The sequence below is a fragment of the Meriones unguiculatus genome, chromosome 3 (assembly GCF_030254825.1).
Source record: "Meriones unguiculatus strain TT.TT164.6M chromosome 3, Bangor_MerUng_6.1, whole genome shotgun sequence".
Taxonomy (NCBI): Eukaryota; Metazoa; Chordata; class Mammalia; order Rodentia; family Muridae; genus Meriones; species Meriones unguiculatus.
In genome coordinates this window covers 7,332,153-7,597,208 of record NC_083351.1, presented here as the reverse complement: position 1 = coordinate 7,597,208, position 265,056 = coordinate 7,332,153, and the positions used below count along the sequence as shown (strand labels likewise).

General features: G+C 48.2%; 5 protein-coding genes and 1 pseudogene across 8 annotated transcripts; 4 read left to right on the top strand and 2 right to left on the bottom strand.

Moving 5' to 3' along the window:
* Positions 1–107,566: 107,566 nt before the first annotated feature.
* Positions 107,567–118,936, bottom strand: Ubiad1 (UbiA prenyltransferase domain containing 1). Of its 2 annotated transcripts, XM_060379086.1 has the most exons (3): positions 118,075–118,936; positions 116,517–116,621; positions 107,567–109,586 (listed from the first exon to the last, which is right to left on the bottom strand). In XM_060379086.1, the coding sequence occupies exons 1-3, from the start codon at positions 118,601–118,603 to the stop codon at positions 109,099–109,101; spliced, it is 1,122 nt and encodes a 373-aa protein (XP_060235069.1). In that variant the 5' UTR covers positions 118,604–118,936; the 3' UTR covers positions 107,567–109,098. The 2 variants fall into 2 exon arrangements, with proteins under 2 accessions (XP_060235069.1, XP_021491885.1); XM_021636210.2 differs by lacking the exon at positions 116,517–116,621 and having other exon boundaries at positions 118,075–118,934.
* Positions 118,937–123,710: 4,774 nt separating this feature from the next.
* Positions 123,711–127,854, top strand: LOC132652711 (serine/threonine-protein kinase mTOR-like; annotated as a pseudogene).
* Positions 127,853–233,693, top strand: Mtor (mechanistic target of rapamycin kinase). Its single transcript, XM_060379085.1, has 56 exons — positions 127,853–127,955; positions 128,591–128,823; positions 129,368–129,568; positions 130,697–130,831; positions 133,233–133,508; positions 133,591–133,699; positions 137,664–137,850; positions 138,713–138,841; positions 139,458–139,702; positions 140,312–140,527; positions 141,099–141,304; positions 143,450–143,572; positions 144,242–144,331; positions 144,593–144,685; positions 145,132–145,266; positions 145,488–145,617; positions 146,896–147,146; positions 156,096–156,182; positions 158,452–158,619; positions 159,265–159,377; positions 159,589–159,751; positions 161,195–161,287; positions 161,968–162,114; positions 164,609–164,751; positions 166,823–166,985; positions 167,107–167,252; positions 187,534–187,609; positions 190,281–190,420; positions 197,010–197,110; positions 200,276–200,391; positions 201,445–201,522; positions 201,719–201,826; positions 204,197–204,322; positions 204,393–204,524; positions 209,601–209,716; positions 210,468–210,585; positions 212,230–212,478; positions 213,068–213,168; positions 213,672–213,768; positions 214,139–214,237; positions 214,326–214,448; positions 214,592–214,774; positions 215,790–215,924; positions 216,133–216,307; positions 218,606–218,741; positions 219,436–219,583; positions 221,049–221,171; positions 222,283–222,365; positions 224,109–224,181; positions 224,563–224,637; positions 224,921–225,056; positions 225,748–225,813; positions 227,352–227,432; positions 227,670–227,750; positions 231,122–231,227; positions 232,820–233,693. Exons 2-56 carry the CDS (start codon positions 128,686–128,688, stop codon positions 232,833–232,835), a joined length of 7,284 nt encoding a protein of 2,427 aa, XP_060235068.1. The 5' UTR covers positions 127,853–127,955; positions 128,591–128,685; the 3' UTR covers positions 232,836–233,693.
* On the bottom strand, positions 171,063–176,777 carry Angptl7 (angiopoietin like 7). Of its 3 annotated transcripts, none has more exons than XM_060379083.1 (6): positions 176,191–176,777; positions 174,063–174,163; positions 173,341–173,535; positions 172,526–172,724; positions 172,139–172,337; positions 171,063–171,646 (listed from the first exon to the last, which is right to left on the bottom strand). In XM_060379083.1, the coding sequence occupies exons 1-5, from the start codon at positions 176,537–176,539 to the stop codon at positions 172,168–172,170; spliced, it is 1,014 nt and encodes a 337-aa protein (XP_060235066.1). In that variant the 5' UTR covers positions 176,540–176,777; the 3' UTR covers positions 171,063–171,646; positions 172,139–172,167. The 3 variants fall into 3 exon arrangements, with proteins under 3 accessions (XP_060235066.1, XP_060235067.1, XP_021491892.1); XM_060379084.1 differs by having other exon boundaries at positions 172,144–172,337; XM_021636217.2 differs by having other exon boundaries at positions 171,063–172,337.
* A 926-nt stretch (positions 233,694–234,619) lies between the features above and the next one.
* Exosc10 (exosome component 10) lies at positions 234,620–257,908 on the top strand. The gene is made up of 25 exons (XM_021636189.2): positions 234,620–234,772; positions 236,338–236,474; positions 237,570–237,693; positions 238,667–238,771; positions 239,040–239,205; positions 239,380–239,494; positions 240,593–240,668; positions 240,868–240,978; positions 241,892–242,035; positions 242,573–242,763; positions 243,842–243,998; positions 246,077–246,225; positions 246,362–246,412; positions 247,406–247,517; positions 249,876–249,926; positions 250,067–250,145; positions 250,239–250,345; positions 250,639–250,734; positions 250,979–251,053; positions 253,312–253,399; positions 254,224–254,300; positions 255,408–255,579; positions 256,165–256,226; positions 257,172–257,248; positions 257,791–257,908. The coding sequence occupies exons 1-25, from the start codon at positions 234,671–234,673 to the stop codon at positions 257,819–257,821; spliced, it is 2,655 nt and encodes an 884-aa protein (XP_021491864.1). The 5' UTR covers positions 234,620–234,670; the 3' UTR covers positions 257,822–257,908.
* Positions 257,909–261,475: 3,567 nt separating this feature from the next.
* On the top strand, positions 261,476–264,608 carry Srm (spermidine synthase). The gene is made up of 8 exons (XM_021636170.2): positions 261,476–261,705; positions 261,994–262,114; positions 262,436–262,528; positions 263,210–263,363; positions 263,696–263,779; positions 263,857–264,002; positions 264,089–264,211; positions 264,289–264,608. The coding sequence occupies exons 1-8, from the start codon at positions 261,539–261,541 to the stop codon at positions 264,307–264,309; spliced, it is 909 nt and encodes a 302-aa protein (XP_021491845.1). The 5' UTR covers positions 261,476–261,538; the 3' UTR covers positions 264,310–264,608.
* Positions 264,609–265,056: the final 448 nt, after the last annotated feature.

Sequence of the window (265,056 nt, the reverse complement as noted above, 5' to 3'; positions counted from 1 at the left end):
TGGAATGGACAGTGAGAGGGGTCGCTATAAAGAAGGCAGGAGTGGGGCACAGGCTTTCCTTTCCTGTGCACAGTACAGCTGGCCAGGAAAAGGGAAGGGGCTCTCCCAGCCTGTCCCAACCTCTAAACTCAACTTAGGGACCAGGTTCCAGGAAAGCTATGCACGTTCAGGCAAGCATCCCTGGAGATCTTGTGGACTAGGAGATGCCCACAAGCACCCGTGTAAGGGAAGCCATCTCTCCAGGATCCCATTAGCCCGCCAATGACAACCCTTCTCTTCTGACTACAGACATGAAGAGGGCAGGGTTCCCCTCAGATCCCCTTGCAGAATCCTGTGGAGTCAAACTCTTTGTGTGTGCACGCACCTCAGGAAGCCTGCGCCTCTAATCAGCATCATCAGCTAATCAATGCCCTCATTTTTTGCCTCTAAATGGCCAGGGAAGATGGTCATTAAATACTCTTGTAGTAATTCAACAAATCACCGCCTTTTACAGCGTCTGAGGGAGGCAACTCAAGGCGCACCCCCAGCCGCTCATTTCTCACAGATGCTTCTAGCTGCCTAACAGATCACCACAGCGGCCGGGAGGGGCTCAGGCGCTCCGCACAGCAGTGCAAGAAGCCGGGCAGCAGACCTCGTGCCAGGAGGGTTTCCTGGGAAAGCACGCTGAAGGAAGGAGGCACTGGGGCGGGGGGAGCTGGGGAAGGCCCAGCTCAGGACTGATGAATTAAACATTCACTGAGCTTTCTAAGCAGCTGCTACCAGAGAGGAGGATGTTTAATTAATAAAATACACTTGCAGGGGTGGGGGGAGCTGCTTCCACACAGGGAGCCCTTGGGCTCTCAGAGCAAGAAAACCAGTCAAGACAGGCAGGGGCCCCTCCCACAAGGTCTGGGTGATATGGATGCTCACACCTGACCCCAAGAAGAGGGGGTTACAGGGAGGCACTTTCTTGGCCTCAAAGCTCAGGCTAAGGCCGTCTTCCTCAAGGAGGTTCTGAACGTGTAGCGGAAGCTGGGAGGCTATAGCTGGTGTTGTCTCCAGCTCTGGTCACTGTGCAACCTTGGTGAAGTCGTTCCTGGACCTTGGGTTCCTCGTGTATGGTTTCACACTGGGTTCTAGGGAGCTATTGTCCTTCTTCGAGGTGTCTTCAGTGCAAGCATTTGAGATTCTGAGTCCCGACCCCAGCTCGGGCGGAGCAGCTTCACTTTGCTTTCATCTGCAGACATGCCATGCTTCAAGTAGATGTCCTTTGAAGAAAGAGCGCTGAGGATTTTTCTGAAAAATTGAAAACTTATGGCTTAGATGTTCTCTCCTATCTCTTCAGGAGCCTGGACCTCAAAGTCGAGCCATCCCAATTGGCCGGTTAGCCAACATCAAGCAGGAGCAGCAGCTGGCCTACGCCATCTGCCAGGGCTCTGCAAAGAAAGCTGAGAAAGCTCTAACTGACCTCCAGGAGCTTCCGATCTGGTATGGTAGATAAATAGCACATGTACCATTACCTCTATCATCCACAGCAGACATCACTAATCAATCACAGCCCTCTCCCCTCTGAAGATCATACTCTCTCACAGTCCAGTGCTACAAATGATCAGTTGTTTCTAAGATGCTCCTCCCTTGTCAAATCTATGTCCACTCTAAGAAACAGAAGTTTCCCAAGGTGCTATGGGCAGCCTCAGCAGAAGGGAGAATCTCATGACGTGAAAAAAAAAAGTCAACAGAATAGAGAGAAAGAAAGCAGGCAGAGGCTAGGTGGCTTTTGAGAGGCAGCATCAAGAGATCTTATTTTGTTTTGTCTTTGATGATGTTGGTTTTTGTTTGTTTGTGGGTCTTTGTTTTTATTTTGTTTTGTTTTGTTTTTGAATCTGGCGCAGCAGAAGAAATTAGAGGAGCCACAGGGTGATCGATTTTAGGATGCTCCTTCCACTAGGGCCACTTCAGATGGCATTTTCTTCTCTTGGGGCAGGGGGAGTTGAGACTGAGATTGAGCCTGCCATGCAGAGTGTTCTCAGCCATAGTCAAACACTGAAGAAGGCTTCGGCTCTGCATCATGCCGCTTCCCTCTCTAGCCAGTCCTGTCCTGTCATTTTAAAGATTCTCCTCCTGCCTCTCCTGTGCTTCCATAGCAGCTGATCCACTGGTCTTTAGCCCTGTCCTGTCTCCTTCTCTCAACCATCAATCTTCCCCCACCTGTATTCTGCCTCCTCCATCCAGGCAGCTCATCCATGCTGACCCATATGTGAGGGGTCTACAAAGAAATGGCTGAGGGGTTTCCTGCACAGGCCATACCTAGGGTAGACAGTGAGACCCCAGGGAGAGATAAGAGTGACTCAAAGGCCTGGCAGTGGTGGCACACACCTTTATTCCCAACACTGGGCATTCTGAGGCAGGTGGATCTTTGATTTCGAGGCCAGCCTGGTCTACATAGTGAGTTCCAGGATAGTCAAGGCTACACAGAAAAACCATGTCTCTAAAAGAAAAAAAAAAAGAAAGAAAGAAAAGAGAAGGAAAGGAAGAAATGAAATAAAGAAAAAAGAAGGAAAGGAAGGAAAGAAAGAAGGAAGAAAAAGAAAGTCACTCAAAAGACTCAAAGCCGGAGAAGAGAATAAACAATTTCCCCGGCAGCAAATTCTGATGTTGTAACATATGGACATGCTGTGGGATGAAGCCACTCCCTTTCCAGACACCAGCCGACAGCACTGGCCATTCTCAGCACCAGCTCCTGCCCCAGGCTGGCCACAGATCCCAAGAGGCTACCACTGGATGACCACCAGGGGTTCACATGTCACTCATGATGACCCACAACTTAGATAAGAGAAGTGTCCGGCCATCTACATAAGAGTGTTTGCTTTGTTAGTTTTGAAGCTAAAAAGGCATTTGTGTTTCACGAAGGGTGAGCTTATGGGTGTGCGTCTGCTAGGCTCACAGTCAGCTGTCACCATCTAGAATGTTCTCTGTCAATGGTTGAGAAAACACAGCTAGCACCATGGGACCCCACGGAGGCTTGGGAGGCGTGGGAGGGCTGGGAGGGACTTCTCAGAATGCCATTCACAATACAGTCACTGTGAGAAGCAGCTCACCGAGATGTGGGTACAATAGAGTCCATGTTGGCAGACGTGAAAGGAGAAGGAAGCGGATACCACAGCGCAATGGCAGGAAAAGGATCCACAGGCGCTGACTGCAGTTCTCTCCTTGGTGCTCATCCCTATTCTTAATCCTCGTCTCTGAGATTTATCCCTTAATCCACAAGGAGCCCGTAGGGGCCCAGGACAGAATCCTGTAAATCCTTATGTCCCATGAGGAGGCAGCCAGCCAATTCTCCGGCCTGCCTGGCATGGAGCTGGGTGGCGGGGTGGATGGAGGAAGGTGGGGGGCACAGTTCAGGAATCAGGGTTAGGTGGCCCTGAGCTTCAAGAGTGTCTCCAGAGACAGTCCAAGCGGGGGAAGGAAAGACTCCCCCAGGCCCATCTTCCTGTCTCTCACACTGTACTGGCCTTCTCAGGCATGAAGGCTCTGTCTGAGAGAACAAGCAACCCCCTGCGTTCCTGGCCCAGACAGGAATAAACGAGCGTCTGCTGCTTCCAATGGGCATCTCAGCGGCTCCCCCTTCATGAGTTATTTATTTCACTCCACTGGGAAATTCCTCCTGACAATTATTGCTTTGGATATGTCTCCCTGGCCTCAGTGGGTTAGCAGGTAGCCTGGCCTTCACACCTGTGGGTCACACACAGCCTGGCCCCTCAGGGACAGGGCAGATGGGAGGTGATAGCGGGCAAGCTGTATGTTCCTTGCTGCTGCCCAACAGACGCTGCCGCCTCATTCCTGGAGGCAGGCTCTGAGAAGAGGGACTTGCCCAGGAACCCCCTGCCCAGTGCCTTCAGGCGCTCACATCCAGTCTGGTTCTTGGCTTCAGTCCCAGGTGTCTCTGATGGATGACCCTGTCTAATTCTCCCAGGGCACTGATGGTAGATACAAGCCTAGGAGAGGACAGAGGATGTGCCCTCGTGGCACTGTCCCCTGAACAGGAAGATTCCATAATTATGACAGTCCTCCTGGCTAGGTGGGTGTACTGCTAGCCAGGCCACACAGAGAGGCCATCCCCACAGAGGTCTGAGGTTGGCAGCATCTAGGTTGGACAGTAGCCGGCATTCCCCAAAGAGGGCATCAGCTGGTGGTAGGCTTTCTTCTTCTGTGGTGCCGCAGATAAGGTCCCTATGCACCATATTTTGCACTTAGGACAGGGCCCTGGCAGGCTGATATACTGAAGTTACAGCCCAGGGCGCTCCATCCCGGCCCAGCATTCACATCCCTCGTTACCTGTGCAGGGGTGAGTCGGTCCTTCAGCAAATCTTTGTGAGCTCCTGCACAGTTGCTGGGCACCGCAAATAAAGTGGCACAGACAGGACGGCCGCACTCAAGTTTACTAGAGAGGATGAAAAGTCCTTGCCTCAGCCCTAAGGGCCCTGCTTTGCTTCTTGTAGCCCAGCACATCCAATTCATTCATTCATTCATTCATTCATTCATTCATTCATTCAGCAAGTTGTTTTGTTTTGTTTTGAGTAACCACTATGTGTGGGCTTGATTTCAGACAATGGAGTCAGATCAATGAACAAAACAGACAAAGTCCCTATCCTGGTGGAGGCTCATTCTCCAAGCCAACGGGAAGCGATTAGCAATTAAAGCCACCTCTCTTAACAGGCAGTGTGCGCCGGGGGAAATGAAGCAAGCGTGGGCAAGAGGGGTGTGCTGGTGGCTTTGTCAACTTGTCACAAACTAGACGAACCTGGGGGGAGTGTCCATGTAGGGTTGACTGCAGGGGGATTGCTTTGATCGAGTTAACTTCCTTGGGGAGACCCAATGCACGGTGAGTCTGTTTCCTAGGCAGGGGTCCTGAACTGTGCGAGAGCGGAGGAGTCAAGCTGAGTACATACAAGCGAGCATGTATTCTATCTGCTCCTGACTGCGTGTGTGTCATGTGACTAGCTGTATGAAGTTCCTGCCTTGACTTCCTTACAACAATAGGCTGTGACCTGGAATTGTATTATAGCTCCTTCCTCCCCTACGTTGCTTTTTGCCCAGGTGTCCAATCACAGCAACAGAAATGAAACTAGGACAAATGGCAACAGGGTTTTAGGAAGGTGGCCAAGGACATCACTGCTGAGTGAAGTCCCTGGGGAAGAAAAGTGAGGAAGGATTTGTTTAAGAAATGGCCAGGGGACCATGGTGCTAGAGCGGGTGAGACACTCTCCTCAAGCCTGTGGGGGGCTTAGTGGTGGTCCCCAAAAGGCATCCCTACGTCCTAACCTTGGAGTTAGTGATTCACTGTATTTGGGAAAGGGACTTTGAAGATGTGGTTAACTTGAGGATGCTGAGACACAGAAAGCATTGCTGGGTAACCTGGGTAGACCCCAAGATCAAAGCCAAGTGTCCTTCTAAGAGAGAGGTGGGAGAAGAGTGTCAAGGCGGGCAAGAGAAGGCAGATAGAGACAGGAGACTCCCCACGAAAATACACGGAGAGATACACCCATCAGCCAAGGAATGTAGCAGCCCCAGCTGGATGCTGCAGGAAGGACTGTCCCCTTCACAGAGTGTGACTCCAGGGAGATAGCTTAGCCGATAGCAGGGTTTGCTCTGTAAGTATGATGACTGTGTTCAAGTCCTCAGCACCCACATCAAGAACAGGACACGGCTGCACATGTCTGTCACCAAGAAGAGGGAGGAGAGGTGGACAGAGCCTCCAAGAGCCAGGCAATGTGGCGGAAAGTATAAAATTCTCGTTCAGTGAGAGACCTTGTCTCAAGGCAATTAGGCAAAGGGTGACGGGATGCCCTGTTTACTCACATGTATGCAACACACAGGCATACAGACAGGGACACACACACACACATACACACACACACACACACACAGGCATACAGGCAGGCACACACACACACACACACACACACACACACACCACAGGCACACACAGGCATACAGACAAGCACATACACACACAGGCATAACAGACAGGCACACACACACACACACACACACACACACACACACACCACAGGCACACACAGGCATACAGACAAGCACATACACACACAGGCATAACAGACAGGCACACACACACACACACACACACACACACACACACGCATGCGCGCGCGCGCGCGCGCTTAGGCACAGATGTGGTCCTGAATTCAGACCTCTGGCTCCCAGAATTGGGAAGAATTACTTCCACTGTTTAGGCTGAGTTGTCACGGCAGCCATCTTAGGGAACTCCGTAGATGCCATGTATGTGCTCACTGCCATCCACGTTCACCTTGAGATGGATGGGAGGCAGCTAGAGTGCTGGGCAGGGGCACAGAGGATGGTCATGGGCTGGTCTGTGCCTTTAAGGCCCCAGGGGCCACCACACTGAGTACAGCAAGGGGTGGGTTGGAGGCAAGAGAAGGGCAGGACCTTCCCCTATGCTCAGACACTGGGCAGGAAAGTGTTGATGGTGAACTTTAGCTGGGGACTAGCACAGGGGTGACAAAAGGACCCCAAGCCCAGGGCTGGCTCCCCAGACCTCACTGCCTGGGACAAAATGCAGAGAAGGGACTCCACAGGCCAGGCTGCGAGTCTGTACAGAAGGAAGAATGCTAATCTGAATCATAATGACCATGACTGCCTGCACCTTGCTAACTGCTTCCACGTGATCTTTGTTTTTGTCCCTGTAAGAACTACAGGGAAAGGTCTGTGCTGATATGTCCATTCTGCAGATGAGGAAAACTGTGGCTTGCTTTTAATCACAGAGCCAGCAAGGAGAGAGCTGATGTCGGAAGCAACAGCATGTGGAGCCAAGCCCGAGACTCTCTTGTTCTGAAAGGTGAGGATGAAGGAAAGAGCTCTGCCAGGGTCGCTCAGACAGACGGAAGGAAGAGCTGGAATTTGAAGCCAGGACCTTCGTGGTTCACAGAGCACAGATCCGTGTATGCCTGAAGCCTGAAGCACCTTTCAGACGCGGGTAGAGATCCCGCTTTTGGGACACCAGCACGAAGGCACATGGACTCAGTAGGAAAAGCAGAGCAGGCCAGGCTCAGAGTTCGCCTTCAGACCAGCCCTACCCAGCTAACCAATCCCCAGCACCCCAAAAGGCTGACCCAAACCACTTCTTCCTCCACCAGGCCCTAGCAGCAAGCCAACGAGGAGCCAGTGCTATTGTACCAGGGCCACAGGGGCATCGGCCTAGAAAAGGAGCCAGGACTCAGATGAAGATCTAGTTCGAGCAGGGGCCACCCGGGCCCCGATGACTCCTCCAGGTCTTGCTTGAGATTAACCTCATCAGCAAAGTGAGCCACGTGCCGACAACTCGGTTTTAATTGTTTCTGAATCTGCAGTCTAATCATTATGCCGTTCTAAATAGGAAGTGATGGCAAGAGCATCGAGTCGGTTTCAGTGGCTGCAGGAATGAGGGATTACATGTTCTGAGCAGCTGCCTGGGGACCCCGACCCCCACCGTCTCGCCGGGTATTTTGTCTCTTCTTGTAGCTGTTCCTAATAACTACATCAGGCCAGAGAGTGGAATGGGAACCTGACACCTTCCATAAAACAACTGTGGAGAGCAGGCCCTGGGGAGGCCCAGCTGACGGGCAGGAAAGAAATGAAACATGGCGTGGCAGCCGGCAGCGGGGCCAGCCTGCTGTGTGTGGGACACGCGTTTGCCGAGCTGGCCTTGTGATGCCATGAGGCTGGAGAGAGACAGCAGAGGAGGCAGGAACGACACGGCAAGGTAGGAAGATATATGGAGAAAACAGGTGCCAGCCCTACCCCTCCATCCAGCCCACATTCGCGAGCACACACGCATGGCACACGCCTGTGCAAACACATGCCCGCACTCGCCTCGACTAAGCTCGCCTCCACTGTAACTGGCCACCCAATTTATGTCAGTGGCGGGCCTGGGGCATCATCTGGGAAAGCTTCAACCGTTTTGAGAATCTGATGGAAACTGTTCTCTCTCCGTGGAAAATGCGTATGCACCAGCTTTGGGGGTTTGCGTCCCAGGGTGCCTCTGCAGGTCCCTAGATAAGCTTTGGTTGGGTCCAGGATGCACAGCTAAAAGCATAGCTAGATGATGCTTCTCTGGGCGTTTTTGACTCCATGTTCTACAGGTGGGAAGAGGTCTGGAGCTACTCCAAGGGAGGGGGTGCAGAGTGATGTGGGCAGGGGGCATGCTGAGGGTGGAGATCCCGGGGGGGGGGGGGTGCTGTGTAAAAGAAGTCCATGAAATGCACTGTGTGGGAAAATCCACATTTCTACACGACCATACCTTGCTTTAGATCAGCGCCTTCTCATAGATACATATAATTAAACTAATAAATTCAATATTACAAGTAAATATGTAACTCCTTTCCCCAATGGCCTAGCAAAACACACATTCAAGTTCTCTTTAGGGAAGTGGAAAGTCCCTTTGCATTCCAGGCTGCATTCATCAGTTTAGTCTGTGGCCTGGAGGCTCCGTCGCTTTGGGCCTGTGGTAAAATGGAGACATCATGGTGGCCACCTGTGGTAGAGGAGGCTGCCCCCCTCATGGTGGCCAGGAAGGGGCTCTGAGGAGAAGGTAGCTGTTTACAGGCCCCGGCCTCAGGGACCTATTCTCTCTAACTCAGCCCCACCTCGTGAGAGATTGGTTGATCGATGAGGCCAGAGCCTCCAGGAGTCAGTCATCTCTAATGATTGGACCCAGTAGCGGGGAAACAAGCCTTCAGCTCATGAGCGTTTTACAGGATGTATTAGCTACTGTGCCATTGCTCAGACAAAATATCTGACCAAAGCAGCTTGAGGAGGGAAGGGTTTACTTGGGTCCACAGCTGGAGGGGAAAGTCCAGCATGGCAGGAAGTCATAGCAGGTGGTCACATTGATCCACAGTCAGGAAGCAGAGCGAGATGGTGGGGAGGATGCTGGTGCTCAGCTCTCGCCCTCCTGCTCCCCCCCCGCTTTTTTTTTTTTTTTTAACTAAATCCAGGATTCCAGCTAGTAGAATGCTGCCAATCATAGGAAGGTGGTTTTGATTTTTTTCCTGGGTGATTCTAGGTCCCATCAAATTTACTAACATCACAGTGAGACACTTCATATCCTAATACTAATACCTTCACCTCCCTCGGGTGCCCTGACATCCTCTTTCTAGTGTCAGCACTGAAATTACAAGAGGCTGGTACTATTCAGTCTGGACCACAAAGGAGGGGACAGGGTTGTTCCTTCATTAAACCAATGGTCTTGAACACTGTGTACCAGGGACTCTGGATCAAACTGGGGGAGTATAAAAGTCTCCACCTGGGGGCTGGAGAGCTGGCTCAGAGGTTAAGAGCACTGGCCGCTCTTCCAGAGGACCTGACTTTAATTTCCAGCAACCACATGGTGGCTCACAACCATCTATAATGAGATCTGGCGCCCTCTTCTGGCGTGCAGGTGTACATGTTCAAAACATTGTACACAAATAAATCTTGAAAAAGTCTGCACCCTTGGGAGCTGACACCCCAGTGGGACTGTGTACCCATTGCACCCCAGCTGTCAAGAGAACATCCAATAGTGGGATACCTTATTCCCCACTCTGCTCTTTGGACTGCACCTTCAAGCAGAACAGAAACAAATAAAATACATAGTGTTGGGAGAGAAACAGAATACCAAAGAGGGATAAGAGACACAGGGGTAGAGAAGCTGACATTTTGGGATGACAAGGATGGCTGAGTAAAGATCTGAGAAGGACTGGAAAGATGTCTCAGAAGCTAAGAGTTCTTGCTGCTCTTCCATCCAGAGGACCCAGGTTCAGTTTGCAGCACCCACCTCAGGCCTCTGCACAGGTACCTGCACACATGTGTGCACACACATAACAGACACAAATAAAAATAAAATAAACCTTTTAAAAATAAAGAAATGAATAGAAGCAGAATTGAGCTACAGATACGCCACATTTAATATTAAAATCCATGAATATGGGTTGGACAGGAGACAAGGAGCTGGGAAGGGGACTGTCCTTCTGCACGAGAAGCCAAAAGAGCAGAGCCCCATCTCCTACTGAGTTCTTGAACTCAAATATGTCACAGCTTTCCATAAATATGACCAAATGCCTGGGGTAGATCACATGACAAGAGGAAAGGGTATTTGTGTGTATGTTGTTTGTTTGTTTGTTTGTTTGTTTTGGCCTTTGGCTCCAGGAGGTTTAGTCCACAGTAGGTTGGCTCTGTTGCTTTGAGACCTGTGGCAAAATAGAACATTATGGTGGAAGAATGTGGTGGATCAAAGATGCTCACCTAGTGACAGCTTGCAAGCAAAAGAAAGGAAGAGGCCTGGACACTATTATCCCCTTTAAGGGCGCTTCCCCAATGATCTACCTTCCTCTCACTAGTCCTCAACTCCTACAGCCTCCATTGCCTCCCAGTGGTCTCAGAAGCAGAAGACCAAGCTTTCAACACTTAGAATTAAAATCCAAACCATGAATTTGTGTTTTCCAGACTCTCTTGCAGCTAGGGTTTTAGGGTAAAAACTGATCCTGCTGATCTAGTTACTTTTTAATGATGGACACAAATCCCTTGTGACCCAGTGACAACCTATAAGTCACTCCAAAAAGGCCACCCTGGCAGACTCAACAGCCAAGAGGACCACACCTGTCTGCCAAAGGCAAACAACACAGTTGAAAAGACATTTTCTAGCCAGGGAGGTCTTACAGTGTAGGGAAATCCGGAAATACAGAAGAGCTAGAGAAGAGACAGATGACAGGAGGCAGCAAAGCCTAATGACTCACAAACCTGTGCTGTACATAAACCTGGTCTTTAACCTTCCTTCCCTTGGTCAAGAAAGTTATCAACCGCTCTGGGCCTTCATATTCTCATTTATTTAGGAATAACAGAACCTGATTCCCATCCTGTACAGCTGGGATGAAATAATGAAGATAAAGCGATTAGAGCGAAGCCCAGTGCATGGTGACACCTAACAACAGAGACATCACCAGCACATCAGAGGGGACATTCATGGGCTCCATTGTCAAATGGGAGTCCTTGGGGACAGTGTACACCACCCTCACAGCCTCTATGTGAGGCAAGTAGAGTCACTCCTATTGTGAAAGATGCTCTGGGGGGGTGAGCTTGGTCAGTTGTGGGTGCTGGAGAGGAACCCAGATGCCCTGATCCCATGTTTGTCTCTTAGTGGGGTGCACAAGGGTCTTGATGAACCTTTTGTTGGAGAAGGACTTCTCAGGCAGCTGAGGACCTGAGACCCTGTCTCTCCCCAACCCAACTACAAAGGGAGCCCTGACTACACCGCTTCCTGGCCTTACAGGTCCCCAGCATGGAGCCAGGACACACCCCATCACTGGGTGAGCAGAAAGGGTATTTCACTTCTCGGAGCCTCTGCCCAGGCTCCTTCCACAGCACTGTGAGCCCTGCAGCCTGGGACAGGGGACTGTCTCCTCCTGAGAGAGGAGCCAGAGGACAGCGACACCCCATCCGCCAGCCCCAGTAAACAAATTACCTGTGACTGCCACATGGAGTCAGAATAACTGCCAGTAGACTGAAGACTGCCAGACAGAACCACAGGTGCTCAGCAGGCAGAGGAGGTGCCACACTTGGCCTGCTGGAGTTTGGGGAGACAGAAGCAAATTCATTCTGCAGCTGCAGCTTAGTCCTAAGCTTACCTGGGACCTGTCCTTTTAGAGGATCTCCCGGTGGAGAAAGAAAGGATCTTTTGCCTATATGCGTCAGTCAGTCATTGACAGAAGGCTGGGCTCTACAGAAGGGTGTGGGAGTAGGGGTGACCTTGAGCCTGCAATTCTGAAGCCATGGAAGGAGGGAGAAGGGAGAGGAGGAAAAAGAGGGAAGAAGAGAGGGGGAGGGAAAAGGGGGAGAAGAAAAAAAGAAAAAAAGGAGGAGGAAAGAGAAAGGGGAGGAGGGAGAAAGAGAAGGAGGAGGACGTGGAAGGAGAGAGGAAGGTACAGCTGTCAGCTGTAGCAGCTCATGAGCCCAACACTGTGTTCTAGGGGAGGTGGCCTGGAAGGGCAGTGTGGTACCCAGAACACCCCATGTGACCTTGAAAAAGCCCCTCTTTTCTCTGGCTCTGGGATGCCCACCTGGAAGCCTGGGTGTAGGGACTGTGGCGGGTAGGAAGAGTCTCTAAATAGATGGGGTTCTCACTTCTAGGATCTGTGGCTGGGTGCCGAGTACAGGAAAGGCATTTTTGCAGGTGCGTGGGTATGAGCTAAGTGTCTTGAAACAGGAGGTCACCAAATCTAATAATATGAGTTATTATGGACCAGGGCCTTTCTTAACTATGGGGTACAGGGAAGGGGGTGGGGGAAACTTGCTGGCTTTGAAGACAAAGGGGAACAAGGAATGCAGGCAGCGTTAGAAGCTGGAAAGAGCAAGGAATCCTGTTCTGCCCTACAGTCCAGAAAAAGCGCCTAGCTCAGCCAAACACCTCACCGTCAGCGCGGTGAAATTCACTCTGAGTGTCATACCCCCGAGCAGATTCGCATCACATTAAATGAGCATCTGGGGCCTGTCTTCTTCAGCTTAATTGCCAGCTTGACACAACCCAGAGTCATCTGAGAGGAAAACCTCACCGAGGAATTGCCTGGATCAGACTGGCCTGTGGGCATGTCTGTAGAGGGCTATCTAAATTGTTAGTTGATGTAGGAGGGCCCAGCCACGGTGGACGGACGGCACCATCCCTAGGCAGCTGGTCCTGGGCTGTAGAAGAAAGTCACCTAAACATGAGCCTGCTGAGAGCAAGCCAGCCAGCATTCTGCCTCCATGGTTTTGACTCCAGGTTCCTGCCTTGAGTTCCTGCCCTAACGTCCCTCAATGACGGAGTGTAGCCTGGAGCTGTTAGCTGAAATAAACCCTTTCCTCCCCGGGCTGCTTTTTGGTAATAGTGTTTTGATCACATGAACAGAAAGGACTGTAGGACAGGACAATTTATTCCTCCAGCCACAGGAAATGACCCCTGGCTGCTCCAAGATGTTCAGCACTGTCTGGAAACAGCTGGTGAGCCTTAACTGGTGCCAGAAGGCACAGTAACCAAGGTCTATATTGTCCCATACGAGTTTTCTCAGTGATGGAAAGGTTTGGTTCCTGTGTCTGCTGGTTGGGTGTGGCTGTGGAGCCCTTGAGAGGGCTGCCTAGAGGGAACTGTTTATTTTCCTTTGATTTTGATTTAAACTGAACTGTCCACACGTGGCCAATGGCTCCTGTGTGAGCAGAAAACTCCTCTAGACAGCACTGTGTTGGGCTCAAAGCCAGAGTCTAGGAGAGAAACTGAGCCAGCCGAGGGGGCCAGGGTCCTTGTCCTCTGCTGGGTCCAGAGCCTGCTTTCCTTGGCTCTCAACATCGCTCTGCTAATTCCATGGTGGCCTCTTGGTGGCCTCACACCCTGAGGTACCTGAAGAAGCCCCACTCCCCGATTCTGTGTACACTTGAGCACTTTGCCACTCTCAAGAGCCAAGATGTGGGTCTCAGCTGTAGGAGGCTGTGCAGCTCAAAGGCTCAGGCAATGACACGCTGGACCGCTGCACTCTGCCTGTCTCGGGACAGGGAGACAAAGATAGGAAGATATTGCTCTGTCAGCCAGGCTCAACTGTACAGCACACACCTGCTTTGTAGTACTAGGTATTAAACCTAGGACCAAAAACACTGGAGGAAAATTCTGCACCACTGAGGTACATTCCCAGCGTGTGGTGTGTGTGTGTGTGTATGTGTGTGTGTCTGTCTGTCTGTCTGTCTGTCTGTCTCTGTGTGTCTGTGTGTCTGTTTGTGTGTGTGTGTATAAAGGTGAGTACCCATGCAAGCTAATGATACTGGCATGCTTTTCTTGACCCTTCTCAGGATCTTTCCCTGAACCTGGAGCCTAACCATTCTGGCTAGCCGGATGGGCCCGCAAGCCCTGGGAACCCACTGTCTCCACTTCACCAACACTGACCCTACAGACACACATTACCATGCCCAGGTTGTTATGTGAATGCTGCAGGTTCGAACTCAGGTTCTCAGGTTCAGGTGCTTGCACAGGACGTCATCGCTGAGTCATCACTCCTTTTACTTCTCTAGTTTAGACAGGGTCTCCCCAGGTTGCCTGAGCTGGACCTGGATTCTGCAGCACTTACAGACCTTACACTTCAGCCTCCCAGCTGATGGGTGATGCAGCTCTGCACCATCACTCCTAGCCCCTTGGTGTCTCGGGATAAAGGAATGTCCCGAGTTACACAGAATCTGTCTCTGCTGCGACATCTGGGCTGGAAAGGGTCAGCGGTATAGCTCAGTGAGTAAAGGCACTGCTGCCTAGCCTGACAACCTGAGTTCAGTCCTTGGAACCTCCCTGATGGCAGGAGAGAACTAATTCTTCTAAGTTTTCCACACTTAGGCATGCACACACATAACACACATATGTATGCATATAAATTGTGTAATTTAAATATAAAAACCCAAGGGCCTAAAAACATTGCTTTCTCATGGCCTGGCCTGGCCTGGCAGAGACCCACTGTTTCTGCAGCCCCCACCTACACACACACACACACACACACACACACACACACACATTCAACAACACTGGGCCCCAGGCCTTCCCCCTCTTTTGCTGCCCGGCTTTGCCCTGCCCCACCCCTACCCCAGCCAGGCTCATCAATGGGAAGCAGAAAGCCACACCAGGTGTAGCTCTGGAAAGACAAAATGAGGTACAAAGGGGAGTGCGTGCACAAACAGGCCCCTCTCCAGAAGAGAGGAATTACGAGAATTACAATTGATTTTCCACCATTAATGAAGCATGAGCCCGTGTGATTGCATCTTGAAGAGATTTATAATTATTCATCGAATCTTGGAAGATAATTAAACTTCATTAAACGCAGACATGACAAGCCTTCAGAGCAAGCTGAGACCTCTGCTCGGGGTTCAAGACAGGAGCAGGAGATGGGAGCTGAGCGTTGTCAGGTGGGAGGTGGGGGTTGGAAGAGGCTGTGGGAGCTGGGCAGGAGCTGCTTCCTGAGAGAACAGCCTCTCCCGGGCCTGGCCATCTCGGTCTTTACATGCTGCACCCTCCTCTCTCCTCAACAGCCTCTTCCCTGCTTTCCTCTCTTCTTCTAAGCAAAGGGTCAGAGGGCCAGGCCTGCTCAGAAGCCTGGGAGTGAGAACTCTTCTAGATGTGGGGACACCAGAGCAGAGGGAGAGATGGAGAACCCCACAGACTCCCGGACGCTTGCACACGGGGTGTGAGGGAGGCCACCTGCTGAGGGGCCGCACCACAGGGCTGTGGAGTGGCCTGCTCCTCCCCTGCTCCGAGAGCACACGCAGAAGCCACGCAATGGGCAAGCGTGAAGCTGCAGGCGGTGACTTCCTCCGTGGAGGGGAGAGGGGGCGGGATAAGATGTGAAGTCTCCCCTCAGCAACACAGTCCATGGCTTTTCATGCTAAACTGCAGAACAAGCACACCCTGAGACACAACACGCACATAAAAATGTTTAGCTGTGTAGAGCTGTGACCCGCTCTGTATGATGGACAGCCGGGCTCTGATCTAAGCATGTTAGGCACAAAGATAACACATTTCCTTTTGGATGTGCACATGTATGTCCCATACATTCTTGTGTGGGGTTGTGGGTGTATAGGTGTGTGAGTTTACTGGTCTGTCTGGTTGTAATAAACACACTTTACCTCTCTCTATTGGTCTGAAAGAGTTAGCCCCAGCTCCGAGATGTCTGGACACCACCTTCCTAGGCAGGCAGTCTCCTCTATAACCCACCATTCAGCCATTCTGAGTCACTGTTCCCATCCTCGGGGTCCTCTTCCCAGCCCTCCTGCATCCCTCCACCCTTCCTGGCCCCGAGGCCAGGCTCACACCTGCCCTCCGGAGTGAGGTCGCAAGCTCTTCCTGCCACATGCACAGCCCCTTGCTGGGTGCCTCACTGCTCCCTTGCCAAGGTGACAGAAGGAGAATATTAATGAGGTTGCCCTCACCATGCCCCCTCACAGGGCTGCTTCTGGCGGGGAGGAGTCTGGTTCAGAACAGGCTGTGAAGTAGGTAACTCCACAAAGGCAAAGCTGGAGGTCACTGCTGGGCCAGGTGGTGATGGGGAGGTAAAGAATGGATGGAGGGGTGGGACGGTCGGGACACTGTCCCTTATCACAGAGGTTAACGTGGATCCCTGAGCCCCGTGGCCTGCTTTCCCGTTGTTCCTCAGTCCCGCTGTTGTGTGACACAGGGGAGGTCACTTTGTTCCCACTTGCTCTCTAGTGAGCTGAAACCCTGCTTTGGTCACAGTGCCTATGCAAACAGCCAAGCCACATCAAGTTCCTGACGTGGCATCAGAGCTCAGGGAATGACACGATTATATATCTGTGTGATTTGAATTCTTTCCAAAAACACCTCTCACCCATTTTCTGAGGATCCTTATTTTCTGATGAGCTGTCAAAGGTGGAGACCTGTCACATGGCACCAGATTGATACCACCAAGGAAGGCTTTGTCTTATGGCTAAGGGAGCTAAGGATAAATAATAAGGAGTCACAAGACTGACTTGTAGAGAGCCTCTCCTAACACAAGGCACCCTAAGCTGATGGGTGACCTACTTTAAAAGAATTTTTAATGCATGGCCATGTCATAGGGAAGTAAAGAAAACCTTTAGAAGTCTGATAGGTCAAGTAAATAAAACTAGGTCCAGAGAAAGCAATGAGCTGGCCCTTGAAGCCAGTATTCCCTAGAGACAACTGGTCAACCCACTAGTCGCTTCTTAGAGAAGCTGGAGAGAAAGGCTGAGCCTGTGTGAAAATCTCCCAATTATGCTCTGGGAAGAGCCTGTCTGGGATCTGGTGGAAAGAGCAGAAAACAGAGAGGAGACATGTCTTGCCCTCCATGCCAATGGACACCATGCCCTCTCCCTCCTATGGGCTTGGGGCCAGAATTCATTTTTCATGTATTTTCTGAAAAGCTATAAGCAGCACATTGGCCCACATTGGTACAGTACCTGGCAGAAACAGATGCAGTCTCTAGAGATACATCCTCCTAGCTGGGTCCACAGAGGCTTCCTGTAAATAAAGGCAGTAGCAGTTCGCTGCAATGCTTCAGGAAAAAAGGTATTGGGTGGGCAGGGAAGGCAGGGAGGGCAGGGAGGGCAGGGAGGGCAGGGAGAGCAGGGTGTGAGGAACCATGGCACAATGCATACATGTCAGAGAAATACACAGTTTCCTGTTCAGGTCCACCTGTCTCCACCTTTAATATTTACTTTTATAGGCAGGTGGATGTGTGTGTGTGTTGTGTGTGTACACACATGTTTGAGGGTGCCCTAGAAGTAAAGAAAAGGGTGTCAGATCCCCTGGAGCTAGAGCGATAGATGCTAGGACCTAACTTGGTCCTCCTCAGGAACAGCAGCTTCTCGCAGCCACTGAGCTATCTTTCCAGCCCCGTGTACAGCATTTTGATGTTTAAAAACTTCTTAGGGATGTAGCTCAGTTGGCAGCCTGCTTGCCTGGCATGCATAAAGCACCAGGTTCAATTCTCAGCACCAGCACTGTGTAAGTGGGGTATGGTGGTACACAGCTGTAATTCCTGGAGGTGGAGGCAGGAGGATCAGAAGTCCAAGATCATCCTCAGCTACATAGAAACTTTAGGGCCAAACTTTAGGGCTAATTTAAAAAATAATTCATACAGGAAGGTAAGTTATAAAACATGGATATATAATTTTTTTTAAGTTGAGGCCAGTCATGGTGGTACACACTCATAATTTCAGCACGTAGGGAGTTGAGGCAGGAGGAACATAGATTTGAGGATAACCTGAGCTCTGAAAAAAAAAATAGTCAAAGCACACAGGGCACAAACTCTGAGCAAGAGTTAGCACAAATAGCCAAGTACAGAACTGACCTGACAAACACTGAATTTCCATATGAGAGAGAAGACATGCACATAAAATTTTTGTGTGTAAAAACTAGTATCAAAAGTATGACAGGGCCAGCAAGGTGGATCAGTGAATAAAAGTATTTGCTGTGCAAGTCTGATGACCTGAGTTCAATTCTGTGAGCTCGTGCTAGGAGAATGTTGTGTATATAAATGTTGTTTTGGTCCCAGGGTGTGGGGTGTGGGACTGATTCAGATGGTCCACAGCAGCAGACTATCTACTTCGTGTGGGCTCTGAGAGAAGCTCTTTGCCAGCTGTAGATAAGTTAAATCTGAGGACTCTGGAGAGAGAATAAATGCCAGAGCCCAGAGAGCATAGGGGGAGAAAGAACAAGACTGCTCCTGCTTCCCCCTTGCTGCTCCTGGTTGCTGTTGTGAAACAAGAAGTTGGAGATCTACTGAAACGAGGACTGGACTGGCTCCAGGGAACCCAACGACCCTGACCAACAGGAAGCAGCTAAGAAATAACTGAGCCCCGCCCCCACTAACCCTTTCTCTCTCCTACCTGGTGATGGGGTGTTGGAAGGGATTGGGGTGGAGTAGGGAGAAAAAGATATAATAAATGTAAATAAAAGAGTTTTTAAAAACTAACACCATGCATGGTCCTTGGTTGGAGTATCAGTCTCAAAAAAGACCCCTGGGCCCAGATTTCTTGGTTCTGTCGCTCTCCTTTGGAGATCCTGTCCCCTTTAGGTCTTTCTATCTCCTCCTTCTTTTATAAGATTCCCTGCACTATGTCCAAAGTTGGGCTATGAGTCTCAGCATCTGCTTTGATACTCTGCTGGTTAGAGTCTTTCAGAGGTCCTCTGTGGTAGCTTCCAAGGAATGGAGATAACCTAGAACCCCTGCACAGATGTAGCCCATGGCAGCTTAGTCTTCATGTGGGTTCCCTAGTAAGGAGAACAGGGGCTGTCTCTGACATGAACTCAATGGCCAGCTCTTTGATCACCTCCACTTCCTGAAGGGGAGGCAGCCTTCCCAAGCCCCAGAGGAAGACTCTGCAGCCAGTCTTAATGAGACCTAATGGGCTAGGGTCAGATGGAAGGGGAAGAGGACCTCCCCTATTAGTGGACTGGGGGAGGGGCATGAGAGGAGAAGAGGGAGGGAGAGAGCTACAGCAGGAATCCAAAGTGAATAAATTGTAATAATAATATTATAATAATAATAGTAATAATAAACTAACGCCAACAGGAGAGAACTGACTCCCAAAAGTTGTCTTCTGTCACCCACATGTGCACAGTGGTCACAAGTGCACCTGTTACTCTCTCACACACACAAATAATAAAAGCAGTAATAATGATGAATAATAACAGCAATAATGAATTTTAAGAGGCGCAGTGATATAGTTCAGTAGGTAAAGGTGCTTGCTATGAAGACTGACAGTCCTAATTAGATCCCCAGGACCCATGTGGTGGAAGGAACCATCTCACTGGCTGAAATGGTGATTTGAAAAAGAATCGAGGACCTGAAAATGAGCCATGTTATAACCAAAATTCCAAGTATAATATTAACTAGTTAGTATTAGCCAGGAAGCGAGATACAACTGAAAAGAGAACTAGAAAAGGGCTGAACCCCACACTTCCCTGAGAGAGAGAGAGAGAGAGAGAGAGAGAGAGAGAGAGAGAGAGAGAGAGAACGCACAAAAGGGAGACTGGAGATAAACATAAAAGTCTAGCAGGAGATGTTTGGACAGCAGAGACTCAAGTTCAAGGACAGAAAAGTTGAGAGTTTTCCAGAACAGTTGAAAAACCTCCAACTCTCAATGAATCCCAAACAGGATAAAGAAAGAGATTTCTATCTAAACACACCTTGGTCTCACCACAGCCTATCCCAGACAGAGTGGAGATCTTAAAAGCAACGGGAGATAAAAGGCTGCCGAGAGCTGTCGAGTCGACAGACGGAGAGGTTCTCACTACAAGGCTCTGGAGCTGGGACGGGGGCGTAGCACCTTCAAAACGCCAGCGGAAGACAACTGTCATTGGAGCATTCGAAAGCTTCGGAAACAGTCTTCCAAGAATGAGGGCAGAATAAAGACGTTTTCTGACAAGCAGAAACGGCCAGAGTTTGCAGCCAAGTACCTCGTTCAGTCCTGAAAAGCAAACCTCAAGAGGAACGGTTGGCACGAGCTGAGGCAGGGTGACTAGGCGGCAGATGCAGGCACACATGACTGCATACATGCACTGGAGTTGGAAGTGGGGAGAGGGTGAGTGTGTATTCAAGGTCCTGGAATTGTACTGGGGAGGGTGCAGAAATTGTAGGTAACAATTATAATCTAAATATGCATGTCAACTTTTCTATGGTAATTATAGGAGTTTAGAAATAGCGTTATTGTAACTTCTACGTTCGTAGGGGAAAATAGAATACTGTAGGGGGTGAGCTTCAGTTAGCAATGGGAAGGAGAAAAGGGGGGACGGGAAATCGAGGACCAGACAGCAAGGGCTTCAAGGTCAACACAGCACACTTTCGAGATCAAGACTAAATTCCAGATCTCCTGACCCCAAAATCCAGTGCCTTTTCCCTCAAAACAGCACATTCGCCCTCCATCACAAGAAAATCAGAAAGATGTTGAATCCCCCAACTATCATTGAAGCTCATTGTCTTTGATTGCTTTATCTTGCTGGGATAAACATCACGACCCAAAGCAAACTGGGGTGGGAAGAGTTTGTTTGGTTTCCACCGTCCTGAGCACAGCTGGAAGGAAGTCGGAGCAGGTGCTCAAGGCAGGACCCTGGAGGCAGGAACTGAAGCAGAGCCCACGGAGGGTGCTGCTCACTGGCTCATACCATCACTGGCGCTCAGCCAAGGTTTTTATTTAGTCTAGGCCCACCAGCTTAGGGATAGTACCACCCAGGGTGGGCCAGCCTCTCTTACATCAATTAGCAATTAAGGAAATGGCCACAGGCCAACCTGATTGAGACAGTTCTGCAGCTGAGGTTCCCTCTTCCCTTGTGACTAGATTTGTGTCAAGTTAACGGTTGTGATAGAAAGTATATTGACATGTCTATAACAAAAGCATTTTGAAAACAGAAAGATGGATAGGAGTTCTTGCTATGTAAGCACGAGGAGCTGAGTTCAAATCCCCAGCACCCACATAAAAAGCCAGGTATGGCCACATGCTGTCTGTAACATTAGGGAGCAGAGACAGGAAGATGACTGGCCTCCATATCCCATGCCTGTACACACACATGGACAGAGATGATACACATAAACACACACCGGACACTGAGAGCAATAATTGTCTTTCTGAAGAACCACTAATTCCTGCACAGCCAGCTACAGTATGGGCACCCGTGTGTGGTAAGCTACTGGATGCTCACAGCAAAACCGTAAGGTAGATGAGAGCAGCTCACCTTTTTCACAGACTTGGTACCCAAGGCAAAAGAACAAGAAACACAGCATCCCTAAGTCACACAGGCAAGAAGAAATGCAAGGGACTGAACCCAGGCAGCCTGGCACTGGCCACTCTGCTCCACTGCCTCACAGGCTCGTGGGAGGAGGCAGTGCCCTGGAAGGATGCTACTTAGAGCTGGAGTCTGGAACAATACATGCAGGAGCTATAAAAGCTGGCATGAGGCGCTTGATAGAGGTCTGAACCCGGAGTCAGGATCAGGTGATATTATCGCTTCTGCATTTCTGGGTCTTGAATTGTGATCATCAAATTATGGTTATATCAGAGGGTGTCCTCAGAGGACAGGCGCTGACATCTTTCCAGCGGAAGTACCAGGACGTTGGTACCTTTCAAGTGTTTCAGCGGAAAAGAGCTCTTGCCAAGCAGGACTCCTCATTGAAGACAAGTGGGTGCTTATTGTATCAATCACAGAACTCGCACACTCTCACAGTGGCTGTGAGACACACCCAGGGAGGTGGATGGAGCCTGGATGGTCTGAAGCGACCATGGCTTGTGGAACTCAGCTGGACTCCGTGGCCCTCTCTGCCCTCGCAGCTGTGAGCCTCCTCAGGGACGTAAGAAGGGTGCAAGGAGGAACTGCAGTCATGGGGCTGTGTGCCTCAAGTGTGGCATTGCTGTCCTGTTGGCCAAAGCAAGCCCACAAAAGGCCAGGCTGGGAGTTGAAGTGGGCCAGGAAAGCAGAGGTCACTGATGCCACCAAAACGTGCTGCAATTGGATGACTTGTGGGTGTGCATGTATGTCCACAGACGCGTCCACTGTTTTCAGTCTGATGTGTTGTTGTTGTTGTTGTTCTAACTTTTAAAGACTTACTCATCTTACTGTACGTATACGAGTGTTTTGCCTGCGTGTATGTGTACCACATGTGTGCCTGGTAGCCACGGAGGTCAGAAGAGAGTGTCAGATCCCCTGGGACTGGACTTATGGATGGTTGTGAGCCACCGTGTGGGTGCTGGGAACTGAACCCGGGTCTTCTGCAGGAGCAGTGAGTGCTCCTAACTGCTGAGCCATCTCTCCAGCCCCCATTTTTATTACATGTATTTATTTATATGAGGGGCACATGTGTGTGTGTGTGTGTGTGTGTGTGTGTGTGTGTGTGTTAGAGTACAACTTTCAGGAGTTGGTTTTCTCCTTCCATCATGTGGGTGCTGGAGGGGAAACGCAGGTCATCAGGACTGGGGCCATCACCTTTACCCACTGAGCCATCTCCTGACCCCTAGCCTTTCTTTTTTTAACATAGGTTCTGGGGAATCCGTGTTCGCATAATCTCCCCCCACCCCGCACCTGTACAGTTGCATTATGATTTTAGTTTTTTCAATGTTCTGAAAGCTTCCAGAATAAAAACTTAGAGACATGAAGCAGTAGTAAGAAAGTAAGAAACCACCATGGAACTGTCAGAATGGCCGAATTCTAGACACTCGCACCAGCGTCACTGGCAAGAGTGAAGATGGCAGACGCTCTGCCCGCTGCAGAGGGATGCTCCAGGGCAGCACAGAGGTGCAGCCAGGCACCCCAGAAGCCAGCCTCCTTCCAAACTAAACACGCTCCGAGAGCAGAGTCACTAGACAAATTGAGAATGTGTGACTGCGCAGGCGTGTGCAGCAAGCCTTGCTCACTATCGTCAAAGCTTAGCGGTAACCAAGACATCCCGCAGGTGAGCGATGGACAAACTGTGGGACACACAGACAGTGGAACGGAGGTCAACGCCAACAACAGAGGAGCTCTCGGCGGGGCTGGGGAGACGGCCCCTCCGTTTTTTGCTGCAAAAGCCTGAGGAGCTGCGTTCAGCCCACCACCCACGCCAAAGCCAGCACGGTGGTGAGGCCTGTAACCACGGGGGACCAGGGACAGGTGGAGCTCTGCAGTGCGCTGGTCAGCCAGTCTCCCTGAAGCGCGCACACACGCACGTGCATACAGGTACACAGAAACATATACACACAGAGAAATCATTGTATTGCTTCTTAATATTTTGATATATGTATATATTATATGCGTGTAGATATGTTTGTATGTGCACCATATGCACACAGGGGCTGCCGCTCACAGCGTGCACGCCACGGAGGGAAACCCTGTGGTAAACCGTGCGATTCGTGTTCACCTGTGGCGACACGTGTGGCATTAGAGGGAAGGGTTTGAGGATGGGGCAGGCTCTCTGTGCACTCAGAGGCGAGGAGACAGGAGGCCTCTGTGGCCGCCTCCTAACTTATCTATGGATCTAAGGCAAGTCCTTAAAAACGACAATTAAAAGGGGCAAAAGTCAAAAGGAAGCCAATCTAATCATGTCAATCCTTCGCTTAAAAATGTGTCCTCATAGCTGGGCATAGCGGCACATACCTTTAATCCCAGCACTCGGGGAGGCAGAGGCAGGTGGATCTCTGTGAGTTTGAGGCCAGCCTGATCTACAAAGTGAGTCCAGGCTGCACAGAGAAACACTGTCTAAAAAAAAAAAAAAAAAAAGGTGCTTCCATGAGATCATTCCCTGCAGCTACTCAGTGACAGCCCCAAATCAGGCCGCCTATCACCTGAGCAAGAACGAGCTCCCTGTGAACTATGACAAGGAGTAACAAACGCAGATGAAAGAGAATGCCTGTCTGCACAGAACAGCGTGAGCAAATCCTGTTGATGATGATCAGGGAAGAAAGGGAAATCAGGACCAGGGCCAGAGAAGGCTCAGCATGCAAAGGCACTGACCTCCAAGTCTGATGGCCTGAGCTCAAATCCCAGAGAAACACAGAAGAAGAGAAAAGCTGACTCCTGCAATTTGTCCTCTGACCTCCTATATGGGTGTGCGTGTGAGCATGCACGCATGCACGCACATACACATTGGGGAAAGAAAAAGAAGGGAAAGTCAAAAGTGTGTTTATGGTGTGATATAATCATGATGCTCAGAAGCAGAGAGAAATAAACCCACTCCTTTACCTCGGTGGTGTTTAACGGGAAGGGCCCAGGAACTGTATGGACTGCTACAATAATGGTCTGTGTAGAAGATGGGTGATGGTTTTCTGGGTATGTGGGGGGAGAAAAAAATCAACTGTATCTTTCAGATACGTGCTCTGTAAGATATATCTCAAAGACCACAAACACACATACACCTAAACTCTTTAAACGTGGCTGGTTTCTTGGTGACTCTCAAACAAAATCTGAATCTCTTTACCACTCAGTTTCATTTAGTTGCATTTAAATGAGCACGTTTCTTCTCTCCCCATCATGCCAGAAGCAGCAAACAAGATGACTCTCCGTCTCCCGCCCAGGGCAGATGCTTGGTTGTGGGGACCTCGTGGGACTGGCCCCTGAGGGCACCCGGCCACCAGATGGGTGGCATCCTCGATCCCTGAATACCAGGTGCCAGGCCACTTCAGTGAGTTGACCTTGTCCATCCTGCAGGTGCCCCTCCCCCACCTCCATCCCGGCTGCCGCATGGACCCACCCCTCACCGTTACACACTTTACAGCCATTGTCAAACATAATGATTCTTACCCTGGAGAGAAATTGGGTTCCATTTTATATTTTACTGCCTCAAAAAGGACATTTTTTAACTTCCCACAGTCCGCAGCCAGCAGGAACAGGACGATAAATCTCAGAAAAGGTTTCCACCAAGATAGATGGTCCAGCCAGGAAACCACACTGTTCCAAGCAGGAATCAAAAGAGAACAAACAAGCAGTCAGTCCCACTCACCTGCGCCCCCCCCACCGGTGACCTGTCCTCAACTCCGTCCATGCACCAGCCAGGAACACGGGTGAAGGAGGGGCTGTGGCTTCAGGTCCTGAGAAACCCGCCTCTCGCCCAGCGTTTACACCCTCATTTAAACACCAAGAATGTTTACCATAGAATGTTTGCCTAAGCACGGCGTTGGTCCTTGGGTTCGATCTCCAGTGCCATATAAACTGTGAATGCTGTGGTCCAGACACGTAAACCCAGAGCTTGGACATTGGAGGCAGGAGGATTAGTTCAAGGTCAGGCTGGCAAGATGACTCAGTGAGTAACCTGAGTTTGAACCCTGCAATGCATGCAAATGTGTAAGGAGAGTGCTCACTCCAGAAAACGGTTCTCTGATCGCAACATGTGCACCTTGGCACACACACGCCCCCAACACACACACTGTGCACACACAAACACAATATTTTTTTTTTAATTTATGAGAAAAAAAAGCTCCTTAGCTACAAATTGATTTTGAGTTCAGCCTGGACTCAGAATAAAAAGGTGTAATTCCCCTGAGGAACACAGATGGTTTCTCGAGCACACATGCCTCCTGCTTGGTTGCACGTAATTTTGGACAGCCCTGATTTGCTCCACTGTGTGGATGGAAAGACAGAGGCTGGCTGGAAATGTCAGCTGGTGACCAGGAGTCTTTCTAAAATCCAGTGAATACTCCTGACCATGATTCTTCTCAGTGTCCCAGGGCCTATTCAAAGAGACCTGGGAGCCTGGGGTCCGATGTCAGCAAAAGGGCCATTGCCACTGCAAGGCCACCGGTGATGCTCTGCATCCTGGTGCTCCCGTCACCTGATTCTCTCACTCCCTGGTGCTCCCACCTCCTGATGCTCCCACCCGACGGAAGAACAGTTGCCAAGAGCTCTTTTTTCCATTTTGTCATATGACTTGGACAAACACTAGCATCCTTGGAGAACCCAGAGCCTGACACAAGGTCGCCTAGAGAAGACAGTAACAAATACCTTTATCTACTGAGCTATCTCAAAAGGCCCCAAAAAGAGATAGACAGAAGCAAGACCAGATCTCAATGCTTCTGATGCCAGGCCAGGATATCTGATGTTTACCCAGCAAACACACACACACACACACACACACACACACACACTGCTTTCCAAACATTAGCTATCATTCTTTTTTTTAAGATAATTTTTCTTGGACGAGTGTTGGCCTACAAGTGAGTGTGAAGGCCAGAAGAGGGCAGCAGATTCCCCTGGAACTGGAGTTAAAGAAGGTTGTAAAATGCCTTGTGGGTGCTGGGAACTGAACCTAGGTCCTCTGCAAGTGCAGCAAGCCCTCTTAACCACTGACCCATCACCCCTCCAGCCCTTTCTTCTTTCCTTCCTCTCTTTCTTCCTTCCTTCCTTCCTTCTTTCCTTCCTTTCTTTTTTCTTACCTATTTCGTTGTTGCTACTGGGTCTTTTTGAGGGTCTAACTATGTAACTCAAGTTGGCTTCAAACTTATGATCCTCCTGCCTCTGGCTCCAAGGGCTAATGTTGCTGGAGTAGACCACTGTGTGTCCATCAGCTATTATTCCCTCCTAATGCAGTTGATGGCGTGGGGTTTTACTGGCAGTTATGTAATAGCAAGGCCATGAAACTGTAAAACTTAGCACTCATGAAAGAAACTCATCCCAAGCCCCATGTGCTGCATAATTTCCATATATATGAAATACTCAGGACAGGAAAATCCAAGGAGACAGGAAATACATTAGCAGTTGCCTGGAGCTGGTGTTGTGAGGAATGGGAATGACTCCTACAGGGGAAGAAAACATCCCAAACCCATGCTGGCGAAGGCTGCTTGGTGCTGAGTCCACTAAAAACCACTGGACCATGCGCTTGAACTGGCTGACTTTATGGTATGTAAATGGAATCCAGTAAAGTGTTTTTAAAATAAAATCATCAGTCTTTCTCAGCCTGTGTGCCACCATGAGCTGCTCATGTCATTGTTATGAATGAAAATATTCCAGCCCAAAGCCTAGCACAGGAATCCCTCCTTTGAGCACATTCGTTATGGTTAGTTATAAAGTGTCCTCCTCAAAGGGCTCAGGTGTTAAGGCCTCCATCCACAGCTGATGGTGCCGCTGGATCTGGAGTGAACCGGCCTCATCCTCCCATGGGGTCGCTGGGGGCATGCCTTTGAAGGATATCTTCTTCTGGCTCCTTTCTCTCACTCTCTCTCTCTTGCTTGCTCCCTCTCTCCTTCCCTCCTTCCTGTCACAAGCTGAGAGGTGAGCAGACTTCCCAGGATTTTCCCTTATTACATTGAAATAACCCTCTGTGAGCTGGGAGGCCTGCTGGCACCAACCTGCAATCCCACAGAAAAGGGGTTGTAAGTTCAAGGCCTGTTGAAGACCAAATCCAGCAAGTTAGCGAGACCCTGTCTCAAAATAAAACATAATTAAGAAGAGTGACAATAAGAAACAAATAAGATAGCTGGCTGTGGTGGCTACAGTTGACAGCCATTCCACTTAAAAATTTCTTTAAACGTTTGTTTGTTTGTTTATTGTGTATGTGTATGCAAACCACAGCGTGTCTGTAGAGGTCAGAGGACAACTTGTGGGAGTTAATTCTCTCCTTCTACTGTGACGATCCAGGGACCAAACTCAGGTCTTTAATCCCAGCACTTGGGAGGCAGAAGCAGGCAGATCTCTGTGAGTTCAAGGTCAGCCTGGTCTACAGAGTGAGTTCCAGGACAGCCAAGGCTAGATAGTGAGACCCTATCTCAAAAACAAAAAAAAAAAAAAAAAAACACAAAAAAAAAAAACAAAAACAAAAAGAAAGAAAGATAAAGAAGTGCATTACTTTTATTCTTACTGCAACCAATTTCCAGGATTATACAGTGTTTGATAGGAGAGGGTGCAAGGCAGACAGAACTTTTATAACCCAGCAAACCACACAGCCCAGGGCAGGACCTCAGCAGATCCATCCTTAGCCTGTCTCACCTAGACTCCAGACTCCCTGGGGCTCTCAGCGTGTTCTGAGGTCTGATTCTGGCGTCTCCAGAGGCCACACTGTCGTGGCATGATACCTTAACCCCTAATGCCCTAAGTATGTCCCCATCCAGCAAGTAGGCAGTGAGAGGAACAGGGATATAGGACACACACCTGTGAGCTCCAGTGAGGCAGGATAGTAAGAGAGTAGAAAACAGCTCAGAGTTCCTGAGCAACAGACGGGGCCCCGGACGGCTGTCTCTGCTGATGCTCCCACCCCCAGTACGTGCCCAGGTGCAGCCAAGGCCTTTGTGTGGGTGGCAAGCAGGAAATAGAACTTGTGGGTGCCTCGGGCACTGGGCTGTGTCCTTGGGAAGTTGGGAACAAAAACTCATCACTGTGACAACCAAGTCCTTCCGATGGGGAGACTCTGTTCAGCTACCTCACCATGCTGCTGCCAGCCAGAGGCCCAGGGCCCAGGGCTGTAGGGAGAACAGAAGCAAGTCAAGGCCCTGAGAGCCAGCTTGCTGTGTAAAGGCCCTTGCCCCTTCATGATGTGAGGTTGCTCCCTGCATGTTACGATATAAAAATTACTCCCTGAATCAGGCGTGGTTCAAGGAAGTTTATTGTGGGAAGGGTGGGGAAGAGCAGGAAAGAAGATACAGACTGAGAGAGACAGCATGGGAGAGCAAAAGTGGGGAGGGAGACAGACGGGCAGAGGGACAGGCAGAGAAGACAAGAGAAAAATGTTATGCGTGAAGGCAAGTCAACTGGCCTGCCTTCAGGGGCCTTTAGGGTCCTATGTCACCACCTGTGTCCTATGTCATCACCTTTGACAGGTGCTTACCAGGTGATGGGGATATAAGCCACCTGTCACACCTGCTCTTTCGCTCTGTATATCACTTCCTCAGCTTCTCTCTCTCTCTCTCTCTCTCTGTCTCCCTGGGGTCCCCCCTTCTTACCTCCCTTCTCTCTCCCCTCCCCCTTCCACAATAACTCTCATACCATACATGTTGCACGGCGCCATAGCTTTATATATGTCAACACTGCAGCAGAGAGGACCTCCCTGTCGGGCAGGAAAACACATGAAAAGTAAGCATGGCCCTATGGTGGGTAGTCCAGCTGGTCACAGAGACGCTGCCAGGAACCTCTAGCCCACCCCAAAGCCCCGGAAGTCTCGCTGATGGACTAGAGGGCTAACCAGAAGGATTAATGAGCAGGGGAAGGGCTGTCGGCCTCCCACAAGGCCATGGCTGTCCAGCAGAGAACTGAGCTGGAGTGGGGCATGGCTGTCAGGGAGCCAGCATGTGGCTCCTGCTCCTTCCTGTGGCCAGATTCGAGGGAGATCCTCAAAGGTGCTTTAGGGTGAGCAGGGACTGGAGATAAAACAGGGCTAGGAGCCAGGCGTGGTGGCGCACGCCTGTAATTCCAGCACTCTTGGAGGCGGAGGCAGGTGGGTCTCTGTGAGTTGGAGGCCAGCCTGTTGTACAAAGTGAGTCTAGGACAGCCAAGGCTACACAGAGAAACCCTGCCTTGGAAAAAAACAGACAGGGCTAAAAATGTAAAATGGATCCGAAAGGCTTTGTGGCTCTACGCATGCACTTGCCCCTCGGGGCCTCCAGGATCTCTCGGTAAAGATCAGTTCTCTTCTCCTGCCTCCCTGGGTTCCAAAAATAGAAAAAGCAGCAAGACGCCACGGGTACCTCAGAGTGGCCAGCCCCACAGTCCTGCCCGCCTCTCCCTTTGCGGCCTCCTGGCCCTCTTCTACCCCTGTGCTTGCAGGCAGATAGCAGTAAGCCAACATCCCAGTGCCGGCTTCTAGCCTCTCAAACACACTTCTCCCTCCCCAGAACCCTCCTCTGCACACCCACCAATCGCCCTCACTCCCCATACAGCCAAAATTCCCCTCAAACTGCACGCTTTCCGTGCTTCTTTGATCCCCCAGCTGAGATGTCCATCCTTCCCAAGATTCCTTAGGCCTCTGATTTTTCAGATGGTTTTATGACATGACCACCTGCTTACCCTGGAGTCTTGCGGAAGAAGACTCCATTTCTCACCTCTTTCTTTGTCCCTGGAACCTGGCAGAGCATCTAGAACATGGAGAACACGGAGCCCTTGATGCATGTTGGTTCAGGGAATAGATGGTTTGGGGTGGATGGATACTTTTGGTGGTCTGGGGGAGGCGGGTGGATGGGTGGACGGGTGGATGGATGAACAGTTTGGGGTGGCTGGGTAGTGGGGTAGATGGATGGGTGGGTGTGTAAATGGATAGATGGATAGATGAATCAGTGAATAAATGGATGGATAGGTAGCAGGGTAGGTAGATGGATGAGTGGGTTGTTGAGTGGATGGATGGATGGAAGGATGGATGGATGGATGGATGGACGGATACATGTTCATAGTCTGGAAAGTTTTAGAAGATTGTGTTTTCTTAATGTATTAATTGTTATGCTAATTGCTTGGTGCACTGTATAGGAATAACTGTTTCTGCAGGTATCAGAACCCTGCAGCCCAAACACAGGAGGGTTTCTGACATGCACAAAAGTCCAGACGTGGACAGTATTAGGCTGGGAAGAGCTTTCCATCAAGCTGTTGGGGCTCTAGGTCTTCCTTTTCTCCTCCACCATCAAGGCCTCTTCACTCCGGAGGCTGATGAAGCTCTGTCTGTCACAACTACGTTCTAGGCAGCAGGAAGAAGGGAGGGCGAGAGTCCTCCTAGATATTTAGTATGTCGCTTCCTTACCTTCTAGATAGAAACACCCGTCTCTGGGAACTTTGCCTGGTGTAAATTCCCTTGAGAGCATTGGTGAACAGAGAACAGGGGATCTCTGAGTTTGGACCTCTGGGGGCATGTCCTGCTGCTGGAGAGGCCTGGCCTCAGCCATCTCTGAGCCTTCTCTTTGCCCAAATGGCCCAGCCTGCCAGTCTTTGTGGCTCAGGCGCATTGTTGCTACATCAAAGTTTCACTGAGTGCCTGTGATAGCCTCACCCTTTGTCAGCCAAATGACCTCCCCACGCCTTTGATATGAGCCTCAGTCCCTGTTCCTATATAGTGGGGCAAATCGTGACCTCCAGCGTGTGACTTGTGGAGCAGGACATGACGCACATGTGTACATAAAAGGTCAAGACCACATGAGAAGCAGGTCAAGGGTTCAATGCTGGAGTTGAATCCCAGCCAAGCCGATGTGCCCCTCTGCCGCCTGGACGTGGCTTTAAGTTGGGCTACTGTTCACATCCACTCTGCAGTAAATGGGGGTGGGGTGAGGAATCCTGGGGTCCCCGCAGCACAGAGGGGAACTGCTGCCAAAACTTGTTTTCGCCAAGATATCCACCAGCCCGCTGAGGCTCCTCCCTAAGCTATTCAGTGTTGGTCTGGTGGAGCCCACTCCCCACTTCCTATCTTTGGTTCAGGGTCTCCAACCCTGTCACCATCAGCTGGTCTAGAGAGAAGCAGACTGCAGAAGGAGGTTGCCCATTGCCATGGAAACCAAGGCCAGAGCCGAGCACCCTGCAGCTCCTGGGCACATAGCAGATGTGCTACTTCTGAGTCTCAAGTCCCTCCACATCTTCCTACTCAGTGCATGCACACACACACACACACACACACACACACACACACACACACGCACACATGCACACACCAACACCCAGCCGGCTGACCTAGAGGATTAGCAGCCGACACACTGGGCTGCCCTCAGAGACCAAGATTCTCCAGCCAGTTGAAGACTAGCTCTCTGGGCAGAGAAGCCAGTCCCTGTGGTCAAGAACAACAAAGAAAATGTTGCTCTTGGGAGTCTAAGACAGCGGCCAAGGATAATCCTTAGCTGTCACGCTCATAAAGCAGCCCACCTCAACCCCTGCATGACCTGCACATAAACCATACACCAGCAGAAACGCTGGCCCTTTAAGAGAAAAGTGAGTCTCCCAGCTCCCAACCAGGTGAGCAGTCAGTGGGTACAGTAGGATATTCATAGGTCTCTCCATGTCACCAAAATTACACGTCCGTTACAAATGGGAAGCGATGACTTCCCCAAAGGAGCAATCTGGCCTCCATCACCTTCACCGCTGATCCAATGTAGGTCACCAAAAATAGACAAACGGGACATTACATGCCCCGTTGGGTAATGCTGTAATAAGGACATGACATCTCCTATTTAGTATTCACAGCCCAAAGCGTTTGAACTGAACCGAAACAGAAGGAAACAATCAGACCCATTCAGGTCGCGGGCATTTTACAAGACATCAGATATGGAACCTTCAAAATGCCAATTACAAGAAGGATGGGAAACCTATTACAGCAGACCAAAGGGACAGACAAATGCCATGTGTGTCCGCAGGGCTACTCAGATCAACAGGATGCTGCACTTCAGGATGCTCATCCAGGACCAGGCTCTGGTCCTCTGAGAACACTGGGCACTTCCCTTCCTGCAGAGGCTGGCGAGAAGGACAAGGGGAAAAGGTTGAGGTTGCCCCCAACCTCCCCAGGCCCCAGTTTGGCTGACTGGTTACCACTGGGAACTGCAGTCACTGCGAGATGCGACAAGCAGAGCTGCATGGCTAAGCCATGCGAGGCAGAGTGTCTTTATTGCACAGAGCATGCAGATGCTGCTGCCAAAGGGCTAATGAGACCGGGGAGATGGGGAGTGGGCAGGAGCTGGGAGGGAGAGTCCAGGAAATGATGGTGCGGCACTTGGAGCCCCTCACCAGCACGTGGATATTGACAGTACCAAGTGCCACCCCCTAAAGCACAAATGGCCATCGTCCCCACTGCTCCCATCATCTGACATTCCAAAGTCCACCAGGACTTTCTATCCTGGCCCCAGAGTTCAGTCACCTCCATATTCTTCTCGCCCCACGCCAGCCAGGAGACCCAGGAGAAATAAACTGGAGAAGAAATTGAAAATTTAATCAAAAGTAGCAACAACAAGCCGTGTGTGGCGGTCAGGAAGCAATTGAGTTGCAGGAGCACAGTGAAGATCGCTGTGTCAGCTGAGGCCCCTGAGATCCTAGGGGAGCAGGAGAGTGCAGAGGCAGAGGGGAGAAAAGGGTGGGAAGGCCAAGGAGAAGGAGGCTGGCTTCCCCCAGTCACCAGAGGTGAGGACAGGGTATGACAGAGAGGCCCCAGACACTCTCCCAGGGCACCCAGAACTCTAGCCTGGACTCTGGAATTTCTTCTGAAATGTAAATCAAGAGTCCCTCAGTCTGGGGACCTCAGAGGAGGCCTGTGAGAAGAGCGCAGACCCGGAAAGGGTTGGGCCTCTTGCACAGCCTCTGCTCTACATGAGTTCTCCAGCAGATGATGTTATGCCCATTTCGCAGGTGAGAAGACTGAGCTGAGAGAGGTCGAGTTACCTGCCTGAAATCACACACGGTCAAAGATCACTGACTCCCAGCCTGGGCTGACATGGGTATCTATTGGGATATACCGTTCCAGTTGGGTCCCTTAAAGCTCTTGGTATGAAGGCGGGGCCAGGGACACTGGAGACAGACACTCCTGACTGCAACAGAGGGAATGAGCAAGGGAGACCAGGGGAGACAAGCAAGCACAGAGCTGCAGGTAGAGAGAGGCGTGGGGTGGGGACCATGCCTGGAACTTTCCATGGCATCTCCCATCAGCCCTGTGAGCTCTCTGCAGGGACAGCACCTTCTCAGAGGACAACATCCCGTGACTGGCCAGTGGAGGGCTGGAGAGGCGGCTCAGCGCCTCAGAACACTGCTCATTCTTCCAGAGAACCCACACTGGATTCCCAGAAACCACACACAGCAGCTCATAATATCTCTAACTCCAGTTATCAGGTATCGGATGCTCTTAAGCACAAGGCACGCACATGCTGAACAGACACACATGCAGGCACAACACCCATCCACATACGCATGAAAAATAAAATATTTGTAAAAGATGACCTACCAGTAAAATGGACAGTGCGCGGCCTCACCCTGGGTGGGATCCTCGGACCACCAGGACTCCTGCGTTACTCCAGCACTGTCTTTTGGTCACAATAGGCTTGAGTGGATACCTAATTCTACTCCTGTCTGTGTAAATGGAGACAATTGATTGACAGCTCTGAGCCTCAGTTTCCCTTTGTTTAAGAAGATGGTGAAGATGTCCTTTTCATCCAGTTAATTTTGTCAGAGCAGCAAGTAACAGAGGGTGTAACCTGAGGGGAAACAACCCCTTCACAGAGGGAGATAATGTAGGAGGGGAGGAGCAGCCTGTCCCTCCATGAGCTGTGCAGTCACCACAGTATCTGCCAAGGCCACCCTTTGCTCTGTTGGAATTCATTGCCTCAGACAGCAAGCTCCCCCAGCTGGAAACAGATTGTGCTTCTTGGTCTCTTCCTCTCAAACTTTACATTGAGCTGGGCATGGCGGTGCACAGCCTTTGATCTCAGCACTCAAGGAAGCATCACTGTACATCGCTCTTGAGTTTGAGGCCAGCCTGGTCTACAGAGTGAGTTCCAGGACAGCCAAGGCTTCACAGAGAAATTCTGTCTTGAAAAACAAACAAACAAAAACCCACACTGAGAACACAACACAGCCATTCTTTTCATTATTTTTTGTGGGGAGGGGGCGAGGATGCATGTGTCATGGTGCGAGTGGAGGCTGGCGAACTTGAAGGAGGCAGCTCTCTCCTTCCATCATACGGGCCCTTGATCGGAGCCATGTTGTCAGCCTTGGTGGCAAGCTCCCTTACACACTGAGCTACCTCTCTGACAGGCACTTGCTTTCTCAGCTTCCTGGTCACCGGGTGTCAGCGGCTCTGCTCCACTAGACGCTTCCCACCAGGATGGGTTGAAACCTCCAAAACTGTGGGCAGAATAAACCCTCCCTCCAAAAATGAGTGGGTGGGGAGGAGGAAGAGGGGAGGAAAACAGAAAGGAGGAGGGGAAAGAAACGGATAAAGGGAAGGAGGAGGAAGAGAGAAAGAGGAGGAGAAAGGGAAAGGAGAGGGGAGGAGGAAGGGAAGGAAAGAAGAAAGGAAGTTGCAGTCCTCGGTGGGTTGAATTAGTGCTTCTTGGTACCTGCTTCTGTCTCAAGGCTAAGTTCATTGACTCCCTTGACTCCCTCCAACGCCCTCTTGACCTTCCAGCGGAGCTTCTAGGGGCCCATGCTCACTCATCATGCACCAAGGCCCCCAGTCATCATGCCCTTAGGTTGCGGCTGCTGAATTCTTTATTTACAGTGAAAGGTGGGCAAAGAAGTTATTGGCTGTATGTGCCTGTGGCCCCAACACTGGGGATACTGAAACAGGAGGGTTTCTAGTTTGAAATGAGTCTGGACAAGATAGTAAGATGCTGTCTCAGAAATAAAAAGTGGAGACTGCTAAATAGATGGTTCCGTGGTCAGAAAGACGTGTTGCTCTCACAGACGACCTGGGCTTGGTTTCCAGCGCCTGCAGAACGGCTCACAACCATCCATAATTCCAGTTCCTGGTGACATGCTCTCTGAACTCAGCAGGTACCAGACACACATAGTGCACATAAATACATATATACATACTATACATATATAAATACATACATACATACATACATACATAATCATACACATATACATACATACACACATACATGCATGTATGCGTATATAAATACATACATGCAGACACAACTCCCATACTCGTAAAATAAAATAAAGGCAGGGAGTTGAGGACCTAGAGGATACCAAGAGCCACTCCCTCATGGCCTGTCTGCCCACAGTAAGATGAAAGCTATCTCACTTTGTCCTGCCAGCTGATCAAGTCAACTATTCTAGTGATGTGGTGACTCGTTTCTGACCATCTGGCTTTCTGGTACAAAGAAATGGCCAGATGGCAGGCATAGGTTAAAGTTTAATGAGAGATTCACTCTATGTCCTGGTGACAGTGTCTCTGTCTGGCAACCAGAAGACACCTTAATGTGTGTCTAAGGTGTTAAGAAAGATAGTTCCAGTAGCCAGCAAAATGGCTCAGCAGAAAGTCAGTGGCTGCACAAGCCAGGAGTCCCGAGTCCAAGCCTGGAACCTGTGGAAAGGTGTAAAGAGAGAACACACTCCACACAAAGGTGTCCTAAGACCTCCACACGCACAGCGGGGCGTGCGCCCCACATACACTTCCTGTGAGCATACACACACAAGGAGGAGGAGGAAGATAGAGCCACTAAGACTGCCCGTCAGCTGCTCTTCCCTTCACTCCCAGCCTCCTCGCCAGTCCATCGTGCCTCCTGGAGACCCCGCACAGGGTAACAGTCATTAATTTGTGTGTGGGTGTGTCCTCAGCCCTCCGCGCTCATGAAGTGTCTTCCTGAAGCCGTCTCTATCAGACTGAACCTGGCTGCACAGCTCCCAAGCCCCTCGTGAAAGCTGTTTTTCAAACACTGCGTAATTTTCCACTCCAGATGGCAGGGCCTTGTTCCAGAGCCCTGGGGATCTGTGTTGCCACTCTCTGATTGGGGCTCGCCATAAATTCACAGTGTCTTTTCCCACCACAGATCCATCTGTCACCCAAATCTGCCGGGTCACATGATCCTCGCTGCTGGACTGCTTGTCCTCAGCCTGGGGCTACCTCAGAGATGCCAGTCCTCCATGTCGCTGGGCAAAGTGGTGTGGAGTGAGTAGCTTTTGTGGAGTGTGTGGTATCTGTGCTGGTGGGAGCCCCGGAGGCTCATATGATGTGTGTGAGAGCTGGAGCCACTCAGGAGAAACACCTCTGGGCACATCTGTGAGGGCATTTCCAGAGAAGTTTAGCTGAGGCAGGAAGACCCGCGCCAAACGTTGGCAGCCCCGTCCTGTGGGCTGGGGTTCTAAATAAAAAGCGAAGGGAGAAAGTGAACTGAGCAGCAACATTCAGTCCTCGCTGTTTCCTGACTTCATACGATGTGTCCAGTGGCTTCACATTCCTGCCAGCCTTTCCCCACCGTGGTGCACGTATCATCCCCTGGAACCGTGAGCCAAAAATAATCCCTTCCTTCCTTGTTCCTTCCTTCCCTCCCTCCCTCTTTCCTTCCCATCCTTCCTCCCTCACTCCCTCTTTCTTTCCTTCCGTGTTCCCTTCCTCCCTGCATCGTTTTTTCCTCCTTCTCTCCCTTCCCTCCCTTCCTTTCTCCTTCCCTCCCTTCCTTTCTTCCTCCCTCCCTTTCTCCCTCCCTCCCTTCCTTTCTTCCTCCCTCCCTTTCTCCCTCCTTCCCTTCCTTTCTCCCTCCTTCCCTTCCTTTCTCCCTCCCTCCCTCCCTTCCTTTCTCCCTCCCTCCCTCCCTTCCTTTATCCCTCCCTCCCTCCCTCCCTTCCTTTCTTCTCCCGTTGCTTCTGCAAGGCATTTTGTCACAGCAATGAATGACTAATACATCACACATTGCCAAACGCTGCAGCTGAGAACCAGCCTCACATTCCATTGTGACACAGGATGGCAAAGCCAGCATGCGCACAAGACAGATCCATGCATGTAAACTAACATGGCATCTTCTCCTGCCACAGTTTTCCGGTCCCTTGTGAACTGCTTCGGATCATCATAACAGAAACGGAGGAGGCAGACATGGGTCTCCCTGTGCTGACAGCCCAGCTGAGGTGCTGTGCGCACTGCAGCCGCCGCTACTGTCCCCGCCCCTGGATCCACGGACATGCACTCACATCTTCTAGAACACACCTGGGGATCTTTGCAGGAACCAAACCGGGGAACTGAAAACTCAAGGGCTGCCGTCCACACATCTAGAGACTTCGATGGTGATGCTCATTTCTGCCCCCCCCCCCCGGATATGACATTGTTTGGTGTTGTGTGACAGACTTTTTCCCAGGGACACTTAACATACATGTTTATCCAGCCCAGAAAGGGAACCCACAGCAGACAAATACCAAAAGCCAACTTGCCGAACCGATAGTTCACTGGGGCTGCTAATAGGAGTACGGCCAAGGGGTCACCTACAGAAACAGGGATGACTCAGCAGCTACACCACTAAAGAGTCCACCCCAGCACGGGTGACAGCTCACAAAAGCCACATCCCTGGGGCTCTCTACAGAGCCAACAGGCAGCCCCAAGTCTGAGAACACCGCCCCCCCTCAGATCTGCTGGTCAGTCTCCTGCCCCAGTCACTGTCTACTGCATCTATAAAGCTTTTTGGGGGGAGTGGGAATCTTTCCAGTTTCTGATTTCCCAGACATGTGACCTTTTCTTTACCTCCAGAGCCTCACGAGCCTTCCCTTTCCTTCTGGAGGAAATGTTTCCGTTCAGAGGAAACTGCCATACAACAGTTGGTTTGCTGTTTTGCTTTGCGCTGGGTCCGGCTGAGACGCCATATCCCAGCCTTCCACTCTGCACCAGGGAATAAAGTGGGTTCACGAACTCTGTGGAGACACACATGCTCGAAGCTTGGACAGCATTCTGCTTCTCTCCAGGCTCCCATCCGCCACTCTTCCAACTGGAAGCCATGATGATGCACAGATTGTGGCCGGCACTTTCTTGGACCCTGCACCCAACATTCTCAGGGAAGCCTAGTTATTCTTCCTTTAATGGGGTACAGTGACCCCAGCAAGTGGCAGTGGGTCTCTTTAGAAATAAACACCTGGGAGGCCCGTGCTGCCATAGTTACAGGGTTGCAGTGACTTAAGCCTCCCTTTAGAAGAGTGGTGTCTGGCTCTTCACTCAAGCTCCGGAAAGCCGTGGCCTTTCCCTGGTGCCGTGTCTGTCTTCAGCTCTGGTTGTCCATCGGATCCCTCTGGCTATGTAAATTACATAGCACTGCTGTTGCCCGCTCCCCCATCTTGCCCTGGGAACACCAGGTAACCATTTACGGAGCCCTCTGCAGACTTTCCATCTGCCACTCTGACCTTATTCAGAGCAGTAATTTTCCTCACCTTGCTCATGATTTTAAGTTCAAGTTCCACCAAGTGGTGGCGTTATCTTTGGCTCCCCTCTTCCCTGTTGCTATCGGAGAGGCAACTTTTCTTTAATCACAGCATCTCTTATTGCCAGCCTCAGCTTCTAGAGGTCAGCCACCATGGAACTTCTGGACCACGCTGTCAAACCTCTCACCAGCACATGAGAAATGCAGTGTCCCCCGGCCTTCCCTGGAGTTCAGCTAGCAGCTGGAGGTTCTGACATTTCTTGTTCACTGAGGATGAGCCCTGCCTGGCTTTTTCCAAGCTTTCAAACATCATCTTAGCAGCAGGTGACCATCCTTTCTGGCATCCTTGCCAGGACGTGGAGTCCTGCATCCTGGGAAGATGCTTGCTTGTGGTGGAACTCTCCTGCCCCAACTTCACGCTGCATTGCCTTCGACCTTAGGACCTTTGTGATCTAGCCCCATGTGCACTCTTCAGATCCCTGCATGCCACCACAGCCTCCTTGGCAGACCATCTGTTTTGTGAGCCTTTCCTGGGGAGGTGTCTGCTCCCCCACAGGCTGGACACCACTGATAGAGCCAAGTAAACAATTGCTCCAAAGTTCATCTTGGAGAACCAATGAGTTTATTGTGCTTGCTTACAGAGCATGAACAATGGTTTCACACAGGAGCGTGGGTGACTGCAAGGCAGTCTCGTCACCAAGAGGTCTCACCTGAGCATGGATGAACCTTCCACAGTCTATATACTAGTCTAAGATCTTGAGGCTATGTGCCATTTGGGGGAAATCACCTTTAGCTGGAAGCAGTGGCTGGAACCTCGGCTGAGAAGCTCGTGTATCCCCCAGTGTGTCCTATGAGGGAATGTCAACAGTCCTGGTTTGAGGGTCCCTCGAGCATTGTCATGGCTACTCCAATGAAGACGGTAATGATTCTCATACTTGTGGGACAACATTCTCCAGTATCATCCTTTACTTCCCATCATATCTTGGCCCCAGTCAAGGCAGATGTCCATCCTAAGGTAGGCTCTTTCTGTTTGCCAGACCCCAGGCCTCTGTCTGTACCAACAACCAAAAGTGCCACCTTTAACCAGGAATGGGCCAAGTCTGCAGAGCCAGATGGCTGATGAGGGTGTAGGGATTTGAGATTGTCCCCGCCTGTGCGCCAGTTGTCAGCCTCCTCATCTCTCCCACAGCTCTGACCCATGATGACAGCAGGCTTGCTGGAGGTGAGAGGCCAGACAAACCTTCTAACTAAGCTCTGGGCTGGTCTTCAGCATCTCCTGTCCTGGAGTCACAAGAGCTGACAGTCTCTTACCACACACCATCCAGGAAGCCCTGTGGGTTGGGGGGTGTCTCCACCCCAGCCTCTCATGATCCTCCTCCCACATGCTTGTGGCCCCCGGGCCGTAGCTCTGTGACCTTGTAGTATTATAATGATTCTTCCACATCTGTCAAATGCTTGCCAGTGTCAGCCACTGCATCTGCTCTCATAACCTCTTAATCCCAGTTTATCCTGGCTGTAGTTTTAACCCATACATTGATGCCTTGTGATAGGCTCTCCATCTCTTCCCTACCACCAGGGATAGGCTTCTGGTTAAAAACAAAAACATAAACAAAAAAAATCAGCAGGTCATATGCCACCAAAACTAAAAACTAAAAATAAATAAATAAAAACTCTAATTTCAAATGTTTCTCCCAATCTCTTCCAGTCCTTTCTTCCATCAGAGCTCAGAAGCTGGGGCCTCTGGGAAAGGAGAGCAGAATTAGACAGAGGAGACGTTGGCTTTGCCTCAGTATAGAGGCTCCAGTTGGAAATGCAGGAAGGTCTGGGGCTCAGCTGACCACCTGGGACTCTCTCAAATAAAAGATTCTTGCTTCTCTAAAGAGCTGTGAAAATTAAGTGTGGGGGGAGGGGACAGGCCACACCTATGGTCAAGATTCTCCAGGGCTGATTAACTATTTAGAACTGTGCTTGTCAATCTAGAACACTGCTAGCCAGAGTTACTTTAGCCTTCTTTTACTGTGTATCTCTTTCTGTCTGTCTGTCTGTCTGTCTGTCTGTCTGTCTCTCTCTCTCTCTCTCTCTCTCTGTGTGTGTGTGTGTGTGCGCGCACACACATATATTGAGACCACAGCATATATTGAGAGACCAAAAAATTAAAAATCAGCAGTTATTATTAACGTTTAAGGCCTGAACTAGCTGGGTGAGGTCTAGTAATGCCTTGAGGGGAAGAACCCGCCTTACTGCATTCTTTCCCCACTCACTAGAGATACAGTTGCTAGGAAACTGGCCCATCCCCCTAAGGAGGCACACCAGATCATTAATGGATTGGGGACCTTCCTATAGCCAATCATTTCAAAACAGCATTTTGACCAATAGATGCTTGCCAGGTAGGAATCACCCCTGCCTTGGGCATGCTGGGAGGGACCAGACTCTTTAAATCACCCAACTAACCTGAGCACGGTGCTCTCGGCTCTCACTGCTGTGGCGGTGGGGGGTGTGGGCCCAAGCTGCAGCTTGTAACTTGTAATTTGTAATAAAAGGATCCTCATGTGGTTTGCAACGGACTTGGTGGTGGTCTTTTGGGGTATCTCGATTCGGGCACAACGGGTGGAGATCAGAGAACATGTAAGAGTTGGTTCTCCCCCTCCACCACGAATCCAAGGAATGGACTCAGGTCATCAGGCTTGGTAGCAAGTGCCTTTATCTGCTGAACCATCTCACCAGCCCAACTTAGCCTTCTCCATAGCCATTCACCATCCACCTCTTTATTCCATCTAATGCCCGTCCTTATGACCCATATAGAAACTCTTTTGGGATGGGTAAACAGGCTCCTGGCTTCCACAACCTGTAGGTTAACTAGGTGACTTCCCAATGACCAGATATGGCTCTGCTTTTATGTTAAGTATATGGTTTTGTTGTTGTTGTTTGAGGTTTTTGTTTTGCTCATTTTGGGGAGGTGTTTTTGTTTTTGTTTGTTTTGTTTTTTGACTGTGTGTACACCTGCGCATCACTGAGTGCCTGGTGCCTATGGAGGCTGGAAGAGAACGCGGAGTGTCCTAGAACTGGAGTTACAGATGGTTGTGAGCCACCAAGCGGATACTGAGAACTAAACCCAAGTCCTCCAGGAGAGTAGCCACTGCCGCCAAGCACGGCACAGGCTGCTGTTGTTTTTTTAAATAACTTGAGTTACAACACTTTTTACCAATGTATTTTTTAGTACCCTGATTTATGACTTTCTCTGTATAGTTACTGTAGAAATCTCACGCGCCCGTTGCAGCCACACTGCAAGGCAGTAGTCAGGACTGCCTGACTCTGTTTCTGGCTGTGATCGTTCATACTTGGCTCCAGAAGATTAATACCTTTGAGGCGGGAACTGTTTTTGCAGTACACGGGTACTAAGAAGAAATTGAACTCAAAGAGTAAATCATATGTCCCAAACCACACAGCTTTGTTTGACTGAGCAGGCTTTCCTTCAACTCAGGTCTCTCATTCCACGCCTCGGGCACTGGTGGCCATTGTTCAGCAGAAAACAGGAAGAAAGCAAGGCCAGGGATTCACAGCATGTGTGCTTCCTAAATGAAGGCAAAGCTTGGCATTCATCCCTCCCAACCACTTTCCGTTGAGAGATTTCAGCGTGGTCCCAGCTCTGATTGCAAGGGAGGCTGGGAAATGTAGTCTGGCTATTTGCAGCCATGGAAGGGAAGTGTGGTCCAGTTTGGGTGGCATGAGAGACAGTGATAGCCCAAAGCTATCTACTTCTTTATTGTTTGTTCTTGGGCTGGGAATGGAGGGATGGCCGTGGGTGCAGTGTGGAAATTCATGCAGATGAAAATAGACATTTTTGGAATAATCTACAGTGGCCTCGAACACATTAGCTAGCGAAGGAGGAACTCAAACTACTGATGCTTTTGTCTCTGCCTCCCAAGTGTTAGAATGACAGGCATGTACCACAGGCCCAGCCTTGGCAGCAGAAGGGTTAGCGCTGGGGGATTGGATATCAGTCCTACCCCCCCAAAAATGGCACCCCAGAAGGAAATCAGGTCTACATGCCAGATATACAGGTGCACGTTCTTATCCAGTAGAGATGAGAATCAAGACCAGAGACAGGGACAGGTCCCTGCACAAGCTAGCCTCTAACAATCACTGACCAGTCCAGGAAAGGTGTCTGTGAGTCCTTGTTACATCAGCCTGCCTGCTTCCAGGGGTTTCCAGAGACTTTGTCTCACCTGACTCTACATCCAGGTAAGAACAGGGACACTGAAAGGCCCTTAGGGTCTGGAGTTGAGATGAGGATGGCTGCTCCCATAACAGTAAGCAAACATGACGTAGCAGGCTAGAGACAATTCTCTAGGGGTTTGCTTTTTGGTTTTGGTGTTTGTCAGTTTGTTTGTTTGTAGTCCAGGATAGCTTCAAACTCTCTCTGTAGCCAAGGAGAACCTTGAACTCCATATTCTCCTGCCTCTACCTCCCAATGCTGGAATTACAGGCATGTACCACTGGGCCTTGCGGTTCTCTTCATTTAATAAACATTTCCCAACCTTATTTCAAAAATCTCACAATTGCAAAAATAATGTTATTTTAAGAGAACCCAGATGTAAGTTTAATGCCCACCTGAAGGGTGAGAACCCTGGCCTCTTTCCAAGCTTGGGCTCCAGGATACAGAGACAGGTAACAGGGGAACATCTCGCTGCATGAGCCTGGCTCAGGAATCACGCAAAGGGATGAGTGGGGAGCACCTGCCAGAGGATCGCGGTTCAGGCGCAACTTCCCTGTCGCCTTCCAACTATCCCAGAACTCGCCCACCCACACCACAAGACATCATCAGAGCCTTGCAAGCTTCGGGCCTTCTATTGGTCAGGAGGTTCTGTCCTGCCCATGCTTCCTACAGAGAAATAACCAAGGGCTCTGAGTGGAAACTTCCAATCACCCTGAAGCCGGAGTCTGCTGGCCAATCTGTTCTCAGATTATCGGTTCTTCAGCCATGCCAGGGGTGGGATAGGCTGCTTGCCCTCCCCAGCTCTGCTGCTCAGCCCTGATGACAGCAGCTGAAGACAAGCTAAGGCAGGCTGATTACTAACATCCTTCAGATCTTGCTTTCTAACAAAACACAGGGAATTTATCCAGGACGTTTTGGGGCGGGGGAGTTCAGTGAAGTGGAAATTTCTGGTTCCTTTGAAGACTCGGTTTTGTCATGTGATGTTTTGCTGCAACCTGGGCACGTGATGTTTGGCTGGAGGCTGGCTTGTGAAAGGGCATGCAATGTTTTACTGTGACCTCTCAAACGTGAGGGGCACGACTTTGGCCAGCTGAGAACATCCGTGGGTGGACTCTGAGGAGAGGAGATATACAGAGGCCACACACGGTGAGACATCGCTTTTTGGATCAACATCACCACACTGATCTTCATGCGTCCACACTTGACTTCAAAGGCAGAAACGTTCCAAGAACTTCTCAGGGCAATCCAACTGGGTCCTGCGGCTTCCGCTGACTTCATGCTGCTGCTTGGTGTTGGCCTTTGGACTGGACTGCTGGCATCCTGACGACTGAGCTCGGTAATCCCCTAAAGACCCATCGACCCTAACCAGCAGGAAGTAGATAAAAGAGGTCTACAGCCCTTTCCCTACCAATCTCCTACCTAAGGTTGGGGTGTTGGAAAAGAGGTAAAGGTGTTTAAGAACCCTAAACAAAGTAGGTTTAGTGAGAACCGAAGCCTACCATTGAGGAAGCTTGTATGTAAGATAGTGCCTACTACTCGAGATGGCAAGGGGAGTTCAAGGCAGTTAGTTACACCTGAGCTCTGACACTAATAGCTGTGCCATCTGGGCCAAGGAACTTCCGGCCTCAGTTCTTCTATCATTAAATGGTAGCAGAAATAAGACAGCGAACCCAAAGATTCAATGAGGACCAAACGGGATCGTTCACAGACATGCTGGGCACTGCACTTGGCCTAGCTAGACTGTACAGGCTATCAATGGGAGCCGCTGATACAGTGGACAGTGGCAGGGCTCTCAGGGCTCCAGCCCAGGCCCTCCTTCCTGACCTGTCTGGTCGCTGATATGTTTCTATAATAAACAGAAAAGACTTGTCCTTCCCCGCTGAGCTACCTGACCGAACTTCTCATCACCTGGCCTGGCCTCAAATCACAGTAAACCTCATAAGCCACCTGGGACAGGTTCCTACCCCCTCGTAGGCGACTGCTACCTCATGCTGCACCCCACTTCTTCACTCCATTCCTTTTTCTAGCCTTTCTTCTTGCCCCAGAGACAGGTTCCTACACCATCCCCCACCCCAACCAGTACTCACGATTCTGCTTCCTTTGCTGGATCCCAGACATTCTAGACCAAGGCTCTCCCTGCCCCCAGCATTGCTGTTTTATCCTTCAGTGACATAGGCTGTCTGCCCAGCTTTTTTTTTTTTTTTTTAAGACAGGGTTTCTCTGTGTAGCCCTGTAGCAAAATCAAAAGAAATCTACATTTTAAAGCTGTAATGAAAGAAATCGTTCCAAAGAGCAGAAGTGACTGAACCAAAGGCACACAGCAAATTGACAGTGAGACATCACTGCCCCAAAGCTCCACTGCCTAGGACATACTCCGAGGACAGAGCCAGCAAGGATAAAGGGTGCTTGCTCCCGAGTGTGATGGCTTAAGTTGGATCCCTGAAATCCACACAGTGGAAGAGGGAATTATCTTCTGACCTCCACACATGCATGTGAAAACACACATAATTAAAAAAAAATATATATATATATATATATATATATATATATATATATCTTTGCTTTTATGGAGAATAAAGGACTTACAAGCGGCAGTGATTAATGACTGCTAAGAAAGATTAAGGTATGATGAGACTGACAGAAAAGCTGTTTGTATTCTGAATGTCTGATACGTGAACAAGTCAACTGGTGGATCCATTATGTCGCTGGAGCAAAGGATGGAAGGGAACTGTACTAGTTACTTTTCTTTTGCTGAGACAAAATACCACAACCAAGCCAACTTATAGAAGGCTTATTTGGGCTTACCTTCCTAGGGTTAGAACCGTGAGGGAAGTGTGGAGGCAGCATGGCGGCTGCGGCAGAAGCTGATGGCTCACATCTTGAAGCACAAAGCAGAGAGAGTGCCCTAGGAACGGGGCTTCACCCAGTGACATGCTCACTCCAGCAGGACCATACCTCTCAACCTTCCCCGAACAGTGTCACTCATTGAGGACCAAGTGCTCTCAAACATCTGAGCCCACGGGAGACATTCTCATTGAAACCACCCCAAGAAGCGTGATCACACTTACCTGTTGTGAGGCTGGACACCTGAGGTCAGACCACCTGGGTTCACCTCACAGATGTAGCCCCGCTGTCAGCTTGGGCAAGGCAGGCTCTCTGTGTCACCCTCACCCTTGAGTTAGTGTAGCATGGCGATAGTGTCTCAACTCGTACTTCTCAGTCAGTTCCTGCTGCATGACAAAAGAGCCCACCACACCATTGGCTTATCATCCTGCAGTCACTTCCTTTTTATGGGGTCACAGGTCAGCTGATCTTCTATTGCACCTGGCCACGGTAAGCCTGTGTTGGTTCCAGGCAACAAAACATATGTAGGCCAGCTCTCATGTGTTACTTCATTCTCCGTGGCCAGTGATTTCCATGATATGTCTGTTTCTTAGACAACCACAAGAGCACAGGACACAGGCCAGACACACTGAGCACATACAACCTCACAGACATCATACCTGCTGTCAGCTCCCTTCTGCCCGCTCGGCAGGCAAACCTGGTATTGACTGGGTACTGTGTGAGTTGCTCAAGCTGCCATCCCAGAAAAGCAGCCTGGGACCACAGAAACATACTTTATTTCTTCCTTTATAAGAAAAAAAGGTTTTGTTTTTTAGTTTGGTTTGGCTTTTTGGTTTTTGTTTTTCTTTTTTTTTTTTTTTCTTTCTTTTTTTTTTTTTCCAAGACAGGGTTTCTTTGTGTAGCCTTGGCCATCCTGGACTCACTTTGTAGACCAGGCTGGCCTCAAACTCACAGAGATTCTCCTGCCTCTGCCTCCCTGAGTGCTGGGATTAAGGGTGAGCACCACCGCACCCAGCAACAAAAAGATTTTTAATCTGTGTGTGTGTGTGTGTGTGTGTGTGTTTCATATGTGTGCAGGTGCCCATGAAGTCCAGAAGAGGGCATCAGATCCCTCAGAGCTGAAGTCACAAGTGGTTGTGAGCCACTGACATGGCTGGTGAAAACTGAACTTGGGTCCTCTAAAAAAGCAGCAACTGTTCCTAACTGATAATCCATCTCTCCAGCCCTGAGATTCATTCTTTCAGAGCTTTATGGCTTGGAAGGTTATGATCATGGTATATCCAGGGCTGGTCCCTGCCCAGGTCTTTCTCCATGGCTTGTAGGAGAGCCTCTTTCTTCCTGTGTCCTCCGATGGTCTCTTCTCTCTGTGTCTATGTCCTGGTAGCTCTCCTCTTCTTACAAGCATGCCAGTTCACTGGATGAGGGCCAGGCATTAACTGTCCTCTAAAGGTCCATGCAATAAAGGCTTGGACCTCAGAGCGGCCCTACATGAAGGTGGTGAGACCTTCCTTAAAAAGTGGGGAGTGGTAGGAGAACTTTAGGTTATACTTGCATTAGATATTTTGCTCCTAGCTCTGGCCAAATTTCTGACAAAAGTAACTTAAGGGAGGAAGGACTTGTCTTGGCTCACAGTTGGAGGGGATACAGTCCATATAGAGGGGAAAGCATGGTGGCAGGCAGCGCTGGTGATGGCAGAACCATGATGCAGGGACTCCTTGCCTCCTCATACCTTGGCGGAACAGGAAGTAGAGAGTGAGGCCAATCTGTCTCCAGGCTTGCCCTCAGGGCCCCACTTCCTCCACCTAGTCTCCCCCTTCTAAACTTTTATTTTTGTTGTTGGTGGTGATTGGTTGGCTTTCTTTGGGGAGGGACTTGGGAGTAGGTTTGGCTGAGCTGGGTGTTTGTTCCCCAGATAGGACATGAATGGTTTCTGCTTCTCTTTATACCCTATAGACACCCGGAGCTTTGCCTCCCCCAGGCCCAAGCACTACGGAGCCAATCCACCATGACTGTCTCCATGACATGTCTTCAAAATTGTGAGCCAGAATACTCAAACTGAGCTAGCTATCCCGTTATCCATTGCCATAACACAAAGCTGACTAACAAGCACTGGGCAATAATGACCTCATTCAACTGTAATTACTGCCCCCAAAGGTTGTCTCCAGATATAGCCACATTGAACATCAGAGCATCTGCATATGGGGTCTGGGGCACCGACCTTTCTGTCTGGAATAGATGGGAAAACATACTCCCCCTACTTGAGATCTCTCCCAAATGACATGGCAGAGGGTGCTGAGACACATTTCTAGCCCACAGAGAGAAGAAGGGGCAGGGGTCATTGAACCTGCCAGGTTATTAAAAGAGATCAGCATATTCATCATGTAAAGTGATTAAAATAGTGTTTGGATTAAGCAACTTCTCACCAAGTATGGTTCCTCGTTGTGGGATTTTCATTGGACATCTGTGTGATGGCATCACAGGTCCTGATACATGCCGCACTTACCATGGGGGCGTATTGCATACACTGAGTCCTGTTGCACCACAACTAAGCTGCTTTATAAGTAGACAGGTGACTGAAAGATATTTGGAAATCGAAGCCTCCAAATGCAATGTAGCCTCCTGGATTGAATCTTTAAACAGAAAAAAAGGAGATATTGTGCTAGCATGAGGACTGGAGTTCAGATCCCAGCATCTACATAAAAGCCAGGCATGGCAGCAGCCGTCTAAAACTTCAGTACTGGTGAAAGGATGGAGAGAGATGGAACATGGAGCTCACTGGCTAGACAGCCTCGCTAACCAATGAGCTCTAGTTCAGTGGGAGACCCTGTCCCAAGAAAGGAAAGTGAAGCCGGGAGCGGTGGTGTGTGCCTTTAACCACACCACTGGGAAGGCAGAGGTAGCTGGATCTCTGTGAATTCCAGGACAGCCAGAGCTACATAGTAAGACTCAGTCTCAGAGAGAAAGACAGAAAGAAAGAAAGAAAGAAAGAAAGAAAGAAAGAAAGAAAGAAAGAAAGAAAGAAAGAAAGGAGAGAGGGAGGAAGGGAGGGAGGGAGGGAGGGAGGGAAGGAGGGAGGGAGGAAGGAAGGAAGGAAGGAAGGAAGGAAGGAAGGAAGGAAGGGAGAGATAGATAGATAGATAGATAGATAGATAGATAGATAGATAGATAGATAATGTAGAGTAACTGAGGAAAACCCCTAACCTTGACTTCTGGCTTCCGCAGCATATTCACACACACACACACACACACACACACACACACACACACACACACAAAGAGAGAGAGAGAGATGGAGGGAAAGAGATAGGAGAGAGAGGTAGAGGGAGACATAGGAAGCTGAAATCTGGGTGACATGTGTATGTTTAGTTAGGAGTTCAGTACCAGTGCCCGTGTCTTGGTTTGAACAAACATGTTCTGGTTATATGAGGCATTGCCAAGAAAGGAGTCTGGTTATATGAGGCATTGCCAAGAAAGGAGTCTGGTTATATGAGGCATTGCCATGAAAGGAGTCTAGTTATATGAGGCATTGCCATGAAAGGAGTCTAGTTATATGAGGCATTGCCAAGAAAGGAGTCTGGTTATATGAGGCATTGCCAAGAAAGGAGTCTAGTTATATGAGGCATTGCCATGAAAGGAGTCTGGATGGAGCTTGAAGTCTACACTGTCTTTGTAACTTTACTGAGAATCTGTAAAACCAAAACAAACAAAAGAAAATCAATACCCCATCCCCATTGCTCCCTCTGCCTATCACAGAGAGGATGGATTCCTGGAGTCTGCCCCTTTGCCTTCAGTTTCCTCTAGAGGTTCCTGGGCTGCCTCTGAGGATCACATTTCCGGCCCAAAGGAGTACACAGCTGATACAGTTAAATGAGAGATTGGACTGAAGTGAAAACTACAAAATCCCTGGATTTTGGTCTGCTTCTATACCACGTGATGCCTGGCACTGCCCAAGGGCTCCCCTCCCACGTGGTTACGAGCACTTGAGATGTGCCTGATCCAGGTTGAGATATGCTTCGAGGGTAAGAACAGTACAAAGACCTGAATGTGAAAATATCTCATTGATCGTTTCCCACTCTGGTCACACACTGGAGCCTTACCGCCTTCAATCCATCAGATCAAGTATATTGTTGGAATTAATTTTGCCTGCTTTGGGTTTTTGTCCCCCTTTCCTTTTTTAACTAGAGCTGCTAGAATGCCCTTAATTGTATGTGCAGCTTACATCTCACAGCTGTTCACAGTGCTGGCCCTGAGGGAAGGCGGGTTGTAATGGCCCATGCATCCTCCTTCCATGGAGCCTAAGGAGTAGGATTGAACAGAGCCCATGATTAAAGTAGGGAAAGAAGTTCAGGCAGCCAATGTTTCAATGAGGTCCAAATCTGCGACATCGGAGGCAAGTGAAGACAACAGAAAGGGGGGATTCACCCAAGCTGCTTCATGACAACCTAACCTTTTTACATGCCAAGGAGGCCAGGCCAGCTAAATGAGTGCAGAAGCCAATCACAAAGCTTCCTAAAAAGACCATAGGATCCTACGCCCACCACTGGCATCCTGGGGTAGACGCTGCCCTGCTGGGGTCTCCCTTTACTGGGACACAGTCTCAACCTAGATCCACCCCAGAACAGCAGGCGCCAGGCACTGGGGTTGTCCATCAGGACCGTGTTCTTCTGTCTGGGGATCCACAGATGGAAAGCCATAATGACTCTAGAATCGCTCCCTCCACAGGGCTCCCAATGGTGTGTGTGTGTGTGTGTGTGTGTGTGTGTGTGTAATTCCAGCAGCCAGAGGAAGGAAGGTCACACAAGTTTGAGGTTAGCCTGGTCTACAAAGCAAGTTCGAAGCCAGACAAGGCTCCCTAGCAAGAACGACCTCATCACAAAAGACAACAACCAGGAATGAGGAGAGAGCTCAGCAGGAAGAGCATTTGTTGCATAAAGAGGTCTGTAGTTCAGACCCCAGAACCCACAGAAATGCCATATGTATGTGTGATTCCAGCCCTGTAGAGTGGAGACTGGGCATCCTTGGAGCAAGCTGGCTATCAGATCTGCCTCAAAGAACAAAGTGAAAGAGTCGTCAAGGAAGATTCCCTCGTCACACACAAATACACAGGGGCTACACTTACAGGAGCATACACACACACAGTAAAAGACAAAAACTGAGATGGCTCGGTGGGTAATGGTCTTGCCAAGTAAGCCTGACAACCTGAGTTCAATCTCTGAAACTCATAAAACAGTGGAGAGAGAGAATCAACCCTACAAAGTTGTCCTCTGAGTTCCACGTGGATGCTGTGGTTCATGTACCCACATAGCGTGTACACACACACACACACACACACACACACACACACACGGGGGGGAGAGGTTGGGCTCAGGGTGGAAGCTGAGAAAACTCACTTCAGAGACAGAAACTTAAATGCAAGCTTTATTTTCTGTGCACTCAGGGAGGTGGTCATTTGGGATCTGAACCGCGTCCTGGAGCGGAGATTGTAGGACATTTTTAAAGGATAGGAACAGGAGTGGGGTGGGATGTTGTACTGACCAATCATATTTTGACATAAGGGGTTGGGCAAGGAAGTAAACGTGGGTGACTGACCTTTCCAAGTCACCTGGTTTCAGGACCCTCGACTCAGCTCTCTGAAGTCATGTCCTCTCTTGGACCTTGGCCTGGAATGGGGGAACAAAGGAGTGGGCAAGCTTGAAGCCAAGACAGACAACGCATTTACAACCTCTGTGCCTTAGCTTAGATAGTGGGTAATGGCAACTTCCCTCTTCACATCCTCTACTGGTTAACAGACAAACACAAAAACAACCTGAAGAAGCAGGATGGGAGTTGAGTTCCGGGGCTTGGGGATATGAACTCAGTTTTGATCCTGCTAGCAAGATGGAACTTGTTCCTGAAATGGCTAGACCCACAGAGAGAGAGAGACAGAGATACAGAGAGACAGAGAGAGACTAAGACAGAAAGCAAAAGATAGAGGAGAAAAAAAGCCAAGAAAGAAAGAAAAATTAATAAAAGACAACAAAAATAAATTAATAAAATAGATTCTCCTTTCCCATTCAAAGTCTCAAGGAGAGACTGGTCCCAGGGAAGAACTTTGATTGGTGCCTCTTGGGTCAGGTGACCATTGCTGGACCAATCACTCTGCTGTTTGAGTCACCTAGTTACAGGAAGGCGTTTGGAAAACAGCGAGTCTCCACAGGGAAAGAAGCAGTATCAGGGAGAAGCAGGAAGCCACGACAAGGCTGTGGACGCTCCTGCACCCTCCTAGGAACCCTCAACCCCAGCTCCAGCTTGGGGTGCGCGCCACATATCTGCACTTTGAGAGGCCATCTGGCAGCAGCAAGGTGGAATCCCAGAGGGGAGTCCTGTGAGCTTTCTAGAAGTCCTTCTCTTGTCCCTACCTCACCTCAGACAGCAGGAGGGCACTCTCCTGGCACCACTCTATAGCCGCCAGCCTGCCCCTGCCCCCAAGTGGAAACCCACCACTCGGTTTCCCCTGGGGTGTGTGTCCTAAGCTTCTGTACACGCTGGGCTCGGGCAGGTGCCGTGTCCTCGGAAGGCCACCTGTGGGGGAGGAAGGGTTCAGGGAACTAGGATGTGTGAGGGGGTGTTCTCTCCATCCCTCTGGGGCTTGTATGTGGCACAGAGCAGACACCTCCCCCAGACTCTGCAAATCAAGAAGTGAGGAGGATTGTCCGGGGGCCACCCTCGGCCAAGGGAGAAGGGAGCTGGCGGACACACGCTTGTACTTTCTGTCTGGAGATATGCCCAGAAGGTCATGTCACAGCAAGTTCCTTTAGAATCAGCTCCTGCTGCCACAGCAGCAGCATTTCAGTGACAGCTATTACGGCCTGTCCTCCTCTTGCCTGTCCCTCCCCACTCCTAGTCTTCCTGCTGACAACACCTGCCCTTAAGCCCTTTCCATCCAGGCCGCAGAACTGAGCGTGTCAGAGATGAAAGAACACGGCCACCCTCACTAGCCGGAAGAGTTTGTCTAGACTTTCATAGACCTTGACTCAGACCAACTGGGGATCCCTGGCCTCCCTGCAGAAAAAGGGATTGATGGTACCGTGAAGCTGAGTTGGAAATTATATTAAAGGTATTTTCACATAAGCTTGAGCATGAAGCTTAAGAGAAAGAGTTCTCTAGAAAGAAAGGCACGCCTGAGTGGGGGTTATGTTCTTCCAACGGGAGAGTACAGGAAAGCAAGACACACCCAGTTTTGGGTACCGACTCCCCAAGGGAGAACACATATTAATTGACTATTTTGGTGGTTCTTGGGTTATATCTTTAAAAAAAAAAAAAAAAAAAGTTGCTAAGAAGCTGCATTCTTCTGCTCTCTCTTTTGATATGAGTGACAAAAGTGGCGGCTCTGGAGATGCTGTGGGTGGAGCTGCCATCTGATAAAGTCAAACCAGGAGCCAGAGGATTGCACCAGGGGGCCCATAAGTGTCCTTTCCGCCTAAGCCCCCAGGGAAACCCAACACAGAGCAATTTCCCTCTCCTCACTAATTGCTTTTGCAGCCTGGCTTTCCCTCCCACTGCCCACCTCCCTCTCTTCTCCTTTCTCCGCCTCCCAAGGACAAGGACACAGAGATACAGCCCCCTTGGGCCTAGCTTGTCTCTCTCAAAAACTAGTTTCTGAAACGTAATCCCAGAGGTGACAGTTGGCTTGGGCTGGCACTACCCCCAGGGGAGCCATGGCTCCAGGCAGCTGCCAAGGACCTTGGAACTCAGTCCTGGCCTAACAGGCTCCAAGACTGGAGAGTGGCACGCACACCCAACCGCACCCTCTCCTTCCACCCGCCTTATCTTGACCACCTCTTTGCTACATTTTCACTCCTTTCTCCCCGTTTCCTAGGTTCGGTGGCAAACTTGGTTATCTGGAGACCAAAGAGCCACCGTCCAGACACCTTGGGCACCTGGCTCCATTCTAAGCGGGAACCATAAAAAGCCAGTGTGGGACCTTCACCTGTCTCTCCTTGCTGTGAAAACGGCAGAGGCCTCATCTCCAAGTTTTACCTTGCAACCTGGGTCTGGCTTTGAAGGGGCTGGCTCTACTGGGCAGAGCGTATCCCCTCTAGACCCCATGCCATGACTTGGGTAAGCCCTGTCCTCCTGCTCTGTTAGTCTTCTGGTACTTGTTCTTCTCATCTGTCCTCCCTCTCATGTCTCTCACCCCTGTGTAGATCAGGAAGTCGGGTCCCAGGCTGGTTCTGTGGAAGCCCAGATTCCCCTCCCGTCCTGTTGCACGAGGCCACATGCTGGCTGACTGTAGTGGTTTCTGCACGGCCTGCAGGACCCAGGAGATCCCAGGCCCAGGGGAGCCGAATGGCCCTCAGGCTCTCCATCAGCTCCCCCACCCTGTGGCCTGCCCACCTCCTGAGGTGAAGATAGGGTCATCAGTTGTTCAGGTTGGAGGAATTGAGAAAGCCAAAGCCTTGCTTGGTCTTGCTTGGTCTTGCTCTGTGTAGCCCTGGCTGTCCGGGAACTGGCTCTGTAGAGCAGGCTGGGTTAAAGGTATACACCAGCATCTCCCGGGGACAGACTTCTTTAATGTCTGTTGCAGGGTAGAGGGCACGTGTGCCACGGAGCACATCTGGAGGGGAGAGGACAACTCTGGGGTCGATTCTCTTCTTCCACCTACCTGTACGTCCCAGTGGTTGAACTCAGATCTCCAGGTTTACACATTTCATCCACTGAGCCACATCACCTGGCCCGAAGGGGCGCTTTCTAGAAACCCCCATTTAAAGTCCCATGTCCCAACAGGAGGCATCCCTCACCAAGCACTCCCTGTGTGCCCAGCTTGAACAAAATGCTTTAATAAAAACAGAAGAAATCAGGGGGCGGGGGTGCTGCACGTCTTTAATCCCAGCATTGGGAAGGCAGAGGCAGGTGGATCTCTGTGAGTTCGAGGCCAGCCTGGTCTATAGAGCGAGTCCCAGGACAGTCAGCGCTACACAAAGAAACCCTGTCTCAAAAAACCAAACAATGAGGAAAAAAAAGAAATGCAGAGCCAGCTCGGATTGCCGAGCAGCCAGCAGCCGGAGGGCTCTGGTGAAAACAGCCCACATAAGGGCCACTGGGAGAGTAATGTCACCTGGTCACAGCTGACACACTGATCAGAGCAGGCGCTGTGTGGCAGCCGCGCCCTCTCCCCCGCCTGGTCCCCTCAAGCTGACGCCCAGGGAGGCGCCCTCAGCTCTCTCAGCTCTCAAAACACTCTTCACGCTCCAGTCCTGGGGCTTCCCGGCCCGGCCCTCCTCACCTCCACAGGCTCTCAGACTCCCATGATATCCACAGCAGTGAGCGGCAGCCGCGACAGCCAGGTGCCATGGACACCTTACAGCACCTTCCCCAAGTCTCATCCCAGACTGAAAGCCCCGCTACCATCCAGCCCCTGTGGTAAACTGGCTCCTCCCCAGTCCTCGGTGCTCAGCTGAGGTGCTGCCTCCTCCAGGAAGCCTTCCAGGCCTCCCTTCTCGTCAAAGCTAACCCTGATAAAGTTATCGAGATCTTTTGGTGTTCCAGCACCACGTAAATCACCTTGTTTCAAGCATCACCAGGGTTTTCTCATGTGTGTGCATAGACTCATGCAGGTACACAGCTGTGTTGGAGGGTACAGGTGCACATTGTTGGGGGGTTATAGATGTTTGTGCATTTGGAGGCCACAGGTGGCCATTAGGTACCTTCCTCAAACACACACACACACACAGACACAGACCCCACACACAAACCACACACACACCTCCCAAAGCCTTATTTTAAGACAAGTCTCTCACTGAGCCTGGGGTTTAGATTCAGCGAGGCTGGCTGGCCAGCGAGCTCCAGGGAGCCTCCTGTCTGTCAGGTACAAGCCACCATGCCTGGATTTCCACACTCCTGCTGCGGATCAGAACTGAGGTCCTCATGCTATTAGGGCGGAACCTTTACTGACCACACCCTCTATCTCCCTAGCCTGCGCTGCGGTTTTCTGGGAGTGAGGTCTAAGTTGGCAAGCAGGAACTGAATTTTGTTCCTTTCTGGGTTCTCTGTGCACAGCCCGTGGCTCACCTAGAATTTGGAGAGCTTGGCAGGTGTTTGTACGTTGGGGACTGGGCTGTGGGTGAGCTGCAGACAAAGGAATGAAAGTGAGATTCCAGGCTTTGGGAGGTGTGTGTGTGTATGTGTCTGTATGTGGGGTGTGGGGGGGGTCTGTGTCTGTGTGGGGTGGGGGGGGCGTGTGTGTGTGTGTGTGTGTGTGTGTGTGTGTGTGTGTGGTTTGTGGGGGGGTCTGTGTCTGTGTGGGGCATGTGTGTGTGTCTGTATGTGGTTTGTGTGTGATGTCTGTGTGGGGGCCCTGTGTGTGTTTGTGTGTGTGTGTGTGTGTGTGTGTGCATGAGGGGTGTGTGTGAGCTCCTGCGTACCTCTGCCCTTCAGTCCTTTCCGCCACACTGCCCAGGTACAAACTCCCACCCCATCTGTTTGCAGTTTCCTGACAAGCCTGATGTCCTGTCCAGTGGCCAAATCATGCCCACAGCATGTGTTCTGGTGTGGAGTTCGTACAGTCCACACTCTGTGCTTGGAGGTAATTGAGCCTGATCATGGCAACGGACCAAGTCATTTCAAAGTCGGGTGGAAGCAGAAGAAAGAGGCTGGGCTTGGGGGGCCCCTGCCCTCCCCACAAATCTTAAATGAAGATGTTAGAAGACAGCTGATGCTTGCAGCCCACTCACAGACGCCAGAGCAGCCACACCACCCTCAAACGGGGCCAGGAGATCAGCAACTGGCAAAGCTGCCCAGCCGCTCTGCTTGCCAGGGGTTGCCGGGACAGGAAGAATAGGAGGGCTGAGGAGGGGAGGCCAGGCCACCACAGTCCTCCAGCTCAGAGCACCCACGACTCCTGCCCTTTCTTGACCCCCCCCCCTTGTAGGGAAAAGCACCATCCCCTCCGAGGGCATTCCCTGCCCCAGGCTACAGACTCTGCCCCCACTTCTAACACCATTTCATATTTCACCAGGTGTCCTGCCTCAGCCGCTCACAAGTCCTTTGCTGCAGGGCCTGAGTCTCACTCACCTGTGTGCTCAGTATCTGGCAATCAGCGTGCCATGGGTCATTTGACCTATGCGTGGGTGCGGTGAGATTTGGCCAGGAGGCAGCTACTGTTGTGAAACACCAGCACTGTAAGTGCCCATCTGAGCTCTTCCCGCACATTCATCCAGCATCCCTTAGCTACGCAATCATTGCTAAGTTTATGACAAAAAGAAGAGGAGGAGGAAGAAGAGGAAGAAGTAGAGAAGCATGGTGGCCCATACGTGTAATTCCAGCATTCAGATAATCAAGGCAGGAAGGCTACTGAGGCTTATGGCCAACCTGGGCTACATGAGACCCTGTCTCAAAAGAAGGAGCTGGGGAGATGATGGCTCAGTAGGTAAGAGTGCTTGCACAAGGACCTGAGTTCAAGTCCCCCAGCACCCACATAAAAAGCCAGGTGTGGCCACATGTGCCAGTAACCCCAGACTACAGAGTAGAGGCATGAGGACCCCAGGAGCTTCCTGGCCAGCCAGCTTAGAGAAAATGACATGTTTCAACTTCAGTAAAAGGCCCTGTCTCAATGTCATAAGGTGGGGAACAGTGGAGGAACACTGGTGGTGTCCAGCTCTGGCCTCCTCATGTGTGTGCCCATGCAAATGCACTGACCACAAAGAAGGAAAAAATAGAGGGGGGAGGACAAAGCGGAAGAAGAGGAAGAGGGCAGAGTGTCCAGTGTCCCTGCATTCTGAACTCCTAACTACCCTGGCTTGCAGTCTCCAGAAGGTATGCCACCCTCAGAGCCTTGGTTTATTCATCTTTAAAATGGAAATGAGGCTAGAGAGACACTTTAGCAGTTGGGAGCATTTGCTGCTCAACCATGAAGGCAAGAATTTGTGTCCAGCCCTCATGGAACAAGATAGGTGTCTTGGGTACACCTATAATGCTGGTTTCAAGCAGGGTAGAAACAGGAGGATCGCTGGGCTTGCTGGTTTCCAGCCTCGCCAAGAAGACACAAATTTCATGTTTAGGGAGAGACCCTGCCTCAAAGGACTGTGGGGAGAGTAGGAGAGGTCATCCAGTGCCCTCTTCTGGCCTCCACACAAGCACAGAGGCATGCATACTCTCTCTCTCTCTCTCTCTCTCTCTCTCTCTCTCTCTCTCTCTCTCTCACACACACACACACACACACACACACGTGGATGGCAGCTCCATCTTGCATGTTACCCCTGTGAGCATACAGAGACCCCCTGACTTGTTCCCCATCTGCATCTAAAGAGGCTTGAACCTGCTCAACTTTCAAAATCAGATGACATCAGCCTCATCCAGGGTTGTATGACCCTTGTGGTTCTCTCTGCCTTGGGAACCTGTGTATCCATGGGTCTGCTTCTCTGGCTCAGCCTTTCCCCAGGGGTTCTCTCCAATTATTCCCCAAGTGTCCACCCTTCTTCAGGATGAAGACTGTATCTCTCAAATGCTGCTCCCAGAAATGAAAATCTCAGGGCCAGGCATGTGATAGCTCCCTACAAGTACTTTCCAGGGAGGCCCTGAAGATCCCACCCCCAACAGAACCACAGGCCAATGCTCTTGATTGCCTGCCATGAGATAGTAAAACTCTATTGTTGAAGACATCACACACTTTGGTTGCAGGACATAAATTGGTCTGGGGTGTTGGAGAGATGGCTCAGAGGCTTTCGGAGATGACATGGGTTCAGTTCCCAACACCCACATCACGGGGTTCACAACCAGCTCCAGGGGATACGACCCTCTTTGCTGGACTCTATAGGAATGGCATACACACTGCACATACCCATACAGACAGACAGACATATTATTAAAAATATAAACCTGGAACTAACCGGGAAACTTTCTCCCTGCCATCTAGCAGGCCAGTTGGGGAGAAAAGGCATCAGTGGTTTTACCCAGCACTGGTCCCCAAATACTACAATACCAACCTGCCAGGCAAGATACAGCCCCTAGTGCAATAGTGGCATGGCATGGTGCAAGCAACCACTTTTTGCTTGGATTTGAGGCCTGCCTGCTCTGCAGGAACTTGTGCCTGGTACTGTAAACCTGGTCAAAATCCCATGACTGGAAGGTCATAGGCCCTAGGGGAGAACCTATGACTGCTGTTTTGCTAAATGATCATGCTGTTAAACTGTCCTCCAAATATAGAGAAACAATAGATGATCTCAGCCTTGATCAGATAGAGCTTCTTCCTGCAGTGGGCAGAAGTCAAGGCAGAGACTCCTGCCTGGTCCAAGTTCTGAAAATCCAATGTCAAGCACTCCATCCTAAAAGAGACAGCTGTATCACATCCATTCCCACCTCAAAGCACAGGGAGCACTATTTAAGGGGAGAAAGAATGTCAGGCCGGGTGTGGGGAGGTGTGCTGCGAAATCCTGTCTTCTGGACATGGCAGGGCTATTGCGCTCATGAACTCCTGGTGGGTGTGGTTACCTGCCTAAGACCTGTATGAGAGGAAGCCTGTCAGAATTCCAGCATGGAAGGGGGCGGGCCTCAACAGGCCCGCCCTGAGCTGAGTAGTTCTGGACAACTGATGGCTTCTGGGGAGGAAAATCAGGTTTCTGCAGGTGTGTGACCTCTGGTAGATTCCCACGCTGTAGCGGAAGTCCCGCATCCATGTAGATACAGGCAGCTCTTCAATGAGTTAGGTTTTAAAAAGAGAAGAGTAACAAGGGGGTGTGTTGGGTTAGTATGAGGAGTGGGAGTAGATATACGACATTGTCAAAGGTAAAATTTAAAATACCGTCTAAAACTTTTAAAGATTATGTCATCGGTTTGCTTTGTGACACAGGTTGGCCCAGGGCTGAGATTACAGGCCTTGGGCCACCATCTTGGGCTCTGCTTTGTTTTCCTTTTGCCCCTGGAGGTCATTCCTCCCCCCACCCCAGCTCCCTGGGACTTGTGCGGCAGGGATCTAATGGCCTGGCCATGCAAGTATGCTGGGCAGTCACCAACAGCCACTGAGCTCTCTCAGGACAGTGGCAGGTCTCTTTGGGAGGCTTCAGGACTGCCTTTGCTGGACTCCCTTTAGCTCAGTGGGCCTTAGGTATGGAAGGAAGCAGCCCAGCCTCTCGGTGGGCGGCAGGAGATACCGCCTGCCACAGAAGACACCCCAGTGCACAGCAGCTGTGGGAGCGCCAGGCTTGGCCCTGAGGCAGCAGCGGGTCGGCATGAGAGCCCGATCTCACCCCATATCTTTGAAGATTGCTGTCCTGGGGGTTGCAGAGACAGTCGCAGTGGTCTGGACACTATGGGCTATGCTTCTTGGAAGAAGCATTGTGGCCAGTGAGAAGGACTAGCTAGGAGTAAAGCTTAGAAAATGTAATGTTTGGGGCTGGAGAGGTGGCTCAGTGGGTAAGAGCGCTAGCTGCTCTTCCAGAGGATCTGAGTTCTTTCCCAGCCCCCACACTGGGCAGTTCATAGCTGCCTGCAACTCCACTTCCAAGGAGATTGAAGTCCTCTTCTGAAACCCATGGCCATGTACACATGTGACACACAACCACTCAGACACACTCAGAAGCGCATGAATAAAGTTAATAAAAAATTCGTTTTTGCGACAGTCTCTTTACATAGCCCTGGCTGTCTCCTCAAGATCACTATGTAGACCAGGCTGGCCTCAACTTCACAAACTGCCTCTGTGTCCTGAGTGCTGAGCTGAGAGACCTGTCCTACCACACGTGGCTAAAAAAACAAATCTTTTAAAAAGAAAAGGAAATGCTGGGTTTAGCCAGATGTGGTAGCACTCACCTGTAGTCCCAACACTGAGGCTGAGACAGAGGGACTTTGGGTTCTAGGCCAGCCAGACCATAAAGAGTTCAAAGGCCACAAGAGACCCTTTCTAAATAAATAAATGAAAAAAGAAAACACAGACTCTCATTGTACATGAGAGGAGGAAATGGAGAAGTAAGGAAAACACTAATGAGGGATGGGGGGGTCAGGGGTCAGAGGTCAGAAGCTGCCTGCATGCCTGGATACCCCACAAACTGGAGCCTAAATTGCCTGCCGCTGGGCAGGAGTGGAGGAGGAGGGAGCCCAAAGGAGGCCAGGCCAGCCCGCCCCAGAGAATGGCCTCTCATGCCAAGAAGAAGCAGCCAGTCCAGAGGGATGGATGGCCTTGCTAATTGGCCATTTTGTTTTTTTATGTATTTTCATTAGCGAGATAAAATAACAACTAATCATGTAACTGTCTCTTCTTGGAAAATAGATGCTCCTTAGGTACCTTTGCCTTCCAGCTAAGTAGGCCGAAGCTGCTGGCAGGCTGTGTGGTTTCTACAGTACAACAGGGTAGGGGCTAAAGTCACACTATTGCCTGAATTCATAACCCAGTCAGCTTGATCCTCAGCATAGACATTTGCATCAGGATTTGAACTCAGTACCAGCCTGGTAGGGAGAAAGAGCAGCCCTTCTTAGGGGCCCCACAAGACCCCCAAAGACACTTCTAGAAGAACCATGATGTTCCTGCTTAGCCAGAGACAGGGCCTCCCACATTTGTCTCCTCATCCAGCAGACCCCTTGTGCTCCTTCCCTCTTGATACAAGTGCTTCAGAAATCGGGTAACTGGAGGGAAGCTGGGTCTCCATGGTGACCCATCCATCCACTCAGCAGCCCATCACAAAGAGGGGGCAGGGCCGAGGAGATTTGGTTGGTGGGGAAGTGGGGTAAGGGAACCTGGTTACCCAGGCAACTCCCTGATGTCCTAGCCAAGGGCTCAGGATCCCACACACGGGGACTGGATGTTGTCATGGAGATCTCCTGGCAGTTTTGCCAAGGAGGAGGCCCTCCCAGGTCCCCTCCAGGCCCTCAGGGTCTGGGACAGGAGGTCAGAGCTCAAGAGCTTCTCAGAATAATCTGCAGAAAAGAGTAAGCAGCTTGCTGGAATAGAAAGTTCCAGAAAACAGTGTCCTCCCCAGCCTCCCCCTCCACTTGCTCTTAAGCCCTTGCTCTTAACCTGCCTAGAGAAACCTGCTGGCTCCTAAGTGTCGTGTCCTCCCCACCCTCACAACAGTGCCCTGTGCTTCTGTCTCTCCAGCTCTTGGCCCTCTTTTCTCAGTGATGCTGAGGAGTTCAGGAAGAGAGCTTACCCATAGGTCGCCATGACGACCAACCAAGCCTTTGGTCTCCATGGAGACAAGCCCTCAAAGTTCTTCTTATTTATTGGGAATTTCAAAGGATTTCGCACACTTCCTTGGCCAGCCTGGCCATTTGAGAACTAACGATAGAACCATTGCTTAGTCTCCAGAAGCAGCTGAATGAAGGTCGAGGGGTGCTGAGGACAGCTAAAATGTATCTCGTGGGCAGCCAAGAGGCGCTGCTCAGAGTGCAGAGCAAGAGCTTGCCCAGCTCTCCCCTGGTTTGCCAGATGCCTGGGGAGGCTCTCAAAAGCCGCTTTGCAGTCTCCATCTTCAGGGTGATTCTAACTGCAGCTTCAGGAGGCCACAGAGCAAATGAGGCACAATCTGGCTCTCATTGAAGAACTCACGGGAGTCTACGGAGTGCCCCAAACTAAAAAAATGGAAGACGAGGAGCTTGGAGCCAAGAGAAAGTAAGATAACAGCAGCCAGAACTCTGGGAAAAGACTCGAATCCAACTCTGAGCTTCCTGGTAGCTGTGGCAAAGAAGGAAACAAGCTGTAAAGTCTAAGAAGAAAGCTGATGCTTTGGGAAGGCGTGTTGGGTATTAGAAGATTCAGGTGAGCTGTGTTCTTTGGCTGTGAACTTGGAGTCCTCCCTGCTGGCCCTGGCACACTCCCTTCAGTTTATTCTGCTTGTCGACCCTGACATGTTGGTGTTCCCTTTCTCGAATAAAATGAGCTATTTAGCCCATGTTATGTGATAATGTGTGATTTATTCCCAGGCTAGTATATGGCACACGCTCAATAAGATCCTTCAGAGAAAAGAGACCTGGGTGCAATCTGCCTTGCCCAGAAACTTAGCACCATTTATTAATAAAATCATGCCCATCGGGATATTTTGAGTTGTATATAACAATAGCCTTGACTTAAAATGGCCTTGCCAAATAGATCATTCCATAGAACAACAGAACCTGGGGAGGGCAGTCGCTGGCTGGGGAATGCTGAGTTTTGCCCATCTCACCACGAATCCAGGTGCTACCCACCTATGAGCTAGTTAGCCAACCTTAGTGTGCCTGGTTCTGCACCCTCAGGGTGGCTGCCAGGGTTCCGGCCATCACCACATGCAGCAGTGTGTCAGTTAGGGACATGGGTTAATCCCAGCACTCAGGAAGGCAGAAGCAGATGGATTTCCATGAGTTCTTGGCCAGCAGGGTCTACATCATGAGACCCTGTCTCACTGCTGCAGAAGCCCTGAGCCTATTTTTCTGGCCTTGTCTAGGTCACCTGGTCCCTGTAGGCTGCATCCAGAGTGAAATGAGTATGGGGACAGACCAACCATGTTTACACTGAGTCACGTGGAGTGGGGACTTTGGGGTCAAACTGAGACCAGGGAGGAAGTGGGTGATCCAGAAGGTCCCTAAGAAGCAGAGGGGATGATTTCTGTCCTGCCAAACTAGGGAAGTGCCCCTGGAAGGCACTGATGAGGAGCCAGCCTGACCGAAGATCAAAGCTAATCAGTGGGGGCGGGGGGGGGAGGTTCAAGCAGGGCTGAGTCACTGGCTGAGGAGCTGCCCCTGGGCTGTGGACATACAGGCATGGCAACTCAGGGAACCTGGGCAGTCCTTCGCCGGGGGGAGAGCTCTGTGCAGCCAGCTGGCCATTCGAAGCAAAGGATCAAGGGTCAGGGAGATAAGCACACAGCTGTGATCAAGGAGGCCAGGGGCATCTGGCCACAGTGACCACTGTAGAAGTGACTCAGCACATTGAGGCAAAGATTGGTCTGCCATGGGTCAAAAGGTGCTGGGCTTGGGGTGCAAAGAAGACAGTGGCATGGTGGGGTGCTCTGAGCAGAGTCCAGGCCCATGAGGTAGACTTGGGGGTGAGAGCTCTTCTCACAGGTCTCAAAGGGGTCCATTTTCACAGTGGGAGCCTGCAGCCAGCGTGTCTCTGATTCCCTGAACACGGAAGGGTAGGGTAGGGTGGAGGGTAGGGTCCAGGGAAGGAATGTGAGACTCTTAGGACATGGGGGGTTAGGGGTGCACCCCTGAAGCAGGTGTTGTATGTCTGATATCCCGGGGAACTCTATTTGGAGGCTCATAGAGCTCTCCAGGCTCTCTGTGCGGTGTCTGTCTCTCCAGGTCATCCCAGAATCAAACGGTGAAGATTGGAGGCTGCAGATTCGGGGAACATGAGGAGCAGGTAGACCTTTGCCCCAGACCCAGACCCAGACCCAGACCCAGCCTCAGCACACCGCCTGCCCAAGCGACCACTCAGTAAACAGGAGCTGGATACATGAAAGGAAGCCTCCTCACGCGCTGCTGTCTCCCGCTCAGAGGAAGAGGGGTGGAGCTCCTCTCAACCTCAAGTGGCCAGCCAGGAGCCCCCCAGCCTACCGTACAGAGTTTGGGGGGTCACTGTGTTTCTGGGGCAGGAGCAGGATTTAGGAGGTGTATCTGTAAGCCAGGCAGGGCTCAGAAGGTGGGGTGCATCTCAGGAACTGTGTGTCCCTGTGAAAACCACCTCAGCTGTTACATCAAAGTTGCCAATGAATTCATAGCAATCCATGCCGGGCCTCACCTCCCAAAGACTCCTATAGACATAACCTCACGTGTTTGTCACAGCTACCCACGGCTGGGTGTCACTGTGCTGCCTTCATCACCTCCGATGAAGGAAAAGACACAGAGGAGTGAATTCACCTGCCTGCTATCAAATGGTTCCAGTAGTTCATATCCCCTGAGCTCAGGGCCCTGTCGCCAGCTTGGGGAACTCCAGGTGACCTCTGTCTCAGCGGAGCCCCTGACTTCCCGTGGTCTATAGACCCCTGCACCTTGAGCTCGTAGAGTGAAAACTAGGTCTTCTTTGTCCCTTCCAGGGCCCGATGCGTCGTCCAGGTGGTCACACTCTTGCCACCCTCCTTCATGACACATGGCTGGTGGTGGTATTTCCCTGCCTACCTCAAGTTAGGCATGACGAAGCAGCGTTGGCCAGAGTGATGGAAGTGACGCATGACAGCAACGCACAAAAGCAGGGGAGGCTTCCCAGGCTGAGGGCGACACAGGCCTGGGATAAGTCATCCCAAGATGAATAAGCCAAGGGGCAGCGGGGCTGGGGGTGGAGCTTCCATAGAGAATCCTGGGTTCCAGCCGCATGGGGAAGGAAGAGAGGAAACAGAAAGGAAGGGAAGGGAATGAAGAAGAGAGATAACGTGGGAAGGGAAGGGAGAAAAAGGAAGAGAAGGGAGGGGCTGGGGGAGAGAATTTAGGGCCCGTTTGTTACTGCCCATTACCTCACTGGGTCTAGCACATATTAGTAGGTGCTCAATAAACGTTATGGAATGAAAAAAAAAGGGCTGGTGAGATGCCACAGCTAAAGGTACTTGCCACCAAGCCTGAAAATCTAGGTTCTAGATCAGAAGAGACCCACGTGGTGGAAGGAAAGAAATGATTCCTGTGAGCTCACATGTGCCCTGTGACACACACACACACACACACACGTATGCACACGCTCATGTTTGTACATGCACACACATGCTCAATAAAAAAAGAAAAAATAGAAGGGACTGGAGAGATGGTTCAGCAGTTACGAGCACTGGCTGCTCTTCCAGAGGACCCAGGTTCAATCCCCAGCCCCACATGGCAGCTCACAGCTGTCTGCAACTCCAGTTCCAAGGGGATCTGGTGCCCTCTTCTGGTGTTTGTAGGCACTGCACACACATGCTGTACAGAGACTCATACAGGTAAAAACACTAGTGTATCTAATAATAAGATTAAGAATAGATTTAGATAGTTTTATTTAATTTTATTTTTATATTTATTTATTACAATTTATTCACTTTGTATCTCCACTGCAGCCTCCTCCCTTGTCTTCTCCCAGTCCCATCCACCCTCCCCCTCTACTATGGGACCCAGGGGGGCCTGCAGAGACCCATACTCCAACTAAGAACCATGCATGGAGAGGACATAGACCCCTGTTCAAAGGAAGCCCACTGGATGCTCAGTTTCCAAGTGGGTTCCCTAGTAAGGGAAACAGAGACAGTAAGGGGCTGTCTCTGACATGAACTCTGTGGCTAGCTCTCTGACCACCTCCCCCTGGGGGGTGAAGCCTTGCCAAGCCACAGAGGAAGATGATGCAGCCAGCCTTGATGAGACCAGATAAGCCAGGGTCAGATAGAACGGGAGGAGGTCCTCCCCTATCAGGGGATTAGATTTAGATATTTTTAAGGAGAGGGAGCTGGGTGGAATTGCACACACCTGTAATCCCAGCACTGTGGGAGGCAGAGACAGGCAGATCTTTGTGAGTTCAAGGCCAGCCTGGTCTACAAAAAGAGTCCAGGACAGTTGAGGTTACACAGAGAAACCCTGTCTTTAAAAAAGGGGGTGGGGGCTGGAGAGATGGCTAAGAGGTTAAGAGCACTGGCTGTTCTTCCAACGGTCCTGAGTTCAATTCTCAGCAACCACATGGTGACTCACAATCATCTATTATGAGATCTGGTGCCCTCTTCCGGCCTGCTGGCTCACACGCAGGCAGAATACTGTATAAATAATAAATCTTAAAGGGGAAAAAAAAGGAGGAGAAGGAGAGGGGAAAGGGGCAGCTGACACAAACAAGACCTATGCACCCCCTGAGCTGTATTCCTGAGAGGTGAGAAGTGGGACTGACAGTTCCTGACCTGGAAAACCTCCAGGAGCCGAAGAGGGAATGCAGTCCTGAAGCAGGGGACACCCTTCCCTGTGCTGCTCTCTCCCACTCTCGGAGATGAGGAGGGTAACCTGGGTACTCCCCAGCCATGGACAGAGTAGCCCACAGCCCAGAAGGAGAAAGGCTACTTCCCCCTCTGATGGGAGACTGTTTTCAGCCAAATGAATAATTCATTGTAAATGACTTTGAGATGAGTCGAGGCTCCATGTTGCCACCTGATTATGTGTACCATAAAAAGCAATGACAGTAATTTATCTCCTCTCCCTCACAGGGCGGGCTGGGCAGGGGAGGAGAGGCTCAGTGCCTGGTGTGGGGTCATGAATCATTCCTCTTAGCAGTTAGGCTGCAAGCTGCTGACGCCTTTACTGATTTGACATTAAATAATTCCAGCCTTGGTCTGGAACAGAAAGGGGAATCTGACTTGTCTTCCCTAGAGGGAGATCTTGGCGGGGGTGCCAGAGAAGCAGGGCCAGTGGCCATAGTTGGGGGCGGTGCGGGGCTGCGTGGTTTGACCTCATTAGTTCAGCCACGAGTTGTCTTTCTTTTTTCTAAGATCTTCGGAATGAGCCACAGCCCGCCCTGCAAGTGACAGCCTCGACCTCACAAAGGCTACGTGGGCTGCACAGGCGTCAAGGACACGCTGTCCAGGATGTCCTCATCCCTCTACCTGCAGGCAGCTAGGAAGCAGGAGCTCCCCTGCCCACAACCCAAAGGCACGGGAAGCTGGTCTTCACATTGGGAGCATCACAGACCTTCACCCCACAAATGAACTTCAGATTTTTCTTTCTATTGTTTAATTTTTGTTATTCCCTGTGTTTGGGTGTTTTGCCTCCATGACTGTCTGTGCACCATGTGTGTGCCCACTGAGTACAGAAGAGAACATTGGATGCCCAAGAACTGGAGTTATAGACAGTTGTGAGCTGCCATGTGGGTGCTGGGAACTGAACCTGGTTCTCTGGAAGAGCAGCCAGTGCTCTTACCCACTGAGCCATCTCTCCAGCCCCAATACTGAATTTTTGAGACAAGGTAAAAGTTTGGTAAAATCAATGGAATCACTTAGTGGAGCTTTGGGAACATTTTTTTAATTAAAATTTTTTATTTTGAGATAATAGGTTTGTGTACGATTGTACCCTTCACTCAGTGACTACCTCCTCAGTGATGATATTTCCCAAAACTGTGTTCAATATCCTGAAGGGTAATTGACCCACAATGCACCCGTCTTTTGGGTTTCCGTCTCCTAATCTGTCTGTGTGTGCATTTTTATCTCGGGTGTGGCTCCTCCACATACACACAGATTGAGTCCCGTGTTTTATTTTAGCTCCCCCCCTCCTTTCAGGGGACTAAGGAGAAGAGATGCACTGTTCTGGCAGGTGCTCACACTGGTCCCCGGCCTGGCCGGCAGCAGGCATTCCGCCCCCTCATTGGAAACAATGCCCTAGCAGCAACAGGACAGACCCAGACTTTCCTCAGGACCAGCTCTGCAGCTGGGGGCCAGCTGACCAGCCTCAGCGAGAGTCTGCAGGAAACGTGTTCACTTTTCTTGACTTAAAGGTAAACGGACCCGGGTGTGGCAAAGCACACCTGTGTTCCGGGGACTTGTGAGGACCAGGCAGGAGGATGGAGAGTTTGAGCCTGGGCTATGGGGTGAGTTCAAGGCCAGATTGGCTTATAAAGAGACACCTTGTGTCAAAAAAACAATACTTAAAGAAATAAGATGAAATGGTGGGAGTTGCTCAGTGTTGGAGCTAGAGGAGGTGAGAGGTCTGAAAGCAGAAGGCGTTGTAGTTTGCTAAACGAAGAGGAAAGCGCATAGAATCTCTGCCTTCAAGCTTAGGCCTCCACTGCCAAGAGGTAGGTCTGCTTCCCCCATCCCCAGAAAAGAAACTTTTATTTTCCTGATTCAGTTGTTGTCTCCAGGCTTACTGCCTCCGTCTCCAAACCTAGGCCTAGTCCTAGAAGTTTGTAGCCTCCATACCATCTAACCTAGGCCTAGAATGTTTTCAGCCTGAGACCTACTGCTGAATAAGCTCACGCTCTCTTGATCTTACTGAGCTCTGGGCTGGCTGGTTCAACTCAGCTGTTCTGGCTCAAACTCTTCTCCAACCTGACTTATTCAACCTGGCTTCCCTCTCAGCCTCTGAATGGTTCTACTTGGCCTCAAACTAACTCAAGTGATCGTTTCTAATCTTCTGGCTCCTTCACATTCTCTGGCTCATTCTGCCTTCATCTGAGTTCTCTCCCTCTGAGTTCTCTCTCTTACTGTCCCAGTGAAACTTCTCCTCCCCCACCGCCCCTTAATTGGATTTGTCCCTTTCCTCTCTCTCCTCGAGAGTGTTGGGTGTATCCTATTCCGTCGAGTCTTTCTTGATTCATCACTATTTCTACTACTCAATTAGATATCACTTTCAAACATGGGTGCTTCCTTCCACAAACTAACTTTACCTTCATTGTTTTGGATTAAAGGCTTATACCACCATGCCTGGATCTAAGTTTTTCTTTACTGAAACTTCTCTATACCAGGCTGGCCTTGAACTCAAATCTGCTTGCCTCTGTCTCCTGGATTAGAGGTGTGTTTGTATTACAGCCAGATCACAGACCTAGAAGATTTTTGGATGTGATCTCTTGCCAGAACATCCACGTTCTGAATTAACATTCCTATGCACACCCCTCCCTCCACACAACACTTAAAGACCTTCAAGCAGTTTTCACGACACAAGACCAAGGACAAGGGTGACCCCAGGCTCTCTGTCCCTTGAAGCCTGTGTGTGTGAAGGGGTTACATGGAGAGAAAGTTAAGGCTCCTGAATCAGAGCGCTGTGTTCCATATCTGAAGCCTCCAGGGGCCGCTGGAGCTGAGTTAAATAGACCTGCTGTTATCTCCATTCGAGAAATCCATAGTGTTTCTCTCTGTCCATCCTCCAGTTTCCAGTACAGACAACCCCAGCCGCACAGCCGGGTGTGTGGACCGAGCACTAGTTGGCAAGTGCACACGTGGACGCCTGCGAGTACAGGTGCGAGCACTCCAGGGCCGTGCTCTCTTAATTCCGTGCAGGGCGTAATCCTCTGGGAGGCCGGACCATGAATGTCAAGGCCGCCCTGGGAGTGTGGGCTCCTGCAGTGCCCATCCCTCACCTGCATCAGGCAGAGGGGTGAGCAACAGCTGGCACGCAGGCTCGTTGATTATTTATGAAGCTTTCGTTATTTCACGTATAAATAATCAATGACTGCAAAGCGTGGCCAGCGCTGCCGTGGAATATTCATGAGCAACATTTGTGGGGATTTCGGCAGCTGCCACGGCTTGCACGCGCACGAGAGCTCGCACCACAAATAAAAAAAAAATGTGATGATGAAGACTTCATCTGTCAAGCTCTGGCCTTGTCTCCAGGAGAACGGCAGCTGGTCGGTTCTGGCACTTGGGGTCTGTGCCTGCTGCTGGCTGGAGCCCCCACACCGGGACAGAGAAAAGGAAGCTATGAGTCCTGGCCCCTCTATAAGGAAGCCCTGCCCAAGACAGACGATCCACTGTTACCCCAAGTTTCACCAGCCCTGATGCCAAAGATGAATGGTCCTTCCAGTGCTTCTGAGACAAGCGTGCCAATCATCAAAGAGGGCGCTTGGTGAGTAGGGACACCCCAGAATCCTGAGCAAGGTGGAAAACCGTTCCAGTGGGCAGGAGGACTGACCACTGGCTCCCCATTGGAGGAGGGGGCCTGAGCCCACAGGATGAAAGATCCTCCAAAGTCTGTTGCAGACTTTGCACCCTTCCTCCCCTCCAGCCTGAGCAGCCTGCGGCTGCTGCTCCTTTTCTTAAAATGTCCCTCTTTCTTGCTGTTGCCTGCTCGCCTTGCAGTCTCTGTAGACACCGCCTCCCCTGGTGCTTTCTTCCACTCCCTGAGCGGGGATAAACCATTCCTTTCGGCTTTAGAGACCTAGACAGTCCACTTCTGTCCTGTTCCATTCCATCCTGTCGTAAGGATCGTCTTGCCCAGTCTCCCTCCCACACCTACACTAAGCTGTGAGCTGTGACAGCGGCAGCTTCGCGCTGAACCCAGTTCTACTCAAACTGTGCCACTTTCTGGCTGTGTGCCCCCTTGGGCAAGTTTTTAGCCTCTCTGTGCCTGCATTGCCTCTTCTAGAAAGTTGCAATAACTGACTTTGCACTAATAAGCTTAGTGCAGTGAATGTGCATGGCCAGACGCCTGGCTGCACGCCTACTTGGAAATGGACAGTCCCCTGTACCTCAAAGGGGGCAGCCTCCTGCCCCCAAAGCTTGAAAACAAACAAAAGACATCTAAACACTCATTTGGCAGCAACCTCATTTCCAAACGGACCTTCAAGGCTCTTCTATTTGCCACATCTGTCAGCCTCGTCATTAGGAGTCTGCTGGAGGTAATCATAAATACTGAAATTTCTAAAATCTGGAAAACGAAAACAACAACAAACAACATCTGAAATGCATCGGCCTGAAGTTTTCTCTCAAGAACTGGGGGGCTGACAGCAGCCACTGATTCTTACCATGGAACATCTGTCCATAGAAAGCACCTAGCCCTCAAGAGGTGGAGGCAGGAGGATGGAGAGTTGGCAGTCAGCCTGAGCTACATAATGAGACCTTGACTCAGAAGTGGCAGGAAGTTGAGAATGTGGCTCCACTGACACAGTGCTTGCCTAGCATGGACATGGCCCTGAGTTCAAGCCCCAGCACCACACACAACAGCCCTGGGATCCCAGCATTCAGGAGGTGGATGCAGGAGGATTAAAAACTCAAGGTCATTCTCAGCTACAAAGGTATAAGAACCACCTGAGGTAGGTGGGATATTTGAAGAAGAAAGAGGACACAGAGGAGGGAGAGGAGGAAGAATGGGGAGGAGGAAGTGGAAAGAGGAGGAGAGGAAGGAAGAAAAGAACAGAGGAAGAAAGAAAAAAGAAAATTAAATGCCTGGTACCTCAGACAAAGCCAACTTTATTCAGCCCCATGCCTGACACACAGCAGTGCTCCCTAAATACTGGAGCCCATACTGATGGCATGAGTGGTGACCCTGCTTTCCTGACTGCCCCTCCTCAGAGAGCTCTGAGCCACACACCCAACTTGCCTACTTCCCTGAGGTTACCCCTTGCTGTTGATTGGAGAGCAGAGTTGAAGACTCCCAGCCTCCTCTAGGCTCTCTTAGGGGAAGGGGACACAGGCTACCAGGCTCCTCCCTGCTCCTGGTCAAGGCGCCTGGGCCCCAAGGGCAGACCTGCTCTTCCAGAAGAGCAGGAAGTTGATATCACACCCTCCCTATCCCCCCTCCAGCCCTCCCTACCTCAGAACGGTCTGGAAAGAAGGATCCAGGCCATACAATGAATCCAGGTATCACCTCTGCAGCCCAAGTGTGGATTAGCCAGGGCTACTCACCTACACATAGGGAACTCACACACACAGTAGACATTGGGTCCGCTCCACCAGCATCACAACCCAGGGATGGGGCTCCTAAGGTGGGGAAGCCCTGCTGGACACATCCCCACTCCCTTAGGCTGGAGTCAGAACCAGAGAACAGAGAGACCAGGAATCCACATTGGTAAACGTGACCACAGGCCAGATGACAGGGTGGGGAGGGCTGGAGAAACCTGGGCAGGCAGTCTAGTCCTTGAGGAAGCAGAAAGCTGATTTTACAGATGAAGAAACTGAGGCAAGCAAGCAGGAGCTGGGACCTGCTCCCAACAGGGTCCGCTGGGATTATAACACTGGCCCTAAGTGGCTCCACTCTGTCCCCTCTCCTGATCCTGGTTCCCTGCCCTCATTCTTCACTGTCCGATCCCTGCTCATTATTCCCAGGTTCCTTTGCCCCTGAATGCCACCACACACATCTCCCCTACCTTAGTGGGGGTTGGGGATGCTGGAGATCTGACCTGCTGGACCTTGGACTGAAGCCGAGGAGATGACTCCCCTTCGGTAGCCATTTCCATCCCAGCTCATTACACACGTGGAGCCCTTGTCTGCTGCAGTGTGACCCTTGCCTGGCAGCTAGAACAAATCCAACCAGAGAGTCAAACAGCCCCACATGCTCTGCTCACCTGCAAGATGGCAAGGCCTCAGCCACACAAAAGTCAGGCTCCAAACAGCACCTCTGAGGCTACATTGATCACCATTTGTAGGCCAGAGGCACAGCCAGCCTATAAAGCAAGCAGAAAGAGAGTTGCCACAGGTTCAAGGACAGGAGTTCAAGTTCAGAGATCAGCTTGTGGCTGTTCCCGCTACCCAGGAGAGGGACCCCAGGACCACTTGCTCCTGCAGCTGAGTCAACAAATGTTTCCTCTTATAAAACCAACCCCACGCAGGCTCTCCAGAAATCTCAGGCTGTGTCTGAGCTCAGCAGGAAGGAGCTCTGTGATTGATTAGGGATGTCTGCCAAGGCTGCAGTCTGGGAGGTGGTGGTACATATGCCATGTGTTCACCTGTTCTGCATTCATCACGCCTCTGGTGCTGGATTTGTTACTTTCTTTTGTTTATTTGTTTGAAACAGGGTCTCACTATGTAGCCTGGGTTGCCCTCAAACTCACCGCGATCTTCTGGTCATAGGCCTGTACCACCATACTCGGTGTGGCTTTGGGGGAAAGACTTCATGACGTATAGAGTTAGACTTACTGACTCCCCCCCGCTCCGTGTGTGTGTCTGTCTGTCTGTCTGTCTGTCTGTCTGTCATTGCCTCTCTTTCTCTGTGATTCAGAAAAGAAGACCTTTTTCAAAGCCGCTCATAGCACAGTGGTCAGCCATGTTCCTCTCCTCCATGCCATATGGCCCGCACGCCTCCGGCAAGCACCAACCCTGCTGAAGCTTCATGGCCACATTTACAAAGCGGAAATGAAGCCACCAGGTTGGTACAAGGGCTCAGACTTTAAACCCCTCTCCATCCATGGCAGTAAAGAATGTTTTTAATTAAAAAAAAAAAAAAAAAAAAATTCCGAGCTGCCTGCCCTGGATCAGAAATGCATAGCATGCAGGAAGGCGCCTCTGGCAAGCTGCTCAGCAGGTTCTGGGCAGGTAGGCCAGACAGGAAGGCCAAGTCATTGGGATCGCTAGAACCAAATGACCTCCTACGGCCGGTGAGCGGCACTGCTGAAATCCGGCAGAGCGCCAGGTTTCCTCCGGCAACAGATGCAATTCTAATCACAAGCTACTGCTTCCCCTCAACGAGCACCCTGACAACTCCCCCCCCCTCCACCCAGCCATACCTCTCCTTCATGGTCCTCACTGACCAAGCACAGCCCTGCCTTGGGTGGGGCCTTTGCACCTTCTGTTCCCACTGCCTTAAATACTGTCTGATGCCCCTGTAGCGCCGTCTGTTACTTCTGAAGGTCTCTTGGATTTGTTACTGGATCAGAGAAGCCTAATCCAGCAACTTACACAAATCAGCCCACTGGGGCTGGAAAAAGGTTCAGTGGCTAAGGGCACTTGCTGAGGGCGGGGCTCAGTTCCCAACACACGCATAGTCATAACCATCCATAACTCCGATTCCAAAGGATCCTACTCCCTCTTCTAACCATGATGGGCACCAGGCACACACATTGCTCCCATACGTACATTTGAACAAAACACTCATATACAAAAAAAATAAAAACAGCCTTCCCCCAAACCACTCCGTCTGTCTGTCTGTCTGCTGAGACAAGAGTCTCATGGATCTCAGGCACCTCGCATGGTTTTTGTGGTGATAGGGATCAAACCAAGGGCTGTGTGCATTCTAGGCAAATGCTCTACCAACTGAGCCAAATCCCAGGGCCCCTCCACTTTTGACTATCTTTCATTCAGCATTAGGCACTCATCCTGTCCCTCTCCTTAGACAGAATACAGGTCCCCCGAGGACAGGAATCCTGTCTGTTTTATGATTGCCCTGTCTGCATCCAGTGCCTGGAACAGCTGAGCACAGGGCAGGCCTCCATGTCTGTGTGCTGAGTGAGGACCAGGCATTCAGGTTTATGCTGGTGACACTGAGGTTGGAACAGCCGAGGCGCTGCCCAGCAGTAGCAGCTGTGCTTTGGGAGGTCCTCAGTGAAAGCCCCGCAGAGCCCCATGGGAACAGATGGAGACCAGCAGGTGGGCTGACCTCGATCACAGCAGGGGGCTGGAATGTCATGCTTCATGTGCCCAAGCCCCTTTGGAAATGCCTGTGCTTTCCCGGACCCTCCAAAAAGCAAAGGCCTCTGTGTTGGACCATTTAGACAGTTCCCTTATCTCCACTGGCCAGAATCCATCCAGATTTTAAGTTTTATTTTCTGTGTCCTGTGTCCATGCCAGGAAAGGGTGTCAGATCCCCTGGAACAGGAATTACTGGCAATTGTGCACGGGGTGCTGGTATCCTCGGCAAGAGCAGTGCTCCTAACTGGTGAGCCATCTCTCCGGTCCCCGACTCACCAGATTTTATAAACAGGGAACACTTGCTTCCTGTATGCCTCACTATCCTGCCTTGCACAGAGCTACATGAGCCACATCGAGAGCTGATACAACTGAGATGTTTCGCTGAACCTGGAGAGAGTAAATCTCTGGGCTCCGTGCCCTGAGAACCCGAGCACCCTTGCACTCCATCAGCACCCTGCCCTCTGTCCCTTCCCAGGTCCTTGCCCTGCCACAGTGATTTATGAGCCCCGTCAACGTGCAGCCTGAGCCACAGAGACAGCCAGAAGTGACAGGATTGTGAGCAGCTGTCCATCAAGCCAGGGGCGGGCTGGTCAGAAACTCAAGGAAGGAGGGTGAGCCATCCAGACCCTCCAAGAAACAGACAATGCGACAGAGACACTTGGCACACTCAGTTAGAGGGCCACTGGCCCGCAGCAGGACAGGGGAGATGGGCGATGAAGACACGTGAATTGTAGCCTAATAAAGACAGAGCCAGCAGGAGCAGGAGACATGAAGGGTTAGACAAGTCGAAAGCAGCCCTGGGGTTGCCGAGTCTCTTTATTCCGAAGACAAAAGAGCCTCAGATAACAGGCCGACAGACTGGGTTGGTGGGACTTACTCCTCGGGCAGCTGTGCTGGCGCACCTGGTTGAAATCACCTCCCACGTAGTGCCCATGGCCACCCTGCCTGCCGGGCGCCCAGGAGCTCAGAGTCTGTCCCTGAGGCCCCCAGATACCCATCCTCGTTGGCTTTCTTGTTTTAGTACTTGAGGCTTTTCACGTCTTACTCATTTCCTGAACACCACCCATGAGGCCCTCTGCTCGTTATCCTATTTGTCTTCCCACATGTGGCTTTTTGTGGCCCTTGGTGACATCCGTCTTTATTAGCCTCCACCTGGATGCAGCTTCCCTTCCACAAGGTCCCACCTTTTAGCTGGTGACTGACCTCCACCTCTGATGTACCCATCCCCTGGCCAGAAGGTCCCTAAGCCATGCAGATCACGCTTTGCAGTGGGTGAGGGAGCCCCACATTACTCTCAATTGTGGGAAGTTGGCACACACACACAAATATGACAGACAGACACACAGACACATGGCAGATAGACACACAGCCAAACACAGACACACACACAGTGATAGACAGACACACAGATACAACAGATAGACAGAAACACACACACACACACACACACGACAGACAGACAGACAGACACTGCAATAGACATACATGCTGTGAACAGGTCAGATGGTCTAACAGAATCTCTCTTAAAGAGACCTACATCTCTCTAATAGACCCCAGGAATCAGAATCTCTTTGTAGCCCCCAAACCCAGCCTTTCCCGGCAAAGCTGCCGTTCCCCAGGCTCCAGAAACTCAAGGCCAGGTAAGGTGCCCCTAGGAATGTCCAGTGCCCCAGAGGACAGAGGTCTCCAGATGTTACCCTCCCCAGCTGGCAGCATGGGAAGGGGCAGCTTTCCCCCTGCTCTCCAGCCAGCAGAGGGTAAGATTTATTCCGGGGATACCACGTCAGCTGGAAACCTGCTCCTTCTCCTCCTGCTGGCCAGCCCATCTGTTTCCAGGCCCCTGTGACTACTTTGTTTCCTTCTTTTTTGTAAGGCCCCTTGATTTATGACACTAGGTCTGAACATCTCTTCTCATTTAACTTACTTTGAAACCCATTCAAGTTGTTTCAATAATAAATCAGTCTCAATAAAAAGCAAAGTTTCCACCTGCTTTCCTTGGACCTAGAAAGTGGCCTCTGTGGGAATGGTGTGGGCAGAGAGGGTGGTGCGCCCCCTAGGGGCTGGAGTGCAGATGGCAGTGCCCACCCTGAAACACAGGCAGAGTATCTTTCTCTAGCATACACACCACGTGCACACAACATACACCATCTAGTCACACTGATATACCCCACACACAACACAGTGCACTCCACATGTGGGTCACATAGCACAAACGCACCACATGTTTACCACATGCATTGTATGGATGTTACATACGCCCTATATAAGCACACTGTACGTGGGCCACAAATGCATCATATATACACATATATGTGTTCCCGGTCACACTCAAACAAGGTTGGTGTCACTGAACGAGGTCAGCAGCATGAATCAGCTCCCCCCTAGCCATACCTGCTAAGGACACCTCAGGGCTTTCCTGACTACGTCAGTGGTGACGGGGGGGGGGGGGGGGGGGGAGGGGGGAGGGGTGTTTGTCCTTGCTGGCTGGAATACTCCAGCTCACTCTGCTAAAGGGCAGGGTCGTGAAGATCTTTTTCTGCCCTCTCAATCCCGGATCTCTTCTCTCTTGGTTCCTTCTCTGCTTATTCAGGTGACCCTCTCATCTTCATGATTGTTGAGGTTTGTGTGTGTGTGTGTGAAGCCAGAGATCAAGGTTGGGTGTCTTCATCTATGGTTCCCCCTGGTTCTTTGAGACAGCATCTTTCACTGGCCCTGAAGCTCACCGATTCCCTGCTGTGGTGGGTTGAACGATACATGCCCCTCCATAGTCTCAGGCATTTGAAGACTCAGTCCCCAGTTTGGTGCTGTCTGTTGAGGCTTAGGATTGGTCTTTTGGAAGGAAGTGTGTCACTGGAGGAGGGCTTCGGGTTTTGAAAAGCTGCAGGCCACCCTCGGATCACTCTCTGCTTCCTGTTTGCACTTTGAGACGTGAGTCCCTCTTCTCCATCTCCCACACCTGCCTGCTGCCACGTTTCCCCAGCCATGTTGATGATGATCGCCTATCCCCCTAGAACAGCAGTTCTCGACCCATGGGTCAAGACCCCTTTGGAAAACCCTATCTCCAAAAAAATTTACATAACAATTCATAGCAGTAGCAAAATTACAGTTGTGAAGTATCGACAAAAAAAAAAAAAAAAAAATTAAGGCCCGGGATCACCACACATGAGGAACCGTATTAAAGGGTTGCAGCAGTAGGATGGCCAAGAACCGCTGCCCTAGAACCATATGTCCCCATTAAACCCTTCCTTCTAGGAGCTGCCTTGGTCATGGTGCTTTATCACAGCAATAGAAGGGTAACTCATGCAACTAGGATGCCAAGAGAGCAAGTTCTGGAGACCCCCCTCTGCCCCTGCCTCCTCAGCACCAGGTACCTACCCACTGTCCCTGGGTGCCAGGGATCCAGGATCAGGTCCTCTTTGCCTCAGGGCAGGCACTGCACACACAGAGCTATCTCTTCTCATCCTGAACTAGACTCAGTGAGTGCTGACTCCTGCTTCCACGGGAGATCACAGCGTCAAACTCCATGGCCCGCCTCAGACCCAGCTCCACCAGCCCTACACCCACACAGGCCCTGCTGCTTAGAAGCACCTATTCAGTATACCCCAAGCAGATGTGAGGCCCACCTAGCTCTGGGAGGACAGGTAGGAACCACCCAGACCCATACACAGTTCTGTCAGGCTCCGCTCTGTGACCTTAGGCAAGTGGCTTGACATCTCTGACATCCATGTCCCCTCATGTGATTCAGCTCAGACCGAAGGAGGGAAACCACTCAGGAAGGGGTTACCGACTCCTGCACGCAGACATTTCCTGGGAGAGGGGAAGGGAGCAACGGTTGCAACTCAGAGGTACCAACTGGGGCCAGGACTGGGAACCAATAGTGCTGCCTGAAGTCTTCTTGGGGTACACTGTGCTCTCCTAGCAGAAAAAGATGTCAGACAGGAGGACTTAGGGGATGTGACTTTTCACAAGTCCCCACACCACCCCCAGTGAGCAAGTGTGATTTTTCTCTGGCACCATGCACAAGCTGCTTTGGCAGCCGGGAACCACGGCCCAGTTGGGGACCTGCTAATGAGATCTTCCATTAGCTCAGGCCTGATTAAGTGGCCTGCAAACTTCCAGCCTGACTCCAAGCCCTCAGAGGCTGACCCTGAGAACAAGAGGTCAGAAGGACACAGAATGGGAACCTGTCTTCATTTCAGGCGCAGAGTGGCTGTGCTAGAACCTGAGTGACCAGGGAGGGCTTACTGCCCAGGGCTGGGTGCTTGGGCCTGGAGATCAGAACTGAGGAAAAAACAGGGCTGAGCAGGATCAGAGAGAGCTAAGTGAGAGACAAGGGCTAGAAGGAACCACAGGTGGACCAAGGGGATGGGGTGGGGACAAAAAAACAGCTGCAAGCTGGGCTATCCCAGACAGGCCTTGATGGGCCACCGTGCCCAAGTGCGCAGCCCAGAACCTGCCGCCTCTGCTGCAGAGGCTGGTGGCAGAGTCCTCCTTCTCCTCCTCCTCCTCCTTCTCTTCGTCCTCCTCCTACTACTCTTTTTCCTCCTCCTCTTCCTCCTCCTCTTCTTCCTCCTCTGGCAACTCCTCAGAGCTGCTCTCTGCTGGGAACAGAAGGTGTTCCGAGAGGTGACAGGGTGTTGTGTTCCCCTAAAAATAACAGTGACAGGTTCTTTGCTTGTCAAGAAAGAACAGCCCAACTCTCTGATGGTTCTGTTGGCGCCTCTAGGCCAGTGTTTCCTCAACCTGTGAATCACGACCCCTTTCTGATCAAGCGACCCTTTCACAGAGGCCTCCTAAGACCATCAGAAAACACAGATATTTACAGTACAGTTCGTAACAGTGGCAAAATTACAGCTATGAAGTAACAACAAAAATCCTTTTACAGTTGAGGATCACCACACCACAACACAAGGAACTGTCTTTAAGCATCTCAGAATTATGAAGGTTGAGAACCACTGCCCCAGGCCCTTTGCCCTCTGGAACCAGGGCTAGTCTGGGTGTCAGTGGGCCTTTACTTCCCCAACCATGGATATCCCCCAGCAGGCCTGCTTACCCTCTGTATTTGCCTTCCCTTCTCCTTTCCCTCTCCTCCGTATTTGCCTTCATTTCTGAGCCTAACATCCGCTCTAGAGGCAAAGCAAGAGTGTGGGCAAAGGCCTCCTTCCCCAGTCTTGGAACCCAGGTTTTGTTCCCCTTGGCTGTGGCCTCCGTGGGAGGGACACCCTCCTGCCCTCTCTACCTGGTTTGACAGCCCGCTCAGCAGGGACAGACAGGGGCAGACAGCCCCACATGCTGGAAGTCACAGGATCAGGTAAGGACCCATTTACAAGCCAGGTCTAATGGAAAGTGGCGTGCCCGCCTTCCAGAAAATAAGGCACTGTTCCCCAGCCATGCCCGCCTCGGCCTGTGACAGGGCAGCCTTCTGCCTCCCTTGCCACTGGCCTTCCCACCTCCTGGCAGGTGCTATTGAGGTTATTAATAGGAAGCTAATTCTGGGGCAGCCGGCTGAGGATGCGCATCCATCTCCCAGGGAGTGGCTGTCACCCCAGGGCTCTGTGCAGTGCCCGCAGCTCTGGCCAGGAGCCTCCACCTTATCCTGTTTCTCCCCACCTCCTAAGATTGACATATCCCTAGCTGCCCACCAGGGACATTCCCAGGAGAGTCTCTCAACAAGGCAAAAGAGGCGCTCCTTTTCTTTTATTCATTCAACAAACATGTATTGAGCATCTACTATGAGGTACATGGCATTTCGGGTCACAGAAGTGGACAGACACCGTGCCGACCTCTTCCTGTCTTCCAAATACAAAATAAGTCAATGAATGTAATTTTGAGTGATCATCTCAGCTAGAGCTCAAAATATCACTGGGATTTAATAAACACAGTCAGACTTTTTTTTTTTTTTCCCAAAGGAAGGAGGAGGGAGAGGGAAGATGAGGAGGACTTTGGAGGAGAGTGGAGGAAGGGCTCCACATAGACAGGGCCACTATGAGTCTGTAGCAGGTTGAGGAGAGAGGGTGAGGCTCTCCACGCACCTTTTCTTCCGATAGAGTAGCCCCTATTATTTCCATCTTGCGTTAGTGTGGTCCTGTACCCAATCATTTGGGGCCCCAGGGCTCTGTACTAATTTTGCTTATCCGTCCCTGCTCGAAAAGCGTGCTCTCAGCATGTAAGTGAAGTACCAGATCACCGACCAGTCACCAATGAACCAAATAACTGATACACCCAGGAAGTATGTGCCAGGTAGCCGGCGTGTGTACGGTCCCCTCTGGCACTCCCGGAGTCCGGCTGGAAATACCCAGTCTCCAACCCCTTGCCACCCACAAGGATTTGTGGCTGAGAGTGAGTGTGTGGGGAGGGCGGGGCCTGGGAGGTCTGCGGCCAGGTAAGTGGCAACGCTGGGACTGGCCAGGACGGAGCACAGAGGATGTGCTGGCCTCCCTCTGGCCCCTCCAACTTCTTGTACAGAGTTAATAAAACTGCAGCAAGGATGACCTGGAGGACATGATTTACTTGGGCTGGGGAAAAGCTTTCAATAAGGTCCCTCCATAAAAGGCCATTAAGGGAGTGGAATCACCAGAGGCGAAGGGGCAAGTGTTATGGATTCCAGAGTGGTTTAAGCAGAGGAATTAAAGAGGCATTCAGAGCCCAGTGACGCTATTAATAACCCCTCGGGGGTGGGGGGGGAGGCATGCAAGCCATCTCCTCCCGACCGGCCTCACAAGCCCCAACTCCTCAGCGGGAGTGAGCACTCTAGAGTTCACCACACCTGCACGCTGGACACGTGGTGGGAAGGATGGTAAGGCTGGGCCCCTCATGACACACTTCCTTCGTGCTGAAAGAGGAATCTCCGTGGAAGAGGGAAGGAAAGGTGGGAGCCTTGGTGAGCATGTGGCCATCGTCCAGCTTCAAGCCTTGCTGCCAGAAAGTACATGCAGCTGGAGGAGCATGAAACCCACCTTACTCCAGAGCGGCTAGGGGAGGAGAGTCCCCAAGGAAGGGGAGGCCATTGGCCCTGGTCTCCTACTCTTTGGGACTCTAATGGAGACAGGCTACAAGAAGCATGGTCTTCACCAACTCCTGGGCTTGGTCTCAGGCCCCACCCACTCTTTCACCCCTATTAAGCCACATCCCAGAAGCCCCTTTCAGCTGAACCCCTCTATTCCCTTCCCTATGTAATGAGACAAGACGGCACTTCCAGCAGGCTCCAGTCAAGGCCAAAGCCTGCCTCCAAAGCCGAGCTTCCAGCCAGTTTCTGCTTTGAGGCTTCCCACCTGGCCCACAGGCGGGACACAGAGAACCTTGACCTCTGTGTGAGGGGTTAGCTTCTGAGCAGAGTCACCTGGTGATGTTCTCACAGGGTCACCTAGCTCGACCCTCTGCAGGGCTCCTTTTTCACAATGCAGCTCTCCTACCCAAATTAGCATTCCTTTTAAATGTTTCCACACTCTTCAAAGTTCCTTAAATGTGCACATTAGCTGGCAAGATGGCTTGCCTTAGCTCTTTCCCTGGCCTCACATTCATCTCCACACAACCCCATTATGTTTAATGCGGTCATCCTCTCCGCTTAGCCTCATAAACTCAAAGCGGCTGCAGAAGAGTCCTGTGGGCCCTGGGGCTTGAAGCTGCAGACGCCAGGGTCCCCTGGAGGGCCACAGGTAGGGAGTGACCTGAGCTATGGGGCCAGTGGTCCCTTCCCAGTTAGTCCACTGAGTGCCTGCCGCCATTTAGGCTAAAGCCAGTAACTTTCCTAGTTTAAAGGTGAGCAGTGGCCAGTAGCCTCCTGTAACCATGCTCATACGAGGATGTGAACCCAGGTACCCAGCCCTAAGCCTGGGCCACCACTGGGACCTCCGGGAGTGGTCTGCAGAAAGTGGGTGAGGGACAGGAGTCTCATGATGGGGGCAGCCACCAAGGGCAATGGGAGGCAAGAGTGGACTTTTAGTTATTTATTGCAATTATGTATAACGTTTTTTGAGGCAGACTCTCATTATGTAGCCCCTGCTCGAAACTCACTGTGTAGACCAAATTAGTGTCAAACTCATAGAGACCTGCCTGCCTATGCCAGCTGAGTGCTGGGGTTAAAGCTGTGTGCCACCACACCTGGCTTTGAGGATAACACGTTTGATTCTCATTGCAACCCCTGTGGGTTAGATATTATAGGTAGCTGATACACAGAGAGGGCAAGTCATTCGCCCAATCTCTCTCTCTCTCTCTCTCTCTCTCTCTCTCTCTCTCTCTCTCTCTCTCTCTCTCCATACTGGGGATTGAACCTGGGTTGTATGCTTTCTAGACAAGTTCTCTACCACTGAACTTCATTCTGAACTCTTTAAGAAAAAAAAAAACTGTGCCGGGCACAGTAGCACACACCTGTAATCCCAGCACTCAGGGAGGCAGAGGCAAGTGGATCTCTGTGAATTCAAGGCCAGCCTGGTCTACAAAGCGAGTCCAGGACAGCCAAGGCTACACAGAGAAACCCTGTTTCGAAAAACAAGATAAAAAAAATTGTGTGTGTGTGTGTGCATGGTGTATATGCATGTGTGTGGGTGTGGTTGGCCACAGGGATGCCTTGTAGTACCAGAGATCGATGTCCAGGTGTTTTCCCCAACTGCTTCATCATTGTCATCTTCTTGCTTTTAACCTTGATGTTTTGACCGAATTGGTTAGTCAGTGAGACCTCTCTTCCTCTTCTCTCCTCCCCAACCTCCCCATCCATTCTCCCCCACCTCTCACTCCCCCTCAATTCTCCCCCTCCCTCCATCTGCTCCTCCCCCAAGTGATGGGATTAAAGGTACACATGGCCACACCTGGCTCTTACTTGAGTGCAGAATGGCAAACTAAGGTCCTTCTGTGGGAGCACTTTACCCGTGACATATCTCCCTGGGCCTATTTGATTTTATTAATTCTTATTTTTACTAGAAAGGGGACTTGGCTAAGTTGTTGGGGCTGCCCCAAACTCACTTTGTAGCCCACCTAGGTCTTACATTTCTATCCTTGTGCCTGAGCCTCCTTGAGCTGGGATTACAGGTCTACACCAGAGCTGCAGGCAGCCCTCTCAACCCTCCTTTCCCCTTGGTGGCCCCACAGGGGCCCATTTTTAACTCTTCCACGCAGCCTTCTGGTTATAAGCAGCTTGTAATTCCTTATCCTAAGTCCAGGGGAGCTTTCAGAATCCCTACCCCCTTTCATGTGGCTCCAACAGAGATGTCAAAGAAGGGGTCCTCCACCCCTAGCCCTGTCTGCACCCCAGCCAGCCAAGCACCATTTGGTCACAGCCCATGGGGTAACAGTTACCGCTGTGTATGTGGCCAGAATCCTTTGAGCTTTTCTACCGGAATGGAGACTCCCACCCGTCCTGTAGGGACAGCTGTTCTGAATTGACCAATGTCTAATTGGTGAGTGAGGACAGTGTCCAAGAGCTTCAGGCTCTGTGCTCCTGTCGTTGGGAAGGCATCAATGACACAGGGAACCCAGAACACTGCCTCAGTCCCCCCCCCCCCCACTGTCTGAAGACCTCTTTCAGACAGAACTGTAAAAGTCCAGCCCAGCACAGAGCCCTCTATCCTTCCAAATCCTGGCACTGTCCCTGCCTCTGCCTCTGCCTCTGCCCCTGCCTCTGCCTCTGCCTCTGCCCCTGCCCCTGCCCCTGCCCCTGCCCCTGCCCCTGCCCCTGCCCCTGCCCCTGCCCCTGCCCCTGCCCCTGCCCCTGCCCCTGCCTGAGTGGCAATGACACAATGTGCCTGAGTAGAACCCCCTTTCTTCTCGGCTTTGCTGGCTAGGAGGGAGGCAGAGTTGTGTGGGGCTGGCAGGAGGCAGGTAGCTTGGGGTTGTAGGTCAGAAGCCTCCTTGCTACCTCGCTGGGAGACAGTAGTCTTGGGACCTCCCTGATGTGATTTACCAGACAATGACAACCTTTAATGTCTGCTTGGCTATAATCTCCTTTATCTTAATACAATCTTTCCTATTGAACTCTCCAGAGCCCCAACCTCTATTCCCAACATCTATAGAAGGATTTTTTTTTATATTATTATTACGATGTGATACTGTGATTACTGTCGAAGTCTCAGTCTTTGTGGAGGGGAAATTAATAAGTTTCTCTTAAGTACTCAGCACCCGCCTGCATACCAATGAAACTGCCTGGCTCCCCCACGGCGGGAGTCAATTACCAACCTGGCCTCTTGCCCACTAAGACCTGGTAGTCCCCACATCTGGGGAAGCTGGTCATTAGCACCCTGCTCTGGTCCCAGCACGGCAGTCAAATGGAGGACATCTCACAAAGGGCCGAGGGTCTGCCTTGCTCTGCTCCGGGTTGGGCCCCAGGGCAGGGATAACAGATGTTGAATCTCAGAAGCAAAAGAGACCTCGGTCTTCAGCTCAGTCAAGCCTCTGAATAATAGGCGGAGGGATGGAAGCCAAGCGAGACTGGACCTGCCACCATTAAGCAGACAGCCAGTGTCAAGACTGAAGCCATTGTCCCCAGGGTGACATCAGGTTCTCTAACTCACTCCCTCTCCAGGATGTGTTTGCCCTCTTGCCTGGCTGCAATCCTTCTTGCTGCATCATTTGTCTTTGTCCTGTCCTAATTGGACTAAAGCACTGACAGGCAGAACCCTTTATCCCCACAGGGAGAGGAAGTGAAAACACAGCCCCTCCCAAGCAAGCCTGTTCCCCACCTGGCACCACCATGCTCAGCTCCCTAGAACATGCCACCAGCTGGCAGCCTGCTGGTGCAAGGTGGCAATGAGCAAACAAAACCAAAAACCATTCCTTCAAGCACCACCCTTTTCTCCAAGGCTACTGCAAGATGCCCAGACTCAAGGGTGCCAGGCAGCGATGGGGAGGTCGGAAGAGCTCTGGTGAACACCTGCATGGAAGGGAGGAGCAGACGCCAGAGTTCCTCTGTGCCAACGGAGTGATCCATATTATTCTTTCAAAGTAAATTAAACCCATTTGTCATTGTAATTAGCAGCACTGCCCAGCAGGGCTGTCGCCTGGCTATCAATACACTGGCACATGTTCCTCCCAGAGCCTGGGTGACCTTCCCACAGATGGCCAGTGCAAGAAGGTTTGGGGCTGGTTGCCAGGCTCTACCGGGAGGGACAGAAGAAGGGGCCTGGGTACGTTGGGCAGGGGAAAGGTCACACCTTCTTCATATGTCTCCTTCTGGCCCTAAAGCCTCTTTGGATTACCTAAATGGTCATGTGCCACGAGCACGTGAGTACCGTAAGGCAGGGACTTAGTTTACCTGGTTCACTGCAGTAGTCCCAAGACTGCAGCAGCCGAAATATCTAAGACAGTGCTGGGCTCATAGTCGGGGCTGAGAGGTATTTATTGCATGGGTGGATGGACGGTGGGATGGGTGGATGGTTGGAGGGTGTGTATTAGGACTGGGTGGCTTCTGGCAGGTGGATCAGGAAAAGTGTCAATCCGGGTTGGCATTACCTTGTCCCAGGGCAGGAGACTAGCAAGCAGTATTGGGTATATTTCAGCTTCCTCTGTGTCTCTCAGCTGAAAGCCATTGAACAGTGCCTAATCTGTGTTCATGTGACCCCCACCTCCCCCACCATGAATGAAAGGGAGAGAACTGGGGGCAAATGGGCCTCAAAGCTAGGCAGGCAGACAGCCAGACCTCAATGGCAGCATTTGATCCCTAGATGTTGCCCTAGATTCCCCTGCCTTGTAAATCAGTAACGTCCCTCTTCCACCTGTGCTCGTTGTTTGACTCCAGCTGCTGCAAAGTCCTGTTCATCACACACACACACACACACACACACACACACACACACACACACGCACGCACAGGCTCCTGCAGTGAGCCAGTCCCTCCAGACCCCTTCCCCGCAGGAGGGTGGGGAGGTTGCAAGCAGAAGGCATCCAGTCTTCCACGAAGCCAGGCCTTCCACTAGTCCACTGGAATCTCTGAGCCCTGCTCTCCTTCTACCACAGCCTGGCACACATAAGCACCTTGCTAGAGCCCAGCGATGGGGAACTAAATCCTCATGCACATAAAAGTTCTCCTGGGACACTACGCTTCCCAGACTGCAGAGCTCACCTCTGACTCACTTGCCAGCAGTCTCTCGCTAGCTGCCCTCCAGGTCTTCAGGGACAGAGAAGAGAGAGGAGAGGAAATTAAAGAGTCTTTGATTTGCAGGGGAGGTTGTGGTGCTGGGGAGCATCACTGGGTTCTGAGGCATAGTCCAAATCACCAGCCAGCTCCCTAACAGCCTTTCTGCTGTTCTTTGTAATTACTCTGTCTGAGCCTTCGGGGCAGCCCCAGGAGATCATGCAAAAGGGTGATAAGGGGGCAGGAGTCCTGAGGCTGCAGAGCAACACAGATGGGAACCCTCAAACCAGCCCCTAGTCATCAGGGGTAGTCCTTTGAAGGGCAAATCTTGTCTCCATCGCCTTCCTCTCTGCTCTTTCTGCTTCCTGGCCACCACAAGATCAATGGCTTCGCTCCACCACAAACTCCTGACCATGACATTCTGCCTCCCAAAGAAGCAGGAGGGTCCCATGCCTGGTACCCAGCCCTGGCTGTGCAATCTAGCTAAGCCAGCTACCAGCCTGGGACACCAGGACAAGCCAGAACCCACAGCTAGTCAGGCCAATCTTTAACAGCTAAGTGCCTGCTACTTAGCACTGGGGGTGGTAGGCAGGAATGAGTCTCCTCAGAGAATAAACATTTGTCTCCTCAGCTTGAGACATCACAGAGGCCCCAACACACCCAAAGTGTGGACATCTTCCTGATGAACCACTCATATTCTGAGTCCCAGACCCCACCCCCAGACAGTCTCCCGTTATTCCTGAGACCCAAGGTTGACTATTTTAGAAGGTGTCCTAGCAAAGTTAAGTCAAAAGGGGGCTAGAAGGTAGATTTGGGAGTACATGTCCATAATTCCAGCACAAGAGAGGCTGAGGCGAGGGGATCACAAGTTCAAGACCAGCCTGGGCAATTTAGCAAGCTCTTGTTGAAAATGAAATGGGGAAAAAGAACTGGGGATGTGTCTCAGTCAGAGAGCCCTTGCCTAGTGTGTGTGAGGACCTGCCATAAAAACAGCCCCTTAAAACGGGCAACCAGGTCCTTCTCATATTCTAGCTCTGTCACCTTAGACTTCCTCTCCCAACCCCCACTCCAAACTAAATGTTTTTTGTTTTGTTTTGCAGTTGTAAGATTCAACCAAGAAAAAAATTCCCCAGTGGCTAGGATACATTTTAATGAGGATATACATGAAATACTTGTTCAAGATAGGGGCTGTGACAGTTAGCTCTGATTGTCTACAAAGAGCAAGCTACAATCAGCTGGGAAGAGTCTCAGTGAGGGATTGTCTGCGTTGGCCTGTGGGTGTGTCTGTGGGGGACCGTCTTGATTGCCTTGACTGATGTGGGAGGACCCAGCACTGAAAGTGGGCGGCACCATTCCCTGGTTTGGGACTGTGGCCTGCATAAGAGTAGAGAAAGCCATCGGAGCACCAATCACACATGCGTTCATTTTCTCTCCGCTACTGATTGTAGCTGTGACGTGACCAGCTGTCTCGCGCTCCTGTTGCAGTGATTTCCCACAGTGATGGACTATAATCTGGAATTATGAACTAAGATAAACCCTTCCGCCCACCCCAGGTTGCTTTTGGCCAGGGTGTTTTTTAAATCACAGCTACAGAAATGAAACCAGGACAAGCACTGACAGAACTCAGGAGGTAGCCCAGTATGTCCTGGAAGGAGCCTTTTGGGCCTCACATTTACACAGGCAAGCTGGGCTTTAAGGCTCTGCTCTGTCTGGGCTCTTCCTGGTCTTCTCACAGAAACATCCGGAAAGCTGATTCTTGCTTCCCCTGTAGCTAAGGTGAACAAAAAAAGAGCCCATGAAGTCAGCCTGGTGCTTGCAGGTGCTCCAGAAGTGGGCAGAGCTGTGTGTCCCTGGAGAGCTCAGGAGGAACCCCCTGAATCCCTCACTGTGGTCTCTGGAAGTACAGAAGTTCAGAATGGGGGCTGCTGAGAAATCCTATACAGAAGCTCCCTCCATTTCCCTAATTTTCCAAGGCAACGTCTTTTGCAGAGACATCTGTCATCCAGCCTAAATCTACTTCCGAGGACTTGAGCCGACACTGATGTAGAACTAATGAAAGGTTTATGAGTTCCCTGGCTCCAGGTAACATTGTAACTCCCTTTCAAGCCGCATCGTTCTGGCGGCATCCGCAGAGCTGCCGTGGGTCTTTGAAGCAGAGAGAGAACCTCAAAGGTGGATCATTTTAACACCTTCCCTTGGAGGAGGGGAGAAGCTGGTTTGAGCTGCCTCCTCGCCTCCTCCTCCTCCCATCATGCCCCTGGTGTGAACGGGGAGGCAGGCTGATGGGAGTCCTCAGGCGGCAGACACTTCCAGAAGAAAAGACCACATCAAAGAGTCTGGACACAAGAGTGGCGTTGGCTACACAATACATGGAGGTCCTTAAAGCCACTGAACTGTCCCCTTAACAATGGGCACGGGAGAGAGTTTATCTTGAGGATCTATTAACACAATCTTTACATCTTTCACCATTAGCTGTGCTCATCGCAGTCCCTGGAGACTCCAGTTTTTTAATTCACTCAGGACAAAGCTACACGGTGACCCGGAGCCTCTGCAGGTGTCTAACCCCTCTCTTGCTTGCTCTGCACCCCAATCCCTATTTGGTGATGGTGGTTCTTTCTTTTTTGTTGGTGTTTTGAAACAGGGCCTCACTGAATAGCCCCAGCTGGGGTGCCTCCCAGAATGAGCGAGAGTGAACAAGGCGGAATGGCCAAGTTATGCCATGATCCATTCTCTGAAGTCACTGTGAAGTCTTGGCAGTCGCCTGCCACTGCTCCCAGCTCTGCCTGTATTCCTGACAATCAGCCTCAGGGCTGGACTGCCTGAGTCCCTCGAGGGCCTACCTGCAGCCACTAGAACTGTCCCCAGAACCCTTTTTCAGAACCCCAACTAGAGCAGCTTCAGTGTGGGACAAGACCCTCACTGCCCACTTCATCTCCTGCACCCCAGCCTCTCTTCACTGCTCCCATTCTTTGCCACAGCTTCTTCCAGACATGACGTCACTAGCGAGGAGAATGTGGGGCAGCCGGAAACAGAGCCCCCTTTATGGAGAACCTGCTGTGTGTGAGGTTAGCCCCAGCAACGGGAAGTTACTAAGCCCTTCCAAAGCCTCCTTCTGAAGTAGGCGCTCTCGCCCATTTTACAGGTAAGAAAACTGATACGCAGAGAGGATAAGCAGTTTGCTGATGCCACACAGCGAGTGGCGGAGTTAAGGGACCCTTAAGGCAAGGCTTCTCCATTGCAGCTGTGAGGTGAGCCTCAGCCCACTCCCACGAGGAAGCCACGATTCAGCTGGTGAGGCTTAGGGGGTAAAGGTGTTTGCTGCCAAGCCCAAAAACCCAGTCCAAACAGGGGACCAGCCCGATAGAGACAGAGTGTTGGCGCCTGCAAGTTGTCTGCGGGCCCAGAAACAGGTGACCTGGCACGCGTGCGACCACCGCAGACACGCAATTAAACATGAGAAAAATATATTGAATGTGATAGTAACGATTTCAAAAGGTCCAAGTGTGGGAGTGACGTGTTACGGCTCAAAAGTTAAGGTATACAGGTGGGGAGAGAAGAGGGTGGGTGGAGCCAGGGGGACCTCACCCTGCCCTATACGGCGTCTACCCTACACCGTCCATGCCTCTCGTTTCTACGTTTTGCCCCTTTCTAAACACACTGCCTCCTCTCCCCCCACCCCCCCGTGCCTTGACCGTGCTGCGGTCCCAGTGCCTCAAGGCTGGGATGGGAGGCTCCGCTCTTGCCGCCAGCACTGCAGCGGCTCTGTCCAGCTGTCTAATAGAGAGATCCGAGAGACGCATTGGAGAGAGACTGCAGAGCGCAGGAGCCCTGTAGATTCTAATCCTTTTTGTCTTTAATCTTTTTCTCCTCGGCTGGCTCTCAGGTTTCACAGGCTCTGCAGAGTTCCAGGAGATAAAGCCTGGCAGCCACCCCTCCCTCTGCCTGTGACAGGTGGAAAATTCGGATAAACAGCAACTGCCGGGGCCTCAGATTGGCTTCTGGAGGCTGAGGAACTTGGGACCTTTGAGGACCCAGGCAACTCAGTCCCAGGCTTCATTTCCTCTATTTCTGGCTAATGCTGTGGAAATTCCACCAGTCCCCTGGAAGGACTAGGGGCTGAGGGAAACAGAGCACTTATTACCCAAGAAGCGCCCAAGTCAGGCATTCACACATTGAGGCATTTGGGGCTGACGGTCCACAGCAGGACCTTGAAATCAGACAGCCCTGGCAGCAAACCTCAGCTCTACCCTCCCCTGCAATGGGATGGTGGCCAGCTGTCTTGAGGTCCCGGAGCCTGCAAGGTTCTTCACAAATCAAAGCAGACTGCCATAGCAGAGGAGCCTGCAGGGGAATTCTGGGTCCCAAAATGCTCACAGACCCCATCAGCCTTCCTCCCCAAAAGCAAGCAGACAAAGTGGCTCTCTGGCCTCTGAGCACTGGCCAGGCTGGCAGGCAGGGCAAGGCTGGTCATTAAGGCATCTTTCAGGCCAAAGAATCCCCACATAACAAATTCATTGTGTGCAATAAAAAGCTCAGCTGCACCCCTGCTCAGGGCATTTGAAATCCGAATTGCTGCTTTGGCACTTTGGAGGCACAGGCAGAAGAAATGAGCTTGGGGTCTCTGGGAAAAGACCTTTAAACCTGTTTCAGAAGTCACATTTGTCTGCCTATTGCTCCCCTGCCCTTCAGGGAGGAAGGGAAGAGGCTGGAGGAGCTTCCTAGTGAGCAGAGACACATAAAGCCAGGAAGAACAGGGCTCAGGAAGAAAGGGTGACAGGGACACACTGACACAGGAACCTCCAGAGTGATGTCCGGTCCCCAGACCAAGCTGCTCTGGACTGGTAGGTGAGTAAAATGACCTATTTGGGCTAGATGGGCACTCCGAAATTGACCACAGGGACCAACCAGGAGCCTGAATCTCCTACCAACCAGGCTCTGCCCTCTCCTGCCCCACTGTGAAGCTGCATAGAGGCCTCTTCTTTCTCCACAAGGTTGTCACATGCCTACACTGAGCATCGTCCAGGTGCCAGGGAGCAAGGAAGGACGGAGTTGATAATGTACTTCATGTCCTATGCTCTGTGTAGCTCACCTTTCTCAGGTAATCCATGCAGGAACAGAAGACCCTCGGGTGCCTAAAAAGGTGACAGAAACATCCTAAGAACCTTCACAGGGAAGTCAAGTCTTTCAAGGAGGAGTGACAGGGGAAGCAAAGAGGGAGGGAGAGCAGGAGGCTGCTCCAGGCAGGGCAAACATCACCTCCACAGGCTCAGAGGTGGTGTGTTCAGGAAGCCGAGAAACACTGGAGGGACCACACAGAGATCAGAGTAGACGGGCTGACGAGATGGCTCGGTGGGTAAAAGGCTCTTGCTGCCAAGCCTGATGACCTGAGCTCACTCTCAGAGTCCCTCTGGGTGGAAAGACAGAACTAACTCCACAGAGATGTCCTCTCATCTCCACAGGAGCACTGTGGGGCACTCGTGTCCACCGCCACTGGTTATTTGTAAATTAATTTTTAAAATTACAAACCTTTATGAACACATCAGGTGGCTCCAAACCACTCATACCTCCAGTTCCAGGGGCTCTGACACCCCTGGCCTCCACAGGCACCTGCACTCCATGTTCATACCCACGGATAGACACATACAGAGAGAGAAATGTTTGTTTCATTGGTTTTCCAGACAGGATTTCTCTGTGTGAAAAAGCTCTGACTGTTCTGGACTCTCTTTGTAGACCAGGTTGGCCTTGAACTCACAGATCCACATGCCTCTGCCTCCTGAGTGCTGGGATCAAAGGTCTGCACCACCACCGCCCAACCTGGGAATTAAAAAAAAAATTTTTTTTAATAAAACAAACAAACAAAAAAATTAAATCAAGGTAGGTAGCCAGAAACATGGCTTCGAACTTAAGAATACATCACTGTTTTTTCAGAGGACCCAAAACCGATTACCAGCACCCACACTGGGCAGCCCCTTATTGCCTTTAACTCAGGTTCCCAGGGGTCACGTGATTTCTCTGGCTTCCTTGGCCAACTGCAGTCACATACATATAACCCCCCCCCCCCGCACACACACATATACACATAATAAAAAAGAAATCTTAAGCTGGGTGGTAGTGGTGGCGGTGGTGACACACAAGCCTTTAGTCCCAGCACTCAGGAGGCAGAGGCAGGCCTGATCTACAGAGTGAGTTCCAGGACAGCAAGAGCTATGCAGAGGAACCCCATCTTCAAACAAACAAACAAACAAACAAAATTTAAAAATCAAAGTGGAAGCTCAAGAGAGGCATGTGGAAGGTTTTTATGAGCACACACTTCTAACTGTGCCCTCCCTGGCTCTGCCCGCTTTATTCCCTCCCTGCCCGCTTTATTCCCTCCCTGCCCGCTTTATTCCCCCCCGCCCGCTTTATTCCCCCCCTGCCCGCTTTATTCCCCCCCTGCCCGCTTTATTCCCTCCTTGTATGTGCTTATTTTTCTGTGTACCAAGTGGCCCCACATTCAGTAGCAGCAGACATATGGACAGCAGTAAACATCTTTATCTTTGCCATTTCAGGGGGTCAGAAGTTAGGGAACAATTTAGCTCAGGAACTGTGGTAAGGCAGCATGGTCCAGGCTTCCTGTGTGGTGCTGGCATTTAGCAGAGACCTTATTCCCCCAACAGGACTCCCCTGCCACAGGACCAAGGCTCCCAGAGTGAGCGGAAGGGAGAGCAAGACTGGGAGACCATATTATCTCACTGGCTCCTTGCTGTGCGAGAGGGCAGCGCCAGGAAATGAGTAACAGGACCTGGAGGGATGGCAGCCCCCTTTCTGGGGACATCTGAGGGCTGGCTGTCACACCCCTCCAGAACCAGTCCTGCCCGCAGTTCCACATAAGGCAGCCTTCCCGCAGTGACCTGCCCTGTGGGTATGCAGTAGGACAGAGCTGGCGAGGACTCCCTCTTGGAGAAGGGGACTGGGGGTCCAGGAGGACCATGCCCCCAAACAACAGGATGTAAGATGAAGTCCTCTTTGACCATGGCTTCCCTCATGGCTTTTAGATGGTGACCCACTGTGAGCTCATGTGTTAAGTGGGAATGTTTAAGAGGGGCACACGGCTGGAGGATGAAAGCCACCATGGGTGTGCCTTTGAGGTTTATCCTGGAGCCCCACCCCCTCCCTCTCTCTACTTCCAGAAACGAAGAGCTTCCTCCGTGCACACCCACCACCACTACATTCTAGGCTCGCCAAGGTCTAGAATCCATAGAGTCAAGGGCTACAAAGGGAGTCCCTTGAAACTGAGATAAAATTAATGTTTCTTCTTTTGAGTCATTCTTTCAAGTTTGGGGAAACAGGATCTCACTACCTAGCCCCGGCTGGCCTTGAACTCCTAGAGACCTGCCTGCCTCTGTCTTGCAAGTGTTGGGATTGAGGGCGGTGCCACCACATCCAGCCCTCACATGTGTTTTGGTGACAGCATACATTATCTCGGAAACAGACCTGAGGTGTACCGTTCAACCCATCCCTGATTCCATGCCAACCGGGTGGCCCGTGCTTGCAGGGACAATCCATACCAGTCACATGCACTCAGGAGCCTGCAAGCTGCTCCAAAGTTAGCGAAGAGGTTCAAGGCGCCTAGGGAGGCTACCTATACCCAGACTGGGTCTTGGCCTGCCCCTCGGCTGGGCGGTCCTGGTATAATTGAAATGCCAGGCAGCACCTGCAGACAATTTTATCACACTCTGTATAATGTGTAAATACCATTAAGTTAGACAGATTTTCTCATTAATTCTCAGTCCCAGTGACAGACCAGGAATTAACACAATTGATTTTCCAGTCCCTACTCATTATCAATCATCCCACAGAACTTAGTCACATCCCGTCTGCTCCACCTGGGCCCCAGCATCTATTTGGAGGCTTCAACATATATTAAACTAATAAAGAGCAATGGGCACTGTCATGCCAGCCCTGAAAACTAGTGAGAATGAGGAAAGAAACAAATCTTGTAAAGAAAGTTGCTTCTGAGGCTTCTAGACAGAGAGAAGGGGTGGAGCCTGTGAGGAGGAGCCAGTGGAAGGTGGCACTGGCTAGTGAGTGCTCAGGGGTGTGTGTGTGTGTGTGTGTAGGTGTTGCAAATTGCTGTGTAAATAAACCACCCCATGATTTATTGGCTTAGGATGACAGCTATTCATTTACTCCTGGCCCCGTGAGTTGTGTTCTCGGTGTGGTGACAGCTGGCTCAGGGCTGTGTTCTCGGCGTGGTGACAGCCGGCTCAGGGCTCATGGCTGGGACATGTGGAGCTTACATGCCTGCCTCACCCTTGCGCTGCTTGGTGCAGGCGTCCTCTGAGTGGCAACAGGGACCTCATGTGGGTGGCCCATTACTCTGCTTAACGTGGCCCCTCTTCCTTGTAGAGGGTTGGACAGACAGTCCACTATGTGGTCGGCTCCAGAAGCCCCAAGTCAGCCAGGACGGAAGCTGGAAGACTCTGAGGCCCACCCATGGCATTCCATCACATCCTACCAGTCAGTCTGTCAAAAGTCGGATCAGGTTCAGGAAGTAGGAAGGCAGACTAAAGCTCTGGATGAGAACAACACGATGACAAGACCTGGCAAGATGGCTCAGTGGGTAAAGGTATTTGCCACTAAAGCTAATGACCTGAGCTCAATGCCCAGCGCCTACATGTTAGAGAGACCCAAGTCCCTGCATGGCATGTAATTTTAAAATTTAAAAAAAAATGATAAAGGCACCTAGAACAAGGGTATAGCCATGGGACTCGGGGAGGGAGGATCTGTTTGAATGTAGCATCATGGGAACTGGCCTGGGGTCAGGGTCTGAGGCCTCCTATCCTCTGAACACTCCTTTTGATCCTCACACTGTAACAGGAGGGTCTGGTGCTTTGTACTGACTGTTAAGTATTTTGCTCCCCGAGGTCGGATTGCTGCCTTTACGAGTGAACACTCACGTACTCCAAGTTGTGTTTGTAACCTTGACTAAGAAGGTATTCCTGACTGGCTGAATAAAGGACCTCCACAGGAGAAGGGCCGAAGTGAGGGGCAGAGCTAAGGTTCGCAGGCTTTGGGGACACAAGGATCACAGGAAGAAAGAAGTCGAGATGGGGATGGGTAAAGAACCACAAGTCAAGTCCTGAAGGAGTTGACTGCGAGGATCCACAGGAAAGAAGTGGCCCAGGTGGAGAGCATTAGCAAGTATCTCCGCAGTTATGGATGGGAAGTAGCCCAGAGAGAAATTATCAAGGCAGTTGGTGAGGGATGGCGGCTGGGAGGTAAAGGTAGCTGAGAGGGATGATATCTGCCCGGCTCCAGGTAAAACAAGACTTATTCTAAATCTGTCAGGCGTCTATGTCTTTACTGATTTGATAGCAGGTTAGGTAATGCCACCATAATAATTATAGGCTATTTAATAATAAACATTATTAGCTAATTTTATTTTTTCTACAACATCACACCAAGAGGCAACAGCTATTCCTGGTTAACACATCTGGAACTAACAAAAACCCAAGTGGCCGGACACACCTAAGAGGGATTTTTTTCTTAATTAAATCACTTGAAGTGGGAAGACCCAGTTCTAATCCAGATCTTCTGAGGTGGGAAGATGTGCATTTAACCCGGCCCATACCTTCCACTGAAAGCCTGTATAACAACATGGGAGATGGAAGCTTTTGCTCTTTGCATGCTTGTTCCTGCCTTACCAGCAAGTCCATTTCTTCACTGGCAGTAGAGCCTACTTCTTCAGGATTCCAGCATCTACTCAAGACCAGCTGAGACATCCGGCCTCGTGGACTGAACAACTACTGGATTCTTGGACCTTCTGTTGGTAGACAGCCATTGTTGGGCTAGCTGGATCATAGCCTGAAATTCATTCTAATAAATCCACACACACATACACTTACATACATACATACATACATACATATATACACACACACATACATACATTATATATATATATATTTTTTTTCAACCATTTTCAACCCTGAGCAGAATTCACCTGTCCTTACTGCTCCAGGTCAGCCAGCCATGTGATATAGGTCAGCATGGTCTTCAGGCCTGTCCCACAGGGTCTAGCCACTCCCACACCCCCATCTTTCCACAACTAGTTGAAACCTACCTCGGCCAGTTGTGCCAGCACTGTGCAGGTGCTGAAATAGTCTTACTAACCTGTCCACCAGCCACCTGCTGGGGGACCCTGACAAGAAACACAGTAACAGACAGACACAACACACACTGGAGTTGTCTGTCTTGTTAAACCTGGTCTAGCTCTAGCTGTGGCGGTGATTCTAAGCTGTGCTGGGAAATATAGAAGCCAAGGGTATGGCTGGAGCGTGGAATATGGACTTTGGGGCATCCTTTAATTACACCACAGAGTTCTGTGTCTCTAGAGAACGCTGACTAATACAGCACCAGGAGAGAAAGATGATGTACGCTGCAGGAACCTGAGCCGTGGTGGCATCCGTCAAGGGAGACAATTGTGTTCTGTATGACTTCTTTGCTACCCAGAATGCACCAGGGCCACCTCAACCTCCAAAGTTGAGTAGTGCTCAGAAGATGCCAGTGAGTTTTAATATTAGGAGAGCACACACACTATGGGAAGCAAACAAAAGCACACCGTGGCTGGGCGAGGTGGCACAGGCCTTTAGGCGGATCTACGAGTTCAAAGCCAGCCTGGTCTACACAGTTAAATTCCAGGCCAACAACAAAACAGTGCACACCTCGGCCGAGCATGGTGCCAACAACTGGAATACCAGCACTGAGGAAGAAGGGTGGAGGGCAGGAGGACAGCCACGGGTGTCCAAACAGGAAAAAGAAAACAGCTCATTATGGAGAAGGCACTGATTTCACATCCCACTGGGAAGCCGTCGGGAGCACCCCTGCCTTCTGCTCCCTGAGCCACCGCACTCTGACTGGGCATGCATAATTCCACAGCTACTCCAGCAAGAGCGGTTACCTTTATGGGGGAAATGGGGGTTAAGAAAACCTTCGCAGAAAGGTGACACACACTTCCAGCAGGACACTCACCTTCCAAGTGTGTCATTCACTCTCAGCAGAGCAGCCATACTTGTCTCATTCGGTGACAAGCATATACACCTGTTTAATCAGTGTCCACACTGTCCCCTTTTCACGACCCCAGCAGGAGCAACTGCTATACTGACTTCTGGCATTATAGATTAGTTGGAAGTAGGAAGGTGCTTTCAGAGGCCAATGATCCAGGCTCCAGACACAGGCTGCAGTGAAGACGGTCACCATGCTTGGTTCTTGGAGCACAAGTCCTGTTTGGGGACAAGGAGGTGGCCGTCTAGCTTCTCAAGGCTCTTTAATCTTGTTTTCACTTGTCCATCTCCGGTCAAAATTCTCTGCTCCTCAGGGCACCTCTTTTGCCCACTAAAGGGGCTGGGTGGTAGAGCACTCCCCTCGTATGTGTGTGAGGTCCTGGGTTCAAGCCCCAGCTCTGCAAAAGGAATGTGTATAAAGCTTACGCTAACCAAGCAGGGAGCCAGGGTGGACAGTGGGGGAAGAGTTGGGAGAGGAAGAAAGGACGGCCAGAAGTCAGCCAGCCTTTGAGGGCTTCTGGCCACTGTCCTTGCATTTTCTCCTGGACTGTGTTCTCTACTCAACCCCTTGTCATTCGGTAGTTGAGAATAAGTTATCAGACTCTGTGTCCATAAAACACAGGGCTGCTGGAAGGGACACAAGGAGGACAGGGTCCAGGAGGCTTCTAGAGATGCTAGATGAAACTCCTCAGTACTTTCTGGAGCAGGATAAAGAATGTGGGTCACAGGGATTGGAGGCACAGGCTGCAGTCATCGCCGCTCATGCTCCCCATCCCCCAAACTCTGGCACTTAGCCCTGGGGCCCACTGATAATAATAAATGCCTTTATGGAATCATTTAAGGTGAATTTTAATGTACTTCACAATGTGATTTTCCTCCTTCCTCCCTCCCCCGGAAACTCTCTGCTACGAGAATATTAAGTAGTCAGGGGTTATCATGGTGTCTCTGCCTGTTGGACACCTCCCCAGTTAATTAGCTTCCTAACATTTATCAGGTGAAGTGAAGAACAGAAGTCCTCAGTCCAGTGACTAGGTTCTCTCATAGAAATTTTCTGGGTAGCCAGGTATGGTAGTAGGTAGGTAGAGGCAGGAGGATTGCTGAAAGTTCAAGACTAGCCTGATCTATGTTGCTAGCTCTGGCCAGCCAGGGCTACACTGTGCAACCCTGTCTCAAAGTAGAGCAAGGTTACTTTCTGCCTTTGGCAGCCCCTGATGAGGGCTGAGCTCATTTGCAGCCAGTCCTCTGCTCAGCGGGGAAGACAGCACACCTGAAGAGGTGCAGGGCAAGGGCAGGCTGCAGGGGTCTGGGAGATGAACAAACAGCTGTAGCCTCCATCCCTACCACTCTGCCCCACCGAGAGCCGTGGGACAGTGCCTGTGGGAACGGAGGTGGGTCAGTTTCTGAGCATCCCAGTTTTGAGAGACAGCAGAGCATGGCAAAATGCTTCCCCCTACCCCTTCCTTGTGCCAGATCATTCTTAGATAGACCTATTCTTACCTTGAGGGTCTCTGGACGAAAGGGGAGGCAGCCAGTAAAGCATGGAGCCATGCTTTAGGCACTCCCTCCCCCAGGGGACAGTGCCCCATAAGCCCCCAGTGTTCCTGAGACATCTCTCAGACCTTCCTTCCCAGAGCAACACCCATGGGCTAGATGCTTCTCATTTCCCTCCCACTGGAACCTGTTTATCTTACGCCCAGGCCTGACCCCCTGCTCTCTACAGTGACACATGGATTTTTTTTTCCTCCTTGAGAATTTCCTCGGTTACATACCAGTATTTTAGCGTAGACCCCTGGAAAATAGGATGCCTTCTGTTCTTAAGGCTGATGGATGGTGGAGCTCAGGGCACTGGGGCAAGCTGATACAGAGCTGTTTGGGGACAGGAAAGGCTCTAAGCTCCTATTAAATCATGGTCACAGCTGAGGTGCATCACCTTTTCCAGAAGATGTTTTACCTGCAAACCTGCATGCTGCTGCCAGACACTGAGTGTTCTCGGTAGATGCAGGAATGATGTGTGTGTGCACGGTAGATAAATCGTGCATGGATGCATAGATGGATGGATAGATGGATAAGGCCCAAATGAGAATGGAACAGAACACCTCAGTCTCACCAGCCCTTGATCCTTTCCAATCCTCTAAACTCTAGGAGGCAAAAGGCCAGGAGTCCCAGCATCCCCTTGCTCTAACTTCAGCTTTGGGGTCAGTCCTGATGACATGCTGAAGTCTGCTCCTCCAGGAAGCAGTCCTTCATACCCAATGCCCACTGCCACATGACAGCTTCTCCCAGGGCTCTCCCAGAAGCACCCAGGGCAGGGCCTGGTCTTCCCACACACCCACTCCCAAACCCCAAGTTTTGCAGGAGCCTACCCTTCCAGAAAAAGCCTGAAAGAGTCACATGATTTCTGTCTCCCTTGCTGGCTCCTCCTCCAGTGTTTAAGTGCCTACTAGGGACAAAGAGACAGGAATGGAGAACAGTAACATCTGTTTTTGCAATAAGCCAATGACAATGTGGATCTGGGGTGGTGCACACATCAGTACTGGGCTCAGATGCCATCCTGCAGCTGTGGAAGCAACTGGCACCCATCATTTCTCAGGGAGATTATCCCCCAATCGGCGGCTCCTCACTTGTTGGCATTTATCCTCACCCCAGGAGCTGTCTCTAGCCACTGTTGCCTTGTGAGGCAGATCATGATAGCCTCGTGGTTGTATTTTGATCTCTGGTGGGCCGATCCCTAGTTTCAAGAGGGTTCCAAAAGCCACAGATCCTCCAGCCTGAGTCCTGCCTTATGAGGCTGAGAGCGTATGGAAGGGCTGCCGGCCACTGCTGTGCTCTTGGATTGCTGAGTCTGAGGACAATCAGCAAGGTGCAAACTCTGCTGAAAGATCCTCAGTTTCCTCATTAATAAACTGGGCCACGGCATTGCTTAATTGTGACAACCGGCTTGTGCGAACCCAAATCCAGGTGTCGGGGCAGCAGAATTGAGAGCCGGGGGTGAGGTGTGCCAACATGCATGTCTGTAGGTGTCCCCACGCAAGGCTGCTACAGCCCGAGGCTGGCTGCAGATCTCAGGGATGGCTGAGGTGACTCCCAGGGGCAGCCACATATAGTCGCTGATCAGATCACCCATCTCTCAAAGGGAAGCCCGAGCCCCTCTCTCTAGTGGGGCTCCTAGGCCCTGCCTCTTCTTCCCACCCTCTGACACCCAAAGCAGCCAGCTTGGGAAGGTGACAGAGAGCAGAGCAGGTGCTGAGAAAAAGTGAGGAAAGGGTTAGGGAGGGGAAAGAGAGATGAAGCAGGGAGAGAATAGGAGAGACAATAGCAAAAGAGGCAGCTGTGGTTCATTCAACATTTTGAAACATTTAAATTGAAAATGAGATTTATATTAGAAAAAAAAAATCATGCCTCCCTCCTGCCTTCAAAAGAAAGGGAAAGCAGTGACAAAAAGAAGACTTTAACCCAAGGAATGCTGCATTTAGGGTCAGGAGAAAACTGAGTTTCTATGTGGTACTGCCTCTAGGTGGCTAGGTGACCTTGGAAGAGTCACCTAATCCCTCAGACCATCTTGACTCAAATTACATAGTCTCCTCAGGACACAAGGGGACTGGGTGGGAGACCCAAATATTCTCCCAAACCCTGGCTCTCACAACCGGTTATATGGCTGTGACAGGCTGCTATTACTCCCTTAACTCTTGGGGCAGGCAATAGGGTCCCAGGGCAGTTTAGCTTCCTCTAGGAGACAGGTCTTCCCCAGGAGGCAGGGGCTTTCTCTCACAGCTCTTGCTGAGCCAGCTCCATGGCATCGACCGCATGGCCTGGGGCGCAGATTACACAGGCTCTGCCGCACTTGAGGGATTTGCCTATCTTCGCCTTCATCCCGTCCCCTGCTGCAGTTTCTCTTCAGGGAGGAAATGGTTCTTCTCAGCAGAGCAGCCAGGCCCTGCATCCAGCCAGCCATAGCTCTGAACTGACAGGATAAAGAGCAGCTGCATCTCTCTGCCTCTGCCTGGAACCGCTCTGAGCTATCATTTGCTCACAGTCCCTGTGGTTCCTTTTCATCCCCCTGACCCCCTCAACAAATGCACGGAGATTGGTTATCTGGTAATTGAGATTGTTCTACAAAGGCGGAGCTCATTGCACTAGGTTCCAAGAATTTTTGATGCTTACTGAATACCTGGAACACTGTCCTAGTTCAGAGAAAGGGGGCACACATCCAAATGATCTCACATGGACATGCACGTGCAGGCACACACACAGTTAAAGATACACTAACAACTTTGGTAAACAGAGGTGGGCCTTCTGGAGATAGTCCTGCCTTGTTGAGCACAAACTATACATCAAGATGTGGCCTTGAACCTAGGAGGTCCCAGAAGGCCCTCTGCAGGTCAAGCAGCCTCTCTACCCAGGCTTGCTCTTGGTGGGCCCCAGAAGTGGGGTGCATTTAGAGGAGAGGCCACATGGACAACCTCTGGCCCAACTTCTCCCGCCTGAACATAAAAACAGGCTTGGCTCTCTCCTGCAAGAAAGGCACTGAATGGGTTTGTCCTTGGTTGCTACAGAGAACTGTGTGTTGATGGCAGCGCGTAGCAACGATTCGGGTATCCTAACAAAGGGGCAGAGAGCCAGGGACAGCAGAAATGGAACACTTACCCCCCAGTAAGCACAGGCTTGGGAGCTTCCTCCCTGCAATGCTCTTCCTGGGCCTCATCACTGAAGGCCATTCCTCCGGATTTGGCACTGGCAGCCTGGACTGATTAAATGTGCTACCATCCCCTCCTGCTTGTTTCTCAACAAGGTATCAGTCACTCCTCGGGCAGCTTTGACCTTGGCAGTGAGGAGGGAACCTTTGGCTCATCAGCTGCAACACAACAGTTGTCTGGCTTTGTGACCAAAGAGATGGAAGGAAAACGGCCAAAGCATGGTCTCAACAGCAGGCAGGGGTTTCTCTCCAGCTGTGAGGATAGGTACGCCAATCTACCAGCATCTCTCCTGGCTAACTTTTCTAGGAACCCTGAGCTCTGCCCATTATCATCCCAATCAACTCCAATCAGCAGATGGTCTCTGCCCCTCTGCCCTCAGGGCACTGCAGTTTCCCCTCTCTGTTTTATAGCTGATTATGTCAATTGCCTTTCCCTAATGTAAGCACACTCACCCAAAGGGGCTGTCTGCAGGCCTACACCCATGTAACAGATATCCTGACCCCACTCCCACCCCCACCCCCATGCTAAAAGTGAGCCGGAGTTCTTTCCAAGGCCCCCTGGCGGCTGGCTGCATTCTCACAGGCAAAGCAACTGTTTCTAGGGGCTGTTTCAGTGGCCAGGTGAGTGCTGAGGAGAAAACTGAAAACAGATGGAGGGGAGGGAGCCCAAATTTAACTGGAGAATGGACCTTCCTCTCCAGCTGAGGTGAGCAGTCATCAAAGATGAACAGGGTCTGATGTGAAACTTTGACTCCATCACCCAGAGTAATGTAGACTTACCTCTTTTTTGCCACTGAGCAGGCTTCCTAGATGAGGATGCATAGTGGCCCAGGGCAGCGAGCCCAAGAGGCCTCACTCTGAAGACTGGAACACTGCAGGCCAGTGTCAAGACAGGAGGCAGCTCTTAAGGGGCCATGGTGTACCCCCCCATTCATCTCTTCCACCTGGTCTCAGGCTGTCTCTTTCCCATCTTAGGACGTCAGGTGGAAGGCAGCTGGCTCACTCTGAGGGGAACTGCCTTCCTGGCCTGTGGCTGCTGACCATCACTCCCACATCTGGGAGCCTTAGCTGACCACTGTGGCCATGGGAAGGCCATGTCGGACTCTCTAGTCCTCTGATGCCTCCAATATCATCAGGCCTGTTTTACCTTCCTCACACCTCCCGCTCCCAAGGACTGACCAGTGGATGGGGTTCAAGAGGCCATGGGAGAGAATTCACATGGGCACAGACTAAGGTTTGAAGGATGGGTGACTTGGGCAAGCTTAATTATCTCCCTTTTCTCAGCTTTCTGTCTTATGAAAAAAGACCTCAATATCCTATTCATGGAGCTGTTAGGAGCATTAAAACAATGTATGTAAGCAATAAACGACGACTTTGTCACCGTCATTCTCTCCCTCATTTATCCAACACCTTAATTATTTACAGGTTTCCAGAAACATGAGCTAGACCTTAAGAGCTCTTCAGAGCTACTGTCATTTTTTCCCTTCCACTTCCAATCCTGGGCAGAATTCACCTGTCCTTACTGCTCCGGGTCAGCCAGCCATGTGATATAGGTCAGCATGGTCTTCAGGCCTGTCCCACAGGGTCTAGCCACTCCCACACCCCCATCTTTCCATAACTAGTTGAAACCTACCTCGGCCAGTTGTGCCAGCACTGTGCAGGTGCTGAAATAGTCTTATCCGCCCGTCCACCAGCCACCTGCTGGGGGACCCTGACAAGAAACACAGTAACAGACAGACACAACACACACTGGAGTTGTCTATCTTGTTAAACCTGGTCTAGCTCTAGCTGTGGCGGTGATTCTAAGCTGTGCTGGGAAATACAGAAGCCAAGGGTATGGCTGGAGCGTGGAATATGGACTTTGGGGCATGCCTTTAATCACACCACAGAGCCCAGACCAACTTCCTGTTTCCCTCCCAACACCTTGGTCGGGAGCATGTGACCAAGACATTCACTGGCTCTTCTAGCGCTTCCATATCTTGGGAGGTAGGAGAGTGTCTCAGTTATACCTGCCTACCTCTGCTAGTGAGCTCCTGGGCCCAGGCTCAGTCATCAGGGCCTCAGGCAGGGCCTCACCATGCTTAGCCATGCTCTGCTGTCCTGGCTTGGTCATTCACCAACAGAGGGCTGTCCCAGTTTGAAAAAGAGCACATGACAAATGTCAGCTGGCTGCACCAGGCGTGCAGGTCCTTGCCAGAGGCGCTCCTTTTATACCAGCCTGCGTGGTCTGCAGCCAGCAATGACAGAGGCCGACAGTCCATTAGCAGTGGGCACAGAGGAGAGCAGCTGTCAGCCACCACGCTTCAAGGGCCATCAGGGGTGAAGTCAACTGCATGGACGCGTGTTTGGGTGCATGTAGGATTTCTGAAAGGCGAGCAGAACAGGGAGGGAATATCAGTCCCCACAGCCGCAATGACACTCAGAAGCGGAGATGTCAGCATGTTTTTTGTACCGTTTCCAACCCTCAGGGGCCTGAGAAGCAACTCTAACAGAACAGCTGTATCGCAGGGTTAGACCCCAGATGTCCCATCCAACCGCTCTCTGATGGGACTCTTCGCTTCAGTGTTCTTGCCACGGAGCCACCTTTTCTCTTGAATGCCTCTCCTGACAGAAAACTCCACACACCTGGTTTGTTTTGAAAGCCTCCCACTGCTGTTTCCACTCACCGCTAGAGGCTAGAGAGGTTCTTTTTAACACAAGAGCTTAAACCTAGGATCTGCATGTCCTGGTTTTACTCTCTGAACACTACATACTGAGCCCAATCCCTTTTCCCCAAGCCAGGATTCTTTTGGGTCTCCTTCCCAGGCCAATGTGGTTTTATGTGCCCTCTCCCTTCAAAATATGGTTCCCACATTGAGAAACTGTAAAATGACTGCTGCAGCTGTTACCCATGCAAAACACACACACACACACCTAGAAACATAGCTGGCTTCCAACTCTATCTTCATTCATTCCACATTCCATATACTGTCAAAGACATTTCCGAAACCCAAGGGTGTATCTTCCCTGATGCGCTCTTGATCTGACTCCACAGTGACTCTCTACAAGGCAAACAAGGTATCCAGGTTTAGAGCCAGCCATGAAAAATGGCCAGTGCAGGACTTCTGTCTCCTTGTTGTGGTTCGTAATGTCCTTCCTGTTCATCTCCTGGACCACAGTAACCTTCACCAAGGTCACCACTGTCTTAGTCTGAGATTAGAGCCAGGTCCCAGCGTGGGTTTGGTTATTAATACAGAAAGTAAGACACTATGCGTTGGAGTCATAATTCTTTCCTCTCCAGCCCCAAAACAGCCTAGTCCTGAGCTTCCAAGATTTTCAAGGCACATTGTTCTAGGCTTCAGCTAAGGTATAGAGGGAGGCCAGCTTTGAATAGCAGAGGTGAGCAGAGAGGCCACGGAAAAGGTAATTCACTGAGCCTAGGCAGAAATGGGTCTGGGTGGCAGGAACCAGTGTCCCCCACAGGCCCGTGGTACCTGTCAGCAGGAAGGGGCATCTTGAACCCTTCAAGAGAAGCAGGGTGAATTCCAGGCCTGAACCTCGGCACCAGGAAGCAGGGAGGTGATCTTATAGCTGGTAAATGGAAGGACTAAAGGCCTAGCTAAAATCCCTGACTTCTGGCCCCAAGAGACTGGGGGTGGGGGTCCCCGGTGACCACAGGAATGTGAAGGTCCTGAGGTGTCTGGAGTTGGATTCCTAGTTATCCACTGGGCAAGCAGAATAAATCTGACTCAAGTGGTAAAGGCGTGTGACCACGTAGTCTAAAGTCATTCAGAAAACCCACAGCCACATCTGTTCTTGTCGTAAGACACTTCCTTCTCAGTCACACACCAGTATCTGGGAAAGTATTTCGCTCTGCATTTCCTCATGCTCACTTTTTCTCTTGACCTATCAAACCAGCTCCCTAATTCATGAGCATCCTAATTATCAGTCCTTCTAGAAGCTCTTCCTCCGAGGTTCATGAAAGCTTCAATTTGGGCTGCCGTACTCCAGTTGTTAATAACAGATAATCTGGCTGGGCAAAGGGCAGAGGGCAGGGCTTGTTTGAATGTGCTGCCGAGGGCTGCCTTCCCCACTGCTGACACGCTGATCTGTCAGCTGTCTTCTACGGTGCATTCAGCCTCAGGAATTTATCTAACTGCAGTGATATCCGTCCCACATCTCTGCCTCATTCATAAGGATGTATTGTCAAATGCCTACCCGAACCGTAAACTCACTCCATCTACTACAGGTTCCTAATCCATCAGCACGGTGACCTGGCAGAAGAGAAATGTAAGCAGCAGAGGATAGAGGGAAATGAGGTTAATGTGGTCTGGCCCAGCTGGCTCTGAATGGTCCCCACCACCTTTCCTAAGGGCCCCCGTCCTAGTTAGGGTTACCATTGCTGTGACCAAACACCATAACCAAAGCACTTTGGTGAGGAAAGGATTTACTTGGCCTGCACTTTCACATTGCTTTTCATCACTGGAAGACAGAACAGGAACTAACAGGGCAGGAATCTGGGGGCAGGAGCTGATGCAGAGGCCATGGAGGGGTGCTGCTTACTGGCTTGGTCCTCACAGCTTTCTCAGCCTGCTTTCTTATAGAACCCAGGACCACTGCCCAGATATGGCACCACAATGAACTGGGTCCTCCCATATCAATCACTAATTGAACAGAAAATACTCTATAGCCTTGCCTACAGCCCAGCTATACGGAGGGATTTTCTCAGTTGAAGCTTTCTTCTTTCCTGTGACTCTAGCTTATGTCAAGTTAGAACCATAAAACCATAAAACCAGCCAAGACAAGCCATCAATCCTGGTCAAACTGTACCCAAATTCATCACTGGTAACAAAGTACCCCTCCACCACACTGCACTGTCCCAAAGTCCTGGAATGAGTTTTCGTCCTGGAGACAGGGTTTCACTGTGTATCCCTGGCTGGCCTCAAACTCCCAGAGTTCCAGCAGCCTGTCTCCCGAGGGCTGCACCCCCATGCCTGGCACTCCCTGAAGTCTCTGCACAACCCACAGTAAGAGCAGGAAGAAAGCAAAGAAACACGAAGCTGCTCATGAATACTGTTTATTTTAATTAACAAATCTATAGGAAACTTTCATTGAATCAGGAGACAGAATACAAATTATGGTGGCCTGTATAAAAAATGTGGCCCCAAATATGGCCTTTGTGGATCATATATAAAAATAGACATTAAAACCTGCACCCAGCAAGGTGTAGCAGCTGACCCAGTTTTGAGAGGGTAGTCATGTGTCAGGCCTGGCTTGTGGCCCTGAGAGCCGCTGGCCCTCCAAGCTCCAGGTAACAATGGTCATTCCCAACAGAGGTCATAGGGGCTTCTCCAAAGGCAGGACACCCAAAACCACCACATGCCACAAACCTGGCATGCTGGGGAGAACAGGAAAGGAGCACCCCTTCCCTAGGTTTCCGGTCCCTGATCCAAGCTCAGGGACCCCGGCTCTCTGGTAAACAAACCACGCTGACTACAGAAGAACTCTGGGCAGTTTTTAAATACGTTTTTTTCCCAAGGAAATGACCCAGTGCTAACTCAAGGTGGTTTTCTGCAGGCCAAGAACCTGTAGTACCCTCCAGGACAGCTGGTCACAGAATGAAGCTCATTGAGGATGGTGTGGTCATCTCAACACAAGGTGTCACACTTCGAAGGGTACAACATCCTTTGGATGTGATCTCACTGAAGCCACCCTCTGAACAAGACAGGCAACAGAGCACAAGGAGAGGAGGGACGTATTTCATAGACCTTTCACTAGCAGGGTCTCTCAATCTAGCAGAGTGGGGCCAGGACTGTTGTCCGTTGGCTTGTACATTCAGCAAGCCCTGCTCTGCCCATCCTGTGGCTCTGTGGACAGAGAAGTACGCTGACTCATGTGTTACTGCTGCCCAGTCTGGATACTACCGCTTTGGGTCCCAATAATTACTGCCATCCTAGTGGACTCTACAGGGGAAGCAGCCCACCCCCACCACAACGCACGAAAGCTTTTCTCAGGTGCCCCAGGCTTGATCGTTTTGCTGCGGGGTGAACTGCCACTTTCCTCAACAGTGGTGATGAGTGAAAGGAGAGATGAAGGACAGAAATGTCTGAACCACCACCTACACAAAAAGCCGGGAACTTTATGTTAATGAGGGACTTTCTCTAGCAGGCAGCACATTCATTTGGGCGACAGGTGCTCCCTGCAAATGGGGCCTGGCACCAATTATTGCCACTTCCTACATGCAAAGGTAACAGGACAGTACAGTATCTCATCACTACGGCCCTTTTGGGACACAGCTCCTTCACAGACTGTTAGGATATACTGTCTAGAACAGGGGAAGATGGACCTTTCCTCCTAAAGTGGCCTGACAACACCCTCTAGTGGAGATTATAAATAACACAAGGACAGTGTGTCCAATCCATCTACGGACACTAGAACAGTTTCATATCTTTACAAAGATAATCCCAACACACAAGGGCAGAAGCTCACCCACTCTGCTGAGCACCCACCCTGGCCAGTGGCACCCCTGCTCAGTCTCTGGATTCTACCCATCCTAAGGAGGGACTGCGCTGTGGTGAGAGCTGCTGGTCTCCTCAGAGTCTGGGCAGACTGCCTGCTGGTGCCAGGATGATGCCAAAGACATAGAAAAGCCCCAGCAGGAGGTTGAGCTTGGCTGTCCTCTGGGGCAGCTTGTTGAAAGCCTGGCTGCGGAACTGCCTCTCAAGGGAGAAGGCCATGGGGATGGTGAGCAGGGGCAGTGCCAGGCTTATGCTGCAGTGTGTGGCCAGGATGCTGAAGATCAGGTAGGGCAGAAAGAGCAGCGTGTTGTAGAGCACATAGGAGAAGGTGGGCCCGATGAGGATCGCCAGCGTGACGATGCCAGCCTGCCGGTCAGACTCTATGTCCCTGGTGTTGTTGGAATGGAGAATGGCTTCCGTGCTGAGGGCCAGAGGGATGGCGTAGACTAGAGGGAAGATGGCCAAGGACCCCACCTGGACAGCATAGGCGAACATCACAGCCAGTGGGCCAAAAGTGATGAGGATGATGAGGTCTCCCAGTGCCACATATTTGAATCCAATTCCTGCGGCCAGAAAAGTCAAAGAGGAGCTGTAAATCAAGGGCTGGACACTGAGGGGCTATCCAAGAGATGACCATGTCTGGTGGGAGGCTATGAGGGTGAGCAATTACTGGGGTACCCCCAAATTATCCAATACAGACTCAGATTTCTAAGTCCAGCTGCCAAGTACCTGTCAAGTTTGCCTTTTAGGATTTGTCCCCTAACCCAGTATTTGCCACAAAGGAGTTCTACTCTGAACTCCTGGTTCACAGAAATGACATGAGCCCAAAAACATGCAAAAGGTTTTATGATCTGGGGCAGAAAACCCTTCTCCGGCCCTGCAAGGCAGAATAGACATCTTGCCTTCTTCCTCCAAAGTCTTCTGGTTTGAAAGACCCCAGTGAAAGATTATGGTATTTCACAACCTATATACTTCCACTGAAAAAAAACGGTCACCCATATAATGAAGAAAATAGTGTCCCCTCTGTGGTTCCCACCAATCAAAACCAAACTATCCCCACTTACCATTCTGCTCCAAAGCCTGCCTATTCTCTCCCTCCAACCCCAGCACCACACCACATCCCATTGCCTTCCATCCAGGTCCAAGTCAGGGTCATCTTACTCTGGAATACTGCAACACCCTCCTAGTGACTTTTCATCTTGTAAACTCCCTACCCCATCCCAGCATTCCTTTAAAACTCTGGGTTTGCCCTTTCTGAACACTCAAACCCTCAACAACCCCGTGTCCTTGGAATAACAGTCCTAGCACCTGGCTTGTCACAACTGGCTCCCCAATCCTTGGCACTAGGGCTGAACTGAACACAGAGCCACAGTAACAAACACTTCCTACTGGAACTGAGGTCAGGAAAACTTCACACTCAAATTGGAACAGGTAAAGCCATGTACAATGGCAAAAGCTGGCCAGAGAGGGGATCCAAACTTTTATTGCTACAGATACCTGCAAAGCCTTTGGATCTACTGATGCTATACAGCTTGGTCTTGGGGTATCTGTCTAAAATGACAGGTGACGATAGTCTACAGGGGATCTACAACCACACAGACCAAGGACCAAGATCTGGCCAATTTCAGCTTCCTAGAAGCAGCTGGCATGAGTACCCCTGGTTTTTTAATGCAGCATCCCCATAAGGCACCACAGGCAAGACTCCTCAGCCCCCCAGCACCAGGAAGCCAATTCCTCATAGCAAAAGGTGTGTCCTCAGGCTTGGTTATCTGAGGACATGTGCCCAGGATGAAGTTCCTTTGAGAGAACACCAGCCCTGAGCCCGTGAACCCATAACCCCTGTACAGTGCAGGTATTCAGGAAGCCTCCTCCCAGGACAAGCTAGCATTCTCAAGTTCATTCACCAACCTAAACACCATGACGGGGCTCAGGTTGGGGAATAACTGATCTCTAATGGAATGTTCCGAAGATTCCCCACTGAGATCAGCAGCGACTTGAGGCTGCTGCTTATGGAGCCACAGTCATGAACATGCTCACAGAGCTCCTTTTTCTTCTCTTTACTGCGCACTGGCTGAAGCTGAGGCACTCCGGGTTCTCCCACCCCTTGTCTGGGGCACCTCACTTTCTACCACATGCCTATTTGCCTACCTCTACTACAAAAGGCATGACTTTCTTTTTCTTCTCCTTCTCCCTCCTCCTAGCAGCTAGAGACTTACAGCTTGCTTCTCCTGTTGTTTTTCTGACTCTAATTTAATTGTACTAGAGCTTCAAAGCAAGACAAAACACACAACAGAAACCTGGGTTCTGACCTTAAGTAGGTCTTCCACCAAAGCCAAGCACAAACTCACTCTGATAGGTCTGATAATCTTGAGCTTATCTGATGCAAGAAGGTGACTGAGCCTTTACAGAGAGCACTTTAACAGTGTGGGAGACAGGCCCAAGACCAAAGGTGCCTCCTGACTCAGATGTGACCCATCTGGGAGTCTCTTAACCAATCCTAGCCCTCCGAACACTGTGTTCTGAAGTGAAATACTGGGCACAGTGAAATCTAGGCCTTCCATGCAGCAGCCAGAATTAATCTGTTAAGACCTACATCAAAACGTTGGCAAGGGCCTCTCATAGTAGCACTTGGAAGACAAAGGCAGGAGGATCACAAGTTTCTAGCCAGCCTGGCTACACACACAGAGGCTAACTCAGAAAGGAGGTTGGCAAAGGCACAGAGCCACTAAGTCTCATGCCACTAAGGAATATGAGCAAGTAGAAGTTCTTCTCAAAGGGGTTGGCAGCGCTATAGAATTAAACGTCTCCCAACGGAGGTCATAACAGTTCCATTTCCAGGCATTTACTCAAAAAACTGAAAACAAATACTCATAAAAAGACTTGAACATGAATGTTCAGTCACAGTACAAAATACAGATACAACCCAAAGGTCCCTGAGCAGGTGAGCAGAACAAAAATGCGGCATGTCCCTCCACCCACGCCGTTAAACAGTAAAGAGGAGCTGATACCACAGGGAGTTTCAGAAAAATCACACCAAGCCAAAGAAGTCCGACTCAAGAGCTCTCTCTGAGGCCAGGCATGGTACCCACACCTTTAATTCCAGCCCTTGAGAGGCAAGGCAGGAGGATCTCTGTGAGTTGGAGACCAGTTTTATCTACATAGTGAATTCCAGGCTAGACAGCGTCATATAGAGAGAGACCCTGTCTCAAAACAAAACAAACAAAAACAGAGTTCAAATTGCAATAAACAAATGAAGTCGTAAGTAGTCCAGATGGGCTAGCTCTCTCTACACGGTTCTCTAGACCACATAGAACTAAACTAATTGAAAGAAACTAGAAGACCAGCTATCTGCAGACAGGTTAGGGCTGGTGGGGCTGGTGGGGCTGGTGGGAAGAGCCTGAGAAAGCATTGGGGATAATGGAAATGAAGGACTACACAGCTGTTTACATTTGTTAAAGTTCACCAAACCAAACACACTTCACTGTATGCCAATCATACACCACTAAGAGCCAATGTTAAAGAAAATCTATGGAGAGATGGCTCAGCAATTAAGAACACTGGCTGCTCTTCCAAAGGTCCTAAGTTCAATTCCCAGAAACCACATGGTGGCTCACAACCATCTATACTGGATCTGATGGCCATTTTTCTGTCATGCAGGCAAACATGCAAATAGAGCTCCAATATATATAAAATACATAAACAAATAAATCTGAAAAAAAAAGAAAGAAAGAAAGAAAGAAAGAAAGAAAGAAAGAAAGAAAGAAAGAAAGAAAGAAAGAAGATCTATGGGGCTGGAGAAGTGGCTCAGTGGTTAGGATCAGTGGCTGCTCTTCCAGAGGACCAGGTTCAGTTCCCACCACCCACAGGGCAGCTTACAAGTGTCTGTAACTCCACTTCCTCGGGATCTAATGCTCTAACTCTGGGAACCTGCATGTACCTGGTGTATATACATACATGCAGACAAAACGTGCACATATAGTAAAAGTACATGGCACTCTTTTTTTGCTTTTGTTTGTTTTGTTTTTTTCGAGACAGCGTCTCTGTGTAGCCTTGGCTGACCTGGTCTAAGACTCACAGAGATCCGCCTGCCTCTGCCTCCAGAGTACTGGGATTACGGGGGAGCACTACCAGGCCTGGTGAAATATACGGCAATCTTAATTGTTCACTCCATGAGTACTTTACCGTAAGTGTGTAGCATGTGTTATGTACATGTGTTTTGTACCCATATGCAGTTGTGCTCACTCATGCATGTGCTTGTGTCTTTTTCTATCACACTCCATTTTCTTTCTTTCTTTCTTTCTTTCTTTCTTTCTTTCTTTCTTTCTTTCTTTCTTTCTTTCTCCTTCCTTCCTTCCTTCCTTCCTTCTTTTTCTTTTCTTTCTCTCTTTGATTTGGTTGGGGCCAGGTGGTGTTGAAGGATATTTGATCCCATTGTGAACCCCGAGATTGTGAAGTGTAAAAACCTTTCTTTTTTTTTGGTGTGGGTTAGCCCTCACACCTTTAATCCAAGAACTTTCTGTTTATTATAAACAGGTGACTGTAGTGTGGGTCAGACCTAACACACACATTTAATCCAAGAGCTTTTAGCAGTTGGCTTGTTCCTCCTGGGCTGTTGGGTAAGTTGGCAAACTTTTAGCTTTGGGCTTTTGGCCTTTCCTTCTGGGATGTGAGCTGAGTAGGAAGGTCAGCTGGATGATTTCTCTGCCTCTTTGAGCTAGTAGGTTTTCACCTCAGCATCTGACTCCTGAGTCTTCACTGGTAAAATAGAGATTTTCATTTTTTATAACAACAGTATGGTGGTGCTTTGAGATTTTGAGGCCAGTCTACATAGTGAGTTCAGGACAGTCAAGGGTACACAAAGAAACCCTGACTCAAGAAAAAAAAAAAAAAAAGATGGGGTTAGATATCACTTGCAACCAGGCTGCCTCTTCCTTCTGTGCTGGAACTATAGATGTGGAACATCACCTGGCTAACTGGACTTTTAAACAGAAAGCAAAGCCTCCCAAAGCAGGTGACACAGGTGAAGGAGGTTAGAGGAAGCCACACAGGGACGGGAAAGAGCATTCCAAACAGACAAATTGGCACCTGTAAAGTGCATGCCTTGATATTCTGGGTCTAAGAGGAAAGATGAGGGCAATTCAGAGCTGGGAAGGGCAGAGGTATGCAGATAATGCAGGGCCCTGAATGTCACTATAAGGACTTGTCTTTACTCTGAATGAGGTGGGAGCCACCAAAGAGTGTTAAACAGAGGACTGCCAGCTGCCTTCCATTAACAGGGTTGCTGTGGGTGATGGTCTGGCAATAGCCTGAAAGGGATGAGGCCACATACAAAGGGACCACTTGGACCTCCAGGGAGAGGTTCAAGATGGAGTCAGGATGTGGGGAAAAGTGGTCAGATCTGAAATGGATTTTTAACAGCAATACAATTTGCTGATGTGCTGAGTGCCAGATATAAGAAGAGTCCAGTCAGGCATGGTGGTGCAAACCGTTAGTCTAGCACTTGGAAGGCAGAGGCAAGTGGATCTCTTTAAGTTTGAGGCCAGTTTGGTTTACAGAGCATGTTCCAGGACTGAAATGGCTACACAAAGAAACCCATCTCAAGAAAAACTCTGTCTTAAAGAGTGCTGGGATTACAGGCATGCACCCCCACACCTGGCTAACAAAGTTAATAAGGATGCTTATGGCTTTGGGCCTGAAGAGCTAAAAGGATGAAGTTATGAGTGAGCTAGGGATGCAGCTCAGTGGAGTGCCTGCCTAGCATGTGAGGGCCCTGTGTTCAAAACCACACACACACACACAGAGAGCGAGAGAGAGAGGAGGGAAAAAAAATGTTACTGTGTAAAATGAGAAAGCTGTAGGTGTCTTTGAAGAGATAACCAGGAATCTGACTTCACATGGTCTAGGAATGACTAAAAGCTGATGAGCAGGGGTATGGCTCACAGGTAAGGTACACACCTGCCATGCTGTACGAGTGAGGAGGGCACTGGGGGCTGTCTAGACCACACAGTCTCCCAAGAGAAGTCAGATGCGAGCCTGGAGTTTATAAGCCTCAAGCTTAAGAGTTACCACTTAACAAGTGAGACTGGTTATAATCAACAAAGGAGCCATGGGAGAGAAAAAGAGACCTCTGGACTGAGCTCCAGAGGCTGAGGAGCGGGGAGTAGCCAATAGAGATGGAGATGGACAACCAGCCTGTTCTGAGTGTGGCCCCTGCTGACCTCTCCCTGGGCCTCATTCTTCCTCTGGACTACACTGGACCCCAGACCCTTATACTTGTTGGCCCTTCAATCAGACTCTAATTCTAACCGATGGCCAGTTCCATTTCCTTCAAGTCTTCGTTAAAATATCACTTAACTAAGGAAAACACCATGGTATAGAGGAAGAACTCAGGAGGTTTGTGTGTTGAGGAGTTAGTCGCTGGGCTGGTGGAATATTTTATTTTCAACATTTATTTTTATTTACATGTATGCATCTGTGCCTCGAACTTACAAAGTTCTGCCTGCCTCTGCCTCAAACTTTTTTTGTGTTTGTTTTTATAAGACAGAGGTTCTCTGGGTAGTCCTGGCTGTCCTAGAACTAAGTCTGTAGGCCATCCTGGCTTCAAACTAAAGATCTGCCTGCCTCTGCCTCCTGAATGCTGGGATTAAATGCGTATTACACCACCACCTGGCTGCCTCAAACTCTTTTAATAGCCCTAAATTTTCAACTGCCTTCTAGGTAACTACAGTCTCTTGATTTTCTTCCCACACCTTCAGTCTCCTTTATATGGTCCTCATCTTCCCCTTCTCTTACGTAAGAGGGCTGTAGGGCCTAGAAATGGTCCTCTGTGCTTTTTACCAACACTCTCTCTTAACAATCTCACCAACCCTACAATGTTATCTATAAGAGGAGCCCAGGCCTCCTCTATAACCTGCTTTACTCAACATCTGTGCTTGGAGCTCTTAGCAGATATTAAGATGTCCAGAGTTGATCTCCCAACCTCCCTCCAGAAACCTTGCCTTAGCCTTAGCATGCCTGTGATCCCAGCAGAGGCAAGCGGACCTTTGTGAGTTTGCGGCCAGCCTGGTCTACAAAGCAAGTCCAGGACAGCAAGGGCTACAGAGAAACCCTATCTCGAAAAAAAAAAGGGGGGGGGAGGAGGGGGACTATCTGGAGAGATGGCTCAGAGGTTAAGAGCACTGACTGCTCTTCCAGAGGTCCCGAGTTCAATTCCCAGTGACCACATGGTAACTCACTACCATCTACAATGAGAGCTGGTGCCCTCTTCTGGCATGCAGGTAGATGTACATGCAGACAGAACATTGTATACATAATAAATAAATTAAAAAAGCGAAAACATTGTCCTTCTTCCCTGTCTGACATGATGACATCAACTGTAGCTTTCCAGTGGCTCAGACCAAACCTTCTGAGTCAAACTTAGTTCTGTGGTATCTCTACCTAAGATCCAGTCCACTGGGACACATTGTCTACCTCCAAAGCCCATTCTGACTTACCTCTCTGTGGCCGCCAGCCTGATGCAAGCCACCAAACATCTTGCCTGGGCTGCTCAGGGGCCTCTGATGTGGTCCTTGTTCTTCCACCCTTGCGCACCTGCTTACCTATTCCCAATACATAGTCGGAGAAATTCTTTCAAAGCATGACATCACATTGCTATTCAAAACCCAGCAATGGCTCCGGGGCACTTCAGAGTAAAGAAGTCCAGAGGCCCAAAGGGCCTAGGAAGTTTCCAAGCCTCCCCCAACTCCCCAGACACAGCTCTCTTCCTCTGCCTCCCTGGACTACTTCCCTCATGCACATAGCGGACTTCTTCCTAGTCCTCAAAGCTACCAAGCACTTCGGCACTTGGTTACCTGGAGGTCTACTCCCAGATGTCTACACGAGCTCTCATTGCCTTCAGTCTAGCTCAGGTGTTACCTCTTTAGTGAGGCCCACGACAACCAAACTATTTAAAATAGCCATTAGGGTCCCCTTCTCTGGCCCAGCCACAGCACCTCTTACACCCAGTTATGCACTGCATCACATGTCAGTTAATGACGGGCCAGACAAGTGATTAAAGATTAAAAGGGAAGATAACGACAAAAAGATTAAATGCCTCTGTCAATGGTTTGCATAGTTATTATATGCTGTCCTATTATATATTAACTTTTGGTTTGAGTGTGTGCACATACATGTGACAAGACAGATTTGAGGACAACTTTTGGAAGCTGGTCCTCTCCTTCTACCTTATACCAGGCTGGGCAGTAGGTGACTTTATCTGTTGAGCTATTTTGCCAGCCCATGCTATGGTTTTGGTTTTTGTGGGGTTTTTTTTTCCGATGTTTTTAAGATTTTATTGATATATGTGTGTTTCTCTGTGTGTATGTGCCCATGTGTGGTAATGCCCAGGCTCCAAGAGGGTGTTAGATCTCATGAAGCTGAAGTTAAACGTGTTTGTGTGGCACTCAACATGGGTGCTTGGAACTGAACATGGGCCCTCTGCAAGAATAGTAAAAGATCTTTTCTTTTCTTTTTAATGCAGTTGAGTTCCCCACATTTAGGAAAGTTGCAGGGGTCAGCACATTAGAGTGCAGTGGCTAAGCCTGGGCTTGGGAAAAGCACCTTTGAGATCATGGTATCTCCCCTGCCAGGTTTATTAAGATTTCTTTATGTATTTTTATGCATATGAAGGCTCTGTTTGCATGTATGCCTGCATGCCAGAAGAGGGCATCAGATCCCATTAGATACTTGTGAGCCACCATGTGATTGCTGGGAAACTCAAGACCTCTAGAAGAGCAGCCACTTAACCACTGAGCCATCTTTCCAGCCCCTACAGTAAAAGATCTTAGAGGCTAGGCCATGTCCCTAGCCGGTAAGTAATGTGCACAATCTACTGCCAAACTACGACCTTCACAACATAAGATTTTCAAAGTATCCAAGACACACACATTTTGGATTTCCAATCAAATGGCCTAATTTAGTAAGGTGTCTTTGACACTTCTACAATTCCTATGTAAAGTAGTAGTTTCCAGTCTAGGCAATTGGGCAAGAAACAGGAAACAGGCCAATTCTTACCTCCTGTGTAGAGAAAGGAGCCAGACAAGCCTCCAAAGTAGATAAGAGCCAAGTGCTCCAGTTTCAGAGTGGACAGGTAGTAGAGGCAAGCGGCACAAACACAGCCCAAGGTGTAGAGGAAGACTCCAAATCGAACAACATCTTGGGGCTCCAAAATTCGGTCCACAAGAGTCCTGTCATCACTCTTTTTGTGGTCAATGCCCTTGGAAAAGTCATAGTAAGTGTTGACCAAATTGCCGGCCCCGTGCACAGCCAGGACAACCACTGCACAACCCACCAAGAGCCTGGGATCCAGGACCCCCTGGGATCTGTAGGCCAAGGCACTGCCCAGAGCCACAGGGGTGAGTGAGGCACTGAAGCTCCAGGGCCGCAAGGCCAACACGTAGGAGGCGCACTTCTGTCTCCAGGACCGTTGTGTAAGCCTGTCCTGCTCGGGCCAGTCGTTCTCCAGCGGGTCCCTGTCCCCGACCTTGGTAGTCTCTCCTGCCTGGATACTGATCTTCTCCCCCGGGGCCTGCACTTCAGCCATTGAAGCTACACGTGGCTAAAGTCAATTCTAAAAGTGAGCCACTCAGGGGAACCGCCCCAGGACGAAGATAGGCGGGACAGCCTGGCCTGACCTTCCTTTAGGTTCCGCCCGGGGACAGGGTTTGGGAGGCGGTAAAAACTGAAGACACCAGAGAGCAGGCCATGCACCGCAACGGGGCCCACGGTGCTGCCCGACCACCTGTCACCTGAGCGAGGCTTGACTGGGATCCCCTTCCGCGTGCCACAACTCAACAACTCGCCTCAATCTGCAACCTCCTGCGGGCCACCGGCGCCGCCATCTTGTGCGTCGGCCTCAGGACGCCGGCCGGAAACCCAGTCCGGCGGCGGGCAGGGCCGGGCAAAGGCCGGACAGGGGCGTGGTCAAAGGCCGGATCTCGAGTTCAACAAGTAAATTAAACTTAAGACTCACATTAGTCGGCCGAGTATTTCAGGGCGTGTCGCCCTGTAATGTACTGGGCCGTTTTACTCACTAAAATAAGAAATAAGACTCATTGTGATGCGGAAGATTACCCCAATAAATCCTACGTTGAAAATACTGTGCGCATGTTGGACCTGGTGGTGCATTTTTGTGATCCTAGAATTTAAGTGATGATGAGAGGAAGAGAGTTTAAGAAAACCCCATATTAAGTAGCAACTTTGAGACCAACTCAAACTGCATGAGACCCTGCCTCCCTCCACCCCCAACCCCCAGGGTTTCTCTGACAAGTCCTGGCTTTTCTGGAACTCATTCTGTAGACCAGGCTAGCCTCAAACTCAAGAGATCTGCCCAACTCTGCTGGGATTGAAGTCGTGTGCCACCACCTCCCAGCAAGAAGAGTTTGGAAGAGGGAATCCTTACGAAAAGAGAAGAAACCGAATAGAAGAGAAGGAGAGAGAAGAGAGGACAGGAGGGTAGGGGAGAGAAGGGGAGGGGAGCAGGCAAGAGAAGGAAAAGAAGAAAAAGTTTATAAACAGCCAGGAAAAGAAAATATGGTACAATATGAAGGAATATGCACATATAGCTTTAAGAAAAGGAAGTAGGAAGTTTTCTTTGTGTTAAGATATGAAGACCCACACGCTTTGTATTTGGAGACAGGGCCAAGGCTGGTTGTTCAATGGTTAAGAACAGTGGTTGCTCTTCCAGAGGACCTGGGTTTGATCTCAATACTCACAAAGGCAGCTCACATGTCTGTAACTCAGTTCCAGGGGATCTGACCTCTAAGGGCACCAGGCATGTACATAGTCTGCATGTGTGCAGGGAGGTCACGGTAGGTATGCATACAGACAGAACACCTATTCATATACAATAGTAAAAAGTCAGGGGCTTACTTGACTTTTTACTATAGCCCAGGCTGCCTGGGAACTGCCACTGTAGCCCATAAAGACCTTGAAATTCTGATCCAACCTTGAATTGTCCCCAACTCCCTGAGTGCTGGGATTACAAGCGTTCACCCACACTTGGTTTTATGTGGATTTATGGGAATTCGGGAACTGAACCGGAGTCCTGTCGAGGAAGCAGCAAGTACCCAACCATGAGTCTTCTCTCCACTCCTTATTTTAAATCTTAAATTTTAAATTAATGTTGTTTTGCTTTTTAAAAACATCTACCTATGGAAGGGGTGCACATGTGCTAAGTCAGAGGACAACTTGCAGGGTTAGGTTCTGTCCTTCTACCATGTGTGTTCTGGGGTTTGAACTCAGGTCTTGAGGTTTGGTGGCAAGTGCCTTTTTCCCTGTGCCATCTTGCGGAGCCCCTCTTACTTTTTGACATGGCATCAAATGTAGCCTGGAACTCAAGACCCTCCTCTTCAGTTGCCTGAAAGACAGGATTATAGATGTTAAGTATTTGTTAATAAGGTAAAAGTTCCCAATTAGTTTTTAAATTTTAAAACATTGATAATGTTTCCAATGTATTAAATTGGAAAAATGTCACACATACACAACTATGTTTGAGACAGGGCTGAGAAACCTGCCTGACTCTATTTTGAAGGCAGGAGCCATTATGTGTTAAAATTAAGTTTCCATTTACTCTAAGAGCTGAGTTACTATTATCTTTTGGTTTTGTTATATTTTGTTTGTTTTTGGAGACAGGATTTCTCTGTATATCTTTGGCTGCCCTGGTCTAGCTCTGTAGACCAGACTGGCCTCAAACTCACAGAGATCCTCCTGCCTCTGCTTGTCTAAGTGCTGGGATTACAGGCTTGTGCTAGGCTTTGAGTTGCTATTCTTAAATCTGTGTTTCAGAGCCTGACAGCAACCCATGACCCTTGATTTGTTTGTTTGTTTGTTTTTAGGCCACCCGGGCCCTCCCTAATTGTTTTTTGGTTTTTTTTTTTTGAGATTTTATTCTGTGTTTCCCTATTGCCCTATTGTCTCTCCTCTGTAAATCTGCTTTGCTACCACTTGTGATTTTTATTCTTTAAAAGAAGCCCAAGAAATAGATTCAGGGCTGTTCTCTTTAACCTCATTTAGGAGGTATCCCTGGCCAGCTCTTGGGTATACCCCAATAAAACCAAGCTTGCCTCAAATTTGGCTCAAAATTGTGGTAGTGGCCTTATTCTTGCTTGGTAGGATTAACAGGTCTCACTGTGTCACTCTCGTTGGCCTGGGATTCTTATAGATCCTAGAAAAATTGAAGAGATTAAAAAAATGCAGACTGTCAGGCAAGTCTGATACATGCCTTTAAGCTCAGCACTCCAGAGGCAAGAGGATCTCAGTGAGTTCAAGGCCAGCCTGGTCTACATAGTGAGTTCCAGGAGAGTCAGGAATATATAGTGAGATCTTGTCTCAAAACACAGGAGAAAGAAACAAAAAACAAGTTGAAGCTAGGCATGGAGATGAACCAAAGTCAGCATTTCCTCAGGGCCTGGAAGATAGTTCCTACTTGCTAAAAGGAGTCATTCTCCTTCTCTCTGGCAAAAGGTGTAGCTCTTGTAGTAACATATGACTGTGCTATCTGTTAGCTCTAGGCTCCCTCAGAACCACTGCAGCTCACAGGCTCATTTCCTGCCAGGTACCCAGTGCCATATAACCCTGGAAATCCATGCATCCATATAATATATCTATTCCTCATCACCACCCCACCCCACAGCTTTTCTCTACTTTCTCAAGAAATAGCTTTGGCAGTTTGGAATAAACTTTGCCTCTCTTCACCTCCTGAGCATCTGTTTTGGTTTCTTTTCTTTCTTTTTTTTTTTTTTAAGATTTATTTATTTATATGTATGAGCACTTTATTTGCATGTATGCCTGCATGACAGAAGAGGGCATCAAATCCCATTATAGGTGGTTGGCAGCCATCATGTGGTTGTTGGGAATTAAACTCAGGACCTCTGCAGGAGCAGATGATGCTCTTAACCACTGAGCCATCTCTCCAGCCCCTGTTTTTGTTTCTTTGCTGCATGCATTTCATTCAGTTTGAAGTCAGCCTCACCTGGAACTCTACATAGCAAGTCTTAGCCAGGGCTAAGGCATTGCCTTAAAAAAAAATTAGACATAGTGAAGAACATGCAACTAAGAGAAATACTTTATTTCACAGTAGTAAATTACCTTAACTTTGCAAAAGTGGCAAGACAAAAGATCCTTGGTTGTCCTGGGCTCACTTTGCAGACCAGGCTAGCCTTGAACTCACAGTGATCTGCCTCTGCCGCTGCCTCCCTGAGTGCTGGAATTACAGGTGTTCACCACCACACCCAGCTGACAAAAAGGTAGGGCTGGAGGGATTTTAAGGGGTTAAGTGCTCAAAGGTTAAGAGCACTGGCTGCTCTTCCAGAGGTCCTGAATTCAATTCCCAGCAACCATATGATGGCTCACAACCATCTATAATGAAATCTGGTGCCCTCTCCTGACATGCAAGGCAGGACACTCCATACGTAAAAAATAAATAAATCTTTTGTAAAAATTTTTTTTCATTAATAATTAAAAACAACAAAAACAAAGCACAAGTTCTACTACAACAAAAAATGCCAACTAATATGAAATGAGATTTGGGGAAGACTTTCTTTAGACATTACCACCAGTTAGTTGTATAATAAAAAGAACTGTTGAAGCCGGGTGTAGCACACACTTGTAATCCCAACACTCAGGGAGGCAGAGGCAGGCAGATTTCTGTGAGTTAGAGGTCAGCCTGGGTTACAAAGAGAGTCCAGGACAGCCAAGGCTACACAGAGAAGTTGCTGGTTGCTGGGAATTGAACTCAGGACCTTTAGGAAGAGCTGCCAGAGCTATTAACTTCTGAGCCATTTCTACAGCCTTAAAAACATTTTTTTTAAACTAACTGGGAAACTTCATCTTATTAGCAACTATTTATTTGCATTATCATTATTAATAGCTTCACGTTTCTCTTAATATTAATGTATTTAGTATTTCATTCGAATTCCTAATTCAAGGTATTTAGGAGTGCTCACTGTTTATTACAACACCACTGACAAAAATAAAGATGTAAACAAAAAATGTGCATAAATTTCATTAGAAAAATTTTAACTGTTTTCAATTTATCTTTTAAATTTTTATAAAATTTTAATTTATTTTTATATAGTGACGCTTGCCTCCCTGTCGGTTTTGTGCACCACGTGTGTGCCTGATTCTGACAGAGGCCAGATTAGAGAGTCAGATCCGCTAGAACTGGATTTATAGGCAGTTGTGAGCCGTTATCTGTGTTCTCTGGAAGGACAGACAGCGCTCCTAAGCACTGAGGCATCTCTCTAGCCTGACGCTGAATTTATTTCTGATCCTCCCTCCACCTCCAAAATAGTGGGATTACAGTGGGATTACGGGTGCTGGGGATTGAGCCCACGATTTTCATGCATTTTGGGCAAGCGCTCTCATCCCCAGGTCTGGCTATTGTCTGTCTGAAAAATTTGTTTTTCAAGACACGGTTTCTTGGGAGTAGCCTTGGCTGTCCTGGACTCACTTTGTAGACAGGCTGGCCTTGAACTCACAGCGAGCCGCCTGCCTCTGCCTCCCTGAATGTTGGGATTAATTGAAAGATTTTTCTTAAAGGATTTTTGCTTTAAAATATTTTATTCAAAGTAGTTCTTGGTGATGGTCTCTCGAGAATGAACTCAAAAGTAAGGCAAATTGGGGGCAGTGAGAATAACTAAAACTCGCAAATGCGTATTATATTTTACAAAGGAGAAAGCACGGATCCCTGGTAAACCGATTCCCAATATATGTCTTCTGCAGTAATTCTAGGGCAGAAGACAAACAGCCCCTTCTCGGCATCGTGTCTAGCGCGTTCCCGACCCTCCGACCCGCTCTCCACTACACGGAGGCTCCACAGTGTCACATTTCGTACGGAGGGGGAATCCTAGCAGCGACGTGCCGGATGTGTGCGTGGAAGTGACCGAAGTCAACTCACGGCTGATTGGCTCTCCGGAATAGTCCTTTGCCTTCTTTTGCCTGCCATTGGCCGCGTGTTTTGTCTATTTGCGCAATCCCCACCCCACAGAAGCCGGTCCCGAAGCTTTACTTCTCCGTGATTATTGGTGAATGGTCCTGCCCGTCTTCGATCGCGGCTCGTTGATTGGTCATAGGGCTTGCGAGCCCGCCCTCCCCATCCCGGGCCTAAAGGACAGCGGGGAAGGCGGGTGGTGGGGCTGGGGGCCCTGAAGAGGCGGTACCGGCTCAGGCGGCGGCAGCTGAGGCGGTGGCCGAAGCCGCGCGGTGAGTCTGGGGCCTGGAGTCAGGCGCTTGCGGCTGGCGGGATGTCCAGACTCACGGCCAGTGTGGGCCGTGCTGGGGGAGGCCGGGGAAGCCGCCTGTCTGGACCGTACCGCGCCTCAGAACCATGCCCCGCCACCGGGGCGGCCGGCACCGCGCCCTCCCGGAGACCCCCGGCCGGCGGATCCTCTCCGGGTCTGCCGTGGCGCAGTTTGGTCCTTCCCGGTCTCAGTCACCTCTCCAGAACCGCCTTCAGATGGTGGAGCCTGCTCTGTGAGCTCCAGCTTCGGGGTCAGCCCCCTCCACCGCACCCTGGAGACCCGTCGGGCGACCCAGACCGCCTAGCTCACGCAGCAGGGGCTGCCTCTCTCACGCCCTCACTTATGTTTCAGCTTTCCCCTAAAGCATGGCCAAAACCTTTGGGATTTGTGGCTCCAAGTAGTTTCTTTGAATCCAGCCTGGGGCAGCTGGCTTGGGGGTAAACGCTAAAGTGACTCTTTATTACTTTCATGAGAATAGAAATTGAGTGTCAGTCTCCTTCCTGCTGTGTGTACACACTTAGTGGTGGTTTCTTCCTCCCTAAAAGGGTCCTGTTCCTTTTATGGTATATTTTTTCCTCAGCAATGTAGTATTTGAAAGCTTTTCAAAACTTTATTCCTCTTTGTTTGTTTATCCCCTTCTCCCAGAGTATGACCTTGAACTTCTGATCCTCTTGTCTCCACCTCAGTGCTGGGTTTAAAGGTGTGTGACATGCCCTGGTTATGTGGTACTGGGGATTGAACCCAGGGTTCAGTGCATGTTAGGCCGTGTCTCACAAACAAATTTAAAACCAAGGTGCATCAGGAACTGTGGCTTTTTGTTTGTTGTTTGTATAATCTGGCAGGATAGATTATTACTTCCATGACATGATGGGCTGCTCCTTTTTTTATGACCACTTTGTTGAAGCATCCCCCGCCCCCCGCCATTGTAAACTTACTGGGGGAACAAACAGCACATAATTGAGGAGTGAATGGTGTCTTTCAGTTGACAGTTTAAGTGTGTTGCCCCTTTCGGGGGGGAGGGGTGGCATTTGGCTTACATGCAATGGAGCACATCTCTAAGTCAGAACAAATTGTAGGAGTCAGTTCCCTTCTTCACCTTGTTTGTCCTAACGATCAAACTCAGTCATCAGACTTTGCAGCAAGATCCTTTAGTCACTGGGGCATCTTGCTAGCCTCCCTGGCCCCCCAGTATATTCTACCCATGTTTGGTAGAGGCTACAGGTTCAGAACCCATGGATGAATCCCAGCTATGCTAGGACCCGTGTAGGGCTGGCTGCATTACACCACATGTTGATCACCCAAGATATATGATAGATCCAGGCTGAGATAAACGCTAGATTTTGGAAGCTTGGTCCCAAAATAAGAATAGGAAAGATATCGGTATGTTTTTATTTCCATAAGACATCAAAATGGGTTTTTGAATTACTGAGTTGAGTACAGTATATCTGTTTCACCTGTTTTATTCTTTGGCAAGTAGAAAATTTAAAATTACATGGGGGCTGGGAATATCTCAGTACTTAAGAGCAGTTACAGCTCGTTCAGTGGACCCTGGTTGGTTCGAAGTGCCCTTGTCAGGCAGCTCATAACTACCTGACTCTAGTTTTGGGGGACCTGATGTCCTCTCTGGCCTTTGTATGTGTCATACACTCAGACATGCATAAGCAAATATAAAAGAAATAAAATTACGAGGCTTGTATTCTATTTCTGTTGGGCAGGGCCGCTGTAGCATAGTCATCCTCCTGCAAATGGCACTCTGAGGAAAAGGAGAAATCTTAGTCTTAATTCCCTCTCCACCTCCCCACTTCTGGTACCTGACCCTAGGCCACATCCGTAGTAGTTATAACAGTGACTAAGAGCTGTGTGATACACTTCCAGAAGTACTTTTAACCACAATCCTCACTTCAACCCACAAGTTAGGTACTATCATCCAGTCTAGTGCGTTGCCATGGAATTTGAGGAATCTAAGTATCTCCCTTAAGGAATATAACTTTGCATCAGGATTTGAGCAAAGGTAGTTTCTAGAGTCCTGTACCTGGCATGGGTGAGTGGAAATCTGTGTTAGGGAGTAAAGCCACAAATGAATTTATCACCATAGTTTATAGAATATTGAAAGATGGGGCTGAGGGTGTAGCTCAGTTTTGGTAGAATGCTTGCTTACCCTGCACAAAACTTAGCTTGGAGTCCTTAGCAGCCCTAAAGTCCCAGCAGTTGGCGATGTATGCTGGATAGCAGTTCCAGGCCGTCAGCTGCATAATAAGTTCAAGGTCATACTGAGAATATAAGACTTACTTTAAAAAAAAAAAATTCTTTTAAGGGACCAGCAAGATGGCTCAGTGGGCAAAGGTGCCTGCTGCCAAGGTTTGACAACCTGAGTTTTATCTCTGGGGTCCACATAAAAGGAGGAGACAATTAACTCCTGTAAGTTGTCCTCTGATCTCCTCACATTTGTTGTGTGCACAAAAATAAATGTAAAAAAAAAAAAAAGGTTTTATTCTTAAAAAAATTTTGAAGAGAATATTGAAGGATGTTCTTTTCCAAAGAACCTCAGGGCAAGATGCTCGGGACAGGTCCTGCCGCGGCCACAGCCAGCGCCACCACATCTAGCAATGTGAGTGTTCTGCAGCAGTTCGCCAGTGGGCTGAAGAGCCGGAATGAGGAGACCCGGGCCAAAGCAGCCAAGGAGCTCCAGCACTATGTCACCATGGAGCTTCGAGAGGTTGGTCTGGTGTGCTTTGGGGCTAGCCCTTGCTGGGGACTGGGTCTTGTTTAGATGGCCACTGCAGCTCTGTGAGTATTTGAAAGCCCACCAGCTTTCATGTCCTTGGGTTCTCAGGCTCCTTTGCAGCAGCTGCACAGTTCTGTGATGCTGATCTTGTTATGGCCACATTTCAGCCCTTTGTTTTATTTAGTATGACTTTTTTCCCCTTATCACCAGCCCCTCGGTTCTTTGTATCTGACAGTGATTGGGATAGGTTTGGAGAGTTGATGTTCTGGAACTTTCTGAACAGAGACACTGACTTGCTCACCTTCCTCTCACTGGTATCAGGATGATTTTAAGACAAGCTATTCTCGTAGGAAATCAGCAAGCAGTTACTAAATAAACAGGAGTCATGTGGTCAGTTCTTTGTTTTATAGCTATGGAAATGGGTGATAGCTTTGTCTTTGGTTTGAACTTTGCCTGCCTCTCTATCCTAATGTCAAGTTGCCAGTCCCTCACTGCCATCCCCAGTGGGACAGTACGCCAGCCCCCACTGCCATCACCAGTGGGGAGATATGCCAGCCCCTCCACCTGCTGTCACCAGTAGGGAGATATGTCAGTCCCTTCTCCCTCCCTGCCCTCTCACCATTACCTGTGGAACGATAACAGAAATCTGTTCTGTGCATGTTTTCCCTTGCAGATGAGTCAAGAGGAGTCTACTCGCTTCTATGATCAGCTGAACCATCACATTTTTGAACTGGTTTCCAGCTCAGATGCCAATGAGAGGAAAGGTGGCATTTTGGCCATTGGTAAGGACAGCCCCCACTAGCAGCAATTATTAGGGACACTGAGTCAAGAGGAGTCTACTCGCTTCTATGATCAGCTGAACCATCACATTTTTGAACTGGTTTCCAGCTCAGATGCCAATGAGAGGAAAGGTGGCATTTTGGCCATTGGTAAGGACAGCCCCCACTAGCAGCAATTATTAGGGACACTGGACAAATCGTCTTTGTGTTCACTGTGCCCCTCTCTGCACGTGCTAAAGGAGTAGTATCTACTTCATCTTTATTTTAAAAGAGTTTTAAGGAGCTTGTAGTTTTAGGTGCCCATAGACTAATGCTAATGCTAACAGAAGTCCTGGAACACTGGCAAATCATGCTCTAGGGTGTCACAACTGAGTTTCAGAACGGGTAAGTCACTTCTGTAGCCAGTTTGCCAGGGCTGAGACTAAAAGCCAGGTTTTCATTCTTCAGCCCTAGATTGCCTTTTGCAGGTCTGACTTCACGGTTGACCAGGACTTGGCACAGTGGGACTCACAAACGCAAAAGTAGAAATGGGTGCTGTTTGCCCAGGGGCTAGCCATGAATCCTGTAAATTGTCACTCAGCCTTAAGTGTTTTCTCTCCTAGAAAGGAGATATACAGATGTGTTAGATGAGATAATTTTGATTTACTTACATAGTTCTGGAACAAAAATTTAACCTAATGGAGAACGATACTGAGACTGGAGTAAGGGTTCACGCACCAGCATTTAGCTCCAGGCCACTTGCATTCCAGAACACACCACATGGTCACCTTTGCTTTCGTTTCTAGCCAGCCTCATAGGAGTGGAAGGTGGAAATTCCACCAGAATTGGCAGGTTTGCCAACTACCTTCGGAACCTCCTTCCCTCGAGTGATCCAGTAGTCATGGAAATGGCATCCAAGGCTATTGGCCGCCTTGCTATGGCAGGGGATACTTTCACTGCTGAGTATGTGGAGTTTGAAGTGAAGCGAGCCTTGGAATGGCTGGGTGCTGACCGAAATGAGGGCCGGAGACATGCAGCTGTGAGTACCCACAGGACTGAGCCAGCCAGGGCTGGGGAGCAGTGGTGCCTTCTTTTGTGCTTTGCCTCTTTATGAAGCCTTTCTTGGGAAGAGGATTTCAGGGTTTGAGGTTGGAAGCGTCCCCAGATGTTTTCCAGCTGGTTCAAGGAAGTAGCACAAGCATTAGCCCTGGCTAGTGGCTTTGTCATTCACAACTTTGTAGCGTGGTACCATTAACTGAAGATGGGAGTCTTCTCTTAAATGAAAATAGTTACAAAATTGAACATCAAAGAGGTTTTCATCCAGTAAATATTTATTGACTCTTCTGGACTGCAGGCATGGTTCTAGGCTGTTGGTTTAGTGTTGAATAAAGTGTCAAACACCTGCCTGTCCTGAGTGTGTTCAGATAGTGCCAGCATTCTGTGTTTGTCAGCAGCCAGGTGGTCTTTCTGGCGCCAGGCTTTCCCAGATAGGAGAGTGGGAGATGCTCTAGGATGACAGGGGTATGTCCCGAGAGACCAAAGTCCTGGTATGAATAAGAGTTGTGTTTGCCCTTCTCTCTCAGGTCCTCGTTCTCCGTGAGCTGGCCATCAGCGTCCCCACTTTCTTCTTCCAGCAAGTGCAGCCCTTCTTTGACAACATTTTTGTGGCCGTGTGGGACCCCAAGCAGGCCATCCGAGAGGGAGCTGTGGCTGCCCTTCGTGCCTGTCTGATTCTCACCACCCAGCGGGAGCCGAAGGAGATGCAGAAGCCTCAGTGGTACAGGGTGAGGGGATGGCTCCACACTGGCTACTAGCAAAGCACTGTTGCTTAGAAAATCGTGGAGGCCAGGGAGCAGGCCTTAAATTTGTTTGCGCCTGCATGGTTTTCTTCTGTTCACTGTGAATCAGTAGTTACTTTATTGCATTTTCTGAGTAAAGACACATGGTAGTCATGCCATTATTTTATGCATCACTAAGAATGAAAATGTGTCAGACTAGGATTCAAGACTCTGACTGTTGTGTCACAACCCTGTAATCCCAGTACTGGGAGGCTGAGGCAAGGAGGTAAGAATTTGGGGCTGAGTATGACTTGAGATTCTCCTGCCTCTGCCACCTTAGTGCTAAGATGATAGGCACAAACTGCCATGCCCAGTTTTATGCCGTGCTGGGCATTGAACCGAGAGCTTCATGCATGTTAGATAAACGCTGCCAACTGAACTACACCCCAAGCCTCTGGACCATGTCTTTAAAGTTTGATTGGGAGTCAGACAGGCAGGTCTCTGCATTCAGGGACTTCCAGGTATTTATAGTGAGACCCTGACTCTAAAACAAAAACAGCATTTGGTAATTGAAATTGCCAGCAGTGCCCACATCATCATCACTTCAAAATATAATTAAACAGCCAAGATTAAGTCCTGTAAACAAAAAATGAGTTCAAGGCCAATCTGGGCTACCTGATGAAACACTGTTTCAAACCATAAATAATAGCTGGTGTCCACTGCCTTCCTATCAGCAGTTGTTAAAGTCTAGAAAAGCAGTGTTTCAGATTCAGTGTCCTGAGTCCTGTGGTGATGTCTGCTGCCAAGGAAATGTATGTCACACAAGGAGTCCTAAATATGGGAACAAGAGAACTGGCCTCCCTTCTCTCACAGTCTTTGTTGTGGGATATTGGACAAGTCATCTAATTCCTTTGGACCATCAGACAGAGGTGACAGTGGCATTTACTCAAAGGCATATTGTAGCATTGGAGCTAAATTAAACAAAAGAGCTTGTAAGCCAGTATTGATGCTGGCATGAGGCTCTTCACTAGTGGGCACTGGAATGTCTCTGAACCTCTGAGTAGAGAGGTTAAGGGGGTCAGCCTGTATTTTCTACCTCAAACATGAGGTAATAAAGCCATTTTCTTTACTTAGCACACATTTGAAGAGGCAGAAAAAGGGTTTGATGAGACCCTGGCCAAGGAGAAGGGGATGAATCGAGATGATCGGATCCACGGGGCCTTGCTGATCCTCAACGAGCTCGTCCGAATCAGTAGCATGGAGGGAGAGGTGAGAAACTGGGAGCCCGGGCTCCCGAGCCAGCCTTTCAGCAGGCAAGGCATGTCCTTGTCTTCTCAGAGCTGCAGATAGATGATTTTAGGTGGTAGCAAGTCTGAGAACCATGAAGCAGGCAGTGAAATGGAAGGGTAAGTGGAGGCTGAGATGGTGCTGTCTGAGTGAGAGCCACATGATTGAATGAGGCTGCTTTGCATGTGGCTGGGAACTGTATTCTAAGCAGAGGCTTTGAGGTGGGAGAGAGTTTGACATGGGGTGGATGGCCGCTCTGTTATGAGTGAAGGAGAAGGAGGAGATGGTATCAGAGAGGGAGTAGGGTCCAGTTAGGCTCACTGTGGTCAGCAGTTTTATTCTAATTGCAGGCACAGACGTCAGTGGTGTGCACATGGGAATCAGTGGGGTGTTGTGAATTTCTGACACCTCTGGCTGTGTGGAGAGGTGGGAATGAAGTCAGAGTTAGGTTGTTAGGTAAGTTTAAAGATGGAAGGATTTTGCAGCCTGTGAGAGAAAACAGGAAGGGCTGAGTTCACATCGCCCTAGTGTATAAGAGAAAAGCAGTGGCTGTGTCTTTGTCTCTGTATGAAGCTATTGTGAGGTCCTTATGTCAAAGTGGGCCAGCAAAGGAAGAGCAGACAAGCTACAGCATCCTTGCCTTCTGTCGTTGGCCATGAGCAGCCCATGTGGCCATGGCGCAGGTTTGGTGCTGGAACTCCAAGCAACACCAAGTCCTCTTGATCAAGGCTCTTGTAGTTGAGGTAGCATTCTGGTCACTGACACAGGAGACTCCTGGAATAGTCTGGCCAGCTTCAGTTAGATGTAGTGACACAGATACTGAGGAAATAGGATTCAGGGTATATTGAAGTAAAATTCCCATCTATGAGACTTCCTGTGAGGATCTGTTGGCGTGGAATTTCACCCCATGGTTCCCTGACTTAACAGACAGTGGTTGGTGGTAATAGCTATGCCTGTGTAGGGTAACACATGGAGTAGTAGGAGATGTTTGACTCTACTTCTGTATACTGTGTGATTCAGACAAGCCTCATGGTCATCCTTTTGCTCAGGGTAGTTCCCAAGTGCCCAGCACAGCCCTGATAGTGGTAGGCATAGTGTAAATGGGAGCACTCTGAAATTGCCCTACCCAGTTCAACTGTAGTGCAGATAGTTCTGGGACCTTGGTTCCTCCTAGTGAAACAAGAATATCCCCCAATGCATAAAGGTGTCAGCACTAAGTGAAATGGTTCTTTCAAAGGTGCTTTGTGAATTATAACGAAACCCCTAAAATATAAGGACATTTTCTCACTCATCAGGTATTAGTAGAAAACCTAGTATCTATCAGCAACAGTGAGCCCAGAGAGCTAGAACAAAGAGCAATGAACAAAGCGGGTCATGATCTAGCAGGGGAGACAGACAGTACCCATGTAGATAAAAATACATTGTGATAAGTTGTATGTTGTCATGTGCTGTGAAGACTGGTACCACAAGGCAGTGGAGTGGAGAAAGCCCAAGTGGGTGTTTGAGCACAGTTATGAAGGAGATAAGCAAAAAGCCATACCAGCATCTAAGGAAGAAAGAGCATTCAGGCAGCTGGTGGACCAGTGTGCAGATGCCACGGCAGGGAGCCTGTGGTTCATGATGACAGGAAGAGTACCCCTGTGCCGGAGCAGATGAGCAGAAGCTACGGAGACACCTCAGCCCAGGTAGCAGGGTATCTACAGAGTGTGTGGAATCATTGAGTGGTCTTTGTACAGTGGTAGGCTGTTTATAAATTATGAAGAATAACTTTAAAAAAAAAACTTATTTTGATGTGTTCATGTTTGTGTGTGTGTCTGTGTGTACCGCATGTGTTGTCTGCATATGTATGTGTGTGTGCATGGAGTGTGGAAGTTACAGATTTCTTTTGAAGCGAGGTCTCTCACTGAACTTGTTGCTCAATGATTCAGCAAGGACTAGCTGCCCAGGGAACTCTGGAGCTCCTGTCTTGGCCTCCTAGCACTAGCAGTGCAGGTGTGCAGCCACAGCCATGCCCAGCTTGCTACATGGGTGTTGGACATCTGAGCTCAGGTCCTCCTGCTTGTGCAGTAAGCCAGCATAGGGCCACCTTCACAAGATCCTCCCTGAACCTGGCAGGGTTGGTGACAGGAGCTCCAGGCAGGTGGCCTGCTGAGATTTCTTTCATGCTCAGTAAAAGGTGGTCTTCCACCTACATTAGGACAGGACCTGGCCCTTTGCAAAGTTCTAGAAAAATGGTAGTCCAGATGAAGAGCAGCCCCTCCACTTTGCAGGTAGTTGCTCCTCAGGGTCGGTCAATGGATTGTTCTGCAGACTCACTGTGCACAGGGTGAAGGCCGCTCAAAAGCAAAAGTGACTGTTTTTTTCCTTCCTTACATGTGCATAGCGTCTGAGAGAAGAGATGGAAGAAATCACCCAGCAGCAGCTTGTACATGACAAGTACTGCAAAGACCTGATGGGCTTTGGGACGAAGCCTCGGCACATTACCCCCTTCACCAGCTTCCAGGCTGTGCAGCCCCAGCAGTCAAATGCCTTGGTGGGACTGCTGGGGTACAGCTCCCACCAAGGCCTCATGGGATTTGGGGCTTCCCCCAGCCCTACCAAGTCCACGCTAGTTGAAAGCCGCTGTTGCAGAGACTTGATGGAAGAGAAATTTGATCAGGTAAATAGCAAATGGCCCTTCCTTCTTCCCCGAAGCCCCACAGCTCTCTTTCCCTGCCAACCCTGTGTCCCTCCTCTCTCAGGTGTGCCAGTGGGTGCTGAAGTGCAGGAGCAGCAAGAACTCGCTGATCCAAATGACAATCCTTAATCTGCTGCCCCGTTTGGCTGCATTCCGACCTTCTGCCTTCACAGGTGAGGCTGTCCTCTGAGGACATTCCCTCTCCCAGGATGGCAGTCCCGCAGAGTCAGGTCTGCCTCTCCTCCAAGCAGCACCGACACAGAAACTAGTCTCTGATTGCTTTGCCTCCTGTCCAGTTTCTCCTTTTTTTTTTTTTTTTTTCTTTTTTGAGACAGGGTTTCTTCATGTAACTGTGGCTGTCCTGGACTCATTTTGTGGACCAGGCTGGTCTCGAACTCACATTGATCTGCCTGCCTCTCCCCCTGAGTGCTGGGATTACGGGCATGTGCATGTGCCACCTCACCCAGCAGTTTCTCCATTTTTTATTTAGGTGCCTAGTAACAGTCAGAATGTGTAGGTAAGAGCCAGGCATGGGACACACAGTAATATTCCAGCACGTGGAGGCAGAGGCAGAAGAGTAAGAAATCAGTGTCATCCTTGGCCTCTTAGCAAGTTTGAGCCAGCCTGGACCACATGATACCATCTCAGGATAAAAAACACAAAACAAAAATAATCACAGTATGTAATGGAGGGCCAGTTCTAGACCAGGTTACCATGTATGAACACCAACGTAACTTCTTGTGGCCGTGAATGCTCATATCCATATCACAAGCCTTGGGAGGCTGAGGTGAGGGACTATGCAAAGCTAAGGCCAGCCTGGGCCTCAATGAGATCAACAAAAGCACCTGTTGTCCATACTGTCAATAGCACCTGTCTGGTACAGAGTGGGTTTAGTAACCTGCTTTTTTCCCATGGTGATCACTGAGCATCTCACCCCTTTAAGGAAGAAGAGTTTGGATGATTTGGAGTCCGGCCCACTCAGATACAGGCCAAGACTAGAGACGTTCTTTTCCTTTCCATCACAGTCCTCAGCTATAGGAAGCTTTGGTGACGAACCCAGAATGAATCCTACGTCAGTCCGTTACTGAAATTTGGCACAGGTTAGGGATCTTTGTGGGTCCTCCACTTCCTGACTAGTGAAAAATACAGTAATAACCCTGCCTCCCAAAATGAACACCATGTGAATGCTTAAGTATAGTGCCTGGCAGAATAAAAGCCATTGTTAGGTTATTATTGCCGCCTGGAGCTACTTCAAATCCATTTTGGAAACGAGGAGGTACACATGATAATAATACTCTAGTTCCCATTTGTATTTAATGTCCCTCTCTTGCCTCCTATTGGTGAGAGTGAGACCTTGTCCTAGACGTCTCTTTGTACTTACTTCACTGTGGCATGCTGCCTGTGTTTAGTAAGCATTCAGAACCAAGTAAGAGCTAGTGGTATAAAGGAAGGTCAGCTGGTCCCCAGCATGTGCCATTTCCAACATGGATTCTCCTATACCACCCAGGCCAGGTGAAGCTGTGGAGAGGTCTCGATGATAAAGCAGGCTAGGTCTAAAAGTACAGTGTTCTGGGTAAGGACCAAACAGTCACATAAACTTGCTGAACCAAAGAAATGGTAGAATGAAAATCACCCATAATTTTTGACATTTTCCCTTCTGCCTGCCTGGCACCAGCAGCTCTTCTCTTCCCTAATGACCAGAGACACCTCTGGGCAGTAGAGCTTTAAATGGTCTTGGGTTGAAAGACAGAGGTTCAAAAGAAACTTGACAAGTAGGCCAAATTTGATCAAAGTCTGGTATGCTGAAAAATCAGATACCAGGTGTGCTCAGGGGACTGTGTAGCATCAGGGTACAAAGACAGAAGCCCTGTGAGTGTTCTTTTGATGTAGGTTTGTTGTTTTGTTAAACATAACATTAGAGCACATCAGTGAAATTCATCGAGAGAGCTACCATAATTGTACTCGTCCATGCTGAAGTGCCTGTCATCAAAACTCCCAGTCTGGAAGTCCTCATCTCAACTTCCCAACGGCAGAAGTTCTGGGAATAGCAGATTACCCAGAAGATAAAAATCTAAGAGTCTCAGCATCTGCCTCGATACCCTGCAGGGTAGAGCCTTTCAGAGGCCCTCTGTGGTAGGCTCCTGTCCTGTTCCCTGTCACCTCTGCAGAATGCAGGGAACCTTACGAAAGAAGTGGGAGATAGTAAGACCTGGAGAGGACAGGAGCTCCACAAGGATAGCAACGGATCCAAAAAGTCTGGGCACAGGGGTCTTTTCTGAAACTGATACTCCAGCCAAGGACCACTCATGGAGATGGCCTGGAACCCCTGAATGGAGGTAGCCTATGGCAGTTCAGTGTCCAAGTGGCCTCCATTGTAATGGGGATAGGCACTGTCTCTAACATGAACTGATTGGCCTGTTCTTTGATCACCTCCCCCTGAGGAGGAGAGCAGCCTTACCAGGCCACAGAAGAAGCAGGACTACTGATGATACTTGATAGACTAGGATCAGAGGGAAGGGGAGTAGGGCCTCCCTTATCAGCAGACTGGGAGAGGGACAGGGGTGGGAAAGAGGGAGGGAGGTACAGGGGGGATACAAAGTGAATAAACTATAATTAATAAAAATAATTATAAAAAATATCTAAAAGAGTAAAATACAAGCTGGCCATAATAAGACAAATCAGAACAAAATGAATAAACTGTAATTAATAAAAATAATTGTAAAAGAGTAAAGTACAAGCTGGCCATAATAAGACAAATCAGAACATTACTCACCTAAGGGGCTGTGAGATGCTCAATGGTAAAGAGACCCACCCCTGCATCTGAGGACCAGTGTCAGTGGAAGAGAAGGAGCCAGAGACAAGAATCAGGAAAGGTCTTCCAGCTCACAACGCCCAGAAACACCTGGCCCTGAATGCTGATGATGTGAACATGATGATGCAGGTCTGTCCAGATCTCAGACTTAAGTCTAACTAATGTGTCTCCAGTAAAAATCTCCAGGTAATAGCCGAGAGAGATTTCCAGGCCTACAACGAATGAAATGGTGCATTAATTGAAAATAATGTTGAATATTCTTTGTTTTGTTTTTTGTTTTGTTTTGGTTTTTGGTTTTTCAAGACAGGGTTTCTCTGTGTAGTCTTGGCTGTCCTGGACTTCCATTGTAGATGAGGCTGGCCTCAACTCACAGTGATCCTCCTGCCTCTGCCTCCCTGAGTGCTGAGATTAAAGAAGTGTGCTACCACGCCTAGTTTAATATTATTTTCAATGTTAGTACATTGTATGATAATTTAATTTTTAAAGTTTTTTTTAAAAAAGCAAGATTTAATATTTTATTCTATTTACTTTGGGTTTTGGTATTTACTTATTTAGGGTTTTGATATTTTAAGAAGTTGTCTCTGTGTCCAGGTGTTTTGCCTGCGTGTGTATCTCTACTGCATGAGTGCCTAGTGCCTGTGGAGGCCAGAAGAAGCCCTTGGCTCCCCTAGCACTGGGGTTATGGACAGTTGGGAGCCATCGTATAGATTCTGGGAATTGATTTCAGGTCCTCATCTTTTCAGTCCCTTAGCTTTTTTGTTTTTGTTTTTGTTTTTTTGAGACAGGGCTTTACCTAGTAGCGCTGGCTGGCTTGTAACTTTATATAGACCAGGCTGGCCTTGAACTCAGAGGTCAGCCAGCCTCTGCCTCTCAAGTGCTGGCTCCTTAGGAGTTTTTGAAGAGAAGCATGTACTCTGTCTCTAGAGTAATACTAATTAATGGAGGGTCCCGCAAGCTGGCTTACCAGAGAAGGTGCTTGCCACTAACCCTGGTGACCTGAGTTTTTACCCCTGGACCCATGTGCAAGGAAAGAACTCACTCCAGTTGTCTTCTGGTCCTCTGGCTTCCACATTCACATTGACAAACATCTCAACATCCTCCTCCCTGACCCCCCTCCCCCAAATATAATTACAAAAGGATTAACTAATGGAAACAACTCTATGATACTCTTCCAAGAGACATACCTGAGGAGTGATTACCAAGCATAAAATGTCTTACAAAGTTTATCCTTTAAATTCCTAGTATCCTTACACTGGCTCCTTAACTTAAATCTGTGTTCTCTGTAGGGACCCTCACCTTGGGCATGTGCTCTGTCTTTGTACCAGATACGCAGTACCTCCAGGACACCATGAACCACGTCCTGAGCTGTGTCAAGAAGGAGAAGGAACGGACTGCAGCATTCCAGGCTCTGGGTCTGCTTTCTGTGGCAGTGAGGTCCGAGTTTAAGGTCTACTTACCCCGTGTACTTGACATCATCCGAGCAGCGCTGCCTCCGAAGGACTTCGCCCACAAGTAAGCGATTGTTAGGATTTCACCGTGCACTCTGTTCAGGTGGGGAGTAGACTCGGGGCATCCGCTTGCATTCCATGCATTGTTATGCTCTCAGGCATGACAGGCAGAGGGCAGTCCCTCCTCTCTTGAGTTTAGGCTCTTCAGGTGCAATGACTGTAAGTATTTAGAAAGGTGGAATACCTTGAGAATGTGTTAAATGTCAATGCATTCTCCAGTCTGGCTCTTTTTTTCTGACATTTGAGTATTCCAATTGATAGAAAGTTTGTGGAGGAATCCCTGACTAGAACTGAAAGAGATCAGATTGTCATATTTTCCTTTCTCTCTAAAGTATAACAACTTATCCACCACTGAATAAAGTAGGAGCAAAGCCTTTGACATTGTGCCAGATGCTCCTGGGGAGTCAGCGTCAATGGCACTGAGCTTTATGTTTCCCTATATATTTGTTAGCAAGGGTTGCTCTGGTGGGTTCAGAAGCCACCTGTCCTGAAACCCCAGCTTTGTCGTCATAGGGAGACATTTTTTTCCATGGGATACCTTCACACTACCCTCTGGTTCCTGATGAGCATACCACTCAATATTCTTCCTAACTAATTACCTTGGTCAGCCCCAAGTTAAGTATGGTGCCTTGTCCTGAATTCAGAAAAAGCCCTTCTGTATGATACAGTACTGCCATCTGCTGGAGTGCTGTTTTAAATACACACCCACAGTGACTGATAGGCTGGAGCCAATAGAATTTTGCAATAATCTCTATACTCGTGGCCAGCCCTGCCTAAATAATGTGACCTGCTGGCCCCAACATGGCTTTGAGGTGGGACATTATGAATGTCTCTCTGTCTAAAGAAGTCATTCTGATTCTCTGCAGGAGGCAGAAAACTGTGCAGGTGGATGCCACAGTGTTCACGTGCATCAGCATGCTGGCGCGAGCAATGGGACCAGGCATTCAGCAAGACATCAAGGAGCTGCTGGAGCCCATGTTGGCAGTGGGCCTGAGGTGTGTGTCAGAGGCCTGTGGCCACCCAGCTTCAGTGATGGCCCTAGCTTAGAAAAGAGAGAGAGGCAGGTTGTGTATTAATTGGATAGGCAGGTTAGCACAGGCTAAGTACACAGGTTAGTTAGGAATCCCAGTTTCATCACTAGCTCCTGTGCGATGTTGCCTAAGCTTCTTCTCTGAGCTTCAGACTTCTTGTCTGAAAATAACAATTTCTGCTGTTCAGGATAGCTATAGGGTTTGAGTGAAAAAGTTCAGGAAATAGCCACCAGTACAAGGCCTGGCAGATAGGGAATACTTGTTAAGTGCATGGATACTGTTGCTGTTATTACTGGGAAGACTGGTTAGCCTCCCAAATTTCATTCCCTCCTCTGTGAATTAAGGAGGATGCTCTCCATCTCTTCCCTGGTTGTTGACTGAGACTCAATCTCTGGTGGCCACATATTGTATAAGGTCCCTTTGGTAAAAATCAGAAATGTGTAGATTATTCTGAAATCTGAAAGAAGGCCAAGGTTGTTAAGTACTTCAGAGACTTAAGCAGTGACAGAGTCCAGTTCTCCTGCCTAGAGTAGACAGTGTCACGCCCTGGCCTTGTAGTGACAGGTCTCCTCCTCCACAGCCCTGCGCTCACTGCTGTGCTCTATGATCTGAGCCGGCAGATTCCACAGCTGAAGAAAGATATTCAGGATGGACTTCTGAAGATGCTGTCCCTGGTCCTTATGCACAAACCCCTCCGGCATCCGGGCATGCCTAAGGGCCTGGCCCACCAGCTGGCCTCCCCTGGCCTCGCCACACTCCCTGAGGCCAGCGACGTGGCCAGCATCACTCTTGCCCTTCGCACTCTTGGTAGCTTTGAATTTGAAGGTAAGAAATTACGGTGACCCTAATGTAGAGGGGTGCAGTGGACCTGAGAACAGCATGAGGACATCTAGACTCTGGGTCTGTAGAGTCTTCACAACCAGGTGCAAAATGGCTCCTCCTTCCCAGGCTTTTCCTGCCCTGTGCTTTGTCTCATGGTATGTTCGGGGTAGATGATGTTAAAAAGCATGTATACGTCAGAGGTGGGAGCTCAGGATGGCACTTCTCGCCTTCCCACTGACATGCAGCCAGGAGGGGATTCACTGCTTTAGAATGTATGGCAGAGACTTTGCAGCCAGCCCTGAAGATACCTGATAAAACAGGGCCAGAAGAAAGGGAAGGAAGTCCTCCCCAATCTGTGGACTTGGAAAGCGTCAGGGAGAAGCTGAGGGAGGGAGGGTGGGATTGGGAGGGAATAAGGGAGCAGGATACAGCTGGGATACAGAGTTAATAACATGTAACTAATAATAATAAACAATTAAAAAAAAAAGAATGTATGGCAGAGGTTTCTGGATATTTTCATTCTTGTGATGCTATGATGTTCTGTGCAGGTGAGCTTGCAATCCTGTCCCAGGCAGCAGTGTTTATTCTTCCTCCCTTTTCCTTTGTGCTCAGGCCACTCTCTGACCCAGTTTGTCCGACACTGTGCGGATCATTTCCTAAACAGTGAGCACAAGGAGATCCGCATGGAAGCTGCCCGCACCTGCTCCCGCCTGCTCACGCCCTCCATCCACCTCATCAGTGGCCATGCCCACGTGGTTAGCCAGACAGCAGTGCAAGTGGTGGCAGATGTGCTCAGCAAGCTGCTTGTGGTTGGGATCACAGATCCTGGTAAATCTTACAACAGAGCAGTCCTGGGGGATTCCTGGCGCTTGAGATGTTTGCATGGTCGCTAGAGATCATCAGCATCAATAATTTCACTTTTAGCCATTTGGCTGCTAAAGCATTGGGTTTGGCTCCTCTAGCCTGTTGGTGTAAGATAATCTATTTTTCCTTAATTTCTCTGTATTCCTATGAATAGATTAAAAAAACGGGGCTGGGGACAGAAGGTTAGATGAAGATGTTTTGGGGTTCTCCCATTAGGGCAGTAGGTCTCAGCCTGTGGGTCTCAATCCTCCCTTTGGGGGTCAAACAACCTCACAGGGTTGAAACCATCAAAAAATAAAGACATTTATAGTATAATTCATAATAGTAGCAAATTATAGTTATGAAGTAGCAATAATAAAGTAGAAATAATAATATGGCTGAGGGTCACCACACCATGAGGAGCTGTGTGACAGGGTTGCAGTGTGAGGGAGTTGAGAACCCCACACTGAGATGGTAGCAGTAGCGGTGGAAGCTGGGAAGGAGCTGGAGAGATAGAATCCTGAAGAGCTGTTCAAACGTTTGTTTGCTCTTGCAGACCCTGATATCCGCTACTGTGTCTTGGCATCCCTGGATGAGCGCTTTGATGCCCACCTGGCCCAGGCAGAAAGCTTGCAGGCTCTGTTTGTGGCCCTGAATGACCAAGTCTTTGAGATCCGAGAGTTGGCCATCTGCACTGTGGGCCGACTCAGTAGCATGAACCCAGCCTTCGTCATGCCTTTCCTGCGCAAGATGCTTATCCAGGTAAGCAAGGAAGGGACCTCCACACTGAGCTGAGAAGGAAGCACTGAGGACAGGGATGGGAAAGAAAGATGGAGATACTTGACCAGGTCAAGTTTGACACCAGGAATCCATATTTCCCAGCTTTGGGTTACATTTTGAGTGTGAGTCTTTTGTCAGCATGATGTGATCTGCTTCTTGGTTCCAGATTTACCTCTCAGGTAACTCATCTGTCTTTGTGGCAAGTCCCCAGTGACCCAGTGTCTTGGTTTTCTCTGTATCTGCTGCAGGGGTCACAGGCCACCTTCTCTTCCCTGTCCTGCTTCTGTCATACTAATAGTAGCCAAGCACAGAGGCCATCAGTCTTAGGTCATTGCCCTTGGTTAAGGGTCCCTGGCTTCCATTGTTAAGTGATGTGAGATGTCTTGGTCCTCTAGAGAGATCCAGGTTGGCCTTTCTGCTGCAACGTGGGTCCTTGATTTTGTCTTCAGCTACCTTGCAGGTTCCTTGGCTTCCTGTGAAAGATAGCTGTTCCAATCCTTCCCACTTTGGTATGTCCGCCTGCCTCTTTTGAAATAGACAGGTTGTATAGCATGTGAAGAACTCAAACACAGAATGTCAGTGTATGCAACTTACCCCAGAAAGGTATCATCTCTTTGCTGTTTGCCATAGTAAAACATGGCTGCAAATGGGATCATCAGTTGACAAATTGAAAAGTCGTCCTCTGTTGGCACTTATGTTTTCAGCCTGATGACTTCCTTTTCACTGCTGGCCCATGTTAGGGAGTGCCTTTTATTTCAGATCTTAAGACACCTGGCTGTGGGAATGATAAACCGCTGCTACTGAGCCTACCAGGTCAGACTGTGCTAACTGTGTTTGGCACGGAAATACCTCCTAATGAGAACATGGTCTGTTAGGACTTGCTGCACGCCTCCTCTGTCCCACACAGTGCTGCCTGCTGGCGGTGTGTCAGTGAGTAAGCCAGATACAGCTCAGCCAACAGGCCAGCTCATTTTCCTCATGTTGGGGAATGTGAAACTGCATCAGATGAGTTGACCATGTGCTGAACTTAACCCTTGAAACTTAAAAATAAATAAATAACAATTTGAAAAATAGTAGTTAGAATAGACAGGAAGGCTGACAACCAGGACCTTGTATGTATAAGGAAAATGCTATCACTGAACTATAGTTCTAGCTTTTAAGCTTCGAAACAAGGGGAAAAAGTAGTTTTGATATAGATTGTCCCAAATTGAATTATGCATCTTCATGTATTGGTGAGTGCCTTGGCCTCTCCCTAAAGCCTGGCCACCGGCCACTGGTAGATGTCACAGTGGTACAAATGGCTCTGACTCTAGCTTGCCCTGCACTAAGTCTGCTAGTTGTCCACTGGTTCTGGGGCACATTTCCGGCAGTCAGCCTGCATCCCACTGGGTCCATTCCTATATCACTAACTCCTTTTAGTGCTGTCTTGTGTGACTGTAGAAGGTAATAGAGAAAATCAGTTATGGAGTCGACAGCTAAAACAAAATGTCTTTTTTTCCCTGCATACTGTCCATTTCTTCCAGACCCTGGACTAATTGGGCTTTGTGGTGTTCACTTTAAGCGTGCTTACATTCCTTTCTTTCAGCCATACCCAGAGGTCTGCGTATTGCTGTTGTCTACTTGAACTGGAGCTCAATATGTTGACGCGCTAGTGTTTTAGGGTGTGAGATCAAGCCTGGCAGCTCTGGTCAGTGGTACCTAAAAATGAGATTCCTAGCACTTCCTTCATCTAGATGTGTCACCTAAGGAAGTTTAGCTCACCTTTCTGTTCCACAGCTGTTCTAACGGTCCTTTTATTCCTTTGTCATTACGTATAGATCCTCTCAGTAATTTTGTGTCGGGACAGAGATTTTTCCCCAGGAGCCCTCTCTTCAGTCTTTTGTCTGGAAAACTGTGCTCAGAGCTCTGACGGGTACTCTTTCTCCAGTATTGCAGGATTTTGTACTGTTTCACAGGGGAAGGGACAGCCAGGGCTGTTGGTAGCTTACTGCTTGCTGAGTGTTCAGTGGAGACTTGACTGGACACTGGAAGTCTGGTCTTTTCCCCCGGTTCTTACGACATTTCCTTGCTTTATAGAGTTCTCTCTGTTCTGTCCTCTGCCAAAGTGTGTTACCTTCTTCCCTACAGATTCTGACAGAGCTAGAGCACAGTGGCATTGGCAGAATCAAGGAGCAGAGTGCTCGAATGCTAGGGCACCTGGTCTCCAATGCCCCCCGACTCATCCGCCCCTATATGGAGCCTATTCTGAAGGTAAAGTACAACAGGTGGCCAAACTGGCATTTTCACTCCTCTCTTACCTCTGTTTAGGCGATGGGGGAGCTTCAGCACTGTTCCACTTCACCAAGTAGATAATTTCTTTGGTCAAAGCTTGGGAACAAGGGCCCACATAGGACTTTGTGTTAAAGAGGGCCAAAAATCTCACCAGTTGCAGGAAATTGTTCTTTATGCTTCAGGCTCATCATCATATGTGTTTGGAAAGGAGAAGTAGGTAAATAGCGTATGCGCTTTTTCCCAAATGAAGAAAAATGAGCTTCAAAACACAAGCACAGCTTCAGATGTGAATATGGATTTATGTGAAGTTTTCTATGTCTGAGACACATGCAGCCTGAGGGATGATGGGTGGCAGAGTTGTAAGGGCACGTTGTAATGGCTTCAAGATGTGGTGCTTCCTGAGGGATACACTGGGTTTTACTTTGGTTTGGAGAAAAGCTTAGAAATTACAACCCAGAGGTCCTACGTTCACAAAGCCTAGAAGTGACTTATGTAGGACCAAGAGAGTCTTAGGAGGGTTTTGTTTTTGTAGTTAGGGATTGAACCCATAGCTTTGTGTGTGCTTGGGGGGTGTGCTGCCCTCTAGGGACAGGAGAGCTCTCCTATAGACTCTCGCCCACACTCATTTTCTCATATCTTCTTCTGTAGGCTTTAATTTTGAAACTGAAAGATCCAGACCCTGATCCAAACCCGGGAGTGATCAATAACGTATTGGCCACTATAGGAGAGCTGGCTCAGGTGAGGGAACAAGTGCTTTCCATGGGTAGACGGAACTCTTTAGTCCCGGGGAAAGTCAGAACGCTTCTGCATGGTTTGTTAGTTTTATTTTTATTTTTGTTTAGAGACAGGGTCTCACTTGGTTGCCCAGGCCGCCCTCAAACTCAAGTGTTCCTCTTGCCTTGAGTTTTACAGTTACAGGTGTGAGCCACCACACCCCTTCCACAATAATGTCTTAATCCTATAATCTCTCATCCCTGCCACTGTCTTTTCACTTTGCAGGTTAGTGGCCTGGAGATGAGAAAGTGGGTTGATGAGCTCTTTATTATCATCATGGACATGCTCCAGGACTCCTCTCTGCTGGCCAAAAGGCAGGTGAGTATATCACTGTTGTCTGAGTGAGCAGGCCCATGGGACCAGGGACCAGTTTCTCTCTGTTTACCACAGAGTCCCCAGTCAGTTCTTTGCACAGAGCTTGACATTTTCTTTGACTGGGGAAAGAGAAAAGAATGTCAGCACAAGCATTGGCTCTCTTCCTGACCAGTCGCCCACAGGTAGTGTCCAGGCTGAGTGTCGCCATTTCCTCTGTACTTAGGATAATGCAGTCTGGTTGTTAGAGCCCTAGCTCCTGGAGGGAGGAAGCAGGCTGTGGAGGCAGACAGCTTCCTCGGACCCTCCAAGCCATTGGAGGCCACTAGAGGAGTGGTCCACAGGACAGTCTGCATTTCCTTCTGTAGTTCCTGTTAGTCATTCAGTATACAAAAGATCCACATTTCCTCTGAGAAAGGTGGGAATATTTGTTATGTTTTTTGTCTACTTAGGTGGCTTTGTGGACCCTGGGACAGTTGGTGGCCAGCACCGGCTATGTGGTGGAGCCCTACAGGAAGTACCCCACTCTGCTTGAGGTGCTGCTGAATTTCCTGAAGACTGAGCAGAACCAGGGCACACGGAGAGAGGTAGACTGTGTGGGCACCTGCTCCTCAGAGATTGACTAGGACAGTGAGAGAGGATGTGATGGTGGCGACCTGCCCCACACTGGCTGGGGCTTCCCATCTGTCTGTGCTCTGTTGATGGATATGGTGGTTTGGGCGGGAGGTATGCAATATGGAACAGGAGAGGTGTGCCACAATCCTGTTTAATCAGGTATCCTGATCTTCTCCTTTCCTTTCCTACCCAGGCTATCCGAGTGTTAGGGCTCCTCGGGGCTTTAGACCCCTACAAGCACAAAGTGAACATCGGCATGATTGACCAGTCCCGGGACGCTTCTGCTGTCAGCCTGTCAGAATCCAAGTCCAGTCAGGATTCCTGTAAGTTAGAATGAGACACTTGACAAGTTTGTATTCACAAACTCTCATTGGCCATATTTAGAAAGTGTGTTAACTCCCATAACTGAAATGATACATATTAATTCTTTGCAATTTGTAAATGAAAAGCCTGTAGTCCCCGAATCCAGCGGGGATGTTGCATCCAATAGAGCTGAAGTTCTCATGTCTGTAGGAGTCTCTGTCAGGGTGGACAGCTAAGTCCAGATTGCTTTTGACACCAGTGAGGGAGGTAGGAATCACTCTGACACTGCTGTTTACTTGTCACTCTTTGTTAGTACCTCTTTGGGTTGTCGTTTTATTTCCTGGCACTCATGGATGGGGAGGATAGCTCCTATCTTCTCTGTTTTATTTGGGGGAAATCAGGACATTGAAAAGCCAATCCCCCCATAAGTCCTGGGCCCTTTTTTCATTCATGGTCTGACACTAGAGACCCATTGCCTTTTGACAAGTAGCCTGAGAATATGGGATAGAGGATGGAACACTAGTCTTAGCCTACTGTCCAGTGAGGCAAGCCTGTTTATGAAGGTGAAGGTTCAGCAGGGCCCTCCCCACTGCTGTAGCAGAATGTGGTTTTCCCAAATGAAACTGTTCGTTAAACTTCTATTGGTACAACTGCTTTATTTCCTTTGTTTGTTTCCTTCTCTCTTCCGAGTTAAGGAAGTGTACCCTGTTGTTACCCTTTGGAGCCTGACCATCAAGAGCAGAGCCTGGGCCAGGTGCTTGTGTTCCTCAGCAGGGCCTGCTCTCCAGTCTCTCACCTGCCCTGCATCTTCCCTCTTTGTTCCATGTTACCATCTCCAGTACACAGTCCTTGCTGTTCAGGGTTTGGCATATGCCTGCTAACTTGTCTGCATTCCCTGCAGTATAGCCAGCTGTGGAACAGATGTTTGCCTAATTTAATTCCCTTTATTTTCATTTAGAGAGGTAATTATTTTTATTGATGGGTTCAGCTATGAAGTTGTGAACTGTAATGCTGAGAAGCTACGTTAAACCTAGCAATTTAAAGAAAACCCATCATGTACTGTTTTAGGCTTTGGTGGTTTGGGTAATAGAAAAGCCAAAATGGGTTTTGCTCCTGATGGGGAGAGCCTATTCATCGGTCCCTAATGGCCCTCATGCTCCAAATTCACAGCAGTGTCAGAGCGTAGAAAAGAGAATGCTAATGTCTCTGAAGGGACTTTATTTGCTATTAAGTATGCTTAGCCTCCCATCAGAGTCCTGTCACCAATGCTTATGGCTCTCTTTGTCACCTTGTCCTAGCTGACTACAGCACCAGTGAAATGCTGGTCAACATGGGAAACCTGCCCCTGGACGAGTTCTACCCAGCTGTGTCCATGGTGGCCTTGATGCGGATCTTCCGAGATCAGTCTCTCTCTCACCACCACACCATGGTGGTTCAGGCCATCACCTTCATCTTCAAGTCCCTGGGACTCAAGTGTGTACAGTTCCTGCCCCAGGTCATGCCCACATTCCTTAATGTCATCCGCGTGTGTGACGGGGCCATCCGGGAAGTAAGTACACCTGTGCCTAAGCTTCCGAACTGTACTGTGCTTGCTCTGAGAGGAGTGTCTTCCCTCCCTTGGCTTCTGGCACCGAAGTGTGTAGCCGGCTCAGCCAGTCTTCTCCTTCATCCCCACAGAGAGCTGGGAGATGAACAACCTAGTGGGGAGAGACAGCATTGTTCTCAGTAGTGTAGTTCAGCTGTGGGAGGAGCTGCAGTCCAGATTTCTGCCTGCTTCTTCATGACTAAATTTAAGTCACGCCAAGGTGGTGTTTGTTTTTAATGTTTATTTTTATTAATTTTAATTATGTGTAAGTGTGCATATCTGTATGCGGGTATGTACATGTGCCCATAGAGGCCAGAGGTGTTGGATACCCCTGGAACTGGAGTTACAGCCTGTTGTGAGCCTGATGGGGGTGCTGAGAATCAAACTTGGGTACTTTGGCAAAAGTGTGCTCTTACTCGCTGAGGCCCCTCTCCAGCCCCAACACAACTTTTGATTGAACTCAGGGCCTCTGACCTGCTAGCCAGGATCACAATCAATGGCTACATCTCTTACCCTTTTTTGACTTTTTATTCTGAGATAGGAGCTCAGTAAATTCTGTAGGTTGGCTTTGAGCTCTGAGCCCAGGTCAGCCTTAAACTTGGAATCCTCTTCTTCAGCCTCTCTAGTAGCTGAGATTATTACACTGTTAGGCTCCAGGGAAGGCAAGGCAAAACTACACATTTTCAGTGACAGTACTATAAAGATGAATTGTGTAATTCTGTCAGTTTGTCCCATTATTGTTGGTTCTAAATTGGAGCATGTGATTAGTATCTGGCAGATCTGTCTTGTAAGGTTTCTCCTCTTGCTTTGTCACTGATAAGTAACCTATGAGGTCACTCTGGGAACATGACCATGCTATTCCCCAGCTACCTTTCACCCAGTAGCTTTAGCATTCCTTGGTAATCCTTGAGTCAGGTGCTAAGCTGCGTCATGACTTTGTAGTTCTGTGGTTCCTTCTGCTTTTATTAGCAAGCTTTTTTCTGTAATTGTGCCTTTCCTCTCCTCTTTCTTGTCTCTTTTCTCTCAAGCACAGAATATGAAGAGTGGTTCCATGACGTCTGTACCCATGCATGCATTATGTGTGTACCAACCACACATACCTCACTCTGGGGGTTCAAGGGAGCTTACAGTTCTTGCTAGTCTTAGAATCTGTCTCCTGAGTACAGACAGTACTATGCTTGGAGACTCTCTTTCCCTCTGTGATGATTACTAGGTTGACCTATATTTAGAGGTAGATAGTAACTTTTTATAAACTGCTTCCTGACCTTGTATCTGAGGTATAGAAAGTTTTGTTTGTTTGTTGTTTCTTGTTTTTAATCCCTCTTTTGGGACAGGGTCTCTCTGTGTTGCCCAGACTGGTCTCAAATTCCTGGGCTCAAGGGATCTTTCTACCTACCTAAGTAGCTGTGACTTGAGTTGTGTGCCACCATGCCTGGCTTTCAGTTCACTTTTGGGCATTGTTCTTGTAATTGCCAACCTCATTAAATGCTTATTAACTCCGTTAGCTACAAATGTTCCCAGACTTTCATTCTAGATAGTTACATACTCTGAAAAATAAAGAGACTTTGTATATTTTTCATTTTAAACTATAAATCATTTATTAATACTTTTTTATTGTATTGTTGGGTTGCACTGCAATGCTGTTTCAATGGCATGAGCTGCAGACCTTTAATCTTGTTTCTGATTTTCATGCTGACTTTAACAGCTGTTACAATTTTACCACTAGCTATAACTGTTACTGAAGGGTTTAGATTAATGCTTATTCAAAGTTTTTAAACATTTCTTTATAGTCTTAAATTATTAAGAGATCTTTTTTTCTTTTTAATCATGAGTTTATACTGAATTTACCAAATGCCTTTTCTTTGTTTCAATAATAATCTGAGGCTTTTTTTCTTTTCCTCCTTCAATGTCTTGGTATTTTGTATTATGTTGAAATAAATACTAATGTTGAAACGCATCCACACATATGCACACTTGTGTCTCTGAACCTGGAGCTTGCTGTTTGTCAGCTAGGCAGTCTGGCTAGTGAGCCCCAGTGATATCCTTCTCCTGCCTCAATCCCAGTGTGGTGTTGGCATGAAGGAGCTACAAGTTCATACAGTCACATGTGTGTGCTGGGGATACAAGCCCAGCTCCATAGACTTGCAACCCAAGCACTCTGGCCCACCGAACCATCCCCTTAGCTCTGAAAGTTTAAAAAATTTTTAGTGCACCTATGCAAGGTAATACTTGGGAGTTTGCCTCCCCAAAATTTACAGTTCTAACAGATTGAATTAGAAAGGGGAGCTGGGGGTGACTTAGTGATTAGGAGGCACATGAAGATTGCAGAGGACCCACTTTGGTTCCCAGCATCCATATAGGGCAGCTCACAGTGGCTTGTAGGCCTGTAACTCCAGCTTGAGGAGATCCAGCACCTTCTTCTGCCTTCCCCAAGAATATTCCCCCTGTCACACACACTTTTTTTCTTCTTCTTAAAAAAGGATTTTTATGCTAGATGGAGATGGTGTACACCTTTAATCCTAGCGCCTGGGAGGCAGAGGCAAGCAGATCTCTAAATGCTGGACCAGCCTGGTCTACCAAGTGAGTTCTAGGACAGCCAGAGCTACACAGAGAAACCCTGTCTCAAAACTAAGAAAGAAACAAGGAGTAGCAAAGACCTGCTTGTCTCATCTAAGACTCTTGATGTAACCTGCAAATATGTGGCCCACACTGGCCTTGGACTCTTGATCCTCCAGCAACCTCAATGCTGAGATTACAGGCTCACACTAACTACCATGCCTCACCTGACTGGCTTTTTGTTTGTTTGTGTGCCATCACTGCCTGGTACATGACTGTTTTAGAAATTATTGTTTATTATTGAATGTGAATGGGTATGAGCATGCCGTAGTGTGCACACAGCGGTCAGAGGATAACTATGCAGTCAGTTCTCTCCATTCATCTTTTTCTTTTTTTTTTTCCTTTTTTCCTGAGACAGGGTTTGTAGACCTTGCTTTGTAGACCAGGCTGGCCTCGAACTCACAGAGAACCACCTGCCTCTGCCTCCCTGAGTGCTGGGATTACAGCTATGTGCCACCACTCCAGGCTTCTCTTTTCATCTTTACAGGGATTCTGGGAATAAAACTCAGGTCATCAGGCTTGATGCTACAAGCATTTTTATCTACTGACATTACAGAAGTACCAACTTTTTAAGTAGAAAAAAATACTGAGAAAAGTAATAATAAAGAACAATTTCATGAAATAGAAAACAAATATACTAAATATACTAGACAGAAATGCAACAGAAGTTGGTTATCTAAAAAACAAAAACAAAAACAAAAACAAAACCACTCCAGCAAGGAATGGAGATATAAGCAAACAGCAAGAGCATCTATCTTCAGGACGGCAGTGTTAGCATTTAGATATAGCCTGTGCTTCACAGAAAAGGCTGAAACTGTCAAGAATGCGAACAAAGCTAAGTAAATCTTTGAGTCTGTAGTTTCTAAGCGATAGATGCAAATATGAGTGCGCACACATGCACACATACAAATTTGCTGTTTAAACTCTTAGGTAGGGGTCTAGGGAGATGCCACATTGGTTAAAGTGCTTTCTATACAAGCACTAAGACCAAAGTTTGCGTCATCAGAACCCAAGTAAATAAAGGACATGTGGGCATGGCAGCCCCTGTGATCTTTGTGCTTACAAGGCAGAGACAGGGAGTCCCCAGAACAAGCTCAGCTAGTGAAATCAGCAAACTCTAGGTTTAATTGAGAGGCCTTGCTTCCATGTATAAGGTGCAGAGCAACCAAGGAAGACACCTCATGTCAACCTCTGGCTTCCATATGCACATGTACCCCCAAACATACATATGTCTTTTTATGTGCATGAGTGCTTTGTCTGCATGTATGTATTTGCAACACGTACATGTGTGCCTGATGGTCTTGGAGGTGAGAGGAGGGCATTGAACCTCCTGGTACTTGAGTTACAGACAGTAAACTGCCATGTGGGTGCTGGGAATTGAACACTGATCCTCTAGAAGAGCCAACTCTCCACACTCCCTCCACATGCATCTTTGCATGCAAATATACAGCACTCACACATACATGTATCTCTTCAGAAATGCCTTAACGGTAACACTGACACACTGTGAAGTTTACCATTTAAAATATAAAGTTCCTTGGCTTTTAATATATTTGTAGTGTGCAGTCACCACTAACAGTCTGAATTCAGAAAGTTTTCATTACTGTAGCCAGAAACCTTATCTCCTGTTGGCAAATCATTTCCCATTCCTGCTGCATCCTGAGGCAGCCACTAATCCACTTCCTGTCTCTACATATTCACTTTCATATAATCGTGTTATGTAATATGAGGTATTTTGTGTGAAGCTTCTTTCTTTTTTAATACAAGTTATCTTGTAGCCCAGACAGGCCTTGAACTTGCTTTGTAGTCAGAAAACCTTGATCCTTCTATCCCCTTGCCTTCTGCCTCCCAAGTGGTGGGTTTACAGGTGTGTGCCACCAGACCCCGTTTTTGCTGGGATGCAGCCCAGGGCTCTGTACATACATTCTACCAGCAGAGCTACATCTGCATATCTGGGTCTAGCTTACGTTACTCAACGTAATACCTCTGCAGTCCGTCCATGTTGTAATATATATTAGCAGTTTGCTCCCTGCTTGCTGAGTAACAATGAGTTCTCATTAATGTTCAAAAATAAGTCCTTTCTATGTCCTCACATTATTTCTTCTTTTACCCGTGAGTTATTCAGAAATAAGTTTCAAACTTAACAAGGTTTTAAGTTTATCTTTCTAGTATTGATTTCTAAGTTAATTGCATTGGGTTTGTCATTCATGTTTGCCGAAATTGCTTGAATGGTTTAGTCGCTTCATTGAGTTTCACAGATTTCCTGTATGCTTTTGCTTGTGACTGTTATTCACAGGTTCTACATGTATCGTTATGCTGTGTTCAGATGGTATATCTCTGTGTGACTGTGTGTGGCACATACTGGAGGAAGCCAGAAGAGGGCATTGGATACCCTGGAGCTAGAGTTAGAGGTAGTTGTGAACCTCCTGATGTGGTTGCTGGGAACTGAACATGGGTTCTCTGTAAGAGCAGTGTCTAGTCTCAACCACTGAACCATCTCTCCAGCCCATCTTTTAACTATTTTTTTTAGATTATATTTTTAAGTACATGCAAATATGTTTAATCTTCCTACTGAATTGAATCTTTCATCATTATGCAGTGACCCTAAAGGGTCTTGAATAGTACCCTAAAATTTATTCTGCCTAGTAATGTAGCTATCCCAACTCCAGTGATGAGAGTCTCTCCCTGTCCTTTTCACTCTCAGCTGTCTTCTGGCTTTGTTTTTTGTCTAGTCCCTTGTAGGTATAATATAATTAGATTAGCTTCCTACTCTAACTTTTAAAACCTGGGGTGGGCTTTATTTGTTTTCAGTGGAAGTGGGATGGGTAAGTCCAGAGTGGCCCCCAGTTCTCTGTCATCCTGCCTCAGGTTCCTGAAGCACTGGGATTACAGTAAAATCTGTCCTTGAATCAGTGCGTCTGGTCCAGCTGCTTTCATGGTTCCGTTGGATTTGGGTTCTTTATGTCACTTTGAGTGTCCTGTACAGCTCTTCTTACTTGGATTGTCTTTAGTGATGAAGCTTTTGTTTCCTATATTATCTTTTGCATTCCTTTTGTTTGGTTGCTTTTCAAGACAGGGTTTTCTTTATGGATTTGGCTGTCCTGGAACCCACTCTAAAGGCGAGGCTGGCCTTGAACTCACAGAGACCCAAGTGCTGGGAATAGAGGCCTGTGCCATCACCCTTGCTTGTGTTTTATATTCCTACTTTGATTTCTGTGAGCATTCTTTTTTTTTTTTTATTAATTACACTTTACTTACTTTGTATGCCCCCCGTGGTTCCCTCCCTCCTCCCGTCCCAATCCCTCCCTTCCCCCACCCTCTGCATGCATGCCCCTCCCCAAATCCACTGATAGGGGAGGACTGCCTTCCTTCTGATCCTAGTCAGTTAGGTTCTGTGAGCATCTTAAACAGACCCCCACTTTCAGTGTGGTGCTAACTATTTTTTCTGAATCCTTGATTGGCCTAATTTGCTGTTCTTTGTTTTTCTGGGTCCCTCCGTGATGGTCTTTTTCTGGCTGTTTTGTGGTCATAAGTCATCTTCACTTAGGCATTCTTGGAAGTGGCCTGGAACATCTGCTCTGAAGGAACAGAAAGGAGCAGTGTGCTTTTGCTTTAGCCAAGTGACCCAGGACAACTTGAAGTTAAGGTCTGGCTTGGTTCCCGGCCACCCAAGTAGTTAGCCCATTTGAGAGCAGGCCCAAGGTGGTCTCTCCTAGGAGAGTTTTTCTACTGAACCTCGCATTAAAACTGACAATTTGTCTCCTTTTCCCTTTTGTTTTATTTTGTTGGAATTTTTTTTCTCTTTCTCCCCTCCCCACCCCTTCTTGGTTTTTCAAGGCAAGATTTCTCTGTGTAACCTTGGCTGTCCTGGAACTCATGCTGAGATCTGGCTGGCCTCGAACTTAAAGAGATCTGTCTGCCTCTGCCTGCCACGTGCTGGGATTAAGGTGTGCACCATCGGCTTCACTGTTTCTCTTAAGATATATCCCGTTAAAGTTCTGGTTCACAAAAAAACAGTTGAATTCTGATGATCCATTTTTTAATGCATTAATTTCTATTTTTTTCACAGTGGGAAGATTCCGAGATTTAGTCCACTGTGTGTTTCAGAAACAAAATCCCACACAACCCATTGTTTCAGCTATTTCTCCAGGTCGTTGGTTCCGGGTAGCAAGTGAACTCTTGTCTGTGCTTGACAAACAGGCAGTACAAGCAGTGCTCCAAGTACATCACTAAACACCGATATTGGTCTGTGGAAGACTCTAAAGGAGAAGGAAAGGTGGTGGTTTCTGAGCTCCTCGTGCTCTTCATGGCCATTCCTTGCCCATCAAGCTTCCCCACCAGGCATGACCAGGACCCAGGAGACTTGTTCCCTCTTCCTGACTAGTGGTTTTTTTCTTCACCCCCGCCCCCCCCCCCCCCGTACTCTACTACCCTGCTTTGCCTCTGGCTTAGGCGTTTCACCTTCTTTTAGGTTCATGTAACAAATTTAGCAGACACAGCAGTGTAACTATAGTTTCCTGTCCCTTGTTCTTTTCCATAAAAGTGCCAGCAATGATTCGGGGGGGGGGGGGGGGATATGCTAAGATAGGTGGGATGGGTATGCTGAATCACCCTCTGCCTTGTGGTACCTGGGTTTTAACCCTTTAGTAGCCATGAGAGTCCCTGTTAGGAAGCTAAGCTGTGTGTGAATCTGATTGTGTGTGTCTTGTCCTCACACCTGCAGGTTATAAGCCCCAAGAGTACATAGCTTACTATTTTATTTGTTTGGTGTGACAGGGTCTTGCTAAATAGCAGAGAGTAACCCTGAGCTCACTCTGTAGGCCAGGCTGGCCTGGGACTGTTAATCTGCCTGCCTCGGCCTCCTGAGTACTGTCAGCACAGGCATGCTGTACTTGGTGTTCAAAGCAACACTTGAAGATTTACTCATCCTCAAGGGACCTGAGTTCCAAATGAAGAAAAGAATATAAACCATGATTCTGTCCAGCCTTGTTACTGAGAACAGACAGAGCTGTAGAGTCCCCGGTTAGGAAGCAGGGCGTTAGTACTGTCATATTCAAAGTGTTGTGAAGATTGAGTCTTTAATTGAAAAGTCACAGGGCTTCCTTACCCTAGTCCTTCCTAGTCCCTGCTTTCCTTAGTGGTAACAGCTCTTCAGCAGTTTTAGGTTGCCACCTGCTGGTTTTGATGCCTCACACCTGTGATCCAGTATGTCACTATAAGACAAGCGGTCAGCCGGGGCTAGAGTATCCAGTTCTTCTCAGAGTCTGCCACTCTTTTGGGCTCATCATTTCTTTGAGCTATCTTAAGACCTAATTGAGAGCTGGATGCAGTAATGGCATTCCCCCACTTGGAAAATAGAAGCAGGAGGACAGAAGGTCAGGGTCATCTTCGCTATAGCAAAGTCAAGGCCAATCTGGGCTACATGACCCTGTCTGAAAAAAAAGCAATTGATTTATTACTTATAAGTTGATTATGATATCCACAATGAGGACTTTATGTTTAATATTTGTTTGTTTATGTGTTTATTTATTGAGATAAGGTCTGGGAATGAAGCTCTGGATGGACTATAACCCACTAGTAAATCAGTCTGGCCCTGAACTCCAAAGTCCACCTGCCTCTGTCTCTTGAGTGGTGGATTAAAGTTGTGTACTATTATGTCTGTATTTTGGAGAGTAAGTAGTAGCAAATGAGAGCCAAGTTACATTTGTAGTTGGCTAATAATTTCATGCCAGGTTTTGTTTTGAGATAGGGTCTCTCTATGTAGTATTGGTTATCTTGGAGTTTGTTATATCAACTAGGCTGGCCTCGAACTCACTGAGATTGAAGTGCCTTTGCCTCCCAAGTGCTAGGATTAAAGGTGTACACCATCATGCCTGACCTCATGCCCATTTTTTTTAGTGACTAAAAATCCTATGCTGCTGACATTCACACCGCACAGAGCAGCATTCATCCCCTGCTCTGATGTTGTGCATGTATGGCCTGGAGTAGCACTTGGGGTAGTCCACGAGTATAGCACTGCTCTCTGCAGTTTCCCACTGAGGGGCAGGGTCCAGGAGGTCACTCACGGCAGTGTAAAACAGCCTGTGTGACCTTATGTTTCTGCCATGCAGTAACTGGCGATCCTAGTGTATGAGATTCCTGCCCCTTCACTGTGGGGTTTACATCTACTCGGAGCATACCTTCAGTAGTTGGGATGCTGTGGAAACCAACCACGTGGCTGACTTTTCTTGTCTCCAGGTAAGCCTGTGGGCCCTGCATCCTTCAGGTGCTAACTTGTTGATCTCTTGTCTGTTTCAGTTTCTATTCCAGCAGCTGGGAATGCTGGTATCCTTTGTCAAGAGCCACATCCGTCCTTACATGGATGAAATAGTCACCCTCATGAGAGTGAGTAGAAGTCACTGCTCTTCCCTGCTCATCTGCATTTGGGTCAAGGGATGCCTGGAGTTGGGTTTGAGTAGCATGGACATTTCCTTCACTGGTCACTGACTATAGAAATAGGGCTTACAATGTCCGTCAGTCATGGACTCTGAGGAGCAGGGTAGATGGGGATTGATGTTGCAGGCTTCCAGCCCCCAAGTAAAAGAATATAAGTGTGAAGTCTGAAGAGAAATCCTGAAATAATTGTTCTGCCAGAGACATTCTTGAATTATTTGCTCAACACACAGCAAAGCAGTTTCACATCAACACTGCAGCAGCGCTTTCCTATGCCCACAAAAGTCCCCTTCCTGCCACCCATGAACCCACAACTCAAGAGGGCTTTGGGGATTGTTTTTTCCTAGGCCTGTGAAGTGCCATAGTCACCTGTTGGGCAATGAGGACCAAGGTGACACTTTGCAGTACAATCTCCAAAGTTAAAATGTCACATGACTGCAGTGGCATTCGAGGAGAGGCTCAGGGCCTTGCATTTATAGCATGCATTAAGCAGGTGCTCAAAGACACTCCATAATAGAAATACTGTTGTTACTGTTCTATGCAATTTAAATGATTGTGTGGGGAGGATTGCTTTGTAGTTAGGTTGGTGGAAGCAGCCGGGCCAATATCAAAATTGCTGGCTCCCCCAGAGGAACCTTGCAGCACCTGGGTTCAGAACTGAACAGCCTTTACATGTATAAATCATTAAAGTTGCTGTGTTCCCATTTCTACCATGGAGGCTTGAGTACAAGGAAGAATTAGGCCAAATGCTTAACTGCCCCATGGATGGCCTTAGGGAAGGGAAGGAAGGCAACAGTGCGCTCAGGGTAGGAAGCTGAAGCCCTGAGTCACCCTCCTCCCCACCTCCTTGAAAGAAGTATGACCAATACACAGGGATTGGAGAAGGGGCCTTGCCTGCAGTATGCAGCTTCAGTTCCGTCCCAGCGGAGAAGATGCAGCAGGTGCTCTTCCTCTGGCTGTTGATCCTGGACATTTTAATGAGCTCCCAGGAGCCCAAGAAGAGAACAGTCTGTAAGCAATGATGTAGCCCGCATTCCCAGGCAGGCTGCTGGCTTCTGAGTAAAGAAACCTCTGTGAAGAGCCTGAGGTGATACAGTTGAGCAACTTTCTCTGAAGAAGGCAGAGTGCAGTCCAAGTGAATGAACATCAGATAGACAAGGACCTAAAAACTTACACTATTGTTGAGAGTAAACACAGGTTTTCTAGAGAATAGTGTTTTCCAGCTGAAAGTTTAAGCAGCATTTTCTAGCTTGGTTTCACGTGTTCTTACTGACTGCCCGTGTTTGCAATGCAGGCCCTGTGAGTGTTGATGTATTTGTGTTGCCACCGTTGGCAGTGTCAGTCACCATTCAGGCTCCTGCTCTAGAGGCTGTAAATAAAGCTGTAGGTCCTTGTTTTTGAAGTAACTTAAAAGGACAGCTTTCATGGAGTTGGAGAGGCTTGGGCCAATTTGCCTTGCAATTAACTCCAAGGCAGAATCTGGAGCCATTGGCCAGCATTTTATATCAGAAACTTCTGTGAATCATCATTGCATGGATGTGGAAGTACCTACTTTGTTGCAGTATTCAGGCCTGAGAGACAGATTTTTAGGGAACAGGTGTCAGATACTGCCCAGCTAAGTAATAAATCCTGAAAGTGCATGAAATCTTGTTAACGCTGGAGTTGTCTTCTTTAGAGAGCAGATGGTATCCCAGTAACGTATGAATCAAAACCACATCAGAGCTCCCACAGTGACCCAGATGTAAACATCTGTTCTGTAAACAGACTGATGACTAGAGTATTTCAGGTGCTCCGGTTGGTTCTAGGGCTCAGAGATGAACAGAAGTAATCTCTTGCCCTAAATAGCCCTAGTCTACCTGGAGAGCCATGCAGAGCAAATTAGCATCATATTGGGAAGGAGACCCGCAGGGATTCAAAGTGGGTGAGTGCGGAACAGGAAAGGTGAGAAAGTGGCAGAAAGAGACACAGAACTGGACAAACTGTGGGGTCCCAGGCAGACAACTTCTTAAGCGCAGCTTGGGGGAGTCAGCAAGTCCACACCTGGGAAAGTACAGTTCCTGTTGTCCCATGGCTGTGGTCGTGGTCATGCAGTGAGAGAATGGTGGGAGAGGTTTTCTGGGCAGGCGGCTCATTATGTTTTTGCCCTTTTGAGCCATTTCATTTCTGGGTTCATTTTTCAGCGAGCAAGCACCTGACTGCCCTTCTGTCTCCCCCTCTGTAGGAATTTTGGGTCATGAACACCTCAATCCAGAGCACAATCATTCTTCTCATCGAGCAGATTGTGGTGGCTCTTGGAGGTGAATTTAAGCTCTATCTGCCCCAGCTGATCCCACACATGCTGCGAGTCTTCATGCATGACAACAGCCAAGGCCGCATCGTCTCCATCAAGGTGAGCAGATGGGAGCTTCTAGAGGAGTTCCCAGCTGCCTGGGAGTCCATGGATGTTAACTGAGCTGTGAGACCCTGTTCTGGGCCACAAGCTGATGAGTGTTCAAGACTAAATCCCAGGAACATGGATACCTAGCACCGGCAGTGTCTTTCCAGAATAGTCATTAGTCTTCTCTTGAGTATCCTTCTGTTTTATCTCCTTTAATGGATTGATCTTAGTAAAGGTTCATCTCCGTCTAGTTTTATTATCTAGCACCTGATATACTCTGCTGAGATAAAGCAGAGAAAGCAAAGTAGTATGTGTTCATATAAAATAAGGGGCAGAGGCACCGTAAAGAATACAGCCCAGCCAGGTGTGCTGGCGCACGCCTTTAGTCCAGCACTCAGGAGGCAGAGACAGGCAGATCGCTGCGAGTTCAAGGACAGCCTGGTCTACAGAGAAAGTCCCAGTATAGCCAAGGCTACAGAGAGAAACTCTGTCTCAAAAAAGAGAGAGAGAGAGAGAGAGAGAGAGAATGTAGTCGGCAAAGGCTCTTCAAGCCCTCCACAGAGCTTTGAATTTTCCATGTACTGCTCCAGCCATGTCTCAGGCCACTTGATGCCTCTCTGTATTTGTTCACCACCAGGCTCTTGCTCACTTTTGCAGCTGTTGGCAGCAATCCAGCTGTTCGGTGCCAACCTGGATGATTATCTGCATTTGTTGTTGCCTCCAATTGTGAAGTTGTTTGATGCCCCTGAAGTCCCACTGCCATCAAGGAAGTAAGCACCCTGTTTTGCCAGGCCATCTTTGTGGTTTTGGTTTTTTTTCACCTCTCATTATTTTAGTTCAAAAATGACCCAGATTATGGAGAACTTATTGCTGCTATCCTGATGTGTAAGTTAGGATTCATGTCATCGCAGTAGCTCACAGCCATTCCTTCCCATTTCTCAGTATGTTGTCAAGCCAGCCTTCAGCTTGCTTTTGTTGCAGGGCAGCCCTGGAGACAGTGGACCGCCTGACAGAGTCCCTAGATTTTACAGACTATGCCTCCCGCATCATCCACCCTATTGTTCGAACGCTGGACCAGAGCCCAGAGCTGCGCTCCACAGCCATGGACACACTGTCTTCGCTTGTCTTTCAACTGGGGAAGAAGGTGAGAAGGGACTCCTGAATGGACCCTTGTTACTGTACCTTGTTTGGGGAGAAAAACTTGTGACCATTTCCAGTTATTAGTACATAGGTCTGTATATGGGGCTCTGCCACCACTGGAGAATGAAAAATTATTTCAGTTTTTATTGCTCTTCCTTTGTTCAGCATTTTTTTTTTCAATTTTATGTGCATTGGTGTTTAGTCTGCATGTATGTCTGTGTGAGGCTGTCAGCTCTTAAGAGTTACAGATAGTTGTGAGCTGCCATGTGGGTGCTGGGAATTGAACCTGGGTCCTCTGGCAGAGCAGTCAGTGCTCTTGACTCCTGAGCCATCTCTTCAGCTCATGTTCAGCAATTTTAATTGAAGCACCTGTGTGGGTTGAGTGTTGTTCTAGAGATAACCTTGTAGAAAATAGCTGGGGATAAAACTTGGTTAGCTAGAGTGCTTACCTCGATAATGCAGGAAGCCCTGGGTTCTGTCCCCAGTACTGTTGGGTGTGGTGGCACTTGGTGAGGTGCAAGCAGGAGGAGCAGGAATTCAAGAACACCCTCAGCTACAGAATGAATTTTAAGCCAGCCTGAGGCATAGGATTCTCTAAAACGATTTAAATTGAAAATTGTATTTTCAAAAGAGGAGAAAAACCAGTTCTTGTTCCTTGTTCTTATAGCACAAACATTCTAGAGAAGCAAAGTGAGTACCTCCCCCGACACACACAAACACTCTAGTGTGCTAGGTAAAAGTAGGAAGAAATGCTGTTCATTCAGGGTAGATAGGTAAGGCTTTTTAGATGAGCTGTCATTGATACAGAGACCCGACTCCAGTAACCCCAGCTCAGAGTTACCTGGAGAAGCACTTAGCACCAAGTACACAGGGTGAGGTGGGCAGCAAGAGTTTGTGGCATAGCTGGAGAGCAGTGATGTGGCAGTACTTGTAGCTGAGGTCTTAGAGATTAGACAGGGTTAGGTAGAGGAGAGACTAAACTTTGAAGCAAAGGGTCTTAAAAAGTTATCCCGAGATAAGCACCACATGCATCCTTATACCTAGAAGCTTCTTTGGAAATCAGAATCTCGGGCTCCATCCGCTAAATCAGGAGTTTGGCCTCTGAGTGCCAGTTCCTGGAGTGCCAGTCATTGTGGGCAACATCAGGGGACTTTGTCTTTTATGCTGCACAAGACTAGAAAGCTTCGGAGATTTTGATAGAATTGATAATATGTTTAAATGATGATGGTCAACGATATGTGGGAAAATGGACTGCAGAGAAAGAAACCTGGCCTCTGAGGAAAGCCAAGTAGAGGGCAATGGGGAATTGGCCTGAAATTATAGCTGGAGTGGGAAAAGGGGTTCCAAGGACAAGCACAGAGCCAGCCAGGCACAGGTGTACGCAGTGTGCCCTATTATCTGTTCTCCAGACTAAAAGCTTCCGCTGTCTTATTGCCTCCTGTCATAGTACCAGATCTTCATTCCAATGGTGAATAAAGTCCTAGTGCGACACCGGATCAACCACCAGCGCTACGACGTGCTTATCTGCAGAATCGTCAAGGTGAGCAGGCACCTTCTGCAAAGAGGGCTTCAGCATCTTTCCTTCTTGGCATTCTTGCCATAGCAAAGAGCAGGCCATGTCTAGGTGCTTAGCCCTGGCTAGGACTTGCATATATCTCTGGAGAAGGTATATTTTTCAGCACTGTAGGCTGTGTAGTTTCTTTGTAAGGTTTCTGTTGAAGCTTCTCATTTCTGCCTATATGGCTGAAGAGTAGCCATACACAGCCCAGAACTAATAAATCTGGCCTCAGTTCAGTTAGGTTTTATTTGTGGATACTGAAATTGAGTTTCTCATAATTTTCACATATTGTGAAGGGTTGTTTTTTTTTGTTTGTTTGTTTGTTTGTTTTTTACCATTTTAGATTGAAAAGAATTATTTTTAGCTCTTGGGCTGTATGAAGCAAATTGTGTGCCATTTGTCCCCTCAACAGTTGATCACTTTATTCTTGTTCGAAGTTTTCCTTAGCCTGTTTTTTATGACTTAGCCATTAAAGATTTGTCGGTGACTTCCAGTAGGGAGTTCAGCCACCTGTGGTTGATTTGTTCATATATGCAATGTGTTTGTACTGCTTGTTGAAATCCTGGCTCTTCAGGTAGGAATTTCCTGAGGTTCATGAATGTTTTGTAAGCTGTAAGCATCCAGTGGAGGTGCAGGTGTTTTCAGTACATCTCCACTTGCAGGGTTATACACTTGCTGATGAGGAAGAAGATCCTTTGATTTACCAGCATCGAATGCTAAGGAGTGGCCAAGGAGATGCACTGGCCAGTGGACCAGTTGAAACAGGACCCATGAAAAAGTTGCATGTCAGCACCATCAACCTCCAAAAGGCAGGTGCATTGTTTCCAGGGGATTGGGAAACACAGCTCTGTCTTGCTCTCTCATTCAAATCTTTCATTTCTTACTACCTTGATTTTAAACCAACCAGTCAGCTTTGTTTAAAAAAAAAAAAAAAAAAAAAAGTCAGCATCATGAACTTAGGCCATTGTATCTAACTCTTCTACATTTGTTTGCTTGCTTCCTTTGTTGTTTTGTTTGCTGTTTTGTTTTGGAATGGTTGTTGCTGTTGCTTAATGATAGGGTCATAGTTTGCAGCCCTGGCTAGTCCTGAACTCACTATGTAATCTAGGCTGACCTTGAACTTGTAGCCATCCTCCTGCCCCATCCTCCCAGTTGATATTACAGGCATGCATTGCCTGCCAGCACATCAGATATTTTGTTGTTGTTACTCTTTGTAGCACAGATTGGCCTCTAATTCATGTTCCTCTTGCCTCTGCCTCCTACAATGCTGGGATTATATGCAGCAGCCATTCTTAATTTATTAAATTTACTCCTTTTATTTTATATGAGTATTTTGCCCACATGTGTGTATTTATACCATGTGCATGCTTATTCAGAAGAATGCAGAGAAAGCATTGAATCTTCTGAAAGTGCAGTTTTAGATGGTTATGAACCACCATGTGGATGCTAGGAATTGAACTCAGGTCTTCTGCAAGAGCAGCAAGTGCTTTTAACCTCTGAGCCATCTCTTCAGCTGCATTTTTTTTTTTTTTTAATGTAGAAAATAAAGTGTCTTTTGTTTTTCCTAAGAACTTTAGTAGTGGGATGTTTTGTTGCAAATAACACTGCATGAGAACAAAACTGGCATATCAGTTTCTTTTCCACAGTGCTGCTGTCGTAAAAGATTTCAGAAAAAGCAACCTGAAGAGGTGCTGTATTTTGGCTTACAGTTCCAGAGGGACATGGTCCATAATCGTGGGGAAGACAAGACAGAACAGGAAATTGACTGGTCACATCGCATCCACACTCAGGAAGCAGAGACAGAACAGGAAGTGGGGCTGGGTTATGATGCTGCAGGGCCCTCCCCCAGTGACGCGTGTCCTCTTGAAGGTTCTATAATCTTCCCAAACATCATCACCAGCTGGGGAGCCAGGTGTCAAACACATGAACCCGTTGGGCCATTTCATATTCAAACCACATCAGCTGGTGAGCCCGAGGCGGGCTGTTTAAAGCAGTGTATTTTGACTCTTCCTCCTCTCTTTGGGCTTGCTAGTTTCTAGGGATCTTATTAAAATGTTTACTCTGATGTGGAATGTCTGAGGTCAGGCCTGCTGACTATTTCTAACAAGCTCCCAGGTATGAATGTGATACTTCTGGTCCATAGACTACACTTTGAATATCTAACTTTTAGAACTTTGCTACTAAGTACTGAATTATCTCTGCTGACCGCAGCCTGGGATTTGGCCAGCCTTCTACCGTCATGTATTTTCCTAATAGCAAGCCATTTCAAAGCTTCTTTGTAGAACCTGTACACAATAACCAGTCATTTTAGCAACTTTGGTTTCTTTGGGTTTTGTTATTGAGACAGGGTTTATCTATGTTGCCTTGGCTGCCTGGACTCACTTTGTAGACCAGGCTGACCTCAAACTTACAGAGGTCTGTCTGCCTCTCCCACTCCAAGTGCTGGGATTACAGGTGTGCGCACCCCACCCTGAAAATCCCCTTATTTTTGAGGTGCAGTGGTGCTATGACACTTGAATACTGCTCTAGTGCCACAAGCACTGCTAAAGTTCATTAGACTTAATTCTGCTTATTCCTATTATCCTGAAGATGCTCTATGAAGTAGAAGCAGACACGTTCACTTTATAAAGAAGGAGACAGATACAGGGTATAAGCAGTTGCCAAAGATTAGAGAGCCAAATGTTACATAGCAAAGACTTAAATTCAAGTCCTTGAGTCCTGGGTGTGGCTTTAGCATCTATACTACACTCCTCCAGAGCATGGTGTTTCCACCTACCTGCCCAAGCTCCCCAGGAATACTCGCTGGTGCCAAGGATGGAAGCTATGACCTCAGACATGAGGTTCTCAATCACTGAGGCACACCTCAGCTCCACAGAGCTCGCTGTCTGGAGAGGCAAGTGCTCTAGGGAAAGCTCTCGTCCACCTGTCACGGCCTCTCCATTCTCCTTCTGTTGTGAGTGACTTCCCTGTCAGATGGGTGTGCAGGATGCCGAGCTCCCCTATGCACTGCAGGTGGCGCTTAGGCTTCCTTGCAGGCAGCCTTTAGTGTAACAGACCTGTCCATGCTGCTCTGCAGTGTCCAGCACCAAGCAGGTGGTGAATGGACATCTCCTACCCTGTTGCAGAGGCTGCCGCTTTTGCTTTATGTATTTTAATTAAATAACGCCCTTGTTTATGTTCTGGAGGAGCTCTATCATAGGATGAATTTACAAATCAAAGTAGAATAGCAGTGACAGAGGTGGAAGCGCTTTGCAAATGACCCTTAAAGCCAATGGTTTCCTGTTGTTACCTCTGGTGTCACAGGCCTGGGGAGCTGCCAGAAGGGTCTCCAAAGACGACTGGTTGGAATGGCTGAGGCGGTTGAGTCTGGAGCTGCTGAAGGACTCCTCATCGCCTTCCCTGCGTTCATGCTGGGCCCTGGCACAAGCCTACAACCCAATGGCCAGGTATGGTATGATATGCCAGAGCTCTCTGCCTGGCTTCTCTTCTCTGTTTTCAAGGCCTTTCCCCCCCCTGCAGTGGACATTTATTGTTTATAGGGAGGCATAAAATGGTAATTTAATTAATGGACAACCATTTCAGTAGCCAACAGCAGAAGTAAGGCATTTTATTGAGTTATCAGCAGAGCCAGTTGGCGTGTGTATTTAGCAGTAGTCATATCCTCTAAGACTACAGCTTTGATCATGATTTGTTTTCTGTATTTCTTTCAAGGAGTTTTTTTGCTATTATTTTTGTTTTTAATGTTTAAGAAGCATGTCTAGAAGTTCTCTGTCTCTGTAGTGTCTGGCTTACACATACCCAGCTGATGTTCCACGTCCCTCTTCTGCCCGGGGCATCTCTGAGCACAGTGTCATTCCCAGAAAAGCTGTCCCAAATTTAAACATTACGGATCCGTTGTCACTTCTGACTAGATAAGGAAAGCTTATTTCTTCATTTACACTGGACTTGTTAAGTCAGATTAGAATTTCAAATTTGGGTTTGTTTGTTTGTTTCCTACCAAATTCTAAAATTATACACGTTGGCCTAACTTAACCTTGAAACATGGAACAGCAAGTGAAGAAGTATCAAGTTCTAAACTCGTCCATTGCAGGGATGTGTCCAGTTTCCACTCCTCGCCCACCACAGGCCATGGTGCCTAGAAAGGTGGAGTGGAAAGCATGGTTAGGTTAGATGTTGGGGAGTAACTGAACCATGTGACACTGGTGATGTCAAGTTGTTGTTGTGCTCTTAGAAATAGCTCTTTTTCTAGTGGAGACTGGCCAGAAGTCTCATATGCCTTTGTGTGGATTCTCTCTGATGTTGCTTTGGGTTTATTGTCAGCTCTTTCATGTAATTATCCAGTGAAACATTTTGAATATGCTTGGAAAGCAGTAGCAGATGCTGCTTTTGCCATTTTTGATCTTAAGAATTTGGGCACTGTCCAGGAAATATTCCAGGGATCACTTAAGGACTGTTATTTCCTAAATCTGTTCATTTAAAAGTTCTCTTCCTATGGGAATCCAATTGGTTATTGAGCTACCATGAGCTTCGTCCGAGCAAAGGTTCTAGGTTATATCCATACATGGTCCTTGGTTGGAGAAACAGTTTCAGAAAAAAACCCTATGCCCAGATATATTTGGTCCTATCCTTTCCCCGTCATACTAACTCCCCTTCTGCTGAAGGTTTGGTTATGAGTCTTAGTATCTGTTTTGAAACGCTGCTTGGTAGGGGTTTCCCATAGTAAGGGGAACAGGAACTATCTCTGACAGGAACTCAATGGCAGGCTCTTTGACTTCCCCACCTCCCAAGGGAGGAGCAGTCCTGCTAGGCCACAGAGGAGGACTTTGAGCCAGCCCTGAAGATACCTGATAAAACAGGGCCAGACGAAAGGAGAGGAGGTCCTCCCCAATCCGTGGACTTAGAAGGGGGCAGGAAGAAGCTGAGGGAGGGAGGGTGGGATTGGGAGGGAATAAGGGAGCAGGATACAGCTGGGATACAGAGTTAATAAAATGTAACTAATAATAATAAACAATAAAAAAAAATAAAGAAATTTAAAAAAAGTTTTCTTTTTGTTCATCCCAGTGAGGAGAAACTGCCAGGAAACATAACTGTGAAGACAAGTTAGTTTGCTGTGTTCTGCCTACCCCACTCTCCCATAGTTCCTGTGTATCTTGTCTGTACCTGCCCTAAAAGATATATTTGTCATTGCTAGGCTTGATGATGGATGCCTAAAATCACAGCAGTTGGGAAATTAAAGCAGGTAGATTACTGTGAGTTTGAAGCCAGTCTGGGATACATACAGTGTGAGATCCTGACTCAAACAGACAAAAAGTTTAGCATCAGTAGGTACATGTGGTTCTTTTAAAATTCTCTCCTTGTTCATCACAGTTACTATGCTGTTTGAGGAAGGTTTGGCTAGTGTCCAACAAGTTCTATCAGGCAGCATTGAAGTGTCAGAAACAGGTTGATAGTACTTGTGGCTCCAGCAAGAGGTGTGAGGGGTGATATTACCATCCTTCTCTGTTCCTGTGCTTACAGGGATCTCTTCAATGCTGCATTTGTGTCCTGCTGGTCTGAACTGAATGAAGACCAGCAAGATGAGCTCATCAGAAGCATTGAGTTGGCCCTCACTTCTCAAGACATTGCCGAAGTCACGCAAACCCTCTTGAACTTGGCTGAGTTCATGGAACACAGTGACAAGGTGGGGCTTTCCCCAGCTGTCCCAGTGGACAGTGATAGGAGACCAGCTGGTGGAGGGGAAGCATCCACACAGCCTGCTCTGTGTGTGCCCACCTACCACGTGCCTATGTTTTTCTGTATAGGGCCCCCTGCCACTGAGAGATGACAATGGCATCGTGCTTTTGGGTGAGAGAGCTGCCAAGTGCCGAGCATATGCCAAAGCACTACACTACAAGGAACTGGAGTTCCAGAAAGGGCCCACACCTGCCATACTTGAGTCCCTCATCAGGTAGGCTGTGAACATTTGTTATTTTCTTCCTCTGCCTGTCCCATTTCACTGGAGTCAGCTGGAGAATTCAGCTGTGTGAAATCTGCCATCAAGTCTGGCTGGTACATGTAAATATATAGTTACAGGTGGCTGACAGTAGTCAAGCCATAGTTGTCACATCTGTTGATCCTTACCACCTATACTCCTGTTGTTTTCCAACCTGTTCTTTCTTGTCCCGGTGAAATTAATGGAAGCAGCTGTCTGGCCACAGCAGTCTGGGAAAGGAGATGGGTGTCTGGGTTAGGTAATGCTGAGCAGGATCACTGAGACAGAGTAAGTGAAGTATCTGCCTGGCCCAAGGTAAATAAGGAAATTATAAATCTAACAGGTGTGTGTGTCTTATTATTTGTGATGGCAGGTAAGATAATACCGCTGCAATAATTACAGGGCTAATGATAAACATTCTATAGCCCAATACTTACTTTTTAATTTACAACAACACTAGGGCATCTTGGTTCCCAGGCTTCAGGGGCCACCCAGAGGCAGGATCAGGTTTACAGACTATGTCTTTTAAAATGCCCATGCTTCCTCCTTTGGAAATCTGTGAATATACAGAGCAAAGTCTGCGATGCAGTGATCTTTCCTCCAGATTCAGCTTTGTTCTCTTGTCCCCTCAGATGGTTTTGGGTCTTCTGGGTATGGAAAGGAAAATCGTTTAATAAATTTTGTGCTGTTAGAAATTACAAGCAGCCAGGCAGGGCAGCACATGCCTTTAATCCCAGCATTTGGGAGGCAGAGTCAGGTGGATCTCTGAGTTGAAAGCTAGCATGGTCTTCAAAGCAAGTTCTGGGACAGCCAGGGCTGCACACAGAGAAATCATGTCTTGAAAACAAAGCAAAACAACAATAAAAGAAATTACAAGCAGCTGGAAACATTAGCTTCAGCTCTTAGAGAACTGCTCACTTCCCTTAATGATATTAGAGAATGTTGACTCTGGAATCTAATCATCTCCATGGAGATGCTAACTTGGTTCATTATTTTACTGCAGATAGCTCAGGACAAATCAACAGCTAATAAGCTGCTGGGCAGGCTGACAGACCCTGCCAAGCAGAGTGCTTCAGCAGCTGTGCTCTGTGTTCATTCTTCCTTTAGCAGATGCTAAAAGGCGTGACCCAAAAGGTCAATGTGGAATCCTGCTTCTGCCCAGATTCACTGACATAGAGAATGTTGATTTCTGAAGTATCTTATGGGAACAGTTATAGATGTATCATCCCTCAAGGCCTGCTTCAGCAGGAAACACAACTACCTGCATTTCTCCCTTGTCTCTCACTTGCACAACCTCATGTGGTAGCTGACAAAAACCAGGGCAACTGACTGGGCGACTTAATTTAACTTCAGACAGCTCGTTTTCCTCATTGGGTTCTTGCTGACTGTTCTGAAGGTATTTGAAGCTCCTTATCCCACTCTTGGCTTTTCTTACATTGGAGACGATCATAGAAACATTGAAGTTAATGCAGTTTTTAGCAGAAAGATATAGTAAGAATAGAAAAGTGCTCATTAACTTTTTAAGCCAATGTAATTGAAAGTGATCATAATTCCCTGCAAATAGATTGTGGGTTTGATGTGTTTTGTTTGTCTTTTAATTGTAAATTCGGTTCTAAGGGAAGCATGCGCTCTAAGCTACTCAGGTCTGTTCGGTTCCCTTGGGTGGCCTCCTGAGCCTCCCCAGTTCATCTCTTTGCTTCCATCTGCAGCTTTCACTTCTGAGCACCGTCATGTTGTACTGTGGGGCCATCTTCAGTAGGGAAAGGTGTTTTTTTTTTTTTTTTTTTGCTTCTGGGGGTTGTTGGGTCTTTTTGGTTGTTGTTTATTTGGTTTGGTTTAGGGTATTTATTTATTTAGAACTGTCTTCCTGTGTTCCCTTCACAGAGTGAACTTCGAATCCTCCTGCCTCAGTCTCCTGAATTCTGTGATTATTGACATAACTCCTCCACAGCAGCTTGCTGGGAAAGTTGACAGTCAAAGCTGCTGTTGAGAAGCTGCCCCAGGCTTGTAGATGAGTCACCTAGTAACTCCTGGGGTCTTGGCACTTTGAGTTGTGTGCTCACTATGTGGTTTTGAGGATGTGACTCTCAAGTCACTGAATAAATTCCTTTCTTCTCAGTGGCTTCTGAGTTCCTGCCCCTCTCCCTTAGCAAACTGTAGGTGTCCTGGCTGTTTTGACAGCCCTCTCCCACACACATTGGTTGATGATTTTTTTTTCCTACTCATATTTCTCTTGCTAATTCATGTATTCTCAGAGCTTATGGTAATGCATACACTTATATTAACCAGCTGTTTCTTTTCTTTTTTTTAAACAGTCTATTTCCTATCTGTTGGCATTCTTACCTATTTGTTTGAGGGCAAATTAAATCCCACATATAACCTCCAAGCTGCGTCAAGACTGAGATAACATAAATTATTTGAAGTTTACGTAGATGAGAAAGTATAAACACTTCTGAGGGGAACAAGTGTATTAGAAGGAATTGGTTTTTAGGAAATGCATTGGAATAGCCATGGGACTCTTCTTGGTTATCCAGCACATGAGGACAGAGGTCTGTTAGCCTGCCTTTTGTTTTTGTTTTGAGACAGAGTTTCTCTGTGTAGAACAGGCTGGATCTGCTAGCCTCTGACTGGGATTAAAGGCATATACCACAGTGCCCAGCGGCCAGCCTTACTTTTGTTCAGGATAGAGAATCTCATCAAAGCTTTGTACTTTCTGCCCTGCTCCAACATGTCGTTTTCTTTTGATATTTCTGATTGAGACATCTGTGTAATTAAAAACAAGGGCTGGTGCTCACTGAGTGGACCTGCTTGTCATTGTCAAGCTGGTTGTGGCAATCCTCTCTGTACAGCGCTGTTGTTCTTTGTAGTTCTTGTTCATTTCTCAAAGGGCCCTGTCAGAATGAAATACCCTTTGTCTTCAGCAGCAACACCCAGCTCTGCTTCTGGTTCCTGGGGGTTCTATCTTCTCTCTGGTGAGAGGCTGTGGGGGTACCATCCTTGTGTCCACCCCTCAGCCAGTACCAGAGCCTGTGCTTGGGAAATGGAGGGGCTAGGAACGCCTTGTCTGTTCTTCATCCTCCCTCTCTGAGAAGTTTTTGGTTGTGGAGATCATATTAAAAGAAGGGAGAACCATCAGCTTTTCTGTGTGGGCTCTTTGCTCTGCAGTCTCCCATGAAGCCTGTCCCACTTGATCCTCCCAAATTTGTGGTACTGGGCATCTCATTCTCCTGCCCGTCTGAGGAAGTTCCTGTCTGAATAGCTCTCCCCTAGGGATCCCTACTTTATGCGGCTTCTCTTGTTGCTTTATTTCTTTGAAAAATCCCCAAGGTTCTTGTTCATGAGAGAGTAGATTCCTTGCAACCAGAGAACTGTGGGTACAGAAGCTGTTAAGTAAGAGACATGGCTTATCTTGTCCTGACTTTCTCTAGAGGGTGGTTCTCTTTATGAAGAGAAAAACCCTGGACACCCCTGTGTTAAGGTAGAAGTAGCATTTTATTGTAAAATGTTAAGAGACCAAGCTGCTGTTGGGGCTGCCAGTGCTGGGCTCTGCTCCTGCTCTGCACTGGCTCGTGCCCTTCCCCGTGCTTCCCCCTTTGCCTCCTCCTCCCCAACACACAACACCACCCCCACACACCTTTTCACTGTCCTTTTTTTCAGGGGGGGGATACTGTTCTTCGGTTTCATTGAATATGGAATAAACTCACGGTTCACCAAGTACTGTGACTTTTTACCTGACGTTTGTACCGTGCTGTCAGTGGTAATAATAAGAATTTAAAAAGAAAATACTTAAATTTTCATAGGATTTATTGTAAAAGAAAAAGGTAGTTTGAATGTTTAAAACAGAAACTACTGTATTTTATTTTCACAAGCAAGATGCTTCTTATGATACAGCGTAAGTTTTTAACCACAGCGCCATCTGCCTTCATTTTCCAGATATTTCTCTTAATAGACAATATTTTTAAGGGTATCTCTTTGAGTCTGTTTCTCACAGAATGAATAACAAATGAGTATGTTTGTTAACTGAGAGTGTTTTAAGACAGTATTAGGATCCAACCCAGAAGCTGTGCTCATCTCCCACAGTCTTCCCTCCTGTGTCAGACCCACCCCGTGCCTTGCAGTGCTGTTCCCTGACCCAGGATTCTGACTGCAAGGGTCTTGACCATGGAGACTTCTTGAACCAAGTCCAACCTGCACAGCTGATCTTTAACCCCACATTTTTGTGTCTTGAAAATCACATATAAGTCAGGCATGGTGGAGCACGCCTTTAATCCCAGCACGTGGGAAGCAGAAGCAGATAGATCTCTGTGAGTTCGAGGCCAGCCTGCTCTACATGGTGAGTTCCAGAACAGCCAGGGCTATGTAGAGAGATCCTGTTTCAAAAAGAAAAACAACAAGTCCTATAGACACAGGAAATGTCTTGGGATTTAAGAATAGGAAGCCACTTCTGCCATCCGCTTTCATTTTTCATGGCCTCTCCTCTGAGAAACTCAGTGGTTCTTTTTAGTTCTTTTTGCTTGTATCATGTAAGCCTCAGGGAAAATGGATAAAGTGACCTCAGGATTACTGTTTTCTACACATAAGTCATGTGGAAGATAAGCTGCTGCTCTGTGGACCCACCCTGTCCTCCCCCTGAGGCATCTGTAGCCGGCCCCATTGGGTCTGACTGTGTCACCATTTGCTAGTTCGTACTGTTTGGTGCATATGGTTCTATTGTGTGTGTATGTGCTCATGTTGAGGGCACAGATCAAGTTCTATCATGCGCCTTAGAGAGTGGCTTTTCCTTGAAGGTGATAGGCCATTCCCTTCCTACCCTTTATCCACCCTCCTCCCATGCTGCTCTGCCCTCCTCAGCCTCCACATGCCTCACTTGCATAGCTCTGCAGTCTTCTCTTTAGGGCTTGAAGGCTTCTGGACGGATCTTCATTTCCACCCGTTTGAGGGAGTAGTTGGCTCCATGCCAACCATACCAACTTATGCCATCCATGTGCTTCTTGTGCTCCCCCCGGCGGTAGTACACCCCATTGAGATTGGAATCAGTGCAGCAGTTGTACCAGTAGCCACCTGGTATGAGAAACACATGAGGCTAGTAGGCTGGGGATGCCCTCCTTAGACTGTGGCTGACTGACGGCATTGAAGCTGATCGCAGAGGGAACAGCACAGCCAGAGCACCAGCTGTGCAAATCTGCAGCTCCCTGCTTGTCCTTAGTGGGACTGTGACCCTGAGCTCTCCCCTGCCTCCTAAGTCTCACCTTTTCGGAGCTGTGCACACTGGTCCAAGCAGTTATCATTGTCCTTGTCCTTGGTGCTGAAGACCGTGTTGTTATGGTAAAGAAGGGCATCCTTCCCCACGCTGCCACTGTAGTTCCCCAGGAAGAGGCGGTAGCTGTTCATCTCATTGTCTAATGCAAAGTGGCTGTACTCCGCGTAACGTGCATTGCCCTCCCAGTCCTGGCAAGAAGGAGCAAAGCCTTAGAGAAACCATAAGGGATTTCATTGCTGCGGGCCCTGAGCCCTTCCTCTCTCAATAGCCCCACAGCCAAACATTTCTTCAGAGGTGGAACTTTGGTAAAACTTAGAGTTCACCATGTTAGCTACAAGTCAGAGTCCAAATTTGGGTTTGGACTCACCATATGACCTGAAGTGCTCTGTTTGCACTCCTTCATGTCTCAAAGGGGCAGATGTGTGTGTGATGTTTTTGTTAAATCTCACTCTGAGGTGTTGTTGGAATAACTGGAAACATCGTGCTTGAAGCCATCTAGAGGCTTCAACCACCCAACATCACTGAGGTTTGTATTTAAAAAGATCCCAGAGCAAAGATGATGGTGTTTCCATCCCAATAACTGTGGGTTTACCCTATTCTGGCTTGGGTCTTCCTAGACCTGGGCCAGCTATAGTTTAACTATGCTGAAAGATAGAAAGAAAAAAAAATATCTTAACTGCACTGAGCCTTCAGGAAAATTTCTTCAGTGACTGTCCCCACCTGTAGTGAGTAGAGTGTGGTGATGCCTTAGCACCACATACACAGCAGGCCTGGGCTGGTCAGGGCCTCACAGCTTGAGCTTACCTCCAGCTCCACTCGGAGCCGTGTTGGCTGCCGGGTAAGCCGGTGGATGTGCTCATTCCCCAGCCAGAAGTCCCCTCGGATGCTGCCGAACCCCTGCTTATACTGTCTCCAATCTTGGTAGAAGGAGACAAGGCCGCTCTTACGTCTCTGGATGATGGTCCAGCCTCCACCAGAGGTTTCCATGTCACAGAATACCTGAAGAAGAGAGGATTCTCTAGGCGGGGGCAAGGGCAGGGGCAGGAGCTTGAGGACTGACTTCCCAACCTGTGTGCTCTACCTCGGAGTCAGTAACCCATGAACTCTCTGCACAGTGCAGCAGACTAGTGCCCCCAGTGTGGAGGGGCTGGGGCACAGTGCTGGCTAGCTTGGGAATCATATCTGTGAGGGTTGGGGGCCAGTGTGAACACAACTTAATGGAAAAATGAGGTCCTTCAGTGTGCCTCCTTCTCATGTCTTCTTTCCTAAAGAACGGTTGCTCTAGGACTTTGCAAGAGCTTTGAACTTGTGATTGGTAACAATTAGAAGTTGATACTTTGATGATTTGGAGAAAATAGATGGCTGGAATGGATGGGGGATCCCACAAACTAAGCATTTGCATAGCACCATCATCTGGTGCCTTTGTGTCTCTGAATTTTCCTTTCTATAGACCAGACCAAGCCATGTTGTCTCCATGCCTTTTAGGGCTGGAGGACAAAGGGTAGGACATGGCAGTAGTACCTCACCTCCAGCTCAGGGCTGCCCAGGAATTCATCAGGAGGAAGCTTGTACACACCAGAGATTCGGTAGTTCTTCTGGTAGAGGGAAGAGCAGTCATAGATGGCATCTGTTAGGAACACATGGAATGAAAAGAGATTTGAGGTTGAGAGGGCGTGCCTGTTACATCTGAACTGGATTAAAACCAAGACTTTTTCTTCTCAGGGTACCCATGGATAGTTCCCCTGAGGTATTTAGAGACATGGGCATTGATTTGAAGGGGCATGTTTGGGCTTCCTTGGTTATGGGGCAGGAGAGTAGGGAAGCCCTTCACCTGTGCCAAGGGATAGTTAAACAGGAAGCTTCGGGTTAAGTCAATACCCTGCTGTAGTTTCATGCCATGAACTCCAGAAATGCTGTAGTCTGTGAAGGTCATGTGGCAGCTGTCCTTTGAGTAGCATAAGGCTTCTTTGGTGGGACCTCAGCTAAAGGCTAAGGCCTGAGTATCTCAGAGGGTTTGGTTTGTTGTTATTTCTCAGATATAGCTATTGGCAACTGGTATTCAATTAAGGGAGACATATTTGAAATCTTATCCCCTCCTGACCTCATATTGATACATGCTCAAATGAAAACCAAAACTCCAAGGAGCACTTTGAGACCATTCCCTGAAAGTTTTAATAAAACAAGGAAATGAGGCTCTGCCACTTCCCCGTGGGCTTGATTTAAAAGCTGCCTTGGCTGCAGCTCTGTACTGGGGCTTCAAAGAAGTAGCTACTTCTAGTAGAGCCTGTGGCTATAATATTCCTGCATATCATCTTAGGACTTTCCTTGGTACCCACTGGGCTGCAGGCTTAGGGAAAAGCACAGATGGAAGCCGGAGATTCCAAAGCGCTGTTTTCTCACAGCATGTTGGGGAAGGGGAAATGAGGTACCTGTACTTCCTCCCAGGCGACTACTAGGAGCAAGAAGATTGTACAGTCAGCTCTGCATCTGGCCTGATCTATGTGACCAGTTTCACCTCAGACCAAATGAAGACTCGCTTTTCTGGTAAATGAGAACACCTGTCTTTCCATTCCCAAACTGAGGGTCAGGAGGCTCATGCTTTGAAAGTAGTTTGTATCTGTTTAATTAGCTAACAGACTTTTCAGGCTCAACTTTGGGCAAAACTTTTCCTTTGTCTGAACCAGGGATAGCCAGGGTCGTACCTACTGAAGGCTAATCATGTCTTCTTGACTTACTTCATTATGCAGTAAGCATTAGTGAGAAATGCTTCATCTATCGAAGATGCTCATTCCAAATGATTTCCAGTAACCTCAGAAAATTAGATTTTTCTCTGAGCAGCAAATTCACTTATTGGCTCATCTGTGGCAAGCTAACCAACAACTGAATGTTGTTTCCCCAAAGAACTCATTGTATGTGCCTTATTTTCAGCCATTAAAGATCAGTATTTTAGTGTTACATTTGCTTGTTCTCTAGTTTTTGGGAGAGTTTTATTAGCAACCATGGGAGAAAATTGATCAGGACTCTCAAGGACTCTGTCCTTTTTTAAGCATAAAGATTTTCCTCAAATGGCTGCAGCAGTGTCTGTACCTGCGAGGTGACATAAGTGGCATTTGCACCCATCCACACTATGTTCTGGGGATATCAAAACACTGGGTGGGGTAAAACTTTGTATCTAGAGCATCAGCTGTTGCCGTTTGTGGTTTGCTCCTGTTGTCTTTATGGTCTGCCAGCTCTCTGTAAAGGATAGTCAGGCCATACCAACCTTGAGTGACTTTGGACAGACTTCATGCTGCAGAGGGGAGCTCAGACTACTAATGTGCCCAAATTGGTGTGATTCAGCTAGACTGTGGAGCCAGGCATGATGGTTCATGCCTGTACTTTTAGTGCTTGGGAGACTAAGGCAGTAGGATCCAGAGTCTAGGGCCAGCCTAGGCTACCTATGAGTTTGAAGCCAGCCTGGGCAACATGAGACTTTGTCTCAAATAGAGACCTTTAGGTCCTGGCTAAACACTGACCCAAAGACTAGGCAGTTATAGATAGTGCCCTTCCCAAAGGCCCCTGAAGTTGCTGTGTTGAGCAGGCTATCCAAAAGCAGTGCTGGGGCCAGGAGACCCTCAGCAGGAGCACGATGAGGGGTATGAGGGTAGCACTTACCTGCCGAGGTCTGTGTGACGGTCTGTGCTGCCTGTAGCTGCATGATGTCGATCTGGTTGTTCATCTCAGAGTACTTGCTCTCAGCAGCTGTGAGCCGAGACTCCATGCGCTTACTGCTGCTCTCCAGCTCCATCACCTGCATGACCACGCTGACCCAGTCGCTCTCCTGCTTCTTGCTCAGCTCACCCAACAGACTGCTGAGGTTGGCAACCTGGGCTTTGAGCTCCCTCATCTCCTCACAGCAGATGGCTGCTTTGAGCTGTGGCTTACGTTTAGGAGGCTTCTGCAGCCATGCTGGGCTGCTGACAAAGGCCACGAGGATAACACATAGCCAGGTTGTTCTCAGCATTGTCTGTAGGTCTGTGGGACAAGTCTTCCTCTCAGAGTCTGTACCTAGTGGAAGTGGGAAGCTTACTTTCTGACTCACACTGGCAGTTTTATTCTTTCCTGGTGATCTTCCTCTGTGCGCTTTCTTCGCTTTTCTCAAAGCTAGAGTTTCTGAAGTGGATCTCAGTGGATATGCGAACACTTTCCTTCCCAAGTCTGAATGCTCTACCAAGGCAGCATCTTAAATATTGTCAGTGCCTGTACCGCCACCCCTACCATGGCCCTGTGTGCTAAGGCCCCTCCCACCTCATCTGGGAGGGTCAGGTGCCTGTTGAGTGAAGTCAGAGTAAACTTAGGCCAGAGGAGAGGAGGAGGGGGACAGGGCAAGTGTTTGTTTCCTTGTCTGCACAGTCTCTGGGCTCCAACAGGAGGGCTATGAGTTTGTCTGCAGTTGTGCCTGCTAGATGATGCCCTGCCAGTCACTGGCTCAGCTCTATCAGCAGAAAGGCAGAGTGCAAGAGTTTCCAAAGTCCTGTCTGAAGGTTACATAACACACACTGAGGGTGAGGTAGTGAAAAAGCTGGGCCTGAGACTGCCGAGCTGGGGAGGCCTGCTAAGGTAATCCATGCTGTTTACTCAGGTTCTGGCTTATTTGGGCTAAGATGAGTTTTAACTTGGCTGGAGACCTCTTTTTCTGGTCATCATTCAGTGTTTTATAAAATCCTGTTAAATCTGAATTAGCGGTTTGTATCTGTGGGGCTGTCTTCCTTTTTACACACTTCCCTTCCAAAAAGATCACTTGACGATAGAGAGGAAAACTCAGCCATGCCAGGCATGGTCTGGGACGGGTTGCCCACACTTCTGTCAGTGTCTGGGCAGCAGTGAGTAGGCTCGACCTTTGCCCAATGTTCATACTTCAGAGAAAACATTCCGGACACCTAGTAAATCCATATCAGGAGTCTAGCTTCCCTCTCTCCATGCATTGTGGTTTGCAGCTTGTTGTTAGTCTCCCTGTACCTACACGTGACTTTGTCTGAGAATATTATAGCTCTTATACCCTTTACTTGAAGGGCTCTGCTCTTCTTAAAAGCATGTTAAAACATGGAAAATTTCCCTAAAACTGTAGACAAAGGTCCCTTTGTCATTATGGCAGGAGCTCTGTCTTTGGAACATGTGTGTGTTGTTTCTGTGTTGGTGAGCCGCTGAGGCATCCAGTTGACTTGATACTCAGCATGGGTCCCACACCAAAATCTGACACTGCACAGCTCTTCCTGCCATAACCCCTCTTAGCCTTTTCCACCTGGGGTTTCTGGCTCCTTAGCTTTTTTTTTTTTTTTTTTTTTTTTTTAGTAAATAGCTAGTCTAGCAGGACAGTATAGCCTTCATTGGTTCCATGGAGTTTATTAGTGTTTAGCATCATTCAAAGTCTACTAAACTTTGTGGAGCTCTTTAAAGTAATCTCATGTCTGTCCAGTGATGCTCTGTTAAAACTGTGACTCACAGAAGTGCCATGTACTGTATGATTATATAAGTAACATCCCAGCTGATCATGCTGTCCTAGAATCATAGAGTCATGGTGCCACAGAGAGCACTGGGGACAAATCAACCTTTGCAGTAAGTGTAGTGAAGCAGATGGTTAACATTCAGGCAGAAAACAATCGAATTTGATCCTCACCTCACACCATACATAAAATCTCAGTTCTACATTTAAATTCTGGGTATGAAAGTCAAGATCATAACACAATGATATAGGAGATTATCTTCGGCGTCTTGAGATAAGCCAGATAGTGAAACTGCCAACATCAGGGAAAACATTAAGGTATGCAGGCTAGTTGTGGTCCTAATATCTCAGCACTCAGAGGGCAGAGGTAGGAGGATTGTAAGGTTTTGACCAGCTGAGCTACACAGCAAGTTCAAGGCATGGTAAAAAGAAAAGGAAATGCAAGGAAGTAGTCGTTTCTTTTCAGTAGGATGCTGAGAATGGGTAGAAAGTCTGGCAGTGTTTGCAGTGTGTGCTCTCGTGTGTCCCGGGTCCAGTGAGCATAAAGACTACTCCTACCCAGTGAAGCTTGCTAGCAGGCAAAGTTCACGATGGAGGAGATCTGAAGGGCTGTAAACACATGCAGGGCTCCAACAGCTCATGAACCAGCACAGAAATTCACACTTCAACCTTGACAAGATGCCTCTGTACACCAGCCGGAAGGGCGAAAGTAGAAAACTAAAACTGCCAAATGTTGACAGAAAAGTAGATTGTTTGTGTACAACTGAGGGAACTGTATAAACAGTGAAACCAACATGGTGTCTTACAGAGCTGCACATAGCCTGTGCTTTCGCAGTTCTAGGTCTTTTTTCCACAGCAGTGCAAGCACGTGCTCTGAAAGACATGTCCAAGAGTGTTCATAGAAAGGGCACTCACAATAACCAGGCACTGAGCCAGCACAGAATCCATCAGCAGCCGCATAGGCCGGTGTCTCACCCAGTGGAATTACTGCCACAATGGGAAGGGAAGACTGGCGGCCTGCAGCGGCGTGATGTGTTGAGTGCTCACACAGAGTTCAGAAACTAACAAGCAAAGAGCTGGGGAGGTGGCTCAGGGCTTAACAGCACCTGCTGCTCTTACAGAGGACCAAGGTTTGATTCTCAGTGTCCTTCTGGTGCCTCACAACTGTCCATAACCCCAGTTCTAGGGGCTCCAATGCCCTCATCTAACTTCTGTAGGCCCATGCGTGTGGGGCAGACATCTATGCAGGCAAATCATTCATACACATAAAATAAAAATAAATCTTGAGGAAAAAAAAGCTCAGAAGGCTAAGTGTTAGAAGTCAGTGACAGTCGCCCTGGGGGACAGGATGGCTGGAGTAGGAGGCATCTGGAGTTGCGGTGCACTGTCCTGCATTGTCTTGGTCTGGTGGCAGTCTGAAGTGTGTGTTTCCTCTGATAATCCATCATCTTGTGCACTTAGGAACATTCTCTACTGTGTACTTCTTCTAGAAATTTGTTTGAAAATAGATGATGCATATAAATCGTGGGGACAGGTGCCTTTATCTCAAGCATTGCATGTCACCATCTTTTTGGGAACGTCCCTTTCCTAGTCTGGAATCAGTCCTCATGTTATTCTCTAGTGCTTTATTTTCCCATTGTTCCCATCACCATGACATTTATTTTGCTTTGTTGTTTTTGAATCTGCCTATGGCACTAACTAACCTGTAACCTCTGTCCACTGTGGTAGCTGCATCTGGCTCTCAGCATGAAGCCTGAGGCATAATGCCTTACTGGAACCTGTCAAATGGAAGTGGGACTCCAAGGGGAGAACATGCTTCCCCTAAAACCTGTTCCGGGACTTAGGTCCCATTTATCTCTGTGACTGTGTGAAGTGTATGAGTGGTGACACCACTGGTGTCTCCAAATGCTTTGGGACCTTTCACTGCCTATGAGACTTCCTGTTCAGATATGCTGTGCCACCTCTCCTAAGCGTCCTCCTTATCAAAAAGATTTCTTTCCTGTGACCTCAGAAGGGACATCAGTATTCCTACAATGTGACCTTGTCCCTAACAGAGTATAGGGCAGCCCACATTACCTTTACAGAAGGCATATCTAGAAGCTGCTTGATCACTCCATGCCAACATGTTTGTGTTTCTCAGCTGCATGTGCTAGACTCAATCTCAGATTTTGGCCACCCAGAGGCCAAAGTCAGACCTCACCCAAAATACCTAGTTTGCTTTGCATCCAAGTTGATCAAACTAGCTTCTGGTTAAGCTTTTGAGCCCTCCCCACCAGATGCTTCTTTCTTAGTCTCTCCCCAAGAAGAAGCAGAAAAAGAGAGAAAAGCCTCCAGACATCATCAGAAGAGGAGCAGTGCTCACTGCTGCAGAAGAAAAAGATAACAGCCAGTTTGTCAAGAAGCGCTGACAAAAAAGATAAAGTTGGAAGTAATTAACTGGCTGACATGCTGGGAGCAATGTGCCTGCCAATAGCTCTCTAAATCAGCCAGAGCCTTGGAAATGTGACAGCCATTCATCACTTTTACAGCGTGCCTCTGACAGGCCCTCAGTTGGAAACCTGGCCCGCACAGATCAAGTACTTTGACACCCCGAGGCTTGAATCACCCAGCACTGTGCCGCGTGCTGGGTTCTAGGCCCATATCCATCCAGGAGGTGCCTGAAAGTAGTATTAGCCCAGCCTGTCACCCGGCAATTCTTGGCCTCCAGGGAAAGTTTCTAGAGCCAGTCCTTCTAATGTGTACATTAAGTGATCATTGAGCAGAAGGTACATGGTGCTGGGAGTATGTGCGCAGCTTTTCTTGTGGCCTGGATCCAACAGGTACCACTATCAGCCAGCTGGGTTCTCTTGGTGGTGGCCTATTGGCATAGCATTAAAAAGAATTATGAGGGCAGTTGTGGTAGTCCACACATGAAATCCCAGCACTATGAAGACTGATGCAGGAGAATAGCAAGTTCAACCTGGGTTACATAGTGAGACCATCTCAAAACTCACAAAACAAAACAAAAGGAAGTATGAAATATCCTAGTAAAGTAGAAATGCCTGTTATGTACAAAAGCAGACCACAGGGGCAAGTGCTGGCATATATAAAATACAGATATAAAGCATTTAATTAATGTGCATAGGTGCAATTATTTTGAAATTAAAATTATATTGTAATAAACGTCACCATCCATAATATTTCTTAATTTGGGGTGGGGAGACTAGAAATAGAGTTCAGGGAATACCACTTGTCTAGCGTATGTTCAGGGTCCTGGATTCAATCGCCAATACTTTGTGCCACCAGAACACATGTTTGCATCTCTCTTTGCTACCAAGTTACAAAGATGCTTTGTCAGGTGCGGTAGCTTATGCCTCTCTTCCCAGCAGTCTGGCTGACACAGGAATATCACTGTAAGGTCAAGGGCCAGACTGGTCTACATAAAAACCCTGTCTCAGAAAACTGAAAACTGAAATGTGCAAATAAAAACTTTATAGAAGATGTGCTCACCCTCAATAGTCTCTAAAAGGTAGCTGCTTTATCGCTGCTCCGAACCAACCACTTCCCCTCTTCAGTCCTGGGGACCACACTGTGTGTCTGCACATGGAGCACATTCTCTAGATGTAACAAACACATGGTAGCTGCCCAGGGGAAGAGATGAGATGCTAGAGGAGGTTTTTCTTCTGAGGGAACTCGGGGATCAAGACATCAGGAACCTTTGTGAAACATCAGAAAATAGCCTCTTGGCTTGCATTAACTTTTTTTTTTTTTTTTTTTTTTTTAGTTTATGATCCTTGTATCTCAGCTTCCTGAATGCTAGGATTATAATCATGTGCCACTGTGCCTAGCACATCCAGATTTTAAAAGAAGATTTATTTGTGTGTGTATGAGTGTGAGAGAAAGACTATGTACATGTGAGGTGGGGTGCACACACCTATATGCATACACGAAGACCAGAAGGTATCTGGTGTCCTCCTCTGTCACTCTTCACTATTCCTTTCAGACGAAGTATCTTCCTCAACCTGGGGCTTGTGTTTTCCTCAGTGAAAGGAAGTCACAGCCATTCATGTTTCCATTCCATTCAGAGCTGGAATTACAGCATGCATAGGACACCTGGCTTGTTATATGGGTGCTGGGATCTGAACCCTGGTCTTCACAATCATCTAGGAAGCATTCAACCGTTTAAGTCTTGGTAACATAGATCCCTGAGAATTGCAAAAGGTACCAAAATGTCCCAGCTTTGAGTGCCTGTGATGGGACCTGTCTTTCTTTCTCTCTCTTTCTTCCTTCCTTTCTTTATTTTTAAGATTTATTTATTATTTATACATATTCTGCATGCATGTGTGCCTGTGCACCAGAAGAGGGCACCAGATCTCACTATAGATGGTTATGAGTCACCATGTGGTTGCTGGGAATTGAACTCTGGATCTTTGGAAGAACAGAGAGTGCTCTTAATCTCTGAGCTATCTCTCCAGGCCCTATCTTTTATTAATGTGTAGTGGAAATGCCAAAAAAATTCCTTTCCCTACGTTTTTTAAAAATTAAATTTTAATTAGTGTGTGTGTGTGTCTGTGTGTGTGTGCGTCTCTGTGTCTAAAGAGAGAGAGACAGAGCATGTTAGCACATTTGTGCAGTATCACATATGTGGAAGTTGAGGACAACTTTTAGAAATCAGTTCTCACCTTCCACCATGTAAGTTCTAGGAATCAAACTTAGGTCATCAGGTTTAGTGATAAGTGCCTTTATCCACTCAGCCATCTCACCTTTTTTAGGTGATTAGTTCTAGTTTCCTACCATATTCCTTCCTGCCTGCATTTAAATGACCACACCTCACCTTCTCTGTGTTAAGCTTCAAATGTCCCTTTGTCTGCTGTCTTCATTGTTGTCCTGTCTTAGACTTACCTTTTCCAAAAGAGCCTATTAGGGATTTATTACTGGTAGAGCGCTTGCCACCTTCGTTTAGTCCTCAGCTCTGGGAGGAAAAAATGAGAGAGGTTGTTGTTGAGGTCCCTGAATAGACTGTTCTCTTGTTCCAAGACTGTTGAGCTGCCTGATGGAGACATCTCTGCCATAGCCAGTCATTTTGTCCTGGCTCTGTAGGGACCGTCACGCCATTCTGTTGTTAATCTGTGCTGGGCACAGAACTAAGACTGAGTGCTGGGAGAAGAAGCAGGGGAATCTGAACAGTTCCATGCTGTGAAAACAGCTGTGTGAGGTAGTGCTAGGACCCAAGGCAGTGTTCTTGCACTATTGTTCTTGCACTGGCTATTGTGGCTAGCCAGAACACCCCATTCCAGCCAGCTCCCGCCAGCTGTGGTTCATGTGTCATTGGCCCAGTGCCAAGGGAATTCAGAGAATTCTTCCTTGACATGGAACCAAGTGAAAGGCAGACAGAAGTCTACTAGAAGGAAGGCCCAGGGCCATGTGGAAGCAAGCAGTAACATTCTCATAAATTCCTGATGGAGCACCAGGGAAGCCCAAGTGTTGCAGATGTAGCCCAGATGCTCCCAGTCTGCTTGGGCATTCACCCCTCCAGGCTTGGTATGGAAGGCTGTCCCTTCGCTTTGCTTTTAACTGCCCTGAGTTGAGTTCCAGGACAGCCAGGACTACAGAGAAAAGCCCTGTCTTGGGAAAAAAAAAAAAAAAAAAAAGTCACAGAGGGCCAGTTTGGTATCAAGGAGTCTCAGGCATCACTCTTGCCGTGGCAGCATTGTGTTTCCTCACTTCAGAGCTACTCTCTAGAGTCTTACCAGCCTCTTTCCCAGCCTCAGGAAGCCAAATTTTGAGTCCTAGAGAGGAAGTACCCTGTGTGATCTGCTAGTCTGAAAAGACATAAGGCAGCCTCTTACTCTTGCTCATTAGTCCCACTCAGATCCAGAGAGTTGTTTTTCTCAGTTGGCAGAAACGTTCCCAGTTTCTAGCCCTTTAATTCAGCCCCACCTTAAAAAAAAAAATCAGTCTTACAAACAAAATGAATAGGCCTCTTTCCCAGCTGACTTTCTCTTTTTCTAAAGTCAAGTCTGTTTGTGGATTCTGTTTGTAGAATATAATATAATTTATTATATTGCATATATATAAATTATGTTATATAATGTAATTTATTTTTCAGGTAAGCAATTTCTTACTTGCTTTGTAGATTCATAACTATGAAGGACAGCACTTGAGCCATCTTAAGGAAAATAGAGACTGCAGACATACCCTGCAGCTTATGTTAAAGCATCAGTGAGCCTCACTACTTTTTAGCTCAGAGAACTCATGTTCTGGCCTAGGCATTAGTGAAGAAGAGGTGGGAAGTCTGACTGACCTGTCATCTGTGCCCACTGTTGTCATGAGCAGTATAGCTGTTTAAACCTCCATCTCTGAATTTGTTTGCTGTCATGTCTTCCATCAGCATCACTGAGAGCTGGTTTGTAGTGAACATTCCACTGCTGTTGGCCTAAGTTTTAGATAGGTTGGCCCTTTATAATCTTTCAGTGTTAGTAGGGAGAGACTAGGGGGTCACATAGGGAAGATTTATGGAAGGGGCTTTGTGACATTCCCAACTGCCATAAAATGGGTTTTCCAGGTAACTAGGGCACAAAGATGACTTTCTCACAAGCACAGAACACACACCCTATCTTTCTGTTCTCATGAAGTGACTTCTGCATCAGAGGACAACTGGCAGGGCTTAGTTCTCTTCTGCCATGTAGGTCCTAGGGATTGAATTCAGGTTGCCAGACTTGGCAGCAAGAGCATCTCGCCAGCTCTGAGGTAGCTTTCAAATGGTGGCATGACATTCAGCAGCCTGAGATCTCCTTTCTTTAATATAAAATGGGTCTGTTAGTAACTTCAGCTTTTAGGGTTGATATTCCACACATAAATGCAGTACCTGTCACATGCAGTGAACATTCTCCCTGATGAAGTGAGCTGTCGCGGTGCAGTGCCTCTGAAGGTGGAGTTGAGGAAGAAGAAGAAAGCATTAAAGTCTCCGGATCACAGGCTTGATTTATCAACAAGATTTGGGTCCTATGGGCCTAAAACCCAAGACTGTGAGCTTAGCTTTTGACTGAGCCCACCTGTTTTCCATGGGTCTCGCTGGTCAGAGGTAATTTCTCAGTGGTTTTTCTTACCTACACAGGAGCAGCCCTTCCTCCTTCCCCCGAGCCCCGCCGCCTCCTCAAGGCCTGTGTACACAGTGTGGGATACCCTGCACACATGACTTGCTTAGACAGATCTGCTAGCACAGTGCTGTGCTGCGTGTCCTTCAAAGCTGAGTCGCTGGGCCATGGCACCACTGAAATGTTTGAATTTGTGCATTCAGATGTCAAATAGTCACTTCCTAATTTTAATTAGTTGTTGTTAAACTCTCTTTTATGCATAATTATTGGCAGAATGGATTGGGCAAAGGCATTTTATGTGGTTTTGGTTTTGGTTTAATCACAACTTCAGTAAGTCTCAAAGTAAGCCAAGTAGTTTGTAATATTTATAGTTTGTTAAAGTTTGTTCTTGAAATAGCATGCGTTCCAGAATACAATATTAGAACAAGTTGCTAAAACTGGTGCAGTGGTTTTCAGGTGTTGTTTTGTTTTGATCTGTGTCTTAGAGTTAACAGTCTAGTTAGAGCACTTCACCTTCTTTGTCAGGACAGTTTCTTTCACAGGAGCTTTTCCCACCAAGGCCACCTCAGGAGTTCACCAACACTGGGAACATGATGTTTTCTTGTTGCGGGAAGTATGTATTGCCTTCCTTTTTTCTGTTGTCTTAGCCTTCCAAAACTATTCTTTTGTTAAAGAACTAGATCGTGATAGAGCTGCACCGAGTGATGTTTGTCAGCAGTGCAATTCATGCGCCCCATGAGGGTAGACCGCTGCAGTTAGGGGACTCGTGTGCCACGATGTGCATGGAGGGACCAGCCTACAACTGCCAGGGGTCTGTTCTTTCCTCCTACCATGAGAGTTCTGGGGAGCAAACTCGGGATTGTCGGGCTTGGCAGCGAGTGTCTTCGGCCATCTTGCCAGCCCATTCCCCACTTCTTAATGGAGACATCTGTTTGCTCCAGATGTTAGGGAGAACATTCTGATTCGGTCTGAGTTTAGGGACCTGTTGCCTTTCCTTGGCTTGGTATCCTCATTAGTAAGAGGGAATATATCCTAACCTTTCTTTCCTGATTTCCTTAGGGATGTGAGGCCAAAAGGATGAGGGTTGGAAGGATTGTTAGAAATGTGCTTGGTAAACATGAGGCATTCGATTATTACTTTCACAAATGTTAGCTTCTCTAGTCCATCAGCCTTCTGGGCAGTTCCTTTCAGTTTCATTGGGGAAAAAAGTGGTGGAATTTTTTAAAATATATTTGTAACAGCAACCTCTTGCCATATTACCAAATCCTGGAATTTCCCAAAACCACTTAAAAATTAATTCTACTCAAGTAGACAGTTTGTACTTTGTGCAATAAACTAGATCCATGCTCCTTAAATCAATACCAAGTTGGTATGTCACGTGTTGGTGTTTGCCTGACCGGTAACTGGATACAACTGTTGTTGCCTGCACCGGTGCTCTCCCCATTTCCCTGCCTTCTATGCCAATAGCAGGCTGTGATTAGCATTGGCTTAGTTGCACAAGTTCCTCTTAGAATGAGGGCTAAGGCTTGCAGTTCTCTTTGTTTTCAGGGTCATCTTGTAGCCTCTGACTTACTTGTAGGCCTTCCAGTGGCACTGCTCAGCAGCCCACGACCATAGAGTTCTCTAGTCTTGCGGGCCCCAACAGCACCTGAGGATGATATTAATAAAGTAGAATCCCAGTGAAAAGCATCTATATGCTGATGCTGATGGCCAGCACTAGAAACTCTGCTCCCACAGGCTGACAGCAGAGGGAGGGAGTTGTCCCTGATGAGGGACCAGAGAAGGTTGTGGATTTGAAAATAGTGGGCTCTCGCAGATGAGCAGTCAGCATGAATGGAGAGCCTGGGAATTAAGTAATTTTTTTAAATATTTTTATTTTTATATCAGTAAGTATTTACCTATGTGCATATATGTGCACCAGCTATGTTCAGTGGTGTCAGGTCCCCAGAACTTGAGTTACATATACTTGCAAGTTACCCTCCGGGTGCTGAAAACCAAACCTGGATTTGGTTTTCAAGGTGCAACAACTGCTTTTAACCCCTAACCCATCATCTCTCCAGCCCTAATTTTTAAAATGTTCAAATGTGTGACTGAAAGCATAGCCCATTGGTAAACCAGATGCCTAGCATGCCCAAAAGAGGCTTTGGACACAAACTACCTGCCAGACAGCATCTGAGGTGCAACCAGTCTCTGCTGTCTAGAGAACAGGCCCAGAGCACCACATAGGGGTATTTACTTTATTACCCCTCAGACCATGGACAGGAAATCAAAACCCTTTTCTCAGATAAAATCATTCAAGCTGAGGTTTCTGGGTATCTAACCCCTGTGTCTATGAGAATTCATCTCAGGGTGCTGATAAGCCATCTTGCCCTCAGTGTCCCCAGACTTCTCACCCTCAGATGCATGAGTGTAACTGTTTCTTCCTCTCTCTTCCCTCAGCATTAATAATAAGCTACAGCAGCCTGAGGCAGCTTCCGGAGTGTTAGAATATGCCATGAAACATTTTGGAGAGCTGGTAAGTGCCTTCTCTTTCCTTCTGGGAATTAGACACGTGGCTACATAGGCACTCGCTGCCACCTTGAGAAAGTCACTTTCCATTTCTGTGGGGTTTTTCCTTAGTTTGTGAGGACCTAAATGCCAACTTGCCTGTATCTTAAGGATGACAGGTGCAGTGCAAGAGGGACTGCATTCAAATGGAACAGAGAGCAGCAGTGATAATTGGTGTAAACTCTTAGCATGTGCCTCACCTTGAGATGAGTACTCCATCCCAGCAGGGATACTATGAAGTACTTCTTGTCATTATCCCCTTTCTCAAGTAAGGGGATTGTGGAACCAGCAGGAGGCACCTGTCTGAGCTAACAGAACAAATAGCAAGACCAGGACTTAAACGTTGCCAGATGGGCACCAAGACCGCTTTTCAGCCTGGCTCATCACCTGTCTGTCCCCCTGGCAGAGCCAAGGTGCCTATCCCTGAGTTAACACTCATTACACGGTGTTAGAAACTGGATAATTCCCCCAAAAGGAAAATAAAATGCATCCTCTTGATTTATGTCTGATACCAGGAGACTTCCTGTTTCATTATTACTTATGTAGTTACTTCTCTGCTGCCGTTCTTGCCTGTCATAAACAAATCATTCCTGTGACTCCTTGCAGCTTAAGAGGGTGCTTTGATTATCCCTGAATTTATAAAGCACTAACTTAATCAGCTAAACACTGGGTCCCTGGAAGGTCAGGAAACTCTGGGTCTATATATTTGATGGGAAGCCTTTTATTAATTGTGTAGGTCACTTAGAGTGGTTTGCCTTAATCAAGAGGCAAGGGTTTCTATTTGATTGTCTAGCATTGTGCCTCATTGGACTGAACGATGCTAGAACATCAGTCGGTCTTTGACCATCTTAAACACATATTGCCTGCAAACAGAGACAAAACACAAAGAACGATGTCTCGTCTGCCTTTGCCACAGTCTTTGTTTGCAGAAGGCAGAAAGCACACAGTGTACTCCCCAGACCAGACTGTACTCTGCAGCAGTATCCCTGAACCTTGGGCCCCCGTGAGTCTGATTGAAACAAGGGCTCTTTGCACATCTGGTGTTCAGGTGATCTGCCAACAGATGGCTCATACTCAGTGCTCAGAGTGCCAACCATAAATGAAAGTCTCTCCCTCTTCAGGTTCTAAAGGTGGTCATTAGCTCAGGATTATTGCTAAACCGTGGCGGATTTTCTGTTATATTTAGGTAGCTGAATCATATTAAGCTTGACAATGGTTTGCCTTTTCTTGGCAGAGCCTGTGCTTTCTCAGCACAATTTATGTAACAGCAATCTCATTAGAATTTTGTGTGATTCATTGCTTAAACCTTATAGTTTCTGCAACCCATTGCAATTCAAAGTGCCCTGCCCCCTGCTTGACCTGCTGCATATGCTGCTCCCTCTACTTTGTGCCGGTTCACCAAGTGTGTGCCACACATTAGTCATTGGCTCCTTGTCTAGAAATGCAGCCTGGGACACTTATCTGTGCTTCCCTTTATCCTGGAGTATTTCACTACACTGTCTCTGTAAGTCATTCTTCTCCGAGTTCTCTTTCATATGTAGGCAAAAAGGAGACATTATTCTTGGCTTAAAGGGTGAAGTTTAGTTTACCATACACAGATAGGCTGATCTCAGCAAACCCCGCTGGCACTGGGGCAAAGGCTGATATGGCAGTAATTGGTGCATGGACAACAGGGGATATCCGAAGGAAGTTTGGTCAACATTGCACAGTGGACATGGCCTCTTTACCTGGGTTCAGCAAGAAGAGGTTCTTTCAGGCCACTCAGCAGAGTGGTGGTTTCTTCTTATCTGCTATATAGACATTGGTTTTGTCTAAGAAAGGGAAGGAAGGAGCAGGGGAAACTGATGTGGGCCCTGCGTATATCATATACAAGTTCTACCTCAAAGTCACCTTGTTCTGTAAGGACCCTCTGGGGATCCATTAGTCTGGCCTGGTACAGAAGTAACCACCTACTAAGCTGATAAAGAAACTCAAAGGCAGACAGTCTCTGATCATTCTGGTCTGGAACTTTTGAGACTGAGTGCCTTTACTCATGTGGACACCACTCACCATCAGCGTGGCATTCTGTCTGCCAGGATAATGGAATCGCTCCTTTGGCCTAGACACCGGTGGAAGTGCCAAGTGCTACATAGAAGGGAATGTTGGATGGAAGGTTGTCCAAAGAATTTTAAGTAGTAGTGTTCTATTGTATTTTAAATTATTTCCTGAAAGTTTAGAAATGCATTAAGAATGCAGAAAATCAAGGCTCCTAAAATGAAGCAGCTGTGGCCTGGGCTGTTGTGCTTGATGCACAGCCTGGTGTCAGGAGTGCAGCAGAGTAGAATGCAGGAGCTGTGTTTGGGCCCCCACTTTCCTTGTATGTACTAATGTCCCCCTATGTACTTATGTTCCCCATGACCCCTGGAAGTGATGGGGGTGGAGCTGGACCCTCCATGTGCTCTCAGTTTATCTCAGGATTTACAATCAGCTATTACTGTGCCCAGGAAATAGCATTTCTACCTCTGCCAAACAACCTGCCTTCAGATAAGTTCTTTTCAGTCTAAGCTCAGATATGCTGATAGGGGAAGTATGTATATGAATATAGCATAGTAGAGGAAAGAGTGTGAGGACTCAAAAGCATACACCTTTGCTCTTGGCAGGAGATCCAGGCCACCTGGTATGAGAAACTGCATGAGTGGGAGGATGCTCTTGTGGCTTATGACAAGAAGATGGACACGAACAAGGATGACCCGGAGCTGATGCTGGGCCGCATGCGCTGTCTTGAAGCCTTGGGGGAATGGTGAGCTGCACTGGGGTGATGACCTGAGTGGCCAGGAGAGGCTCATCTCGCCAGTGAGTCTTCCCCCAAATAGTCCTCACCTCAGACTCTTGCTCTGTGTCATGTGATACTTTCCCAGGAATCATCTATAACTTAAGTGTTTTTATCTAGTCTCTGTTCTGCCTTAGCACACAGGTGGTTTTGGTTTGAGTTGGTTCATTTTCTGTTTGAGTTACTCTCACTCTGTAGCCCATGCTGACCTGGAACTTGTTATCTAGCCCAGACTGACTTCAACTTGTAACAGTCCTCCTGCCTCAGCTACCCTAATGGTAGAATTGTAGCTGTGATCCACTGTCCCCAGGTTCACTGTTTATGCTTTCTGTTTTCTTACCCTGATAATGCTCCAGGTAGAAGAGATGTGTGTCCCTGGGCACTGCACTTTCTCCATCCTGCTCTCTTGTGCTCTTACCTTGCTGACCTGCTAAAGAGCGCATATTCTACAGCTTTAATTTTTTAATAGTTAGATGTTGGGGCTAGAGAGAGATGGCTCAGCAGCAAAAAGCACTGGCTACTCTTACAGAGGACCTGGGTTCAGTTTTCAGCATTCGCAGAGGAGCTGACAACCTTCTACCAGAGAATGCAGTACCCTCTCTGGCCTCTTCAAGCACTGCATGCTCATGGTACATAGACATACACATGCAGGCAGAACACCCATACACGTAAAAATAGAAATAAATAATCTTACATTTGTTTTTTTAAAGGTGCTAATGATTGATTAGGTCTTGTTGGGCTGGGCTGAGTGTGGTGATGCACACCTTTAAGGCAGGTGGACCTCTGTGAATTTGAAGCCAACCTGATCTACATAGCAAGTTCCAGCTAGCTAGGTCTACACAGGGCGACACTGTTTAAAAAGCAAAATGAGCAAACAAAAGCACATGAGCTCTTGGTAATGCTTTTAGAAAAGAATGGTGACTGTTCTCTGCAGGTGCTTCACGGCTGTCAGCTAGTACAGGACCACACAAAGGTACAAAACACAGCACCCCACTGTGAGGTCAGAGGCCATGCACGTAAGCAGTTAGGAAAGCAGAGAGGGTGTCTTTCTAAACCTAATTATACATCTCTGCTTTGGAAGAGTCACTGTGCCTTTTGGTTCTCAGTAATAATGGTTGCTGATCCTCAACATAGAGCATGGTATAGTGTTTGTGCAGGAGAATTTAATGTCAGTGAATTTAGCCGTAAACAGCTTCAGCCAGGCAAGTGTGGCACACCTTCAATGCCGGCACTCGGAGGCAGAGGCAGGTGGATTTCTTATGAACGCACCAGATCTCATTAGAGGTGGTTGGGAGCCACCGCGTGGTTAATGGGAATTGAATTCAAGTCCTCTGGAAGAGTTACCAGTGCCCTTAACCTCTGAGCCGTCTCTCCAGCCCAAGAAGCCTTTTCTTGGGGCCCAAGGAATGGCTCAGCTGTTAAGAATACTGGCTTCTCTCGTAGAGGACCCAGATTTGATTCCCAGCACCTACTTTACATCTCACAACTATCTGGAATTCTAGTTCCAGGGATCTAACACCGTCTTTTGGGCTCTGTGGGCACAAGGCATATACATGGTACACAGACATACATGCAGGCAAAACAGCCATACATATAAAAAATTTTTATAAACTAGAAAAAAAGTGTCTCAAAGTAATTAAGGCAGAGAATATTAACACAGAACACAGAATACTCCTCCACTGGCCTCCGCGATGCACATAGCACGCACCTCTGCATGTGCACATATATAACCACATTTACGTACTGTCATTCAGTCGGTAAGACTGAGAGCAAAGGAGGAAGAAACCTGACACCTCTGGCATCTGCATATGCACATAAATACAAATAAATTATGCACACAAAAATAGCAGATGGATGGATGGATAACTAAACTGACAAAAAAAAAATTGAAAGTTCTTTGTCTCATTATCCAGAACTAGGAAAAGTAAAAGTTACTGTTTTATGCATTTTCATAAAAGAACATTTAATATCCATTCCCCAATGAATAGAAGAAGATGCTATCAAATCTGCCTCATTAAACGTTACTGCCCGGTACAGTAGCCACTAGCCACGCCTAGCTATTTTAAAATTGAGTAAGACTTAAAGCCAGTTCTTCAGTGCTGCTGGACACATATCAATGCTTAGAAGTATATGTAGCTTAGTGGCTCCTTCGCCTGAGTGTGCTTCCAGAACTTTCCATCTTTGTGGCAGGCTGTGCTGGACAGCTCTGATCTGGAGGAAGAAGGAATGTTTAGAATGAGCCTAGTTGTCTAAAAACAGGGTTTTTGGTTTTTTTCTACTTTCAACTCAGCTGTCCTACAACTGTATCTTAGAAGAAAAATAAAACAGGCATAAATCTTTCTAAAAATATAGATCTGATCAGTTCTGAAATGCTTAAGTGGTTTCCTGTGGCCTTTGAATTGCCTGCTATATTGTGGCATTAAGCCATCTCTTCACCCGCTCCTCAGTGGACTGTCTTGTATCTGAGCTACACAGTCCCTCACTCTTCAGAGCTTGTTCTTGTTCCTTTGTTCCCTTTTGCTGCCATCCTTTTCTGCTCCTTTTCTAGTTTTTAACAGCTGTTTCTTTTCCTTAAACTCTTTCATGGCCTTTCCTTTTTCTTCTTCTTGAACTCTTTTTCATAGACTCCTCTTTCAATTAGAGATTTTCCTGACTGAACCAAGTATGGGCAGTTTGGATACCTTAGGTTTTTTTTGTTTGTTTGGCTGGTTGGTTGGTCGGTTGGGTTTGGTTTTTTGAGACAGGGTTTCTCTGTATAGCCTTGGCTGTCCTGGATTTGTAGTTCAAGGCTGGCCTTGAACTCACAGAAATCCACCCATCTCTGCCTCCTGAGTGCTGGGATTAAAGGAATGTACCACCACACCCACATAGAGATGGCATTTTGTCCAGTCCCCTTAAATAACAATCACACAGCCTGTGGCCCCCTGAGAGTGAATGCCACCAGCCTGTCCCTCCCACAGGCCCCACTTTGACACACCTCCAGTCTCTTGGGTTCTTTCCAGTTTTATAATTACTTACAAAGTCTGTGAGGCCAGTAGTGCTGAGCTAGGGCTTTAAAAATGTGGAAGTCTAAAAGAGACCTTAAAAGAGATGAAAGAAGCAGAATTCCTTCCTGGTCATTTGCAGGTTTCTGATAAGGCTTACTTAATCAATTCTGTTTAGAGTGCAATTTCTGAATTTCTTTCTGTGTGAGCATATATTCTGAACCTGCCTGAGGCAGGTGTTCACTGAAGGCGTCATCAGAAATAGCTACAGGGAATCAGCAGTGAGAGCGAGAGTAGAAATGCCCCTTCTCCATCCTCATTTGCTTTCTGGGTGCTAACTAGAAGTAGAGCCCAGCACCTTGGCACCCCAGACACACCCACCTCCTCATACTCCCCGCACAGCCTCTTGAGTCATTGAGAACAGATTCAGTGGGATTGACAGCACAGGTGGCAAACCAATGGGCTTCGAAATGGAAGGGCTTGCTAAACTACCACAGCCCTACATGGGAGGTCACACACACAGAGGGACAGCCTTCCCTCAGGTGGCTCAGACTTAGTCTACCAATTGCCCCGTGTACTGTAACACTTGTGGCTTTTTTTGAGACAGGGTTTCTCTGTAGCCTTGGTTGTCCTGGACTCTCTTTTGTTAACCAGGCTGTCCTGGAACTCACAGAGATCCAACTGCCCCCGCCTCACTGAGCACTGGGATTACAGCACTGCACCTGGCTATCTTACTTGTTTTTGTCATTCCTCTGTCAACTGCCTTTTAGAGTTAGAACTCACTCAGTGCATTCTGCCTTCCTTTCTGTGCCAGTTGTCTGGAAGCCAGGTGATCCCTCCCTGTGTCCCTGTAGTAAAAGTGTCTTTGTGCACTTGGGTCCTGACAGGCCCCTGCACTGCTCCACTTCGTTCTACCTCTTGGCTAACTCTCTGCGGGAGAACCACTAAGCTCATTTCCTTCTTGCCTCTACTTGGAAAGCAAAATCCCTTAGCCCCTAGCACAGATACAGTTATCCTCACACCAGAAAGTGACCTGCCTGTGGCCACCAGCCATACAAAAAGGAATTCTGAGCCAGGAAGATAGCTCGGTCAGTAAAGTCTCTGGCAGGTGAGCATAAGAACCTGATTTTGGCTCCCTAGCACCCAGGTAAACAGCTGAACTGGGGACAGAGGGACAGACCTCTAGAGCTTCCTGGCCAGCCAGAGTAGCCAGTGAGCAAGTTGTAGGTTCAATGAGACCCTGTCTCTAAGCATCAGAGAGAGAGCAGCTAGCTGTCTGATAGCTAGCTGCCCAGTATCAGCCTCTAGCCTCCACATGTATCTATATGCATATGTGCTCGTGCTCACTCATGTTTTCTCTCTCTCTTTCACATACACACATACACACAGCCATGAATTGGAATTCTCTCTGGCATGAATGTAGTCAAAGCATGTGAATTAAAAGAAATTGTCTTTATGAAGCCCAACACCATACAGTGAATAAACAGTAATAAAAATTTAATAATTTTTAAAAATTGAAATTCCAGGCCTGGCAGGATAGTTTGCAGATAATAGAGCTTTCTGTCTTACCTTCGGTAGACCCTGGAGTCATCCTAACAAAGATGCGCCAGTCAACTGTCCCTATGCTCTGACCCACACAGATAAATAAGCTAGATGTCAACCTCTTTATTTGTTTACTTAGAAGAAGTTGGGCCCTCTAGTGACAGTGTGGCCTATGTCCAGTCAGGCTTCCAACCTGGGCTCCTTGGAGTTTATGCTGTTTCTCTTGAATCAGCTTCCAGTCTCAAGCTAAACACTTTGCAGTGCGCCTCTCCAGAAGGATAGGTGAAAGAGACTTCTAGCTGTACCTTGAAACCCTGTGAACTCGGGTTTGCTCTAGCACAGTGCAGACCTGGAATGTGGAAGCAACAGTTTTGAATTTTCTCTCTTGCTCCCTCGCTGTCTTTGTAGGCTGGGGTTTGAGCCCAGGACCTTACACTCTTGCCAGCAATTTACCACCAAGCCACACCTCCAGCCCCTAAGAGGATATGTTTTTAACTGGCAGTAGGAAAGCCCTCTTCTTGTCAGACATGGTGATTTATGCCTGTGATAATTGGGAGGCCGGGGCAAGAGAATTGCCTCAAATTTGAAGCCATCCTGGGCTACAAATACACAGTGAGTTATAGGTCTGCTTGAACTACAAAGTGAGACGCCGTCTCAACAAAGTGGAAATCCTCAATCTTGGTGTGCCTCTGTTCCTTTTGTACATTGGGATTTTTTTTAAGTTGTATTTGTGTGAATAGATGTTTTGTCTGCGTATATGTATGTGCACCACATTCATGCCTGGTGCCCACAAAGGTCAGAAGCAGGCATTGGGTCCCCTGGAACTAGAGTTACAGACATTTGTGAGCTGCATATTGGTTCTAGGAACTGAACCTGGGTCCTCTGGAAGAGCAGCCACTGCTCTTACCACTGAGCCATCTTTCTAGACCCCCTGTTGGGATTTTTTTTCTTTCTTTTTTTTTTTTAAGTAAACTATTTTTTTAAAGATTTATTTATTTTATGTTTATGAATGTTCTGTTTTCACACACACCAGAAGAGGAAATTCCATTACAGATGGCCATTAACCACTATGTGTTTGCTGGGAATTGAACTCAGGACCTCTGGAAGAGCAGTCAGTACTCTCAACCACTGAGCCATCTGTCCAGCCCCTGGTGGGATTTCTTAAGCCCTATTGATATCTCATTAACTAGCCGGTCATAATGTGTGTGCCAATAATCCCGTCACTTGAGAGGTAGAGACAGGAGGATCAGGATTTCAAGGCCATCCTTGGCTACACAGTGTATTTGAGGCCAAACTGGGCTACACAAAACTCTGTGTCAAAAAACAGATCAGGGGCTGAGAGATGGTTTAGCAGTCTTCCAGAGAGCCCAAGTTCAGATCACCCCCACATCAAGGGGCTCGTATCACCTGTAGTCCCAGCTCCAGAGGATCCAGGGACCTCTTCCGGCCTCCACAGGCACTTACACTCACATGCACAAAGTCACACATACAAATACTCTTATTTTTTATTTGTTTGTTTAATTTAAAGTTAAAAAAAATCCTCTCAAGTCCTTTTCTACACTCTTAACAACTGTGCAGTGCTCTGAGGGTAAGTGACATCCAGGTGTGTGGCTGACAGCGCCTTTCTCCTGTACAGACTGGGTTTACCTCAGACTGAAGAGGGCTTAAGAGCCAGCCCTTCCCTGTAGCTTTGCCCTGAAAGTCAGTGTCTAGGGGTCTCTTAGCTTGCTTTCTCTGTAGACCTGCCACAAAAGAAAAAAAAAAAAAGACCCGAGACTGCACTGAGAAAACGGGAGTTACTTAGCATTTCTGAAGACGCCAGGTGTTCAGGGTGTTTTACATCATACAGAGTTGCCTACCCTGCGATTGTGGGCACTAGACCCTAGAAACCACAAAACAAGCAGTTCACTTCTGTTTCCAGGCTCTCAAGTTCCCTGTCATCAGCTTCTTTAGAGCCCCAGCTAACCCAAAGAAGGTTCATGGGTTGTAGAGCGAAGTTCTGCTAGCCTGACTACGTGCTTCTCTTCCTGCAGGGGCCAGCTTCACCAGCAGTGCTGTGAAAAATGGACTCTGGTTAACGATGAGACCCAGGCTAAGATGGCCCGGATGGCCGCTGCAGCAGCGTGGGGTTTAGGTGAGGCTTCCCCCGGGCACCCAGCCAACCTGGAGACTCTATCAAAGAAGGAGCTGCAGTGATGCAGGGGATAACAGTCTGTTGAAATGTAAAGGCCATTTGTGCCAATTTTCTTATGTCCCCCGTCTATCTGTTTTCACTGTGATTTTGACAAACTCCTTAGACATGGGTAAAAGTGGATCTTCGTAGGGAAGCCAAGGAAGACAGTGAGCGAGCTCCAGAATTGAGATACGGTAAGATATTACCTCTTCCAGGTGAAGGACTCAGGCCCACATGCCTGCACTCATGTTATACCAGTGCCATTTGCCGGCCTGTGCCTTGTGCTTCTTACTGACCTGCTATAAATCAGGGTTCCCACAGCTCCTCATAAATGTAATATGCCAAGGCACCTCCCAGAACTCAGGGGAACACTTCTCTTGTGTTTGATATAAAGAGTACAGATTAAGTAGGTACGTAGGCTGAGGTCTAATAAGGTCCACAGCACAACAGCATCTTCCTCCGAGATTGGGGTGCACTGTTACCCTGCAATCTATGGTGTGGTACAATTCCAGGGAGACATGAACAGACATCTGTTCTTTCTATATGGGAAACAACAGACCAAAGTAAAGGATGCCTCCAAAGTCCAATCTGGTGAGCCACTATAGAGTTCCTTATAGCAATATAGGGACCGTCACTTATAAGAACAGACATGACTCAAGGAGGACCATAAAACCAAAAGCCCACCCTAGCTGGGTAATAGCTCATGAAAGCTGGAACCTTGAAGCTCATGACACAGCTTCTAGATATTTAAACAGGTTGGAGAGCCTCTGTGTGTCAACATTTCTTAACTGCTTGGGAGAGAGGGACTAAAGCATATGATCAGTTTCAGGAACTTCCTGGAGCTTTTGGGTTTGTTTACTGCTTGAGTTTCAGAGCTTCCCAGAAGAATGGAATATCCACTCTCTTTTCAGAACATCCTGAGTCCTACAGAGCTTCTCTTAGAAATGGACTCTTTTATCTCAGAGGGAATTGCTGTAGTGCAGCAGCAGGTGGCTGTGTTGCAGTCCTAGTGTCTTGTTCAAAAACAGTCTAACCCCACAGGAAACCCCAGGATTTTAGGAGCTCCGTGACAGGAAACAGGAATGAACGAATAGATTTCTTTATGCCATGGTAGAATTTGACTTTGTGTTGAATAAAATGCTGGTTTATTTTTCTGTGTTACAAGTACTATGTAGAAGTAGTCACACATCCCCTACCTGGCTCTTTTGCCTTAGTCTTTCCCCTCTGTCTGCACTGCATGCCTTTTCACCTTATGATCCTATGTTGTTAGAGCACCACCCATCCTCCCCGTGTCTCAGATTGGGAAAGGAGAAGGTAGTTGACTTTCTGGCTTTTTTTTTTTTTTTTTTTAAGATTTATTTATTTTATGTATATGAGTGTTCTACCTGCATTTACACCTGCCAGAAGAGGGAATCAGTTCACATTATAGATGGTTGTGAGCCACCATGTGGTTGCTGGGAATTGAACTCATGACCTTTGGAAGAGGAGACAGTGCTCTTCACCACTGAGCCATCTCTCCAGCCCCGACTTTCTAGCTTTATTACTCAATGTTTATATAGGTCTTTCTCTACATGTGTGTGTAACAAAATAGTGTAATGACGCCCCATGTGCCCACTGCCTTCTCCAGTGATCACAAACATTTTAACCATTTTTGTTTTACCTGTTCTCACTGCCTGACACTCAGTAAACCTCCCTGCTGTTCCCAGAGTGTTAAATTTTTGTTTTGTTTTGTTTTGTTTTGTTTTTTTTAGATAGAGCTTCACTATGTGGCCCTGGCTGTCCTGAAACTCACCTCCTGCCTCAACCTCTCCTGTGTTGAAATTAAAGGTGCATGCCACCATGCCTGGTCCAAATATGTAGATTTTTAACAGTAAGCCCTAGTTGAGGCTTGGCAATTCTTTTTTGTTTGTCTATTTGTAATTATGTCTTGTGTGTTTGTAGCTATAGGCATGTGCAGGCAGGTGTCAGCAGGGGCCATAGACTCAGATCCTCCTGGAGCTGGAGTTATGGATGGCTGTGAGGCACCCCCTGTGGGTTCTAGGAACCAAACTCTGGTTTTCTGCAAGAGCAGTATAAGTCCTTAACCACTGAGCCATTCCTCTAGCCCCCCCACCTTGGCATTTCTTGGTGGGATGGGAGAGGATAGAAGGATGTAGCATGTGCAAAGCTTTCCGTGTGAGCCCAGAGCAAAGTAACAGCTGCTCACTCTGTCCTTTCCCCAGTCACAGTGCTTCCATGCTTTTCTGTCGTAAGCTCTGGGCTTTGTCCAGAATATCTTTTAAAAACAAATTGCTTCCTGAGGAGTCATCTTTTGCTGTCTGCTTTTGCCCAGAGGCATTGGTAATGGATGAACCAATAGTTGAGAGTGGAATGCTGGAAAATGCCTTGTAAAAACAACAACCCTGCAGTTTGCACCTAATGAGGCTGATATCTTTTCTACAGATGGTGTTGGCAGGCATGACATTTGATGCCTGCTCAGCCCACCAGAGGAACTGCATACCTCTTCTCTGGTGCAGCCATTCTCCAATCTAACATGACACGAGATCACTGTTCAGTGACCCAGCCCATCTCTCTGCTGTAATGGATTATTTTAAAATATTTGCTTCCTCCCTCCTGAGGAACGGATATTGCCTCAGGAGGCAGCAAACAATTTGTCAGAATTGAAAAGAACAAACAATTTGTCAAAGTCTGTCCTCTAATTGTATAATAGTCATTTTCAATTGCTTAAAAGAAAATGTAATTTTCCAGTATTTCATTGAGCTGTTAGGTGCTCATCTGTAGGGAAGAATGTGATTTTATCTTACCTGGAGAAGCTGGAAGGAGCTGTCCGAATTAACGAGAGGCAGCAGTAAGCCCATCTGATGCACTGGCTTTGCACTTAGCCCCTCTTCTTCTCTTATGCTACTCTCTGAGGTACCAGCCCAGACTGTTACTTGGAAGACAGACATGGCTTTGTTAAGTCAGTTTCCAGAATAGGTTGCAGGGCTTAGCAGGTACATTGGGCCAAAGTCCATTTGACTCGTATATACATCAAGCTAAATGCAAGTATCAGTGATGAGATTCGGTGCTGCCTGTAACTCAGCCAGCTGACCACCCTGATGTTTTCTTGTGTGTTTGTGTTCCTAGGTCAATGGGACAGCATGGAGGAGTACACCTGTATGATTCCTCGGGATACCCACGATGGAGCATTTTACAGAGCTGTGTTGGCATTACATCAAGATCTCTTCTCCTTGGCCCAACAGGTGAGAAAATGTGTATCCAAGACCATCCAGAAAAAAAATAAATAAATAAAGTTACTGTGTGTGACTCTTTGGTTCCTAAGCACATGTCTGTGTTAGTAAGCTATTGAACTTCAGTCATGTTTGGCCTCAGTGCGTAGTATCCCCGATGGGAAGATCATTAGCATGTAGGCCAGGCTTGAGTAGTGTTCCCAGAGCAAGTTGTAGACTCTGGCTGCTTTGGCAGTAGTTTCTTAGGTCATTGTTAGTCCTTTTAGATGCCTTGCATCAGTTCCCTGCCTAGTGAGAGGAGCGCTCATTTTCACCAGAGGAGGATTTGGAGAGCCAGTGATCTCCAGTGTGCTGGAGAATCCATGCAGAATGCATAATGAAGTGCTTTCTTCTACCTTGACAACAGACTGTCTTGGATGAGATGCTCAGTAAGTGATCTGAGCACTTCAGAGATGCCAACATAGTAATTAGTCTGAAACATTCAGAAAAAGAAAATTCCACAAGAAGGGTTTTAACTGATAGCACAGGGAAAGTTCAGAATGTAATCCTGTGGTGTCTTGTTTGCTGAAGTGCTCCACAGGATCCCAGACTCAGGTCTTCTGGGGGGGGTCAGTAACAGAGATGCCCATTTCCAAGGAGAGCATTGAAGAGACAATGTTTATAGGACAGGGGCAGCTTGGAAACCAGAGGTGATGCCCACCTTGGAGCCATTGTCATGTCCAATTTCTTTTCACAACATGACCATCAAGGAAAGCGAAAAGAAGGCAGGTCCCCAAGGACATCCCCTTACCATGCAAGGATGCAGTGATTCTGTCCCATAGCATGTGGGCCCTTTTTGCCACCCAAGTTTGTGAGCATTACTTTAGCCTCTCCTTGTGGATGCCATGTGCTGCTGCCTTTGATTAGACACTGGGCCATGCCCTTCTCTGCCATCTAGATTAAGGAGAATTTCTGCCCTTCCACGTTGAGTGTTTTGCTTCATCACTGGGATTGAAGTGAGACAAGGAACTTGTGTGAAACCCCAAATGCACAGCCCAGGTCTAGAGCTTCCTTTTTCTGTCCTAGTGCATTGACAAGGCCAGGGACCTTCTGGATGCTGAGCTGACTGCCATGGCGGGAGAGAGCTACAGCCGAGCTTATGGGGTGAGTGTTGAGTAGAGTCTGCACATTGTCTGCATCTAGTTTTCATGAGTGGGCTATAGAGGACACAACAGGTTCCTGAGACCTTGCTGTGTCTAGGGTCAGCAATACGCTGATACCAGAAGGAATGGTGCAAGTTCAGTCTGCTGGGTGGTTGTCTTTGGGGTAATTAGGTTGGAATGTGATCTGCTTCCGTCAGGCCATGGTTTCTTGCCACATGCTGTCCGAGCTGGAGGAGGTTATCCAGTACAAACTTGTCCCTGAGCGCCGGGAGATCATCCGCCAGATCTGGTGGGAGAGACTTCAGGTAAGCTGGAGACAACCCCAGTTTACACCTCTCTCTGCCCAGGGCCTGCAGGAGCACATGTGCCTCGCCCCCTTTTCTACTCTCCTCTGTCACCTCTACCCAGCAGAACCCTCAGAGGCTTATCACCTCAGCTGTGACTGTGAGAGAATGACTGAACAGCCTCCTTCCAGGCTTTTCTAGAAATGGAAGAGAGTGTGTTTAGCAAGTGGAACTTGAGAACATCCATTTGGAAATTGTAACGTCAGAATCACTAGTTCTCAGTGCTCCATTTGAGGTCTCCACACAGTGCTCTAGAATCCATACACACTTCTTTGAAACCACATGTGTGTGCACACTGCTCTGAAAACAACACATACTGCCCTGGAAACCACAGGCCTTCTGTTGTCACAGTAGTTTTGAGCTATTCCTTCTTGGCTACATCTACACTTAATTCCCACTTCTCTCCAGAGTAGTCAAGGTTTATGCCTCCAGGCCTTTTAAGTAGGCTGTGACAAACCCTTTGACTCCAGGCTGCATTCCTGCCTAGGAAGCTCAGGGTACATTCCACTGGACAGGAAAGAGCACTGGGCACAGTCATTCATGGCTCCGAAGTGAGCACATACAGTTCTTCTCCATATTTTATTAGTAATTATAAAATGCCCAGTGAATGTTTTGATGGAAAATTGTCTCCTGGGCACCAGAAAGAATTCCACAAGGGAAGCACTTCCCACTTGGCTTATACATACCCTGGTCTTTTAAGTGCCTGTACTAGGGTGTGGAGCTTCCAAATTGGGAGCTGTTGATCTTCAGACATTCTCACATGGAGAACTTAGAAATACCGAGTTGGGAGGGGCATGATGGAATGAGATGGAAGGGGAGGCTCGTGCTGGCCTCACTGAGTTCAGAGCACTGCTGTCACCCGGACCCTGTCTTGAGACAACAAGATGCTTTTCAGCCTACAGGGAGCTAACTGATTGCAGCATGTGGGAGAAGCTAGCTGATGGTGAGAAATAACTAAAACAATTACTCAGTGTACTTTTTCCTGTTTTCCTAACTTTCCAAATCAACCTCATGGGCTGAGAAGCTGTTATCCATGGCTGGAAAAGAGTTGCCCTGATAGAAACTTGGCTAAGGAAGATGGCATGCAGTCAAAACACTCAGTGAGCTTCAGGGGCTGGAAAGCTGCCATGTTTGTGGTCAAGTCATTTCAGATGCTTAAAACCACTGTTTGCCACAGGGCAGTTGAAGAGGTCAGGCTTAGCTCCATGTCTTTTTGCCTCAGATTCCCAGGTCAGATCTGTGTACCCTGCCACACCCAGAAGCCACAGGTCACTATCACTGGGTTTTGGGTTTGAGGATTTCACACATGAGGTGGCAGATATCAAAAACTCATCTCCTTCCGGAGTGTGACTTTTATCAGCAAGTTTATCAGAAAAGTTCTCTTACCACCTAGCAATCATTTGGTACAAAAATCAGTGTCAGGTAGGATGATGTCTCGGTTATAAAGGTGCTTGCTACCAAGCCTGGTGTCCTGAGTCTGATTCCCTGGGACCTATGTGATAGAAGGAGCGAGCGAGCCCAGCATGGTGGTAGATCTTTGTGAAGCCAAGGCCAGCCTGATCTACATAAGTGAGTTCCAGGACAGCCAGGGCTACAGAAAGAGACCCTGTCTCAAAAACAAAAGGGCAAGTGAAACAGAACATTTACTTTGAATTCACAACTCAGGACCTGAGAGATGAATCAGTTGGTGAACAGTCATGAAGACTGGGCTTTGATGACCCCAGCACCATGTGAAAAGCTAGATGGGGTAGCCTGCACCTGGAATCCCAGCACTGGGGAGACAAGAGACAGGAGCATCCATCTTGGACAATCAGTCTAGCTGAGTCAGTGAGCTCAAGGTTCAGGTAAACACTGTCCTAGAAAATAAGGTATGAGAAGCAGTTGAGAAATGGTACCCAGAGTTGAGCTGAACACACACACACACACACACACACACACACTACGTTGGAAATAGCAAAATGGCTTAACAAATAAAAGTGCCTTCTGCCATTCCTGCTTGCCTGATTTCAGTCTGCAGAATCTACATGGTAGATTAGATGTTTAAAAAGAATACATTATTCACAACCAACAAAGAAATTTAAATAATTTAGTTTGCCCTTTACCACAGTCCTGTGGAGTGATACTGTTTTCATTCTGTCCACAGATGAGTCAGAAAGGTTAAGTAACTTCCCCAGGACCCGGCTTCAGGCACCGCACCCTACTGCCTCCCTAACTGTTGATAGGCCCCGAGGAGGCAGTTCCTTCATTTCATTTCAGAGAAGACATGGCTGTTGCTGTGGGACTTCAGGTGGAGCACAGAGTCGATCTAACCCTTGTTTCTGAATGATCCAGGGCTGCCAGCGCATTGTAGAGGACTGGCAGAAAATCCTCATGGTCCGGTCACTTGTGGTCAGTCCGCACGAGGACATGAGAACCTGGCTCAAGTATGCAAGCCTGTGTGGCAAGAGCGGCAGACTGGTGAGTAACCCCCGACCCCAGGGTGGTGCCCGTCCTGGCTCTGTGTGTGACTTGCGCTCTTGTTTTTAAGGCTCTTGCTCATAAAACCTTAGTGTTGCTCTTGGGAGTTGATCCATCTCGGCAACTTGACCATCCTCTGCCAACAGTTCACCCTCAAGTGACCTATGCCTACATGAAAAACATGTGGAAAAGTGCCCGCAAGGTATGTTCCCTACCCACCCCACAGAGGCCACCCGATGTGTTCCTTGCCAGAAGGCTTCATTGTCCTTACCACCTGCCTACAGTGTCGGGGCCTCTTCCAGTTTCACAGTGTGACTCACAGCCAGGTACAGACGTATGAACATACCTTTGGTCAAACCAATGCATTGTCACAGTTGTAGTAGTTAGTATCTGAAAAGTGCTGGGCCCTGAGAGAAGGCCGACCACTTGGCACTGAAGTCCCATCTTCATGAAATCACAGACTAGAGCTTTTATAAGACCAACCAGGCTTCCTTCTCAGACTTCTGGTCTCCTTTCTTGTCATCAGTCTGGACTCAAATGCTGGGAGAATTGCTTCAACAAGTAGAGGAAGTTTTCCTGAAGCCAGTGTAGAATTCCTCCTTGTTTACAGTCAGGGGAAACAGATGTGCTCTTGTTTTTTGTTTTGAAACAATTTCTGCATGATGGTGGCAGTTTACAAATACAGGCCTTGAAAGCAAGATCATACCTGTTTGGGGTCCCCCATCCTTCTCAAAAGGAGAACAACTCAGCCTTCTGTCCCTACTGCAGTCTTGAAATGGATCCCTTAAGGTCCTTGACTGGTGTGACTTTGAGTGCCACCCAGAATGAAATCATAGCCAGGCGTCTGCTCTTTAGCTCGGCTTTGCCTCCTTGCTAACAGCCCTGTCTTCCCAGTGTGTGACTTGGGGGTTCCTTTTGTCTTCAATCTCTGAGCCTTTTAGCACAGAGCAGTTCTGAGTCAAAGCCTAACCTCCTGTAAGTTTTAGGTGAGCCTGATACACAGAGCAAGTTCCAAGACAGCTGAGGCAACATTAAGATAAAATTAAAAAAAAAAAAAAGGAAGAAATTGAAACTATTTGGATGGCCTGCAATACTGTAACATATAGCATGTGGGCTCTAGATACCTGGAGCCAGAGCTCCTGCTGTGGTTCTTGCTGCTTGCTTGAGGACACTGAGTTCACAGTCCTCTTTCAGTGGTTAGTCTTGTCAGTTCTCCTCACTTTCTTTTTACACACTGAAGTCTGCTTAGCGTAGCCCTCCTAGAAAAAGGCTATAGAGACACCTGGCTCACCTGTCTGGGAAACTGTCCTGTCATTCAGGCTCTGGCTTAAATTTGTTCTCTCTCTCTCTTTCTTATTTATTTTTCTGTTTGTTTTTACTTTTTAATTTATTCTTAAATAATTTCACACATGTATACAATGTATGATGACCCAGCTCACCCCTACCTTTTCCCATACCCCTACCAGTCCAGTTTACCCCCTTCTCCCCAGGAATCCTCACATTTGTGTCTGTTTTGTGACCCACTGAGTTTAGCCATGGCAGTATGCAGCTGTGTGTGGCCCAACAGGGAGTACCCAGCTGTAGGCAGTGATCCCCCTCTGCAGAATCTATTAATAACCAATTGTTCAAAACTAAAGGGTAGGGCCCAGTGAGCCCGTCCCCTTTTCACAACTAATTGATGATAGGGCCAAACCTGGGTGGACGCAGGGCAGATAGCCACGGTTGCTGTGAGTTGATTTTCATGATGTTTATGTCAAAACTAAAGGGTGCATCTCATAGCCTCTCACTGTTACGTAGTGTTCTTGCTTGTACATACTTCCCTACTCTTCTTCCACAGCATGCGCTAAGCCTAAGGGGGAGAGGAGTAAATATCCAGTTAGGACTGAACCCATAGCCACCACTTACTTTCAGCATTTTGGGATGCTGAGTCTCAGCATTTGAAGGAGAGGTTTTTCCAATGAAGGCTGAAAGCAGCTTTCGTAAGGTGTGGCTGTAAGCATAAATACTTAGAAGGTGTTTGATTGCTAAGTCAGCTTTGCCCAGAAGGACAAATGCCATATGTTATTATGTGACAGTCTCACTGTATTCTAGACTGGCCTTGAATTCTTTCCTTTATTTATTCTATTTTTTTTTTTTTTACATTTATTTAATGTGTATATTTGTACATGTATGTGTGGAAGTCACAGGGCAGCTTACAAGAATTATTTCTTTCATTCTACCAGCTGAGTTCTAGGAATGAAACTCAGGTTGTGTGTGTGTGTGTGTGTTTAACTGCCTTTACCCTCAGAGTCATCCTGAGACTTGGCCTACAATTCCTAATCTCTCTGCCTTCAGTGTCCAGGACTGGAGTTCCAGGCGTGTTCCACCATGCACTATTTTTATCCATAATTGGTCGAATCCCAGAATATGGAATCCGTAGATAATTGTCTGTCCCTTTACAAGGAGAAAAAGATGACTCCTACATCAGAGGGGTAGACTAGAAAGCACAGGTTTTCTACATTTTGTGTGTGTGTGTGTGTATACGTACAAGCATACATGTGCAATGCACATGCTATGGTACACATGTGGAGGACAATTTTCAGGGTTAGTTTTTTCCTTCCACCACGTAGATCCTGGGGGTCACACTCTGGTTGTCAGGCTTGCTGGCAGGCACCATTTTTTACCCACAGAGCTACCCCACTGGCCCAGGGCACAAGTTTTCAGTGAATACATACGGAGTGATGCTTTAACCAGGACAAGGAAGCAGACTGCTCTAACCCATCATCCAACCAGGAGTTTTGACTGTGAGAGATGCTACTAACAACTGGGATGAATTGGAACTCTTTGGAAAGCTGAGGCATGAGGAAGCATAACAAAACTCCCATCTTAAAAGGAACAAAAGAAATAAAGAAATCCTATCTGTAGCACCATGAAGCAAGCTGAAAACATTACGTTACACAAAGTAAGCCAGAAACAGATTCTAGAGTTCCACAGCACAGTGTGGTGCCTGTCGCTTACAAGAAGTGAGAGTATGTTTTAGAAAGTGCCAAAAGCAGATGTTCCCAACACAGAACGATAAATGTTTAATGAGATAGCGGTGTCAAATACCTGATTTAACTATTGCTTATTATGTGCATCAATTAAAAATAAATTAATTAGGGTGGTAGTAGCACACACCCTTAAATTCCAGACCTTGGGAAGCGGGGGCAGGAGATCTCTGTGGGTTCAAAGCCAGTCTGGTCCACATAGTGAGTTTCAGAACAGCCAGAGCTACAAAGAGAGACCTTGTCTCAAAAGAAAAATAAATTTTAAAAAAATTAATGAATTAAAAATAGACTAAGGGGTCAGATGTGGTGGCACACGTCTGTAATCCCAGCACTCAGGGAGGCAGGGGCAGGCAGATTGTTGTGAGCTTGAGGCCAGCCTGGTCTACCATGTGAGTCTAAGACAGGCAAGGCTATACAGAGAAACCCTGTCTTGAAAAACCAAAAGAAAAAAAATAGACTAAGGGTATACCTGGAGAATAGAGCATATGTTTAGCATGTGTGAGGCCCTGTGTTAATCCTCAGTATCATACTTTTTATTTATTTTTAGATTTTTAGTTATTTTATTTGTGTGGATGATTTGCGTGCATGTTTTTCTATGTGTATGCCTATGTGTATGTTTTCACGTGTATGCCTGTTGCCCAGAGAAGTCAGAAAAGGGTTTTGGATCTTCTGGACCTTGAGTTCCAAGTGATTGTGAACTACCATGAGGGTGCTGGGAACTGAACCTAAATCCTCTCTTCAAGGACAACAAGTGCTCTTAACCACTGAGCCATGCCTGCAGTCCACAACACCAGAGTTTCATTGGAGCAGAATTCACAAACCCTGCTGTAGTCTACCTTCTGACTCTGGTTGCTGGGCACTAAGGATATTGTGGAGGAGCAGCATCACTCAGGCAGGGGCCTGCATCCACCAGGCTGTGCTCACAGGGCACTTATTTGCTGTGGACTCCAGAAATTTTTGTTTTGTTTTTGTTTTTTGAGGCATAGTCTGTGAAGACCAGGCTGACTTCAAACTTTAGTTCTCCTGCCTCAGCCTCCCAAACGCTCTGAGATCAGAGGCATATGCCACCATGCATGACTTTGAAGACCCATTTCAGGTGGGGCATGGTGGCAAATGCCATTAATCCTGGCATAAGCAGGTAGATCTCTGCAAGTGAGTTCCAGGACAGCCAGGACAGAGAAATTCTGTCTCAAACACAAAACAAAATAAACAACAACAACAAAAAACAAACAAACATTTTTTAGGTTGATTTCTTACATTCAAAGATATTTAATTTTCCATCCAGGCCATTTAGAACATGAGAATTTTATTTCCCCTCCTCCTTCTGTAGAGAAGCACTCTCACTTTGTGTGGCTTCTCCATTGTTAGTAGATTTAGGCTGCATCACATTTTAATTTATACTTTACATGTTCACACCTTCCGTCTATCTTGGAAGTCCTTTAATGTCCTTTAACAGTTCTGAGACTAAGGCTATAGCTCCATGGCAACAGTGCTTGCCTGGCTTGCACAGTCTAACATTTAATCCCCATCGCCACCAAACAAAAGCCAAAACTGTGGCCCCTGTGCATCCGGATGCTGGTGTGTCAGGATGCAGCAGGCTTGGACAGTATATAGATCTGGCCTCTGCATTGTCCCTGCTCAATGCAAACCAGCTCGGATTCCTACTGCTTGCCTTCTGTCAGATCCCAGAGCTGATGGCTGGAGAATGCTATGAAGACTCTGCTCCCAAGCCACCCTCTTCACGTAGTGGCCTACAGAGTGGATGTCTTTTTCCCTCTCCCACCTGGGTTCATGTCTTATCTGTTTTTATTTTTTGGTTTGGGGGTTGTAAATGATCTTCTAACCTATAGATTTGCCATGGTGAAACATCCAGGTGTCCTAGTCTTTTGAATACATACTAAAGTTTTACTAGCTATAGAAACAGCCTAATTTTCCTTGGGGCAATACACTGTTAGTGAAATAAGCACTTGTTTCCGATTGCTTCATATGAATTGTTACCTGGGTTGGTCAGGCATGTAGGTTTCCAGGAGTTATTAAAGTGATAATTAGAGTTGGCAGGAGAAAGCTAAAAGTTGAGTAAATCATGAACGTTCTGGAACAGCCCGGTTCTCTCCCAGCAGCATGCCCCGTTTGCTCTCCAGCAGGGTCCTCACCCTGTATTCCAGGTTCACTTTTTGGAAAGTGCTAGCTTAGATCCCCTGACAGGTTGGGCAATGTGCCAAGTGGCTCTCTGTGCCTTTGTCCTGCTGCAGATCGATGCCTTCCAGCACATGCAGCACTTTGTCCAGACCATGCAGCAGCAGGCACAGCATGCCATTGCCACTGAGGACCAGCAGCACAAGCAGGAGCTGCATAAGCTCATGGCCAGGTGAGCCCTGCCCACTGTCCAGCACTTCTGCAAGGGTACACTCACGGCTCCTGGAGTAGCATGCTTATGTGTGCATGTGTGCTCACGAGTCACAGCATGGGTGTGGAGATCAGAGAACATCTTGCAGAAGTCAGTTTTCTCCTCCCACCTTAGGAGTGTTAAGGATTGAATCAGGTCACAAGGGTCGGTGGCAGGTGCCTTTACCTGCTGAGTCATCTCACTGACCCAGGCTCCTTGTTTTAAAATGGCATCTCCACTGCTAATTCGAACTGTAGCTAGCTCTGACTCTAGGTAAGTTTGTCTCTATGCTCTTGGTTTCCTGACATGTAAAGGAGTGATGTGAGTGGTATAGGATCTCAGCATCAGAGAACAGTGTCTGGAGTAGAGCAGCAGTCAACACATCGGTATCCTTGCTCTCTGCAGTGGAGGAGAGGAAAAGGGGAGAAAAATCAATGAGAAAAAAGTAGTCAACAGCTGTCCTCCACAAAGTGCGGTTGGGGTAAATAGATCACGTAGGTACACCTGGACCATTTACTCACCCTGCCTATGCTATCATGGAAAGACATGATAGACACCTCCAAGGTTTTCTACAGATCCCTTTCCCTTCCTTTCACAGGCCTGAACATTGATCAGTTGCCTCTTAAGCAAGAGTAACTCACAGAAGTCTTTAGGGTACCCCAACAGTCTACTGTTCTCCTTCAGGACCTTTGATGAGAGGGAGCAACATGGTGTCTTGCTTCTCTGTTTTCAGGTGTTTCCTGAAACTTGGGGAGTGGCAGCTTAACCTCCAAGGCATCAATGAGAGCACCATCCCAAAGGTGCTGCAGTACTATAGTGCTGCCACAGAGCATGACCGCAGCTGGTACAAGGTGAGAGAGGGTCAGCACTGGCTCCCAGCTCCTCAGTTCTCACACAAAGAGCCCTGCGTCCTACACCCTGTTTGAGTTCTCCTGTGTTCTCATGGTCACAGCCAGGCCCCTGGAACGCCTGGAGTCTGTCAGAGGCCCAGAGGGCTGTGTTTTCCTTCATAGATTCCAGAGAAGCAGAGAAGCTGATTGAGGCTTTGGTTTGAGGAACTTCCTATGATGCCCCTGTTCTGAGTTGCACTAGGGCTGTGACAGTCTGACAGCCTCTCTGTTGCCTATCCTAGGAATATCTGGGTGCATGGTTGATCTCTTGTCTTCCCTTGTGTCATCTGTGCCCCATGCTGCTTTTGTGACTTCCATCCCTGACTGTTTCTCTGCTGGTAATTTAAATTTTTGTTAGAAAGATCTAGATAATATCCTGTTATGTTACCGGAAACCTTCTGAAAGATAGTTAGAAAATGTAGGAGAGAAGTGGCCAGCTGGTGGAGGGCTTATTCCTGACTGACTAGCTGATGCAGGGGCTATTCCTAGAAGCCTGAATCTTTAGGAAAGCCTTTTCTGAAGTCTTCTAATTAATTGTTGCTTGGTATAGCAGTGTCATCAATTTCTGTCCAAAATCTCCATACTTACTAGTAATTTATAAATTATTCAAAGTTGACTTAAAGACCATAGAAACATTTGCAATTATCCACTGCAGATGCTTCATGCTCATCTGAAAACTGTGCACGTTAGCTGGGGAGGTAGCTCATTTGCCTAGCATGCACAAAGCAGTACACTACATCCTCAGCAGCATTTACATGCATGTGAAGGCACCTGTGCATGCACAGAGTCCGGTCTGTGAGAGGAACAGTGATTTCCCCTCTCTAGATAGCTGCATATCCAGAGCTGGAAAATAAATCCAGTGAAGTTTTGCTTAGTGAGAACCTTGTTAGTCAGAGCTCACAGTCACTGTATCTCCAGTTCCAGGAGATCTGGTACCCTCTTTTGACTTTCAACCAGGCATTCATGTGGTACACAGACATAAATGCAGCCAGAACATCCATCAACATAAAACAAATCTGGGGGAAAAGTTTTAGGAAGCCCTGCTTTCTCACAGATGAATGGGCTGCTGTGGCTCAGCACCTGCTCCACTCTCTTGGACTCTGACGCTTGGCCAGCTGCCCTTTCTCTGCTTTGTGGGCCTCAACCTGCAGGCACATGGGTTTCTTTGGCCTTTGCCCGTGCCTCCAGGCACCTGTCTTTTTCCCTGCCATGAGGACCCACTGACACTGTCTCTCTTTTTCCCTCCTTCCCAACTGCAACTTCTCTTTAAGACTTAGCCAAGTCCATCTTTTTTCATGGAACCCTTCAGATCACTGGTACTCACATTGCCCACCTCATCTACCTTGCAGAGTCTGTAGGCCCTTAGGTTTGTGAGCAAGTGCCCCTTGCCATAACCCCACAACACTCAGCATAAAGCCTAATGTCATTAGTGCTCACAAGGTGAACGAGAGGCATTGGCTGTAGTTATGACCACTTCCTGAGTGTGCAGTAGAGTCTCATTCTGCTGACCTTGAGGCTCCATCCTCAGGGTGGGCTTAACATCAGGCCTTGCAGTAGATCAGAGCAAGCCTCTGTCTTCTGGTGATTCTCACCCTGTGCTCCTAGGCTTGGCATGCATGGGCAGTGATGAACTTTGAAGCAGTTCTGCACTATAAACATCAGAACCAAGCCCGAGATGAGAAGAAGAAACTGCGTCATGCCAGCGGGGCCAATATCACCAATGCCACCACTGCTGCCACCACAGCTGCCTCTGCTGCTGCTGCCACCAGCACAGAGGGCAGCAACAGTGAGAGTGAGGCTGAGAGTACTGAAAACAGCCCCACCCCATCTCCTCTGCAGAAGAAGGTCACTGAGGTAATCTCCTCCTCATTCAGAACTGGCCAGAGCACAGCTCTGAACAGCACATAGTTGTGAAGCTCAAGAAGTCTAAGGTTTTCTCTGAGGTAGGATGGGGCCGGACACACTGACTGGCCATCCTTATTGTGTGCCAGAGGTTGTGCTCTCTGGGTGTGTGCATGATTCTGCTGTCAGAGCTGAAGAAAGGCTCCTTGTAGTGCTCCCCATAGCAGTGAGCTCATTCTCCCGGTGTGTGGGTGGCTGCCACAGCTGCAAGGCCACTCTGAAGCCAAGGCCTTGGGGATCTGTCCTCTGCCCTGCCCTTTCCCTGTCTACCTTCGCTTGGCCTGTCAGTTTAGACTACAATAGAGTAACCAGAAGATATAGAGAACAGCATGTTCAGAGCTTATACTGGTCAGAAAGCCATCTATGCTTAGATACGATTATGGAAAGTTGCTGTTGTAGAGTGCATTCTGTATACTGTTGGCTCCTCAGCCATAAGTATTTTCACTCCTTACTACCCTCTGAGGCAGGGGCCATTAGTGTGCAGGTGTGCCCGTTTTACAGATGAGAGTGGAGTGTCAGTAATACGCTCGTGTTTCAACAGGATTTGTCCAAAACCCTGTTGTTGTACACTGTCCCTGCTGTTCAAGGCTTCTTCCGTTCCATCTCCTTGTCAAGAGGCAACAATCTGCAGGATACACTCAGGTATGAAGGACGGGAGACTAACTCTAAAAGGCCTTGTCAGTGCTGGGACAGACAAGAGTCCAGCAGGTGTCTTCATATTACCCCTCTGGTCAATACCATCCAAGTCAGCATATGGGCCTTTTTCCTCCTGAGTCTGTGCCTAGAGACACAATAGCTGACCAGGCCTCACACATGAGGCTGAGAGCCCTGAGGATGAAGGAGAAGAAGTGAGAGGGGGAGGCTGTCTCACCTTCATCCTAGGGACTAACTAGTCTTGACTCAGTAGCCTCACTGGTGCCCTTCCTGCAGTACACCTTCCATGTGTGCAGACTCTCTCCAGCTCATCTCTGCAGCTGAGTCTGTGCCTTGGTGACCCTGAAAGACCTGGGAGAAGCACCCCGGCTAGTATTTACAGAGATCCCTCATGAGCTCTGCCACCTGTCAGCCATTTACAGCCTTAAAGATGAAAAACAGACAGGAATTAGGAAACTCAATTTCCTATGACTTTCCTCCTGTCTTTCCAGAGTCCTCACCTTGTGGTTTGATTATGGTCATTGGCCAGATGTCAATGAAGCCTTGGTGGAAGGGGTGAAGGCCATACAGATTGATACTTGGTTACAGGTGAGAACTCGGTGACAGTGAGCATGGGCCACAGTCTCTGTCCCATTTGTCTTCTCTTGAAAGCACTAGAGGTCATAGTAGCAAGATGGCCTATGTCAAAAGCTATAAGGAAACACAGCTTGGCCCCAAGTTCCAGACCTGCATAGTGTCCCTTGCTTGTGCCAGGAAACTAAACGACTGAATCATTTCAAGACCTGCTAGACCAAACCACACTCCTGAAATCCCAGCACATGGGAGGTGGAGGCAAAAGGATCACAACTAAGCTAGGCTGCCTGAGACCTTGTCTCACAAAACAAAAAAAGAAAAGAAAAAAAATCAGTGGATTTTCCTATGTCTCACATGCCGCATATTGTGTCTTTCTAAATACCAGGTCATACCTCAGCTCATTGCAAGAATTGACACACCCAGACCCTTGGTGGGCCGGCTCATTCACCAGCTTCTCACAGATATTGGTCGGTACCACCCCCAGGTACGGGCAGAACCTGAGCGTTTTCTCATGAAACCACTGACCTTTGGTTTGGAGGCTAGCTTTTGCAAGTGTTTCTCTGTTTGCTTAGGCCCTCATCTACCCCCTAACGGTGGCTTCTAAGTCTACCACCACAGCCCGTCACAATGCAGCCAACAAGATCCTGAAGAACATGTGTGAGCACAGCAACACGCTGGTCCAGCAGGCCATGATGGTGAGTGACGCTTGAGTAAGCAGCCAGGGGCGTTAGTGATCACATCTCTCCCTCAGTGCACACATGCCCTGGCCTGTCTCCAGATCAGACCTTCCCAATTATAGCTTACCTGTGGTGCGTCCTTCCATCTCCCTTTGATCCAGGTGAGTGAAGAGCTGATTCGTGTAGCCATCCTCTGGCACGAGATGTGGCATGAAGGCCTGGAAGAGGCATCTCGCTTGTACTTCGGGGAGAGGAACGTGAAAGGCATGTTTGAGGTGCTGGAGCCCCTGCATGCTATGATGGAACGAGGACCCCAGACTCTGAAGGAAACATCTTTTAATCAGGTACAGGATCAGAGCATGAGAGGACATTATCATGACTTCACCACACTGCTTTCTCTCTGACCTTTCTACTGTCCTTTAAAGTTACACTGGGCATGGTGGTGCATGCCTGTATCCCAGTCTTGGGAGGCAGAGGCAGGCATATCTCTGTGAGTTCAAAGCCAGACTAGTCTACAAAGCCAGTCCAGGACAGTCATGGCTACACACAGAGAAACCCTGGGGGGGGGGGGGAGTTACATTCAGAGAGGTCACAGCATAGAAAAGTAATGTCAGTACTTAGTGTAGGAGAATTGCAAAGTGACAGTCAGGTTAGACACTAGTGACCAGAAAATAAAGCAAAACAAAACACTAGAAATGTGATTATTGTCCCATTTTTAAATAAATTTATTGGCTTTTTAAAAAGATGTTTGTTTTTGTTTTTTCAAGACAGGGTTTCTCTCTATAGTCCTAGGTGTACTAGAACTCACTTTGTAGACCAGGATGGCCTCGAACTCAGAGATCTACCCACCTCTGCCTCTCCGGTGATGGGCTTAAAGGTGTGTGCCAAACCAGAAGAGGGCATCATGGAAGAACAGTTATAGATGTGAGCTACCCTGTGGGTGCTGGGAATTGAACTCAAGACATGGAAGAATAGTGCTTAACCCCTGAGCTATCTCTCTAGCCCCTTAAATCATTTTCATTTTCATGTCATGCTGGAGAGAGCAAACTTGGAGCCTCACACATTCCCAGCAAGCTCTTCTCAGATGTTGAAATTTTAGCAAAATTTAAACCAGAAACACACAAGATTCCTTCCAGCGCCATCTTATCTCTCCCTGAATCCCTTTTAGACAGGTCATTCTCATGCCCTGGGAGCTCAGAGGTTGGGACTTCACAGCTGCTGCTGCTCAGCCATTCCCTCCTAATATTTTTTTTACCACCTCAGGCACCCTTGGGATCTGTGTAGTCTGCTTCAGCATTTAGCCTCCGAGGGTCATGGCCTTCTAGGTAACTTGAAACTTTGGTGTGCTTTCTCTCTCAGGCATATGGTCGAGATTTAATGGAGGCACAGGAATGGTGCAGAAAGTACATGAAATCAGGGAATGTCAAGGACCTCACACAAGCCTGGGACCTCTATTATCATGTGTTCAGACGGATCTCCAAGCAGCTACCCCAGGTAGGCTCTTGAGGCTCCCAGGAGGGTTGTCTGCCTGCAGGGTGCCTTGGGAGCTCCTGGGCTCATCCTGTGCATCTAGCCTTTCTTCTGCTGGAGATGTTAGGACATACAAATTGCTTGCACCCATTTACTGAAAGAAAAATACTTAAATTGCATATCAATTTCCCTTGATAGGCAGAAATCTAAACCCTTTCCCAACTATTCACAGCTCACATCCCTGGAGCTGCAGTATGTTTCCCCCAAACTTCTGATGTGCCGAGACTTGGAATTGGCTGTGCCAGGAACATATGACCCCAACCAGCCAATCATTCGCATTCAGTCCATAGCCCCATCTTTGCAAGTCATCACGTCCAAGCAGAGGCCTCGGAAGCTGACGCTGATGGGTAAGGACCAAGCGAGCACACCTCCTCTGCCCTGCCTGTGCTCCCTCCTCTTTCTGAAATGATTACCTACCATCTCACTGGCTGCAGTGTCCCATGACTGTTGGGAGAGAAAGGGAGGACAGTGAATCTTGTTACAAGGCTCCCTGTTTGCCCAGTGCTACACTTGGTGAAGTAGCCTTTGTGTGGTCATTCTGTTGTGGTGGGCAGGTATGGGAAACTGGTGGTGCCAAGAAAAGCATCCAAGGCAAACACAGAACGCGACAGGCGGCTTTGAAGACAGAGCTGCACTGGCCATGTTCCTGGCTTGCCATCATTATCTAAAATGAGCAGCCTGAACTTGGGTTCTCACAGTGTATGAGAATATGTTAAGGTGAAGCTGCCTCTGGAATTTCTTTAGGAACACAGTGCTACCAACCTGGACCAGTTAAGGGAGGTCCTAGAGCTGAGCAGGCACTATGAGGTCCTCTGCCCTTTTAGGAGGCAGGGAAGGGTGTTGAAGCAAATTCTCATTCTGCGTTCCTGGCTGACCTGTATTCACTATGTAGCACAGGCTGGTCACAAATCCTTCCCTTGCCTTCCAAGTTCTTCCTATATCGCTCATGCCACCATCCACGCCTGACTTCCTCAATCCTGTGGGGGAACTGGGGATGGGGGTGTATGTGCATATAACTGGGTGCTAAAGATAAAAGAGGGAATCAGTTATCTCTATCACTGCATGTCAGTTCCTCTTTAGAACAGCTGTTGATCCCTCTCTGAATATTGGGCTCTAGAGCCCTTGTTTTTTCTTTGTTAGGCTGAAAGCAGCTAAGTCTTATCTCTGCCCCACTTGAAACTAGGCTTGAAACATGGGTGCTAGGGTGGGGCCCTTGGTCCCTCCAAGCAACACCCCCCCCTTTAATGTGTACAGATGTTTTTTCCTGTATATGTCTGTGTACCTCATGCATGCCTACAAAAGCCAGAAGATGGTGTTGGATACCCTGGAACTGGAGTAACAAATGCTTGTGAACTGCCCTGTGGGTGCTGGGAACTGAACTTGGGTCTCCTGGAAGAACAACCAGTTCTCCACCCACTGAGCCATCTTGCCAGCCCCATGCACTACAAGCATTCTTCCCTGATAGGGCTCACTATCTAGTCCCTAGCTTTCTCACTCCTGAGAGCTTGTATGGAACACAGCTTCTCTTTGACAGAGTGTTGAGAGGAACACAAATGGAACAGTGACAGACAAAAGGGTCACCTGATCACTCACACCAACCTTGGAATCAGTGAAGTGACAGATGTCTCAGCCAGATCGCTTTCACATCTTTTCTCAGATTCATTCATTTATTTATTTGTGTTTGTTTGTTTGTTTGTTTGTTTTTAAGACAGAATCTCACCATGTAGCCCTATCAGGCTGGCCTCAAAATCATGGAGTTCTGCCTGCCTCTACCTCTGCCTCTGGAGTACTGGGATTAGAGCTGTGTGCCACCACCACCCAGTTTCCTTTCTCTTACTAATGTTTATTTCTGGACTAAAGAGATGGCTCTGTAGCGAAGAACATGTACTGTCTTGTAGAAGTGCTCTGTTCCTAGAATCCACATCAAGCAGCTTAACTGCCTGTAACTCCAACTCCAGGGCGATCTGAAACTTTTGGCTTCCACGAGCACCTGGATTTATATGCTCATACCCACACCAAGATTCATTCACATAGTCAAAAACAATAAACCTTTTTTAAAAAAATGCTCATATGCTGGGCATGGTGGCACATGCCTTTAATCCCAGTACTCCAGAGGCAGAAATAGGCAGATCTCTATGAATTTGAGACCATCTTGGTCTACAAAGTGAGTTCCAGGGCAACCAAGGCTACACAGAGAAGCCCTGTCTCAAAACACACACACACACATACACATGCAAATGAAACTGTCAGAGAAGCTGCTCTTTCCACCCCAGACCTACTTTCCCAGCCAGCTATGGGGCAAATCTCCTGACCTGTCCCACTGGAACATACCCCTGGTAATGTGGCCTATAGGAGGCAGAAAAGGACAGTGGGATGGGGAGCAGAGAACCTATAAGGTCTCACCTTATACTCATTCTTAGTCCTCATAAAACAGTTTTTGTTTGAATTAGAGCAGCATTAGTTGTAGGGACCATTGAAGGCAGAACTGTTCTTTCCCTCATTTCTAGGACGTGTGTGCTTGTCTAGGAGGACAGTGTGACTAGGAAAGGGAGTGGATTCCCTAGGACCTTGGGAATAGTCAGTAGTCTTAGATAATAATGTGAGCAGCTCTGATCTGTTTCAGTTGCTCCCTCTGTTTCTCACAGGCAGCAATGGGCACGAGTTTGTTTTCCTCCTGAAAGGCCATGAAGATCTACGACAGGATGAACGGGTGATGCAGCTCTTTGGCCTGGTGAACACACTCCTAGCCAATGACCCAACATCTCTTCGGAAGAACCTCAGGTATTCAGAACAGTGTGAGAATAGCCGAACTCTCAGGACTCTTGGCATTTCATCCTATGCTGTCCATGTAATCATGTATCTTTAAAAACTTTTTAAAATTAGGTATCTGAGGCAGGTATGATGGCACATGCCTGTAATCCTATTGCTTGGGAGGTGGAGGCAGAATGATCAAGAATTCAAAGCTAAAGCCAGGCATGGTGGCACATGCCTTTAATCCCAGCACTGGGGAGACAGAGGCAGAATTAGGCACATCTCCTGAGTTTGAGGCCAGCCTGGTCTACAGAGCAAATTCCAAGACAACCAGGACTACATAGAGAAGTCCTTCTCAGGGGGCAGGGTGTGAGAAACTCAGAAGAGAATGCTTCAAGATTAGACTCAAGATTCTATAAATTTGCTGTTCTCTCCCTGGACCAAGGCCAGCCAGACCCTTCCTGCTGCTTTTCCTCTGTCTCGTATGCCCATGGCTGTTCCACTGAGGTTGCTTTAGTAGTTCCTCGGTTCTTCCTCCACAGACATGAGTTGAGGACCACTGTGGCTTCCATGGCATCTTTCTGGGTGTCTTCTTCACAGAGGGCCCCTCAGCCCACAGCTTGTAGCAGGGAGCGTAAGAAAGGCATTGTGTATCCTAAGCTGTTTAAAAGTGTACTTCTATTCACTGTGCAATGACCCCTGTCCCCTTCCCTGTGGTCACCAGCATCCAAAGATATGCCGTCATCCCTCTGTCCACCAACTCGGGCCTCATTGGCTGGGTCCCCCACTGTGACACACTGCACGCCCTCATCCGGGACTATAGGGAGAAGAAGAAGATCCTCCTGAACATCGAACATCGCATAATGCTGCGGGTACGTGCTGCTGTCCTGCCAACACCCTTGAGCCTCATGGGCACCCATACTCCATGGCACCCACTCCTGCCTGGTAGAGCACCACTGAGAAAGCTATTTGAGGAAATCACTATGAAAGAAGGCTTAATGAAGTAACTCATAAAACAGATAACTGTTGAAAAACAAAGGAAGGCCAGCAAGAAGACTAAATGAGTAAAAGCACTTGCTATATAGGCCTGAAGCCCTAGAACCCACAGTAAACAGAAATTGTCCTCTAACCTCCATATACATACAAAATAATAGTTGTTTGTTTGTTTGTTTGTTTTTAATTAAAAAGTCACCCAGCACTTGGGAGGCAGAAGCAGGCAGATCTCAGAGTTAAAGGCCAGCCTCATCTACATAGTGAATGCCAGGACAGCCAGGGCCACTTAATAAGACCTTGTTTTAAGAAAGAAAAAATAAAAAGGGCAGGGGAAGGCCTGGAGGGACGGCTTAGTGGTTAAGAGCACTGGCTGCTCTTCCAGAGGTTCAATTCGCAGAACCCACATGGCAGCTCACAATTGTCTGTGACTCCAGACAATTGTGAGCTTTTTCACTCCAGTATTAGGGGATCCAATGTGCTCACACAGACATATAAGCAGGCAAAACACCAATATGCATGAAATGAAAATAAAAATTTTTTAAACAGGGAAAAAGATAACAGTGTAGCAGAGGAAAGTATTTATTATCTGCCCTTGCATTAATTTTCTTGGGGCCCTGGGTTCCCAGATAATAAATACTTTCCTCTGCTACAAGAGCACTGGCTGCTCTTACAGAGGTTCTGAGTTCAATTCCTGGCAACCACATCATATCTCATGACCATCTATAATGAGATCTTGTGCCCTCTTTTGGTGCGCAGGCATACACGCAGGCAGAATACTGTATAAATAATAAATCTTAAAAAAAAAAAAACAATGCAAATAAAATTGGTTATTTAATGCCTACTATTTTTGTGTTTCATACATTTACTTGAGAGTAAAAATCATTTTGTGCCCCTTACCTCCAAAATAAAACCTTTAGCCAGGAGGTATGACATATGCCTATAGTTCCAGCACTGAGAACTGAGGTGGGAATATGACTGAGCCTAAGACCTTTTTTTGTACATGGCTCCTGAGCCTAAGATTTTGAGATCAGCCTGGGCATCAAAATGAGATCTCATCTTTAAAAGACAAGACCAGTGGGGCCAAGCATGGTGTACAAGCCTTGACTCCAGCACTCGGGAGGCAGAAGCGGAGGCAGCAGAGCTCTTAAGATCTAGGACAGCCAGGGCTACACAGTGAGACCTTGTCTCAAAAACACAGTGTTCTTTGCTTTGCTTTGTTGTTTCCTTTCTCTCTTGGCTTTGCTGATGAAATCAGAACCCAGCTCTGCCTGGCCCTAGTCTGTTCTACATGTGCGCTGCATATCGTGGGCTCCTCTCTCATTGACTGGTTCTGTCCCGATTCAGATGGCTCCTGACTATGACCACCTGACACTGATGCAGAAAGTGGAGGTGTTTGAGCACGCTGTCAACAACACAGCTGGGGACGACCTGGCCAAGCTGCTGTGGCTGAAGAGCCCCAGCTCAGAGGTACGGCACACACGGCTGGGCGTACACTCCTTCTGTTGTGGCTGACTGAGAAATTGTCACTGTGTTTTATGAAAAGCTTCTGAAAACTGATTAAATTAAGAGTGGTGGTCCATGCCTATAATTTCAGCATTTGGAAGGTTGAGGCAGGAGGATCACCATGAATTCAAGTCCATCCTTTACTACATAGAGAGTTTTAGGACAGCCTGAGCTATAATAGGAGCTCCTGTAACTCCTGTTTCAAGGGATTCAACATCCTTCTGGCCATCTCAGGTACTAGGCAGTATGTGGTACACATATATACATACTTATACACACATGAATGCATGCATGCATTCATACACATATGAATAAATGATTTTTTGTTTTTAAATGAAGTAAAATTGGGCAGGAAAGATAGCTTGGCAGGTTAAATCACTTGCTGCCAAGCCTCACAAGCCTGTTCGGTTCCCGGAACCCTTACAGTAGAAGGAGAGAACCGGCGCACACAAGCTGTTCTCTGACTCGGCTAAAGCACTGTAGCATGCACACCTGCTTCACAGATGTTCACACACAAATAAGTAATAAATAAGACTTTACTGTTTACCAGAATATCCATCCTCTTCCCCCACCCTTGTGCGACTTAAGAGACTGCACTTTGCTTACACACTGACCTCAGTCTCCCCATGGAGTTCATTCTAGAGCCTCTCATTGCTCTCTCTGCCCATCTCTTCACACTGGCTATTTCTTTTTCTTTTCTTTTCTTTTCTTTTCTTTTCTTTTCTTTTCTTCTACTACGTAATTTTGGGGACCATTGTATTGATGTCTCAAAAACAGTGCTGTTAACATTCTTTGCAGTGATATTAAATATACCAAGTGACTTGGAAAGAAGGTTTATCTTCACAGTCTCAAGTGGCTATTTTCACTTTTATCTCCATGTTCCTAAGAAAAAGTTCATTTGTTCATACCCGCGCAGCACCTTTCTGATAAAGTTTGTTTTGAGGCATAGTTTATAATCATGAATTATCTATTCTAACTGGTCATTGGTAGACTAGAAGAACATTGTCCTGGGCTATAACTAGGTTGAAACTACTGGTTTATAGAGTGCTGGTCCATGTGTGCTCTTGTGCTATAGGTGTGGTTTGACCGAAGAACCAACTATACCCGCTCCTTAGCCGTCATGTCAATGGTTGGATACATTTTAGGACTTGGAGACAGGTGAGTGAATTTAATTTGTTTCTTTGAGTCTTTCACAGTTATTTTGAATGGTTTCATTTTGTTTTCTAGTGAAATATGTAACCATTGTATAAATAATATTATTTTAATTAAATTTTTATTTTTTATATTAATTACAGTTTATTTACTTTGTATCCCAGCTGTAGCCCCCTTCCTCATTCCCTCCCAGTCCCACCCTTAAATATTATTTTTTGAAGGACAAGCAAGCATGGTTTTATTGAGAACTAGGGTAATGGTGCAGCAGTGAGGGATCCCCAAAGTAACTAATTTAAAAACTAACCAATCACTACTGTACTAAAACAGATCATTCTCCATCTGTAATTGAAACCAACAGAAACAGAACCTTATATTATACAAAATACACCTCTAAGTGTAGTAACCAAAGAGATAATTCAGAGCTGTGGATATGACTCAGTGGAAGAGCACTTGTATAATTAACACAAAGCCCAGAGTTTGCTCTCTAGTGCTATCCCCCCCATAAAAAAATGGAAAGAAAGATAGGTAGATCAATCAGGAATGTTTAGACACCGACTAATAAGAATATAAACAGGGGCTAGAGTGATGGCTTAGAGGTTAAGAGCACTAGCTGCTCTTACAGAGGTTCTGAGTTCAATTCCTGGCAACCACATCATATCTCATGACCATCTATAATGAGATCTTGTGCCCTCTTTTGGTGCGCAGGCATACACGCAGGCAGAATACTGTATAAATAATAAATCTTAAAAAAAAAAAAACAATGCAAATAAAATTGGTTATTTAATGCCTACTATTTTTGTGTTTCATACATTTACTTGAGAGTAAAAATCATTTTGTGCCCCTTACCTCCAAAATAAAACCTTTAGCCAGGAGGTATGACATATGCCTATAGTTCCAGCACTGAGAACTGAGGTGGGAATATGACTGAGCCTAAGACCTTTTTTTGTACATGGCTCCTGAGCCTAAGATTTTGAGATCAGCCTGGGCATCAAAATGAGATCTCATCTTTAAAAGACAAGACCAGTGGGGCCAAGCATGGTGTACAAGCCTTGACTCCAGCACTCGGGAGGCAGAAGCGGAGGCAGCAGAGCTCTTAAGATCTAGGACAGCCAGGGCTACACAGTGAGATCCTGTCTCAAAAAAAAGCCAGCGCGATAGCTCAGCTTATACCGCAGGGCCTGACAACCTAAGTGTGATCTCTGGAACCCATGTGGTAGAAAGAAAGAAACAAGTCCTCTGACAGCCAAACAAGAGCCATGATGTATATGTGTGCAAGTATGCACTCTGACACACACATGCACATACATATAGAGTAATCTAAAACAAAATACAGAGCTCTAAAAAGCAGTAGTTTGAAATCTTTGAAATACTGGCAGAGAATGCCTTTGATGAAAGACTGGTGGACTGTGAAGGACTTAGATTAATCCAGAGGATCACAACCCTGTGTGGGCTGTCTGGTAGGAATGACAGAGCTCTGCTACTCTTGACAGAAACTACTTTCCTGGGAACCCAGGGCCCCAAGAAAATTAATGCAAGGGCAGATAATAAATACTTTCCTCTGCTACAAGCACGCTCCTCTGCTTTTGTAGCCCCAAAGAAGCTTGAGGCAGTACAGAAATCTGTGAGTAAGGCTATCTCCCACAAACCTGAATCACACAGGCATGTGGGGTCTTACCTGAGAGCCGGTCTTGTTGATTGATTCATTGGAGCTGCTTTCTTCATCATTCCCTGCTCTCACTTATTTCTCAGACACCCATCCAACTTGATGCTGGACCGGTTAAGTGGAAAGATCCTGCACATTGACTTTGGAGACTGTTTTGAGGTGAATACTGGATAAAGCTAAGCCAACTTGGGCAACTTGGCCCCAAATATCTTCCCTTCCCTTCTCTTAGCCTGTAAGCCCTTGGGCAAGGACTCACCCCATACCCTCTCATAGAAGGATCTCCTGTCCTTCAGCTGCCTGCTCTCCAAGGCCAGGCAATGAGCACTTACCCTTTTTCTCTGTTCTGGTTTTGTTTTCTTAAGTTATCTCTCAAATCTCTATAAGAAGTACCCTTTCACTGAACTCAGCAGGAACTCTTATTTCCTTCCTGTGATGTAAATCAGTGTACATGATGTCAGGAGAGGCCATTACTTTTACCTGGCCTCAGGTAGAGGATATAACCTAACCAGGGATTTGCCTTTTCCTTTAATGACCCTATAGGTTGCTATGACCAGAGAGAAATTTCCAGAAAAGATTCCATTTAGACTAACAAGAATGTTGACCAATGCTATGGAGGTGAGTGGATCCTGGGTGCACACTGATTTGAAATAGAACCAACATAGTTGTACCCTTCTCTGAGGACAGACGTGCGTGTTAGAGCACATCAGTTCCCCTGTATCAGGGCCTCGTCACTATGTTAGGAGTGAGCTTTTTGAAGGTCAGTGTTGCATGTTGTGTGTGTCTGCACTGGCCTGGGTCTGTGCCCTTGTGAGGGTGACAGGCCCTCCCTTGCCTTTGGTCATAAGGTACCAGTGGCCACTTAGTAACTTCTGGCTTTGTGCGTCCAAACTTTCTGCAGGTTACAGGTCTGGATGGCAACTACAGAACCACATGCCACACAGTGATGGAAGTGCTTCGGGAACACAAGGACAGTGTCATGGCTGTGCTAGAAGCCTTTGTCTATGACCCTCTGCTGAACTGGAGGCTGATGGACAGTAAGTTTCAAATAAATTCCAAGCCCCCTGGGTTATTTAAATTAAATAAATTCAAATGTGCGGGTGTGGGGGTGTATGTGTGTGCCTGCATGCATTCGTCCCTGACAGTTACAGAGCAGCCCTGGGGGCCGAAGAGAAATTTCAAGCATTGTTATGAGCTATAGAATACTCCCACTCTAGCTTAGCTGTTTGATGAGATGTTTTTCTGGATAACTGTACTTTTGGAGGTTTTGTTTGTTTGGGCTGTAGAGTAGGAAGCTAGTGTTTTAGTGAGAAACACAGGTAGTTGTGGCTGAGGCTGCAGCATCGCCCCTATCCTCTCTGCCCTGAGGGGTACTGACAAAAGAGGCTGCTGCTGTTCTGTGAGTAAACCAGCACTCTCCCTGTCTACGTCAGGTGTGTGGTGGGAAGCTCTGGGCCGCAGATTCAGCGCCACAACTTCAGAAAAACTGTTTTAACCAGGCAGTGGTGGTGCACACCTTTAACCCCAGGAGGCAGAGGCCTCTGTGAGTTTGAGGCCAGCCTGGTCTACAGAGCAAGTTCCAGAACGACCAGGCTACACAGAGAAACCCTGTCTCGAAAAAGCAAAGAAAACAATACAATTATGTTTTTATGATCATAAGAAAATATGTTTTCAACCAAGTTTCTTTTAAGGCTGAAGTGCTTTCTAATTCCTACTTTCTTTTTCTAGCAAATACCAAAGGCAATAAGCGATCCCGAACAAGGACAGATTCCTACTCTGCAGGCCAGTCAGTAGGTGGGTACATCCTAGGGAAAATGGCAGACCCCATTACTTTGTCCAGAGTGTTTGAGCTAATTTTGCCTACATAGCAAGTTTGAGGCTAGCCTGGACTATATGCGATCCAGTCTGAAAAAAAAAGGAAAAAGGGCTGGGTACGGTGTCACATGCCTTTAATCCAGCACTCAGGGAGGCAGAGGCAGGCAGATCACTGTGAATTTGAGGCCAGCCTGATCTACAGAGCAAATTCCAGGACAGCCAGGGGCTACACAGAGAAACCCTGTCTTGAAAAACCCAGAAAAGAAAAAAGGGGCTGTCAAGATCCTTGCCACTTGGTGGCAGTGGTAGCACACACCTTTAATCCCAGCATTCTTTAGGAGGCAGAGGCGGGCCTGGTCCACAGAGTGAGTTCCAGGGATACACAGGAAACTCTGTCTCAAAAAAAAAAAAAAAAAAAAAAAACAGTAGCAACCTGCTTGCCCCCCAAGCCTGGTGACTGGAATTCAATTCCCAGAACCCACATAAAGAGTAGAAGACTCATGGGTCGTCTTTCCACATGCAAGTGTGATATGCACTCCTCCCTCACATGTACATTCGCAATAGTAACAAATAATAAAAATTTTAAATAATTAGAAACTAATTGCTTTATATTACTCTTTTTAAAAAAGTCTTTGTTATTTTTTATTTGCAAGTGTATAGGTGTTTTGCCTGCATATATGTGTGTGCATTTCATGCATGCCTGGAGGAGGTCAGAAGAGTGTATTAGATCACCTGAAGCTGCAGTGATAGATGTTTGTGAGCCACCGTGAGGGTGCAGGGCCACTGTAAGAGCTGCAGCTGCTTTTAGCTACTCAGCCATGTCTCCAGCCTATGCTGTGCTTCTCTGACGTTGGTGCTGAAGACGTAGCTCAGGAGAGTGCTTGCCTAGCATGAGTGAACCCTGAGTCTAACGCCAGGACAGCTCAGTGGGTAAGGGTGCTTATGGCCAACCTGGTCACCTAGGTTTCATCCCCTGAACATACAGTGGAAGGAGAGAACCAATTCCTAAAAGTTGTCTTCTGACCTCCCATAAATGCCTACCTCCACATATACACATAAATAAATGTAATTTTTATTTAAAAAAAGAATAACTGGGCTGGAGAAATGGCTCAGCAGTTAGGAGCACATACTGTTCTTCAAGAGAATTTGAGTTTGGTTCCCAGCATCAGGTCAGGTAGGTCACAACTGTGTAGCTCCTGCTCCAGGAAGAGCAGCTCTCTCAGCCTTAGGCACCCACACCCCACATGGACATGCTTATATGCAAACATACACACATAATTTAAAATGGAAATAAATTAAAAAAATAGACCGACAGCCAGGTGTTGTGGCACATTGAAGTAGATACGTGAGGTCGTATTTACCTACATGGGGAGTTCAAGGGCAGCCTCAGATACTTGAGGCCTCTCAAACATATTTTAAAAAAGAAAAAGGATAAGAAAAACAAGAAAGAAAGAATTAGAAACTAATGGCTCCTTATTATTTGAATCATCTGCTAATTGAGTGTTTTGTTTTTCTAGAAATTTTGGATGGTGTAGAACTTGGGGAACCAGCCCATAAGAAAGCAGGGACCACGGTGCCAGAATCCATTCATTCTTTCAGTAAGTCCATACTCTGAGGAACTAGCACAGATAGCAGCTACACTGATCCGTGGGCCCAAAAGGCAAGTAACGGTCAACAAGGCAGGTAACCGAGCTGTCTCTGAGAGGAAAGGGTCCATGAGTATTGCATTGTGTGATGAGGACAGAGTTGCATGCCAGGGATTACTCAGCACTCAGAGGTAAGTTTCACTGAAGCGGGGCAGCCTTGGACCTGTTGTTTCTACTCTTGTCTTTCAGTTGGAGACGGTTTGGTGAAACCAGAAGCCTTAAACAAGAAAGCTATTCAGATTATTAACAGGGTCCGAGATAAGCTCACTGGTGAGTGCTCGGGGCTAAAGGGACACAAAGCAATTTCCTAGTGGATGGCCAGCCTGCTGTCCTGGGATTTGTTCCTGAGTTACTTAAAGGTTCTTGATGCTGAAGACACTCAGTATCACATGACATCATTAGCTCTGGGGATGAGGAGGATCTATTGGAATCTGGATGGATTCAGGAACCAGCTAATTTCTGGGGCAAATTACTGGCTTCTTGATGAGACAGATAGAGGAGGGTACCTGACCACTTTTATTGGCCTTTAGTAATCGTGCAGTGTAAGGATGGAAGGGGAGCCACGTCTAACTTTGGAAAGAAGCTACCGATCCATAATGATCCTCTTTTTCTGTGGGGTGGGTTGTTACATGGAGACTAGGAACCAGGAAGCCGAGACCCCATTCCATCCTTACTTCTTGTGTGACCTCTGAGCTCATTTCTCCATCTGAATGATGACAAGAAGCTCTGACAGACGATGTGATCATAGAAAGCATGGGATTCCAGGCACTAGACATCAGAGCCAGTCAGTTTTATAGTCAGGGGTGCTTAATCAAGTATCTGTTCATGCTAGATACTAAAAGAACCATACCAATAGAAACAGTCAGCTCCCCTGGCTGTTCAGGGCTCAGAATCTAATGGGGTAAAGTCACTAAGTGAAGAAGAGATGTCCAAGGCAGTGATGCATTGTGATAGCAGGGTTTAATTTAATTTGGAAGTTCCAGAAAAGCTTCCCTGAGGAAACAATTGGAGCTCAAGTTTACACAGAAGTGTTTTAGTTACATTTCTATTGCTGGTGTTAAGACATTGTACCAAGGCAACATTAAAAAAAGCAGTGATTGGGGCTGGAGAGATGGCTCAGTGGTTAAGAGCACTGTCTGCTCTTCCAAAGGTCATGAGTTCAATTCCCAGCAACCACATGGTGGCTCACAACCATCTATAATATGAACTAATTCCCTCTTCTGGCAGGTGTATACATAAAATAAATAAAATCTTTAAAAAAAAAAAAAAAAAAGCAGTGATATGGAGATGACAGTTTTCCGTGTTTAGAGCCTGTGACCATCATGGTGATGACACAGCAGGCAGGCAAGTGTGGTGCATGAGCAGTAGCTGAGAGCTCAGATCATTTTGTTTGTTTGTTTCAAAACAGGGTTTCTCTGTGTAGCTTTAGCTGTCCTGGACTCGCTTTATAGACCAGGCTGCCCTTTGAACTCAGAAATCCACCTGCCTCTGCCTCCCAGAGTACAGGTGTGTACTCAGCTGAGAGCTCACATCTTGATCTACAGCTCTGAGGCAGAGAGAACTAATTGGAAATGACATGGGCCTTTGAAACCTCAAAACCCAGTGACTCAAAACAAAAAACATGAAGATCTCAGGGCTGGCATTCTGGCCCAAGGAAAACAAAGTGTGTGATGTCTGGGCAGGGCCTTAGGTTCACATCCTATGTCCTGAGAGCAGTGGAAAACCAACAGAGGCAGTTAGGTGGAATAGGGAAAGAAGCAGGCCTAAGATTCTGTGTTTTGATACCACCTTCATTGTCTGGGTGGACCTTGTGTCAGAAGGAGGACTTGTAGGGGCCCTAATATCCAGATAAGACAGCTATTGATGAAAGGAAGACCTTAGATGCAAGAGGTCTTTCTTTTTGTGTTGTTTTGTTGTTGTTGTTGTTGTTTATCTGTTTGTTTTTCAAGATAGGGTTTCTCTGTGTAGCCTTGGTTGCCCTTGACTAGGTTTGTAGACCAGACTGGCCTTAAACTCACAGAGATCCACCTGCCTCAGTCTCCTGAGTGCTGGATTAAAGGCATGTACCACCACACCCCTGCTTTGAGAGATCTTGAGGAGGGCAAATCAGTGGTTGGGCTAGGGCTGTGGCAATGGAAAGTTCTTACCTGCCACTCACAAAAGCTAGGTTAGAGCCCCCAGTACCATTCAAAAAATAAAATAAGATCGTCACAAAGATGGTTGTTGACACATGAGTCTTAGGAAAGTCAGAGATGACTGCAGATACTGGAGACCATCTGAGAACTGTGTGCAGCCCTTTAGCCAGACTGAAGTTGTTGAAGAGAATGAGATGGAGGCAAAGAAAGGTGAGATGTAGCAGCATTCTAGAGCAGTTTATACAGGGAGGAGAGGACTAAGTGAGCAAATTAGCAGCTTTAAGGGCAGAAATCCTGGGGTGCTAGCTCCACTGTAAGGGCTGCTTCATGGTCCAAAGACTCCACCACTGAGCTGCATCCCTATGTCTCAGATCTCTCTCTATAAGGAGGAAGGTGTTTACAAAGCTGAAAAGGCTTAAATAGTTGGTCCTTTTGGTACTAGAAAGGCACTTTGCCAGCTAGGTGTGGTGGCTCACACCTGCCATCCCAGTAAGAGACCAAGGCAGGAGGATTGCTAAGAAATTGAAGCCAGGCTGGGTTATAACAGTTAGTTCCAAGACAACTCAAAATGAATAAAGCAGCTGGCTACAGATCTGTGTACATCTGTACCCTGCACTTGGGAAACCAGGAGGATCGAGCATTCAGGATCAGCTTCAGCTCCGTAATTCAGACCAGCTGAGGCTGCATGAGATCTCACAAAACTTAGTAAAATCAAAACACTTCCTCCATCTCAAAGAAAAGAAAAAGCTGCAGGTTGGACGTGGAGAGATGGCTCTGTGGTTAGGAGCATGCATTATCCTTGCAATGCCTGAGTTTGCTTCCTAGCACCCATATGGTGGGTCATGATCATCAGTAACTCCAGTTCCAGGCCATCTGACACCTTCTGACCTCCAAGGGCACACACCTGGTAGACATATAGGCAAAACACTCCAGACACATAACATTTTAAAATCTCAGAAAACAAAGACAGGAGTGGTGGTACATGCCTTTAATGCCAGCACTCAGGGAGGCAGAGGCAAGTAGCTGTCTGTGAGTTCAAGGCCAGCCTAGCCTACAAGTGAGTCCAGGACAGCCAGCACTATACAGAGAAACCCTGTCTTGGGTGGGAAGGTGGGGGCCTAAAACCAAAGCCAAGCAGTTTATCAAAGAAGCCACATTTGCTGGCGAGAGTGAAAGAGTCTGTGTGAGAGCAAGATCCTTACTGTCCAGTGGAAACACTGATGGAAACTTGTGGGCTTCAAGCTGAGTGGCCTCAACCACTTTTTAAATCAGATTTTGGAATAACCCCATGAACTGCAGCTTAACATCATCACCATCTTTAAATTGGCTCTATATTAAGAGATCAGTTTGCCTACAGATTGACACAGGTGACTGTTCTCAATGCAAGGGTGCTCTGTCCTTCCTGCTCCAGTGACTGTGTAACTGCATAGACAGCTGAGCCAAACAAGAACATGGCCTGTGTTGATGCCAAGTGCATTTGACAGTGTTTCTGCTTCTGCTTCCTAGGTCGGGATTTCTCTCATGATGACACCTTGGATGTTCCAACCCAAGTAGAGTTGCTTATCAAGCAAGCAACATCCCATGAGAACCTCTGCCAGTGTTATATTGGCTGGTGAGTGAGCCTCATAAAGAAGCTTCGTTGGCTGCCAGGGGGCCAGCCCCAGCATTCAGACAGGTCTCAGCAGAGGAGATAAGAACAGGCAGAGGGGAGTAACACATGAATGAGTCAGAGACTTTGGCTGTGAGAATCATGCATCTCTGACTGACTAGCAACCAGGATATTTCCTTATTTATACAGATTACGTAAAAGAGGCAAACTTATACAGATACAGATCATATCATTTGGTCCCTGGACAAGTGTTATAACTACAGAGAAAATAGGTATTATTAATCTCAAGTCATCTCAGACTATGTGAGCATTTATGACATATGACATCCTGTTCTCCTGGAAAGCGAAACATTAAACAGATGGAAAAATACCTATCTAGATGAGTTCCTAAGTCTCAAACAATGCACAGTGGTTAAGTACAACTTCTGAGTCAGCCTAGCCCAAAAGTTTGAATGCTCTCCCAGGCTGCAGGCCGACTTGTTCTATTCATTTGTTTTCTCTTTGTAGTTTACCTATAAGACCTCACTGTAACTTAATGTGAGTCAGTCTCCTTATGTTTGGCAAATTCCTATATTTCTTTTAATTAATTTCATATCGTCTGTATATGTTGTCAGAGGTTGTTCTGGGCAAACTAACTTTGTTAAGTTTTCTTTTCTGGGGGCAATGTCCTGTGGACTGCATACAGAAGGAGGCCTGCCATATGATCCGTTGCCAAAGCTACTGTCTCTGAGTTTGCTTAGGGGCAGCTGTGCCAAGAGAACTGGGGCTATCCAGCTCTTTTGTGCTTTTCACAATTTATCTCTCTGACAAGGAAGACTTCAGAGTAAGGCCAGAAAAGGTCACTTCTTTGAAAGCAGAAATAATTTTCTGGGGAAAAGACATAAATGAATCATAATGTAAAAAGTTTCCAACAAATTCAACATGTAGAGATCAGAAATACAAGGTGAAAGCCAGCACAGTGGTGAAAACAGCATTTGGTTCAGCTTTGCTGGACTGTGTCAGTCATTTGTGCTGGCTTCATGGCTCTCGCCACTTTTCACTAGTCATGGTTGTAGCAGTTGCCCAAGCATGGTGGCACTGCTTTTAATCCCAGCATTGGGGATGCAGAGTCAGGCAGGCAAATCTCTTAAGTTCTAGGCCATCCAGGGCTACAGTGGTGAAATCACATTTATGTCTCAAAAAGAAATAAACCAGCAATAAGGACCCACTTGAAGCCTCAAACCCAACATGAAAACATGACTTGGTGGAGTGGCCATAAAGAGCAGTTACAGGCTCATATCTCTTTAGAGGTTTGTAGAATGATCCTTGTTGGAACTACTTGTCAGAGGTGTGGTTTATAATGGACAGGATACCTTACTTGTCTATAGTTCTTCTGGACTTTTATTGTCACTCCAAAGATGCAGCAGGACACAGGAAAAATCAGAGCAGTGACTAGAGAGAAAGATTTATAATTCTGGAGAGTCTGGGCAGAGTTTTGAGAGTTGGGGGAGAAGTGTCTCTTTAGAACATCAGGGCATTAGCCATGGACTGGATATGTTGGCTGAGTCCAGTGAGGTTCTTATGACTGACCATGCCTTTGCTGTCCCCCTTTCTAGGTGTCCCTTCTGGTAACCAAGGCCTGGCAAACCATGTCCTCTCCTCAGAGGCTTTTGTACCTTGGTCTGTATTTCCAGTGGACTGAAACCATGGTCATAAAGTTGGACTTTGTTAAGTATTTTGAAATGTATATGAAAAGAACTACTGTATTTTCAAAGTTGGTTTGAACCAACCTCCTAGCTGCTGTTGAAAAGATACTGTCAGAAACACAAGGCTTGATTAAGCTCTCGGGGCAGTGAAACACAGTGATCCTACAAGCCTTCAATTTTGGGAGAACAGAAGATTGGTAACTGAAAAATACGGGTTTTGACTTAACGTACAAGAGAACTCATCATAAGCATATGCTGACAGAATAATCTGGTTGTTCCTCTCAAACTGGGGCCTGGAGAACACTGACCAGGGGCTCCATCAGCAAGGACATAGACTTCAGCACTCCACCTGTCCTATTACCTCACCAGTCCCTGGATAGCAGCGGCAACGTCTGCAGGATAGGCCAAAGTGAGTGAGAGGATCTGTCTTCTGCTGTCCCCACGATGCTGAGCCTCACAAGACCTGGCCTTCCAGGAGGGACCTTTGCTCAGATGCCTGGTCACCAGGGATGAAGGGTACACCAGGGATCTTAGTGGAGGTCCCCACACTGGCCCTGCTGTGTTCAGTGAGGAATGGGTATTTTGTGTTTACAGCAAGGGCTCAGAACACAAATGCTGTTGTGGAGGTGCTGATCACAGAGGGACACACTAAAACAGGTTGTGAATTATGAGCAAAGTAAATATCCAACTAAATACACAAAGTATAAAGTGAAGCCACGTCTAGACACCATGTTGTATCTGAGTAATTTTTGTGCCAATAAATGACATCAGAATTTTAAAAACATGTACATGTATGACTGGCTTCCTGTTCATATTTTGTAAATTCTGTTATTGGGCTTTGAATAAAACTCAGCAGCAAGCCACGAGCTAACAGGCAAGGGCCCTAATTTCGGTTCCGAGCATCCTATGAAGAGACCCCAGGCCTACACTGTCACATTCCAGCCTATAGAAGCCGAGACAGGTAGGCATGGATCTCTGAGTTTCAGGACAGCCAGAACTACACAGAAAGCCCTGTCTCGATAAACAAACAATAAATTATATATGTGTGTGTGTGTTCTTATCTGTATGGCATATGTGTGCAGGCGCCCACGTCAGCCAGATGAAGTCATCTGCTCCCCTAGCAAGTGGTTATGAACCTTAGGCCTCTAGAAAAATAAGTCTTGACTGCATAAAACCCATCTGTCCTTCCATCCTCCCCAGCTTCTTTACAACGTAAATTTCAAGTCCAATCCAAGTGTGCTTATGCATGCCTTTAATTCCAGCACTTGGGAGGCTGAGGCAGGAGAATCTGAGTCAAAGTTCAGAGTACTGGGATTACTGGCCTGAACCGCCAGGACCTTAAGTGAAAAGCAAACTTTAAATGTGATAAAAACTGTATCCTAAAGCTGGGCGTGGTAGCACACGCCTTTAATCCCAGCTCTCAGGGAGGCAGAGGCAGGCAGATACATGTGAGTTTGTTAGAAGCCAGCCTGCTGTACAAAGCAAATCCAGAACAGCAAGGCTACACAGAGAAACCCTGTCTAGAAAAAAAAAATTGTATTCTTCCTCCAGTTCCCTTCCTAGACCATAGGTTTGTGTGGATGCTACAAGGCAAAACGAAAGAAAGGCCTAAATTTCCCTATTGTGAACCAAGCTCACAAGTAAGCTACACTGCTTGGGTGGAAGCGTGCGGGGAGGTGTTGGACAGGTGCGCATGCGCACTGTGCCTATCTCAGATCTGCCGGAACAATCTCGCGAGAAGAGCCACCCTAGGACGGGAAGATGGCGCCTCCCAGTCCCCGGGAGCATCAGGCCGCGCCAGCGACCAAGCCTGACGCGGAGATGGTGCTGCCTGGCTTCCCCGACGCAGACAGCTTCGTGAAAGTGAGTTCGTGGGCCTTGGGGCACCCCAGGAGTCCCCTGTTCTGGCCGGAGGCGGCCTGGGGCTGCAGAGCGGGGGCTGCGGGCTTCCGGCGCCTGTCACGGCGGCCTGACGGCGCGCAGCGGGAATGGCTGCGGGGGAGCGGGGATGGAGAGCGCCGCGCTTCCGGTGTGAGCGCGTGCCGCCCTGCGTGTAAAGCAGTGTCTGCACCCTCAGAAGAGCGTCCCCGGCCTCCACGTGGCGCACCCTACGCTACCTCTCCCGAAAGTCCCCCACAGCTGGACGACACCCGTTGCTGTCGCTACTAATGTACAAACGTCTCTAACCCCAGTGTCTTCGGTCACCCGCACCGCTGTTATCGAATCTCTCTAAGTGCCGAGCGCATTCATCAGTACCCCTTGAGCGTAGAGTGTTTTGTTTTTATAACACGGTTTGTCTGTAGAGCTGTGGCTGTCCTGGAACTCGCTCTGTAGACCAGGATGGCCTCAAACTCACAGAGATCCACCTGCCTCTGCCTCCCTGAGTGCTGGGATTACACGCATGCCACCGTCTTTATCAATGACAGCCACTTCAGAGTGTTCCCATTGCTTCCCAACAGTCTGACTACGCCGCCGATTATAAAATGGTCCTCAGAAGTGTCTAAACTGTATTATTGTTGGTGGATGTGCAGCAAAGCCACAAAAATACAGTAAATTATTATAGAAAGCTCTTGAGTCTGTACCAAGCAATATTTTAGGTGATTTTAGTAGCTCACTTACTCCTCACAATAATTCATGAGTAGGTACCTTTTACTATGCCCATTTTTCAGAGGCATAAACTAAGGTCAGTATAAACAAAGTGGCTTGCTTCAAGTCACAGTTCGTAATTATCAGAACCAAGACTAAAACCAGGCCATAATAAGCCTTATTCATATTAGGAGTGCTGTAGCTCAGCTCAGCTGCCTAGTATTTGTTTTCAGCACCCAGGAGGTGGAGGCAAGAGGATCAGAAATTCAAGGTCATTTCAGGCTACAAGTTAGGTTGAGGCCACCCTGGCCTCTATAAGACATTCTCTGTCCAAAAATAAAAAGACAGAGCTGGGCATATGGTTTCGTTGGTAGAAGACTTGCGTGTCGTGAAGTTGTGGGTTTGATCACCAACACCACATGAGCAGATTTGGCTGGTGCCTGTAATAGGGAGGTGGGGACCAGAGGATTGGAAGTTCAAAGTCATCCTTGGTTTTATAGTGACTTGTAGGTCAACCTGAAATGCATTCTTTTTTTTTTTTTTTTTTAATTGTGGGGTTGGGGGAGGGAAGAGAAAATGCATGCCACGTGTCTGCTGACCCCATAGAGGCCAAAAGAGGGCTTTGGATCTCCTAGGGCTGGAATTGGAGGTGATTGAGGGCCCCCTGTGTGAGTGCTGGGAACTGAGCCCAGGTCTCATGCAGGAGCATGAGCCACCTCTCAGCTCCTTGGGATATATCTTTTAAATCTTTTAGTTAGTTAGTTAGTTAGTTATTCATTTGTTTATTGCTGAATGAATAGGAATCTGTGTTTAAGATGTGTCTTTTTCTCTGGGCTTTTCAGTTTGCACTTGGCTCGGTAGTGGCGGTTACCAAGGCATCCGGGGGCCTGCCACAGTTTGGCGATGAGTATGATTTTTACCGAAGTTTTCCTGCCTTCCAGGCATTTTGTGAAACTCAAGGAGACAGGTTGCTTCAGTGGTAAGTTTATATATATTTGTTGAAAGAAATAAAAGAAAGATAATTTTTCCTGAGAGTCGCATACCTCAGTGGTAGGGAAATAATGAGCATGATGGGATCCCTAGATCTGAACCTCAGTACCAACCAACAAAAAAAAAAAAAAGGACCAGCTGAATGCCAATAACCAGGGTGGATATAAGCAAGGATAATCACATTGTTGGGGGAGAATATCGGCTCACTCCAGAGCCCTGACCAGCCTAGAGCTGTACAGACCAAGCTAGTCTTGAAAATCTTTTAATTTAGGTTTGTTTTATTTAAGTTTAATGTTAATTCCATGCTGTGTTTCAGTATAAAGGATGGAAGCATAATATATTTGGCAATTTTAATTTAGGTTTGTTGAAAATCTTAAGAGATTAGCCTTCTTCTACCTCCTGAGTGCTAAAGTAATAATGTGAGCCACCACACCTTGCCTGATCTGTGATTGTTAAAAATTAAGGGCCACAGGGTGACTCACTGGGTAAAAGGCACCTAACACCAAGCCAGTAACCTGAGTTCAGTCCCGAGACTCATGTGTGGAAGGCGAGAACTCACTCGAGCAAGTTGCCTTCTGACCTTTACACATGGGCAGAGGCGCCCACACATATACACACAAAATGTTTATTTGTTTGTTTATTTAAAAAGTCTTCCCTGGGTATGGTGGCTCATATCTTTAATCACAGCACTTGAGAGGCAGAGGCAGGTGGATCTCTGAGTTCAAGGCCAGCCTGGTCTATAGAGTAAATAGAACAACCAGAGCTACTGTTTCTCATCGGTTAATTGTTGGGGGATATTACCTTGATGCTATTATTTTATTGAGAAAAGGTTTAACTCACTAAATAGCCGATGTTGGCTTCAAACTCACTGTGGCCCCAGCCTTCCAAGAAACCAGTATCACAGGCCTGCACCACCAGGCCTGGCTTTGGCTCTTGTCCCTTAAAGGTTGCTGTGAGGATATGCATTTGAGGATATGCATTTGATTACCATCAGGATCCCCATGAGCCAAGCCATCTGAGGTGTTTTCCCAGAGTGTAGATTGGTGGAGTAAAAGCACACGCGCTGACCTTTGTTCTCCTTTAGCATGAGTAGGGTAATGCAGTACCACGGGTGTCGCAGCAACATCAGAGATCGAAGTAAAGTGACTGAATTGGAGGACAAGTTCGACTTACTGGTTGATACCAATGATGTGATTTTGGAGAGAGTGGTGAGTGTTTCCCTGTCCATGTAAGTGAACTAACAAATATAAAACTCAACTATTAAAATGCAAGGAGAAACCCCAGCACTGTGGAAAAGGAAATGAGTGTAGTCAGGCCTAGTGGCCATGCCTGTATGGCCACTTCCTTCTCAGCACTAGGGAAACAAAGACACATGGATCTCTGTGAGTTCCAGGCCAGCCTGCGAGTAAGACCTAATTATTTTTCATTATGTGTATGGGTATGTGCACCTGAATGCCGGTGTCCATGGAGACCAGAGGTCTTGGGTCCACTGGAGCTAGAGTTATAGGCAGCTACGACCCACCTAATGTAGGTGTTAGGGTAGAATGCTAGTTCTCTGTAAGAGCCAGGCGTGGTCTCTCCAGCCCTTATCCATGCTCTCCAAAAATATTTAACTTTTTAGCTCTGGAGGGATGGATCAGCAGTTAAAAGCACTGGCTGCTCTTCTAGAGGACCCAGGTTCAATCCCCAGCACCCACAATGCAGCTCATGACTGTCTGTAACTCCTGCTCCAGGGAATCCAACACCCTCACACAGATATACATGCAAGCAAAACACCAATATACATAACATAAAGATAAATCATTTATAAAAGCTTAAATTTTAATTGGCAAGTTAAAATTCTGAATACTTACAGTATACAAGTAATATTTTGATGCATACATACATTTACCGACTTTTTAAAGAAACTTACTCATTTTTATTTTATGTGCATTGGTGTTTTGCCTGCATGTGTATCAGTGTGAGGGTGTTGGATCACATGGAACTGCACTTATAGACAGTTGTGAGCTGCCATGTGGTGCTGGGAATTGAACCCAGGACCTCTGGAAGAGCAGCCAGTGCTCTTAACTACTGAGCCGTCTCTCCAGCCCCTATCTACTCTTTCATGTATGTGTTAACCACATAATTCTGTGAGTTCAATTCTTGAAAATGATCCTAACCCAGTGCCTTGTCTCCTCCTAGGGTATATTGCTGGATGAAGCCTCGGGTGTGAACAAGCATCAGCAGCCAGTCCTCCCTGCAGGGCTGCAGGTTCCCAAAACAATAGTGTCCAGTTGGAACCGAAAGGTGAGGACAGCCCTGCAGGTTGCTGAGTAGAGCTCCTAGTACAGGTTTTCCATAGTGCAGGTAGCTGGGCACACCCCACTTCCGTGTGGTCTCAGAAGCACACACCCCACCTACCCCTTCTCCGTGTGGCATTGGAACCCACACATGCAGTAACATTCCAAATGTGTGGTCCTGGGATGTTGTTGTCTCCTTAGAAGACAAGCTGAAGTTTCTTTTCCTACTCCCTCAAGTTGCTGTATTTTAGTTGATCCGTATGTGTTGACTGTAGGCAGGAGAATATGGCAAGAAAGCAAAATCTGAGACTTTCCGACTGCTGCATGCAAAAAACATCCTCCGACCTCAGCTCAAATTTCGAGAGAAGATTGACAATTCCAACACACCATTTCTCCCTAAAATCTTTGTCAAGCCCAATGCACAGAAGCCCCTCCCTCAGGGTAAGTGGTGGCTTTGAGCCCTTCCATCTGACACAGAAACCTGGGAAGGAGTGGCATCTTCACTCCCACATTTCTTTTCTCAGAGGAGCCCATCACCTCCTCTTCCTAAGCTAGAAGGCTTACAAGTGTGTGCCTCCTGTGTGATGGTATGCTTGTCACTGCTTGGGTCTCCAGCTCTCTCAAAAGAAAGGCGGGAGCGCCCCCAGGATCGCCCTGAGGACCTGGATGTCCCCCCTGCCCTGGCTGATCTCATCCACCAGCAGAGAACCCAGCAACTTGAGCAGGACATGTAAGTGCATGGGTCTGGCCTTTCTCCTCCTCTGTCTGCCTCACTGCTTTCGTTTGTTTGGACACGGGGTCTTATCATTCAGACTGACCTTGAACTAATGCTTTCACCTCAAAGTACTGAAATTATGTCACCATACCTGGGCCTTCATATCATTTCTTTTTTTTTTTTTAAAGATCCAGTATGGGGTGTGTGTGTGTGTGTGTGTGTGTGTGTGTGTGTGTGTGTGCGCGCGCGCACGTAAGAGCATGCCTGCCTGTATCATGCACACATACGTACACAAGTGTAGGAGCATGTAGAGACCAGAAGAGAGTGTCAAGTGATTCTGAGCTATCTGCTATCTGATATGGGTGTTAGGCACTGAACTTAGCAGTACATACTAACCGCATAGCCATTTCAGGTTTGCGTGTCACCCTTGCACAGGGGCCATGCTGCTCTCTACCATTCCTCTTTGGGTATATGTGGTACTGAGGGGAGCACCAGCCATTTTATTTTATTGAGATAAAGGCTCATTTAATAGCCCAGCCTATCCTTTAACTCACTTGTGAGGTGACATTTTCACAGTGTGATCTTCCCTTGTCTGCTGTTGAGGATATTAAGACATGGTCTCATATGTCTCAGGCTGGCCTCAAGCTTACTATATCATCAAGGATGACCCTGAACTTGTGATCCTCCAACCTTACCATCCTCTCCCAGATGCTGAGATAAAAGATCTGTGCCCGGGGCTGGAGAGATGGCTCAGAGGTTAAGAGCAGTGGCTATACATCCAAAGGTCCTGAGTTCAATTCCCAGCAACCACATGGTGGCTCATAACCATCTATAATGAGATTTGGTGCCCTCTTCTGGCCTGCAGGCATACATGTAGGCAGAATACTGTATAAATAATAAAGAAAATATATTAAAAAAAAAAAAAAAAAGATCTGTGCCCTTGTGCCCAGGTTTGTCTGGTACTGAGGCTGGCACCCTGGGCTTCATCTGTGCTGGACAAGCACAGTAAGAGCCAAGCCCCATCCCCAGCATATCATTTGTTTATACACATGTGTCTGAGGTCTGTGTACCTTCTCATGGAATTAACCTAAAGATTTTTGTGTGTTCTCCCAGGTTTGCACATCCTTATCAGTATGAACTCGATCACTTTACCCCACCTGACTCAATGCTTCAGAAGCCGCAGCCCCAGGTTAGTGCCCAGACTCGGTTTCAAAGCGGGCACCTGGGTGCCCAGGGAGGAGAACAAAGCATTTGTTCAGTGCACTTCCATGTTCCTTTAGCAGCTTTAGAAGGCTGTTTTGGGTCATTCCTTAGACTTAGAACTCATCCTGTTCCTTTGTAGGATTGGTTTTTAACATGATGCTTTTTGTGCTCCTTTCTTCGTCTAGTTGTACAGACCTGTAGAGGAGACACCCTGCCATTTTGTATCCTCCCTGGAAGAGCTTGTGGAGCTCAACGAAAAGCTCCTGGGTTGTCAGGAGTTTGCAGTGGACCTAGAGGTACCTTGTAATTGACCTTGAGTGAAATCTTCATTTTCCTATGAGTTTATCTACTTGGGACATCTAAAGTTAGCACTCATTTTAATCTCTTTTGTTTTGTGTGTGTTTTTTTTTTTCTTTTTGGGGGGTGGGGGTTAGACAAGTTTTGCACTATAGTCCAGGCTGTCCTGAAACTCAAACCCATTCTCCTGCCCAACTCTTTTTTTTTTTTTTTTCTAAAAAAATTAGTCATGTAATGTTAAAGTTATTTTTATATAATTGTGTCTATTTCTCTGTTTATCTCTTAACCTGGCTATCACAAAAATAATTGTATTATATTTGTTATTATTGTATTATATAATAACTGTATTATATTTGTTTAGTAATAAGCTTCACAACATAATAACTTAGCAATTGGTACTATATTCTTAACCCTCTAAGCTAATTTGGCTTCTGCCCAGCATACATCCCAGAGATACTTGCTCTTTGCTCTTTGTACCTTTCCTGATCCAGCTCCGCTCTTTGATGTCTGCTAGATATCTGTCTATGGCTGAATCCCCTTCTTCCTTTTCTCTACTCCTCCTCTAACTGGCAGAAAATCCAGCCCTATTCTCTGCCCTGCTCAGCAATTGGCTGTAAGCTACTTTATTGATATATCAGGACAATTGGGGAGCAGTGTTTATACAACATTGAGACGGGATTCTCAGAACAAGGATTGCAACAAGATATGGGGGGGTACAGAAATCAGCATTTGAATTACACAATAACCTTATGCCTGTGATGTAACTTCTATAGCACACTTTTAAAAACAAGTAGAGGAGGATTGTGGGTATAGCTCTGTGTGAGATTCTTCAGCTTGATCTCCAGACTAAAATTTAAAAGGTGAAGGAACACCTACTAATCTTTCTCCTAACTCCCTTTCTGTATGGTTTAGCATCACTCATACAGAAGCTTCCTAGGACTGACCTGCCTGATGCAAATTTCCACCCGAACAGAAGACTTCATTGTTGATACTCTAGAGCTTCGAAGTGACATGTACATTCTCAATGAGAGCCTTACAGACCCAGCCATCGTTAAGGTCAGCCATTCTGGCTCCTGCCTGAGGTGGGATGGCAGTGCTTTTCAGGGTACCATCTTGTTCTTTCAGCCTAGACCCAAAGGAGGGAGAAGCTATGCCATCTCCTAGCCTGAGGTTCCACATACTTACCTGTTTGGCCCTAGGCTGCCTTAAGGGCCTTTACAACGTAGCTTGTTGCTATCCAGAAATAAAAATCATGTTGATGACTATTTCGATGAGCCCAGTCAATTGGATTGCTTGAACTTAAGGATGTACTGGGAGCTAATAGGGCCCCTCACCCACACCATGGCCTGAAGACAGTTGCAACCCTTAACAGTATAGAGTTACAAGCATAAAGGATGCCTTGGCCTCAGTAAAAGGAGCATGTAAAACTCCATATGTCCTGGGCTGGGGATGTAATTCAGGTAGCATGCTTGCCTAGCATATGCAAATGTCAGGGTACCGTTCCTACCAGTGTTCTGATAACCCTGAGGCGGGGCTAAGGAGACAGATGGCTAGCCTAGTGTTGGTGTGAACATAGCCTTGGTTTTGTTCCAGGTCTTCCACGGTGCCGACTCTGACATAGAGTGGCTACAGAAAGACTTTGGCCTCTATGTGGTGAACATGTTTGATACGCACCAAGCAGCACGGCTTCTCAACCTGGCTCGCCATTCCCTTGACCATCTGCTGAGACTTTACTGTGGTGTGGAGTCAAACAAGCAGTATCAGCTGGCAGACTGGAGGATACGGTCAGTCTGCAAATGGCAGAGATGGACAGGGAGCAGGAACAAGTCTGTAACTTGGAAACCTGGTCCAGCTTGGTCGCTTTCAAGATAGCCAGTACTTCCCTGAGTGTTTCTTCATGCCAGATTTGTTTTGTTTTGTTTTATTGTTCGAGACAGGGTTTCTCTGAATAACCCTGGCTGTCCTAGTCTCCTGAGCACTAGGATTAAAGGCGTGTGCTGCTGCCGCCAACATTACTACCAGACAACAGAATTTCTAAATGTAAAAAGGAAAATATGCTCGCTAGTGCTCTCTCTCTCTCTCTCTCTCTCTCTCTCTCTCTCTCTCTCGATCGTGTTTCAGCTTCCCTCTGTCCCTACATTCTTTTTTTCTGTCTCTGTCCTGACTGCCCCCTTTCTCTCCCTTGCTACCTGCCCCCTGCCCTCATGGCCCACTCAGCTGTCTCTATTCCTTCTTCAAACTCCCTCTCCCTTTCCCACCAGAGGAGAAAACAAGGAAAATTTATTTGAAAACCCTCCCCACCTTTAAACCAGAGGAGAAAACAAAGGAAATTTTATTTGAACTGATGTTCCATTCCCAATATAAGAAGAAAATTAGTAACATTTGAAAGCCACTTTATTATCAACCCCTTACCCTCCTCCCAGCTTTCCCTTTTCATAGATGGGGTCAGAAAACACAAAGAAGCCAGGCCATGGTGTCACATGCCTTTAATCCCAGGACTTGGGAGGCAGAGGCAAATGGATCTCTTGAGTTCAAGGGCAGCCTGGTCTACATAGTAAGTTTCAGGACAGCTGGGGCTACACAGAGAAACCCTGTCTTGAAAAACAACAACAATGAAAGAAAGCACATAGAGGTTAAGGACAGACAGGTAGAGCTGCAAGTCACCCCAAGACCAGAGCATCTAATTTTAGCCATAACGTTACTGCCTCCCCATGTGAAATTATGGTTTGTCATGCTGAGCTGCTGGAAGTGTCCTTGCACCATTGTGAAGGGGCCAAGAAAGTTCTGTCTGTCAGTACATAGACAGTTTGGATGGCTGTCCCTGCCACAGTCACTGAAGCCATGTCTCTCTTGCAACTCTAGCCCTCTACCAGAGGAGATGCTAAGCTACGCCCGGGATGACACCCATTACCTGCTCTACATCTATGACCGAATGAGGCTGGAGCTGTGGGAGAGAGGCAACGACCAACCTGTGCAACTGCAGGTGGTGTGGCAGCGGAGCAGGGACATCTGCCTCAAGGTACCATGTCGCTGAAGCTACTCAGACCCCAGCACTTGAGCTATTTCTGATTCAGTTCTTTGTTTCTCTTGTTTTCTAAGTTAGTGTAGAAAAGAATGGGATATGGGGCTAGAGGGATGGCTCAGTGGTTAAGAGCGCTGGCTACTCTTCCAGAGGATCAGTGTTCAATTCCCAACACCCACATGGCAGCTCACAGCTGTCTATAGCTCTAATTCCAGGGGATCCAACGCCCTTACACAGACATACATGAAAGTAAGACGCCCGTGCACACTATAATCCCAGCACTCGGGGAGGTAGAGACAAGTGGATCTCTTGAGTTCAAGGACAGCCTGTTCTACAGAGCACCAGGACATGGAGAAACCTTGTCTTGAAAAACAAGGAATGGTGAGGGGGGGTGGTGTGGAATGGGGGGTGGATTATCGTGGCTTTTTTTGCATATATAAATCATACCTTCTTTTTTTTCTTCATCCTCGTCTCCTGCCCTCCCTAATTACGCCCACCTAACTTTTGCTGGTCCCCTCATTTTTTTGAGGTGAAATGTTTTCATAGCAAATGTATATCATTACTGCTTCTCCTTTCCCTCCAGATCTCTTCTCCCCTCTGATGGTCACCTATTTTCATGACCCACACATACCGGTATAAGTCCAAGTTTTGCATATGTGGGAAAGATTACCTGTCCAGAATCCGGTTTATTTTAACATGATCCCAAGTTCCATCTGTAATCCTACTGATGTCATAATTTCATTTTCCTTTATGGCTGAATAAAATTCCATTTTGAGGCTGAGAGGATGGCTCAGTGGATAAAGTGCTTGCTACCAGAGCCCCATTCAAAAAGCAAACAAACTGGGGTTGAGGATTTAGCTCAGTGGTTCCATTTCCAACATCCACATGATGGCTCATGGCTGCCAGTTATCCTTCTATGGGCACCAGGTACACGTATGATGCACAGAGATGCAGGTAAACACGTAAAGTAAAATCATGATTTGCAATCTGGTCCAGGTTGGCCCAAGGCAGGCTGATCTCAGAATTCATGGCCAGCCTGGTCTATAGTGTGTTACAGGACAGCCAAGGCTACACAGAGAAAGCCTGTCTCAAACAAAACAAAAAATAATAATAATTTGCATTTTCCTAATGGTGATGTTGAACTCTTTTTTTGTTTGTTTGTTTGTTTGTTTGTTTGTTTTGTGGCTTTTGTTTGTTTGTTTTTGTTTGTTTGTTTTCGAGACAGGCTATCTCTATGTAGCCTTAGATGTCCTGGACTTGCTTTGTGGACCAGGCTGGCCTGGAACTCAGAGAGTTCCAGAGGCCTGCCTCTGCCTCCTGAGTGCTGGGATTAAAAGCGTGTGCAACAGTGCCTGGCCTGTTGAACAGTTTTTCAAGTACTTACCAGCTTATTCTGTTTCTGCTTTTGAGAAACTTAATCGGTTCACTGGCCCATTTACCCAGTGAGCTATTTGGAGTTTAGGCGTCTCAGTTCTGGTTTTGGCATTTTCGTTTTTCAAATCAGGGTTTCTTTGTAGCCAGTCTGGTGTCAGATTCACAGAGGTCCATCTGCCCCTACCTCTCAAGTGCTAGGTTTAAAGGTCTTTCTTCCTTTTTTTTTTTCCTTTTTCTTTTTTCTTTTCTTTTTGATGTTTTTTGTTTGTTTGTTTGTTTGTTTTTGTTTTGTTAGTTTTTTTGAGACAGGTTTCTCTGTGTAGCCCTAGCTGTCCTAGAACTTTCTTTGTAGAACAGGCTGGCCTTGAACTCACAACCCAGCTTTTTTTTTTTTTTTTTCTTTTCCAATTCGGTTTTTTAAGACAAAGTGTCACTAAATAACCCAGACTGGTCTCTGGCATGTAGTCTTCCTATGTTAGCTTCCCAAGTGAGCCACCAATCCCAGCTTTACTCTATCCTTAATGCAAGAGAAAAACATTTTGAAGAGCCTAGGACACAATTTTTTTTATCCCATTTATGTTTTTCGTTTTTTTTACAATGTCGAGGATTAAACCAAGGCTTCAAGCGTGTTAGGCAAGTGCTAACCCGCTGGCCTTTCCCCAGTGCTAACTGGTTTCAAATATTCTCTTAACATTTTGCAGAAATTTGTCAAGCCTATCTTTACTGACGAGTCCTACCTTGAGCTGTATCGAAAGCAAAAGAAGCACCTGAACTCACAGCAGCTGGCGGCCTTTCAGTTGCTCTTTGCCTGGAGAGATAAAACAGCGCGAAGGGAGGATGAGAGCTACGGGTGAGGGACTTGGGGTTCCTTTACTGCTGGTAGGCCCAGCGGGTCTGCTTGTGAAGGCTGGCTACTATCTCCCGCACTTTAATGTTTAGTGGGCCTTGCTACTTGAACTTAATGTGATCCTGTTGTGTTTTTCCAGATATGTTCTACCAAATCACATGATGCTAAAGATAGCTGAGGAACTGCCTAAGTAAGTGTCTTTCTTCTCGGTTGCTCAGCCCTTCACCGCCCGGCACTCTGCAGCTGCCCCAGGCTGCACTCGCAGACGTTAGTACTCCAAGCGTGGAAGGCAACAGGGCCACGGAGCCACGGAGCCAGTCCTTGCCTGGGGGCTTCTGGGGAAGAACTAAAACTTCTCAGCTGGTGAATCCATAGCGAATGTATGGCTAGTCTTGAGCCTCCCTCGGGGAGGAGAAATGCCCACATTCTTTCTTATGTTTCTGTCTCCAAATTAAAGCCTCACGATTTTTTTAAAGATTTATTTATTATATATATATATATACAGTGTTCTGTCTGCATATATGACTACAGAAGAGGGCACCAGATCCCCTTACGGATGGTTGTGAGCCATTATGTGGTTGCTGGGAATGGAACTCGGGACCCTTGGAAGAGCAACCAGTGCTCTTAACCTCTGAGCTATCTCTCCAGTCCAGGCCTCACGATTTGTAAGCATTTTGTAGTATTAATTGGAGCATAAACAGGAATGAGAAATCGGAAACCAACTTTTCTTGAGGTTTGTCTCCAGCTCTCACAATTTGTAAGGCAACCAGAGGAATAGGCTGAGAGTTGGCTCGGCAGAGACCAGTGTACAGGTGGCTGGCTGGCCTGGACTGATTTGTGTAATCTGTGTCCTTCTAAGGCCTTTGTTGGGGGACAGGGGTCTGGGTGGAGGGCATTCCTCAACCCCATGACCAGGCTTTCCTGGAACCCACTGTAGAGCAGAGGATGACTGTGAACTTCTGGTCCTCCTGCTTCTACTTAACAAGAGCCTGGGTTCTAGGCCTATACCACCATACTTGGTTTATGTTGTGCTGGGCATGGAACCCAAGGCTTCGAGCGTGCTGAGCAAGCAGTCTGCTAACTCAGCTGCCATCAGCTGACTAGTCATTGCTGTCACTAAGCTTTGAAAAGCTGTATCTCCATAATGAGCTGATTTTTTTTTTTTTTTTTGTCCTTGTTCCAGGGAGCCTCAAGGCATCATAGCTTGCTGCAACCCAGTACCACCTCTTGTCCGGCAGCAGATCAATGAGATGCATCTCTTAGTTCAGCAGGCTCGGGAGATGCCCCTGCTCAAGGTATGCAGTGTTTCATCCAGCAGGCACATTCTCCAGCACTCCCCCCGTGGCCTTGTAAAGCCCTGAGCCGCTCCCCTGTTCTAAATCACCCTGAGGAGTAATAGTGGCTTGGAAAGCTACTAGGTGTGTCATGTTAAAGTTAGCTGCCTTGGGGGGACTCTAAAGATGGCTCAGCAGATAAGAGCACTGCCTGCTTCTCCAGAGGTCTTGAGTTCAATTTCCAGCAACCACATGGTGGCTCACAACCATCCATAAGGGGATCTGATGCCCTCTTCTGGCACGCAGGTACACATCCAGATAGAGCACTCATACATAAAATAAATAGATTCAGGTGCTTTTATGTTTACTAGTTTGGGATTTTGAGGTTTGCTTTATTTTTTGACAGTGGGGCTTGAGCCCAGGGTTTCCCCATGCTTCACAAGTACTCTGCTGAATTACTGTCTCCGCCCATGCATTCTTTACGTAGATTTTGTGTGTTCTGTGTGTGCATGTAGATGAGTACGCCACAGCACATGTGTCTACATGAGACTGCACAGTGCAGCAGCCAGTTCTTTCCTTCTACCGTTTGAGTTCCAGGGAGCAAACTCGGATTTTCATGCTTGGCAGTAATCCCTCTCACCAGCAACTGCTTCTTTTCTAATTATAGTCATAAACTCACCCTTATCTTTCCTATTTTATGGCCTTTTGATAATTTGAGATAGCAAATCATTGGGCAAGTCAATGGTTGTTGTAAAGCAGTTAATCTGGTGGAATGAGTTGGAGTAGGGATCTTGTGTAGAGAGCTGGCAGTGGAAACCCAAACCTGAAGCCGTTACACCCTGAGTGCATGTGGTTGGAACAGTGTGGAAAGCCATGTGACCCTTAGTAGTAGATGATCACAATGTGCTGCCAAGTATCACTGAGCCTATGGACTGTAGAGGAGCCGTGCACCCGGGTGGCAGTTAGGCTTGCTGGTGTTGGGGTTAGGAGCCAGGACAGCAAACTTTGCAGTCAGAGCCTCAGTAAGAGGGGAAGAAGGAAGACCATGGGTAGGATGGGAATCCAGAGAAGGGAAGAAAATAGTCAATTTTGCATAAATACAGGTGGAAGTGAGACCATCCCACAGGAAATGAGCCCCAGCTGGGCATGCTGTGAACACCTGTAATCCCAGCACTTGTATACAGAGGCAGGAGAATCAGGAGTTCAAGGTCATCCCCAGCCATCTAGTGACTTTAAGGCCAGCCTGAGCTTAATGAGACCCTATCACAAAATCAGAACTATCAAGATGAGATTGTACAGGCACTTGCCAACAGCATGATGATCTGAGTTTGAGCCCCAAGTCCCTTGTGGTTGAAGGAAAGAATCAACACTCTCAATTTGCTGAATGAATGAATATAAAGAAAGAAATACAGACGCATAATGTCTGTCCTCTCTATAGGTAATAAAACTTGTTAAAAATCCACTTACATGGTTTCTTTTAGGGGTTTTGCTTTAATTCTTTTCCTTGTTTGCTTGCTTGCTTGTTCATTTATTCATTCGTTTATTGAGATAGGGTCTTACCGTACAGGGTCTTTCCTAGGCCAGCCAACCTGTGTAACCGTGTAGCCCAGTCAGGCCTTGAACCTTCAGTCCTCTGCCTCAGCCTCAAGTAGCTAAGATTACAGGTTTGCACCACCGTACCCACCTTTCTGAGGACAACTTTGAATCTGTTGGCTTGGTAACGATGTAAATGTGTGATCAATCAGTGACATCTTTTGAAAGATCGTTGACCCACAAGACTTGAAAGAAGAGAGTGTGTTTGCTGCTGTTCTGTTAAGATGTCCTTCTGGGGCTGAGTAGCTCAAAGGGAGGGTGTTTGCCTGTGTTTAACACACACACACACAGCCGTCTCTTAGATTTCCAGTTTGTGTAAGTAGACGCGTATTGGATGCTAGAGAGAACTCCTCTAGGCTCACTGAGAGCCACTGCATCGCGCCAGCTTCTGACAGGAGACTCTGATGTTTCACATACAGTGCTTGAGTGCCAGGTGCTGACAGGGGTGAGGGATAAAAGGTTATCCTGTTGACCCTTGGGAGACAGAATCATGGATAAGCACAGTCTGCTGAGTAAGGACATGTCATTTACTTTACACAGCCTTCCTCAGTTTCTGTTTTTTTGTTTTGTTGTTTTTGTTTGTTTCTTTGTTTTTTTGAGACAGAGTTTCAAGTAACCCAAGATGGCCTTGAACTTGTGATCCTCCTGCTCCCACCTCTGGAGTGCTGGAATTATAAGCATGTGCAAGCAAACCCACTGGGGAGTCAAACCCAGGGCTTCGAGCATGCTAGGCAAACAGTCTGCTATCTGAGCTACATCCCGGCCCTACTCTTCTTTCCTCCTTAGTCTGAAGCTGCAACTGGAGTGAAGAAGAGCGGACCACTGCCTAGCACCGAGGTACAGTGTCACGGCTGCTGTCTCTCCTGTGGGAGGGGTAGAGATCACAGCCCCTGACAGGTCAGTGCTGTTCCACTGGCCAACAGCTCCTGACTTGCCTATAATTTTTACATGTGATCTACTGTTTCTCTTTGATGCAGAGATTGGAAAATGATCTCTTTGGACCCCATGATTGCTCTCACGCTCCCCCAGATAACTACCCAATCACCCCAACTGATGGTAAGGAGGCCTTCTGGACTCCCAGACAGATGGAGCCAGTTTTCCTGGACCAGAGCCCTGAGGTCTTGACCTTGTTGACTCCTGTGTCTTTAGGGACCATGCCACTTAAGAAACAGCCGAACCTCTTCGCTGAGGGCAAAGGAGAGACCTCTTTGGATGCCAGGTGCCTTCTTGCTACAGCTGTGATCACTTTATTCAGTGTGAGTAACAAGGAACCTCACCAAGGTGACTCAGGCATCCTGGTGTTACATGGTCTTCTCACATGGGCTGCCTGCCTGGAGGTTCACATGCTGGGTGTGGCTGCTCACACATATAACACCAGAAGAAGGTAGATCCCTGTGAGTTTGAGGCCGGAATCATCTCCATGGCTCAAAAACAAACAAACATTTTGTCATTTCAGGAAATAAGTCCTCCCTGTTGTGGACCTAGGAAAGCATCCTGACACCATGGCATGATCATGGTTTGAAGTGATGGTTTTGGTCTGTCCTTACAGGAACCTAGCGATGAGGAAAGTGGAAAGACTCCATTGACAGTTGCACAGAAAAAAGCCCAGAACATAATGGAGTCCTTTGAGAACCCATTTAGGATGGTGAGTAGTGCAGCTGCACCCGGCCGCCAGGAGCTGCAGGGAATTCTGCAGCCATGCATCCTTTCATCTGGGAGGAAAGCAGGACCATGGAGGGGGAGCCCAAGTCCGGCATATCAGTCGTCCACGGTATCCAGATCGGGACTCTTGAGTTGAGGCCTTGTGGGACCACACCGGCAGTAGTAGTGCCTCTGAGAGGCGAGGTTCCTGCTCTTGGTATTTGCAATGACTGTTTCCCCTTCTGCAGTTCCTGCCTTCTCTGGAACACAAGGCCCACATCTCCCAAGCAGCAAAGTTTGATCCTTCTTCGAAAATCTATGAAGTAAGTAGCTTCTCGAGTTTTGGACAGTAGCTGTCTGCAGGCTCCTGAACTGAGTGAGGGTCCCATCTCAGGCAGCTTCAGAGCCTCTGTAGGCCGCTGAAAACAGCACAGAGGCCCTTTCCCTCTGAGCTTGCTTCTAGGAAGAGGCCAAACTGTAGCCCAGTCCTCGGAAGTCTTTGGGAATCTCGACAACAAAGGGGTTGGGGTCTGGGAAAGGAGCTCAGTTGGTAGCGTGTTGGCCTGGCTTGTATGGAGCCCTGGTTTGATCCCCAGCACAACATGAAGCTGGCGTGGAGATGCACACCTGTAATCTCGGCACTTGGAGGACAGTCACAAGTTCAAAGTCATCTTCAGCTACATAGTGTGTTCTAAGATGACCTGGGATCTATGAGGCCCTACCTTTTTAAAAAGGAAAGAAGAAGCAGCCTGCTCTGGTTCACAGGCATACTGAAATAGGATAGTATTTGTCTAATGTGTGATAGCCTGGGTTCAAATCCAACACTGGAAAGAAAAAAAAACTGTTTTGTGTTTTTCTAATGGAATAATTTATATGTAATAAAGTACGTATAGTTTATAACATTTGTATATGTGTATATCGCTTCAAGGCTCTTAAAGGGAGCAGCTTGAATCTGAAGAGGCACTGCCTCGCACTGTGGACAAGAGCACCCACCCGCAGCTCCCCTCTGTCTGGGAGGCAGCATGTTGATTCAAAGCCTCCGTTTTCCACATAGGAAGGCTGTGCTCTGATGACACCCACCAGCACATCCCTGTCTCCAGACCGCAGCCTGACAGGCCTCAGTCCTTTGTTAAGGGGCTTAACCTGCTGCTTTTAGGAATGGGGAGTCCCAGAGGTAGCAAGGTGGTTCAGCAGGGGAAGGAGCTACCGCCCTGGCTGAAAACCTGAGTTTAATCTCAGGAAACTAAACGGTGGAAGGAAAGAACTGACTCAAGTTGTGGTTTTGGTTTTTCTTATTACTGTTGTTTTCTTAAGATTTATTTATTATTTATACAACATTCTGCCTGCATACCAGATCACACTACAGATGGCCATGAGCCACCATGTGGTTGCTGGGAATTGAACTCAGGACCTCTGGAAGAGCAGCCAGTGCTCTTAACCTCTGAGCCGTCTCTCCGGCCCCCAGTTGTGTTTTGACCTTCACATGTGCACAGTGGCTCTCGAACACGTGCAATGAGTGAATAAAATTTAACACTAACATTCAGGTGACTAGATGCGGTGGTGCACACCTTTCATGGAGGCAGAGGCAGGCAGCTCTCTGATTTTGAGGCCAACTTGGTGTACATAACAGGTTCCGGGCCAGCCAGGCTTACATGGTAAGGTCCTGTCTCTAAATAAATAAGATAATTAAAACTTAAAAAGAAGAAGAAACACGGAGACCTAGAGTTGGGACTCAGTTCAGTGGTGGTGCACTCACTTAGCAAGCACAGGGCCCTTGGTTCAGACCCAAACTAGGGGAAAAACAGGCCAGGTATCCTTAATCCTTGCATTTCAGAGGCAAAAGCAGGTATCTCCCTTGAGTTCAAGGTCAGCCTGGTCTACATAGCAGGTTCCAGGCCCACCAGGGCTACATAGTGAAACCTTGTCTCAGAAGGGGGGAAGGGTATAAATGTAAAAAGAGGGAGTCTATAGTGTATAAAGTAAACCCAGTATTTGGGCAGTGGGGGCAAGAGAATGAGTTTAAGGTCGTCATTGGCTGCATAGGCACTTGGAAGCTAGCCTTGACTCAAAAAACAAAATAAAAAGAAACGAGGAAGTACAGTGGGCGTTTTTTCTTTTTTAACGCCTGGTTGTGGCGCACTCATCAGCTGTCCATCCCTTGTGTTCATTTTGGATCACCTAGATGTGGCCCAAGGAGACAGCTGTGAGACAGGAAGAGCGACACAGGACTGTTAGGAGGCCCACCTGGAACCCCCCTTTGTTTACTAAGTGGACCATTGTAAAGTTGCTGAGGCTTGCTGGCTTGGAAGGTGACGAGGCTGAGATGTCCAGCATGAGCACACGCAGCCTAGAGCCTGGGGATTCAGATGTACTTTGCCCTCTTTAATAAGGATCTTATAAACAAAGCCAGCAAAAGATAGCATGTTTAGGTTTGGGGTGTGTTGGCTTAGAATGCGTGTCCTTATTATGTTAACATCCCCTCTGCTGCCTCTGAAACAAGTAGGCACTCCTGAGTAGCTGAGTGTAGGCAGTCTTTTTTGTTTTGGTTTTTTGTTTTGGTCATTGTCTGTTTTCATTATAGATCAGCAACCGCTGGAAGCTGGCCAGCCAGGTCCAAGTCCAGAAAGAACCCAAAGAAACAACCAAGAAGAAGGTAGCTGAACAAACAGGTAGTGTTTGCATCCTTGTAAATACAGGGTCTTTGAAGGGACAGTCCCAGCATACCAGTTGGAATGAGGACATTCAGTGATGGGTGTCTAGTAGGGATTCCAGCCCTCCTCGACAGACAGGGCAGTGAGCAGAACAGCCCCAGCCAACTTGTATAGGGATGGCACACAGAATGCCTGTGTGTTCTGCCCCTGTAAAGGAGTGCTGTGTGGAGGAGCTGGCACAGATCCAGGGGGAGAGTACTGAAGCAGGCTCCAAGGTCACATGTGGTAGCTGACTGCCATGCCCAAAGGATGGCAAGGCAGGACTGCCCAGATGCCTGGGGAAGAAGCGCAGACAGGCAAGCAGGGCCTCTGAGGACTGGCTGGTCCTTACAGTGACTTTGCAGGGCTTTAAGCAGAGGAATCCAACTGACATGATCAAAGTAGAGGGACAGAAAGCCTGAGTCTGGTTAAGTAAGACACAGTAGCAACAGCTGACAGATCTGATGTGAGATCCTGGTGGTAAATTGGATAAGGCATAGGAAAGGGAGGCATGGGGTTGGGGGCGAGGGTCTGTCCTGAGCAACCAGGAAGATGGGGCTGCTGGCTATAAGAGAAGCCCATCTTTAAAAGGGCTGACTCCTGGCCTTTGACACTAACAGTGTCAGAGAAGCCTCTGGATGTTTGGCCTGGCCTCCTGAGAGACACAGGCAGGGCAAGGCTATTGGCTAGAACCTGCAGTTAAGGCCAGGGACAGGAGGAGAGAGGGGCAGCAGAGCTGGCCTTTGTGGCCTGCTTGGCTGGACAGATGGCAGGAGTCTACAAACAGGAGTTCTTTCTCGCAGCCGCCCAGGAGCAAGCAAAGGAGGAGTCTGATGCTGCCATGCTGGAACCCGCCATCCCTGTGCGGCAGCAAGCTGCGGTACGTGCTCCCTTTCCCCTTTCAGAAACAGACGCCCATGGCCATGCTCAGGATTTTTCTGAACCATTTTCAGAGGGCTCACCATACATACATGGGTTTTTCCCCCCCCCCAGCTGATCTGGATTTGTCAGTCAGTGCCCAAGTCTCTTCTCAAACTACCTGACATTAAAATTCTCTAAAGATTTCATTTGTTTGGTAAACCCTCATAGCACTGGGCTGTGGTCTGTCAGAGGACAAAGCACAGGGATGTTACTGTGCCCCAGTCTCCCTAGAGACCTCTTTGTTTTTTGGTTTTGTTTTGGTCTTTTTTTGGTGGGGGAATGTTTTGTTTTTTTTTTTTTTTCCCCCAGATAAGGTTTCTCTGGATATACAGAACTCATCTATAGACCAGGCTGGCCCCTAACTCCTCAAGACCCACCTGCCTTTGCCCTTCCTAGTACTGGCATTAAAGGCATATCCCACCATATCCCATGAGACGTCTTTGTTCTTACCATACCCATCGCAATAGTCTAGATTTTTTTTGTTTGTTTGTTTTGTTTTGTTTTTGAGACAATGCTTTTCTGTGCAGCTCTGTCCTAGAACACTCTATAGACCAGGCTAGCCTCGAACTCAGAGACCCACCTGCCTCTGCCTCCAAAGTACTGGGATTAAAGGTGTGTGCCACTACCACCTGGCTTAGCATTCTATTCTTAACCTCTGCCTTACGTGACCTGATGACATTGTCAGTTAGGAACTTTCTCTAGCTAATACCAGCTAAGTGTGATTGTCCCTGAAGTCCAGCCTCAGCGCCCCCCCCCCCCCGCCATCCCTGCTGTTGAAGCAGCTTGAGTCCCCAGCTAAATCAGGTTGAACATTCTAGTCCGATGCCTGAAATGCCCACTGTCCAGAACTTTCTGAGAGATGATACAACACCACACGTAGAAAATTCCATGCTGCATACAATTCCAAGAAGTTGCATGGAATTGCCTGCAGACTGTGTATGTGCTGTAAGTGAAATACAAGTGAATCTCACATTTACACCTGGGGCCTGGCCCGAGGTGCCTCACAGGGTTACAGATAATGTCTGCTGCATATTCCCATGCTTTCCTTCCGATTGTTCTCCTGTAGCTAGAAAATGCCACTAAGAAGAGAGAGAGAGCCACAAGTGACATGAGGACCACAGAACAGAAGCAGGAGAAGAAACGACTAAAAAGCTCCAAGAAACCCAAGGACCCAGACCCCCCAGGGAAAGATTTCTGTCCCTATGACTACAGCCAGTCAGACTTCGGGGCCTTTGCTGGTAAGGACAGGGAGGACACAGCAAGGAGACACTTGCCGGCTGGAGGTGGGAGGAGTTGCACAGTGCGTGGAGTACAGCTTCACTGTGAGTGTGAGCTCTGCGCAGACACAGGGCCAGCGGTGGCCCACCTGCTCTCCTGGCAGCTGGTGCCCCAGAGTCATTGTCCCTGGGTTGTGACACGGGGTTAAGTTTCCCCTCCCACATCCACAGGATCAAGACTAGGTTGAAGGCACTGTTCACAAAGTGACCTCTTGTGACCCCTTAACCTTGAGTCCCTGTGAAAGGGGTACGTGTGGCACTGTTAATTCCATAGCCTGGAAAAGTGAGGAAGCAGGCCTCCACAGTACACACACTGACTTATCAGGAGTGTTGCCTCAGTCACTTTATCAACAGTGGCATGAGATCTTGATGCGGAAGTGTCCACCTGCCTCTACCAGCCTGGGAACACACCTGTGGCTGGTATAGTCTCGGGACTGCTGGAGCACAGGAAAGGGTGGCAGATGGATGCTGGTGCCTCCTGAAGCCCAGACCCCTGGCCTGTCAGCCATTGTGCTTGCTAATTGTCATGATCACTCTTACTTTCAGGGGACAGCAAATCCAAGCCTTCCTCCCAGTTTGACCCAAATAAGCTGGCACCTTCTGGCAAGGTAAGGCTGAAGAGGACGCCCCCAGCCTGACATGTTCTTGTCTTCTTCCTGGGCTGCAGTGACCGTGCAGGAAGGCTTTGTACCCTTTTTCTCACCTCATTTCTTCTCAGGTATAAACAGTGCTGCCAGTTGTCCCTGAGGTGATTTTTTAAACTTAATGTGTAAGAGTGCGGAAAAGCCAGAGGACAACTTATGGGAGCTCTGACCTTCCACCGTGGGTTCCAGGAATCTAACTCAGGTCCCTGGCTTGTGGAGCAAGGCTTCATCTGCTGAGCTGTCCTGCTGGCTCTTGTACCAGCAATTTGAAAACAGGCAATGTCTTTAATCCCAGCACTCAGGAGGCAGAAGCAGTCAAATCTTGATGAGTTCGAGGCCAACCTGAACTACAGAATGAGTTACAGGACAGCCAAGACTACACAGAGAAAACCCTGTTTCAAAAACCAAAAAAAGGAAGGAAGGAAGGAAGGAAGGAAGGAAGGAAGGAAGGAAGGAAGGAAGGAAGGAGCAGGCAGTGAACCCTATAGTACAGTTCTCTTTTGGAGGGGCTGGGTATAGTATGTTTGGGTTTTGTTGAGATGGAGACTTTCCCGAATAACCCAGACTGGCCTAGAACTCAGTCACAATCCTCCTGCCTCCACTATTTTAAGTGCTTGGGTTATGTGCCACTATGTCATAGCACAGGGTGTCTTTTACTCTGATGCCTGGTCCTGAAATCTGCCCCACACAGTGAAGGGGCTGTGTGTGTGACTCCTGACAGTTTCCGCTCTGGGCTAAGCAGGCTGGATTTGAAGCGTAGTAAGAAGGGGCAGGACTGTAGAGCTCTCCTGTGCCTGTGACAGCCTTTCAGGGATGAGTGCTGGGATGATGCCTGACTGCAAAGTTCAGTGTCTTCCCTGGAACTGTTGGGTAAGGTGGGCGTCAGCGTGTGTAACTTTTGTCTTTCAGAAATATGTTGGAGCCAAAAAATTTAAACCGTCCGTGGGAAACAAAAGCATGTCCTTTGCTGCTGGGAAATCAGACAGGTGGGTGGCATGGCCATGACAGCAGGAAAACCAAGCACTGTGCCTGGGCACAGCAGCAGATTGAGCTCCAGAGGCTTCTGCTGGGCAGAGGCCAGAGCTCTTTGTCACTCAGAAAGCAGGAATGGACATGACCTGCTCCATGTAGAAGTCACGCTCACGTGACCCATGTCCTGCATCCCAGGCCTCAAATCCCATTGTTCTCTTTCTTACACTGTGGTTTCTCACTGGTTCCCTCACCTCAGAGCACATGGGTGGGAAACTTTCCCACACCAGTTTATTTCTTAGAAATAGAGGAATCTGGAGGTGGACCATCCCTGGGGATGGTTTTCATCAGGAAGCGCTTATGCTAGAGCAGAACTTGAGGTCAGGTCCCCACACGGGAAGCAGGGCAGGCCTGCTGCCACAGACCCCTTTCAGCTTAGCACCCAGTGTTGGCCCCATGCTGCCCTCCTGCTCAGCCCTCCCGCTCAGCCCTCCCGTGCTGTGTCTGTGTCACAGCTCCTAAACCTGAAGAAGTAACTGGTTTTCTTCTGTCTCTGCAGAGGCTTCCGGCACAACTGGCCAAAGAGATAGTGTTGAAGAGATTCCTGGGGCTGCAGGCAGTGCTACTTTGTACAAACCCATTTTAAAGTCATTAAAATTAATTCCTGCTGGAAGCAAGCTGGCTCTGGTTTCTTGTTTTTTGTTTTGTTTTGTTTTGTTTTTGCTTTTACCCCAGCTCTGACAGGAAGGACAGTGTCTCCCTGTTCAGAGACTAGGAGAGGAACATACCCAAAGAGGCTGCCCAGAAACCCAAGGCCATGAGTGCGCGTCCTCTGTGTCCAGGAGCCTCTGTGGACTGCTGATGGCTGGTGTGGGCCATGGGGTGGGTGGCTCTGCTCAGCTACTATTGTTCTGGCATTGGTAGTCACCTTTTTTTAAACCTTGTCAGAGACAGTCTCTTCATTGCTACATTAGACAAGCAAGCTATTGTTCCCACCCCCCAGCTTCTGGAGCTTCCTGTCCCTGCCTCCCCTTTCCCAGTGGGGACACACGGGAACTTAGGTCCTTGCACTGTTGTGTTGTGCTCTCACATGGGTTCTAGAGGGGAGGGTCTGAATTCAGGTCAGCTGAGTTAAGTAGGAAGCAGATGTACCCATTGTCCTAGCTAATTTTATGTCATAAGCTTGAATTATCTGAAAGGAGGGCACGTCAATTAAGAAAATGGCTCTATAAGATCCAGGTATAGGGCTTTTCTTAATTAGTGATTGATGGGGGAGGGCCCAGCCCAATGTGGTAACATCCCTGGGCTGGTGGTCCCGGGGTTTTTGTTGGGGGTGAGGGGTGTTTGAGACAGGGTTTCTCTATGTAGTCCTGGCTATCCTGGACAGCTCATCTGTAGACAAGGCTGGCCCCAAACTCAATAGAGCCACCTGTCTGTGCCTCCCCAGTGCTGGGTTAAAGGTGTGCACCGCCACCACCCAGCCCAGTGTTTTATGAGAAAGAGGATGAGCACCCCTTTGTGGCATCTCTATCGGCTCCTGCCTCCAGGTTTCTGTTCTGCTTGAGTTCCTGTCCTGGCTTCCTTCAGTGATAGACTGTAGCTTTTTCTCTATAACTTGCTCTTTTGGGCATGGTCATTATCTTGATGCTGTGGAAACCCTAAGACACCCACTGAGTGATCCTCCAGCCCCCATTCAACCTATTAAAAGGCTACTTACCTGCCAGGTAGATCACTGAAATTCCAGGCTGTCCTTGGAGACCTTGACTAAACAACAAAATCTACTCAGACGGTGTAGGCATGCACACCCTTAATCTCTTTGATCCCAGCACTCAGGAGGCAGAGACAGACCTCTAAATTGAAGCCAGACTCATCTACTGAGTTCGAGGACAGCCAGGACTACACAGAGAAACCCCGTCTCGTCTCGAAAAACAGAGAGAGAGAGAGAGAGAGAAAAATAGATGTCAATTACAGAGGCAAGCAGTTAGAGAGAGAGAGAGAGAGAGAGAAATAGATGTCAATTACAGAGGCAAGCAGTTAGTTTCCATTGAGAGAGGCTGAGGAAGGGGAGGACTCAAGAAGAGGGCATTGGGCTGTGCCCAGAAGTGGAAGGGAAGAAGCCAGGCCAGATGGCTGTACTCTCAGCCCTCGGAAGGATGAGGCTGGAAAATAGTAGGTTCCAGGACAACTGGTCTACACAGGGAAACCCTGATGAAAGGTTTCTCAGAACTCAAATGACTCCTCATCTCTTATTCTACCAGTTTCCTACTGGTCACATTTACTTGGAAAAGTGGGAAACACAGACCGTAAGGAAGTCAGTGCTTTGGTTAGCTTCTTCCTCAGACAGGGTTTCTCTGTGTGGCCTTGGCTATCCTGGACTCACTTTGTAGACCAGGCTGGCCTCAAACTCAACACTGATCTATCTGCCTCTGCCTCCCTGGGTGCTGGGATTAAGGATATGTGCCACCACTGCCAGGCTCTCTTGAGTTCTTGAGGAAAAAAAAAAAGTGGCTGTCCAGTGCCAACTGCTTAGCCAGTCTCTATAGTGACAGACACCATGTGGCAGGCCCATGGCCAGCAGCCACTATTCATTGACAGGCTCACTTGTGTCAGTGAGCCTGGGCCTTCCTTCTCCCACGTCAACACCTGGCAGCAATGGCATAACTGAGGTTCTTGTTCTGACTAGGGAGAGAATCTGTTTCTGCCTGGCTTCTGCTTTTCAGTATCATTGTGGTTTTACGTGGACTAGATGGTGAGATTAAAGGCAAAAAACACAGCTTTTTTCCCTGGTCCCCATCAGTGGGGTCATTGCATTCAGGGAAGTTTGTTTGTTTGTTGTTGTTCTGTTCTTTTGTTTTGGGATTTCTGTTTTGTTTTGGTTTGGTTTTTTGTTTTGTTTTGTTTGTTTTGAGATAGGGTCTCAATATGCAACTCTGGTTGTCCTGAACTCACTATGTAGACCAGGCTGGCCTTGAACCCAGAGAGATCTAAACCAAAGGCGTGTGCCACCACACCTGGCTTTACTTGCTTTTTATTTTTTATTTTTTGTAGTATCTCCATCTTCCTAAACCTGAAAGGTATGGTCACTTCAGTCTTCCCAGAGGACACATGCTGGAATGAGTGACTTTGTTCCCCTCCCTTGTTTCCCAGAAGAGGGATGGAAGGTGAAAGGGATTCAACCTGCCACCAGGGTCAGCCATCTCCAGGAATTATCCCCAGCCATCTGGCAACCTGCATTCTGCCTCAGGGCACCTGGCAAGTGAACAGCCAGCCCTAGCCCAGAGGCAGATCTGCACTGATGGGTAAGGACAGCGGCTTCCATGCCAAGGACAGGCTGTCCCAGTCAAGCCTGTAAAACTGGACACAGTATCTCCATCCTGGATAACGCGACAACTTTCTACAACTACCTTCCTCACTCCTGTTCAGGAGGTTGAAGTCAGCCAAGGCCCAGACAGGGCTCGCAGGTTTGAGGCTCAGCTCCAAGCAATAGCTCATGCCCTTCAGCCTGCGCGTTACGACAAGGGAGCTGCCCCCACTCCAGGTGGAGGCCGCGGAATGTCAGGAATAGCTTAGTCGAGGTTCATCTTCCTTCCTTGGCATTCAAACTGTGTATGGAGCAATTAGCATTTAATATTTGGTAATTAGCATGCTTAATGTGATTCTGATAAGTTCCTTGACATTTTCATAAAAACAGCACGTTCCCTCCCACCCTTCAAGGAGCAAGACCTAGTTTGTAAAAAAAAAAAAAAGGGGGGGGGGGGCGCCAGTCTTTTTTGGTTCTGAATATGCATGTGCTCTTCCTGGGCTCTGCTGGTAAATTTAGAAACTCTTTGGGAAAGAGCTCCATTCTTATTCCGCAGCCAACCCGCTCGCTTCTGGCTCACAATCTAAAGCAAAATAGCCAAATGGCGCGACGATCCTCGCTAGTAAATAAAAGTCCCTTACGCGCCCGGACTAGACACACGATCTGCTCAGACCCAGTGAGCAGCCAAGGATGAGGCCCCGTCCCTGGAAAACCTGCGCCGGCGCAGCCCGCCCCGGAACCCTCCCGCCGCCTGGGCCCCTCGGCCCCACGTGGCCCGGCAGCGGCCGCACTACCCTGCTGCCGCTGACAGACGGCTGGCCCCAACCAATCACCGCTGGCAATGGCCCGGCGGCCAATGAGCGCCCGCAGAAGCTCGAGCCGGCCCACGCCGCCATTGGCGGGCCGGGGCTCCGCCCCTCTCCACAGGCCCCGCCCCAGTGGGTTAGGTTGTGGCGCGGGCGGCGGGCCGAGCTGGTCCCGTTGTGCTGCGCTCGCGCCGCCCGCCATGGAGCCCGGCCCTGACGGCCCAGCCGCGCCCGGCCCCGCCGCCATCCGTGAGGGCTGGTTCCGAGAGACCTGCAGCCTGTGGCCTGGCCAGGCCCTGTCGCTGCAGGTGGAGCAGCTGCTGCACCACCGGCGCTCGCGGTACCAAGACATCCTCGTCTTCCGCAGGTACCGCCCGCCGCGCGCCGGTACAGCTGTCAGAAGTTCTGCGCTGGGCCCGCCTCCCGCGCGCTCTGCCCGCGGCCGGGCCCTGCGTACACGTGTCACTCCCGGGACACGTCAGCCGAGGGGACCCCGAGGCCCACCCAGCCCCCACTCGTGGCCGGCCTGCCACGTGTCACCCTGACGGCCCACCCCGGGACCCCATGGCGGCCACGGTGCGCGCCCAGGGCGGACTGGGACCCGATCTCCCCGTGCCCCAGGATCCACATCCCCCGACTGTCACTCTCCCCGCAGTAAAACCTACGGTAACGTGCTGGTTCTGGATGGCGTCATCCAGTGTACTGAGAGGGACGAGTTCTCCTACCAGGAGATGATCGCCAACCTGCCGCTCTGCAGCCACCCCAACCCGCGGAAGGTACCGCCCGCCTTGCCCCGGGTTCTGCTCTGATCTCAGGGTTGTGAAAGAACAGGTCTAGGTGACACTAGGTGAGGATGTGTGGGCCAGATGCTACCCAATGGGGTGTCAGAAAATACCAGTCAGGATGAGGAGAAGCCCTAGTAGAGCCGGTCTCCTGAAGCCCTGAGAGGGGCGACCCGGGCTGCCAGGACCCCAGGCGCAGGGAGGTTCACAAGAGAAGAGAATGACTCAGAAAGACCTGTAGCTGGGAGGAGCATTGGCGGCTCCAGGTTCTGTGGGAGTGGACCTGCGCAGTCCTGACTTGTCCTCGTCCCCCAGGTGCTGATCATCGGGGGTGGAGATGGGGGCGTCCTGCGGGAAGTGGTGAAGCACCCCTCTGTGGAGTCTGTGGTCCAGTGCGAGATCGATGAGGTGGGTGCTGTGCGGGAGGCCTGGGTCAGCTCTGTCCCAGCCTGACTCTGCACCTGAAGCAGTGTTCTCACCACCCCTGGCCTGTTTCCTCCCCCAATCTGAAAAGATGGTTCAGTGGGAGGACCAGATAGGTAAAGCTTGGCACAGACAGCACCATGGATGGTAATTCTTAGTATGTTCAGAGCTGGTTTCTGCTTAAGGTCCAGGCAGGGCCAGCGACATCTCCAACAACTAAGGCATCTACCTACCTTTTATACCCAGTGTGGTTATGCCGAGTGTTGCCCATGATACAGTGATGGACAGGTGAGTCCCCAACCCTGGAGTTGATGATCTGGACTGGAAAAGATAGCACAGGGTTACTGATGAGTCTAGACAGTGGTGGAATGTACAGAAAACACAGCAGGGTAAAAGCTAATAGGAAGTATGTAGCCATGCCTACCTGTAGAAGAGTCAAGAAAGCCCCTTGTGTCAAGTGAGATGGGACACTTGAGCTGCGGGGAGATGAGGCATGAACACCATGAAGAGCCTTCCAGCCCTGTGAAGAGCTGAGGTGCCAGAGGTCCTCATATTTCATAGCTCTGTGGAAACTGGGGATCGAAAAGGGAAGGGCTTGTCCAAGGAGACCCAACCAGGAGTCCCCAGCCTCTGACCCAGCCCAGTTCTTCCTGTATCCCTCCCCAGGATGTCATCGAAGTCTCTAAGAAGTTCCTGCCTGGCATGGCCATCGGCTACTCCAGCTCAAAGCTAACCCTCCATGTAGGGGATGGCTTTGAGTTCATGAAACAGAACCAAGATGCCTTTGACGTCATCATCACCGACTCCTCAGACCCCATGGGTGAGCCAGGGCAAGCCCCGCATCATGCAGCAGCCCCCAGAATCGAGCTGTGTTCTCCCTTGTCAACATGGATGCTGGAGACCTGAGGAGAGGAGGCTAGCTTTGGTCCATAGCGACCTCAGTTTCCTCTTGATCCTCTTCACTGTGCTTGGTTGGCCAGCGGTGGGAGTGGGATTACATGAAGGGGCCCCCAAGTGCCAAGGCAGCAGACACTCCATGTTCCACAAACTTGGGTCCAACACCAGCTTTGCCACCGAGCAGCCATGTGGCCATGTTGTGGGTAACTAGCCTGGAGGTCTCAGCCAGGGTGGCCACGGTCTTTACCCCTCTAGGCCCTGCCGAGAGCCTCTTCAAGGAGTCCTACTACCAGCTCATGAAGACAGCACTCAAGGAAGATGGCATCCTCTGCTGCCAGGGTGAGCGTGGGCACAGTGGGATGCAGGGGCCCCAACTGCCCTCTGTGGCGGAGGCTGACCCACAGCCTCCCCCACAGGTGAGTGCCAGTGGCTGCACCTCGACCTCATCAAGGAGATGAGGCATTTCTGCAAATCTCTCTTCCCTGTGGTGGGCTATGCCTACTGCACCATCCCCACCTACCCCAGTGGCCAGATCGGCTTCATGCTGTGCAGTAAGAACCCGGTGAGCTGGGTACTCCCTACAGGGTGGGGCATGGGCAGGTACTGAGAGCCCCGTCTTGATGTCCTTTGGTCGTCCCTGGCCCCCAGAACACAAACTTCCGGGAGCCCGTGCAGCAGCTGACACAGGCCCAGGTGGAGCAGATGCAGCTGAAATACTATAACTCGGACATGCACCGTGCAGCCTTCATACTGCCGGAGTTCACCCGCAAGGTGAGTGGCCTGTCACGCTCCCTGCTGGGCCTCGTCCTGCACATCTTACACATCTCACTCCCTTCATGCCCCACCAGGCCCTCAATGACATAAGCTGAACCCAGGGGCCACTGCAGCACCACCCGAGACCTCCATCGGATTGGACCAAGGAGCTTCCAAGTCGTCTGGGGACCGCCCACCCCAGACCAGCCTCCCAGATGACTCGTGCCCACCAACCAAGTGTTACAGGCCCAGAATGTGCCTGGCTGCCCTGCTGGGCGGACTCAGTCTCTGTGTCTGTCTGCCTCCATGGCGTTCAGCCCCAAGCTATACCAGCTCTGTACAGCACCGTCTATGCCCTGTGTCACCCAACAAAAAAAAAAAAAAAAAAAAAACACGTGTATTTATAACAAGCTCAGCCATGACCTCTCACCTTTTCTGGTCCCACCAGTGAGTGATACTACCAGGTATAGGGGTGTGCTGTGGCCTCTGGCACAGACAACCCAGCAGTTGTTAGGGCCAGCACCCAGATCTCTCCTGAGAAGCTGATTAGCCATTCAGTCACCCCCTCACCCAGGGGCTAGAGAACCTGCTCTAGGGCACAGTGGTGTGGGCTAAAGGGTCCAGGGATGGCAGCCTGAGACAGTAGCTCTTAACTGCCCTGGAGTGTTCTGAGAGTGGGCGTCGTGCAGGTCTGAGGCACTGTGCACCCTGGTGCTAGAGGCAATGCCAGGAGGGGCTGACAGGGCCCTGGCCCAGGCCGTCAGCTGGAACCTGTTTGATAATGTCTGCTCTGGCAGTGCTTCCACTGTGGCTCTAAGTTCAAATCCCTCCAGGAGCTCTCCCAGATTCCAAGAGGTTACAGG

Coding starts and splice junctions, on each gene's coding strand:
- Ubiad1 (XM_060379086.1), bottom strand. CDS start 118,603: ATGGCTGAAGTGCAGGCCCCGGGGGAGAAGATCAGTATCCAGGCAGGA. Junction 116,622..118,074: donor CTCCTTTCTCTACACAGGAG/GTAAGAATTGGC, acceptor TATTGGGAATAG/GTAAGCAGGTGCGCAAGGGT. Junction 109,587..116,516: donor AGGCTGGCGGCCACAGAGAG/GTAAGTCAGAAT, acceptor TTCTGGCCGCAG/GAATTGGATTCAAATATGTG.
- Mtor (XM_060379085.1), top strand. CDS start 128,686: ATGGAAATGGCATCCAAGGCTATTGGCCGCCTTGCTATGGCAGGGGAT. Junction 144,332..144,592: donor CTATAGGAGAGCTGGCTCAG/GTGAGGGAACAA, acceptor TTCACTTTGCAG/GTTAGTGGCCTGGAGATGAG. Junction 166,986..167,106: donor TCATGGAACACAGTGACAAG/GTGGGGCTTTCC, acceptor TTTTCTGTATAG/GGCCCCCTGCCACTGAGAGA.
- Angptl7 (XM_021636217.2), bottom strand. CDS start 176,539: ATGCTGAGAACAACCTGGCTATGTGTTATCCTCGTGGCCTTTGTCAGC. Junction 174,164..176,190: donor CGTCACACAGACCTCGGCAG/GTAAGTGCTACC, acceptor TGTTCCTAACAG/ATGCCATCTATGACTGCTCT. Junction 173,536..174,062: donor TGGGCAGCCCTGAGCTGGAG/GTGAGGTACTAC, acceptor TCTCTTCTTCAG/GTATTCTGTGACATGGAAAC.
- Exosc10 (XM_021636189.2), top strand. CDS start 234,671: ATGGCGCCTCCCAGTCCCCGGGAGCATCAGGCCGCGCCAGCGACCAAG. Junction 238,772..239,039: donor TGTCCAGTTGGAACCGAAAG/GTGAGGACAGCC, acceptor TGTTGACTGTAG/GCAGGAGAATATGGCAAGAA. Junction 242,764..243,841: donor CTGGCAGACTGGAGGATACG/GTCAGTCTGCAA, acceptor TTGCAACTCTAG/CCCTCTACCAGAGGAGATGC.
- Srm (XM_021636170.2), top strand. CDS start 261,539: ATGGAGCCCGGCCCTGACGGCCCAGCCGCGCCCGGCCCCGCCGCCATC. Junction 263,780..263,856: donor TGGCATCCTCTGCTGCCAGG/GTGAGCGTGGGC, acceptor CCTCCCCCACAG/GTGAGTGCCAGTGGCTGCAC. Junction 264,003..264,088: donor TGCTGTGCAGTAAGAACCCG/GTGAGCTGGGTA, acceptor CCTGGCCCCCAG/AACACAAACTTCCGGGAGCC.